Below are 283952 nucleotides of genomic sequence, written 5' to 3'. Positions count from 1 at the left end.
ACCCTCACGGAGCACATTCCAAGGGGCAAGCATTGTTCTAGGTGCTGACACATATTCACTCATGTAGTGTCCACACCACCCCTATGAAGGAGGTACTATCGTTATCCCAAATTACACAAGGTGAGAGCGAGTTCAGAGAGGTGAAGCGGCTCACCCAATGTCACGTGGCTAATGAGTATCAGGACACAAACTAGGTCTGTCTGGCTCCAACGACAGGCTATGCCAGCACACCTGGAGGTGCTGCCTAGGTTACTTTAGCTTGATCTCCCCAGAGTTCTGGCCTGGAGTGGGGCTGGGGCTGGTATCTGTCTCCTGGAAGAGGAGCTACACATGAGCCCACCGGAGTCTGGGTAGCAGAGAGATATAAAAGAACATAAGAGCTTGGTGTGTGGAGTTCAAATCCTGGTTCCCCCAACAGCTAGCTGTGTGACTTTGGGTGATCTAGTTAACCTCTCTGCCCTCAGTTTTACAATCTATAAAATGGGTGTGATAATAGTAGTACTCACCTCCTGGAGTGGTTGTGAAGATTAAATGAGTTAACATATATGGGACGATTACTGGCACATAGTAAGTGCTCAATAAACATTGGCTATTATTATCATTATCTGGCCTTTTAGGCTTCTGGAACACCGGTGAGCACACAAGTCAGCGCTCAAAGCTGCACTGCAAGAATTGAATCTCTCCATCAGAGGGAGGAGAACGAAGCCACCCAGGGGTCTGTTCTCCTCCCTTCATGCTCCCAGAGCGCTGGGTCCAGACTTTAAGAGACCCTGATCAAGGAGAAGAATACGGTGTCCCACTCCTACTATATAGGTCCGAATAAAAGCAATACTGAAACATAAAATGAGCACAGAGAAGTTTAGCAATGCTCTGATGTTTTGGACGATGACAACGTTGATAATTTTTCTCAAATATTCGAGTTTATTTTGGTGCCTCCTTAAGCATGTTCTAGGTCTGACTTGGCGTCACCCTGCACTGGGCTCCAGGTGGCCTGGGAGGGGGCCCAGGGAGTCACCGGATGCTATGGCAGGAGCCCTGGGGAGGCGATGAGCAGATCCTTTCCCAATAACACCCCATGCTACAGGGGGTGCAAGGAGAAAATCCTCACCCGGGATGCTAAAAAAAACCCTCCAACCAACAATTTGGCAGCTGCGGTTGCCAGGGAGATGATGAGGGATGCAGGCGGTGCTGCCTTCCACCTGGCAGAGACCCTGCCTCCGCCCCAGCCCAGGGGGGCATTTTCCTGGTGTCACTGAGGGGGTGAGAGGCCAGGCGAGGAAACAGGAGCCCGAAGATCACATTTCCCCATTGTTACCCATTGTCCTCAGAGCAGAGGCCATGGACCAGACAATGGGCTGATGGACAATAGGGGACAGCAGATGGTCTCTCCCCCACCCGGAACCCCACCCCCACCCACCAGCTGGTGCTGCTGGGCTTGGCAGGCCTGCCCGAGAGGTCGGGGTGCGGGCCCAGGCTCCGCTGGCTGCAGACCCCAGCCTTGCACCTGCCCACACTGGGTTTTTGGAAAGAGGCTCTGACTGAGAATTAAGACCCCGGAGTGATGGAAAAGCAAAGGAAGAATAACAACAGCTAACACTCTCTTGCATCTAAAATAAATCTGCCCTTTGTCTAAAATCTGAATTCCTACAAGGCCCAGCAGGAGCAGATCCCAGCCCACCTCTCTAGCATCTCTGTGCTACTCCCCCTAGATCACGGACCAGGGTCCCACTGTCCCTCTTTCCAACCTCTGTGCCTTTGCATATGCTGTTCCCACATCAGAAATGCCACCCCCAAACGTCCCTGCATGGTCAGCTCCTCCTCACCATTCCTGCCCCACCTTCGAGACCACCCTGTCTGAAGTAGAGGGTGACATGGCTCCTTCGAACAGCGCTTGCCAAAGGTTTTAACGGTTAATTTTATTTGTTTCTTTATAAGCTGTCTCCCCCACTGCGGGCCAACTCTGCAAGCACAGGGACCGTGTTTAGCTTATTCTCTGCTGTCTCTCCTGCACCGAGAACTGTGCCTGACACCTAGTAGGTGCTCAATAAATACTTCTCAAACATCTCAAGCTCCAGACACTTAATCCTCCCACCCCACCGTATGAGGTTGTTTTGTCCCCATTTTACAGAAGGAAGAATGGAGGCTCAGAGAGATGTTAGTAACTGGTCACGCCAAGAGTAGAATCTGAGGCTGATCTGACTCGACAATCCCTCCCCTCCACTGCCCTCTGCCAACTCTACCCGCACAGGCCCCTTCCCCTTTGGGCCTCGGTTTTTCCATCTGTAAAATGGCAAGGCAGAGCTTAGGGATTCCTGGAGGCTCCTGCTGCTCTGACAGCCTAGGCTCTCCCAGAGGTAAGCAGCGCAGCCAAGCCCTTCCCCACCACGTGCCTGCCCTCTCTAGTTCATGCTCTCACCACCGCCTGGCTTTGGAGGCAAGAGGCCTGGGTTTAAGTGTTAACAAAGATGATGGAGGAACTTGGACTCTCGTGCAAATGCAAAAGATCATATTAATAGTAGAATCGTTTTGCAAAACACTTGGCATACACAGCGATTTCATTCCTAAGTATTTAATCAAGAGAAATGAAAACACACGTCCGCACAAAGACTCTTAGGTGACTGTTCACAGCAGCCTTAAAACTGGAATAACCCACATGTCCATCAGCCGGTCGGTGAGTGGACACAGTGTCGTACACCCACACCGTAGAATACTATTCAGCAATAAAAAGGAATGAGCTGTTGCTACAGGCAGCAATGTGGGTGAGTCTCAGAATAATTAAGTTGAGTGAAAGAAGCCAGACAGGAAAGACACAAGCCATGTGCTTCCATTTCTGTGAAGTTCTAGAAAGGTCAAAGATGCAGGGACAGAGAGCAGATCAGTGGTTACCTGGGCCCAGGGACAGGGGAAGAGCTTGACCACACCGGGGCATGAGGGGCTCTGTGAGCTGATGAAAACGTTCCGTAGCGTTCTGATATTGTGATATAATAAGAAATATATATATCTGGTTCTCCTTGCTGCTCCTGGCGTAAGAGTTTCTAAAACCTTTGGACATTCCTGAGTGGCAGGAGTGAGAGAGGCACCCCTTCCAGCCACACCTGAGTTGATGCTAATGCAGGAGCTCTTGCAGGATGGAGGCTGGTTGCCAGGGAAACCCACCCTGTGGCTGGAAATTTCAGCCCCACCCCCTGGCCTGGAGATTGAGCTGATCACCAATGGCCAGTGATCTAATCAATCGTGCTGTGTAATGGAACCTCCGTAAAAGCCCTAAACAGCTGGGTTCCAGAGAGCTTCCAGGTTGCTGAATGTGCCTGGAGGGTGGCATCCCAAATGCCACAGGAACAGAAGCTCCTTGCCCTGTGTGCCTCTGCATCTGCCTGTTAGTTTGTATCCTTTATAATACTCTTTGTCATAAACCAGCGATAGTAAGTAAAGTGTTGCCCTGAGTTCTGTGAGCCCTTATAGCAAATTATCGACCCGAGGAGGAGGTCATGGGAACCTCAGATGCATACCCAAGTCAGACAGAAGTGTGGGTAACTCGAGGACCTACTACTTGTCACTGGCATCTAAAGTGGGGGTCAGTCTTGTGGGACGGAGTCCTTAACCTGGGGCGTCTGTGCTAACCCCAGATAGTGTCTGAATTGAATTAACTTGTAGGACACTGAGGTGGTATCCACAGAGAATCAGAGAATTGTCTGGTGTGGGGGGGGGGGGGAACCCACACATCTGATATCAATCCTAGCACTTTGGGAGGCCGAAGCAGGAGGATCTCTTGAGGCCAGGAGTTCAAGACCAGCCTGAGCAACATAGCAAGATCCCCATCCCCACAAAAAAAAATAAACAGTGAAAAACAGATCCTAGTAGTAGCAGAGAAACAATTTTGCTTTAATCATGACTGTGGTCATGGTAGCATGACTGTATACATTTGTCAAAACTCATCAAATTGTAAACTTAAAATCGGTGGATTTTCTTGTGTGTAAATTATACTTCAATAAAGAGAGGGGGGCAGGGGAGGACTCCAGCATTTCAATTCCAGCTCTGCTATTCTTTCCCTAGAGAAAGCCGCCCCCTCTTAGCAAAGCATGGAGTCTACCTGGGGAAGGAGCCTGGGCCTTGCGGGTACCAGGCTGTCGCTAACCTGGTAGCAAGGCACAGCTGGGAGCGTTTGCAAGCCAGCCACGCCCCTCACTCAGGCTGCTCATGCCGCCCCACTCCAGCAAGCCCTCAGCAGGCCTGGCACTGGGCAGGGGGGTCTGGGGCTCCCCCTGCCCCTGCCTCCCTGTTCCCCTTCTCTAGCCATCCCACCTCACCAGCTCCTAGGCAGAGCCAATCATTGGAACAGAGCCATAGGTGGCATGACAGTCCCCCCCCAGGGCCTGGGAAGAGCATCCTCAGGACCTCTGGACATCACTCATGGCCACCCAGTCCCCCAGATTGCAACATCCCCTCCCCATGGATGGAACAGCCTGCCCCTGCTCAGAGACAATGTCAACAGACAGGACAGCTCCAGGCCCAGAGAACAGGACAGGCCCAAACACAGAGGTCTCCAAACCCACACTCACACCTGCCTGCCTCCACACCTGAGCACCGTCTTGCCTGCAGGAAGGTAAGGAGGGAGGGGGGCAGAGGTACTACACCCACCCCTAACACCTGCTGGGCCCAGGGCTACTATACAAATGGAGGCTTTGTTGGGAGCATCCTCCCACCCCTTGCCTTCCCAACACTGATGCCAACCTCCTCTACAAGCATCCTCACGTGCACAGGTGTGGCCACTGCAACCTGCGTGGCCAAGCACCACCCACTGGTCTGACAAGTGACTGATGCTTGGCCATCCCTTGGGCCTAGGGATGGACACACCAGGAGTGTGGTCCAACTGCAGGAGAATGACCCAGGAAGAGGCCCACAAGGCCCTGGAACCAAGCCCAGTGCCATTTGAGCAGGGAATTGGGGGGCCCGGGTCTCTCAGAGGATGGTACAAAAGAAGAGGTATGGCTTCTGCGTGGACCCATCCCCTTGGCCTTGCAGACTGCTTGCCCCATGGAGATGGGACCGGCCAGAGCAAGGCCAGATCAGAACCTTCTCCAGCACATGCCCAGGGCAGGGGCCCCAGCTGCCCAGATCTAGGGGCTACAGGCGGTACTGGGAGGTGGCGATTCTGGGCTCAGATCACAAGAGGTTTCGAATGCCAGGCTAAAGAGTCTGCTGTTCTAAAGGACATGAAGACCCATTAAAAAGTTTAGGGAGCAGATCTGGATTTTGGAAAGGTTCATTTATCACACATTATTGATCATCTGCTATGTGCCAGGAGCTGGGGCTGTGACCATGACCTCAAAGAAACTGTGAGGGCGCCAATCACACACAATGGCAGGAGAGAGTGCTCAGTGGGAGGAGGGAAAGGGAGCACCTTTGACTGAGCTTCTGCTCTGTGCCAGACATGGTAGAAAAACTATTAATATCTTGGCCAACCCTCCCCAAAACCTAGGAGGGAGGTATACTTTTGCTTTACAGTTGGGGAAAGTGACGCTCAAAGAGGCAACGTGAGATGCTCAAGGTTACACAGTCAGCAAGGGGCTGAGTTTGATTTGAAACAGGGTCTGACCCAAACCCGAGGTTCCTTCCACTTCTGCCGAGAATGGGGCCCCAGATCTCTCCACAGAGCAGGTGGCGGTGAGAAGGTGGTGGAGTTCCATGGGACACGGAGCTGACTGCCCCTGGGACCAGGGAACTGGCCAGCTAGAACACACTCATCTGCCTTTTTAGAAAGAATTAAAAACTATGCAAAGCAATTGATTCCAGTGGGACCCACCCCGCACTTCCCTGCGATTTCGTCATTCTCACCTTCCTCCAGCCCCTCCAAGTTGGATTTTCCATCATCCTCTCAGAAACGCTAGAAGAGGGTGTGGAAAGGGGGTTCTCTGCTCCAGAAAGCCGGGTTCTTTGCATTCTTTGGAGGGACTGGATTGGAACCAGCCAAGGCACACCCCTAAAAAGGTTCCCCAGGATTTACTCATGTGGAGACACTAGCCAAGGCCACAGGGAACGTTCTCAAAGACCACAACCGGTGGGTGTGTGTCTGTGCCTGTCCAGGTGAGTATGTATCTGTGGCATGTTTGTGTGTGAGCATGTGTATGTATGTGTCTATGTTTATCTGTGTGGCTGTGTGACTGTGCAGGTGTGTGACCGTCTAGTGATTATGGTAAGTGCACAAGCTCCGGGTCAGACCGAGCTCTGGTCCTGTCTGTGCTGCTCACTGGCTGTGGGGTCCCTTGCCAAGCTGCCTAATTCCTCGGAGCCTCCTTTCTGTCCTCTGTGAGATGGGGACAGTGACACTCTAGTCAGCTAAGTTGATGTGAGGATTAATGAGACGATGTATTCTGTGTATTGTTCCAGATACAAACTGAGCATTCGATCTATGATAGGTTTTATGTTACTGGGGCCTTTCTCCCCTACTTCTTTCTAATCCCACCTAACACCACTTTCATCCATCCATTCAACAATTGTTTATGGAATCTTCTTTACGTGCCAGGTGCTCCAGGTCTAGGCACTAAATACCCTTTCTCAGAGGTTACAGAAGTGGAATAAAAACCAGACTTGACTATACCAGTTCAAGTTCTTATTATTCATTCATTGACTATTGTACCCCTTTCTAGCTGTGTGACCTTAGGCGAGTCATTTTCCTCATAAAGCCACCATTTCCTAGTCTATAAGAAAGACAAAGAAATAATGCCTGCCTGCCTTGTTTGGGGATGGGAAGGATGGATTGAAAACACAGCGTGAAAAGCCTTTTTCCCTTTAGAACACTGCACAAGAGTAGCCATTACTAATGCAAGGGGCCGCACCTGCACTCGGGGTGCAGCGCTACGCCACTGCAGACGGAGGAAATCTCAGGCTATACGTGGTGAACACGGTGGGTGTTTACAGGTGCCCACCTGAGCCACCACATCCATCTTGCCAGAACTTAGCATGAGGATCTCGCTTTAGCAGGTGCGTCCTGACTCCACGCCCACCTGGCCCAGGTGGCTCCGCTTTCTCTGGGCCTCTATGTTCTTTCCTTGCGAAATTCTCCCCTCGGGTTGCTCCCAGTTTTTAGAACTTTCTAATTGATTAGCCTCTGGCTGATGTGCACCCCAGAGGGCATCAGTGGCCTATCCCACCAGGACACAGTCACTCTTTTCCCAGCTCAAAATCTCCAAACAGCTGTCCCCTCACCTCTGTTACCCTCAACCAACAACACATCTCCCAACAGAAACCCTTCAAGAACCAAGGCCATTCGTACTCATCCTCAAAATGTGTTTGGACCACCAGTCGCTCTGACCAGGAATACTCCCTCCTCCTCCCCTCCATGAGTCCTGCACGTTCCCAAGTCTAGCAAAGCAGACGCAGTACAGGGCAGCATCCCGCTCCACCTCCTAGTAACTATACGTCTTGGCAGGTGGCTTCACCTCTACTCCTTCCTTACAGAGTACTTGCCTCACAGAGTTTTTGTGAGAATTCATTCATATGTGTAACCTGCCTGGAATAGTGCTTGATGTATAGCCCGTGCTCAATAAACATTAGTTTGTTATTCCACCCTGCGAGACTCAACTCAGGAAGGCTTGCCTGGCCAGCTGATTTTTCCCTTTGAGCTATTGCAACACCTGTGTGGCTGTTGATTTTTTCCCAACTTCACAGATTTTTCAAGCGTTCACTGGATTCCCATAGAGATAAATAAAGCAGAACCCTGGTCCCGAGGAGCTCCAGCCCAGTGGAAAGGACAAGGAAACAGGTCTTCGAAATCTGGGGGGGGGAAGGGCAGGGACAGAGAGAGCACAGGGGCTGGCCGGGCTCGGTCCAGGAAGCTTCCTGAAACGAGAGCCACCTGAATGGAGTCTCAAGGATGAACAGGTGTTGGACCAAGAAAAGGAGTAAGGACTCTTCAAACAGAGGGAACAGCATGTGCAAAGGCCCAGAGGTGAGAGAACGCCTGGGCCCTTTGAGGAACTGTAGGTCATTCTGGGTGGCTGGAGCAGAAGGAGGTGGGGGAGGGGGCTAGGGACAGGCTGGGAGATAAACAAAGCCCAGGTCATGGAAGGTTTCCAATGCCCTGTTTAAAAGCTAGGACTCTAAATGCAACCTGGTATCCTGGATCAGAGCCTGCAACAGAAAAAAGGACGATATTGGAAAAACTGGTAAAATCTGAATAAAGTCTGTAATTTAGTTAATAATATTGTACCCATGTCATTTTCTTGATTTTAGCAACCACACCATGGTTATGTAAAAAGTTGACATGAGGGGAAGCTGGACAAAGGATACACAGAAACTCTGTAAAATCTTCACAACTCTTCTATAAATCTAAAACGATTTCAAAATTAAAGGTTATTTTTAAGCTACACTTTATCTTGAGGATAAGGGGGAACCATTGAAGGGTCTATAGCCATGACATAACCAGGTCAAATTTGTGTACCATAAAGATTACTCCGGATAAAGTGAGAGATTGGGGGAGAGATGGGGGCAAGCCTGGACTCCAAGAGAGAGCCGCCCTGATCCAGGAGGCTGTGGGGATGGGGAGAAGTGGGCAGAGTTGAGATCTCATCAGAAGGAAGAGTTTAAGAAATTTGGTTTTGACAGGATAAGGAAGTGAAGGGGAGGGCTGAGCCAAAGGAGATACTTGAGTTATTGGTTTGGGCAACGTGATCACCAGAACTCTTCAATTGCAAGTGACAGAAATCTAATCAAACCACGAGGGGAAAAAGGGAAATGTATTACCTACCAGCCACCCACTCCCGTCATGAAAGAAACCAAGGGAACTCAGAAGTGGAGTTGACTCAGGGCAATTAGAACCTGGGCCTCAGACACCAGTAGAACGCCCTCTCTCCTCTTGGTATCTTGGTGTCATTCTCTTTGTCCAACTGCAAAGAGCTCAGGACTCATATCTTGAAAGCCTTGTAACCACCCAGGAAAACACATTTTCCCTATCAGCTCCAGTTAGAAAAATCCCAAGGAAGAGCTCTGATTGGTCAGGCTTGGTCATGTGGTCTCTGTACCTGACCCCAGCACCGTGGCCTGGGGAACTATGATTGGCTTAACTTGGATGTTTCCCGCCCCCATGGCCAAGGGTAGAATGCTGATGGGCAGGCCCTATTAGAACTAGAATGGGAGAGGAACAATGATGCCAAGATACGCGGTGCCATTACCCAAAGCAATAGGGATGACACAGAAGTGGAACAGACAGACAAAAGGATGGATGTGGTGTCCTTTCCAAGATAGAAGAGCAGAGGAAAGGCAAGTGAAGGAGGTGGAACAGAACGGAGTTGGGTTTAGCTCGGCACGGGGACTTCAGTGCCTGGAGGATGTCAGGTGGAGAAGCCCCACAGGCACAGGAGGAGTCCCCTGTATGAACTCTATTTGGCCTCCCATGAACTTGGACCAGCCAAACATCCTTCTGGGGCCAATGCTTTTGGCAGGCTGGCCCTCCCTGGTCCTCCCTGGCACACTGACTTGTCACTGCCCACTCACAGCGGAGCTACATGCCTCCCCAGAGCAGGAGAGGAGAGACAGGGCATTGGGCTGCTTGTGGAGTGTTTTATCTCCTTCCTCACCCCAGACCCAGCCTACACAGAAAGCCCCTCAGGCCTTTCTCCCTCTCCCCCTCCCTCCCCAGTCCTTACTAGGAGGGAATTGTGGAGGGGAGGAGCAGGAGAGGGTCAGAGCTTGAGGAGATGAGGGTTGGCGTGGGGAATTTTTTGGGGGGAGGATGTGCAGGTCAGGGTAAATCATTGCCCCCAAAATGTTTCCTACTATGGTGAAGAAAAGGTCACAAGCTGTGGAGTCAGAGGCCTGACTTTAAAGCTCACTCCACCATTAACCAATCATGAGACCTTGAGCAAGTCACTAAAACTGTCAACCTTACTTTCCTCATCTGAAATCTGGGCATAATAATCCTACTTCATTGAGTCTTTGGTAGATTTTGACTTCATTTGCTTGGTTAGTTAATGTATGTACTACACTTAGCACAGTGCTTGGAATGAAGTGAGCACTGGGTAAAGGGTAACTACTTGTAGTCCATCCAGTTTGGCTTCAGTTGTACAACTTTCTGGAGTTTTGAAAGAGTGGATGGATGGTTGTATGGATACATAGAAGGATGGATGGATGATGGATAGATGGTCGCATAAATGGATGATTGCATAGATGGATAGTTGAATGGATGGTTGGTTGGACAGATATATGGATGAATGGATGGGTGAATGGATGTTTGGCTGGATGGATGAATGGATCAATGGTTGGACAGATGTATGGATTGATGGATGGGTGGATGATGGTTGGATGGATCATGGATGGTGTTATGGTTTGAATGTGTCCCCCAAAGCTCATGTGTTGGAAACTGAATCCCCAATGCAATAATGTTGAGAGGTGGGACCTTTAAGAGGTGATTCGTCATGAGGGTTCAGCCTTCATGAATGGATTAATGCCACTACTGTAGGAGTGGATTCATTATTGCTAAAGTGGATTTGTTATAAAAGTGAATTCAGCCCCCTCTTGTGCTGTTGCCCTCTCAGCATGTGATGCATTCCACCATGATATGATGCAGCAAGAAGACACTTTCCAGACGTGGCACCTTGGTCTTGGACTTCCCAGCCTCCAGAACCTTGAGCCAAATAAACTTCTGTTCATTATAAATCACCCCATCTCAGATGTTCTGTTCATGCTACTGCACACAATGGACTAAGACAGATTGTTGGATGGATGTTTGGTTTGTTGATTGAGTAGATGATTGAATGGATGGATGATTGTTGTCAGATGGATGGATCAGTGGACGGATAAGATGCTGAGATACGTAACACCTAGTCCCTGTCCTCACTGAGCTCACAGTTCAATGAATAACAAAGACACAAAACAGATTATGGCAACAGAGCAAGGTAGACAATCCAGCCAGGGGAGTCCAGGGGGCAGTGGCAAGCAGGAGTTAGCCTGTCCAAAGAGGAGGGGAGATAATGAAGGTAGTTCCTGCCCTCAAGGAGTTCACAATCTGATTAAGTAATTAGCCACTTTAGATTCCTTTTGAAACGGAGCCAGGTATAAATAAACCCATAAACAAAACAGTTAAGTAAACAAGGTGTTCTTTAAACGGCAGTGAGCTCGGATGTATAATAACTCCTGATTCAAAACATCATTTTCTCCTTGGAACAACCTCAGAGTTAATTCCCCAAATTTGCCAGAACACACACATTCCTTTGTGTCTGCTGCTCAGCCTCACCCCCTCCCTGGGCTGTCTGTGCCACCGTGATAGGAAAATAAATACCCGAACCCATCTCCACCGTGGACGGCCGCAGCTGGTGTGTTCCAAGGTGAAGCGGGCCCAGTCTTCTCTGCTAGCCGCTCTGCCTCCCCCGCCCCCTGCAGGCAATCAAGCCAGGACCAAATGTCCATGGGCTTGTGCCGCATTTGCCTCCCTATTCATGGTGTAGGTTTTAGTCTTAAATGGGATGAAATTCATAGCATGAAATTTGAAAAACACCCAACCAAGAGCAATTGAATGAACCCCAGACTTGGCCCTGGCCCCAGCTCTGCCACTAGTCATTCTGCAACCTGGGGGAAGTAGGGCTCTTGGGGCCTTGGTTCCCTGTCTGTCAGACAACCGGGCAGGTGGGGAGGAGATCTAAGCGCTCTCTCAATTTTGATATTTTTATATGTAGGTTAAAAGTGAGGGGGATTTCAAGAGTTTTGCAAGGACTGCACGGCCTGAGGCAGGCCCCTTCTTCCCTGAGCCTCTGTTTACTGTCTGACACAGGAAGGCAGTCAGGCCAGCCCCACTGTCCTGGGTCTCAAATGAGAGCATGTCTGTGAGGGTGCTTAACAAACTGTCAAGCTCTGAGCCGGTGGATAAGCAAATGGCTTTCTGGGCGCTCAGAGAGTGGAGGGGAGGAAGGACACTGGCTCTGGAAGGGCCCTTAGGGTTCCACTGCCCAGCTTCGGATGGGCAAGGGAGGCGCAGAGAAGCGCAGGGACCTCTCTGAGTCAGTGGGAGTACTGGGACTAGAGCCCAGGTCTCGTTGCAACCAGGACACTGCATGTCACAGCCCAGGTCTGGCCCGAACCTTGGTCCTGCCGGCGTCTCGGTTCTTTCAAAGCCTCAGACCTCACGGTGAGGCCAGAGCAGGTTCCACATCTCTCCTCGCAGCATCTTTCGCAGCTGCACCATCCACACATGAGGCGGCACACAGGCGAGGACACGCACCCTGGCGGCAGTAACAATGGTGTCACAGCGGCAGCTGGGGAGTGGGCGGCGAGGGAGGTGTTGCTTTCCACCGTGAGGTGCTGGCACACTGGGAGGCTCATCAAGACGGCTGCCGCTGCTACTACCACGGCTGCGGCAAGGTGGGGTGAGGGAGACGGGGTGCGGATCTCAAAGCAAATGGCGATGGGGCCAAACTCTCAGAGCAGGAAGGGGTGTTAACTACTCACCACCCTTTGCTGACTGCTGGTCACCAGCCAGCTCCAGATGGTGGCTCAGAGCTGAGGTCTTGGAGGAGGTGCCCTGAGTTCAAATCCAAGTTCTACTGCTTACTGCTTGTGTGGCTGCAAACACAGATTTAATCTCTTTACTCTGTTTCCTTGCGTGTAAAAATGGTTTAATCGCGGTGTCCCCTTCAAAGGGCTGTTGGGAGGATTATGTGAGACAGTGCAGGCAAAGGGCGGTCAGATTCCTGAGAAACAGCTTCTAGGATGAAACTTGCACACAAGAGGCTTGTCAGGGAGGGCTCTGGGGACAGCACTTGTGAGGAGGTGAGGGAGGCAGGACTGGGCAGAGGGAGACGCTGAGTGCCCCATGGCAGCCACAGACTGGAGCTCTGGGGCAGGACTGCGCTTCAGATGCTCCCACACCGAGGCCAGGGGGCCGCGCTCAGAGAAGGGGCGTGGCCTTGACTTAGGCTGACGGCAGTTCCAGAGAGGCACTCAGGAGTGAGCGGTCAGCAAGCAACACCCCTGGAACTGGGGGACGAGTGCCTGGGTCCTGAATGCGGGATCTCAGCAGTGCAGGGCACCATCCACTAAAATAGTTTAGGACCCAATACGTATTAGATACTAATCACCATCATCATCATCACCATCATCCCCACCACCACTACCTTCATCATCACCATCATCATCACCATCATCACCACCACCACTACCTTCATCATCACCATCATCACCATCATCACTATCATTATCACCATCAACAGCAGCAGCCTCATCACCAGCATCACACCAACACCAACACCATCATCATCATCATCATCACCTTGTTTAACCCTCAGAACTACCTTGGGAAGTGAATGCTACTAATGCCATTTTACAAATAAGGAAACTGGGGCTCAGAGAGGTTAATTGACTTACTCAGGGATGCATAACCCGTGCATGGAAGACCCAACATCGGGAAAGCAAATTGCTCATTCCGGTGAGCACCTCTTCACTGCAAGGTGAAAGTCTGTCCACTCCAATCACTGTCCCTTCCAGAGCAGGACAGATGGCCACTTAGCTACTCCAGGGACAGGAGCTCACTCCCTCTGGGCAGCTGGATCCAGCACTGAGAAACTCTGTTCTGGACTCAAAGTCTGTCTCTGCAAAGCTTTTACCCGCTGAAGCCCTAGATCCATGCTAAAGAAGTCTAGTTTCCCCCAACACATGTTTCAACCATGACTATGTCCTCCCGGGTGAGAGAAGAACGGGGCTCTAGAAGGTGAGGCCTTAAACAATCTGAGTGCCATATTGACACCCACAGCACTGAAGTGCTCCAGAGAGATGCTGCCCAGAGCTCTGGATGGCCCCCATGGCCACAGGATGAAATCTGAGCTCCCCCACCTGGCTGAACCCATCCTTGCCCTACCTGACCTCCCACCTGGGCCTCCTTCCCACCACACTGGCATGTTTCAATCCTCCCCACGTATGCTGGCTACTCTCACCCTGCACCTCTGCAGAGACCCTTCACTCTTCTGGGTGCTCCCCTCCTCCACCTCCTCTCCCGGCTTCCCCCTGCTCAGGCTGTGGGCCAGCTTGGACATTAGCTTCCCCCGGCAGCTTCTGACCCCCAAAGCCCAGGTCCCCGCGGTGTCACCAGTGCCCTGTGCTTGCCTTTTCCCCACCACTGAGAGCTTTGTGAGGCAGACACTGTCTTCCCTGCACCCAGCACAGCATCAGGCGTGCAGCCTGTGATTAATAAATGTGATTAGCAAACAAATGAATGAATGATTGAATGAATGAGGGAGTGCTAGAAGAAGGAGAGGCATGCGGTATGATTTATCCCAGTCCCTAGAGATTATCTAAACTGGAGAGAGCCCTTGATCCGAAGTTGGGCTACTCCAGCCTTGCCCTGGTCCCCTCCCTCCCACCCCCCTAACCCCCCAATCTGACAGTGAGGGAACCCCCTCCAACCTAACCAGTGAGAATCCAGTCTGCTCCCAGCCCAGGATGTTGCAATTGTCCTAAAATCATAGCCTCTAGGGGTCCTTAAAAGGACCCCTTTGTCAAAGCCAGAGGGGGAAACTGAGACCCAGAGAGGGTACGTGAGCTACAGGAGATAACACAGCAAGCTCTTAGCCAAGCTTGACTGTCTGCTCCGATCAACCACGCCCCAACCCCTGTGCTAGACGGGCAACCCCATCGGCCTCCCTCTCTGGGAGCAGCAAGTGGAAGACACATCTCTTCTCCCTGTCCTGCCCACCAAGAGGACACCTGGAAGTTCTCGGAGCCTGCAGATCCCTCCGCCTCCCTGCTCCTCCTCCCTCTCCACCCCCACCCTTGCCTTGCCTCCCCAGCCGCCAAGCTCTGCAGGGGCGGTGAGCGTGGGAGGCTGGCACCAGGGAGGCTGCAGGTTGGAAATAAATTCTAATCAAACACAGAATCATTCCGTCTTCTCCCTCTGCTCCGAGGACAGCGTTTCTGCTGGGTATTACTCATATGTTTGGAGAGAAATCTTCTGAGGTTTCTCAGAGCCAGAGGGGAACTTATAGGGTTGGGAGGATAAAAATCTTTTCTTTTCCCCCCCAGGCTCATTCTTGCCTTTATCATCTTCTCTCTCTACCTCTCATTATGGCAGGATTTTGAGGAGGCAGATTTCATGAGGAACAGGAGCTGGCGGTGCTGACAGCAGGGCCCAAAAGCAGAGCGACCGTCGGTGGGGGGTGGGATGGGGGGCCACCCTGTATGTTGGAGGGCAGGGGACGGATTCTCAAACCAGTGAGCACACAGGCCACTCACAAGGAAGCCACTAGGGAAGGGACAGACTTTCCCAGAAGTGAGGACAAAAGGAGCTCAGGACAAGGACTGTTATTTTTGAGGACCTCGATACCTCCTATCCCTCATCACTCAAACCCACCTCAATCCACTCTCTGTCCCTAAAATGGATCCAGAATCCAACCACCTCTCTCTCCTGACAGCTATCACACCTGTCCTAGCTGTCGTCATCTCTTTAGACCACTGCAATGGCCCCCCACCCAGATCCACCCCCCCCTCAGTCTTTCCCACCCCACAGTCCCCTCATCCACTCAGCAGCGCAAATGAGCTTTCAAAGGCTAGATCCTGCCGCAGCACTGCCCTGCCCAGAGCTCTTTGCACTGCAGCCAGAATCAAACCCGATGCCCCTGCCAATGGCCTGTGAGGCTCTACCTGCCGTGACTCCCCCGCCCCGCAGACCACATCTCCCCCTGTCCCCGTGGCTCCACACCCCAGGCACCCTGCCCTTCTTCCTGTCCCTGGACCTTGCCCAGCTCACTCTGCCGACTCTGGTTGCAAATGCCTCTTCTTCAAAGGGGCTTTCCCCACCCACCTGAGCAAAAGCCACACCCCAACCCTGTCACTCTGGACCACGTTGCCCCACTTCATCCCTGGGCCGCTCCACACCGCGTCAGCACAGCTAACACAGCACAGCCAACGAACTGAGCTGGAATGACGGTTCCCAAAATACCCCTCTCTGGATGGTGCTGGGGTGGCGTGGGGAGCAAGAGACATCTTGCGTGAGATTTGGGAGGTGGGAGTGAAGCGGCAGCAGCTATACGTTTAGATTACGCTCAGAAGGTTGGAGCAGGGTGCACCGTTGTCACTGTCATGGCCCATCTTGTTGAACACGGGGGACAGCACCTGGGCCTGCAGCTCTCGGCTCCACCAGATCTCCCCGTCCACCTGCCCAAGTCCTGGGTCAAGTGTGTGATAGCTCCGCGGTGGAGGGTGCCAGCCCCTGCGGCAGGTCACCCCGGCACAGCATCGAGGTTGTCCTGGATCTGGCCCTCCCTGCTGAGTAAGGTCCCTATAATGAAGCCCTGATTCCGTACCATTCACAATGATGCTGCTTCTCAGCTCGAAGCCCGATGGATCTATCTCCGGGTGAGCACTCGCTGGCCCCCACCGTGTTTTCAGCCAGTGCATGCTCATCGGGTTTCTCACCACGCGAGGTGGGGAGAGCCTCAATGGCAAGCACTTTGTCCATGCTTAGCAGTATCCCGGGCCACAGACAGGATCTGGTACGTTGTAGGTGCTCAGGGGCTCTCAAGGAGCTGACTGGTACTATTAGCCGACAGGATTTGGTGAACAAGAAGCCACTGGAGATACAAAGAGATGGCCAATCAACATACATGGTGTGCGCACCCAATACATGCACAGCACCAAGGAGATGCTTTCCTTCTGCCACAAACTGCTTCCCACCCACACTGCCCCAGCCCCAAGTGTGCCCCCATCTTCTCACTGCCCCCTCCTTCCAGTCCCCACATTCTGGTTTCTGCCTCATGGTGACAGAGGTGGCCATGCCGAGGGCCATCACCAAGGCCCATCTGACCCCCAGGTCCTGGGTCTCCTAGGACTCTGTTGACCACCGCCCTTTCCAGAAGCTTCCTGCCATCCGGTTCTCCTCCCCTCTCTCAGAACATGCAGTCTAGCCTGCCAGTCTTTCAACTGGTGGTTCTCAGAGTTCTCCCCTCGTCCCCACCTCTCCCTCACTTCTCTCCATATGTCCCCCCTTCCCCAGCCCAGGCACTGACACCCGCCCCCACCATTTGACCCATTTCCTACAAATCCATAATCTCAACTCCATCTCTAGTTCCAGCATCTCTCCCGATTCCCCCATTTGCAGCTGTCTGAAAGGGTTGTGATATTTTGACAGTCTGTGGGCACAGAAGCATCAGAGCGGGTGCACCCAATTGCAGGTTTATGCTTTTTATTACCAGGGACCATTCCCGACCCCATCACTGCCCCTGTGCCTCTTGCACCACGTGAGGTGGCCCGTGGGCCGGGGAGGACGGTGCCTGCAACCTCCACAGACGCTTCCAGAGCTCAGCGCCGGTCACCCACGACAGCCTGTTTCACATCCAGAGCCCAGCGCACGGTAGGGCTTAATAAATGCTGGCCGGATGAGTGCAAGCAGTGGGCGAGGGGTAAGGCCTCTCCAGAGAGATCTCACAAGAGGAGAACCATCTTTTCTGCCGATTTAAAATCCAAGGAAGGGAGTTGGGGTATTTGGTGAGATGCAGAATCACTCCTTCAGGCAAGGAACAGAGACTCAGGGAGTGGATGACATGAATCCCCAGGGGAAGACGTAAGGGAAGGTGCCCAGCAACGGTGATGGAGTCCCCAGGGGACAGTGGTGTGGGTGAAATCTTGTAAGACTTCCTGCAACGCCCTGGATAATTAGACCCGGGGGAGGACAAGCAGATGCCAGTCAGTCTCAGGCCACTGTGTGATGATATGCCACACCCCTGGACACTGGTCACAGCCAGCCCAGGGCTGCCGTCCCAGGGATCCCTGCCCACCCCAATGCCCCCTGCATTCCCAGCCACTTGGGCCACTGCCCTGCACATAAAGCTGCTGAAATGAATCTCATGTGAACGTGGTGCTCGACGGTTTGCAATGACCCTATACGCATTGTCCCGTAACCCTCCTGTGATCCTCTCCACCGCCGGCCAGGCAGGTATGTATTACTATCTTCATCTAACAGATAAGGACACAGGAGGCTTGGGGATGTTAAATGACTTGCCCAAGGACACAGAGCTAGCCAGAGGTTTGGTGAGATTTAAACCCAGGCCTGTCTGACCGGGACCCACCCTGCCTACTCCAACATGCTGTCTTCTGAAGAAAGCTGAAAGCTAAATCCAGCTGAAATTTACAGTAAAGGCACACATTATGTGTCCAATAATGCAGTCAGTGCACACAGTCAGTGCTCAAAATACTTGATAATAGCACACAAATAGTACTGAGCAATGCCTAATGTCCACAGTAGGTGATTTTGCTGTGCACAGCGAATGCATTCCCTGGGTACATGACGAGGATGACAAATGTGACTAGGGAGGGCTGTCATGAGAACAGAGTAGTGCCCACACTTTATGCAAGCCAGGTCATCATCCTAATTAGCTGTCATCTAGCAAGAAGGAGGGCTCGAGGGACAGGTGCATCTGACAGGCAGGGGGTAGGCGGGGGTCAGGGGAGAGTGGAGAACAGGCCTGGGGAGGGCAGCGGAGAGGAAATAGGGGCCAAGGGAGGCGGGGCAGGGGTGCTGGGGTGAGGACGCCCACCAGGGACCAGGTGGGGGCTCACAGGCCAGCCTTGCCCATGACTCCGTTTGACTACAGCCCCACCACTGGTCAAAGAAATCCCAGTGGTGATGACGGTGGTGACAAGGGTGCTCCAGTGCCCCCCTCCAGCAACCTCCTCTGAAGCTCCAACCGGATGTCAGACCCCTCCTCCTCTCTGCACCCACAGCACTCTGAACTTGCCCTGTGACCTCAGTATCAGGTCACCTGTCTGACTCTCGGACAACAAATGATTTAAAACCAGGCAGCCAGCCTGACTCTAGGGTCTAGTTCCTTACCCACCATCCACTGCTTCACAACGGATGGACAGATAGAACAGATGGTGAGATGGTGTCTTGGTTCATTTTAGGCTGCTATAACAGAATACCTGAGACTGGGTAACATAAAAAACAGAGAAGTGTTTATTACAGTTCTGGAGTCTGGGAAGTCCAAGGTGGAAGAACTGGCATTTGGTGAGGCCTTCTCGCTGCATCATCCCACTGCAGGAAGAAGGGCAAGAGGGCACAAGAAGGGACCACACTCCTTTTTTTTTTCTTTTTGAGACAGGGTCTCATTCTAACGCCCAGACTAGAGTACAGTGGCATCATAACTCACTGCAACCTCAAACTCCTGGGCTCAAGTGATTCTCCTGCCTCAGCCTCCCGAGTAGCTGGAACAACAGGCGCACGCCACCACATCCAGCTAACAAACTCACTTTTATAACAAACCCACTCTCTTGATAATGACATTGATTCACTCATGAGGGCAGAGTCCTCATGACCTAATCACCTGTCACAGGTTCCACCTCCCAACACTGTTGCATTAGGCATTAAGTCTCCAACACACGAGCTTTGGGGGACACATTCAGACTACAACAGATGGATTGAAGGACAGATGGTTGGATGGAAGGATGAAAAATAGGGGCATGGGGAGCTGAGAGGTGGTAAGCTCTTGACAATGGTGGTTATACACAATGGCTGGAACCAACAAAATTCCAATTGAATATGATGAGGCATTATTGAGCACCTACTATGTGCTTGGCTCAGGTGTTTGCTGGGCAGCTGGCCTCCCCTGGCAGGCTGCCGGCCTGGCCACCCAACTGACTGAGCCCGTATCAGCTTACACAGCAGCTGGCGTTGCCTTCACTGTAAATGCCCTTGTCTCACTCGATAGAGGGAGAGTGTGGTGATGACAGCAGTGGTCAGAATGATTTAGTTTCACTTCTGATGTGCCCTGCCTGGGGAATTCTCATTGTCATCAGGTGGTGACAGTTTATGGTTGTGGGTAGCTAAACAGCTTGGTTCTACGTTTCAATAGGCATCGTATAAAATTATTAAACAAGCAGATGAGAGATGGAAGGCATGGCCAGATCTGTTTGGAGAAAGATTGCCTGGGAACTGCCCTTCCAGATAAAGAAAAATAGTGACATGGGTGTGTTCCCAGGGTGTCCCAGGTGTTAGTTACGGAGGTGAGTCGCTGCAGTCACCTGCTTGCATCCAAAAGAAAAGTTCTCCGAAGCCTGCCTCTCGGACTACTGTCGTTTGAGGGGAAGTAAAGTTTATTCTTTCAGGATAATAAAAGTAATACCTCCCCATTGTAAAATATTTAGAGAATTCAGGGAAGTGGAAAAAAAGAAAGTAAAAACCATCCATTAACCCACATCCCAAAGAAAACAGTGTCAACATTCTCTTCTCTCTTTTTGTTTCTTCTTATACAGATTCGACATAACTGCTCAACAACACATACTAAGCATTATTTTAAGTGTTTTGCAGATATTAACTCATTTAATCCTCCCAACAGCTCTCCAAGGTAGGACTATCGTTTTGCCTATTTTACAGATGAGGAAACTGAGGCACAGAAAAGTGAGCTTGCCTGAGTTCACGGTCAGTAAGTGGCAGAGCTGGGATCCAAACCATTCCCTGACACCTCTCCTACCCCCGGCACCCTTTCCACTTGCCTTTTTGCCTCGAGCATTATGCAGATGCACACGCACTTCCCTGTGTCCTTGCACGAACTGCAGAAACATTATTTTTAATGATCACCAAATATTCAAAGTTGATGAACCATAGTTTAGTCAGTCCCCTGTTTGGGACTTTTTTCTCCTGAATTTTCAGTTTCCTGTACCATCGACAGCAGAGTGGTGAACGAACCTCCACAGAAGAAAACCACTGCCTCCCCCAGTTTCCCCTCCAGAGAACACACCCACCCCATCGCTGCCCCCCACCCCTGCAAAGCTGGCCCCAGCTCCCCACTGAGGCTTGAAAGCCACCATGCTGCCCCCCTACTCTCCACCCGCCCCCCAGACGGAAAGCCTGGAATGAGAACTCCGAGACTCCCACTCTGGACCAAATATATCACAAATGCACCCATGCCTGCCTCAGGCAAGACAGTGTGGGCGGCGGACCCGCCACCTGGGCAATGCACCTAATTTCTTCCAGCCTCATGTTCTTCCCTATAAAATGGAAACACCGATTCAAACCCTACCTACCTCAAATGACAAGTTTTCTGTGAGGTTCAGGATATAGTTGCATAAAAAGGCTTTTGAAACTGGAAAAGAGCTCTACATATGCAAGACGTTGTTGTTATTATTATAACATTAATTCAACAACACCCCCCTGCAAGGCGCTGCCATGCACCAGCCATTTGTGTGAAGCCCTGGGGTGACTGAGGCCAATGCCAGAGCTCCGGCACCTGCCCAAGAGGGAAACGTGGTGTGACGGGGGAGGGCATATCAGCAGTAATACACCCTGCTTGGACAGAGGGAAGCTCCGGTTCTCAGAAGCCTAAGTGAGGGACCTAACTCAGGTGGAGGGGTCTCAGGGAAGGCTTCCTGGAAGAAGTGACATCTCAGCTGAAACCTGGAGGATGGGTAGGATTTGGCTAAACAGAAAGGGCGGGAAGCTGAAAGAACAGCATATGCAAAAGTGCAGAGTCATGAAAAGTAGGACATTCTGGACAGAACAGTGTGGCCAGGGCATCACAACAGGCTGATGGAGAAGCAGGGGGAGATGAGGTTTGCAGTGTAGACCATACCCCATCTGCTCTCATAACTGCCCATGATCCCCATAACTATTTAGAGAATGGCCCAGGAAGGTGACTTCGCCAGGCCTGTCGCTGCCGGCACAACATGGCCCACTCTGAGCCTCCCACTATGCTGCATAGCGTAGTGAGAGAGAACTGGCAGAGAGGGGCAGGCCCTGCTTCATAGAGCAGTACAGGGCGGGCATTACTGCCCTGACCCCCCTGCACCAACACCCCCACGGCTACCCCAAAGCTCAGACTTGAGGATAGAGCCCCAGGAAGCTCAGGGAAAGAACCCACTATTTACTGAGCACCTACTAGGTGCTGGGTAATTTATCATGGCTATCACCCTTCCAACAATCCCCTGAGGCCTGGATTCATGGTCCCATTTCACAGATAAGGGTCAGAGAAGTAAAGGAACAGGCCCAGGGTCACTCACGGAACATGTACTGAGGGTTCAGGTTAACGCAGGCATCAGAGAGGCCAGGCTGACTGCCGGGTCTGCAGGCCCCCCATTGATGCTCTTGGACAAATGTCTACTTCATTAGACCTTGGTGGGGCAACACAGTGCTGCTGCTTCTGCAGGCTGCTGTGAGGCCTTGCTGAGTTGTAGCGTGTAGACTGCAGCCACCCAAAGCGTGTAGCCTGCAGACTGCACTGCAGCTGCCAGGACTAGCTTAGACCATACGCGCTGCAGGTACCCACTTCCCTGAGGTCGAGACTAGGATTGAATAAAATTTGAAATCTCTCTGCATTCATGGAGGGAATAGACCTGGCCGATCCCAGGCACGAAGCACATTGTGGTGCTGACTGAACTCTGTCTGCTCAGACCCCAGGACGCTAATCCCTTCCAACTCAGCTGGGATTCCAGGGAGACCTGCCACCCCGCCACCCTCCAGTCATCTCAGAAATGCCCCCACACACGTCAACCCCTCTCTGCCAGTGGTGGGAGCAGAGCCAGGCTCCAGTGGCCCAGAAACCACCCAGGGGCTTTCCCCAGACCTCGTCTAGACAGCAAGGAGGGAAGACCCGGCTGTGTGACTCTGGTCAAGACCCTCAACCTTTCTGGGCCCCAGTTTCTTCACAATACAGGAGACTGGTGGGCCCACTGAGTCCGTGGAGAGTTTACTTATTTCCTTCCTAACAAATTTAGACACTGTTCTAGAGATAGCAGCAAACAATACATTGCCCTCAGGAAGCTTCCATCCGCTCATGCCCGTTTCCCCATCTGTTAAATGGAGGTTTTTGGTTTTTGTTTTTCCAGACCAAGTCTCACTCCATTACCCTAAGTAGAGTGCCATGGCATCAGCCTAGCTCACAGCAACCTCAAACTCCTGGGCTCAAGCAATCCTGCCTCAGCCTCCTGAGTGGCTGGGACTACAGGCATGCGCCACCATGCCCAGCTAATTTTTCTATTTTTAGTAGAGACAGGGTCTCGCTCTTGCTCAGACTGGTCTCGAACTCCTGAGCTCAAGCGATCCTCCCGCCTCGGCCTCCTCCGTGCCCAGCCAAACGGAGATTAAAATAGTACCTACCTCTAGAGCTGTTGTGACAATTAAATGAATCAGTCAATATGTGTAAAGAGCTCAGTGTGGGGCCTGGCACCTCATACATACCCCGAGACATTTAGTTGTCGTCGTAGTAGCAACATTCTCCACTGGGCTGTAAGGATTAGATGGATGGCACGTGTAAGGCGCTTAGGGCTGGGCCTGGCACACCGTAAGTGTGAAAAAGATGGCGGTTATTGCCTCAAACGTTAGCTGTGATAACCAGCCCATTCTAGAGATGAGGGAACTGAGGCATAAGAAGTTAAGTGACTTGCCCCAAAGCTCACTTTAAAGACTCTTAAACATGCTCTAAACTAGGATTTCTTAACCTGGGCACAGTGATGTTTGGGGCTGGATGATTTTGTTGCAGGGCTGTCCTTGGACTGTAGGATGTTTAGCGGCATCCCTGACCTCTGCCTACTAGACGCTAGTAGGATTACCCGCTTCCCTACATTGTGACAGCCAGAAATGTCTCCAGACATTGCCAAAGCGCCCTGGAGGGCCAGACTGCCCCCTGTGGAGAACCACTGCTCTAAACTGACCCCTGAGCTCATATTTCAAGAACTCCCTTTTTCTGTCCCTGACCCCCTTTCCCCCAACCCCAGCACTATCATAAACATGTTGTTCAAACCACCCCCTAGGACCTGCCCTTTCTCAAGTAAACTCCAAACGTGCCAACCGCTATGCCTCTGCTCGGGGTCTTCCTGCACCCGGAGTGCCCTTGCCCTGCTCCTAGGCCCAGTAGAAATCACACCTGCTCCTTGAATGGTCTCCCCACCCCAGAGCTCATTGTCTGTGCCCAGCCCCCATCATGACAGACATTCCACCCTGTATCATAACTGGGTGTGAACATGTCTGTCCCTCCCTGCTCCCTGTTCCTGACCCCCACCCCAACTCCAGGCAGAAGCAACTAGAAGACAGAGGCTGTGCCTGACTCATCAGTGTGTCCCCAGCACTCAGCACAGGACCAGGCACAAAGGCTGGGTCATTACTCTGTGCATGTGGCTGTCACCGATGAGACTGAGTGCTGGTGAAAGGCTTTAGGAGGCAACATGGCATCGAGCTTAGGAGTGGGTAAATAGGTCAGAGTGTGAGCCAGAATCAGGCTCGGTTTCCCCTCAGCTGAGGACAGGTTACTCAAACCCTCTGGCCTCGGTTTCTTCGTATGTGAAATGGGATAACACACAATGTCCCCGATTCATAGGATCATTGGGAGAATTAAATAAGAAAACATATGCAGAACACTTAGCACTGCAGCACAAGGTAAGGATATTAATAACATAAAATAATGGAAAAAATTAAAATACTGATAATGGTAACATTGTGCACGCATGCAATGCTTTGTGGTTGCAGAGGTCATTCCTCCGCATTACCTTTCCCATTTTTATCAGCAGTTCTGGAATCACCCAGAGCAGACATCACCACCCCAGCGTCACAGATGAGGACGCTGAGGTTCATAGAGGCCCCCTGCACAGCAGCAGGTGCTCTGACTCCCAACTCAGTGCTCTCTAGTTCCAGGACAAGAATTCCAGGTGAAGGCCGGAGGCAGTGGGAAGCTCCTTCCCCGAAGTTCTCCCCCCCGCCCCCCCCCCCCGAGTCCTCACGATGGCACTTCCTGGAGAGTGGGACAGAGGGGCTGCGGAAAGCAGGCTGTGGAAACGCTTCGGGGGCAGGGAGGGCGGGAGAGGCCGCCGGGGAGGCCGCCAGGCACAGTAAATAATTCACACAGATGAACTGGAGATACGGGCGGCTTCGTGGGGGATTGAGTTCAGGTCGGAGGAGGCTCAGGCGGCCGCGGGGGACTTGTGGGTCCCCCGGGTCTGAGAGGGGAGAATGCACGTGGCTCGGGCTGCCGGGAAAACACAGCCCCAGGTGCCCGGTGCTACTCCCTGCAACCCGCGGGAGGGAGCTCCCCGGAACTGCCCCGCGGGGCAACCGGCCTGGCCCGCCGCCTCCGCCCTACCGTCTCCATGGCAACCGGCTGGCCTGGTCCAGAGTTCACCGCCAACCGGATCCTCCTTGGCCTCCCTCCTCCGCGGGAGGATGGGCGTCTTCGCCTCCCAACCCTGTGCTCCGGGAGCTTCCAGCTGCCAGGGCGGTGGAAAATCGTCTGTCCCACCGCGTCCTTACATGGGAGCGGCTGAGACCCCGGACTCCTGGGCCCACCTGCCTGGGTGTCAGTCCCAGCTCCACCACTTTGCAGCTGCGGGCTCTTAGGCAGGTGACTTGGCCGCTCTGTGCCTCAGTGTCCCTTTTCTGTAAAATGGGAATAATAGTAACTATCTTAGAAGGTTCTTGTGAAAATTGAATGAACTAAATGCGGAGAGTGCAGAACAGTTTCTGGTCTATAGCCAGCACTGAGTAAATATTTTCCACATTGGGAGGCGGAGTCCCAAAGAGGCAAAATATTTGCCCGGGGTGGTGGTCACAGAGCAAGCGTGCTACTGGCAGACTTGGCATTGGAATGCAGTCTCCAATCCTTTCTGACACCCACAGCGGATGTCGGGGCATACTACTGGGGTTCCCCAAGGCTGCCTATGCTTCCTGTGGGCCCACCCAACTCCCCTTCCTGACCTCTTGAAGGTCACAGTCACTGAATGGTCATTGACCGGGCAGTGAAGTGCCTGAACCGGAAGAGGCCTTGCTTTAGCCAGCCCGGTCTCCCCAATGCCAAGTACAAGTCACCCCTCCCCCGTGCCTGGCAGAGGAGCTGTTGAGTTAGTATGGATTTAATTAATTAATTAGTGAATCTTCTCTCCCCAAGCGCGTTCCTGGAGCAAACTCCTGAAGCCCCTGGCCACTCAGCTCTCTGCCTCACAGGACATCCCTTACCTGGACCACTTCCTGTCATCACTGGCTGGCCCCCATACAGTCCCACCCCCATCCCCATTTTGTTAGGATTTCCCATGGCATGTTGCCTGGGTTCTCCTCTTCCCTTCAGCCTGCCCTCCCTGACTTCCCTCCCCCCTTAGTGACCCTTTGTTCTCAAAACAGCTGTTTCTGGGTCAAGGACCCTCCTCTTGGCCAGGGCTGTGCACTTCCCCTGAGTTAAGGACAAGCCCTCCAATGTGAGGGGCAAGAAGGAAAACCAAATTCTCGTCCCAGAACCCGGGAAAAACGGAGGGGGCCCCAGAGCTGGTGAGGTGGGGCTGGAAGCAACCCAGTGGCTGTATTTTGGGGACTCTTGGTCCTGCTGGGGAGGTGGCTAGGGCTCTGTGTCCCCGGGGGCCACCCCACAAACTCCATCCCAGCTGCCAGGTTTCCTCGGATATGGCCCAGTCACCACAGATTTATTTTTGCATATGGTTTGGGAGAATCTCTGTTACTGGAATAATGACAACCTTTTTTTTTTTCCCCTCTTCTTCCCTCCAATAGGCAGATTTTATAAACCAGAGCAGCTGCCTGAAGGTTTCCAAGAAAAAATTCTGCACAGTTTCTAACCAGGGTGACAGTTCGCCTCCACAGGAAGTTGCTTTTATTAATTTTTTTAATCTCTTTTTTTTTTGTAAGGCTCCATCTATCGGTCATCAGGCAGCACCTTCGGCCTTGTGGGCATTTTTGTTCTTCCCCTCCATTTGCCTGGAATTCATGATGACATCTAAACCGCAGTGGCCTGGCCCACGCTGGGGCAAAGATCGAACTACTGAAAAATGGGTCACTCAAGTCGCCTGTGCAGAAGAATCCCAAATAATTTATGGAGATACTCCTCCCTCCAGGAGGCAGAACATGACTCCCTGCCCCTTAAGTGAGGGCTGTGCATAATGATTTCTTTGCATGGAGTACAGTGTGGGAGGGGGCAGGGGAGAGGAACTTTGCAGTGAAGAAACCTGACAAACACCGGCTCAGCAACCAACATGAGTCTGAGCCAACATCAAACAGTGATAAGTCATGTCTATAGCACAGACCCTTGATACTACGCGATGAGAACGGCACATTACCTCCATGGTCTCCTTCCAAAGACATTAGGTGAAAACTAATAAAATCCAAATAAACTGTGGAGTTTTGTTAATGGTAATGTGCCAGGGTTGGTTCCTTAGTTGTGAAAAATGTACCATAGTAATGTCAGATGTTAACAGTAGGAGAAACTGGGTCAGGGGTATGTGGCAACTGTGTACTATCTTCATAATTTTTCTGTAAATCTAAAACTATTCTACAATACAAAGCTTATTTTTTTAAAAAGTGTATCACATGTTTATGTTTCAGGCATTCCCCAAGACCCATTTCTATTTGGTTCCCTCGTTTTGCTAGCACTAAGGATCTGAGCTTCTGGTTTTGGGGGTATCCAAGCCCCTAGAACCTAACTTCATTTCCATAAGAACTATCATCATTTTCAAGCCTGGGAAAAACTCCCATTTTATTCACCATAGTATACCCAGTTAGCCCAGCACAGTGCCAGACACACAGTAGGTGCTACATTGATATTTGTCAAATGAATAAAACTTGAAGACTTGTTGAAGGAAATAATCCAAGTAGAAAGCCAAGTTCTTCCCTTCCCAGGGCAAGAAGTCAATACTTCTTAGTCTCCCGGCAGAGAACAAAGACTTCTGGCAATCTGGTTAAAAGAGGGTAGAAGATTCCTCCTGACACTGCCTTTGGGAACGAGGCACGTGGATTTACTTAGGATTATATATTTACTGGGGGCTTTGGGGAGCCAGTGGAGATAAAAGAGGCAGGCTGACTCCCCCAAACCACTCCCCACCTCCTCACCCAAACTCCCACCTTTCCATCCCCAAGATGCCTCCACTTTGGGCAGTGGAGCTGCCAAAAAATATCTGCAAAGAAGCTTCATGCAACAAGAACTGTTTGGCTAGGTCTTAAAGATCCATTGCCTGGCACACAGTAGGCACTTCATATATGTTCATACTGATGGCTACCATTATTATGCACCAGGCCCTGTGTGGGGGAGGAGGACGGGGTTCCCATCTAATCCTTTGTGAGAATTGTCATCATCCCCATTTTATAGAAGAAAAAACAGAGGCCCAAAGAGCTTGAGAAATGCCCCAAGTCATAACTAGACAGTATAGAAGAGAGGCTTCAAATCCAAGTCATCTGTGTCCCAAATCTGTGCACCAGCCACCCTAAGGTCTGTCCCCTCCCTCTAGGCCAGAGCTTCCTGCCAGAGGCCCCCTCACTCATCCCTTCATCCGTGGCCTTCAGACAGCAGTAATTTTCAAGTCTCTTTCTTTTAAAATTTAATTTGCCAATTTCCCCCTTAGAGGTGCTTTTTGATATTCCTTCAGGCTCTCAGCCTGGACAGGCCATGGAAGCAGAATCCAGGGAGCTGTGTGCTTATCACAAGCATTCAATTAGTTAAGTTTGAATAATGCAGGCCTGGCACGCTCAGATCGATGCTTGGAGGCTTATAGACACCCTCCCCCACCTTGGTCTTTTAATAGCCTTTTCCATATTTATTGCTATCTAACCAGATACTTCAAACATATCCTACACTTGGTATAATCTGATTATCTGCCCAGTCCCCAAAATGCCCTCTTGACAAATGTTTACCTGATGTTATAGCATATTTAAAAGATTTATATTCCCTTTTGCTAAGTGGAGTCCTTGGGAGAGGAAGACCCTGTCTTCCCATGCAGAGGACCCAGCACTCGCTGACGTGGTGGCCTCCGGCAGGAATGTTTTAATACATCACTTATTAAAATGGACCTGGGGCCCTGGCTGAGGGCTCTGGCACTCCCCCTTCCCAGCAGAGGGCAGCTCCGGGCTTTAGCTGACCGCATCCAAGCCCTGCCCCCCTCTGACCCCGCACACAGTGAATAGCCAGAGAGGGACAGAGCCTCAAAACAACAAACCGACAAAGGACATTTGAGGCTGAAGGACAATGGCTGCAGCTGAGACTGAGCCTTGGGTGTGGGGTCAGGTGATTCTGCACCCCCCTCATGGAGCAGGGACTCTGGTTCGATTCCTCCCTCAGTGCCTTCCTGAGTCCCCCTATACAAGTGTCTTAACCTTTCTGAGCCCTGGTTTCTCTGTGCAATCAGGGTAATAATCGTGCCTATTTCATAGGGCTGTTGTGAGCCTGGCACAGTAAGAGCTCCATTAATGTGGGTGCTGCGTGATCCTTCTAGTCCCTCTGGGGCCTCAATTTCCTCACCTATGGAGGAGAATGACTGCCTGTGGGCTTCTGGGGCGGCTGGGAGGATTGCATGAAAGAATGGGAGGGAAAGCACCTTGTAATTGCACAGCGCTTTGATCAGGTAAGTGGCAATTACTCCTGGGTGCGGACAGAAACCATGCCTGCTGGAAGAGTCTTTTCACGAGGCTCCTGTTCCCTCTTTTCTTAATTGGATATTCTGTATGTTGGCAGATTGATGTCTGAGCAAAAGGTGGGCCCTGCCCCCGACTCTCTGGACGGCGCCTCCTCGGCCTACTCAGAGGGAAAGCACAGGGATTGGCAAGCTCCACGGTGCCCATCAGCGGTGCCCATCAGCTCCAAGCACTGGGTCCCCAGTTCAGCAGGGAGGAGGGCCAGGTTCTGGAAAAGGGTCATGCACCTGGGAAAATCAAGCTGGCATTCCCAGCCCTTCTGCAGCCCCGCCAGCTCCAGAGACTTTCTGCTGGGACCCCCTGAGGCCTGGAGGACTCCACTGCCAGGGAAGGAGGATGAGACATCATCCCCCCTGTGGGCCCTCTGGAGCCCCTCTTCCTCTTCCCTCCTGAGCCCTCTTACCTGATGTCTGAGTCACACTGAGGCTCCTGTCACTGTGAGCTGTGTTGTGACTCCCTGGCTGACAGTTTTACAACAAACACATTAAAAGCTCCCGGCACTGGGGCTTCTGGATGCGTAACAGCCCCGGAGAAAAACCTTTCCAGGCCTTTCTTCAGTCACAATCCTCCTCCCAAACCCTCTCCCCTAGGGACCTGTTCCACCACCAGTAACTGCCCCAAGCCTAACAAGGGGCTGAGATTTTTTTTCATAACAAGCCTTTAGCGGTGAGTGGGAAGGACTGCAGCCTCTCCAGATGCGCTGCAGGCCCCAGAAGGGGCTGCTCCCTCCATCAGTGACCTGTGGGCTCCGGAAGGTGAAGGGACAGGAAAAGAGAATAGCTCATCTTCAGCCCTGCCTTTGAGGACAGGTGGCCCTTGGTGAAGGATTAAATGTGCATATAGTGGCCTGGTACTGAGTGTCCCTGTGTACTGAGTGTTGTGTTAATCCTCCCAATAACCCTATGAGGCATGCACTGAGTTGTCCCCACTTTACAGATTAGGAAACTGAGGCTTAAAGAAGTTCAGAGACTTGATCAAGTCCACAGAGCTAGGAAGTCAAGCAGCTGGGATTTGAATCCAAATCTGCCACCCTTCAAACGTTTCTCTTCACAAGATGGACCAGCACATCATCCCTCCTCCCTCCTCACCCCACCAAGGATGGCAGAAACCTCAGGGAAGCCAGGAGAATCCAACCTGCAAATCCAAAACTGAATAAACTTGCCCTTCAGGATGGCCTTGGCAGTCCAGCCTATCCACAGTGCACCCCACATTGCCTTTTTGCCTTACAGACCAATGCCACCATCCCCTCCTTCCTGTCTGCAACCAGCAAACAGCCAAGTCCCCCCACCACTGCCCTCCAATCCCCACCTCCAATCCCATCCCCACCCCACCCCCAACCAAAGCAGAGAAAAGAGAGGGAGTGAGTCACAGGAACAGTTCTTTTATTGTACATTGGAGAAATAGCCCTGTGTGCTGGTTCAAGGTGCAACATACAGAATATCCAATTAAGAAAAGAGGGAACAGGGAAGGGAAGGGAAGGGAAACCTCGAGGTCCAAAGTTGCAAACAAAAAATGGTAAAAGATTTCCTCACGCAAGAGGCATTTTTGCAAATACCATGCAAAACAGGCAGCTGGTGTGCCTTAAGAGAATCCCTATAAATAACAGAAACACTCCAAGCATTCCTGTACGTGGACTCAGAGTACAGGGAAAAGAAAAGAAACCAAAATGCCTTTTGGCATTTCAAGATATTTGGCACTCTTGTGATTACATTTTTTTTACAGTCCATTAAAGAGAATAAACTGACATAATATTAGAGAAAAAAACAGGCTGCTCACACAACAGACTGCAGGGGGAGGTTAGAAAAAGCTCAAGCATTTTTTTTCCTTGTTTTTCGTGTGTTTTTTTCTGACATATAAAATGTGTCCATTTGCATTAACTTGGGCAAATAGCTTGCAGCAACAAAGAAACACAAGCTTCACAATCCATTTCAAAATAAAACAAGGATCCTTTCTAGGTATCATTACTTAGAAAAGTTCTCTTCTTGTTTTAAACACATTCCTGATAACTTCAAAAGATGACCAAAATAAAACAGAATTATCTACAGAGATCATTTTCTGAATTTTTGTACATCCAGGGATAACAACATAAAAAAAAACTGGACAGCATTTCACATCCAAGTGCACAGAATCATTTTTGCAAGATTAAATAATGTAAACATTGGAAACAGCCAAATCAGCGAAGAATGCCAACACCTCAAAACACCCGGTGTTGCCGCTTCATTAAGTGGTTCAAAATCCAGATCTATAATTGCGCAATATTCACCGTATATAAAAGGAAATGGATATTAATTTTGACAAATAGCTGCAACTGAGACTTCTTTTTTTATTTCTTTATATGTGTGTATATAGTGATTTTTTATCATTTTTAAAATTTTATTTATTTATTTATTTTTATTTTTGCAGAGGAGCCCAGAGCCTTCGCAGCCTCCTCCACCTCCTCCTCCTCACGCCTCATCTGACTCCCGGCCTGACACCAGATACAGGTTGTTGATTTCATCGTGGGTAGCAAGCTAGTAATAAATTTCGAAGTGCTTTCTCATTTCATGCTTTTTGCCAATAACTGTTATCGCCGTTCTTAACTCATTGTCTTTGAGGGAGTTAGACACCGGGAGGTGCCTTGTCGCTCATATTTTTCAGCACGTCATCAATCCTATCATCTTCAATAACAACTGCAAAAAAGCGGGGGGAAGAGAGGTGAGCGCGCCTGGGCCCAGCCAGGGGTCTCCGACGTTTCGCGTCACTCTTAGCTCAGCGGGGACCGAGAGTGGGGGGAAGCGAGGGGAGAGGGAAGAGGGCGAGGGAGGAGGGCCCACTGCACGGTGAAACAGCCCCAACCTCCTCTGCCCCTGCCAAGGGTCCCTTCGCTGCTTCCCTCCGAACCACCCCACTCCCTATCCCCTAGCCTGCGTCCCCGCTCGAGTCTGAGAAAAGCAGGGAGGGCGCAACACCAGCCGCCCGGGCTGCAGCCAGGGCGCGCACTGGCCGGGTCCTCTCCCAACCGGGCGCACCGATTTAGAAGGGTCCAAAGCTGCGAAAGGAAACGAGAGGGTGCCGAAGTTTCCGGGTCCCTGGGACCTCCCGGGAATCCCGAGCGCAGCGCAGGTGGCCAAGGCTGGGTGCGTTGGTGCCGGCAGCCAGGAGGGAATGCCGAGGCGGGTTCCCACGGCGCAGCCGGTGGAGGGATTGGGCCTGGCCTGGGCGGGCGCCCGTCTCCTGCACGCTCTCCCCGCGCCACGGGCCGGCGGACTCGGCCGCACCGCGCTCCGCACGGTGCCAGAAAGATCGGTCGTCCCTTCGCTGCCTGCCTGGGACTCTGCCTCTTGCCCTCTCCTCCGCCTCTCTCACCGAGTCTACCTAGCCTCGCCTTTCTCAGTCCCTTCATCAGTCCCTCGGCGCGACGGTGTCCGGTCGAGGTCTCCGGATCTCTGTGCTTGGGGGGCGAGTCGCCCCTATTGTTACGGCCCCTTGTCTGTCCTCCCCAGACTTGCGTCCTGGCTCGCTGTCCTCCCGCTCCAGCTCCCCCTCTGGAGCTTTGTCTCGCTGTCTCTGCCTCCTCCCCCAGTCTCCCGCGTACCCCCTCCCCTCCCTCTCTGCGTCTCAGTCTCTCTCGGCAGCCGTCGGTCTCCCTGATTGTCCCTGCGCCTCTGGAGCCCCTCTCGGAGCCTCTCTGCGTCTCAGCCTCTCCGGGGCTTTTCCAGCTCTCAAGCCGATCGCCCTGGCTTGGCAACCCCCTACCCCGCCAAGTAACAATGAAAAGCCCGTGAGACCCGAGCGTCCCTCGCCTTCCAGGCAGGAATGGGATCCTCCCCCCGCAGGTCGCCACGCCGTCCATAGGGGAGACCTGGGACCCCCCACTCCCGGGTTGTAGAGCGAGAGCAGCTGCGACTACACTGCGCAAAACGGGGGGGGGGCGGGAAGGTGGAAATCAAAAAGCAAACTTTGGCGCGGGTGGGGAACCGAGCATAACCCTTCAACCCCCGCTGCAGCTAGAAGCTGCCACGCCCCCGGGGTGACCCTAAAGGGGATCAGGCCGAGGGGACGCGTTCCCTGTGGCCCGCCCCAGCCGGACCCGCACTGCGGGATCCCCCAATTCTGCGGGAGGAGATTTCATGAGGTCCGAACTGGCTCCTGCAGGCAGGAGATCCCCCGCAACCCTTGTCCAGGCTGCGGCACGGAAAAAACCCGGTGTCAGGGAAGGGGGCCGCGAACTCACCCCGCTTGCTCCTGCCGATCTGGCCCAGCTTGGGCGGCCGCTTGTTCTGCCCGGCGCCGAAGAAGTTGTTGGTGTCCTGCAGGCGGCAGGAGAAGATCTGGCCCACGTCGCCGCCGTCGCCGTAGGGGCTCAGCTTCTCGTCGCCGTAGGGCAGCACCTCCGACATGGTCGCGTCCGGGGGCTCCGCGGCGGCACCTCCTCCGCCCGCGTCCCCGCCCGCGGCGGACAGGGTCAGCGGCGCTGGGGCCGGGGGCGGCCGGCCGGGGACCGCCCGCGGGCTGCTGCGGCGGTGGCGCCGGCGAGGGGCCGGGGGACACCGCTAGGGCAAGAGCGCGCCGCCCGCGCGAGCGACCCGGCGAGCGCCCGCGGCTGCGCTGCGCTCCGGCTCGGCGCGCGAGTGGCTGCTGCTCGGGCAGAGGCGAGCAGGACTCACATCCTCGGCGCGCTCGAGCGCTGGGCGGGGGCCCGGCCGGGCGGGGCCGCGAGCCGGGAGGGAGGAGGGCGTCCCTGAGAGCCCGGAGGGCGCGGGACCGAGGAGGGCGCACCCCGGGGAGCCCTGGCGAGCCGGGGCGCACCCCGGGCGAGCCGGTCCTGCCGCGGGTGAGGGCGGCGGCGCTAGATCCGCGAGGCTGACTGGGGAGCCGCGAGCCGCGGGGCGGCGAGGGGCGGAGGGGGAGGGGAGCGAGCGAGGAGGGAGGGCACCGGGGGGAGGAAACCCGGCGGGGGGGGAGAAACCGAGAGGGAGCCGGGGCGAAAACAGCCTGAGAGAGGGAGGCAGGGGAAACGGAGGAAGGAGACGGGGAGAGGGGGAGAGGAAGGAGAGAGGAAGAGAGAAGAAAGGGGGAGACTGGATCTAGATCGGAGAGACGGAGAGGAGCGAAGAGAGGAGGGAAAGGAGCGGGAGGGAGAGGCAGAGGGTGGGAGAGGGAAGGAGGGGAGAAGGAGCGGGGGAGAGGGAGGCAGGGACGGAGGAGCCAGCCCGCGCGCGAGCTGCGAGCGAGAAATGCCGGCCGCGGCGCGAGGCGAGGCGCGGGGGGAGGGCGGGGGAGGGCGGGGGACCCGCGGCCGCGGGGAGAGATCCCTGCGAGCCGAGCGACGTCACGGGGCCGCGCCGGCCGGCCCGGGCCGCGGCTCGCTTCCTGCCCCCGCCCCCAGCACCCGCGGTCCCGCCCGCCCGGCCGCCTCCGGGCGCCTCCCCCGCACCCCCCCCCCCGCGGGGTGTTTACCCGCCCGAGCCGGGGGCGCCGGATCTGCCTCCCGACGGGATCCGGGGAGTGGGGGTTCCGGGATGGGGGGCCCCGACGGATGCTGACCTCGCTGGAGGCCAGATGCGGGGGCAAAAGGTCGGAGGGCACCAGGGCGACCCGCGGATGCGGCCTCTCTCGCCGGCTGCAAACCGGGAGCCCCTTCTCCCACCCCCGCCGTGCGTGATCCCCTCTTCGGGCCCGCAGGGCCCCGCCGCGGGGGCTGCACACTCACCCCACCCCCGCCCAGCAGCGCCGGACTCCAGCTCCGCGGGGCCCCGGGGAGGGGAGGATGGGGGGGAGCGAAGGGGCAGCCCCGCCTTCCGCAGGGAAGGGGAGCGCCTCTCCGCTGGGCTCGTCCGGGGTGCCCCGCTCCCGCCGCCCTCAGGCTCCACCGGGGACGTCCGGGGCCTGCCGCCCTCTGCCCTCGGGGACCTCCCTTCCAGCAACAGCCGTGAGCCCTGGGGAGAGACTGCGGCCTCTGGGCCGAGGCGCGGGCTCCCCGATCCCGGGAGGGAGACTGGGGCAGCCCCAGTGGCCTGGAGGCGCATCTGCAGAGCAGGCGGTAACTCCGAGGGGGCGAGGTGCGTGAGGAGCGCTCGTTATCCTCGCCCGGAGCCAGCAGCGCCTGCCCTCCCCATGGAGATGGGGTTTGCTCGGCAGAGCGGGGCTGACCAGAAAGTGGCAACCATCCCAAGGTCATGCCACCTGCTAGAGACAAGGCTAGGAGGCACGTCCATGACGCCCAAGTGAATCTCACCTTGGCTCAACCTGCTGCCCTGCAAGGGGTCCCATTAACAGCGAAGGGCACTGTCAGGTTCACCCTCCCTCAGATCTAAGACGGGCGGGTGGGACTGGAGGGGAAGGGGGAGGGTTTTAGTGGCATAACATCTGGCAGAGGGGTCAGCCCAGCCCTCTCCCCAAACTGTGTAAAAGGGCTGGCCAGACCCCTTGGGGGAAACAGGAGGAACTGCGCTGAGAAACGGGAGACTGAGGCAGTGTGGTAGATTGGATAAGCATGACTCTTGCACTCAGGCCTGGGTGTGAATCCCTGGCCTGTCATTTGCTAGCTGTGTGACTTTGAGCAAATCGCCTCTCCTCTCACTGGACTTCCGTCATCTCAGTGATAAAACCGGGCATGTGGCTGGCTGGCCACCGTTTACCTTGCAGGACAGTTATGAGAGCAAAATGAAATCAGCTCAGTCTGAGAGTGAATGTGCAATAAACATTTGAGAAATGACTTGAGTAAGAAAGAACAGTAGCACTTCTTTCATTCCCATTTCATCAGAGCTGGGAGGGTCCTTAGAGATTACCTAACCCAACCCCCTCATTTCCATATGGGGAAACAAGCCCAGGGGGTGGGGGACCAGCCCCAAATCCCACAGCTTGTCAGTGGCAGGAGCAGCAGGTCTCCAGACTGCTTTCGCTCTGCCTGAGAGCCGCCTGTCTCCATTCATTAGGGCTTCCCTGAGTGCCTGCTTTGAGCTTAGCTTTGAGGCCAGGTGCTAAGAGGCAAAACAAAAGCATAACAAGCAGGATGATAAAGTTACAAGAAGCTCTTATATTTATATCATGCTTTCTATGTTTCCCCCAAAGCATTTTCACATCCATTATTGACCTTGCTTCTCAAAATAAATACCTTTTGAGGTAGAAAGAGGAGACATTGCATTCCTGTTTAACTGATGTAGCAGAAAGAGGATAAGTGACTTGCCCAAGGTCACAGGCTAGTTACAGAGCCAGGAAAAGCCATTCTTCCCAGCTGCAATTCCTGATGCCTGTAGGGGACTCCCTGCAGTGGTGACAGCATGCAGGGGGACTGCCCCAACTCATCTCACCTTCACCTGGCTCCTTCCTCCCTGTTGAGAGGTACAAAGCAATCTATGTGCTGAGCACCTACCACAGTCCCACTGCACAGAAGCTAAGCAGAAAGACACAGAGAGGCCTGGTGAGCCCCTGCTCACACAGCAAGTAAGAGTGAGAAGAGAAGCCGGTTGTACACCCCATCTGCTTTTATTTAATTATTTTTATTTATTTATTTTTTGAGACAAGAGTCTCGCTCTGTTGCCCTGGCTAGAGTGTCATGGCATCAGCCTAGCTCACAGCAACCTCAAACTCCTGGGCTCAAGTGATCCTCCTGCCTCAGCCTCCCAAGTAGCTGGGACTACAGGTGCACACCACCACGCCTGGCTAATTTTTTCTATTTTTAGTTGCCCGGCCAATTTCTTTCCATTTTTAGTAGAGACGGGGTCTAGCTCTTGCTCAGGCTGATCTTGAACTCCTAACCTCAAGCGATTCTCCCACCTTGGCCTCCCAGAGTGCTAGGATTACAGGCGTGAGCCACCACGCCAGGCCCACACCATCTGTTATGTGTACCTTGCCTTGTTCAAAATAAAACTAAAGATGGCAGTACCCCTCCCTTCCCAAGTCAGTACCCACCCCCTTAACGAACCACACACCCCTCCCAGGCACAGGGTGCTTGACAATTTGAAAAGCATCTCTGTCTCCTTCATAACCAACCTTCAGAAGTAGGCAGCACTGAGACCTTAAGCCTCGTTTTACAGGAGGGCCTGAAGTTTGGGTGATGTCTCCAAGGTCACACAGAAGTTCCAGGGAAAGTGTGAATCAGCATGGCATTCCTCCACCTCTGCCCTCCCAACTGTCGTCATGACAACAGCCTCACTCAATCCTCCATTTCTTCCAGCCTTCAGTGGGGCATCCTTTCATCCTAGAGGCCACGCATGCCCTGGGACTCCATTCCTACTGGGCCCACCTCCAAAGCCAAGGGGCTGGCTCTGAGCCAGATGCCCAGGGCTGTGTTAAAGATGCCAGATCCAGGTGCAGGGACTACGTAAGGCAGGGGTGAAGGCTGCCCTCTCTACTCCCAGCAAGGAACCTGGCAGTAAGTCTGGGGCAGTCAAGTTCAAATCCTTACTCTGTCGTTTCCTAGCTCTGTGGTCCTTTCATTTCTCTGTGCCTCGGTTTCCTCATCTGTCAAATGAGCATAGTAATTGTTCCTACTGGTTTATTCTGGGGAAGGAGATCATACATGCATCCTGCCTAGCACATAGTAAGTCCTCAATAAATACAGTGGTTATTATTAGCTGTTGATTCTCTTTGTGGCTTTGAATAAGCTGCGTCTCTAGGCTGCTGACTCTACATCACCAAATGGGAAACCTGGAAAAGACGGCATCTTCTTTTCAACTGCAAAACCAGTTCTCCCAAATCTAAAGTAGATAAAACCTGTTTGAAGCAAAGGTAGGGGTCCCAGAGACTTACCTCTCGGCTGCCCCCTCCAACTTCACCTGAAATTCCTTCACCAAACCGCAGGACTCTAGAATTCAGAACCACAGAACTGGACCATCCCCACAGGCCCTTTCAGCACAGACATTCTGGGATCAGAAATAAGTATCCGAAAGGCCCACCGTGCACTGAGCCCCACACTAGAGCTGGTGGATGGAAAAGGGAAGATCGGCTCCAGCCGGCCAGCATAGAATAGAGGCTCGGCACACAACAGCTCCCCTTGTTCCCACTCCCTCCCTCCAATCTAGATGGGGAAACTGAGGCACGGATGGCAACATTGGACAATGATGACAAGACACAGAGAAGAGAGTAGCAGTGGCTATTCCAGCCCCAGGTGCAGAGCATCGGCTGGCCAAGCGCGGCTCCCGTGGAGACGGAACGCTAGGAGCACTGAGCCTTGCCAGGGCTGGCTCAAACGCTAGACGGTCAGCAGGGAAGGCCAGGATTCAGTGCCGTGTGAATGGCCAGCTGGTCACCTCCAGAGAGGCTAAGTGGCTACCTAGCAGGGCATCACCACTCTGTGCCAGGGCTGGATAAAAACCCACGCCACCACCTCCCCTCTCAACTCAGGGACTGGAACCTGGGTGCAGCCAGTTCCCCAACCTCCTTGAAAGACAGGACCTCTCTCCTCACCCCACTTCCATCTCCTAACACACAGACAGACAGGCAGGCACACAAACACACATGCACACATGCACAAACACACGCAGTAAGAGACCAGCTCATTGACTGACTGGAGGTGGCTCAGAGCTAGAATCAAGGAATGCTGAGAATCCACCCATTCATTCATTCAGCAAACACTTGCTGGGGACATTTGTGGCAGACACAGTCCTGTCCCCCAACACACCTCAACGAGTGTTAACTTCTGAGTTAAATCACTAAGACCCTTTCTTCAAATAAAATCTTACAAGGAAACTCAATAGATGAAAATTAGATAAAGGCTGAGACGATGGGGTCCTAGGGGCAGAACCCCACCATTTGGGGCCTCCAACCCCCACTGGTCTCCAAAGGGTCTCCAAAGAATGCCTAATGCTCTGCAAGGCTCAGTTTGAAAGCCACTCCTCAAGTTCATCTAGTTCAACCCCCTGGCATTATGGTTGGGGAAACTGAGGCCCAGACAGGGAATGGTGGAACCCAGGTCTCCTAACTCTCACATTCCTGCCACTGCGAGTGCCACACGTCAGACTCAGAATCACGTGGAGGGAGACAGGTTCCAGCAGTGCACAGTTAGCCACAACATAAACAGTGTTTTTCTTCCCAAAAATGAAGTTTGAGGTGTTTCTTAAAATAAAATAAAATTAAAATTAAATAAAATAAAAAGATCATAGGGTTATTTTTTAAAGTTTTTATTGCACCAACAACCCACAAAATGCAAGTCACAAGGACTCTTCAGGAAAATGAAGAAACAGTGAGGACAGTTGGGAGGAGTTTAGGACGAAATCCCACCAGGACATGAGAGGGGGTAAGGCCCCCAACCCCCAGGCACCCCAACTCTGTCCCTGGCTTCGCTCGTCATGCCATGTCAACAGTATGTGCAGACTGGGGGTGGGGGGCCTGGGGACTCCGGGTTTGGACCTCTGAGGGGGAACCTCTGTCTACAACCCCCGGCCCAGGCCAAGCTGGAGGGAGGTGCTGGGGCTCTGGGCGCCCAGGCGGGGAGAAGCAAACAGCAGACAGACCTGGCACAGTTGTTTTTTTACAACTGTGGGAGTGTCCTCAGGACCCTGGGAGGCAGGCAAGGGCAGGTACAACTTGAGTCCCAGTGGATGAATGGGGAAACTGAGGCTCCAGAGATTTGGAAACATAGTCTGACTCCAAAGCCCAGCTCTGGAAACTTCACCCGGCCTATCAGGTTTCCCCTATCCGCGCCCCCCACCCCTAGAAGCCTGAAGTTGCCCTAACTGAAGAACCCCTGACCGCACTGGAGCAGTGAACTGAGCCAAACCGCGGCTGCTAAAGGGGGCTGAGGAACAGCTGCCCCCCACCCGCTCCCCCCACTTCAGAAGGGGCAGGCACTGGTGTCTGTGCCCACACTCAACACCCACCCGATCACTACTGAGAGCTGGCTGTACCCCAGGGTCGTGCCATTGCTGTACACACATCCACGCTCCCAGCAGCCTTAGGAGGTGGTACGAGTCACCGCTGTCTCACACATGAGAGCTCAGAGGCCAGAAAAGTCGAGCGATGAGCCCAAAGCCACTCGGCCAGCGAAAGTCGGCAGGTCAGACCCAGGCCAGGCTCCCCACTGCTGGGTGGCTCTGCCGCCCTGAGGACACTCGGGACTCAGGAAAGCAGGGACAAGCCTCTCCTAGTCTCTGCACCTCAACCTGGACATAGAAACGGGGTGGAGGGTGTCGATTAGAGGGTCCAAACCTCTCATGGGCCCAGGACCCCTTTGGAAATCTGATGAGACGATTCTCTTTCCCAGATGCAAATTGTGTAAACGATTTCCAGAAGATCTTGGAACCCCAAACACCCCTAGAAGGAGACCTCAGGGCTGGATCCTATAAATGGCATTTCAGGATTCTCCCCCAGTGTTCTTTGACAACAGAACGGCTTTTTACACCTTAAGCCCAGAGGTGGCAGAACCAACTGCAGAGGCCCCCAAATATGGGTCCGACCCTGACCAGAGGGATGTGGCCACTAACTGCTGAGCCCAGCTGCCCACCAAGAAGGCTGGCCGTGCACCTTTCTGGACGCTTCTGTTCCCGAGCACTTCATTCGAGCACTCTCCCACATGACAGACATGATGTATTTGAGGTCCGTGACAGCCCGGTAAGGTTGGCAGGGCAGAGAAGGGATGTTGTCCCACTGTGTGGTGAGGAGAGAGTCCCCAGTGAGGACGATGAGCTGCCCAACGGGAGACAGGGCCACCAGCACGAAGACCAGGTCTCACATCAGCTCTGCTCCCTGGATCCGGTGAGAATCAAGTTAAATGAGGGTAAACCAGGAGTTCAATCCCAGCTCCACCTCTCCAACCTGTGTGACATTGAAGCAGTCACTCCATTTGCTGACCCAGAGACCCAGAGACCCAGAATTCCTCCCAACTATAAAATGGGGGTGACAGGATCAGCCTCAAAGGGAGATTGTGAGGCTCAGACGAGGTGCAGGTTGAGTCATTAAGGTGAGAGCAGGGGACCACTCCATGCAGTGAGCCCTGCTGCCCAAGGCCCCCTATGGCCTACAGGGGTGGACAGAGGGTCCCTTCTTCCTGGGAAGTCACTGCCCATGTAATAGTCACTGCCCATGGCAAGGTCACAGAGGCCCTCCCCACCTGCCCTGCCAGGCCCTGGGCTGGACAAGGGGCTAGGCAGGGAGTAACCTCATCCGGGAGGTGGGTGCTTGACGCAGGTGAGAAAGATGCACAGCCGAGAGACGGAAATACCCAGAAACAGAATCCGAGAGGCTAACAAAACCTCAGAGAGGAGGACAGAGCCACACACAGAGGAAGAAACTCTTCCACGCGCTCACAGGCAAGAGACAAGCAAGGCAGACAAGAGATAGAACTTTCAGGTAAAGCCAGAGACAGAACACAAGAGTAAGCCGAGAAGGGGACGTGAGCGGGTGGCCCAGCACAGGAGGAAGAGGAGTAAGAAGCAAGGCTAAGGCAGCAGGAGCCAGGAGCGCCGACAGCAGGCCAAGCTGGAGAAGCAGAATTTCCCCACTGAGAAAAATTTCTGGGGAGAAAAATCAAAATCTATGCCACGCAATTTTTTTCAAGCATCCTTTCCCAGTGTGAAGTCATTTGCGTATTTTAAGAACATGCAATGCATTATGCATATCTCGTTTTTGTTTAAAGAAATTATGGTTAGTATATTTAAAGATGTGAATGCCTGGGAAATTATAGAGGGAGAAATGTGGGATTTTTTTTTCCCCCTGAATTTTCTGGATTTTTCAAAACTTTCACATCTGCAGCCAGCTCCCTGGTGAGCTGGGCAGAGAAAGGAGGAAACTGGAGAGAGAATTCCTGCTTTGCCCTTTCTGGGCTGTTCTCAGCTGCTCTCTGCTCTCAGACCCTCAGGGGAAAGAAAATCGCACAGGCCTTGGAAGCACAACCTGTTTCTCCTCTGAGGCCTCCGGCCCGCCCCAACCATGGGGGCGCAGCGCCACCTGGAGGTCGAAGTGGAGACTGCAGCATTAGGAGGGCTCTCACCGTGAGTCCTGGGGCTGGAGAAAGGTATGACAAAGACAGGAAGATGGTGAGCAATTTATTGCAAGCGTGCACGGAGCACCGCCCCATACCTAGGGAATGCATGAAGCACCTTAAATAACTAGGGATGACTCTGAGTGGGTGGGAACCTGCAGTTATGGTAATTTGGACATTACCATATTAATAGTATGACCTCATTTGTACCCAGGAGGCCTAGGGCGCATTCAGGTTACAGGTGCAAGGTGCCTGGCGCACTAAGTGCTTAATAAATGCTTGTTGAGTTCAGCTGCGGAATAGAGATACGGGAACCAGGCCCTCCAGAGCCATGGCCCAACTGTGGCAGAATCTGGATTTGAGGCCCCCAATGAGAGGTGTTGACTCCGGCAGGAGATTTGGGGCTCACCCAGGCCTGCTTAGCCCCTCTGCCTGACGCCAGTGCCACTGGCTCAGCCTCACGTGCCCCAGTCTCAGGGAAGGGAAATGCCAAGTCCCTTGCTGGCATCTGGAAAACAATAAGGCAGCTGCAGGGGAAGTGACTAATGAGCACTTCGGGGAGCAATTCGGGACATCATCCATGGAAGCTTATCTCATTCAAAATTGATAAGTTAACGCTATCTAATTAGAGAGAAAATGTGCTGAGCTCCAGCTTTCTGAGAACGCAGTCCTGAGCTGCGGCACTCGGCTAGCCTGAAGAGGAGCCACATTGCACCTCTCAGGCCAGCCTGAGAACTGTCCCCACCCCCCGACCCTCACCCACTCCGCATCTCATCCATGCCAAATAGAGCTGAGTGCAGGAGAGCTGCTAATGCTACTCGCTCCTTTCACACAGCACTGAAGCCCAGAGAGGTTAAATCCCTTGATCAAGATCACCCAGCAATGCAGCCAGGACTAGCGAAAGCCAGCCTTTGGGTCCCGATCCAGACTGCTTATCACCATCCGATGACGTAGCCCTGACTTTCCTGTGTGGAGTCCTCAAAGCCCTGGATAGGTCACTGGACATGGTGTCCCTCCTCTATAATTCATCCATCTTGGCCCACAGGTCCTAAAAACGGCCCTCCCCTCACTCCTTTACAACCAAGACGTGGCTCTCATCTATGGTCCAAAAACCAACGCTTCCAGGCAGGCTTCCAGGACTGTTTCGCCCACACCTACTGTTTCATTCATGGGTTTACTCATTCATTCCATGTCCATTCCGTGGTTAGGAGCTTAGGCTCTGGAGTCAGACTGGCTGGGTTTAAATCCTATCCCTCTTGTGTACTTGGATAAGACACTGACTCTTCTGGGCCTCAGTTTCCTTTTATTTAAAGTAAAATACACTATAATGCAAACACACACCTCACAAGTGAGCTCTACTTCCTGTGTAGTCACAAGTGTGCTGAAGACATGGACAACAGCAGGAACAGAGGGATGAGAATGTACTGTGGAATCTCAGAGGAGGGACACCTAACCCAGCCTACACGGGGAGGGTCAGGGAAGATTTTCCGGAGGACACACCTAAAGCTGAGTTTTACAGGGTGAGCAGACGTTAGCAAGGGGAAGAAAGAAGGACCAGAATTCCAGAGGCAGGAACCCACATGAGCCAGGGCAGAAAACAGCATGGCATGTTTAAGAAAACCCAACGGTTCATTCAGTGCCACTGGAGTCACAAGTGTGACAAGCTTGGGGAGGTGGCCAGGGGCAGGGTCAGGCAGGACCTGATCCTGCAGGTGGCAGGACTGGAGATGGGCTTGAAGCAGAGGAGGGACATGGCTGGTTGGAGGTTTAAATAGATCACTCTAGACTCTGTGATGTCTGTTTTCTCTGCCCTTGGTTGGTTTATTTCTAATGGTCAGAACCTGCTCTAACCGGGCCAGTCACAAAGGCTCCTTTCAACTACAGTATTCTGTGAACCACAAATACTCCCAACAACTGAGCTGCCACCGTGCCGAATAGGGATTACTCCTTTTCAAACAACTGGGACACATTGAACACAACTCTGAGCCCTTTGAGGGCAGGGATTGTGTCTTACCATCTTGTATCTCCAGGCACAAAATACACATTGAGAAAATGTTTGTTAGGTGAATAAACGTCCACCCACAATAGTAAACGTGGCAGGCCCTTCCTTTGTGCATCCCATCGGCACCAGAGCCACGGCCGGATCCAAGCTTTCATGGCCCAGGGTCAGGGTTGCAAAGGGTGTCAAGAGATGGGCCTCATTGGTCATGTTGTTGTTTGCTTTTTCATTTTCCCATGGGTTGTTGCTTTTTAAATTTTCCACTAGAATTCTGGATGAATTAGGGTTCTGAAGACTGCCTTCCAGCCCCTCCACCATGAGGACCAGCTGGGGGAGTGACTGGTGCTTCTCAGCTTGTACGATGTGTTTATGGTAATAGTCGGTTATTGCATGGACAGCTTTCCTATTTAGTCTCCCAGGTTTAGTGTGATCAAAGGTTGCAGGCTTTATGTCAGATCAGACTGTGAACTAGTCACATACTTGTAAAAGGCTAAGGTGGGCTCCCTTGCTGGTTTGCCCCACATATTAGCAATGATACCTGTGAAGAGCCTGACATTGCCTGGCTAGTGACAATGTGTGGCCACAGGCAAAGTGTAACCCCCCTGAGCCTCCCTGTTCTCGTTTATTGAAGGGCAGTAACAGTACCCACCATGTAGGACCGCTCCCATTAATGCAAATAAAGTGCCCAGCATGGACATTCAAAACCCCAGCAGCGATTACACAAGATGATTCCCGCCTGACGCTGTCTGCCTGGGATTAAAGTGGCTGAGCACAGGGTTGATTTAGGGAAGACATAATTTGCAACAATCCCACAGTTGGTTCCGAACTGATCTCCTCCCTCCTCTTTCCCCTGTAGCCCACCCGTGCCAGCCTTGGTCCCAGTGGATCCTCTTGGAGATGTGACGCTCCTAAAATGGGAGGTGGGAAGTGCTATAGGTGATGGCTGAGTATAGAGCATGAGACAGTCTCTGTCCCCACAGGCTAGGACCAAGCAGGGACTGCAAACCCAGCATGGGGGACAGGCCAGCCTCTGCAGGCAGGGACTGCGTGCTGCCCCCCAGTCTCCCAGGCGGGGAACTGACCTCAGTTCAGAGGAACATGCGAGATGGGAGAATTCGAGTTTGCTCAGGCGTTGAGGTGTGCTGGGAAAGCAGGCTGCCTGCCCTTCTGGGTCATCTCTTTGATAGATTTACTCAGGAAATCTATGCAAGGGTGGAACTTGGATAGATTACCACACAAATCCCCCTGCGCAATTCATTCATCCTCGTTAAAAGGCGAATCCTTACAAAATCACTGCCAAAGAGACAAGCGGAAAGGGGCAGCAGCCGCCACGGTGCTCAGAGGCCATTCCCATGGGGGCCTCTCATCCCACCGCCCCTGGGCACCTCATGTGACACCAGGCCCTCCCCCCTCAACACTGGCAAGTGGATTCTCACTTCTGCCCCTTCCCCCAGAGTGGCTGGCAGTCCTCCTCTACTAGCTTGGGGAGCACACACCTGTGGAGTGCTCCTGCCAGAGGACTGTCGTTGGCCCCACCACTGCTGAGCAGGATTAGGAGCTTTGGAAACAGCGCGGGGTTTAAATTTGGACCCGCCACTTACTAGCCCTGTGCCCTCAGCCAGTGAAGGGAGCCAGCACTTCCTTCCTCATCTGTACAGCGGAGACACCAGGACTCAGCCTGCAGGGGTTTTGTGAGGATGGAGTCACTTTGGAATTAAAGTTCAAAACAGCAGATGGCACTGAGCCTGGCACACTGCAGTATTCACTGAATACTAGTTTCCTTCTTGCTGCCCCCAATGCCCCACCCCCATCCCATTCTCCCATCAGGTGAAATCTCACTGCCTTGGTATTCGGACTTCTTCAAAGATGACTGCCTCCGCAAGGCCAGGTGTGACCCATGGCCTGGCTGTCCAGGACGACCCTCACTTGGGCCCGCCAAATCCTCCCCAGGTATCCTCCCTGAGGCGTCCCAGCCTCAGCAGCACCAAGCTGCACGCCACCTGGGGGAGCTCCAAACCACTCAGAGCCGGGGAAGAGGACAACAGAGGCCTCAAAGTCCCCAGTTTTCACCGTGTCATGGCGGAGATTCAATCCCACTCTGGGGAAGCCTTGGCTTAGCCTCTTAACTCTTATCAAAGCAACAGGCTAACACTTGGTTGCAACATGTTTAATTTGTGCTGTTCACACTGGACACTGCATAGTACTCGTGTCAGCCCCTGAGAGCTCCCCTCCTCTCCCGCACAAAGGAGGATCGGGGACAAAGACTAAAGACAGGGAAGGGAACTAGAAAAGAGCTGGATATAAGACTTGACTGCTTAGAGGCGGGGAAAGACATCCCCCGCGTGTCCTGCACTCACAGGCTAAGGACAGGTGAGGGGATATTGGTAACACAGGGAGGGCAACGTGTTATACCCACGGGACATCAATGCTGCCATGGGCAGGGGGGGAGCCCCGAAAGGCTGGGTGCTCAGGGCGCTGGCTACTTTTCCTTGGTGAAAGCCTTGTAAGGCAGCTGCGAAGCCACGAGGCCAGGAGAGTGGTGTCCACGCTGCTTCCTTCGGTGACGAGGCCTTTGCGGCTTATCCTCCCTCAGGGACAACCAGAGCCAACCCTCAGCCCTCCCAAGCCGCAGGAGTTCCAAATCAGAGCCAGTGGGCCTTTCTGGCTAAGGGGCAACACCAGGAGGGCTTAGTGACCAACTGTCCCTCAAGTGACTTCCCTTCGTTCTGCTGCCAGGGTCCCATTCATTTGGGCAGACGCAGATGTGCTCATTTCACTTTCTTTTGTCCTCCACACACATGTGCACACATTTAGGAGGCAAGCAGGTAAGGGACACAAGTGACCTGTCCAGCCTGACAATTCTGAAGAAAGACCTTATCCCAGAGTATGAGCAAAAGGAAGAAAGCTGCACGGGGTCCCTTCCAAGGCAGCTCTGGGAGGCGTCTGTTGTCTCACGGCCCGGCCTTTCCTCCCCTCCGACTGAGTCTTCCCCCAAGTCCATAGGAATCAACAGTTCACCAGAAAGGACCAGAAGACACAGGAACGGAAGGGCTGATGATCACTAGCTTTGGTGCTTAAGCGATGAGGTGTGTTCAGCCACACACACACTCATCTGGTCCCTGGGAAGAGACGCCACGCTCCGGCACCCTCCCAGGGTGGGGCTTTGATTCTCATGCTCTGTATGGACGAGGTCCCCTCTCTGGCTGGAAAGGCAACACCCTGCTGAGGGAGGTGCGGGTCTGGAGAGTCTCCACCCTGCCCCTCCCTCAGTCTTACCTGGAGGGAACAGCTCCCCCCACCACCGCTCCTCCAAAGGCCTTAGATAAAAATCCCCGAAAAAGGAGGGGGCTGCTTCCGCGTCCAATGGTTCGGCTTCACAACCGGTTAGCTATTGTACAGGGGAATCACCCGGGTGATCGCCTGCCTGCAGATGGGGCACCTCTTGGGCTCTGGCAAGGCACGGTAGCACTCGCTGCAGGAACAGACGTGCCCACACTCCAGAAAGACGCAGGACTTAAAGCTGCTCAGACACACGACACAGGCGCTCTTCAGACTCTCCCTGTCCTCGGGCTTTGCCCGGCTCAGCAGCTGGGCCTCGTGCTCCCGGAACTCCTCCTGCATCTGCTTGAGGCGCAGCCGCTCCTGCCGCAGCAGATACTGCTTCCGGAGGATGAAGAAGAGGGTAGCACAAGTGGCAAAGCCAAAAACCAGCGCCAGGACCTTCCAGAGTCTGACGCTCGACTCCTGCCTCTGCAGCAGGCTGTCGAAGTCCTGGCTGCTCAGGTAGTATTGCATGCCCTGCTTGGGTGGCTGCAGGCGGACGGAGTTGTTGTCCAGGACCAGCTCGCCGACCCCCGTGAGGGTGGCCCCAACCTTCAGCATCTCCTCAGTCTCCTGGATGCCTTTGGGCCGCTCACCACTGATGTAGTGGCCGATGACATCGGTGAAGGACTGGATCGAAGGGTGGAACTTCTCATACACAGTCTCTAGGCCCAGATCCACTGAGTCCAGGGGCTTCAGCACTCGCACAGCCACGTCTGTGCCATCCTCGTGGGGCACTAGATCGAAGGGCACCGTGTTGGTTCTCTGGTGAATGATCTTTGAATAATCATTCCTAAAAGAATGAGCAAACTGAAGATAAAACAAACAGTAGCAAACATCAAACACCCAGGCAGGGAAGGAGATCACCTAAATGCCCAGAGGACGGGATAAAGTCTGAAGTAACTGCAAGAAGACAACGGAAATCACTATCATCCAAGTTTCCCATAATACGGAGGCTCCATTTTTGGGTCCTCATGCAGTATCAGTGGGCAATGAACACCATCACAGGCTGCCTAGACCATTCATTTCCCTTTGCCACTGCAAAATAAACACCTAAAACAAAACCCACTAGGATCAACTGGAAAAATGATACTCTATGTAATGGCACAAAATTATTTTAACAAATACTGAAACCATTAATCCATAAATCAGTGGTTCCCAAACTTCAGTGTGCATAACAATCAACAGATTCCAAGTCCCCTATCCTGGAAATTCTGGTTTTGTACGTCTGGGAGGAAGCCCAGAAATCTGCACTTCAACAAGATGCCTAGTGATTCCGATGGACGAGGGCCACAGACCACACACAAGAACACTGTCAGCATTAACAGACTCATCTTCAGCTCATCTCAGGAGAAGCTGAGGACATGGCAACAACATCCAGGACCCCAGCATTGGAACGGACGGGGTTTCGGCCAGCGGAGAAAGGATACGTACCAAAGGTGGGTTGTTCGGTTCCACACCATCTTGTGCTCCTGAAGTGTCAGGCGCTGAATTACCCCCTTGCAGTTTTCCACAAATTGGCTGTTGAGTGTTTCTTTAACAGATCGCACAGCTCCTTAAGTGGACACAAAGTATTTTATATGAAGAATTTTTCTGCCCTCTCATTTAAGGTAATTTAAAATGTGTTTTTCGTTTGAGTTATGTTAATTCATCAAAATGATGACATTTGTATCACCATAAGCTACATTTTAGGAGCACTCTGCAAAGCACTTTATGTGGATCGCACCATTTAAGTCTTATTAACAACCCCATAAGGTAGGTATGATTTTAGAGATGAGGCAACAGTGGGTCAGAAGGGTTTGGTAACCCTCCCCAAGATCACACAGCGATAACCCAGATCTTTCTGATCCCAAAGTATTTTCTGAACCATGGCCCCAACGCCACAAAAGGCACTTCACGTTAGCCAAGATGCTCTTTATCAACCTTTTGAAAAAGGAAGTTGTTTTCCATTACAAATACACAAACATACCTTCAATGACAGCATAAGGCACACATTTTCCTGGAGCTTCTGAAAGAATACTCTTTAAATCTTCACCCAAGTGGATTCTTTTAGCTCCCTAAATGCAATAAACATATTAAATTGATCAGTGAATACCGACATGCTCAATCAAACTCAAGGGCAGAGAAAGAAAAAGACTCTACTTTTTTCATGTTGAGAGAATAAGGAAATTGGGCAGGAAGGAGACTACAGAGAATCCGATCCCAAGGCTGTGTCCCAGGAGTTTTAACACATAAACAGGCGTGGGGGCAGTGCCTCTGCCCTCTTCCATCACTGAAGAATGGCATTACCACATACATTCTTTTTCCAGTTAACCAAAACCTGTGCCCCTTTTAATGTTAGCACTTTTTAATGAAAATATAAAAGGTACTGGTCAATTTGCATAGTATAAACTGAACATCATTTAATCTCTTCTTCACAACACAGAGTTATGGTCCAAAGGTTTCGGGTATAAAGCACCTAAATTATTGCCTAGTACATGGCAGGAGCAGAAGAAATGGTAGGCCTTCCCGTCACCACACCTTTATAAATCAGTGCTCTGCACTGTGTAAGAAAGGAGTGCCTTCAGCCTTAACAGGGCAAGTCTGTTCACTGGCGCCAAACACTGTTCCACTTTGTAACTTGTCTTTCTTCCCTCTCATGATCAAGTGAGCGCAGTTACTTCTGCTGCTATCTTCCTCTAACAATCACTAGTTCTCTTGCCCCTTCCCACTCAGTTTCCAACTTGCTGCACCTGGGAAACCAACTAAGCCTGTTACTGCTGTGTCAAAAATAAGAGAAAAATAATAAAGCCAACATTCATCTCCTAAGCATCTATGTGCCAGGGACTGGGCAAAGGACCACCTCCGCTTTGAGAGTATTCCCATCAATAAAGCTTCAGGATCCCAGATTCAGTAACCTCTAAAGAGCTGGACACCTTAAGGTCACTCTGAGTTTAAGCTATTGCTACACAGTAAATGACAGGAACAAAGTCAATCAAAACTTCTTAATCACTTAAACTGCAAAGATATTAAAAATAACAGTGATAACAACTAACACAATTTACTCATTTATTTTCTGTTTCCCTCCACTGGACTATGAAACTTTAGGAGGGCTTGTCTTGTTAACTGTTGTCCCCCTAGTGCTAAGAACAATGCCTGACACACAGTGAGCATTCAATACATATTTGATGAATAAATTAGTGAATAAATAAGCCCTTAGATATGCTATGTGCCAGGCAATATGCTAAGCACTTTAAATACATAAACCCATTTAATGCTCATACCATCTCTATACAGTTGACATTATTATCACCAATTACAGATAAGGTAACCGAAGCTCAGAGAGGTGAAGTGATTTGCCCAAAACACACAGCTAGTCACACATCACAGGATGGCCAATTTGAATTTTTAAAAGGAAGAGGAGAGAGAATACGATCAGAAAGACCTGAAGTTGAACCAAGCTTCAACACATCCACTGTGACTTTGGGCAATTTAATTTATCTGAGTCTCAGTTTCCAAAACTGTAAGGGATGGGGAAATGCAATCTAACAGGATTTTTATGTGAATCAAATGAACTTTAAGGTGTGAAAGAATCTAGCACAGGGCTGGCACGTAGGCATTCAAAAAATATGCATTCCCATCACTGTGCAAGATACACAGGATAAGACACAAACCCTACTCTGGGAGTTTTGTCATCTGATCAAGAAAATAGAATCTAAAATATTAGGAATCTCAACTCTTTTTCCAGGAAGGGGCTATTTCATCCTCGTTTAGGAACTAATTGGCAAAACTATTAAAGTCACCCAAAGATGGGACTTCAAGAGTTCACTGCTTAAAGAATCCCACATCCAGCCAACTTGAAGCCAAACTGGTTTTGGAGTCAGAAAGTGGAGTATCAGTTACACTTAGAGCCAATCACTTCGGGAGTAACTTCACTATTTAATTAGGTAAATAATAGTGTGGAAGCTGACTACAATGCCACTGCATAACAAAACCAATTGCCTCATAACCCACTTCTTTCCAGATTCCAAAATTCCCTTCCTAGCAGAGATTTCACACATTGGCTTCTGAACCCTTACTAAAAACAATGGTGACAACGAAGTTAGCTTTAGGGATCCATCTTTCATACAAATCTAAAATTAGGCCCTTGGCTGTTATATTGTGAAATTTCTGCCAAAATGAACATAAAAACATTTACTGAACATCTACCACTTGTCAAGCAAGAACCCAGAAGTCAGAACCCAGAAGGAATAAGGAAAGATAATAAGACCCTGTCTCTGACCTGAAGAAGTCCATTTCTATGGACCAGACATTCACAATAAAGCAATGTGGCTCACCAGAAAAAAATCCTACCCTCAGATTCAAAAGACCCATTTCAGTTTCAAGCTGACTAGCTGTAAAGCAGGAAATTGACATTTCTCTGAATCTGGGGCTAGTTGTCATTTTAACTACCTCAAAAAAGTATTGCAAAGAGAAAGTAAAACCAAGACAGAAATGTGTAAAGTGTGGTTCAAAAAAGAGAATGTTATTTTAAAAATAACTACAACATAAAAAAGGAGAGTTTGTAGAAGCAGCAGCTGAGTGGTTAAGTAAATGGGTCTCTGCACTTGCTGTTCCCTCCATCTGAAATGCTCTTCCCCTAAATATCTGCAGAACTCCCCTCATCTCCTGGGCTCTGCTCAAATGTCACCTCATTTAAAATACCAAACCGCCCTTTCTCCAGCATTCCATTTCCTCTCTTCCCAGCCTTACTCTAAAGCATTTCTCACCATCTGTCATCCCACCTAATTTGCGCGTTTATCCTCTGTCTAGTCGCACTAGATTGGAATCTCCAAGAGGGTAGGGACTTTGTCTGTTCTACTCACTGCCTGGCGCAAAGCAGGTGATCAATAAATATTTTTCGAACGAAGTAATGAAGTCAAGATTCATTGTGAGTAATGACAGGTACTTGGGAGAAAAGGGGCAGAGCGGCCGGAATTCTGGTCCTAGATCCTCCATTTATTTACTGGCTGGGTGACAACGTCTCAGAGACTGTCTCCTCCAGTTTCAGACCGTGGGGCGGCCAAGGTGAACTGCGGGCTCCCCACGACCCGGGCAGAGATGACCCGGCTGAGGACTCCAACACTGACCTTGAGCTCTTGGGAGACCTGGGCTTTCTGCCGGTACACGGAGTACAGGACGGCGGTGACGACAGAGCTGGTGCCCAAGAGGATGAACTGGCCCAGCGAGGGCCGCCCTCCGCCCTCCATGGCGGCGACGAACCCCGGGTGCAGATGGTGATGCCGAGGCCAGGATCCGTGACCCCCCGCCTCCACCTCCCTCCACCTCCCTCCACCCGGGACCGCACCCCGCGGACGGCCTCACCCGGAAACCCGCCTCCGGTCGCCGGCCGATGACGCGCAACGCCACGACCGGAAGCGGATGCGGGGAAACAGAACGAACCGGAAGACGGGGTTGCCCAGGTGACCGCCTCGGTGCTGGGTCCCCTTTCCCGGCCCGTGTCCGGAGCTGAGTCTCCGGGAGAGGTTTAGGGGAGCTGAGCGATCGCCTAGCACTCCGTGACAGCTTCCCTTTCGACACGCGGCGCAGTGGCCATAACTAACTGGCCGGTCCCCCTGGTTTCCTGGGGTTACTGGGTGGTTTGATGGGTTATCGGAGGTCCTTACCATTATATTGAGAGGAAAGAAGAGAATTGTGTATTTTGAGTATCACACATTTAAGCTTCGGCAAACCTTGAGAGTTGGATTTTATTCTGGCCACTTTACTGCTTAGAAAACAGTCCCGAAAGGTTAGATAGAGCATGATGCTCTGCTAATGAGTGCTACAGCGGAATTTACTCCAAGACGGCAGATTATATCACCAAAGTAGCCCCTTAATCTGCCATCGGCGCACAGAACAACATATTGTTTATTAAATAATAATTACAGCTACATGTATTGAGTGCTATTATGTGCCAGGTACGGGGACAAAAAAAGTTGTCAAGCATCCCATTTTATCCTCACAACACTGCTACAGTGCAGATTACAGAGGAGGAAACTAAGGCTCGAGTAAGTAACTTGCTCAGGGTTATACAGCTAAAAGTGTTAGGGACAGATTTCAAACCCAGATGGTCCTTCTTCAGAGATTGTGCTCTGATCTCTGTAGTGCATCTCCTTCCTAAAATAATCAGAGACAACTCAAATCCTTATCTTAAACATCAACCTGAAAAGTATGTGTCCATTGAGCTATCTCCTCCAGGTTATGCTTTAAATTCTTGAAAATACAGGAATGTACCTGTTGGCCCAAATTAATGTATGTAAAACTTGTCTTAAAACTGTAGATTACTCCACAGAAGTTAAATATCTTTATTAAAGCAGCTCATTATTCATGACATTTTTCTACTCCATTCCTTAAATATGCTTGGAGTCAAACAAAAATAACTTTCTATGAACATGGGGGTTAGATGCCCTAGAATGGCCAGGCATGGTGATTCATCCCTATATTCCCAGCACTTTGGGAGGCCAAGGTGGGAGGATTGCTTGAGGCTAGGAGTTGGAGGCTGCAGTGATCTATGATTGAGTCACTGCACTCTAGCCTGGGCAACAGAGCAAGACCCCATCTCTGAAAAAAAAAAAAAAAGAATCCCTAAATTGTCAACACCCTGGGATATCTTTGATGATTTTCAACCCAAGGGATGATCATGAATTTGCTAAACACATACGCACAAACTTAAAATGAAGTCTAACTTTAAGTTTTTCATGGAACTTGTCAAAAAAAGTTGGTAACACATTGTTTTAGCAAAGATGGGGGGGAAGAGATTCCTACATATTGCTTCTGGGTGTAAAATTGGATATTATTTATGGAGAATAATTGGACATTGTTGATCAAGATTGAAAGTGCCCAAACCAATTGACCTAGCAATTCTACCTCTAGAAATTCTCCCTACATAAAAATTCACCCATGTGAACATGACAAATGTACAAGATTATTCATTGCAGCATTATTTTTAATAAAAAAGAATGAAAACAACCCAAAGACTATCAGTAAACAGTTAAATCAATTTATAAAATATGTGTATGTGCACATAAGAAAGTGAAAAAGCAAACTGCAAAGCTGTTTAAGTGTGATCCCATTTATTTTTTAAAGGAGGGAGAAGAATATACTGTATATGTTTGCATGTCTCTGGAAGGATTCACACAAAGCCAATAATATTGGTTCTTTGCATAGAAGGGAACAAAATGAAGGTGACTTTTCACCCTGTTGTACCTTTTGAGTATGAATGTACAGCATATTTCCAATTAATAAAACTTGAATTGAAAAAAAGAAAAGAAAAGCATGCCAGTCACTCCACAACCAATTTCAGAAGGCGTCCTGCATCAAAAGCTCTGGGCTGGGCACTAGGAGATACAACCTTATGCACCAGGTTCTTAGGGTTCTGGCTGCTTAGGGTCTTGTAGGGAGGTAGACATGGCAGAGTTACCTGTGGTCCCAGGCCTGATGGGAGTAGGGCAAGCAAAATGCCACCAGTGTGTGCAATAGGCAAGTGCAGTATATTGTAACTAGGGAAGGAATTTGAGTCCTGTAAACCAAATGGCGGCGGGGGGTGGGGGGAGGGGGTAGCCAGAATAGGAGTAGAAAAGACTTTTCATGCAGCAGGGGAAGATGAGCAAAAGTAGAAGCTACCAAGAGTTGGCCAGTATAGCTGGAGCCCAGGATGTGTGACAGACAGCAAGGAGCAAGTAATTGAAAAGGAGAATTGAGGCCAGATCCTGTAGGTCCCTAAATGTCAAACCAAAACTTTAAACTTCATCATTTTTGGGATGGCATACAGTAAAGCTTTTTGAGGATCTGTAAGAGCATGATCTAACCTTTTTTTTGTATAATCAGAATTCTCATATGCTTGGATCACAGCAGGGAAAAGAACAAAAAGGGGGCCATAAATTGAAAACGGATGGAGTGTCTCCACTGCAAATAGGTTAGGGGTCCTTGCTTACAGGTTCTATTTGGGGCTTTCCAGTTTTATTCTCTGGGCCCTTTTATGGGTTCCTTGGGAGCTCATTAAAAGGCCATCACTCTTAAATGACACGGTTTGGTTTTAAATAACCTTGCCTTTTCTTTTCTTTTTTTTTCCCCGGCCAATGGCTGAAATCCTTCATTAGCCATGCTGAGCACGGTCCTATTGGGACAGTTTGAAATTTACATCATGTGGACCTTGTTAGGAGGGATGAGAGATGGAAAGACCGGCAACTTCAGCTGCAGCCAGATGTCCCTGGGGAACCACTCTCATCTTGGAATGGCTGTCCTCACTGAATCACAAGTTAAAGATGAGCCCTAACTTCAAGAAAGTGAGGTATTCCTAAGGCACCAGGCAGAGCTTCTAGGGTGTGGGAGAGCCAACCGGGGACAGTTACTAAGGACAATGCTACCACTGGAGGCTACATTTCCGACTAAAATTCACATTTCCCCTCGGAGCAGCAAAAACATCCTGTGAGAGTCACTCGGTAAATGCCTCTGAGGCATTTGCTATAGGGTCCAAGGACCAAATAGATATGACCAAATAGATAGATAGGCATCTCAGCACCTCACTGACATTGCCAGACAGATGCCATGGGCAACAGGAAATAGAAAAGTGGTTAATCATAGCATCAGGTGGTCCCTCAGTTTTTTTACAGAACTTTTCCTTGGAACAGTCCCTGGCATAATTATTAAGAATTATCTGGCTGGGCGCGGTGGCTCATGCCTGTAATCCTAACACTCTGGGAGGCCGAGGTGGGTGTACTGTTTGAGCTCAGGAGTTCGAGACCAGCCTGAGCAAGAGCGAGACCTCGTCTCTACTAAAAATAGAAAGAAATTATCTGGACAGCTAAAAATATACATATAGAAAAAATTAGCCGGGCATGGTGGCACATGCTTGTAGTCCCAGCTACTCAGGAGGCTGAGGCAGGAGGTTTGCTTGAGCCCAGGAGTCTGAGGTTGCTGTGAGCTAGGCTGTGAGCACTCTAGCCCGGGCAACAGGGTAAGACTCTGTCTCAAAAAAAAAAAAAAAAAAAAAGAATTATCTAATATATTTAACATCTTTTAAATGAACATTTATGCCATGCAATGCAGATACACAGCGGGGCACAGGGATAGTGTGCAGGACACACTCCCTGACCTCTTGGAGAGCACAGGGGAAACTTTTTAAAATAATGATTTAAACCCCACCCATTTGTGAAAAAAATCTGAGATGACTTCATAAAATGGAACACACTATGAGATAGATACATTAAAAATAGAAAGAAAGAACAAACACCAGACAGGAAACTACCTAGTAATAGGCACCTAGGCTGAGTTAATCATGCAATCGGACACCAGCCTTGACTGTGAACTTCCCAGTAGCCGTGGCAAAAAGGAAATGTATTGGGGTACGATCTACTAAAAATGAGGCGAGCACCCGAAAGATTACAATTCAAGGCGGTTTATGAAGTCTGATGGAGAGGAAGGGATCAATTTATGAGAGGTCCTCAAATTGATCCAGTGCCCATCTATGAGGATGCTGCCATCAGAAACTCAGAGAAAGATGTAGGTTTTGAGGGTTTCCTAAAAGAGGCCACATCCAGTGGGGGTTACATCATTGACAGACCAAATGTTCCAGCAACAAAAACGGGAGATGTGGAAAGAAAAATGGTCCGTGAGGATGGAGTGACGGGCCTTGGCCCCCCTGGTACCACAAACCACAGGAGAAGGGTCGTCTCTGGGGAAGACTGACCAGTTACTCCTTTACCTGGAAATTCTCAAAGCAGAGTGTAATGGGCCTCGCACTATACTTTTCTCTTTTAAATAGCTTTATTGACATACAATAAATTGCACATAAAATGTTACAATTTGATACATTTTTACAAATGTATACACCTATGAAACCATTGCCATAATGAAGACAGAGAACATATCCATCACCCCCAAAAGTTTCCTAGCAACTCTTTGTAATGGCTCTGCTATACCCCTCACCCCTAGGCAACCACTGATCTGCTTTCTGTCCCTATAAATTAGTTTGCATTTTCTAAAAGTTTATACAAATGGAATTACACACAGTGTGTACTCTCTCTTCTCTGGTTTATAACAGAATAATTTCCCTCAGGATAATTATTTTGAGATTTGTTCATGTTGCTGCATGTATGAATGACAGGTCATTCCTTTTTTATTGCCAAATATTATTTCCCCGTATGAATAGACCACAATTTGTTGACCCATTGACCTGTTGATGGACAGCTGGATTGTTTCTAGTTATATAAAGAATCTTCAACAATCAGAAAGCAATGAAACCCAATTAGAATTGGCCAGGTGCAGTGGCTCACACCAGTAATCCCAGAACTTGGGGATACTGAGATGGGAGGATAGCTTGAGGCCAGGAGTTCAAGACCAACCTGGGCAATATAGCATGACACTGTCTCTAAAAAAATAAAAGTAAAAAGTTAGCCAGGCATGGTGGCTCATGCCTGTAGTCCCAGCTACTCAGGAGGCTGAGGTGGGAGGATCACTTAAGCCAGGGAGTTTGAGCCTACAGTGAGCTATGATCATGCCACTGCACTCCAGCCTGAGCAACAGAGCAAGACCTCGTCTCTAAAAAAAAATTAATTAAATAAAGCTGCTATGAATGTTCATGTGCAAGTCTTTGTGTGGACACATGCTTTTATTTTTCTTGGGTAAATTCCTAGGACTGGAACGGCAGGGTTATATGGTAGATGTATGTTTAACTTTTTAAGAAACTGCCAGGCAGTCCCTGGAATGGTTGTACCATTCTACATTCCCACCAGCAGTAGAGAGCCCCAGATCCTCCACATTCTCCCCAACATTGGTATAATCAGCGTTTTAAACATTCTAAGAATGTGTAATAACATCTCATGGTGATTTAAATTTGCATTTCTCTAATGACTAATAATGTCGGGCATCTTTTTATGTGCTATTTTCCACCCATATATCTTGTTCATTTTTCACCCTTTCTTTGAAACACATCACTGCTATTCAAATTAACTCCAAAATGGATCATAGAGGCCAGGCGTGGTGGCTCATGCCTGTAATCCTAAGTACTAGTACTCTGGGAGGCCAAGGCAGGAGGATCGCTTGAGTTCAGGAGTTTGAGAGTTCTTTGCTCAACCTGAGCAAGAGCAAGACCCCATCTCTACTAAAAATAGAAAACAAAAAAATTAGCTGAGCAATTAAAAATAGAAAAAGTTAGCCAGGCATGGTGGCACATGCCTGCAGTCCCAGCTACTCAGGAGGCTGAGGCAGGAGGACCACCTGAGCCCAGGAGTTTGAGGTTGCTGTGAGCTAGGATGACGACACAGCACTCTAGCCCAGGTGGCAGAGTGAGACTCTGTCTCAAGAAAAAAAAAAAAAAGAAAAAACAAACAAACAAAAACCAAAATGGATCATAGACCTAAATGTAAAACCTAAAACTATAAAACTTTTGGAGATATGCTCCTCCAAGGGGAAATCTGAATTTAAGTCTGAAGTGAAATATGTGAAGTATTTATTCAAATATTTTGCCCATTTTCTTTTTAGAGACAGGGTCTCACTCTGTCACCCAGGCTGGAGTGCAGTGGTGTGATCATAGCTCACTGCAGCCTCGAACTCCGGGACTCAAGCAATCCTCCCACCTCAGCCTCCCCAGTAGCAAGGACTACAGGTGCAAGTGACCACACCCAGCTAATTTTTTATTTTTCTTTTTGTGGAGATGAGGGCTCACTATGTTGCCTGGCTGATCTCAAACTCCTGGCCTCAAGATATCCTCCCATCTCAGTCTCCCAAAGTTCTGGGATTACAGGTGTGAGCCACTGCATCTGGCCCATTTCTAATTGGGTTTTGTTTCTTTCTGATTGTTGAAGGTTCGTTATATATTTTAGCTCCAAGTCCTTTATCAAATATGTGATTTTTAAATATTTTCTTCATATCTGTGGGTCAACTTCTCATTCTCTTAGATTGTGTTTTGAAGAGAAGTTCTTCATTTTTATAAAGTCTAATTTATCCATTTTTTCTTTTATGGATCATGCTTTTGGTGTTGCATCTAAGAAATCTTTGCCTAACCTAAGATCACAAAGATTTTCTCCTATGTTTTCTTCCAAAGGTTTTAATAGTTTTAGGTTTTACATTTAGGTCTATGATCCATTTGGGAGTTAATTTTTGCATATGGTGTGCCAGGTGCTGTGCTTTCCACATCATCCGTTCTCACATCATCCCTGCAAAGTAGTTTGCTACTATTTTTATTCCCATTTTACAGATGAGGAAACTGAGGCTTCATGAGGTGAACTTGCAGGGTTTAGCCAACTCCTTCTTTCTCCAGGGCTATACGCTTAAACACGAAACTACACTGACTTTTACTTAGTTCATGCTGTTGGCCTTAGAAACAACTTAATTGATTCATTGACTGATTGACTGGGTCATTTCCCTCCTTAAATCACACACATGGCTCCTATTCAAATATTTAGTCAATGACAGCCCATTTGCGGAACTGGTCTGGTAACCAGGATTCCTGGGTTCTGCTCTGGGCTCAGGTCAGTGTCTCCACTGGGAAAAATGAAAATTATTTGTAAAATAATCTCTAAGAGTCTTCAGTCTCCACTCTATGCTCTCTGGGATTTTACTGAGAACGTGTTCAGTCATTGCTGCAGTTGATATTTTTGGCCACAAGGAGGCGCCAGAAGCCCAGGATGCAGAAGGCAAATTATGGGACGGACGGTCTGGGCCCCGGGGGAAGTGGGGTGAAGAAGGAAGGACGAAGGAAGGTCCGGAGACGTAAGTGGGGCAGGGAGGCTTAAGTCTGGAGACTTCAGTGGGGCCCCTGCTGGGTTGTATCGGGCCGAGTCAAGCCTCAGGCTTGCTATTTCCCAGCAGGCCCTGTGACCACCACCTGTAAGCACCTTTACCTCCAGCCTCACCTGGAGCCACAGGAACCCCTTTTCGCGAACAAGCCGCTTCAATCAGGACAGGCCCGGGAGTCTGGCGCCTGAGTCCTAGATGGGCTCTGCCATTTTACTAGCCACACGATCTCTGGCGAGTCCCAGCACCTCCCCCAGCCTCTGTTTCTCATCCGTAAATTGAGATGAAGTAGAGAGGGTTCCTCGGGTGTCTTTCTGCTGGGACTCCACTCAGACTGCCTGTAAACTGGAGAAACAAACGCCCTCTCCTCTCCATGTCCTGGGCAAACCATTTCAATGTCATGAACCTTAGCTTCCTCAGCTAGAAAAAGGGGGTAATATCCCCGCTTTCTGCACGGGACTGCCATAGGCCCAGATAAGCTGATGTGTGAGAAATTGCTGTAGGTGGCTTAAGAATTCTCCTTTTAATTATTATTTGCGTTCCTGGCTTACAAAATGTAGGCATGTTCTCAGTATTTAGCCCAGTACTTGGTGCTGAATAAATATTTGTTGAATAAATAAATGAATGAATGAACAAACCCAGTCCAAATCGGTGAAGTCCTGCTACATTGACTCAGAGAGGGGCATCCCAACTTTGCTTGAACACTTCCCTTGGTGGAGAACTCACCACTTATCAAGGAGTCTGTTATCGGCCATCTTGAATCTCTGAGGCTTCACCTGTTTAGTTTGGTTCTGCCGTCCTGAGCCTTTGTCTACCCTGAGGAAAGGGCGAACATAGAGCCCTTCTGCACACCTTAGTAACTTCCTCCGAGTTCTGCCAACCATGAGCCCACCTAACTCTGATAGCAGGAAGCAGAGAATTATTATGGTGGCTGGAAAGGGCACAAGGTCAAATGAAGAGCTTTTCCTCGAGATAGGAGGAAGTTTTCTATGTAGGATGGGATGGAACGGAAGAGCAAACAGACTGTAGACCCTGGAGAGGAATGGATAAATATAGGGCCCTCTGTGGGACGTACACTATAGGGAGGTGGACCTTGGCCTCAGCCCCAGCCAAACATGGTGGTCCCATCGACCTTGCCAAAGATTAGCTTAGGAATGTGCATGTGACTCCGATCTGTCCAATGAGATGGGAGGGGAAGTCTGCCGAGAGCTTCAGGGGAAAGTCTTCTCTTACAAAGCATGGGCTGGGGCCAGGCGCGGTGGCTCACACCTGTAATCCTAGCACTCTGGGAGGCCGAGGCGGGTGGATTGCTCGAGGTCAGGATTGCTCGAGGTCAGGAGTTCGAGGCCAGCCTGAGCAAGAGCGAGACCCCGTCTCTACTAAAAATAGAAAGAAATTATCTGGCCAACTAAAAATATGTATAGAAAAAATTAGCCGGGCATGGTGGCGCATGCCTGTAGTCCCAGCTACTCGGGAGGCTGAGGCAGGAGGATCTCTTGAGCCCAGGAGTTTGAGGTTGCTGTGAGCTAGGCTGACGCCACGGCACTCACTCTAGCCCGGGCAACAGAGTGAGACTCTGTCTCAAAAAAAAAAAAAAAAACAAAGCATGGGCTGGAAGAGACCGACCCTATTCTGCCTCTGAGTGATGTATCTGAATGTGTTGCAGCTGTTGAAGTCATCTTGCTGCCACCAAGACCAACACATGGAAAGGGGCAAAAGTTAAGAGAATCATAGAGAAGTGGAACTGGAGCTTTGATCCCACTGTGCCTCAAGGTGCTCTATCCTTGATTTCTTATAAGTGAGATCATAAACCTGATTGTGTAATCCCAGCGAATTGGTTATTGGTAAGTATTATCACTATGAGCATCCTAACAGGTACGCATTTTTAAAAAATTAACTGTATTAATGAGGGCTTTTTCAGTGACATGAGCAGAAGCCCAATTCTAGTTCACATAAGCAAAAAAAAAAAAAAAAAAACTCACCAGAATGTGTTGGCTCACATAACTGAAAAGCACAGAGTTGGCTGGATCCAGGGGTCCAAATGATGCCATCAGGATTCATCTTTCTCTACTCTGTTAGCCCCATTCTTAGGCAGTCACGCCCTGGTCATAAAATGGCCACTGGACCCACATTCTCACAGCTTTGCAACCCCAGTGGAAGAGGACTTTTCTTTCTCAATAGTTTCAACAAAAGTCCTGGGATCGAGTCTCACGGACTGCTTTGGGTCACATATCCACCCCCAAGCTAATCACCAAGGCCAGGGGAAGAAATACACTGCCTGGCCAAGAATGAGTGGCACCCCCACTATTAGATGTGTATGGGTGAGGGGTGGTCAGAAATCAGGGTGCTGTTCAGTTCAATTCAACAAATAATTGAGTGCCTTCTATGTGACAAGCACTGTCCTAGGTGCTGCTGACCACAGAGGGGGAGTGAACTCTCGATGTCCGTTCTACCAACTGTAAGACAAGTCAGGCTGACAGGAGCTCTGAGAAAGCTACACCTGACACCTGACTGAGTTATAACCAACACACACTGTGTTCCCTAATGAACAGCTTGTGTAGAGCCATGTCAGTTGTTGGCTCAGTTGTGAAATGGGCTCCAGTGTATGTTCTTAGCCTAGCAATCCACTGACTTTGATCCAGTGGTCTGTTCTTCATGATATGTTCATTCATATTTAGGTGTATTGGGCCAGTGGATCAACTAATATAATGTTTTTAACTTGCAATTAAACAATACAAGTAGAGCTTATATTAGCCAAGAATTCACTCGGTTACAAGTTACTGAAACTCAACTCAAGGTCGAGGCTAAAGGCGACCAGTGAGGAACAAAATTTAAGGAGGTGCTCACTGTCAGGGTCGTACCCACATCTCCTTAAATTTGGCACCTAAATGCCTCACTTGACTTGCTCTAGTCCCAACCCCGACCCACCTCAAACTAGCTTAAGCCAAAAAGGAAAAATTACAGGCTCATTAGTCTAACCAGGAAAGGCACGGTGGTGAAGCTGGCCCCCAGCTCACGTGGACCCAGGCCTCAAATGCACCAGTATTCATTTATTCTCTTCTTCTCTCCCCTCTCCTTTTCCTCTCTTCCTCCCTCACTTCTGCCGGTTTGCTTCAGTCTCTCCTACCATAACTAGTCTTCGTCCTTACAGTTAGTTCATAGCTGCGAACAGCACCAGGTTAAGCCCTTCTTCTTGCAAGCAGAACTGGGTGGAGGCGGGGGACTGGGAGAAAGCTCTCCCATTGGCTACTTTGGTTCACATGCCTATGCCCGGACCAATCACTGTGGCCAAGAGGTGGGATACTATGGTTGCCATCTGGGACACGTTCTCACCCCTGTGGTCCGGGGTCTGGAGGCCGAGACCAGAGGGAGGGTCTGCTGAGCAGCCCAAGACAACTCTTAGTATTGTAAGCCTGAAACACTCTAGCCCTTATTTTTGTTTCTATTGAAACAATTATTTTTAAACAACACAGTCTGATAACCTGAGGGTTCTCTAAAAATGCAATTATTAATATTGAGTTACAGAATAGATTCTACTGGGGCAGAAAGAGACAGCAGAGAAACAGGCTGAAAAGATCAATTGGAGCCAGATCGCGGAGGCCTTTTAATTATTTTAATCAGTCTGCATCGATTGTCTGTGAAGTGCCAGGCACTGTGGAGTTTGCATTCTGTTCTGTAAGCAGCAAGGGTTTTTTGAGCAGAGACGCGTCAGAGTAAGAGAAACTGCTCTGAAAAGCCAGCAGACCGCGGGTGGTCCTGGGAGAGAGAGAACAAGCCCACCTGCTGGAAAGGCTTGGGGGGGGGGGTGACCTGCGGCCAGAGTAGCTGAGCATCTCCTCAGTGCCCCACCTACCCTGGCATCCCTTGGGGCAGGGTAACCAGCATCTCGAGCCCGCAGGACAAGATCTGCCACCTTTCAGTTCTGTGGCCACAGGTCAGTCACTTAAGACCCTTGAGCCTCCGTTTCCCCATCTGCTCAATGTTTACTATGTACAAATAGATCCCAAGAACACATAACATTGAAAAAACTTTGTGTCAAAATACAGCTAATATTTATCGAGTTCTTATTCTGTGGCAAATCATTTGCATGCATCATCTAATCAAATCCTTGTGATTACCTGTGGCTGAGACAGCTGATTGTATCCCAATATTTATTCTATCTATTCTTTCCTGGTAATAAAATCTCTAATTTTTGGCTGGGCACATAAAACTACATTTCCCAGCCCTCCTTGCAAAGGTAGAAACATGTGACTCAGTTCTGGCCAAAGGGAAGGAAAAGAAAGTGTCATAACAAACTTCTAGGGAACATTCTTAAAGGGAAAGAGGCACATCCTCCTTCACTCCTTTCTTTCTTCCTGCTGGCTGGAATGCAGTTAAGATAGCTGGAGCTCCAGCAGCCAACTTTGATCATGAGGTAGTAACCAGGTGTTAAGGAGGGCAGAGCAACAAGATAAAAGAAACCAGGGTCCCCAGTGGCTGTGAAGCCACCCTAGACTCCCCACATTTATTATAGCAAAATGAACTTTTGTCTTTTTTGAGCCACTGTTGTTTTGGCTTTTTGTTACACCCAACAGAACCTAATCTCAAGTGCTAATCCTAACTCTCCTGCACTAGTTTTCCCAACACACTTCCCTGCTTTATCTTTTTCCAGAGAACTTATTACCATCTAATGTACTATATTTGAATTTTTAAACTAATTTGAATAATTAAACTAATTTGCATGTTGGTTATTGGTCTTAACAATAGAATGTAAGCTCACAAGGGCAGAGATTTTGTGCTTTGTCCACTTTCACATTCCCAGCTCTTCAATAATGCCTGACACGGAGCAGACAGTACATATTTGTTGAAGGGATGAACTGAAGGATAATCCACCCTAAAACCAGGTAATAGTAGATCTTATGGAGGAGGATGCTGTGACTCAGACAGGGCCACACAGTTAGAAAACGATGGCTCCTGGATGTTAATCCAGGCAGTCTGGCTCCAGAATGCACACTCTTAAACACGAACTAAACTGCCACCAGATGCAGAGAAGCCCCTCAAAATCCTTCTACCTGGAACCATACCCTGTCTTTAATGGGAAAGGCTATAATTCTTCAGGGAGGAAACGTGAGAAGTCCAAGGCCAAGAAGATTCTCTGAGGTCTCGGGCTTAGTTACTAATGAATACTGGGAGTTAAAAATTGGAAATACCATGTACCCTTGACTCTAAGACACTACTTGTTATAAGACACACTGTCAATTGAATTGGGGATAGGGAAATAAACATGTCATTAAATACATACATTGATCATAAGACGCATCCTGGGCTGTGCATGATGGCTCACACCTATAATCCTAGCACTCAGAGAGGCCGGGGCGGGAGGATCACTTGAGGTCAGGAGTTCGAGACCAGCCTCAGCAAGAGTGAGACGCCTGTCTCTACTAAAAATAGAAAGAAATTAGCTGGGCAACTAAGAAAATAGAAAAATTAGCCAGGTGTGGTGGCTCGCACCTATAGACCCAGCTACTCGGGAGGCTGAGGCAGGAGGATCCTTTGAGCCCAGGAGTTTGAGGTTGCTGTGAGCTATGATGATGCCCCAGCACTCTAGCCCAGGCAACAGAGTGAGACTCTGTCTCAAAAAAAAAGACACATCCTGATTTCAGAAACATTACAACGGGGAGAATGCGCATCTTCAATTGAGGCAATGGAGTAGCCACAGATGCCTTTGAGAAACTTCTTAGACCTTCTTTTCTTAAATCTTCCTGGAACGAATAGAGTTTGGCCAATCTTTTCTGTAAAAGAACATAAAACAAAGCTGGATTTTTAAAATTTCCTCCTCCCACCCACCTCTCTGCCACAGTTAATCACTCCCTTCCTTCCCATGCCACACGCCTCTCTCTTTCAAGCTGCGGTGTAATTGACGTGTTTATTGGTCTCCCCTGTAAGACTCCTATGATCACATCCTGAATTGTGCCCTGCTCGCTTCCAAGGCCCCATCACAGAGCCAGGGGCATAGTGGGCACTTAGTGAATGTTTACTGAGGGAATGCACAAACAAATCATTGAGCAAACACATGGGAGAACAGACGAATGGTGACGCCTACACCTGTGTGTGGGTGTGTGTGTATCTGCTCCCTTATGTGCCCCCGATAGAACCCAAACAAGTCTCCAGGGATTTGAGCAGCATCAAAGTCGGGAGGGGCACAAGACAGGCCCAGGAGGTGGGGCAAAGGCATCAGTTACGTGACCTTACAGAAGGGAGTGGCTTTCACGCTGGGGGAGGGGTCCAGCCTCTAAGCCCACTATTGCCCGAATCCTCAGTGTCTGATCCATTCTAGAAGGAAACCTGGAGCTGCTAACCTCACCTTCCCACCTCCCCAACTCACAGGCAGGAAGAAGACAAGACACATTTTCTCCCCCAAATATGCACAATGGTGGTTGCCATGAGCACTGAGATCCGCACGTTACTTGACATCCGGTTTTTAGAAGTCCAGTTGCCATGGTAACAGAGTACCGTTTTCCAGACTGAACATGAATCTCTGGTTCAAATCTGAGGGAGATGAGACTCTTTCTAGACATCTCCTGCAGTGGCAGGGCGGGACCAAGCCTTCCATCTCCAGGCTCAATGAACATCAAGGAATTCAGTCGAATGGTTTGGAGCAGCCATGAAAAACCGGCTGATGAAGGGGAGTGCCGCTCCCAGCCCGCCCGCCTGGGTCACGGAGCACCCAGCACCCCCCTCACAGCCACCCAAGGCATTGTGGACACCGCACGCCACATAGATAGCAGGTCTTTCAAAGCTGTTGCTGGTGGCACATATATTAAGAGCAGGCAAACACAGCCACAGCCAAAAAAAAGATGTTCATTCAGAAAAAATATTTATTGAGCATCTACTTACTATTAGCCATGCATAGTCCTAAGCACTGTGGCGGATACAGACAAAAATCCTCCTGGAGGAGCCTATATCCTGCCCTCAAGAAGGCAGATGGTAAACAAAGAAGTAAATATGGTTTGTCAGCAGGTGTCACAGGCTGAATAATGGCACCACCACTCCCCCAGAGATGTCCACATTGTAATCCCTGTGAATTGTCAATATGTTCCCTCACGTGGTGAGAGGGACTTTGCAGATGTGATTAAGTTAAGGGTCTTGAGATGAGAATGTTATCCTGGATGCCCTGGGTGTGCCCAAGGTAGCCCCAAGGGTGCCTCATGAGACGGAGGCAGGAGGTTAAAGAGAGAAGATGCTGCTGGCTCTGACGACAGAGGAAGGGACCGTGAGCCCAGGAGTGCAGGTGGCCTCTAGAGGCTGGAAAAGGCCAAGAAACAGATTCTCCTCTGGAGCTTCCAGAAGGAGCAGAGCCCTGTGGACCCATTTTAGACTTCTGATCTCCAGAATTGTCAGATAATAAGTTGTGTTATTTTAAGCCACTGTTTGTGGTATTTGTTACAGGGACAATAGGAAATGCACACAGATGGCGACGAGTGTTAATGGAGAAAAAGACAGCAGGGATGAGAGCAGAGGGTGCGGGTGCAGGAGCGGGGAGGCTGCCACTGGAAGTGGGGCGGTCTGCATGCTGCTCTGAGAAGGTGGCGTTTGGGCTCAGCCTAGGGGCGTCTGAAGAATGTTCCTGACCAGGGAAACAGCCGGTGTGAGGACTCCAGGTGGGAGTGTGCCTGGCCCAATAGAGCTCACAGCAAGGAAGCGTGTGTGGGGCAAGCACACTGAGGGGCACGTTAGGGGGTGAGGTCAGAGAGGCCAAGGGGGTGGGCAGTTCGCTAGGGCCCAGTAGGCCGCGGGGAGCCAGCCACTGGAAGATCTGGAGTAAACGGACATGATCACACTTACCTTCTAAGGATTTTGCTTAATTAAGATGTTTGATTAGCACTCAGTTGATGTAAGATAGAGCCTTGCAGTCCTAAAAGGGTGCCTCTGTTGAGAATAGTGTGTGGAGGGGGCTGGGGAGAGACAGGGAGAGCAGAGAGGAGGTCGCTGCACTAATCCAAGCAGAGCAGGGCAGGAGCACCAGACGTGGGGGGAAGGGGACAGGTCCCCGTATTCTTGGAGGCAGAGCTGACATGAATTGGCTCTGACCAGCTAAGAGGTGTGAGGGCAAGAGAAGTTGAGATGGAGGCTAGAGTTCTCGGCCTGAGCAACGAGGAGGCTGGCATTGCCACCACTGCTTTTGGTCACTGTAATTTTAAGTTTATTTGACTTCCAAGTGGAGGCTGGGAAAGAATCTGCAGTGAAGTCCAGACTACAGATATAATTGGATATAACTGGGAAGTCATCAGCTTATAAAATGATATTTCAAACGAAGAGCCTGATGTGCTCACCAAAGGCGCGTGAGGCGCTCCAACATCTTGAGGTCAAAGAGTTAAGAAATCAGCAAAGGGGCTTGAGATGGAGCCACCACTGCGAAAGAAGGAAACCAAGCGAGGACGGAAAGAAAGTGTGTTCCGGAGGAAGAAGCCTCGGCTGTGTCAGATGCTGCTGAGAGCTCAGCAGGATGAGGACAGAGAATCCACCGCTGGATTTAGCAGCGGTTATTGGTGACCTTGAAAAGCACAGTGGAAGCCAAGGCCAGATAAGAGCGGATCCAAGAGAGCGAGAGAGAAGGAATCGGACCCAACGGAGAGCATTTTTTCAAGTTTTGCTGTTTACAAAGAAAAGCAGAAAAATAGGGCACTGGCTGGAGAGGGGATGTGAGAACAAGAGAGGTCTGTATTTTGGTTTTGGTTTTTCTGTTCTGTTTTGCAAGGTGGAAGAAATTACAGCATGTTTGTTATGCTGATGGAAAAATCGTCCAAAGGACAGGACGGGGGAAACTGAGAACACAAGAAAGCACAGGGGCTCCCTGGAGTGGATCCCGGGAGGCAGAGCAGGGATGGGCCCAGGCGCCAGGGCAGGGGCCGGCTTCAGGCAGGCACTGGGGGGCTTTACCCACAGGACCGGAGGGGAGGGTGCACCTGAACACAGATGCAGGTGGGCGCTGCTGAGTCTGGGGAAGTTCTCTTCCAATTGCTCCAATTTTCTCTGAGAAGTAGGAATCGAGAGAGTGAGCTGAGAATAAGAACAAGGAAGGAAGTGTGGGGGTTTGAAAAGAGAGGAGGAGGTGTGAAGTCAGCGTCTAGGAGCCAGGGAGTGTGAACGGACTAGGGAAGTATAGTAGAGTTGCCTGGCAGATCAGGGGTTTACTGGAGATGAGTGGTGGTGAATTTAGAGCAGGTTGTGGTTTCTGTCTTTCTCCACCATGCTTAGCTGCTCGGGTGCAGGCTCGGAGTTGGTGGACAGTTGGGCTCAACGAGATTTGGGATTTTGGCCAGGCGCGGTGGCTCACGCCTGTAATCCTAGCACTCTGGGAGACCGAGGCGGGCAGATTGTTCGAGCTCAGGAGTTCGAGACCAGCCTGAGCAAGAGTGAGACCCTGTCTCTACTAAAAATAGAAAGAAATTATATGGACAGCTAAAAATATACATAGAAAAAATTGGCCGGGCATGGTGGCACATGCCTGTAGTCCCAGCTACTCTGGAGGCTGAGGCAGGAGGATCGCTTGAGCCCAGGAGTTTGAGGTTGCTGTGAGCTAGGCTGATGTCACGGCACTCTAGCCTAGGCAACAAAGCGAGACTCTGTCTCTAAAAAAAAAAAAAAAAAAGATTTGGGATTTTGCTGAGGCTAGTACAATACACAAAGAGGGCAAAGCACTGGAGAAGCTTGTTGGGCAGAATAATGGCCCCCTAAAGATGTCCACCTCCTAGTCCCTGGAATCTCTGAATATATCAGTGTATGTGGCAAAATAGAATTAGAATTAAGGTTGCAGATAGAATTAAAATAGCTAATAAAACAGGTGTAGTGGCACATCCCATAATCCCAGCTACTAAGGAGGCTGAGGGGGGAGGATCCCCTGAGCCCAGGAATTTGAGGCCAGCCTGGGCAACATGCTGAGACCTCATCTTAAAAAAAAAGTAGCTAATCAGCTGACCACGAGATGGGGAGATCATCCTGCATTATCCAGGAGGGCCCAATATAATCACAGGAGTCCTTGTAAGTGGAAGAGGAAGGCAGAGAAGAGAGAACCAGAAAGAGGGCGCCATGAGAAAGAGTCCGCCCAATGCTGCTGACTTTGAAGGTGGAAAAAGGCGCAGAGCCCAGGAACATGGCAGCCTGTAGAAAGTGGAAAAGGCAAGGAAACAGGTTCTTCCCTGGAGTTTCCAGAAGGAAACTGGCCCTGCCAACACTTAATGTTAGTTCAGTGAGACCCACTTCAGACTTCTGGTCTCCAGAACTATAAGATAATACATTTGTGGGGTTTTTTTCAATCGAGACAGGGTCTCCCTCTGTCATCCAGGCTGGAGTGCAGTGGCATGATCATAGCTCCCTGCAGCCTTGAACTCCTGGACTCAACCGATCCTCCTGCCTCAGCCTCCCAAGTAGCTGGGACTACAGGTGTGTACCACACCTGGCTAATTTATTTGCCAGGGTCTCGCTATGTTGCCCAGGCTCGTCTCAAACTCACCTGACCTAAATTTGTGTTGTTTTAAACCATTAGGTTTGTGGTAAATTGTTACAGGAACAACAGGAAACAAATACGGGGTCAAAAAGGAAGTCCAGGGATTCAACTGAGTAAGGAGGGAGTGAACTATGAGGAGGGAAAAGGTAGAGAGGTCAGTGACCTAGAGGCCCAGGTGGGGCCAAAGAATTTTTGGAGATGGGGCACTACCAGGTCAATTCTTATATTGGGGATTCTTTAAATCGGTGTTATGAAGGGACTGCAGTTATTGATAATGGCAAGGCCAAGGGTGTGACCACGGGAATGAGTGCTGCCGGCCGGCCAGTGGAGGGCGGGATCCTTAGAGGAACAAGGAGGCCAGAATGGGGAAAGATCACTTTTGTGGGTATTGAAATCACCAAGCATTAGGCAGGGATTAAAATCTTCAGGGCATAGGCCGGGCTCAGTGGCTCCCGCCTGTAATCCTAGCACTCTGAGAAGCTGAGGCTGGAGGAACATTTGAGCTTAGGAGTTTGAGACCAGATTGAGCAAGATGCCATCTCTACAAAAATTAGCTGGTCATGGTGGCACATGCCTGTAGTCCCAGCTACTCGGGAGGCTGAGGCAGAAGGATTGCTTGGGCCCAGGAGTTTGAGGTTGCTGTGAGCTACAATGACGCCATTGTACTCTAGCCTGGGCAACTGAGTGAGACTCTGTCTCAAAAAAATAAAATCTTCCAGAGGGAGGCCCCAGGGCTGGCAGATGACTGACTGTAGGCAAGGGGAGCGGTGGTTCCGTGTCCAATGACATGGCAGTTTTTAGGGAGGAAAAGGGGATTTTGATTTGTGAGCAACAATGGGAGGTACCACACCTGCCTGTTGCAGGGCCAGTGGTTTGAGGAGGTGGGACAGGAACCAGCCCTCCAGCAGAGGGCTGCAGGGATTGTGGGAGTGCCATAAGGCAACCCCTGTTGTCTACCCTTCTTAACCCCTCAAAATGCCACCCAATGAGCAGCCTCCTAGCACTCCTGCCCTGCAGTAGTTTCGTCCCATACTGGGTCAGGGGTGGCCTGTGTCACCAACAGAACATAGCAGAGTAGCAGAGTGTGACTTTTCAGACTAATCATAAAAGGCTTGGCAGCTTCCATTCTGCCCTCTTGGCTTGTTCACTCTGGAGAAATGAGCCACCGTGACTTGGACACTCAAACAGTCCTGAGAAGAGAAACTGAGGCTCAGAAAACAGCTAGCACCCACTTGCCAGGCACGTGAGTGACCACGTTGCAGCGGACCCCCCACCCTGGCCAGCATCTTGAATGCGACGGCACGTGAGATCACAAGCCAGACCTACCCCACTGAGCTGCTCCTGAGTTTCTGATCCACGGGAATGACGAGAAGTAATTAAACGATTCTTGTTTCAAGTCACTAAGTTTTGGGGTGATTTGTTTCACATCCATAATTCATAAACCAGTTCGTTGGGGTTTTCTGTTTGTTTTTGTAATAGTCCCTCCTCTGGCAACACCTCTAAGTTTCAAATGCAATGACTTCCTCAGGCAGGTTACCTTTGATTGAATCAGGAGCCCCTCTCACAGCGCTCTGTCCTCTCGCCACACATTTAAATAATTATTTGCATAATGATTTGTTTCATGTATAGATTCCCCAACACACATCCTCTCCCAATCAAGGCCGCAAGCTCCATGAGGGTAGAACATTTGCCTTGCTCTCCTCTCTACCCCCCTGCCTTGAACAATGCCTGGCCCGTACCAAGTGTTGAGAAATCATTTGTTGAATGACTGACAGAGTGAATGAACAGCCACCATGTGTAGCTGGAATCTAGCGCTCAAGGGGAGGGACTCATGTTCATGTCAGTTTCAATACAAGATGGTGCCAACCTCAAATTCGCCTCTTCTTGCCCTGTGTTTCATCTCATCTGCTCTGACCCAGGGCCTGGTGGGCTGCAGATGTCTCCGCTTGTCTGCATTCCTGAAATCCAGCTGTATACAAATACTGGCCTTTGCTTAGACTGTTCTGCTTTTTGTTATGCAAACATGATTTTGCTTTGAACTGGACTGTAATTTGATGGATGGACCAAGAACTTATCTCATGAGTACAGGTGCGCTGCAGGTAACATTTGCATCCATCAGCTTTGCCCAGCTCCTACATTCACGCCACTCAGCACCTGAGCATCTGATTGTATGTTAATGCTATTCTAAAGGCTCCTTTACAATTAAAATCCTTCAGATTGAATAGCAATTTTTGTCGCATTCCTCTTTCCTTATCTTCTTAGTCACAAAATGCACATGCACAATTTTGCCAAAGATTAAGAGCATGCCACACAGATTTTAGTTATTGCTCTGCCATTTACTAGCTGTGTGACTTTAGGCAAGTTATTTAACCTTTCTGAGCCTCAGGTCCCTCATCTGTAAAATGGAGATTTTAATAGTTCCTACCTTGAAAAAGTAATTGTGAACATTGGCTATGATAAAGGAAAAGGGTTTTGTATAATGCCTAGAACATAGTAAGCTTTAGGTAAATATTGGTTTGTTATTATTAGAAATGAATATAGCTTCAAACAAAGTCAAACAGTTGCATCTCCAAACAGGTTTACAGCAGAATTTAGGATATTGCCAAGCATTTTAGAGAAAACATGGACTTTAAAAAAATATGCATGCCCATGAAGAAGGAACAGGATTGAGTAAAATTTTTAAAAAATGCATGCACAAATGTATGCCAATCTAGCACCAAAAGGCGTATACACACGCGCGCGCACACACACACACACACACACACACACCCCTACAACTGAGATACATGCACAAAGTAAACCATAGTTCATTTCTATTTATCACTTATATAATCACTTACAACCACCTGGATATTAAGAAAATTGTACTTTTAAGAGCATTGAAACCCCTGCCAAAGTCTCTCTAAGTGAAACAATGCCCAGCCTTTAAGAGAAGCATTGTACCAACTGCTCTCTATCCTTTTCAGAGAGGAAAAGCAAAGAGACTAACGTCACAAAATGAGTCACTGCTGGAAGTAAGACTTTTTTAAAAAGAAAAAAGTGTATGTGTTATCCTTTAAGAATAATATACTGACCTGCCACCAATTAGGGATTTGCTCTAAGCTGTTTTCTTGTAAAAGAGACGATGAAAACAGAGTCAGATGGCAGAAGCAGGTCTCGTTCAGCTATTCAGCAAATATCTTTTGAGTACCTGCTCTGTTCCAGATGCTGTCCAGGGCACTGTGGACTCCCACCCTTGGAGTGTTTAGAGTCTTAGGAGTAGGGGGAGATCGGCAATAAATAAATGATTACACAAATAATTAATTGCTTGTAATTCTGATAGCTGCTTTGAAGAATGTATTCCTACATCGAGAGGCAGGACTAACGGAAGTCAGGCTGGGTCAGGGGACTGTTTCCTTAGAGCAGTGACATGTAAGCATGGGCTTGAAAGATGAATAGGCTAGAAGAGGAGATGGGGAAAAGGAAGGATGGGGACAAGAGGGAGCAGCATGGGGAAAGGACCCGGGCAAGAAGGCGCTCAGTGGGTGGAAGAGCTGGGAGGAGGCTAGCACAGCATGGCTGGGGCAAAGGGTGTTGGCGGACGGGGCTCACAAGGAAACTGGGGAGGGGGCGATCATACAGAGATGTGGGGGCCAGTGTGACAGAATATGTTGGTATTAGTCATCTTTTGCTAAGAGCCACATTGTACCAAAGCTTAGCAAATTAACAACAGGTGTTTATTATAACACAGTTTCTGTGGGTCAGGAATTTGGGAGCAGCTTGGCTGCGTGGTTGTGGCGCAGGGTCTCTCATGAGGTTGTGGTCCAGCTGTGCGCTAGGGCCACAGTCATCTGAAGGCTCGACTGGGGCTGGAGGGTCCACTTCCCAAACGGCTCACTCACACGATGGTGACTTGGCGCTGTTGGCCGGAGGCCTCAGTTCCCTACTATCTGGATTCCTCCACGGGGCTGCTTTCGGATCCTCATGGCGTGGCAGCCAGTTTCCACTATAGTGGGTGATCCAAGAGAGAACCAGGCAGAAGCCACATTGTAATTCATGTCCTAGCCTCAGAAACCACACAGTGTCACTTCCACAATCACATTCATTACTTAATCAGCCCCATTCAATGTGGGAGGGGGATACGCACAGGCACAAGTACCAGGAAGTGAGGATCACCGGGCACATGCCGGGGTCTAGCCACAGCAGGAACGTCTCCATATCTCTGTGATCTCAGCACCCATTTAATAAGATAATTCCTAAGATCCTTGAATTTCCAAACCAGAGGGACTGTGGCAATTAGTTCCACTTTCTCATTCATTTGGCAGAAAAAAAGTTGCTGAGCGAATGTATAAATAAACATGAATTAATCGATATGCATCAAGGCACTTTTATGTTCCCGGGAACAAATGATAATGGGACCAAGTAAATATGACACATGAGTCCTGAGCACAGTCAGGTCCAGTGAGCCATCAGGAAACTACTGAGGAGAGCTTTCTCGTTAGACACTGCAAATTGACAGGCATTACCCATCCCTTCCCCAAGCCTCACTAAAACAATGAAGGAATACAATTGGCATAACTGACTGGGCATGGTGGCTCACGCATGTAATCCCAGCACTTTGGGAGGCTGAGGCGGGAGGATCGCATGAGACCAGGAGTCCAAGACCAGCCTGAGCAAGGGCGGGACCCCGTCTCTACAAAAACAAACAAACAAAATAGAAAAATTAGCCGGGCATGGTGGTGCATGCCTGTAGTCCCAGCTACGTGGGAGCTTAAGGCAAGAGGATCGCTTGAGCCCAGGAGTTTGAGGTTGCAGTGAGTTATGATGATGCCACTGCACTCTAGCCCAAGCAACAGAGCAAGACCTTGTCTCAAAAAAAAAAAAAAATGGCATAACTGACAAGGAGCAGCTGAGAGTGTTAACAACACTTTGGAGCCTGGAAGGACAAAGGGCACCAAGCTCAGCGGAGTAAAGAAGATGAAAGCCAATGAATCAGCCACATCAGTCCAGAGCAGCCCTGGACACTTGAGTTCCAAGCAGCAGGCATGTCTGGTGATGGAGGCGCAGTGGGATCAGTTAAAGCCTGCAGTGAGAGCCCCAGATACCCTCCCCTATCCCGAGTGGTGGGGAGACACACACCTCACCCTGTGCACCAGAAGACTGGAGCTTTAGTCTCCAGGGGACTGAACCAAAGAACGCTAGACTGGAGTCCCCAGGCAGACCGAGGGTGAGGGAGGCGTGATACTGAGCACAGGACTGACCAATCAGTGAGGCCTGCTGGACTGTCTCCAGTCCACTCCCAGATGGTGGCAGCCAGGTCTATACACCCCCGCTCCGTGCAGGCAGAGAGACTATGGGGGTGCTTTCTGGGGCTAGTGACCTCAACACTTCAGAGTTTTCGTACAAATGGCAGAGTATGTCATCAGATAATGATGCCCACATGTGGCAAGCCCTGTCCTCCCCTCCCCTCCCTGCCCTCTATACATAAAGAGCCTCCAATCAGCTTTCTTGCCTCTCAGACAGGATGGGACAACAATAAGGCCAGACATTAGAGAAAAGCTGCAAACATAAGAGTCAAGAGATTTACATTTTTAAAATTCATTTTTTACAAAACAGGAAAAAAACTCAGGGAACAGATCAATGTGGGAAACTGAAGAAGACTTTAAAAAACAACTATAATTAGAAAGCCCTGAAGATTCCACCAAAGAAACTTTGAGAATACATTAATTCAGCAAAGTTGCAGGATACAAAATCAACATGAGAAGATCAGTTGGCATTTTTATACACTGTGAACAAACCAAAAGGAAATTTTTAAAAATTTCCATTTACAGTAACATCTAAAGGAATAAAATACTTAGGAATAAACTTCACCAAGGAAGTAAAAAATTTACACACTGGAAAATATAAAACATTGCTGAAAGAAATTAAAACAAATATAAATGGAAATACACCCTGTGTTCATGGTTTGGAAGACTTAATATTGTTGTCAATACTACCCAAAGAGATCTGCAGATTTAATGCAATCCCTATCAAAATGCCAATGGTATTTTTTGCAGAAATGGAAAAATCCATCCTAAAATTCATACAGAATCTCAAGGAACCCCAAATAGCCAAAGAAGAACAAAATGAGAGGTCTCATATTTCCTGATTTCAAAACTTACTCCAAAGCTACAGTAATCGGCCAGGCAAGGTGGCTCACGCCTGTAATCCTAGCACTCTGGGAGGCCGAGACAGGAGGATTGCTTGAGTTCAGCAGTTCTTGAAACCAGCCTGAGCAAGAGCAAGACCTTGTCTCTACTAAAAATAGAAAAATTAGCCGGATGTTGTGGCGTGAACCTATAGTCCCAGTTACTCGGGAGGCTGAGGCAGGAGGTTAGCTTGAGCTCAGGAGTTGGAGGTTGCAGTGGGATATGATGATGCCACTGCACTCTAGCCTGGGTGACAGCAAGATTCTGACTCCACAAGAAAAAAAAAAGGAAACAAAGCTGCAGTAATCAAAACAGTGTGGTTGTGACATAAAAACAGACAAATAGACCAATGGAATAGAATAGAAGGCACAGAAATAAAACCTTGCATATGTGATCAAATGATTTTCAACAAGGATGCCAAGAACATTTAGTGGGAAAAGGATAGTCTTTTCAACAAATGCTGTTGGAAAAACTGGCTAGCCACATGCAAAAGAATGAAGTTGGACCATCACCTTATACCACATACCAAAATGAACTCAAATGGATCAAAGACCTTAATGTGAGACCTAAAACTATCAAATTATTAGAAGAAAACAAAGAAGAAAAGCTTCCTGACATTGGATTTGGCAATAGTTTCTTGGATATGACTCCAAAAGCACAGACAATAAAAGCAAATAGATAAATTGGGCTACATCAAAATTAAAATCTTCTGTACATCAAAGGGCACAATCAACAGAGTGAAAAGGCAGCCTATGGAATGGGAGAAAATATTTACAAATCATATATCTGATAAGGGGTTAGTATCTAGAATATATTAATATAAGGAACTCAACAGCAACAAGAACAAATAACCCATTTTAAAAACAAGCAAAGGACTTGAACAGACATTTCTCTAAGAAGATATACAATGGCCAAAAAAGAATATGAAAAGATGCTCAATATCACTAATCATTAGGGAAATGCAAATCAAAACCACAATGAGATATCACCTTACACCCATTGGGATGACTTCTATTAAAAAAAAAAACAGAGAATAACAAATGTTGGTGAGAATAGGGAGAAATTGGAACCCTTGTCCCTTGTTGGTGGGAATGTAAAATGGTGCAGCCACTGTGGAAAACGGTATATGGTTCCTCAAAAATTAAAAATATCATTGTCATATGATCCAGCAATTCCACTTCTTAATATATACACAAAACAATTGAAAGTAGGGTCTCAAAAAGATATTTATACATCTTTTGATGTACATCGGTTGATGGACCAACAGATGAATGGATAAACAAAATGTGATACACACATACAATGGAATATTATTCAGCCTTAAAAAGAAAGGAAGTTCTGGCCAGGTGCAGTGGCTCACGCCCGTAATCCCAGCACTTCAGGAGGATTGCTTAAGGCCAGGAGTTTGAGACCAGCCTGGGCAACATAGAAAGATGCTGTCTCTAAGAAAACTTTTTTAAATTAGCCAGGTGTGGTGGCACTGATAAGGAAGACCCTCATCAATCTAATACTAACCTATTACCTGGCTTCTGCAGTCATGCTTACCTGTTGCATCAGCCACCTGAGACCCCCCCACCCTTCGGAAGACCCTCATCAACCTAATATTAATCTATTACTTGGCTTCTGCAATTGTATCAGCAACCTGAGATCTCACCACTCGGACCACCCCAACCTAAGAAAAGGGGGAAAAATCCGGTAGACAGGGCTCAGAATTTGGTGGCAAGATACCTCTGAGCCTGCCGGCAAATAAACTGATTCTCCAACTCTCCGTGTGCCACTCAGAATCACCAGCTGTAACAGCATGAACCTGTAGTCCTAGCTACTTGGGAGGCTGAGTGAAGCAGAAGGATGGCTTGAGCCCAGGAGTTTGAGGTTGCAGGGAGCTATGATCAGGCCACTGCATTGTGCCTGGATGACACAGTAACACTCTGTCCCTTAAAAAAAAAAAAAGAAGTGAAATTCTGCTACAACATGGATGAATTTTGAGGACATTATGCTAAGTGAAATAAGCCAGTCACAAAGACAAATATAGTATGATATCACTTACATGAGGTATCTAGAGTAGTCAAATTCACAGAAATGGGAAACAGAATCGGGGTTGTCAGGGGCTAGGGAGAGGTGGAAATGGGGAGCTGCTGTTTAATAGGTATAAAGTTTCAGCTTTACAAGATGAAAAAGTTTCGGAGATTGGCTGCACAATAATGTGAATATACTTAACAATCCTGACCTGCACACTTACACATGGTTAGGATGGTAAATTTTGTTATGTGTATTTCACCACAATTAAAAATGAAAATATCAAAAAGCAACTATAATTGGCATTTTTAGCGACATAAGAAATATTATGTCCATGAAATAAGAATAGGATGCGATAAAAAAGAACAGGATATTGCCCTTAGATGTGAAAAATCATGAGAAGAGAGATTTAAAAAATCTAACAGAAAAGTTGGAAGATAAAGTTGAGATAATGTCACAGAAAATAGAACAAACATTTTTTAAAATGGAAAATTGGAAAGAACATTTTGAAAAATTAGAGGATCAATCCAAGAGATCCAACTAAAATAGATCTGGAAAGAAAAAAAAAAACAGAAACAGAGAAAATGGAATGGAGGTAAATAGTACAAAGAAATTTTCCCAAAATTGATTTCCAGATTAAAAGAGATCAATTTCCAGAATAAAAGACCCAGCAAACATTCACAGTAAATGGACATTACTATGAACCTTTAGACCTCTGAAGATCCTAAAAACTTCCAGAGAAAAAAACCAAGTCGTACACACAGGATCAGGTATCAGAATGTCATTTGACTTTTCAACAGCAACAATGGATCATGTCTTCAAAATTCTGAGGGAAATTTATTTCCAGTCTAGAATTTGACACCAAGGCAAACTGTCAATCAAAGCTACTGGAGTAGATGCTCTGCCAAAACAAGGAATTAAAATTTTAAAAAGGCAAGGGATCCAGAAAACAGGATCCAACACAGGAAAGAAGCAAAGGAAATTCCTACGATAGTAGTAGTGCAAAGTCCAGGTCAACAGAAGTTTTATGGTTCTACTGGAGAACTAAAGAATGAATTAGTGATAGGTATACAAGGAAGTTTTAAAAACGTGAGGCAATTACTAACTTCTGAAAAAACAAAAGAGTTGTCCAATAAGGGAAATGGAATTATGGCACACTTTAAGGCTCAGCTTTGAACAGTATTTATATAGTCACAATAATTAAACACTGAATACCAGTGCAACGTAAACAAAATATTCTAACTAAACTGGGAGGGAGGGAGGAAGAAAAATGTGGGTGATGGGGGTAGATAAGAGAACAATCTTCATCTTCCATAACAGGGAGACAATAGACAAGGATTTAAAAACCAAGATATCTGAATTAGAGGTGTTATTTGGAGATATGGAGGCATATGACAGAAATGCCATCTAAAGTGTATAACAGAGTAGTTGTCTTTGGAAGTAAGAATTGAGCCTAGGGAAGGGGATTGATTTTGTAAAAAAATCATAAGCCTACTATAAGCCAGGTATTTGACTTTTTAAACTAATATAAATACGGCAGAAATAAAAATTAAGTTGAAAAAACAATTCCAACTGCACACCAGTCTGTGAAGTAGGAATGACCTGGTGCCAGGTTGGGACCGGAGTGAAGAGAAAGGCTAACAGAGAAGACAGCCGGAAGTTCTGTCCTCAAGACTGGGACCAGCCAGGCCAGCTTTTCTAGACATCTGAATAGAAAGGAGGGTGGAAGCTCTGAGGGCAGCCGAGCCCTCTAGGAACAAGTTTAGAGGAGGAAGAGCAGAATGGCCAAGCCCAAGCTTGGGGCTGTAAGGAGGAGACAGTGACCTGAGGAGGGGGAGGGGAGAATCCTGACCCAGGAGGCCACTTAAGTAGTTAACAATACAACAAAGGGGTTAACAAGTACTGTATTAACAAAGTTATTAACAAAGAGGTTAAGGCTGTCAAATGCTGCTTTGAGGTCTAGGGGGCTTATAAAAGCAGACTGCGGCACTTGCTGTGATCTCACAGTCCCAGGTAAGCTCCTACCCCCCTTGAGAATTTTTCCAAACAGCAATAAGAACAGAAGCCACACCACCAGGATTAAGGAAACTGCGCCAGGCTGGGGGTGGGGGGCATTCTCAGTGTTTAACCCAGGCCTGCCTATGGCTTGGTGATCTCTAGTTTTCTGGGAGCAGGAGGCTTAGAGTTGCCAGATAACATACATGCAATACTTGGGACGTACTTATACTAAAAAGAAATCGTTTATCTGAAATTCAAATTGAATTAGGCGTCTGGTGCCATCATATGTTCACTGTAGCAACCCCAAGGAGCTGGCTACACCTTCCTTCCCATCAAAAGCTTGGAGTTTTCTGTCCTTCCTTGCAAGCTGAGACTTAGCTTCTGGCCACTCCCACCAGCTCCCTGCCATGGAGGAGGGAACCCCTTGGGAGACCCTAGGCGGGGCACAGCAGAATTTTTCAGGGAGCTTTCAGGTCAAAACCACATGTAAGTCCTCTGCATAAAGGGGTTTGGTTGGGTTAATGTCTCCATTGGCCCAAGAGACAAACCTGGTGCCACGAAAAGCATTCATATGACCACTGGCTTCTCAGAGCCTGTCCTCTTCCTGGGAAATGAGACCACATCATCTGGGTGAGCACAGTGGGAGACTTACTTCTTGTGTGAATTTTTAAATGCATGTATTACTTTTATAATCTGCTAAAGGCAATAAAGACATTTCCATATTAAAAATGAACCAAGGCCACAGTAGACCAGATCATCTGTGAAGCACCCTCCAAAGCAAGGGTTCTGCTATTTGGAGTAATTTCCTGTTCCTTATTTGCATATTATTTTGTTGTGGTTTGTCACTTTACTTTTATTCTCCCCAGGGAAGCTGAACCCCCAGCCACTCGCCACTCCCGCACCCCATCTTCCCACTGCCCCCACTCGCGGAGGCCACATGGTTCGGTTTGGCATGGCCCAAGCCTCAGGGTTCTGATTTCAGCCCCCACCCTCCCTGCCCAGACCTGGGCTCGCTCCGACAGGGAGAACACCCCAGATGACCTGTTCAGGAGCCAAGGAAAGAGCTTGAGTGTTGGCTCTGTGAGAGCCCAAGGCCCAAATCAGAGCAGTCCCCGAATTCTAGGGAGCTGTGGCTTAACCAATCCTGAAATGAGGACATGTGTCCCCACCCCCAGGGACAACTGTCTCTAAGTACACTAGAACCCCTGTCTAGTAGGAGCTAGTCACTTCTGAGTGGGTCCCAGGGGAGGATGGAGAGTGGGGGGCAGGTCATGGGTCACCCAAGCCTGAGTGGAGCCCTAGTTCCACCTCCTACCAGCCTTGTGACCTTGGGCCAGTCGTTTAACTGAGCTTGGGCTGTCCTGAGGATTAAGTGAAAGAACGAATGCTAAATACCTGGGAACTCATATAAGTTCACATGTAGGAGTTTATCTATTTTATCTTCCCAGAGCCCAGAGGCTGCCCTTTGGCCAGAAGGTGTCTTTCATCTGCAATTCCCACACTTTCTGGAAGGTTCCCCCACCCTCAGAGTACCCTCCCTGCGTCAGTCCAGGCGAGGGGCACTGCCAGCCGCTGGAGCAGCGGCTGGTCTCTCAGCTCAGGCGCAGCGGCCTGGCCCACGACCTTGGAGGGAGAAAGCTTCAGCAAGCGACAGTACTTTTCCACTGCACTGCTCGGCCACCTCAGCCGGCTTTGTGCTGTGCGGACAGGAGGCAAAGTGCTCCAGGCCGGCCCCATCAGGAACCCACCCCCAAATCCCACCCTCAGGGATGGGGGCAGAGACAAGCTGTGGGTGAGGGGCTGCAGGAATCCTACAAACAGAGGAGCAGGGTCCCCGAGTGCGCCACGGGGAGCGTGGAGACCACAAGGGGGTCCAGAGAAATTAGCATTGGCAAAGCCCTCCGGTACATTTCAGAAGATTGTACTTTCACAGCACTCTCAACCCCCACCCCTCCAATAATAATGATTAAACCCGTTCCACCGCGCGTGTGCGGAGTCCGGGCAGCGCGAGCCTGCGCAGGGGGAGGGGAGAGAGGAGGACGAGGGGAGGGGACAAGAGAGCTAGCGGTCCCGCCCGGTGATGTAGGCAGCCCGGGGAGGTGGAGCCGCGACGCCTGAAGGAGTCCCCACTGCAGCCGCGCTCTCCGTCTACCCCCCGGAGCAGTCGCCAGCCCCAGCTCCCGCGACCTCCCCGCCGCCCAATTGCGGGGACCGCGGGAATCCCCCCGTTCGGGCTTGGGGGCCGTCACCACTCCCAGCCCCTGCCCCTCCTTGCTTCCCAGACGGCTGAAGCCACTCCCGGGGGAAGCAGTTCCCGGCCGCTCTGCCGCCGCCCGGGCATCTCGGCTGCCGGCCCGGCTGGGCACCGGGCATCTGCGAAGCGAGCCCCGCCTGGCACTCCGGGTACCGACTGTCTCCGGCGCCGCCCGGCTTCTCGCGACTCGGGGCGGTGGGCTTCTGCGCGCCCTCCCTCTCCCGGCTGCCTGACTGGAAGCCTGTGAGCCCCCGCGCCCGCAACACCTTTGGCCACCGCCGCGATGCTGCCCTGGAGACGTAACAAATTCGTGCTGGTGGAGGACGAGGCCAAGTGCAAGGCGAAGAGCCTGAGTCCGGGGCTCGCCTACACGTCGCTGCTCTCCAGCTTCCTGCGCTCCTGCCCGGACCTGCTGCCCGACTGGCCGCTGGAGCGCCTGGGCCGCGTGTTCCGCAGCCGGCGCCAAAAAGTGGAGCTCAACAAGGAGGACCCTACCTACACGGTGTGGTACCTGGGCAACGCCGTCACCCTGCACGCCAAGGGCGACGGCTGCACCGACGACGCCGTGGGCAAGATCTGGGCGCGCTGCGGGCCGGGCGGGGGCACCAAGATGAAGCTGACGCTGGGGCCGCACGGCATCCGCATGCAGCCGTGCGAGCGCGGCGCCGCCGGGGGCTCGGGGGGCCGCAGGCCGGCGCACGCCTACCTGCTGCCGCGCATCACCTACTGCACGGCGGACGGGCGCCACCCGCGCGTCTTCGCCTGGGTCTACCGCCACCAGGCGCGCCACAAGGCCGTGGTGCTCCGCTGCCACGCCGTGCTGCTGGCGCGGGCGCACAAGGCGCGCGCCCTGGCCCGCCTGCTCCGCCAGACCGCGCTGGCGGCCTTCAGCGACTTCAAGCGTCTGCAGCGCCAGAGCGACGCGCGCCACGTGCGCCAGCAGCATCTCCGCGCCGGGGGCGCAGCGGCCTCGGTGCCCCGCGCCCCGCTGCGCCGCCTGCTCAATGCCAAGTGCGCCTACCGGCCGCCGCCGAGTGAGCGCGGCCGCGGGGCGCCGCGCCTCAGCAGCATCCAGGAGGAGGACGAGGAGGAGGCTGAGGCCGCGGAGGAGCGCGAGGGAGGAGCCCCCCAGCGCGAGCGGCCCGAGGTGCTCAGCCTGGCCCGGGAGCTGAGGACGTGCAGCCTGCGGGGCACCCCGGCGCCTCCGCCGCCCGCGCAGTCCCGCCGCTGGAAGGCCGGCCCCAGGGAGCGGGCGGGCCAGGCGCGCTGAGAGCCGCGGGGCGGGACTCGCGGCCGCAGACTCGGCCCGGCAGACTTACAGCCTCCAACCCCTGCCCTGCCCGCTTCGGCTCCCCCTGGCCCCGGCCCTCCCCTCCCTCGTGGCCTCTGTTGTCCGCTCAGCCGCCTCGTTCTAGCTCAGGGCGATGCCTGATATGCCCTTGGTTATGGGGGTGGGTGTCACCCCTCTCCACACCCGGCCTTTCCCAGGCCCGCCATTGTGGAACTGCCCCCTGCGCTTTATACCAAATCTCCGCCCACGGACCACCCCGCTCCCTTCCAAAGCATCCTCTCAAGAGAAGGAGGGAGAAGTTTCCAGAAATCCAGAAGGGTGGGTTTGGACCCTGGACCTGTCCTTGGTCCCTCTAGCCTTTCTCTGTGATAGGAATGACCCTGAGAGGCATTCTTGTAGGGGAAGAACCTAGTGACCCGGAAGAATTGATGCCCGGCCCATGGTGGGCACTGAGTTGGCCGCCATACACAGGGAAGAATCACGGGCCCTACGTCCGGCCTCTCTACCCCTTGGAGGACTCCTGGGACTTGCCTGCTCTGCCCGTGGAGAAGACTGGAATGGCCCTCCCAACCTTCGAACCGAAGGTTGGGCCAGGTAACAGCTCTGCACCAGGCAGCTGACCAAGCCTCTGCCCTGGCGCCCCCAACAGGATTCCTGACCGCCCATCTCTCTGCAGAAAGATGTGTGTGGTCCCCCCACTAGGTGCCCCACAACCAGGACCAAGACGGGGCCTCCAAAGGAGGTAAGAACCTTTGGCAGGTGCTTCGGGACACTGACTACCCAGAGATGCCCCCAAGTAGAGGCTTGTCAGAGTTGGTGGGTCCTGACAGCATCTGGGTTCTCACAGCAGGATGAGGAAGGAGGGTGTGTTAACCCAACAGAGGGAGTGGGGCCCTGCCCAGGTGTCTCCACAATGCCACAAAAAGCCCAAAGATGTATGTGTCACCAACTGATCATTGTAAATAAAGTGGACCTGCTTTTTCAGCCCTGTTGCCACTCCTGTGTCGTGTTTGATGTCAGGCCTGCTGGGGGTGAAAAGATTATCCTCAAACCCCAAAGGGCAGGAGAAGACCCTGGGAAGTAGCCCAGTTTAGCAGGTGAAGCCAACCCCCAGGATTGGGAGGGAGTGGGGGCTGCTGCCAGGAACCTGTTTCCTTAATGTGAGGGGAGGAGGCAGTAGCTTATGCCTCCTCTGAAAATCACATATGCCAAGCCCTGCAGGGACATTGGCTGTCTGTCTCAGCCTCCAAGGATATCTGCATGCCTGGGCACTCTGAGGCAAGCATCTAGGACATTTGGTAGGGAGGGGGCACTGGGCTAAGGGCTTCTCATAAGCCATGTGTCTTTGAGAAGGTGCATGTGGATGTCAAAGCACATGGGACAGACTGTGTGTCCCCTCAGGAATGAGAGCAGAGCAGGTTGTGGGGGAAAGGGTTGGGCAGCCCAATTTTCTCTCAGAGGAGCTGGAGAAATCTGTCCAGACCCCGTGACAGTGTGGTCTTTAGCGCAGGTATCTTCTTTATTCCTGTGCTGAGCTGGGCACTGATCCCAGAGTTCCCCAGAGCCCACATGAGTGGTCTCTGCCATCACCATCAGAATGTTTTTTTTTTCCTGGATCTGCCAGGACAGAGAGGACCATAGCCACCTCGCCCTGGTGGAACCCAGGCAGTGTCAGTCTGGGTTTTGAAGGGAAAAGCTGGTTTTGACTCTGCATGTTGGGGGTGACAAGGACCCACTGGGCCAGGCTGCCTCGTGTGTTCCTTGCTTCCCTCTTACACATCGCCAGGGCTTTTGTTGGCGTTTTTCCCCATTTGCAGAAGGAGAGGAAGTGGGAAGATGTCAGACCCGGGAGTGGACGAGGGTCCACAGGGCTGCCTCTGGTGTTGGCTGAGACAAACTCACCCAGAAACAAGGTCACAAGCACGGCCTCTTTCATCAGATTCATGCAGCAGATATTTACTAAGCGCCTGCCTTGTGACAGGCACTGTGTTGGGCACTGCACGTCCAGGAGTCCGTCTCTTGCTTTTACATTCCAATGAGGTGCATATAATTAAAGGAGCAGTGACTATATAATAATTCACAGGCCTGCTCCTCCATGGTTCTCTGGCAGCCTGCACAAACACACACACACACATACACACACACACAGCTCCCTCCTTCCTCATGCACACTATGCTCTCTAGACCTGGCATCTGAAGGCCTGGGTGAGAGGACTCTGCCCCCTTACCAGCTGTGTGACAATGGGCAACTCACATAGCCTCTCTGAGCCTCACCTTTAACAAAGGCAAAATGATGATAACATCTCCCCTTAAAACCTCACAGGCTGGTTGTAAGAATTAAGTAGACTCATGTCTGTGAAACCCTTTGGTAAATAATAAAATGCCTGGCACATGTGAGGAGCAGCCATGTCACCCACAGGGCCCTTCTCTTTAGATTAGTATTGCAGCGCACCTGCCCCCCTACCCCTGATTTCCAACTCCTCTCTCCCTGGTGACAGTGGTTGTAAGTTGTCTCACTGGCCACCTCTCCATTTTCAATGTGTATGGTGAATTGGGGGTCAGAAAAGCCACAGGTGAGCCCACACAGCTCCCACTGCCACCAGGCTGCAGAATCAGGTGTTTTGGGCAGCTCCAGCCACCTGACCCCTGGTGGCATTGCTGCCCAGGGGACATGTCCTGGGAAACCACACCTGCCCCGTCTATGCATTTAACTTTGGCATTTTCCCCTGATCTTAGGCACAAGATAGTGAAAAGAGCCCTGAGCCAGTGGTCAGGTGGTCTGGGGCCCTGTGTCTCTTCTCCCAGCTTCAGAGCTCTCACCTTTAAAATGAAAATGGGAGTGGAGCAGACCAGTGGATTTCAAAGCACATTCTTCAAGTCCTAGATTTCCCAGGGGTGCCCAGGAGCTGTCCTGGGGAGTTATGGGGAGATTCACCCACTCCAGGATTAACTAGAGCAGCATGTGTTTCCTGTTTGGTGGTTCTGTGATTCCATTTGAATAATCAGATTCTACAGTTTTTTCTTCTTTTAAGTCGAAATCACTGGAGGAGATGCTCTCTAAACCTCCCTTCCAGCCCTGAGGCTCGCTGGCCTGTTGTGAGAAGTATTGTTGGAGCACATCAGATTCTCACACGCGGCAATGGGGGGCTTTTTATGAGCAACAGGCAGCCAAGGATGATGTGGAAGTGTGCCCCAGGGAGGCCAGCCACTCGGGGCTCAAGATTCTTCTCAGGGCCGGGGAGCATGCACCTGTAGTCCCAACACTTTGGGAGGCCGAGGTGGGAAGATTGCTTGAAGTCAGGAGTTCAAGACCAGCCTGAGCAACACAGCAAGACCCTGTCGCTACAAAAAGTAAAAATTAACCAGACATGGTGATACACACCTGTGGTCAAATCTATTCACGGGGCTGAGGCAAGAGGATCGCTTGAGCCCGGGAGTTTGAGGCTGCAGTGAGTTATGGTGACGCCACTGCACTCCAGCCTGGGCAATAGAGTGAAACCCGGTCTCTACAAAAAATAAAAATTAGCTGCACATAGTGGCGTGCGCCTGTAGTCCCAGCAACTCGAGAAGCTGAGGCAGGAGGATCACTTGAGCCCAGGAGTTCAAGGTTGCAGTCAGCTATGATCAGGCCACTGCACTCCAGCCTTGGCAACAGAGCGTGACCCCCGTCTCTTAAAAAAAAAGAAAAGAAAAAAAAAGACTCTTCCTGGGACCCTCTGGGGCCTGTCTCCATCTCTCCTGATTCCACTCCAGAGGGGCTGGGCTGTGGCTGATGTGATATACGCCATAGCACACAGCTCACAAGATAATGTCAGCTGGCCCACCAGACTATACCACTCTCACCCCCACTGCTTGACTTCAACACACAGGAACCATTCCCTGTTCCCCAGACATCGCCACGCATTTCCACCTCCAGGCGTTTGCCCAGGCTGTTCTCCCTGCCTGGAATGACCTTCCCTTGGGCTACACATTTTCAAATCCTACCCTTTCTGCAAGGCCTGGCTCACATTCCACCTCTCTGAAACTTTCTATAGTGCGTACCTCACCTTGCCGAATCTGGGGGTGATCTCTCAAACTCACACAGGACTTGGCCTGTGCTTTTCTCATGGTCCTCATCATGTTCCGCCTTGGACTACTCTTTATGTAAATTTCCTGTCTCTCATATTGATCCATCGTCATTTCCCCACCGCCTTCAGTACCTTGTCCACACAGGGCAGGGTCGGCACTCAGTAATAATTTGTTGAATGAACACATGAATGAATGAGCCAGATGGAAGAGCCATCATAGGACAGGAAACCAAGTGGGTGGAGAAGCGTTCCCTTTGCCAAGCTTCTGCCGGGAGATGCTGAAGAACTGTCCTCAGACGCCCTGTTTATGCGGGTGACTGTTCTTGGGGAGACCAGCAGCTGAAGAGCTGAGGCCAGGGTGGAAACTGAAGCTTCTGTCCCTGGGGTCTGCCCTGAGTTCCGAAGCCCCAGGACTGGGCCCTCTCACTCTCTGGGCCAGCCCAGCCCCCACACAGAGCTGATACTCAAAACACGGAGCAGCTCCTGGCAGGGACCAGCCACCCTCCCGACAGGCTGGCTGGGAGTTGCAGACTCGGGGACGGATGGGGGAGGACCGTTCCAACAGGTACAGTCTCTGATTTAACACACAGGCAGTTGAGCCTGGGCTCTGGAGCCAGACAGACCCGAATGCCAGCCCCAGCGCTGCCACCTAATGGCTGTCTAAGTTTGGGCAGGTTCCTGAAGGCTTTTGGAGCCTGGGTTTTCCATCTGTGAACATAGAGCTAGGGGAGTCCACCTCTTACATGGCTGTTGGGGGAATGATGTAGGCATTGCATTTTGACAGTTTACGTAGCGCAGTGCCCGAGACACGTAGTGAGTAGTAGCGGCTGCTCTTCTGTTTATGACTCCCATTTTACCCTGAGCTCTCCTGACAGCTCTGGGATGAGACCAGGCGGTGGGTGGTTGATTCACTAAATATGTTTTGTTCATGCTCCAGGGTGGTCACCCACCTAAAGTCCTACTCATCTCTTACCATGGGAGAAAATTCGACTACAGCTTGCCTCATTAACAACTTGTGTCTTGTTGTTCAACCTACACGAGCCTGAGTGCGTTAACACTAGATCAGATATTAATCCAATGTCTTTTACTTCTTGTGTATCCCTTTTGCCTTAACTCCCAGCACAGGGCCAGGCACACTGTGAACATTCAGAGGGGAGTGAATGAATGAATGAATGAGTGAATGATCAGCTGCTGGCAGCAGTGCACTGAAGGTTGGCACACAGCCTTCCCAGCCAAGGTTCGGGAGGTTGGGATGCCGTTCCTTTGTGAGCAGTGGGTCTGCTTCCCTCCCTGGCCCCCGTTTGCCCCTTACTCCAGGTCAAGGAGAAGAGGAAGCTACTGGCTGAGGTGAGGAATAGTGAGCAGAAAAGGATGGAGGCCGCTGGCGTGCAGATCTGGCGAGTCTCTGGGCCAGCAATTTCTTCTCTCACCTTTCACCCCGCTCCTGCCTGTCCTCAGTGCGCACACGGGCTTGTTGAACGATCCAGAGTCACTGAGCTGCATCACCCCTTAAGGGTCAGAAGGAGGTTGGGTGGGCAAGGAGGGGAAGCTGGAGTCCAAGCCATCAAAAAGGAGACCCCCGCCAGGAAGACTGGGCCAGTACTGCTGCGCTCGGATCCCCAAGGAGCTGGGCGGTCCTGGTGGGGTCAGGTAGACTCTTGTTTTCACCTGCCCAGTGTCCGTCCCATCCTTTCCGGTGGAGACTGCTCCTCTTCTTCCTAGGCACACACATAAACGCCATCTCCAGGCTCCCCTGCACTTGGGTGTGATTGTGTGACTGAGTTCTGGCCCACAGGACAGGTGCGTGCCACTCTCACCCTGGATCATAAAAGCATGACCTTTATCCCCCTGCCTGCCTCTGAATATCATCATCTAGGGTGTCCTTAGAAGCTGCATATTGAAGATGAGGAGGTGGGAGGAAGCCTCAAATCTGCCTCCCCAAGGAGTTTGGGGCTAAGGATTTTAAGGCGTGTGGAGTGGGCCGAAGTGTGGAGATCACTGAGTGGTTGAAGAGTGCAGGGTTATGGGATGGGGAGGTGAAGAAACTGCATTCTCCTGCGGATTCCGTTTCTCTGTGGGGGTCTTTAAACTGCTGCCCTGCTGGGATTTGGGATCTGAAAAACACCTTAAGCAACTCTTAAACAAGCCTTATGATTCTGACAGCAGAAATCCTATTTACAAGAACAATGGGGATGCAAATTAATTCTTAAACAAAAGCCTTAGATTCTAACGGCAGAAATTGGACCATTAGATTCAAATGGTCAGTATCTGGCGCTGCTTGACTTTCAGTGACAAGGAGGTGGGCCAAGGTGCAGCCTGATTAATGCTTCATTCTAACTACCTCTGTCCGGAAGCCAGCATATAATTCTTACTAACCCGGTGAGAACGGCTTTGCTCTCTGTGCACTGGCTTCCTTCCCTGTCCATAGCACCTCTCCCTTAGTGCCATCCTTGAGCACGTGGCTCTGACTCCAGCTCACACACCTCTTCAGCTGAGCCCGGCCAGCCTCTGGCCTTCGTTCCAATGCTGGGGCATGAGACTCACCGGTGGTCACCCAGCGATCACAGCCCAGCCTCTGCGTGGCCACTAGATCACGAGTCCACCCTGATCACTCAGCTGCAGCTGGGAGTGAGCTCACTGGGCGTCGGTTTGGCTTACAAAGCCGATCTCCTGGGGGACCTTCAGTGGGGAAGGGCACTTCTGACGCTGCAGCGTGAGCTGAGCAGGCCCATTTGGGGTCAGAGCCCGGGACTGCCTTTTACTTATCCCGGGACAGGAGCAGCAACTCCCTAACTGCCCCAGTGTCCATTTCTCTGTCACGTGGAGGTAACACCCCCAGCCGTCCTGCCTCAAGGATTTTTCTGAGGGGCCATTCAAGGGGGCTGGGAGGTGAGAGGGCTTTGAAAAGCAGCAAATACCGTACAAGAGTCAGGGGTAGGACAATTCCTTATTGGCTCTATGACAGGAAAGCTGGAGTGAGGCAACTCAGTGACCTCCCAGGCTGAAGGGCTCCTCTCTGGGGGATGGAGCCAACCCCCAAAGGCAGTGGGCACAGACTGCAGCGAGGGAGGTTTAAAATAGACATCTACAGGGACCTCCTGGAGGGACAATGACATGACCAGGAAACAGCTTGTTGAGCTCCAACAATAAGCTCCCCAACCCCTCACCCCCTCCCTAATCCGGGGCCTGAGGGCTGGTGGGTGCATCCCCCTCCCCCCTGTGATCTCATATCCCACAAGGATACCCAACGTGGTCATCCAGCAGCCTTGGACATGGGGACGGGATGCAAGGAAGGGAGGGGGACATTCAAAGTGACACTGCTCACTCCCATTCCTCTACCTCCCTCAGACCCCAAAGGACAGAAGAGCTGGAGCTCTCACATCAGTCACATCAGCCATCTGTCAAGATTCCACTGACACACAGGCCCAGGTGGCAGCTGGGCCCCGGGAAGTGTCCTGCTCTCCCTGGGAGAGTCCCCCCACTCACGGGGGTGACTGTGCTGGGGTGAAGCAGGGCCCAGGGAGGACGGTACTGCCAGTGGCTGGTAGGTGTCTGCATGGATGTAACCCCTAGCAGTCTGACTCCTTAGAGATGTCTTGGATCCTTCTCCCAGGAGTATAAAAGCAATACCTGTTCATGTGAAACCAACAGAACAGCAAATATATAAGAAAAAGTAAATAACCTTCCTCTAACCCCTCTCCCCTCCCTATTCCCCACACCCTCAGCACGCACACACACACAAACACACACACACTCTCCCAGTAAGTCCTGGTACAGCTTGGGGTGTATCCTCCCCTACCTGTCCCCATCCTCGTGAATATGAATGAAGCCGGAAATGGAGTCATCCCCTAACATGGTATTCTGCAACTGGCCTTATTCTCATTTTCACCAACCATGTCCCTCTTGCTCGTGGATTCAAGTCTAACTCATTGTTTTATTAATACCAGCACAGTGTATTCAACTACTCCCTGTTAATGTATGTCTAGATTGTCTCCTGTTTTAAAAAGTGTCTACTGGCCAGGCACAGTGGCTCGGGCCTATAACCCTAGCACTCTGGGAGGCCAAGGAGGGAGGAACACTTGAGCTCAGGAGTTTGAGACCAGCCTGAGCAAGAGCAAGACCCTGTCTCTGCTAAAAATAGAAAAAATTAGCCAAGCATGGTGGCACACACTTATAGTCCCAGCTACTCGGACGGCTGAGGCAGGAGGATCACTTGAGCCCAGAGTTTGAGGTTGCTGTGAGCTAGGCTGATGCCATAGCACTCTAGCCCAGGCAACAGAGTAAGACTATGTCTCAAAAAAATAAAAAGCATCTACTAGATGGAGTCCAGTGGAGTCATGCCTATAATCCTAGCACTTTGGGAGGCCAAGGCAGGAGGATTGCTTGAAGCCAGGAATTCGAGACCAGCCCGGGCAGTATAGCAAGACCCTCATCTCTACAAAAAAAAAAAAAAAAGAAAGAAAAATTTGCCATGTGTGGTGGTGCACACCTGTAATCCCAGCTACTCAGAAGACTGAAGCAGGAGCATTGTTTGACCCCAGGAGTTTGAGGTTGCAGTGAGCTATGATGATGCCACTGTCCTCTAGCTCAGGAACAGAGTGAGACCCTATCACCAGAAGAAAAAAAAGGTGTCTATTAAGTGCCTGTTACATGCAGATAATCAGAGCACACTTCTTGCAAGAAGGGGCGGACATGCAGTGAATATCAGCATGTGGGCTGAAAATAAATAGAATCAAAAAGAGTTTACATGAATTCCTGTGCCAGGATATTCAGCTGGAGAAGTCTTTCGAATTTGTGGTCCCATCTCTTGGTTTACTGATGAGAAAAGGGACTTGTCCAAGGTCAAGGTCACCCAACTTGCCACTGGAAAATCTGGAGTCAGAATTTAGGTTCTCTGCCTCCGATGTCTTGTCCCCTGTATAAAACTGATAAGGTAAAAGTAGAAATAGGTAAAAGAAAGGTTTATTTAAACTCACAGATGCCCAGAATTTAGGGGCCCAATTAGGAGATGGTTGTACTCAAATTCTACGGACAGTTAATAGCAAAGAGATGGGCCTCTTTTCATATTCTTCCTTCTGCTGCCCTCTCCCTGATATTTCCCCCAACATGCCAAGCTCATTTCTGCCTCAGGGCCTTTGCACTTGCCATTCCTCTGCCAGGACTCCTCCTCCCTCAGACTTCTGCATGGTTGCCTCTTTCCCACACACAGATCTCAGCTCACATGTCCCTACTCAGAGAGGCACCTCGTGTTTCACCCTCCCTTCAACTCAAAGTAATACCGACCCTTTGGGCCACTGTCTGCCCCATTCCCCTGCTTGATGGCTTCACAGCACTGTCATCATCTGAAATGACCTTGGTCGTGCATTAGTTTCCTTGCTCACCAGCAGTTTCCCCCATTAGAATAGAAGCTCCATGAGGCAGACGCCCTGCCTTGGGAGGACAGTGCCTGGCACATAGTAGGTACTTAGTAAAGATTCGAGTTGATGGAGCCCAAGTCTCCTGACTGCTAGTCCAGGGATGCTTCCTCACACCCCTCGGTGTCTTGGCTACATCAGGGCCACGGAGGCTGGAGGGTCCCGCTCCTGGCGAGGGCACTGGCTGCTGGCTTCCCTGGAGGCTGGGAAAGGGGTCTGGCTCCGGCAAGAACTCAGAAGCCTCGGGTGTGACAAGGATTCACACCTCAGGATGATGTTCTTTCTTTACCCTGCAAGCCAGGAACAGAGCCCGTCTCTGAATCCTCTGCCAGACCCGGTCAGGCCAGCCCTCTGTCTGCTGGCTCCACCGAGATCTCCAACCCCACAGAACTGCTTCTAGCTGGGGCTCAGCGTGGTCTCTCCTCCCCTCCCCTCCTGCCCCAAGTCACCTCTTCCTCTCCCCTTGTCCCCGGCTGCCCCTGCTGCCCACCGAGCCCTGGCCCAAGGAGGGGCATGAGTGGGAAGGGGAACCTGGAGACCTTCTTCTTTGGGAGTGTGTTGTGGAGCACTGGCTGGGAGGTCTCGGTCACCAGTCCACTGGGCAACCTTGGCCAAGTCCCTATACCTCTCTGGGCTCGGTCTCCTCCTCTTGAAAATGAGGGACAGGAAGGCTACATGTCCTTTGGATGGCTCTAAAGCTTGGACACTCTGAAGCTGCTGCCTGATAATCATGTCTGTCCCCCTAAACTGCAAAAGGAGAACCAGGCTCCCTTCTGTGTTTTACGTGAAAAACAATCAGGCCCTGGGTGGGAAAGGGCTGGAAGAACAGGCTGCCCTGTCCATGAGGGTGGCATAGGGTGTAAGGGACATGGCCACAGCAGCCTCTCGTCCAGCGGAAGCCTCTTGGCTGGAATGGAGTCGGGGGCCCAGTCCAGAAGGCTCAGGCACCCTGGGGGGCTGGTTGCAGGGAAGAGGGTAGGTTTCCAGTAGGGTGGGCTGACTGAGTGTGGCCTTGGGAAGGTTAGCGGTCAGGCACAGCGTCTCTTCTCTGCCATGCCTGGCCACTCCCACCCTCCCCAGTTGGAATTCTGCCCCCCACAGCTTCCCAGCGGGCAAAGGAAAGACTGGTCACCTTGCTGGGGCCTGATGTGCTCTGGAGATTGGGCTGTAGGCCAGGGGTTCATACCTCTCATTCATTCAACTTTCTTTTTTTTAATACTGAATTTTTTTTATTGATATGCAATAGGTGTACCTATTGTTTCAGGGTACGTGTGATAATTTGATACATTCATATAATGTGTAAAGATCAAATCAGGGTAATTCGGATTTCCATCACCTTATATTTATCCTTCCTTTATGCTAGGAACATTTGAATTATTCTCTTCTGGCTATTTTGAAATGTACAATAGATTATTGTTAATCATAGTCACACTACTGATCTATTGAACACGAGGTCTAGCTACATATTTGTACCTATCAACCTCTCTTCATCCACCCTCCTTCCTACTCTTCCTATTCTCTGCTCACCACCAATCTGCTCTCGATCTTCATGAGATCCACTTTTTTAGCTCCCACATTTAAGAGAGAGCAAGCAATATTTGTCTTTTCTGTGCTTGGCTTATTTTACTTAACATAATGACCTCTGATTCCATTCATTTTGCTGAAAATGACAAGATTTCATTCTTTTTAATGGCTGAATAATTTTCCAACACCACATTTTCTTCATCCATTCATCCACTGATGGGCTGGGAAAACTCAATAACCATACGCAGGAAAATGAAACTAGACCCCTATCTCTCACCTTATATAAAAATCAAATCAAAATTGATTATAGATGTAATTATAAGACCTGAAACTATGAAACTACTAGCAGAAAACACGGGGGAAATGTTCCAGAACATTGGCCTGGGCAAAGTTTTTTGTGTAAGACCTCAGAAGCAAGGCCACAGAAGCAAAAGGAGACAAATGGATCACATCAAGCCAAAAAGCTCCCGCACAGCAAACAACACAATCAGCAAAGTGAAGAGACAACACGCAACATGGGAGAAAATATTTACAAACTCTACATCTGACAAGGGGTTAATAACCAGAATATATAAGAAGTTCAAACAACTTAATAGCAAAAAAAAGCACACATACACCAATTAATCTGATTGAAAAATGAGCAAAAGATCTGAATAGACATTTTTCAAAAGAAGACATGTAAATGGGCAATAGGTATATGAAAAAATACTCAACATCACTAACCATCAGAGAAATGCAAATGAAAACCACCATGCGATATCATCTTACCCCAGTTAAAATGGCTTTTATCAAGAAGACTGGGAGTAATGGATGCTGGTGGGGATGTGGAGAAAGAGGAGCTGTTGGTGGGAATGTAACTTAGTACGGCCATATGGACAACAGTATTGAGGTTCCTCAAAAACCAAAAATAGAACTACCCCATGATCCAGCAATTCCACTACTGGGTGTATATCCAAAAGGAAGGAAATCAGTGTATAAAAGAGCTGTCTGCACTCCCATATCTATGGCAGCATGATTCACAATAGCCAAGATACAGCATCAACTTTCTTTTGATTGATATCTATTGAGTGCCTACTACATGCTAGGTAGTGTCTTGGGTGCTGAGGAGACAGTGGTAAACAAAACACATAAAAATCTTTGCCTTTGTGGAGGCACAGCCTGGTGGGGAGAGACCAACAATAAATGAAAGGCTTAATAACTGAGTGTATTATGTTAGAAGGTGACACAGGCTATGGGGGGAGAAAAAGTAGAGTGGTGCAAAGAAAGTGGGTGCCTCCCCCTCCCCTAGTCCCATGAGATGGAAAATTCAATTATCTAATCTCTGGGCTAGAAATGGCAGTCATGGCAGAGACTGGCTAATTGTTCACCAAACTCATCAGCTCTTCCTACAGAGCCATAGTGCAGCTCTTTCCAGCTTCCCTTGCAGCTAGGTGTGGTCATGTGACTAAGTTCTAGCCAATAGGATGTGAGTCTTTTTCAGACCTGGCCCATAAATGCTCCCTTTTGTCTTGCCCCTTGGATGCCCGGAGTAAGCCTTGTTCCCTCTGTCTCCATCTGCCAGCTGAATGGAGGAGACACTGAGGACCAAGAGGAGGGCTGAGCCACAAGATGGAAGGGGCCTGAGTCCCTGAAGACTGCACAGAGAGGTGACCTCTTGCCCCTACCTGTTAGACTTTACATGGGTGGGGACTGAAGACCACAGGACTTGAAGACCAGGTGGAAGGTTTGCAAACCATTTCAGGCAGAAAAGAAAAGCCAGGGACTTTTAGGGATTTCTTTATAGATTCTCCAACCCATAGCTCTATTTTTTTCTCACCTTCATCTGCCTGCTACTCCAAATCCCCCATTCATCCAATCACTCATTTATTCATTAACAAGTATTTATTGAGTGCCTAGTACATCCCAGGCACTGTTCTAGGAACTGGGGACACATCAGTGAACACAGCAGACGAAAATCCCAGCCCTCAAGGAGCCTCTACTCCAGCAGGGCAAGAACAGACTGCAAACAAAATGATAGGAAAAGAGTATTATCACAAAACCCACTTTCCGGACGAGGAGTCCGTGGAGCAAAGGGACTAAGTGACTCAAGCTATTAAAATTTTGGCTGACTGTAATCAAAGAGTGCAGCTGAGAGATTAGTGAAGACAGACTTGACATCTTGCCGTTTCGCAAGGTGGGGACTCAATTGCCTTTGGAAAGGCAGTGGAGACACTGAGGTGTAGAAAAGGATTTGTGTCCACTGGCGTTCCGGTATAACAGCTCTGTCATGGAGCATGTTTCTTGTCCTTTCTGACCCTCGGTTTCCTTACCTGTAAAACACAGGTAATAAGATGCTGACCACTGTGGTCGATTGCTTGGTAATGGCCTCTGATAAACCATTCTCCCTGTGTGTCCTCCTCTCACATTGACTCTGGGCTTGGCTGTGACTTCCTTTGGTAATGGGACATCAGCAAACACGACTAAAGCAAAGGCTGGAAACATGGTGCGCATCAGGGCTCGCTGCCTTGGAACTCTGCCGTCATGTGACAGTAGCCCAGGCTGGCCTGCTGGAGACACATGACCCAGGCAAGCGTCAGCACCAAGCGCCAGACACATGAGCGAGCCCATCTCAGCCCCAGTATGTCACCGCACTTGAGCAAGCCCAGGAAAGACCAGCAAAAGAACCACCCAGCTGAAATTGCTGGCCTGCAGAGCTCTGAGCAAATGAAATGATTGTTCTTTTGAGCCACTCAGTTTTAAGGTGGTTTGTCACATGGCAAGAGGTAACTGGTGCACCAACTTCAAGGCGTGTTTCTGAGCATTGCATGAGAAAATGCATGAGAAACATCGGAAATCTTCTTTGGCACAAAATAATAGCTAAAAAAAAGTAGTAATTATTGTCATTACGTTATTTGGAACCAAGTTTCTTTGTTTCCAGGAACCCTCCCTGTCAGCCTCTTCAGTTACTCAAGTGTGAAATGGATTGATACTAGAGAATTCTGTGAAGTCACCTTAAATCTGCCAGTGGTGGCTGTGGTCTGGGAGGCTAAGGGTAGCCTCAGGTGGACTTTAGTCTGACTACTTCTGAGTGAGGGAAGAAAGGAATTTCAGACAGAGAATGGGTGACCCCAGCAGGGGATTATTTAAGATTAACCAAGAATGGCAACTAGACTACGGACTCTTTGGTCTCTTATGGGGCCCCAGAGTTTGCCCTAAACTACACTTTGGGGGCTTCCTCCCTCCCTTCTTTCTGCCTATGTTTTTTGAGCCTCTACTGTGTGCCAGGCACAGGATTAGCTGCCCAAACACAGCAGGATATAAGACAGACATCTGTCTGTTGTTACAGATAGACAGACAGTTATCAGATAGCAATAAGTGCCCTGAACAAAATCGGGCAGGGTAACAGAACAGAGTGATGCAGGGGTGCAGTCAGGACAGGCCTCTCAGAGGAGGTGTCAATTTGAAGATCCCAGGGAAGAGGCATCCAGGGAGTCCCAGGAAAGGGACATCCAGGGAGTGAGAACAGCTCATGCAAAGGCCCTGTGGGAGAGCCAATCTGGTATGCCTGCAACCTCCTTGGGGCTAGATGTGGCTAGCATTGGAGGTGAGAGACTGGCAGGAATGAGGCCAGAGAATTGGCAGGGCCAGATCTCGCAGGGCCACAGAGGCCAGGGGAAAGGTTTCAGATTCTTTTCTAAGTAGTGGGGACTCTCTGGGATGTTCATGTTTTGGAAAGCTCTCTCGGGCCACATTTTAAAGGATGGAATCGGGAGGGGGAGGCCACAAGGGAAGAGGCGATGGGTGAGGAAGCAGGAGAGCCATCAGCAGGCCTCTGCAGGGGTCTGGGTGAGAGACCGTGGGACATTGGACTGGGGCTCTAGCAGAGAAGACGGTAGAGCCAGGGCGCGGTGATAGGTCAGACGTGGGGATGAGGGAAAGTGAGGCACCAAGGGTCACCTCTAGGTTTCCTGCCTGAGGAACTAGGTGACTGGTCATATCCTTAACAGAGGCATAGGCCGGGAGGGGGTGAGGACAGGTGGGGGGCTGAGGGGGGTTCTGTTTTAGACCTTCTTGCACTAAGATGCTAGTTAGCCGTCCACGTGGGGAGGCTGCGTAGACAGACGGCTGTGCAGGCCTTTCCAAGAGCAGGGCACGTAAGTTTGGCAGTGATGACTCTAAAATGGCATTTCAAGCCCTAACTCTGGGCGAGATCACCTGGGAGAGAAGGAGTGAGTGCAGACAGAAGCCCAGAGGCCCCAGGGCTGAGCCATCAGGCGCTGCTGTTTGGCAGCTGAGCAGAACAGAAGGGCGCCAGGGACGGGAAGGCAGGGAGGCAGGAGGAAAACCAGGAGAAGGCGGCTCCCTAGGAGCCCAGTAGGGACAATAGAACAAGGAAGAGGGAGTGGATGCATCAGACAGCCTGCAACGTCGCATATGATGTCAGAGAACCAACCATTGACTTTGGCCAGACAGATCTGACCTTAGCAAGAGCGATCTCGATGTCGTGCTGGGGATCAGAGCCTCAGCAGGAGCACACTAAAGAGCAAAAAGGAAACGGGAAACAGAGACGGGAGAATGAGTTTGCTGCGAGCAGCTAAAAGAGGCTGGAAGGGATCGAGGTCAAGTTGCCTGATTTCTGGTCCAGTGCACGGCGTGTTGAGCACGAGGAGAGGCAGGCACACTGTGGGAACCTGGAGCACAGTGGGGACAGGGCGGTCACCTCCTCTGGCCGAGAGGCCTTCTCCACTCTCCCTACCTAATGTGGACCTCTGGCTAGTCTCTGTGCCAGATCCAGCTTATATTTATGAAATCGGAGAGGCCCCTTTTGGGGAGACTGACACCGAATGGCTTGTTACCGCCTATTAGTTATTTATTTATTTATTTTTAGAGATGGGGGTCTCACTATGTTGTCCAGGCTGGTTTCAAACTGCTGGTCTTAAGGGAGGATTGAGGCCTTGTCTTGCCCTCCGAAAGCGCTGGGATTACAGGTGTGAGCCACCACACGGACTCCTGACCACCGTTACCTCCTTCATTTGTAATTAGAGTCGTGATTTGTCCTTAAAGGAGAAACACTTGAGTGCTCAGAGAGCAACTCACAGGGGCCTGACTCGGCCTGGGTGATCAGAGAAGTCCTCCCGAGCAGCTGACATTTGAGGTGAGCCCTCAGGGACAAAGTGTTTCAGGGAAGAGCATCCAAGGCTCCAGGAAAAGCAAGTGCAAAGGCCCTGAGGCGGCGAGGAGTTCAGCACCTGAGGAATGGAACATGGACTCTGGAGCAGGGTGACCAGTCAAGTGATGGTTTGGGAGCCAAAGACTGTGCAGAGACATTTGAAAGAAGTGGGGTGTGGAAACGGGGGGGAAGAAGACTGGAGAGCAATCAGGGATCCGGAGGTGGGAGTCCCGTCCCCCACTGTCTGCACCGTCCTCAAAGCCAACACTTGCCAAAGTGAATGGCTCCCCTCCCCGCCCATGCCCTCGATCCCTGAGCGGTCCTGGAGCCCGGTAGGGGGCGCACCTGCCCTGTCTGGGTGGAATGTGGTTAAAAAGGACCAACCCAAAAAAGAGTGACAAGCAGCCGGCCCAGGTGGGCAGGACTGGGTAGCAGAGAAAAGGGAAGAGGCCTTTCTCTAAGGGAGGTGGGGAGGGGGCACCTCGGGCCTGCCGTACATGGTCTTGGTCCTCTGGCACCCTCTGGGCCCCCTTCTCCTCCCTCTTCAACCCCCAACCCCCATTCCAGGGGAGATTGTCACCTGTGCATGGGCCTCATTCTGGGCAAATCTCGTACCACATAAGTTCCTCTCTTTGACTCTTTGCTGGCAGGTGTGGGCTGTCACAGCATCCCCATTCCTGCCCGTGTGTGAGTCCCTACCCAGGGGTCCTCTCCATGTCCCTCTCTCCCATCACTGGTCTCCCCCAGGGTCTCCCTGAGCATGGGGCCAGGGCAGGTGGGCACGATGTGCTCTGGACCCCACAGGGCCTGGCCTGCGTGCCTGACCCCACAGCCAGCATGGCAAAGGGACCCTCTGTGCCCACCCCAAACCCATGCCCACAGCCCTGCCCCCGGGGGGAGCAGGACACTCCTCTCTTTAAAGGACAAGGGCTTGCTATGGAAATGGCCCGGTTCTGATTGAGTTACCCATGCCTAGGAGGAAAGTGCAGGTGCCTATTTCTGTCATGTGTTCTGGGATCCCTAAAGGGCCCAAATGTATCCTCTGGTGAATCTGCTGTTCTCTCCCTTAATGGCATTCAGGGTCATAAAAATCTGGTGTCAAATCTTGCCACTGTCTTGCTTTCTAAGGGACCAGGTGCAGGAGATTTCACTTCTCAGAGCCTCAGTTTCCTCATCTATGCAATGGGCAGCACATCTACCTTGCGAGGTGACTGGGAGGATGACAGAGGCATCACAGTGCCCAGCTGGTGCCCTGGTACTTGGTGGGCACTCTTCAAACTCTGTTGTCACCCCTTTCCCAGCTGCCCAATCCAGGCAATCGCTTGGGATATTTTTTCCCTGGGACAGGTCCTGGCCTGGGACAGTCCCTAGCATCCTTGTTTGTGGGCCCCAGAACAAGACCACGTACCTGACACTTTAAATACTTTATTGTTCATCTCTATAGGAAAACAGGATTTTGACAGGAGGATGGGTGGACTGCTAGCACCTCTGAGCCATTGTTCAAGCTGTTCCCTGTTCTCAGCATCCTTCCCTGCTCAACTTCTGGTGAACTGACTCATGCTTCAAGATCCAGCTGCAATGGCACCTCCTCTCTGGGGCTTTTCCTGCTGTCCCCTCCCCAGGCAGACAGAATCCTCCTCCTCCTCTGTCTCCTTGCAGCCATCACCTCCGAAGGCAGGAGGCACTACAGAGACACAAATCCTGCTCACCTTGAAGATAGGTACACAGAGGGTAACCACAGGGGCTGCAACTTCAGCTCCTGCCCCCTGCTGCCTCCCCCACGGGCCAACCTCTACTCCACCCAAGGAGCCCTGAGAGACAACAGGGTCTCATAGGACCTCAGGGGTGAGACCTTGGCACTTTGGACTAAATGGGCCATGTTAACAATTAACTTGCCAGTGCGTGGTGCTCCCCAGGGTAGGCCGCACTGCAGAGAACTCCAGTCGACATCCTCCCACCCCCTGCACCAGCCCTACCCTGCTCTGCCCATGGGCTCTGAGAAGGGAAAGACCTGGCCCGGGAGCTTTGAGTTTGGGGATGTTTGGAGTATGGAGGCCATTGCCACTGGGCCCTGGGCTAGGAGGGAGTAGAGGGGACAGGAATATGCCAAGCAAGTCCCCAAAGTACCAAGGTTTATAATCATTGTATCCAAAATGTACCACAAGTGGAAAAATGCACCTTGGACAAAAGGACACCAGCTGTTGCAAAACTCTCTTACTCAAGATTTAGTAAATATCTATCTAGGTATTTCAAGCAGAAAGATATTTAATGAAGGGAATTGATGATTATAAAATCATCGGAAGGGCTAGAGTAGTAGAAGTCTGTGGTCTCCTTGATTTCAAGGTCATACCACAATAGCTGCTGCCTCCAATGATGCTGCCCAACTGTCCCAAACTCATGAAGCTGGTGAGCAGACTGTGGAACATAGACTCCAGCTACACCATGTCACTCATCAGAACTTGTTTACCAGCTACTCTTTGTCACAGGAGATAGCCTTAGTCTCACGTGAGGCTTCCATATCTCATGTGAGTGAGTCTCAGAGGCAGGAACTGCATCTCAGGCAGACCCTAGCTACCAGGGAGTCTGGAAAAGGTAGTTTTGAGTCATTTAGCCTCTGCAATAGAGGTCAGATCACAGGAGGGGTCAGAATGAAAGACAAGTACCAATGGACATATCTAGCCCACTGGTGCTGGGCATAGTTTTTAAATGTAATGGCCAACACTTGCCTGATACTTAATTAAGCATGGTAAGCAGTGTATGCTATAATATGTATTCACCTGTATAATTTTACGTAAGCAGAAAATTGAGGGCCAGAATTCAAGGGGGAAAAAATGATGCTTCTCAATGGCATGTTTAAAATAAGTTAAAATACATCAGGCTTACTCCAGGCGTTAAAGCCCTTGCTGTGACTGTTCCTTCTGCTGGGAACACCCTTCCCTGGATATCTGCTCTGCTCAACCCCTCACCTGCTTCAACTCTTTGCTTCCCAATTAGGCCAATGCTGACCACTTGATTGAATACCATGACCTGTCCTTCTCTCCCCAGGCGTTGCTTTTTCTCCTGACCTGTCTACTTGTGCTTTTTTTCATAGGACTCTCACCTTCTCACATACTATAAAATATATGGATCTATTTTGATTGTTTTTATTACCTTCCTTCCCTGCTAGAAGATAAACTCCATGAGGGCAGGAATCTTTGTCTGCTTTGCTCACTGATGCATCCAAAGAGCATACAAAACAGTGTTTGGCACATAGCACTTACTCAATAAATACACATTGAATTATTGAATATATACGCAAAGAAGACAGTAGGAATTTGATTTCAAGGTCTATAGAAAAACAAGTGAACGGTGCCCCTTAAATAAACATTGGCTCTTAAATGCATTAACATTCTTACATGATACACTTGGAGATGCGTTGTTCTTCAGCACAATTTTTTGGTAAAAGTGCGTGTTAGGAATGATACCCTTCCAGTGCCTGATGACACCACACACCAACAAGATTGCTACCTCCCTCCCCCAGACCTTGTCCTGGGAGCACGGCAGAAAACCATCCTGGCAGTGGAATGGCAGTGGCTAAAAGGAAGTGAGAATGTGCTAAGGCGATGTCTTTTGGGGAAGGAAAATTTGAATGTCAATAAGCTTTAGAAACTGACCAGGGAAATTAACATAAATATGAATCATAGTAATTATGGATAACCACTGAAGAAAGAAAAAGAAAATGAATAATTTTCAAATGAGTAGAAGAAAATGGATCAATTTAATAAAAGGCAAAAATGGAAGGAGGGAAGAAACAAAGGTAAAATACAGTGATTTGTCAGGGTTCCATTGCAGACAACAGCATCCTCCAGCAGATTTAACCTGAACTTGGGCTATTAGGTTGGTGTCAGACTTGTTAGGAGATCCGGGCAGCAGACTGTAGGCTGAGCTTCCAGCAATAACCCCTGAATCTCACTGCGACACTAGCAGGGGAGATTCTGCCACTGCAGCTGAATCAAGACCTCGCTCCCCACATCACAGCGGGAAGAGCTGCCAAGGCACGGAGCTGCGACACACCTGCTCAGCACCAAGGAGGGGACCTGGCACCAGGGCCTCCACTGCAGCTGCCTTCAAAGAACCAACACACGTCCACCATGATTCACCCAGAAGAGCCATGTGGCCACCTCCTCCCAGTGCTCAATCCCACCTTCGACTTCTGGTGTGTTTGCATCTCTGTGGCAGAAGCCACATGACATATGGATGTCCTAGCTAAGCGGGAGCCTGAAAATGTCCTCTCTAGGCTTCCAGCCTCCATAGTACAAGGAGTCATGACAGAAAGGGGGGTGCAGGGGGAGGGGTAGAGTCAGTTGGTCTTCCACATTTGCCACAATTACTCAACCTACATCTCCCTTTGCTTCCTTTCTTAAACGTCCGTAAAACAACCACAAGTTACCGCCCAACCTAAGGCAAACATACCTCAATCAACAAGAACACTCTTATTCTTCCCTTAGACAGGAACATCCAAAGCCCCAGCAGTTACTGCATCCGACTCTCCAGGGAACCTGGTGATGTTCCCTTCTCTGGTTTAGTCACCATCCCCTCTTGATATCCTGTAATCTGTGCACTAAATTGTAAAGTTTACCAACCAACCACCCTATTCAAAATGGTAGGGGACACAAGAAGGATGATTAGCACCATCAATAAATATATACATGACACAGCATGGAAAGGAGAATATATAGATAATTCTCATAATTATCATGCCACAGGACAGGAGGCATTTATAACATCCTTCCCTACTGCCTATCCCATTTGCCCTTGGCCTTCAGCAAGCAGCTCACATGGTCAGAGATTTTTACCTAGTGAGATCACCTAAACTTCATTCAGGAGGAAGCTGACCCCATGGATGTCCTGCTCACACTGCATTGCTGTCATCTTCTAGTAACTTCTACCAGCAGCTGTGGAATTAGAAGGCATCCCACAGGATTTTACAGGATACAGAGATGTACTTCTTCTTGTTTCCACTGTGCAGCAGCAATTTTCTCCCTTTATAGCCAGAATCAATCGCAGCAGCCAACATGGAACTTATCCCCTCTCCTCCTTTCTCCCTCTGTCCATGCAGCGTACAACGAATATAAAATGGCCAGATGTTGGTATCAACCTCCAAATCCATGGGACCTCTATGGTGTGCCCTGGTGGAAACATTTTTCTATGGGATACTGGGACTTCCAAACAAGAAGAGTCCAAAGTCATGGAGAATGGGGGCAAATATTCTATGAGTAAGTGATCCAGCCCAAGATTCCCTCCCTGCTCCATGACCTCTGGAAAAGACAGAGCCCTCACCATGCCTTGGTCACTGATTCAGAGCATATGCCACATCCTTCAGGACAGCACTTTAGATTCATTTGAGGCTGTCTTGTAGATGAAGACAAATGAGTCCCATTGGACCATGTCACCTACCCATAAAGCCCGATGATTCTGGTGATTGGAGTACATGGCAAGACCAGTGAATCTCATGCTCCGCTGCCAATTTCTTTTGCTGACAAATGAGGTGTCTGGCCAGAAGCAATGCTGTTTAGACAACCATGATTGTAAATAAGACATTCAGTAAATCCACCAAGGATGTTGCACGCAGAAGCATGGCAGGCAGAGAATGCAAACCCATAGCAAGAAAAAAACGCCTGTTTCAGTGAGGACAAATCTATGCTGCCTCCACAATGAAAGGAATTCAATGTAATTATCCCGCCACCCAACGGCCGGCTGGTCCTCCTGCGAACGGGTACCATATTGAAGGCTCAGAGCCACTGCTGTTGGCAGGTACACGCTCAGCTGTGATGGGAAGACCCAGGCAGAGACTGCTAATGGACACTCAATAGCCTCCATGTTCTTCGTCCTTAGCAACAGAACCCTGATTTTATTCAGGTCATCGATATACCTGGCCAAAAGGAAACATTTTCCAGCTTCTTTACTGCTAGTTGAGTCCACATAATTAAGTCTAGCTAATGAAGTGTAAGTAGAGGGGCCCCCTTTTAACCCTTCCACCATTATCCCCTCCTACCTCTGGAGATGAGCCTGTGAAGGCCAAAGCTCCAGGAGCCACCTTGGACCTTGAGATGAACTTGAAGATGGAAGCTACAGCTAAAATGGTGGAAACCAGGTCTCTGGGGACTGTGGAGTCACTACACCAGCCCTAGACTAAAAGAGAAATAAAATTATATCTTATTTAAACCACTATTATTTAGAGTTTTCTGTGTCACACCTAATTCTAACTGATACGTATAGTAAATAACATGGCAGGGAAAAAGTCCAAAAAATAGCAATATTTGATCTATTGGGTATAACGAACACTATTCAGGCGACGGGTACATCAAAGACCTATGCTTCTCCACTATGCAATTCAGCCATGTAATAAAAAACCCACTTATACCACGAAGTCTATTTAAAGAAAAAGAAAAAGAAATGAAAAACCCCCAAATATAGCAATAATCATAATAAGTGTAAGCAGATTGAAGTATCTGATCAAAACGCAGAGACTTTCAGAAGAGATTTTTTTAAAAAGCCAGTAATATGTCATTTATAACAGACTCACAAAAAGGATTAAAAACAAAGCAAGGATTTTTATCTTTTCCTTCCATGAACTTGGAAGGAAAAAATATGCCTTCATTTTTACTAAGTGCTAGCCAAAATTTAGCCTGTCACTTATAAATGTAGATAACAAATCACAGTAATACTAGTAATATCTGTAATTTTGACACTAATATAAACAATATTTTCATATTACTCTACTGAAGCATTCCAAAATATCTTCTTGTTGTTTGAGCCCTTATTGCCTGGGCTAGAGTGCAGTGGTGTCATCATAGCTCACTACAATCTCAAACTCCTAGGCTCAAGTGGTCCTCCTGCCTCAGCCTCCCAAGTAGCTGGGACTACAGGCATGCTCCACCACACCTAGTCCCAAAATATCTTTTACTCCTATTACTACTTCAAAATCACAATAGTTATTAGGCCTACTGTTAAATATTGTTATTTAATGCATTAATTAAAAAGTACATACAGGCCAAGTGTGGTGGCTCATGCCTGTAATCCTAGCTCTCTGGGAGGCCGAGGCAGGTGGATCGCTCAAGGTCAGGAGTTCAAGACCAGCCTGAGCAAGAGCGAGACCTCGTCTCTACTAAAAATGGAAAGAAATGATCTGGCCAACTAAAAAATATATATATATAGAAAAAATTAGCTGGGCATGGTGGCGCATGCCTGTAGTCCCAGCTACTCGGGAGGCTGAGGCAGTAGGATCCCTTAAGCCCAGGAGTCTGAGGTTGCTGTGAGCTAGGCTGACGCCACGGCACTCACTCTAGCCGGGCAACAAAGCAAGACTCTGTCTCAAAAAAAAAAAAAAAAAGTACATACAATATAATATCACAAATATTTTAACTATTCTGATAACTATTTCAATACAATTTGTTTGCTTTATAATTCTAAACATTTAAAAACATTATTTTAAAGGGGTTTCATTATTTAAAAGGGGTTCACAGGCCTCACCAGACTGCCAAAGGACTCTATGGTAAAGTAAAGGTTAAGGACTCCTAAAATAAAGGGATTCCTATACTATTAACATTAATATCAGAAAAATAAAAGAATATAAGATTTCATTTAAAAGCATGAGAGGCCAGGTGCACTGGTTCCCCTGAAATCCTAGTACTCTGGGAGACCAAGGCAGGAGGATTGCTTGAAGTCAGGAGTTTGAGACCAGCCTGAGTGAGACCCCATTTGTACATAAAATAGAAAAATTAGTAAGGTGTGGTGGTACATGCCTGTAGTCCCAACTACTTGGGAGGCTGAAGCAGGAGGATCACTTGAGCCCAAGAGTTTGAGGTTTGTAGCGAGCTATGATGATGCCACTACACTCTGGCTGGGGCAACAGAGTAAGACTCTGCCTCAAAAAAATTTTTTTAATTAAAAAAATAAAAGCATGAGAAACAGAGAGGGACACTGTATACAAATAAAGGAAACAATAAGTTAAGAATATATAATGATCATAAATATATATGTGTACCTAACAATATAGCTTCAAAAGATATAAAGCAACAACTGATAGGAATACATGGAAAATATATATAAATGAATAGTTGTAGTTAAAGATTTTAACAAACCTCTCCCAGAAACTGATAGCTCAGTTAGACACACATAAGATATAGTTTTTTGAAGATCACAATTAATAAGTTCCAGACATCATGTATAACTTTATGATGCCCAGCAAACCTAAAACATACAGATGTTCTTGAACTTATGGAACATTCACAAAGATCAACCATGTGCTAAGTAACAGACAAAGATTGATATATCAGAGATTTCAAAGATAATAACAGAATATCATATGTAACTTCATGCCAACAATTTTGAAAATTTAGATGAAATGGATGAATTCTAAAACAGCACAACTGGTTTAATAAAATGAAATCAAGAAAAACAGAAAACCTGAATAGCCTTCCAATTTTTAAAGAAATTAAATTGATAGTTTAGATTTTTTTTTTCTTAAAAGAAAAGACCAGGCTCAGGATGGTTTTATAAGAAACTTCTACCAAAATGTCAAGGAATAGACTATTCCAACCTTACACAAATTCCTCCAGAGGCTAGATAAAAGGGTTTTTAGAGAAAATTGAAATGCTGATTCTAAAATTTATATAGAAGAGCAAAAGCCCAAGGGGGAAAAAGTCTCCAGAAATCAAGACTTATTATTAAACTGTAATAATAAAGACAGATGTTGTATACCTATAAGAATGAACGAATTCACCAGTGGAACATAACAGAGAGCCCAAAACCATTCTCACCCATATATAGAAATTTGAAATTTATCATAGCTGGCGTCTTGTAACTCTGGGGAAGGGAGTGTATGTTCAATTAGTGGTGCTGGGATAATTGGCTATCCATATGGAAGAAAATTAAATTGGAACCCTGCTTCATACTAGAATTAATAAAAATTAATTCCAGGTAAAAGAAATCCTTGAAAGTAAAAGGTAGAACTTTAAAACTTTTCAAAAGACATCTTCATCTGAATCTTCTCATGGATTCATGTGAGAGTTTCTCTGTTTACCTAGGGCTGGGGTTACTGAATCTCAGGATGAATACATAGCTAACTTCCTGGGGTCCAGCTACATTGCTCCCCAGAAGGTTGTACCAGTATGAAATCCCAGCAGCAGTGCAGGAGGGTTCCAGTCTCTCCTCATCTTTGCCAACACTTATCATCAGCCAAGTTTTTTCTCTTTGCCATTCTGATGGGTGTAAAGCGATGATCTCATTGTCTTAATTTCATTTCTGTGAATATCAAGGAGACTTGAGCAAATACTTCCTGGCCATTTTAGTTTCCCCTTCTGCAAACTGCCTGTCCATATTCTTTGTCCATCTCCCTATAGGGTTTCCTGCTTTTTTCTTGTTAATTTGCTATGGGTTCCTTACATAGTCACTATATTAATTATTTGCAATTATTCCAGCCACTGAAGAGATTCTTTCTTTTTTTTTCAGTTTTTTCAAACTTCTATCTTTGGCTGGGCGTGGTGGCTCACGCCTGTAATCCTAGCACTCTGGGAGGCCGGGGTGGGAGGATCACTTGAGGTCAGGAGTTCGAGACCAGCCTGAGCAAGAGCGAGACCGTGTCTCTACTAAAAAATCGAAAGAAATTAACTGGACAACTAAAAATATATAGAAAAAGTTAGCCAGGCATAGTGGCACATGCCTGTAGTCCCAGCTACTCGGGAGGCTGAGGCAGGAGGATTGCTTGAGCCCAGGAGTTTGAGGTTGCTGTGAGCTAGGCTGACGCCACGGCACTCTAGACTGGGCAACAGAGTGAGACTCTGTCTCAAAAAAAAAAAACCAAAAAACAAAAAAACTTCTATCTTTGTCTATGAAGTCCTTAATTAACAAAACATCTTAATTTTTATGTGGCCAAGTCTGAAGACTTGAAAGTTTGTAGAGAAGTTTTTTCTACCCTCATCTCTCCTGTGAAATACCTGTTCAAGTCTTTTGCCTACTTTTCTATTGGGATGCTTCTCTTTTTCTTACTGATTTTAGGAATTCTTGATATATTATGGATCCTAATCCATACAGAGAATGGTAACTCCCTGACATTTCCGGCCTACCCTGTGCATGGGCTGAGCACACTCCTATGCCCAGAGAATGCTTGTGTGGCCATGAACTATCCATTAAAGCTGGAGGTGATCTCTAGAGTAGCTAAGGGGGTACGGGTGTGGCGCAGACAGTATTTTCTATACCCACTTGGTCCAGTATGAACATTCACCCATCATTTAAGATGCCTTTTAGCCTCCTGCCATCTGGGAAGATGTCCCTAACCTACCTACCCCACCACTTCCTCCAGACAATTAGTTATTCATTATTGCTAGGGGACCCAATACCTGATCATGTTTTGTTGTGTTTTATACTTCTCTGTTGACTTGTCTGTTTCCTTCACTAGAGTGTGAGATCCTCAAAGACAGATACCAAGTCTCATTCTAAAGGGTTTGGGGCCAAGTATAGTTATAACTGAGAAAAGAGTTATAATGCCCTGCTCTACATACATTAGCTCATTCAATCCTCACAACTCTGTAAGTGAGACACTGTAGCACACCCATTTTAAAGATGAGGAAACTGAGGCTTAGAGAGATGGTGTGAGGTTCCAAATGTCATAGGGCTAATAAATGGCAGAACTGGAATTCAAACCAGGGTCTCCAAAAGAGAGCTCCAAAGCTAGAGGAACTAGAACAGGGATTACCACTAGTCCCACTGGAGAGATGAGGAAGCTGTGGCTCAGGGAGGTCAAGTGGAGCCAGGATGCAAACCCATTTCTTTTACCACCAACCCAATGTCCATTTTTGCCAATTAAAAAAATGAGGGGGCCTGAGAAGATAATCTCAAAGGTTTCCACCAACTAAGATAGTTTTTAATTCTAGGTTGGGGTGAAGGGAACTTGGAAGGAAACTGAGTGACAAATAAAGAAGCTCCTCAGTCTCATTGCAGCTTGTTCACACCTCCTGACTCAGGATGCCAAGTGGCTGCACCAGCCCTGCCCTTTCAGCCTCATCTCTTCCCTCAGTGAAGGAGAGAAAAAGCCATTCACCAAACTGAGGGCTGTCAACCCTTGGAGCCTGGGCCTCTGACATCTCACACTGACTCACCCGGTAGCTTCTTTCTTGAGGAGTATGTGTCTACAGCCACCCCTACAGAGTGGCACCCACCCTCTGACCCACTCATACTGACCAGGCCTTCGCCCACTCACCCCTCAGTGTGTCAGCAGTGAGTGGCCCCTGAGGGAGAGTGTGGACCCCACGTCGCAGCCTTCCACACTGGCACACACCCTGGCACCGTCTAACCCAAACCACGGGAGGCTCCCGGCCCAAGCCTAGCCCTGCCCAGCATCCTGAAAGCTGTACACTGAGGAGCCTGCGGTCTGGCTGCACAGACACACCCTGGGGGAGGAGCAACTGGCGATGTGTCACACAGGGGCCCGCCCCAGGCTGCCTCGGAGCTCCTATTTACTCTGCTCCGTTGCCTGCGTGCCTGCCTGCCCCAGGCACCAGGTACCAGCATGGCCCACAAGCGTCCTGCCTGCACCCTGGATGCCAAGGACATCAAACAACTGCTGCTGTCCTCCCAGGAGGCCAAGAAGTTAGCCTACTGCCCCTACAGTCACTTTCCCGTGGGGGCTGCCCTGCTCACCAGCAATGGCAAGATCTTCTCAGGTAAGGGCAGCGCCCTGGCATCCCCGCTCCCCAGCAGCCTGCCCTGGGGGCCAGAGGAGGACGGGCAGGAAGTGCACAGAGGCACAGACAGCCGCTCTGTCACCTCCTTCCTGGGCCTCTCCAGGCTAAGACGCTCCTACTCTGCCCGTGCTCTGAAAACTCATCTGCTGCTTAAATCGGGGGAGGACTGGAATGAGGAAGTTTGAAGGGAAAGCCATAAATCAATAACATGCAGGGCCCTGGAGTGCTGGGAGGGAGACGGTTAATGCTTTCCAAGCCTCGCTGTGTCTGGCACCTTGCTAAGGCTTCCTCACTGGTAATTCCTCACCTCCCGCCCACTCTCTTGCGTGTTAAGCTCCTTTTGTGATGAAGAAAACTGAGGCCCAGGGGTGACAGGACTTGCCTGAGGTCACACTCAGGAGCTGGTGGTGAAACCCAGGGCTGGGGTCCCCAAAGCCCCGCTCTCTTCCCTTCACCCACTGTGCTGGCGGATGGCCGGGGGTGGAGAAAGCAGGGAACCTGGGTGCTGGCTTGTTCGTGGGTAAGGGCCTCGCAGAGGGTCCCACCACTCCCTGTGGGGAGACCCCCGTTGGTAGATCCCAATTTGGGTCTTGTTCTGGAGCTGCCGTGAAGCCCACAGCGTAAGCCTCAGACTGCCTCTGATTGAGATCATCTGCGAACTCCCTACCCTTAGACAAAATACCAGCCCTCTCCTGGGTGGTTGTAGTACTAGCAGAGAAAATTCCACCCATCTCTCTCCACCCCAGGTCACAGGAAACAGTGGTGCATTCAAACTCCTTAGAGAACTTTGAGGGATCAGCTGAGAAGCTGCCTGGTTTGACTTCTGTCTGAGATTGTTCAGGCACAGAAAAAGGGACAAAGGGACACGGACTTGGAGAATGCCTTCCACACCAGCAGCTGGAGCAGAGGCACAGGAAGGGAGGGGCTCTGGAACGGCTAGAGCGGGTGTGGCAGTGAGGGGGAGGAGGCGGAGGAGAGGAAGGAGGGGAGAGGCAGGGGGCAGTGAAGGCAGTGGAGTTAAGGGGGGAGGTGGCGGCACCGTAGGGAGGGAGAACAGGGGGAGCTGAGGGAGGAACGTCGCCTAGGTCAGAAGAAGAAGAGGGTAGAGAAGTAGAAGCAAGAAGTACCATGTGACAGGTAGAACGGAGAAGGGGATGTTTAGCAAGTTCAAACAAGGCCCGGACATAGGGAACTTCAGACCATTTGCCAGGTTGGCAACAATAGAGATCACGTTGCAGGATGTTGTTATTATTAAGAGATCCATTCCCGGGCCAGACCTCCTGGTCGCCTAACTTATAGTGTGGCCAGGCTGTGTTGCAACAGAAGGCTAAGCGTTTAGGTCAGCAGTCCGAGAGCTCCAAAGTTTTCAAATTCTTACGGAGACAGCCCAATGGAGAGTCCTTAGGTGGAGCCGGTTGGACGTTGCCCATGATGACAACTCAGAGAAAGAAAAGGATGTTTTTAGGGATGGTCACATGTTGCAAGAAGTCTGAGAGGGTGTCCCCAGCTCAGATGACTGTTGAAGGTCTGATCAGACATCAGGCGTCCTGGAAATCAGAGTCAGACGAAAGAAAACCTCATGATCTGGCCGGAAAACAGGTATCCCTGAGTTCTGACTCAGATTGTGACCCTGAAGTCTTCCCCATAGCCAGGCGTCCCTAGGTCTGGGTGAAGACCGATGGGGGCAGTGTCCTCTGGGAAAGAGCAGTTAGGAAGCGGCCCTCTATGCCACCCTCCCCAGTGGTAGACCCAGCGCTGGGTTTCCCTTGACCAACCAAACCAAAAGCTATCACTCTCCACCTTGTGCGTACGACCATTCCCCAAGATTCCAGGGACCAGGAGGCTCAGTGAATTCCCAATGATATTGAGAGGAATGTCCTAGGAGTTGCAGAGGAGGGAGCAGTTTCAAGACTGAAGCGGCTCCCCGTCCAGAGGTAGAAAAATGAGAGGACGAGACAGTCCCCTCACAGAGAGAAAAGTGACTTCTCCCCCTGTGGAGGCAGAGAAGTGACTCAGTTTTAGTCCCCTAAGGGCCACCAGACAGGGTGGAGAGCTAGTGCAGGCGGGTTTTGAGAAAGATTTCTGCAGACAGCAAAGATTAGGATAGAAAGAAGAGGTTTATTTATTTTTCCCTGGAGTGGGGGTGGGAGGACCGGCATGGTGGTGGAAAAGGAAGAATGTGCCCAAAAACCAGCTGTTGAGGATTTTTAAAGGGGGTCGTAGACTGGCAGGTGCAGTTGAGAAACTGCTGCATCAGCTCCTTCCTTTCTTCCTCGGGGAAGGGATGATCGCAGATGTGACTCTGTCCTTGAGATATGGCTGGGGCCTGGAGCTCGCACCCTGTTGTTCGCTCAGGAACTCTTTTGACTGTAAAAACACAGATTCTCAGAAAACAATTTTGAAAGAGAGAGATTTACATCTCTTTTCTGTTCATTCAGCTCTTTTCAGAAGTTGTGCAAAACAGAACTCCTGCAGGGTGCCTGTGAGTGGGGGAACCACAGGACTGATCCCTAACTGTTACTGGGGAAATGGGGGGATTCGGTATTTTCCTGTTATTTGTGCAAGGCGGCCGCTTTCGTCCCTAAGGGAGGCCACCCAAAGTCCCACCCGGCCAGCACACAGCTCTCAGCACAGGACCTCACGGAGCTGCACAGCCCTCTTCTTCCTGTCCAGACGTGGCTGTGCTGGTCTAGTGACCCGTAAAAATAATGATCTACCCCCACTTCACACCCCTCCTGCAGGATACAACGTGGAGCAGGAAGGGGCGACAGTAAAATCTGCCGTTAGGGACAGGGAAGAGCAGGGGACTCCCGGCAGTCACGGTCCTCAGCAGTCCCCACGCGCTGGGCCGGAGGTGTGAGGGGTCCCTGCCCTGGCTGACGCTCCTCCCCTTTCTGCTCTGGGGCCCTCCCTGTCCACTGCCCTCTGGGAGCCTCTCCCTGACCCTTACCATCCTCCGTCGGCCCCACATCCACAGCGGGTGCTGGGGAGAACGCCCTCCTGGGGGCACACGGTCTCTCAGCCCACGGATGCTGGAGTTTGGGGGGCCCAGGCGTTTCTCTAGAGATTGACCAAGTGCAGCTTTTATAGGCCAGTCTTGTGGCTTCTTTAGCTATCCAATTCTGTCAAAAACTGAAAAACTTCCTGAGCTCTCTGCTTCCAATCACTTCCGTACAGGAGTGCCCTGGACCCCCAGAGATCCTTCTGGGCATAGTTCTTACGGCTGCCAGCTCTCCCTTCCTGCTAGCCGGCTGCCCGGCCCGGCCCGGCCCGGCGTCTCCAGGTCATTGCAGCGTGGAGCTTTGCCGAGTGGCCGACTAACAAGGCCGTCAGCTTTCCATCTCCCCTCATTTCTGTTTCCTCAGCCCAACCGCTAAGTCAATGTCACAATTTGTAGATTGCTTTCATTAAAGTTGCATCTCACTTTCAGCACAAATTTCTGTATTAGTTAGGTATATAGGTTACACTGCTCTGACCAAAAGATTATAAAACACAGTGACTCAGACATGATAGAATTCTGGTTTTCTCTCACATTACAAGCCAGAGTAAGGCCGGGCGCGATGGCTCACGCCTGTAATCCTAGCACTCTGGGAGGCCAAGGCAGGAGGATCGCTGGAGGTCAGGAGTTCAAGACCAGCCAGAGGAAGCAGTAGGCCCTGGGCAAATAGACAACTCTACTCCAGGAGTTGGCCAGGGTCCCGAGTCCCTTCTCTCTTGTCACTCTTCCATTCCTGTGACGATAAACCACATGCTCAAAGCTGCCCCACCCCGCCACCTCCTCCGGCCAGCCAGTGGAAGGGGGAAAGAAAAGAAGTAATAGGCACGCAATTTCGTTATAAAAAATGTGATCCAGATGTTCTCACATCCCTTTGGGCCACATGCCATTGGCCAAAACTCAGGCACGTGGCCACAGCATGCTGCGAGGGAGTTACAGTCCCTCATTGAGTGGCCTTGCTGGAATGCAGGTCACTTGTATTACTTAAAGGAAGAAACAGGAAGTGAATACAGGGCACAATCAATATCTCTGCCTCAGGGAGGAAGGCAAGCTACAAAGCTACAAGGAGCGACACAGACCACGCACCACATCTTGATTAGGGGAGAGCGCACATCCCGTGCCATTTGTTCATGGACTCTCTTCCCTGGAGATGGGGGATTTCTTAGCCAGCCAATCTGTCTATGCCAACATTGTGTCTCCTGGGAGCACCCCTGGCTCGTTGTCCCCCAGGAACACCCCTGACGCAGGGCTGGGCCGCCTTAGCAGCGGCACCTCCCGTTGGAGGCCTGACAATTGCCTTAAGGCTCACACAATCACAGGCACTTTCCGCAAAGCTTGAGAGCTTTTTGTTTGTTAGTTGACTCAGTTGTTAGTTGGTTTGGACAGTTTGTTACGCAACACAACTCTGGCTGAACCCTGGCTGAACTCTGACAGCCAGTAACTAGCACCAAAAATCCTGTCCAGGCTCAAACTTTGAACCCGGACCTGTCTTAGCCCCTTCAGGCTGCTATGACAAAATACCATAGGCTAAATAGCTTATAAACAACAGAAATTTATTGCCCACCGTCCTGGAGGCTGGGAAGTCCAAGATCAAGGCACAGGCAGATTTGGTGTCTGGTGAAGGCCGGGTTCTCATCGACGGCCCCTCCTCGCTATGTCCTCACGTGGTGGAAGGGGCAAGGCAGCTCTCTGGCTTCATAAGGGCACTGATCCGTTCATGAGGACTAGTCTCCTTTGTTTGGTTCTCATGACCTAATCATCTCCCCAAAGGCCCCACCTCCTAATACCATCACCTTGGGAGTCAGGATTTCAACATATGAATTTGAGATGGGGTGATACAAACAGTCAGACCATAGCCCAACCCCATCCCGTGGCTTCCATCTCTTAGGTCCGGGCCTGGGGGCTCTGCTTACTTTCTTACGCCTCAGCATCTCCCTTGGCCTTGACCTCTGCAGGGTGGGGAGGCTGCTTAATCTGCCCTGTTGTGCTGCCCCTGCTCCCAGGCTGTGCTTCAAGCTGGAGGCATTGGGTAAGTGAAGACAGTGAGAGGTTCTTGGCAAGGGCCGCTACCATGGGCCAAGGAGTCTACCAGCGCTTCAGGTCAAATCGCCCTTTCCTTCTCCCCACCTTGCCCAGAGCACCTGGTCCCTCCCTGCGCTGGAATGGGGCAAGCCTTGTACTCAACACATGCAACAGGAAGTAGTTCTGCTGGTCATACCACTGGGCTCTCCTCTCTTTTCAGGGTGCAACATCGAAAACGCCAGCTACCCACTGAGCATCTGTGCGGAACGGACCGCTATCCAGAAGGCCGTTTCAGAAGGGTACAAGGATTTCAGGGCAATGGCTGTCGCCAGGTAAATGGGAAAGCCAGGTCGCAGCAGTATTCATTCATCTCTTCAGCCAGCATCCCCCATACACCTGCTATTCATTCATTCATTCATTCATTCACCTGATGTATGTTTATCAAGCACTTTTTATGTGCCAGGCACTGCATAGGGCCCTGGTCTGAGTGCTGAGGCTAAGGAGACAGATAAGAAATGGATTCTGCCCTCATTGAAGCTGCAGAGCAGGTAAACGACCACGGCCGCTCTCATGCAAGGGTCGGTGCATTTCTGTTCCTGCAACACAAAGTACAGCAGGGTCCCTGCAAGATACAGTGGAAAGGCAGGATAGAAACCTAAAGCTGGAGGGACCTAAAAATCACCTGGTATAGACTCCCTCGTCACCACCCCCATTATACAGCTAAAGAAACTGAGGCCTAGAGAAGGTGAGCAACTTTGCTGGGAGTTAGCGGCAGAGCCGGGACAAAACTCAGGTCTCAGAGCCTCACTGCACCGTGCTGTGCCGGATCAAACACTCTTCCCTGCCCTCCTGAGCCAATCCTGGGATCTTGGACAAGCCATTCAGCACCGCTGACTCCGTCATTCAGCAACACTCGCCTCTAGGAGCCAGAGCCAGGATGCAAGGACAAGCTGCACACCGGGGGGTGACAGCCAGGTAAACACCGGTTATGGTTCAAACTAACCGGATTCCAGTCCAGGCTCTTGTCGAACAGGAGCAACATTCAATTCTCTCTAAGTGCCCCAAACGTAAAGATCCTAGTTCTCACGTGCTTACCCTCCAAGGGAGCATGATGCATCCTTCTTGGCCCCGAACCCAGACTCAGTGGTTTCAGGATTCAAGCATGTAAATGAGCTCTTTTACTAATTTGGGCCCCATTAATTTAATGATTTAATGGCGAATTGCTCCTGTGTGTACTTGTGTATTGTCTATGACACAGAGTTTTCTTGGTGAATAAGTAATGTTGGAAGAAAAATGACACGGGAAACGTTTAACCCACTCAGAAAGAGGCTGCCTGGCTGAGCAAGCGTGGGTCTTTAGGGACATCTGGCTGCATGGATCACATCCTGCGAGGGAATTATCCCTTCACTCATAGTGGAGATAATTCCTGGTGGCATCACCACAGCACCTTTCTGGCTGAGACGCAAGCAGCGGAAATGCAGCGGCTTAGAGCAAGGCTGATGGGGCCGTGCGACAGAAATAGGCCCACGTGTGTTTTCTAAGACCCCAAGCTTTGCCCTGATCTGGCCCCAAGGTGGTCCGGCTTACTCAGGCTTTGTTGCTAAGTGCGTGGAGCCCAGGGAGCACTTAAAGGAGAAGGTCCCGGCACCGAGAGCCTTCCCTGCAACCCAGGTCTGTTCTAGCTTCCCTTTGGCTCCAGGAAGGGTAAACGAGACTGCGCTGGGAACATCTTGTGCAGATGAGCAGAGATCAGGATGTGACTTGCACTTTATGAAAAAAAAAAAAAGAAGGAAATAACTCAATTTAAAGGCTGATCCAAGAAAATAATGATATTCTGGAGAAAAAGAGGCCAAAGTCAACCAAAGGATAACGATGCCTTGCGCTGTTTAGAATTTTCCAAATGAAAGGCTTTTTCTCTTGGTCGTTATCTGTCTTTAAACATGACTGACTATCACTAGCAATGATTAGCAAATGTCCTTATTTACACAAAACCTGCATTTTTCTGGCATCCAACTGCTCTACTCTGGGTATTCAGCCTGCACTGGCTTCCCCGAGCCAGAAATGCAGTCATTATTGCACTAATGATTTATTAAATTGAGAGCATGGAGTCAGAGCATGAATGGGAAGTGCAAACTCCCTTATTGACATTGCACCGGTCTGAACAGTCTAAGAGAGCCCCTCTGAGATCTCTGAGGATGGAGACTGCACTCAAGAAAGGCCCATGTGTCTGCAGAGCCCAGGATGGGACTTCGTAAACAGAGAGATAAGCTTGCCCCACTGCAGTTCTGAATGTAGTTATCAGAGTCAATAGGTTTCCAGCTGTCAGGTCTGATAAGCACAGCCTCAGTGTGTGACCAAGGTCAGCACAAACCACAGAAAACGTTAAATACACAGCAAAAAGCAGGACAGGATGAAAGTCAGGGGAGAGGCAGGAAAGAGGAAGCGTGAAGAAATGTCCTGAGACAGCCAGAACATTCTGGCTTTTAGTGCTCACTCTTGGCAGGAATATTGAGTAACGGTTAGAAGCCCAGGCTCTGGGTTAGACGACCAGGTTCCTGCATTGTCAACCTCGGGCATGTTGCTTAGACTCTCTGAGCATGTGAGATGGAGGAGATTGATCTGTTGTGGGGACTCATGACATGTTTTCTGTAAAGTGCCTGGCACAGAGTACATCATAAATTAAAACCATTGTTTTAAAGTCATCATTATTACTTCTGCAAGCCACAAAACTACCACAGGCAGAGTGCATAGATTCTGGGTTCCGATCTTGGCTCTGCCCCTTACTAGCTCTGTGACCTTAGGCAAGTTCTTTCCCTTTCACGATCTGTAACAGGCAGGCAGTAAGAGCGCCTGCACACCCTTGCCCCTCACAGGGTTGTTGGGGATTCAATGAGCTAATACATTAGGTCCTCAGCACCGTGCTCGGCACAGAGAAGCCCAACAGAATTGTAAGCCATCGTTACAATCAGACTGTGTCCTGTCCCACAGGGATACTGTCTAGAAGCACCATATTGTGACTTTTGGTGGTAGAACCCAGGACCAATTTTAACTTCCCAGTAGAATGCGTGTTTGCCCACCCTGAAAACCCTAATGTGGGTCACCTTGTCCCAGGAGCTGTCCACTGGGCAGTGGGCCGCACATGCCACAAGACTGAGACAGGAAGCAGCAAGCTCAGCCGAGGCCTCCCGGGCCATGGAAGGGAGACAGAATCTCAGGGCTCTGACCACCGTCTGCCTTTGTTACGTGACGATTTTATGTCCCCCTCCAGACAGAAAGGTCCCGAAGGCAGGGATTCCCCCATCAGTCTTTGCTTGCCCCTCTCCCTCACCTGCCTGCCATGGAGCAGACTTTTGTCAACCTGTGTGGAATGAGTGACAAATAGCACAGAGTCCAACTCCAGTGAGCTTGGGAGAGGCCCCGGGCTGTGCCAGCTGTCCCCCATTGATTGCAGGGGCTATCTTGGCTCCGTGGGCACCCTGGGCAGGGGTCCCCACCCTCTCATGGGCCCATGGAATTTTCTTCTGGAGCTGTAAGTGTGCTCAGAGAGGACCCCACCTTTCCATGAAGCAGAACCTTTCTTTGACTGGACCCCTAGACGTACTTGTCGTGAGGATTAAATGAAATAGTACTGAGCAGCTTTATTATTCTGTTCTTAGCATCTGTCCCTACCTCTCTTGATAATGGTTGGTTGGTTGGTTGCCTGGTCCCCTTCCCAGTCTATAAATTCTCGACACAGCGAACTTTGTCTTTTTTGTTCACTGCTGTACCTCCAGCACCAATGACAGCGCCTGGCACATAGTAGGTGCTCAACAAATATTAATATTTGTCAGTTGACATGAGATGGTGCATATAAAGTACTTTTTAGGATGCCTAGCACATTCTAGGTACACATTAAACAATATAACAATTATTGTTACTATATAATAAGATTAATGATAAAATAATACATAAAGCACATGGCATATAACAAAACTATATATGCCAAAGCACTAAAATTTTGACAGAGCTTATATATGTAAAGGAAGAAGTGTCCGGGAAATAGTACAAGCAGGAACAATATGTGTGTAATATGTGTGTAGCATTCTAACATTCACAAAGCCTTTCGTACACCTTATTTTATGCTCTAGCATCCGAAAGAGTAGATGACACTATTATCCACATTTAACAGGCAAAGAAAGGAGCCTCGGTTGGGTTAAAATGATTCAGGCAAAGTCACACATAGCAAAAGGAGGTGCCAACTGAGAATCCAAATTTCAGTCCCCTGTTCTTCCAGAGATGTCGAAGAGCTGTGGGTCCAGAAGAGCAAGGACAAGCGTGGCTGCTGGCTTAACCTTTTGCACTCCAGCAGGGTTGGAGGTTCCTACAGTTAAACCTGCCTTCTTTAAGCACCATCCCTCGTCCTGCTCAGGGCTGGAGCCTGCCTGTAGGTGCCTAAACTCTCACAGGCAACCCCTGGCTGTAATCCTGTCTTCTCCAGGCTTTCTCCGATGCAAGGAGCCCATTTTTCTTTTTGATTCACATGTATCTTATTCTTCCATGCCTCAGGGCCTTTGCACATACTGTTTGTTTCCTTTGCCTACAACACAGAAAAATCCTGGGCTTCAGAATAGCTCCTCTGTTACTTCATCTCACTGAACCTGTTTCCTCACCTGTAAAATGGCCATTCTGACATCCAGGTTGTTCTGAGAATTAAATGAAATAACATATGTTGAGTGCTTGGTACAGTTTGGTGTATAGCAGGTGCTCACCGAATGGTGACTTCTGAATTCTGTACTTCTTTCGAGGATTGGGCCAAATGTCACCTCCTCTATACGATAGTCTTTCTCACTCCATAGGCAGGGATTGCCTCCTTCTTACTGTATTTTACTTAAAATGATAACTTGCCTAGTCCGCTAGGTCATCCACTGGGCTGAATAATCTCTTTGCCAGAGACAAATTCTCCTCAACCTTTGTATTCCCAGGGTGTGGGTGATAGTAAGTGCTCACTAAACATTTATTAAGTGCACCAATGAGAATCCCTGCCCACAGCCTTGCCCCGTGGAAGTGTGGACAGCTGCCAAGTCGCCTTCTCAGCCCCCAGGACACACTGTGTGTGAATCAGGAACTACCTCATGGGGTTTGGCCTAATCGGAAAGGGCCTGGGACTCAGCAATTGTCCTCACGCCTCCAGAGAGACTGATCTGAGTTTGATTCTTTGCTTTTCCAGTGACGTGCAAGATGATTTTGTCTCACCTTGTGGGGCCTGCAGGCAAGTCATGAGAGAGGTAACCAGCTTCTCCTGCTTTCTGGAATGTAAATTCAATGCCTCTGTGCTCGCCCAGGCCGTGGGGACACTGCCAAGCTGCCAGCGAGGGGACACAGCTACTGTCCTGTCTGCTTGGTTGGCCAACTTCTAAGGCCTTGCATGAATCACTGGAAATGACTCCTTCGTTCAGTAAATATGTAGTGATGGAGTATCTGCTCTATGCCAGGCACCAAGGAAGCTCCGGGGAGACGGCAGGGACAAGACAGGCTAGGCCCTGCCCTCACGGAGCTTGTAGTCTAGTGCAAGAGACAGACAATAGGCAAGGGGCAAAATAAATAAGCAATGGCATTTCTGAGAGTAAAAGGGTGAGTGATTAAAAACAAACCAAAAAAAAAAAAATGCAGGAAAGGGAGTTGAGTGACAAAAGGGCAGCAGGGGATACTGCAGATCAGGGGTCAGCAAACTACTGCCTGTGAGTCAAATCCAGCATGCTGCTTGTTTTTGTAAATAAAGTTTTATTGGAACACAGCTATGCCCATTCATTCCCCTATTGCCTGTGGCTGCTCTGGTCTTACAACTACAGAAGCCAGCAGCTGCGGCAGAGGCCACATGGCCTGCAAAGCCTAAAATACTTACCGTCTGGCCCTTGACAGAGAAAAGTTTGCCAATCCCTGATTTGCCAGTCAGATAGCCAGGAAGGGCCTCTCTTTGAAGATGACATTTGAGCAGAAATAGAAATAATGAAAAAAGATGAGAGCGACAAAGGTCTAGAGAAGGAGATTTCTAGGTGGAGGAACCAGCAGGTCGCACACTCAGACGCTCGGTGAGCTTGAGAAGCGGCAAGAAGGCCAAGGAGCGAGGGCCCGGGGAGCGGAGGGGACAGTGGTGGCAGGGGCTGGCCCTTGCGGGCCATGGGAGGGAGGGTTTATTGTAGTCCAAGAATTAAGGGAATGGAAGTGTACACTGAAACATGGTTAAAATGGCAAATTTTATATTATGCACATTTAACTACATTTTTAAAAACTAGAAAAAAAAAGAATAAAGGGAAGCCACTGGATGTTTTCGAGACGGGACTTAAGGGATCTGATGTACTTTTCACAAAAGTCATCTTGATGGAAGGCTTTAATTTCTTCAACTCACAAAGGGGTGATTTAGATTATGGGTGAGTTTTTTTGTTTGTTTGGTTTTTGAGACTGAGTCTAGCTCTGTCGCCCGGGCTAGAGTGCAGTGTCGTCATCACAGCTCATGCAGCCTCGAACTCCTGGGCTCAAGTGATCCTCCTGCCTCAGCCTCCCGAGTAGCTGGGACTACAGGCATGTGCCACGATGCTCGGCTAATTTTTTCGATTTTTAGTAGAGATGGGGTCTCACTGTTGCTCAGGCTGGTCTCAAACTCCTGACCTCAAGCAGTCCTCCCACGTCGGCCTCCCAGAGTGCTAGGATTGCAGGCGTGAGCCACCGTGCCCGGCCAGATTATGGGTTCTTGAACTGGGCTCTGTGGCAGGTTTTTATGTTTATATGTACATTTGAGGGAGATGAATGTCGGTAGCTCTTGTAGATTCTCAGAGGTCTGCATTGGAGAGTCCCACCCCTCTAAACACAGCATCTTGCTTAATCCTCACCCAAGCCCACAAGGGAAGTGTGTGTCATTATTCCCATTTCCAAACCAGTACTCTGAGGCCCCCAGAAGTACAATGACCTACTGAAGGGCCCCGGCCAGTCAGCACCCAGCTGGCATCTGTGGCTCGTTCAGGCCGACGCCAAAGCCCACGCTCCTCACAGCTGCCTCTCTGCTTTTATGGCTCTATACACTGGGCACAATTATTTTCAGCCACGGAGGAAACATAATGGTATTTGCAGTATGGAAGCTGTTTGTTCCATGGGAGCTCCTGCTCCTGGAGTGGTTCGTGTTTGCGGGAGAGGGGGCTGCGTCAGCTCTGGTTTGTGCCGTGGGCTTTCACAGCCTCTGGAGGGTGCAAACACCTCCCTCTTCCTTCTGCTTCCTGCCAGGACTGCAAACCTGTCTCCCAAATCCAGATGAAAAATGCCACCAGAAAAGCACTGAATTTACACGATGGAACTCATCCCAATATAGAGGGGCAGAAATAGCTGCCCCGCATGGCCGCAACGCCTAAGGTCATGTGGGGAAACCGAGGCAGGGTGCCGAGTCCCTGGCTCCCAAGGCCCCGCATGGTCCAATTGCTCATTGCTGTTTTCTCCAAACAGATTAGATGTTGGCAAACGAGAGAAGGCGGCTGAAAGAGCTGAAGGAGGGAGAGGCAGAACTGAAACCAAAATGCAAATAAGGGACCAGGCATTTAAGCTACCCTCCGCTCAACTTTCACCATAGCCTCAGGCAGAGCCTGCCAAGCAGAAAAATTTCCTTCCTTAAAACATTTATTCTAAAAAAGCCAGAAGATGAATTGGTGCCTGGTCATAACTGGTGATTCAGGCAGAAGCGTGGAAGAACAAGAGGCTGCAAACAGGAACGGTCACCGGCAAACAACATAATCAATAAGAACAGCTTCTATTAATTGAGCACCTACTATGTGCCAGCCACTGCATAGGATGCTTTACACGAATCATCTCTAACTCTCACAATACCTGGCCAGGCAGAGCCTGGGTCTGCTGACTCCCACTGCAGGGCTCTTGCCATGATGCCACAGCTAATTTAACTCTATACCTACCTTCTTGCACTCTCCCATCTCTAAAACAATTTCAGTCTGGGTGCAGTGGCTCACATCTGTAATCCCAGCACTTTGGGAGGCTGAGGCGGGAGGTTTGCTTGAGGCCAGGAGTTTGAGACCAGCCTCCACAGCATACCAAGACCCCATCTCTACCGCCAGGCATGGTGGTACACACCAGTAGTGCCAACTACTCGGGAGGCTGAGACAGAAGGCTCGCTTGAACCCAGGAGTTCGAGATTACAATGAGCTATGATGGCACCATTGCACTCCAGCCTGGGTGACAGAGAGAGACCCTGTCTCAAACAAACAAAAAACATAGCAAGAACACTGAGCCCCAAAGAGTTGTCATTTGCCATTTGGCCAAGGTCACACAGCAGGGGAGTGGTGCTCTCATAGTATAGGAGAGAGATCCGGAGACATACTTGTCTTTGCCGACTGTACCCTGCTAAGCCCCAGTTTCCCCATCGCCAAAACGGGCACCATAACAGTGCCTACCTCAAAGGGCAGATAATGAAATAATGCAGGTGCTACGTCTGGTGTGTAATGCAGCAACTCCTGTGAGGAGTAAGGAGACTGTAAGGGAAGCAGGTGTTACTTGTCATTTGTCATTTGCCGTAGCAGAAAGGTCTGGCTCTGGGGGTTAGATATCTTTCTTATAACCCCCCCGGGTGAGTCCTTAATGGAGCATTTATTGCCTGTTAACCATGTGCTAAGCGCTGTGCTGTTTAACACCATCCTTTTATTCGCTCCTTGCTCAAGCTCTATGAGCCGGGTGCAGTTATTGTCATTCTCATTTTACAGATGAGAAAAGGGGGGCACAGAGGGGAGCATTAGACAATACGTAGTAGAGTCAGACTCAAACCCAGGGCCATCCTAACCGCTCAGCCGGCCTCTCTCATGCTGTTTTTGCCTCTTTTCCAGTTTGGCACCAACTGGCCCGTGTACATGACTAAGCCGGATGGCACATACATGGTCAAGACAGTCCAGGAGCTGCTGCCTGACTCCTTCGGGCCTGACGACCTGCAGAAGCCCAAGTGAAGGCCAGAGAACACCTGGGTGCCCACAGGTGCTTGCAGGGCCCTCCGCCTGGAGAAGTTCCTAAGGACATTCTCACAGACCTGGGACACCTGCCAAATGGGCCCAACCCTGCGGGGGCTAGGCCAGGATGATGTTTCCAAACGACACTCAAGCACTGTGATCTTCTACTAAAGTGATCACGAGCTTCCATGCAGCCTGGGCCAGGCCCCTCCTTGCAGCCCACCTTGTCCTCCCTGGGCCTCACAGCACCCCACCCCTTCCCTTCCTTCCCGTGGGCCCTCTTTAAAATTCCAGCCAAGTCTGGATGGCTTCGCCATGGCCTTCCCAAGCTTCTATCCTGTTCCGAGCCACTTTTCTAATTATAAACATTGTCACAGAACGTCCTGATTCAGAAGAACGTGTCTCATTCTCTGTCTCTGTCACTGCTTGCAGCTCTTAGGGACAGGGGGACGTGTCTTTATAGGAAGACCTGGACCCTTTCTGCTGTGAGCGCAAATGGGCATCTTGGGACCGTATAGCCTTTGGTGTGGAGAGCTGAGTTTCCCGGCTTCTTGCCCCTGTGTTCTCCAGCTGGGAGGCCCCCCAGGCTGGGCCAGCAACCATTTCTAGAGTCTGTCCTGGGCTCATGGTGGAGCTGGGCGCCACACGCCATCCCCTTTTGTGGTTGCGGCTGAAAGATCCCAAAGTATAAAGGGGAATGTGCGTCTGTCTACACAGTGAAACAAAGGTTTCCCTCAGGACCTACTGTGTGTCAAATCCTTTTGTGTAGATTATTGTTATTATTTTTGAGATGGGTCTCACTCTGTTGCGCAGGCTGGAGTGCAGTAGTGTGATCATAGCTCACTGTAATCTTGAATTCCTGGGCTCAAGAGAGACCCTTGGCTACTTTTTTTGTATTTTGTAGAGATGGGGTCTCACTATGTTGCCCAGGCTGATCTCAAACTCCTGGCCTCAAGTGATCCTCTCACCTTGGCCTCTTGAAGTGCTGGGATTACCGGTGTGAGCCACCATGCCCAGCCATCATGTGTATTCTTTTTTATTTAAAGTGCTCAACAGCTCTGTGAGGTGGGTATCCCCCACATCTTACAAATGAGGACACTGGGCTTCAGAGAAGTTGAAAAACTTGCTCTAGGACTATGGCAAAGCCTAGAACAGAATCTAGGCCGCTAAATCCCACCACACTCTAGAAATATTGCATGATCTTTGCCATGAATTATGCTAAAGTGTTTAACATATAAATTCACGTAGTCTTCACTGGTCAAACTCAAAGATAAATATTACTGCCCTCACTTTGCCAATAAGCAAATCCAAGCTCAGAGAGCTTAAGTCATTCACCCATAGTCACACAGCTAATATGTGGCAGAGCTAGAATTTAAGCCAGATCTATCTGACTCCAAGCATTTTTCCATTCTCCCACAGCTGATGTCTTTATTTACTGAATATCTTTTATATGTCAAATATGCTAAGTACTGCAGAGAGAAAGGTGTATTAAAAGCAGTCTCTGTCCTTGAGGAACTCCCAGTCTGACAGGGAGTGAAAAGTGTAAATAGGTCTAATGCACAGAAATGCGCGCTGTGACCCAGGCAGAACCAAGTGGAAGGTGGGCACGTGCAGCGCATGCTGCTTTCTGGGTCAGAGAGGGGACAGTTTCTTTAGTTGGTGCATTGGTTCTGTCTGTCTGTCTGTTTCTCTCTTTCTCTCTCACCACACACACTCACACACACAATTTGGAAGATCAGGATTGAAAAAGGGAAGGAGGAGGAGGTGCCCTGGAGAGGGGTGACAGCTCTGGGTGTCTTTCCAGGAGCAGGTGGCCTTAGGGCCAGCTCGGCAGGTGGGGTAATTACAGCGCTTAGGTTTCCTTTTCCCAAGGCGAGCAAGCACCTGGGGGCACAGGAAGTGAGCAGGTAAATCGGTCCTTCCCGAGGGCCCTTTCCACCCACATCTCTACCCACATGGGGCATTTGCAGGTGTTGCTGCCCAATCAGACTGGCTTTTCCACAACACACTCAGACTTCCCTGACGCCATCTTGGGAGACAATGAAGTTATCCCAACGTGGCTATGTGGCTTGAAACTCCACTCTGCCTTTCTTTAGAAGTGGCTCTAGGCGGGGTGCAGTGGCTCACGCCTGTAATCCTAGCACTCTGGGAGGCCGAGGGGGGAGGATCGTTTGAGGTCAGGAGTTTGAGACCAGCCTGAGCAAGAGCGACACCCCGTCTCTACTAAAAATAGAAGGAAATGATTTGGACAGCTAAAAATATATATAGAAAAAAAAATTAGCCGGGCATGGTAGCACATGCCTGTAGTCCCAGCTACTCGGGAGGCTGAGGCAGGAGGATTGCTTGAGCCCAGGAGTTTGAGGTTGCTGTGAGCTAGGCTGACACCACGGCACTCTAGACTGGGCAACAGAGTGAGACTCTGTCTCAAAAAAAAAAAAAAAAAAAAAAAAGAAGTGGCTCTGGGGGCCTTCACCACACTCTTCTGAATGTTCTCAACAAAGCAGGACAGAGAAGAGGAAGCTGGAAAAAAACATGCCAAGATGTTAACATCAGTTATAATCCTGCTTGTCAGAAATGTGAATGATTGATATTTTTCTTTCTACATATCAATTTTTTTAAATTTCTAAAACATTTTAAAAATTAAGAACAAAAAACATATAGGTAAAGGAAAAATGGTATAGCATAATGGTCTGCACATTGGGGGTGAACAGCGTCCAAATTGTGTGGTTTGGGGCAAGCTATTTCATTATTCTGAGACTCAGATTCCTCGTCTATAAAATGGAGATGACAGTATTCACGCCCTAGGGTTGCTGCGAGGATTAAATGAACGCAATATTAAAAGCCCAATGTTTGAACTTTCAACTCCCAATAAATAAATGTTGGCTGTTGACCTTTATTACAGGTAACAAATTTTGGTCCTTTGAGAATGGATTTGATTTTTGCAAACAGGCAACAGCCAATTTATCTATTCTTTTAACAGTTATTTATTGGAGCTCACTGTGTGCTAGGGCTGGGGCCAGTGCCTGCCCTCAGGGGACCTTCAGTCTGTCAGGGGGAAAGTGAGATCTAGGTGATCACAGCACTTCATAACAAGTGTCGCTCCAGAAGGAGCCCTGGGAGCAAGTAGCAGAAGTAGCGGAAGGAGTGGAACTTGCCTCAGTGCAAGGCTGTCCCAAGGAGGGGACGTTTCAGCCAGAGAGAGAAAGGTCGCTCAGTTAGGGAATGGCGTTTGGAAAGGGTTAAAAAAATGAGGACTGACCAAAGGACTGAGCCCAGAGTTTCTATACTTCGTGGAAACAGACTGGAGAAGCCAATTCTCAAAGAAGGATTCCAGAAATTATTTGAACAACGTCCGCTTGGAAGAACAATCCTCATTTGGCTGTAGGGAGGCTGGGATATTTGTTTAAAATGAAAGCATTCTCATGTTGCAGTCCCATTGTGCAGACAGTCCTGAAGCCCTGCGTTTTCGGAGTAGCACATGCTCTACTGTTCAGCGCTGTCTGTGTTTTTAAGACCCTACAGCACAGTCCTAGATTCCCATGGAAATAAATAGAAGCACGTACAGGTCTGCTGCTCTTCCCAGCTGCTGCTAATCGGTTATGTAAACTAGACGAGTCTTTAGTATTAATATTTTCTTTCGGCAGGGAGGAGGGCACAACAATTATATAATCGACAGACACAAGGGAGACTTCAGGTGCCTGTGTCTGAAATAAAGCCAGAAAACACTGTTCAAGGTATTCAAGAAAAAAGAAAAAAAGAATGGAATGCCCTAATAAGTCCCACACATGCATAATATTTTGTACATGATTATATGAAACACACATGGGAGGAATACCTGCCTGTCAACATAGTTTTTGATGGTATGGGCCAGAGGAGTTAAGAGGGGGGAAAATTGAAAACTCTACAAGTGAACAGAAAAAAATATGGCATAATAGTTATATTCATTATCTACTGCTGTATAACAAATCACCTCAACATTTAGCACCTTAGGACAACAAATATTTATCATTTCACAGTTTCTGCAGGTAAGGATTCTGGGCCGAGCTGGGTCCTCTGGCTCAAAGTCTCTTACAAAGCTGCAACCAAGGTGTCAGCCAGGGCTGCAGTATCAGCTGAAGACTCGGCTGGGGGTGGGTCCACTTCAAAGCTCACTCACAAGTTGTTGGCAGGATTCAGTCCCTTGCAGACTGTTGCTGTTAGTACTCAGTTCCTTGCTCTGTGGGCCTCTCCATAGGACCGCTTACAACATGGTGGCTGGCTTCTCCTAGAACAAGCAGGCCAGAGAGCAAGAGAGGGCAAGGGAGACCTAAACCAGAGTCTTCCTGTAACCTAACTACGGAAGTGACCTTCCGTCACTTTTGACAAATTCTACTCCTTAGAAGGAAGTCACTAAGGTTCACCCATATTCCCAGAAAGGGGATTACGCTATAGCACAAATACCAGGAAGTGGACATTCTAAAGATGCAAAAACTGAAAATGCATGTGGACAGGGAAAAGAAAACAAAATGCAAAAGTAGATAGGGGTGGCAGGAGGGTCAGAAGACACAGGCCTGTTTAGCCCTAGTGAGGAGTTTGGCCTTATTCCAAAGGCAGCCAGCAGTTTCAGGCACAGGTGACATGGTCAGCTTTGTACCTTAAATATCTCAGCCTGCTAAATCAAGAAATAGTAGAGATAGGAAGAAAACTATCAGAAAAAATAGCTAAAAGGGTAAAAAAAATCATTGTCTCTGGGCTGAGGATGAGGCTTAGGGAGAGCTGGGACAGGAGATTATTGCTTGTCATTGAAGCCTGTCTACACATACTGTTAGTGATTTTTAAACATTGTATACATATTGCTTTTGTTTAAAAGAATTTTTTTTAGAGACGAAATCTCACTCTGTTGCCCGGGATGGACTCTGACTTCTGGGCTCAAGTGATCCTCCTGCCTCAGCCTCCTGAGTAGCTGGGACGACAGGTACACACCACTGCGCCTGCTTATTTAAAATAACTTTTATTTTTTTGTAAAAAAACAGAAAGTAGATAAAAAACGAAGAAGCCATGGAAAGGAAATTCATTTAGCAATCATGTGTTGTGAATTGTAGAGAATAAATGCAATCGTTGATTCTGCTGGGGCCTCTCTCCACCCCCTCCCTGCTCCTCCTAGGACAGAGCAATGACCCTGTGATTGGGGAGTTTGAGAGTATCACCCAGCCCCTTCCTCTCACCCTGCCCTCAGGCACGAACCTGCCCAGCTGGGGCTTGTAGTTCCAGATGGCCCCATGCTGAGTGCTAGGAGGTATGAGATTTAAACATCACAATCCCTGTTTTTACAGAACTCACATTTTAGAGGGGGAGACAGAGAAGGGGGATCTAGCCCGGTCTAGAGAAGGTCAAAGAAGGCTTCCTGGAGGAGGTGACCTCAAGTAAGCATGGAGACTCTTTCAGGTAGGTAAATCAAGCCAGAGGCATTGGCATGATGGTTGGGACAACTGCAAGGAATTCAGTATTGCTGGACCACAAAGGGCAGCGAGGCAGAGGCCAGCAAGAAAGATGCTGGGGCCAAATAGTGAAGAACCTTCCATGCCAGGGAAGGTTTCTAAAGAGCCAGGCTTTATCCTGAAGGCAGCAGGCAAAGGCAAAGAGCCTGTGAAGGCTTTGACACAGCAGGTGGTGTGGCCACATTTGTAATTTGGACAAATCACTGCAGGGCAGCAAACGTACTGGGCTGCATGAACCACAGATTGCCTGGAATCCTCGAGGATGCACCATCTCCCTGCTCCACATCCTGCCGCAGGCAAAATAGAGATGCTTCATCCCCACAAAAATCTCACCTTCTGCCCACTGTGGTTTTATTCTAATCTCCAAAAACTACAGCCCAGGAGTCTCAAGTAGCAGGATTTTGATCTGACTGCAGCTTTGCTGTGTCAACAGTTTTAGCAAAAACTCCTTCCACCTCTGCAGGCAATTTAGAGATAGCATTTCTGAAATGGTCTGTGGATAAGGGATGTTGCCGCTCTGGGGAAATGCGTCTGTCTCCTGCCAGGAAGAGACAAAGCACGCTGAATCCACGCCAAAGGATGCTGTCCAGAAAGGGAAGGTCACACAGCCCTCAGCAGTTCTCTGTTTTGAAGTGCAGCCTTTTTCCCGTTTTTACATTAGCACCAACTTCCACACACACCCCCACCGTGCCCTTGGGGGCAAGGTTGAATGATGATTCTTAAGAATGTTATGCACTTTATCAAAACTCCAGTCTTGCCCACCAGGAGGGAAAAGCTACAATGAAGATACAAGGATGCTCACAGAACCAAGTGTAGACAGAAAAGAATCCTGTGGCCTGTCCAGGAATCCCCCCGCCATTCTTCTTAAATTCTGTGGCTGAGCATGTCAAAGCCTGCCTGCTACATAACGGATGTTACTAACTGCTCTGTGAATGAGTGAGACTCTCGTATAGAATATTAAATCTGCAATATGAACTGATATCTCAGCAGAGCAATTTATCACCAGGTACAATATCCCCAATTTCACCTTCCTGGGATATCGCTAAAGAGTTGGGACCCCCTGAGACCTGAGATTCTTGGCGCCAACAGGAAAGACTTTTCCTTTTCAGGAGAATGGATGGGGATGAATGGAATCAGGACCATTGTCCCTAAGAAAGGCGTCCCCTGCACCCCTGCCACAGTAAGGCTGCATCTCTGCCCTGAGAAATGAGAACGTGGAACCCCTGCTGGACACCCCTCTGTTCAGACATCCACATTCTTGCCCTTTCCATACACACATCTGCCAGAGAATCCAGCTCCACGCTGTGCTTGGTTCAGACCCGTCAGAAGCAACTGACATTTTTATACAGATGGAGAAGAGAACAAGTCCAGCCTTCAGTGGCTGATTAACATCAGTGTGGACATCTCATTTCCAGCTGGTGGGTTATGCATCGCAGGTCCAGTGAGTTTGTTTGCAGCTTAGGGGAACAAACCCAAAGGCTTGTAACAAATGCACTCTTTAATATAATGTCCCTTAATGAATGTGTCTTAAAAGCTGTGCAGTCATCACAAGCCTTGTGGTAAAAGGTTATGTTCCGGGCCAGGCACTTTGGGAGGCTGAGGCAGGAGGACCGCTTGAGCCCAGGAGTTCAAAACCATCATGGGCAATAACGAGATCCCATCCCTAAAAAAAATTTTTTTTTTTAAAAGTCCTGACTACTAGGGTGGCTGAGGGCAGGAGAATCACTTGAACCCAGCAGGAGTTTGAGGCTGCAGTGAGCTATGATGATACCACTGCATTCCAGCCTGGACGACAGAGCAAGACCCTGTCTCAAAAAAAAAAAAAAATGGCTATGTTCCTATGAGATTAAAGACAATCCTTATTGTTGAAACATTAAATATCCCAGAGAACCTCTTCTTCCTTCTCTGTAAACATTAAAGAGAAGAACTTTAATGATGATGAAATACAGCAGATGAATACATTTAAACTTTAAGTGGGACCTCTGCCCCAGCTAAGTTTTCACCAGTGAGCCCATGGTCACTGGAGTGTGAGGTTTCTCCAAACTTCTCTTCCTGCTCATTCTCCAAATGATTATTTCAATGTAGCTTTTAAAATTGACATTTAAACTTCTCTGAGATTAACAAAAAAAAATCAAAGATCATATCTGATTTCCATGTGCCTCTGTAGATAAAGTGAAAATTCATCTATTTATGTCTCTCCCAAGTAAATACGATTGGATATCACAAGGGCCCTGCAATTCCTCTCTACGAAAGATCATAAGGCAGATCAGAGCACACGAACACACACACACACACACACACACACACACTTTGCTGAAACAGTCATCTACCCGTCCCCTGGCCAGGGATCCAACTCACAGCCAAGCAAGCCTGGGGGACAGGACTCTTCAGATGATTGCAGAATCCCTCTCTCAGCAAAGTTCCTATCTGCATGTCCCTTGACTTAGTATTTAAGGGACAGTAAGGGATGCAGATTCTTGCTGTTCTCTCCCGGTACCACCATCACATGAACCTTTCCCATGCACCACCAGCAGAAGAATCAAAGTGAAGACTGGCCCAGGGAAGGGATGTCCTCTAAGGTGGCCTGGCCCTGAACAATGGAAAGTATCATCTCAATGTTTCAGAAATTGACTGAGATGTGCACCACTGCAGGGCGAAGTTCAGCTCAAGGTTTATGACGCGACAAAGGTCATTAGGGAGGTTCCAATCTGGGCACTATAAAACAAGATGCAGACCATAATCAAGGCCCTTTTTGCACCCTTCCTTTTGCTATACTTTTGCTGTGACAATGGGTCTGGTTGTCATCTGTGGCGTATGTATCATGCTCTGTAAACCTGTATCTTCCTCTTGCTCTATAACCCTACCTTTCTCTCCTTAATGAACCTCATTTTAGTGGTTGCCTTACTTTGGTGTGTCTGGTCATTCTTCAACCATGAGTGCACCAAGAACTGACATTTCAGACTGAAACCTGACATATATATGTCTCCCTTGTGTGTGTGTGTGTGTGTGTGTATGTTTCGGTATGTTTACATTCATCAATTCAAAGGTGGAGCCTTGTGCAGTTGCCCTGTTTTTATATGCAGGCTTCCTATCCTTGCTCTGCACTCCACAGTGGGGAACTAGAGCTGTGCTGAAGGATGCAAATGAGCCCTGAAACAGTGAGTTAGGCTGTGCCTTTCCATGCAAGCAATGCTGCGATGGGTCTCAAATCAGACAAGTGTCTCCTTGCCCTGAAGCTCAGCCAACGCACACAGTGACACTGGCCACACCTGCAGAGAGTTTTACATGTCTTCCAGGGCCTCTTCCCCACAGCCAGCCTTCAGGTAAGGAATAGAAGTGTTTGTGATTGCAGGAACATTTGAAAAACAGTAGTTCCACAAAATATACCTCCTCAGCTCAGGGATGGCTTAGTCCCTTGTTAAAAACAACTCACTGACCAAATAAATAATCACATAGACCTTGTTTGGATTCCAATTTGAATAACTGTGAAACAAAATAGAACGATGGAGATACCTAAATACCAACTGGAAATTAAATGATATTATGGAGTTAATGTTCATCTTATTTCAGGTGGTAATAATGTTTTTGTTTTTTTAAAAAAGAGTTCTTTTATCTCTTAGAAATAGATACTGAAGTATTTACAAATGAAATAATATGATATCCAGGATTTGCTTTAAAATAATGGAGCAGAGGGTAGGACAGTTTAGGTGGAAAAATTAATGGCCATTTGTTGGATAATTGTTGAAGCTGGATGACAGGGTTCACTATACTATTCCACTTTTGTGTATGTTGGAAAATTTCCATTTTTAAAAAAAAGACAAAAGAAAAAAAATGAATCCATTTATTGGCCATTCCTAATGCCAGGTCTGGGTAACAGGACTCTGCCAGTAACAAACCATGTGACTCTGGGCAAGTTGCTCCATGTCTTGCGACCCCAGCTCACTGACCCATAAATTGTGGCCTTTGGGTGAGATTTCTCTTGGGGTCCCAAGAAGCCTAGGAGCCTAAGGGCGTTGAGGAGGGCAAGTGTAACTGCAGGAATGGCCTGGGAAAAAAAAAAACGGCAAAGATGTTTTCTGTCTCTTAAAACTTCACCCACTCTTTTTGGGAACTAAAACCTGCCCTGCCTCTGGCCAGTGGTCGGAGGGGGAGGGGAGCTTCCTTTGTTCTTTGTGCTACAGGAGATGGCTCAGCAGAATTGTTTGGGCGAGGTCCTGGGCAGAGGTCACGGGATTGTTTTCAGTGGACATGGGACAGATCCAATTATAGTTGAATAACAGTAGCTTAGAACTGAAAACCCTCCCTTTAAAACCTCTGTATTTCCGCTTATGATTAGGAATCAGCACTTTTAGACAGGAGTCTAATTAATAAACCTCTCTTTCCTTCTAATCAAACTACTTGTCCTCATTCTTCTGATGGGGCCTTGGGGACAAGTGCTGAGCTTTCGGTACACAAGAACTTAACAGTCAGGGCAACATGGACTACAGCCTCAGCTCTGATACTTACCTGTATGTGACCGTGAACACTGCCCCTTCCATACCTCCGTTTTCTTATCTATGAAAATGACATTCCTATCTGCTTGGTGGGAATGTTAAATAAATCAAAACATGTAAAGGGTCTGGCACGGTGGTTGACAAACATTAGTTTCCCCTCTCAATTTCTCGATTTTTCCCAGGACTGGTGATATTCACATTCAAGACCTGCCTGAACACGCAACCCCTCCACCTGGACGCAAAGTGCAAAGGGGCAAGAAACTGCAGGCGGCGCGGGTGCGCGCACAGCGCCCTCGCGCGCCGAGCTGGGGAACCGCCCCGGGCGCCGGCCCCGCCCATCAGCTCCTGCGCCTGCGCAGAGGCGCCGCCCCCGAACTTTGTTGTGACCAGCGTCCCGGACGCCAGCGGCGGCTGCGGCCGCAGGACGGGGCCGCGGCGCTACCATGGCGGTGCGACAGGCGCTGGGCCGGGGCCTGCAGCTGGGTCGGGCGCTGCTGCTGCGCTTCACGGCCAAGCCTGGCCCGGCCTACGGCTGGGGGCGGCCCGGCCCGGCGGCGGGCTGGGGCCGCGGAGAGCGCCGGGGCTGGGCCGCAGGAGCCGGGGCGGAGCCGCGCAGGGCCGGGCTCGGGCTCCCCGACCGCTACCGCTTTTTCCGCCAGTCGGTGGCCGGGCTGGCGGCGCGGCTACAGCGGCAGTTCGTGGCGCGGGCCCGGGGCGGCGCGGGCCCTTGCGGCCGGGCCGTTTTTCTGGCCTTTGGGCTGGGGCTGGGGCTCATCGAGGAGAAGCAGGCGGAGGGCCGGCGGGCAGCCTCGGCCTGTCAGGAGATCCAGGTGAGCCGGGCCGCGGGCGGGGGCGGGCCCTGAGCCCGGTCTGGGGGCGGGGCTGGGAGGGGGGCGGGTCCTGAGCCACGTCGGGGGGCGGGGCTACGTGCGGGGTTGGAGCCCTGGGTCCGAGTGTGGCAGGCGACTGTTAAGGTCTGTCTTTGAGAAATCACCAGTTAAGGTTCATTTATTTCACCGTGACTGATCATCTGATATAAATCCAGCACCTCACATTTGTACAGTTTCCCTTCCTCAAACAGCATGTTTTAGAAGCTACGTTGCTAACTATAGCTCCAGATGTACCATAGCAAATGGCTTTGTGTAAATTTTCTAAAATTTAATGGCAACTAAATCATGACATTCCTATCCCTTGGGGTAGTTGTCATCTCCAACTTATGGAGGAGGAACCATTCTCAGAGAGGTGAAGCGACTTGCTCGAAGTCACACAGCTAATAAAGGGCAGTGTGCGAATTCTGGTTCTCCAAAGCCTGTACTCTTAACTGCTGGGCCTGCCTGCCTCCACAGTTTAGCCAAACGATTAGTCAATAAAGTAGCTGAAACCACCATAAGAACTATGAATGGCAAGAAAAAACATCAGACCTTAAATTATAGTTAACCTGTGAATAGTCAGTCATCCCTAGCGACTGAACACATAGAGGTTCTCAGGCTTTCTGAATTTTTAAAGTAGCACGGAGACTACTGTTTCTGCTCAACCAAAGCCGTATTAATTGGGGTTCTCTAAACAGAATAAATAGGATGTGTCCAGAGAGAGAGATTTATTCCAAGGACTTGGCTCACCATGGAGACTGGCAAGTCTAAAATCTCCCAGGTAAGCTGTCAGACTGAAACCCAGGGAAGAGCCAGTATTGCAGTTCAAGTCTGAAGCCTGTCTGCTGGCAGACTTTCTTCTTCTTTCAGCAGGTCACTGTTTTTTAAAAAATTTTTTGTAGAGATGGGGTCTCGCTATGTTGCCCAGGCTGGACTCAAACTCCTTGCCTCAAGTGATCCTCCTACCTTGGCTTCCCAAAGTGACAGGATTACAGGCCTGAGCCACTGTCCCCAGCCAAGGTCACTTTTTTCCTGGGGTTGGAACCACTCAGTATAGCCCCTGTGTTTTACAAGTTAGGACTGAGGTGGTGGAAGATGGAGTGACTTGCTCAAGGACACAGCTGTTAGGACCAAGCAGTGTCTCCTGTGTTTCCTGGTTTCCAGCCCAGTTCTTGTTCCTCATCACCAATGTCTCATGTTTGAGCTCTGTCCAGCTTGGGGTGACAGGTGACATCTGGCCTAGTCCCCAGCCCCTGTCCTTGTCTTTTGCCACAGCTTAACTGGCAGAAAGCAAGGATGGCAGATTTAACAAATCCTGTTTAAAACTAAAGAGGCTCTTTTTTTTTTTTTTGCTTTTAGCTGAGGAAATTGATCCTCCTAAGCTTACCATTCATGCACATATTACTGTCAGGCGGACACTAAGTCATTCGTGAAGGATCCTCCCCCGTGACCCAAACACTCCCCAGTAAGCCCCACCTCCAACACTAGGGATCAAATTTCAACACGGTTTGGGGGAGCAAACATCCCAATTATAGCCTGCAGCAGTGGAACATTCTGCATCTTAACTGGTGGTGAACACAAATCTGTATACAAGATAAAATTGCATAGGACTACATGCACAAATGCAGATTTTTTAAAAATGGTGACAGCTGAGTAAGGTCTGTAGCCAACAGTGTACTAATGTCACTTTCCTGTTTTTGATACTGTGCTACTACTATCTAAGAATTACCTTTGGAAAAACCTGAGTGAAGGGTACAGAGGACACTTTGTACTATTTTTTTGCAACTTCCTGTGAGTCTATAATTATTTCAAAATAAAAAGTTAAAAAACTTTATCTCATTCTGGCCAGGTGGGGTGGCTCATGTCTATAATCCCAACATTTTGGGAGGCTGAGGCAGGAGGATCACTTGAGGCCAGGAGTTTGAGCGAGGCAGCAGTGAGCTATGTTTGCGCCACCGTACTCCAGCCTGGGTGACAGAGTGAGATCCTGTCTCTAAAATATATACATACACACACACACACATACACATGTATATATTTCTCAAAACCATGGTTGACGTGGTATTACTCTACACAATATTGCTTTTGCTCCATGGAGTTTATAAACCAGTTGACCAGGGAAGATGGATTTTCATTCTTTAAAAAAGTTCAAAGTTCTAGTGCAAGGTATATTTGCTTTAGGAATCCTCCAGAAGGAAAGTTGCTGTAGGCTGGGTCATCGGGGCTGGTTACAGAGGAAGGGGGAGCTCGAGTAGGCTTGATGGATGAGCAGGGACGAGAGGGCATAGCAGTACCGTGGCAGGGGAGGGGTGAGCAGCGGTTCAGAGAGGAGTCTGAAGGGTAAGCACACACAGTGCGCAGACCAGCCTGGCAAAGCACCAGGACAAGGCATCGAATAGCCTTCTGGGCAGAGTTGTGCACAGCAGAGTGACACGTGAAAGCAGTGTGGGTTAGTGTGGCTCAGAAGCAGTGAAGGGATGGCCTGAGTGGGGGTGTCTAGAGACAGTGCCCATAGGCTGCTGCCGAGGGGGGTGCACAGTGCTGTGCCTGGTGCCCCTGGGTGACCAGCCATGGAGTTGGGAAAGGGGATCAGCAGATCAGACCATTGGAGGGGAAAGACTGAGCCTGGGAGACTGGAGATGTGACGTCACTACTGCCGGAAGCAGGGTGAGGGGCTGTCCAGACTTTTGGCACATGGCCTCTTTCCCAGCGCAGCATGGTGCACAGGACCTGCCCCTCCATCCATGTCTGCCAGAACTCTTGTGCTCTTGTTTCCTTCCTCAACAGAGTAGGCCCATCAGAGTCCTGAGAGGCAGAGGCGTGCGGGGAGTTAGCTACGCTCCCCGCAAAGGGGTGTTTTTTCTCTTTCTTTGGATCAGGTCTCTAAGTTGACCATGCCAGTTTGCTGGGAGTTAGCTACGCTCCCAGCAAAGAGGTTTTTTCTTCCGATTGGGTCTCTCAGGCAGGGGTCATCGCAAAGGATGAAAAAATAGTAGGAAACAGAAATAATAATAATAATACACAGAGCCAAAGATATAGTTTATAAAGTAAAGGTTTATGAAAATAGATAAAAGCAGGGTATCCGGATGGGGATATTTCCTCCCGCTAGAAATATCTCCAAAACTGAATATCCACACAGGTATTATATAGGGTAGGTACAGGCTCCCGTTGCCAAGGGCAACGGAATTCACATACTAACAGGCAGTTTGCTTTAGGGTCAAAGTCTTATACAGATCCTTTAACTAACTCTAACTAGGGGAACAATGAGCTGTAAAATCTTCTTGGGGCAAACTTCTAAGTTTTCTGATAAGGCTATTACTTCAAAAACCAGAGACATCTTGGCTCTGGTGATTGTGTTCTTGGAGACAGAGATGATTTCAGAAGTCAACATGAGCTGTGCTTTGTGTTAATTACTTTAACCGCATGGCTCCTTCTGGGCGGCTTGGGCATTAGCATATGTCTCTGATCAGCTCTCATCTCTGGGGGTCCTTGCCAGCTCTGGCAACCCATGGCTCTAGGAAGAGACCTGCCTTGTCTTTCAAAACAGGTGAGAACCATAGGCCCAGTTTACAGCTGTCTCTTTGAAGTGCAGCTTTTACTGACCAAGGAGATGCCCTCCTGAGACGAGGCAGCTTTTGAACCAACACATTTCTTTTTTCTTTAAGGCAAAGCCTTATGTGACTTCTGAAATCAAATCTTGTCTCCAGAAATACAGGGGGCATTTCTATGACTCAGTATTCTTAGGCCCAACATCTCCCCCTTTTTTATTTTTTGAACAAAGTTGATGGAGTTGGACAGCCATCACAGCAAGGCGTTGGTCTCCGGATTCTTGTCTTCTTCGGAGTTTTCTCCAGACTATAAATAAACACAAGCAAAGGATTAAAATAATGCCAAAAGTTACAATAGTGGAACTCCCATAGATCTTAAGATGATAAAGTGGATCAGCTGACTCTAAACCAGAAGAGATGTCATTAATAATGTCAGCTTCCAAGAGCAATTTAAGTTTGTGACTGAAAGTACTTAATATTTCTTGTTGTAAGTTTCCAATCTCTTCAGATTTCCTTGATTAAGTAGATGTTTTTTGATGTTTTCCCAAGGAAACCGAGTTTGATTACATATATGAGGTGTAACACAAAATTGAGTGATATTCCAATCGCAACGGAGTCTAAGTTGCTTTTGTAGACTTATAACCTGGTCTCTCAACAAGGTGACTGCTTGTTGTAAGTCAGCAACTTGAGTAGCTAATTTAGTGTCAATTTGATTTTGGGTAGACCATAATTGATTTGAATCGTGGTGCCAATTTTGAACACATTCAGTGGTCTGAACAGTCTGATGCAGAGCCACACCTGCCGTGGCCGCAGAAGCAGTGACAGCAATGATCCCCAAAATAGCTGCTATTAAGAGACCAATAAATCTTTTTGTACGTTTAAGAATGTGGTTAAGTAGTTTGTCCAAAAGGAACATTGCTGATGTTTCTTGCCAGACTCTATTCATTTTAACAGGTAACCACAGTCCTGTTCTGGCTTTGAGAATATAAAGTGTTTCCTTATAAGGATTGAACTTTATAGAATTGTTAATACAGGTATAGTAAGAACAGTTGTTACAGGTCACTAGGAAAGAAGGTTCGTTATAAACAGCATGTCCAATCATAAATAAGTAAGGCAGTCTAACACAAACTTGAATATAATGAGTAGTATTTAAACTAAAAGTCCATTCTCGCCTATTGTTTGTATCTAAAGTGCGTGTGCTAATCCAGGCCTGCAAAGGGTGCAAAGCAGCTGATATTTTCCACAACTGATCATGAATAGGGCCACCTAAAATATGAGGAGCTGGAGAGCTCATACCATCATTGAGCCATGTAATATGACTTTTAAGGTCAGTGTCTTTTACAGACATCGAGGTGGCAGTTTTATTCCAATGAAGCTTTTTAAAATTGTGAGAGGAGGCAGGATGTCCACAGGGACTCCAGTCTAGGACAACACCATAAGATGTGGACCCAGTAAGAATGCGCCCCGTGTGAGCTCTACAATTTTCCCATTGTACCCAGGTTTTAGGGTCAGAAATTATTACTTTCTTACAAATAGGTGTATCTGTGGGTGCAATTTTAGAATGCCCTAAAGTGATGTGTCTGGTTGCCAGACACTCTTACCACCATGTTCACCACGCAGATCATGGCAGGAAAAAGATTTACAGACGTTTTAGGTACAGATGTCCGGTTCAATATCCTGTCTGCTTTTTCTTATGTTCTCTTCAGCTGTCCCCACATCATGATCTGTGCCTGATGTGTCTTCCGCTTTTTCCCCTCGAGTTTCCACTCTGGGTTTGATTTTTCTGCTTGGAATCCAGACTGTTTGTCCGTCATCTGTCAAAACACAAGCAAAAACTCTCCCCCACACCTTCACCCATCCTTCTTTCCATATATTTTCTACATCATCTTTCCACCAGATAGGCTGGTGAGGGAAAGAGTCTGATTGTCAACTCCCATTCCAATGCTTTTCTATTGCTGTTAATTTATCTTCCTTACGAATATTCAAAAAATTTAAGGTAAATAAGGCTTGATTTATTCTATCTTTGGGAGACTGTCTACCTCCCCCTTTTTGTTTTAATAACATGTTTTTTAAAGTTTGATGTGTACGTTCTATAATACCTTGTCCTTGAGGATTATAAGGAATGCCAGTAATGTGCTTGATGTCCCATTTAATACAAAAAGCTGCAAAAGAATGACTAGTGTAAGCAGGGCCATTGTCAGTTTTAATGGTGGCTGGGACTCTTCATGTAGACAAAACTGGAGTGTAAATGTGAGAGTATATGTTTAACAGTTTTTTCAGAGGATAGAGTAGTCATAATAAGACCAGAATAAGTATCTATAGTAAAATGTACAACACCTAACTTGTCAAATTTAGGAATATGTGTAACATCCATTTGCCATAATTCATTTGGTGAGAGACCTCGAGGATTAACTCTTGCAGAAAATTTAGGCTGATTGATTAGTTGACAAGTGGGACAATGAGAAATAATATGTTTGGCTTGATTATTGGTTATGTGAAATTTTTTAATTAAACCTTTAGTATTAATATGAGTCAGTTGATGAAATTTAGTTGCTTCTTGAACAGAACCAACGAGCAATTGATCTATTTTTTCATTGTCAGCCACTAATGGGCCTGGAAGGTTAGTATGAGATCTGATATGGGTAATAAAAAGTGGAAACTGGCAATTCCGTATAATCGATTGAAGTTGCTGAAATAGTTTGGAAATTTCATCAGTTTTTGTAATAGTAACTGTTTCTAAGGCTAGAACTGTTTGTACAACATATTGCGAATCAGAAACAATATTTAAGGGTGAAGTAATATCTAGTAAAAGCTGAGTAACAGCCTGCAATTCTATTTTTGTGCTGAAGCGTAAGGGGTGGTCCATACCTTAGTTAAAGGACCAGAATAACCTGCCTGACCATTGCTACTGCCATCAGTAAAAAAGGTAGGAGCATGAGGTATAGGCATGGACTTTACTATCTTAGGTAATATCCATTGAGTCAGTTTTAAAAATTGGAACAACTTATTTTTTGGATAGTGATTATCAATAATTCCTATAAAATCAGATATACCTGATTGCCAATCTAGGTTTTGCTGATAAGCCATTTGAATTTGAGAATTAGTAAGAGGAATAATGATTTTTTCAGGATCTAGGCCACTTAGATGTTTTAATCTTTGATGGCCTTTAAATATAATTTGACCGATTTTATCCAAATATGTCGAAAGACGTTTTTGTTGTTTATGTGGGAGAAAAATCCATTCAATTATACCCTCTTCTTGAATTAAGGTAGCAGAGGGAGAATGTTTTGATGGATAAACAACTAAATCTATTCCCTTTTTAAGATTTATTCTAGAAAGTTGAGCTTTGTGTATATGAGATTGAATCCATGCCAATTCCTCCTGAGCTGCCTGAGTTAGTTGGCGAGGACTGTTAAGATCAGAATCACCCTTTAGTATAGCAAATAAATTACTTAAAGCATAAGTAGGAATCCCTAACATAGGTCTAAGCCAATTTATGTCTCCTAACAACTTTTGAAAATCATTTAAAGTTTGCAACTTGTCAATATGTAACTGAACCTTTTGAGGAATTATTTTGTTTTTATCAATGAGAGATCCCAGATAAGTAAAGGGGTAGTCTTGTTGGACTTTATCTTTAGCAATTATTAAACCGAATTGAAGCAAAATTTGTCTGGCTTGTTGGTATAGTTGTTCTAATTTTTGTTTTGATGAACATGCAAATAAAATATCATCCATATAATGAATAATATAACTATGAGGAAAACAGTTTCTTAATATATCTAAAGGCTGATTGATAAAATGTTGGCACAGGGTTGGGCTGTTAAGCATGCCCTGAGGCAAGACTTTCCATTGGTATCACTTAGTCGGCTGTTGGTTGTTTAATGCAGGTATGGTAAAGGCAAATTTCTTTCTATCAGATATTTGTAAAGGAATTGTAAAAAAGCAGTCTTTTAGATCTACTATTATAATATGCCAATCTTTAGGGATCATAGCCAGAGAGGGAAGTCCTGGCTGTAGGGTTCCCATTGGCTGTATAATTGCATTGATTTTTCTTAGATCAGTTAACATTCGCCATTTGCCAGATTTCTTTTTAATAACAAATATAGGAGAATTCCACGGACTGGTGGATTCCTCTATATGTCCTGCTTGTAATTGTTCTTCTATTAATATTTGAAGAGCACCCAATTTTTCTTGGTTTAGCAGCCACTGCTCTGTCCATATAGGCTTTTGTGATATCCAATTTAAAGCCAGAGCATAATGGTGCTTTTCAGTAGCAGTGGCCGCTATCCAAAATTTGGATAGCCTAAACCATGCCGAGAAGTATGTGCCTTTGGTGCCTTGAAAGTCTTAGCCCCTTGGCTCCTTTTACCCAAACCAAAACAAGGGTTATAATTCATATTTAGCATAATTTGTTTAGCAGGAGCAGATATATTAGGTATATTGATGTATGCTCCCCATTGCTGTAACAAATCTCTTCCCCACAAACTAATAGCGATGTTAGCCACATAAGGTTTTAAAGTGGCTGTCTGTTTATCAGGGCCTGAACAATTTAAAATTTGTTGACTTTGAAATATATCAGTCATCGTTCCTATTCCGGTAAGAACAGTAGGAACTTGTTGTAAAGGCCAAGCCTTTGGCCAAAAACTTTTAGAAATAATTGTAACATCAGCTCCAGTATCTACAAGTCCAACAAAAGGTTTGCCATTTAACTTAATTTTTAATTGAGGTCTCTGGTCATTAATAAAAGTTTGCCAATATACTTTAGTTCCAGTACTCCCAAAACCTCCTTGCCTTAGAACATCAGATTTTCCAATCTGTATATAAGGTAATAATAGAAGTTGTGCAATACGGTCTCCAGCCTGAATAAGATAATCAAAATTGGAACTCATCATAACTGAAATTTTTACTGAGTAATCTGAATCAATTACATCCAAATGTACTGAAATTTCTTTCAATGTAAGAGAGTTCTGGTTACGGATAAAAGCTCTGGAAAGTTGTTTACAAATTCTTTTTTAAATGTCCTTTATGGCCATAATTGAGACATTTTACGACAGTTTTTTGCTTTTCGGGAATGCTGCTCTCACCGCTAGCCTCAGCTAACATTTGTATTTTAAAAGCCTCTGACTTAAATTTTGGCAAAATTTTTTTTTTTTAAAACTTTTTGAGCGGTGGATGTAAAGGCCACTAACACTTTGAATTAACATTATTAAAAGCCAATATATATATAACATCAAAAATTTTTTTAACTCAGGCAGACTAACCGTTTTTTGCACAACATCTTGCAATCTAGCAATAAAATTTACATAAGTTTCATTAACATTTTATACAAGAAAACACAGACTGTTTAGAAGTTATCTTTTTTTATGCTCTAATACAGCACTGTTGAATTTGAGTAATAACCTGATTATCTTTTCTAAGATCTTAGTTTGCTCTTTAAAAGTTTTTCTATCAGCCTCTCTCAAGGGTGGATCATGCTTTTGGGAATCATTTGCATTAGAAAGTAGTGGTTCCCAAGCTTAAAGCGGCTGACTTGAGCCGTGCAGAGAGCTCTTGCTTAAAGTGAAAGTTCACCTTTAGAATTTTTTTTTCTTTTTTCTTCTTTTTTCTCTTTTTTTTTCTTTTCTTTTTTAACTAAGCTTATTTTAGGACGGATATCGTCCGTGTCGCTAAAAGAGAATTCTGAGTTAGAATGAAATGGCTGTAGAGCTTGAGAAATCAAAGAGCAGAGTTTTTAAATATATAGAGGAGTCATTTTTCCTTTATGGAGCGCTTTATGTAATGTTTTCAGCGCCAGTTGCTTTTACTGCAGCTTGAACTCACCCGGAGGTGGGAACCAATCACAGTGCTTGGAAATTAAATGTAACAATTTCTCGAGATTTTACTTTTTGGCAACTAATTTATCACTCTTTAATAAGCTCTCAACAATTCCACATACTCAGAAAAGATAGTCTTCCTCATTATTTTAATCCGGACAGAATAATAATTTACTTTGCCCTGGAGATGTTCACTTACCTCTCTTCAGGTAAGACACGCGCCTGACTTTCAATCCACTCCAGGTCCCTTGCGATGCAATTCGGGAATTCCTTCGCTCGAGCAAAGCCTTTTGCCTTTAAGACCCTAGCGGAATATCCTGCCGACTACGCCAGTTTGTGGGGAGTTAGCTACGCTCCCAGCAAAGAGGTTTTTTCTTCCGATTGGGTCTCTCAGGCAGGGGTCATCGCAAAGGATGAAAAAATAGTAGGAAACAGAAATAATAATAATAATACACAGAGCCAAAGATATAGTTTATAAAGTAAAGGTTTATGAAAATAGATAAAAGCAGGGTATCCGGATGGGGATATTTCCTCCCGCTAGAAATATCTCCAAAACTGAATATCCACACAGGTATTATATAGGGTAGGTACAGGCTCCCGTTGCCAAGGGCAACGGAATTCACATACTAACAGGCAGTTTGCTTTAGGGTCAAAGTCTTATACAGATCCTTTAACTAACTCTAACTAGGGGAACAATGAGCTGTAAAATCTTCTTGGGGCAAACTTCTAAGTTTTCTGATAAGGCTATTACTTTCAAAAACCAGAGACATCTTGGCTCCGGTGATTGTGTTCTTGGAGACAGAGATGATTTCAGAAGTCAACATGAGCTGTGCTTTGTGTTAATTACTTTAACCGCATGGCTCCTTCTGGGCCCGGCTTGGGCATTAGCATATGTCTCTGATCAGCTCTCATCTCTGGGGGTCCTTGCCAGCTCTGGCAACCCATGGCTCTAGGAAGAGGCCTGCCTTGTCTTTCAAAACAGGTGAGAACCATAGGCCCAGTTTACAGCTGTCTCTTTGAAGTGCAGCTTTTACTGACCAAGGAGATGCCCTCCTGAGACGAGGCAGCTTTTGAACCAACACATTTCTTTTTTCTTTAAGGCAAAGCCTTATGTGACTTCTGAAATCAAATCTTGTCTCCAGAAATACAGGGGGCATTTCTATGACTCAGTATTCTTAGGCCCAACAGAGGCGGGAAGATAGGACTTAATGACTCGGCTCTGGGGATGCTACTGATCTCACCCCCTTGCCTGCAAAAGCTCCTGAGGTCATTGTTGATCACACACTCCTGGTAAGCTGTCCAGGAGCTGTCAGCCTAGGTCTTTGCTGAGAGAGCCGTCTCCATAATCAGACACCTCCAAGACTGGGCAGGAGAGCGAAGGCAGCAAAGGGGTGGTGTACCAGCTGCAGGACCTCTCAGCTAACTCAGGGCTGCGATCAACAGTGGTGCAGTGAAGCAACAGTTTCAGAAAGATTATTCTGAACAATGAGAGAGAGAGGCAGGATGGCCTGCCCTCAGGATGAGCAGCCAAACCCAATTGGCTTGTGTTTTATTGGTCCTTGATCTTGCCAGTGATGACCAGGCCTCTCCCCTCCTCCTCCGTTTCCCTGTACTTGGGCCTTCATGGGCTCCCTGGCTCACAGTGCATTCTTTTTCCTTGCAGGCAATTTTTACCCAGAGAAATAAGCTGGTGCCTGACCCACTGGACACTAGGTGCTGGCAGGGCTTCCGGCTGGAGGAGTATCTGATAGGGCAGTCCATCGGCAAGGGCTGCAGTGCCGCAGTGTACGAAGCCACCATGCCTGCGTTGCCCCAGCACCTGGAGGTGGCAAAGAGGATCGAGCTGCTCCCAGGGAGGGGCCCAGATGTCATCCCGCGAGGACAAGAGGAGGCGCGAGCGGCAGGGGCCCCTGCCTTCCCCTTAGCCATCAAGATGATGTGGAACATCTCGGTAAGGGTGGGGCCTTCCAGCCTGAAAGTAGCCGTTTCTCAAAATGCCTATCATAGGAGGCCTGGCAGAGCCTTTTTCCAGGAAGTAGATAGGAAAAGACACATTCTCCACAGGAAAGGTGCCTATGCAGTTAGGCTTCCTCCCCCTCTTATACAAACGTCTAAAGCAGAATGTCTCCAACTGGCATGTGCCCACACATCACCTGGGGATTGGTTCAAAGGCAGACTCGGGTTCAGCAGGCCCGGGCTGGGGCCTGAGGTTCTGCCTTTCCCGCAGGCTCCCAGGCAGTGCTGATGCTGCAGGTTTGTGAGCCACACTTTGAGCAGCAAGTGCCCAGGCCGTTGGCTTCTACCTGAGAGCAGTTGGCTCATTTCAGGTCTGCCCTTACAGCGTCCGCTCCTCGCTGCAGCCTGGCTTACTGGAGAGGAGGAGCCATACTCCCTTCCTCTCCACTGACGCTTTGTGCCCACCCTGAGATCAGAGGCTTGCTTGTGACCTCCCTGTTCTCACCTCTTGGAAGGACTCAAGGCTTTGGGAAACTGAAGAATATTTTTCCCCCACAAAAACAAAGATTTCTGTCTATTTAGAGTAATTTCTTTACCTTGCCATTGCTAGATGGGTTCAGAAAATTCATCAAGACCTGATGTTCTGTCTCCTGCCCAGAGCATCTGCCCAAGGCTGAGATGGAAAACAGTCCAGCAGTTCATGCTGGACACAAGAAAATGCAGTTTCTTGTTTTGATTTGGGGAATGAAGGTTATTAGACTCTTATACTCCAAGCTGGGTTAATAACTAACAAGTAGCCAAATCCTTTGCCTGTAAAACATCCAGTCTTAGCATCAGAACTTAACTGGAGGCCGAATGCAGTGGCTCACACCTGTAATCCCAGCACTTTGGGAGGCCAAGGCGGGAGGATCACTTGAGGCCAGGAGTTCAAGAGCAGCCTGGACAATATAGCAAGATCCTCTCTCTGCAAAGAATGAAAAAATTAGCTGGGCGTGGTGGCACATGCCTGTAGTCTTACCTACTTGGGACGCTGAGACAAGAGGATCCCTTGAGCCCAGGAGTTTGAGGTTACAATGAGCTATGATCATGCCACTGTACTGGGTGGACAGAGCAAGACCCTGTCTCTAAAAAGAACTTGGCCTGGTTGAGAAAGGACAGCTGTTAAAAGGATCTTCTTGATACTTAACAGGTTTCATAGGCCCTGAGAGCCATCCATATTAAAATGAGGAAAATAAGGTGCTTTTCCCCCTCTTTAGTTTTTGTTTGTTTATTTGGGGGAATGGGGGAAGGCTGTTCTGTGATTCAGCGCAGCTTCATCCAGGGTGCAGTTAGTCAGGCTCTGGCCTGTCCACTGAGGGGCGTCTTAGTGACCCAGTGGTCAGCTTCAAGCTGGTGGGGACCAGAGGCATCGATGGCAGGAAGAAGCGTCCCGTGCCCTGATCACCTTGGTGTTCCTCCTGCCCTGGGCACTAGGCCGCCAAGAGTTTCAGGGGTGGGGAGCGTTCTCTGAGTTGGCACAGATGGCACCTCTACCTCTCTGTCCCCCAGGAGTAACTAATCTTGGCTTGCCACTCAAGAAAGGTCATCTTAACCTCAAAGGCCAGAGCCAATTCTAGGCAGTAGCTGCCCTGGTCCGGATTGCAGGCAGGGCTGGGAGCTCGCCACTGCCCTCAGGTCGTGTAACCCTTGCGGATGTGTTCCAGGCGGGCTCCTCCAGCGAAGCCATCTTCAGCACAATGAGCCGGGAGCTGGTCCCAGCTAGCCGAGTGGCCTTGGCCGGGGAGTATGGCGCAGTCGCTTACAGGTAAGTGCCCTCTGCCCAGCGGACTGACTGTGAGCTCTTTGAGAGCATAATCATTTGTGTCCCCAGCACTCAGCGCAATGTGACAGGACACAGTAGATAATAAATGCTTACTGAACAATGTCATGAATGATGGATTTTCAGTTAGTGGATAATTTAGCTTGGGAAAGATTGCAGATCATCTGACTCCAGATGGTGATGTGTGAGGCTAATTCACATTGGAGCAGGGGAGAGGAGGCCAACCAAAAATGCGCAAATTCTGAACGCTAGAAAATCCATCTGAGTTCTCTGATTCCTCCTAAGCGTTACGCAGGTGGAGCGCCACCTGCCGTACAAACTGAATCCCGTCCCCACGGGAGGGAAGACTCATTCCACTAGCAGTTACAGCACACCTGTGGGTGCCAAGGGATTGAAAAACACGTGGTCTGCTCCCCAGGAGTTCTCTGTGTGGCAGCAGAGCCCGACAAGCCAGGAGCAGAGGCCCGGTGTGGTGAGTGCGAGAGTTAGAATAGAGTCCGCTCAGGTGCTAAGGGGACCCAGGGGAGGCGTGTGCACCGCAGGGTTGGAGCCACTCAGGCTTCTCAGAGGGGTGACTTGTGCTGCTTTTTGAAGGACAAATAGGCATTAGCTAGGCCAAGAGGTGTTCCCAGCAGAGGGAAGCACAGGTGGACCGCAGTGACGCTGCGGCTTAGTGAAGCCCCTTTCCACATGGGGTGAGGACGGGTGCTCTAGCTTATGGCAGAGGAGACACTTGTACTCAGCTTGATATCTGTACCCCACCAGGAAGACGTGAGACTGCTGCATTTTTGGTGATTTACCAGAGGACTGGTTTGTAGATCTTGGTTCTGTGAGAAGCAGGAAGGCAGAAGTAGGAACTTAAGGGAATAGATGTGGAAAACCCCTTCCACAGTGTGGAAGGTTCCAGTGTGCCTGAGCAGCCGTTGCTCAGGGGGGCTTCGTACTGTCCTCTTACTCTCCCTAGCCCTCCATAGGGAAGAGTGGACACCTGAATGTCAGCTGCCTTGGGGCTACCATTACCCTCAGGTGGCTCCTTTGTGGTGCGTCAGCCTGCTGACGGGAGCTGTCATATAGTTGGGAGTGCTATGATGTCACCTGCCCAGACCTCCCATGACGTAATCCCTGTCACTCGCTAGTCCTTTGCCCTGCGTTAGGTGTTTCCATAGCGCTTCTCGCTGTCTGGTCTTACACCACACGCTTTTGTCCATGCCCCGTCTCTGCACTGTTCTGTGCGTGCCGGTTTGTTTACTGCGACCCTGCAGCAAGGTGAATGTTGAATGACCGGATGGGCATGGCAGAAGGTACCTTATCCAACGTGCTGACGTTTCTCAGCAGAAACTTCCCTGAGAGCACTCTGGGTGCCATCTAGGGCCCTCTGTGACCTGCTCCTTTCGCTGCTTCTCCCACCTCATTTCTCACCCTTTGCCATTGGCACCTACACCCACCACATTTGCTTCCACGCCGCCTTCCCCAAGCGCACAGGCTCCTCCGTGACCATCTCCCAAGCGTGCAGTTGCTGTACGTGGGCTGCCCTCCCCGCACATTTCAGGTCTCAGTCTAAACACCTCCCCCTCATGTTTCTCCTCTGCCACATGCACTGTGTCTGGGCTCGCAGGACCTTTTGGGACCCTGACAGCCTTGCACTGCGATCCTGATTGGCCCAGTGGCCTGGGCATGGGAACAGTGCTGTGACTCCTTTCATTGCACAGAACAGGGGCCCACACAGGTTGACTTGAGAGGGGGCAGTGCAAGGGCACACGTGGACTGGGACACGGCAGCTCTGGGGACAGGGCAGGTGTCCTGCGCTCTCAGCATCGTCTGGCTCTGCTGCGTTCCCTTCACCGCACCGTCAGCATCCTTCCTTCTTCCCGTCTCTGTTCCCGCAGCCCGCTGGCTCGCTCCCCTCCTGGGCTCCCTGTGCCTGGGAGCCTTGCAGCGTCCCTCTCCTTCAGCTCCACTGCTGGCCGGCAGGTCTCTCCACTCGCACTCCCAGAGGAGAATCTGCCTCTCTCCCTTCCCTGTTTGTACCGACCATCCAGATGGATGTGACCGTAGGCTCGCTGCCCTTAGGGAGTGGCCACTCTTGGTCCAGTCAGCCCTGGCAGAGGAGGGGGGCTGGCACAGCAGGCAGAGCCACACCATCCGGAGTGCAGCCACTGCGCCTCGGCAGGGCTGGGGCGGGGGCTTCCAGAGGAGGAGTAGGCAGAGCAGGCAGGTGACACCACTACTACCGACTGCATCTGGATCCGTTCATTCACTCAGCACAGGCTCATTAAGCTCATACTCCATGCCAAAACTTACACTAGAACTTGGACTCATGGGGAGAAAATTCAGGCATGGTCCTTGCTCTTAGGGAGTTAAAATAATTACTTATTCAATGAATGTCACTCCCGCCTGTTAGATTGCAAACCCATGAGCACAGGGACTCTGCCTTGATCGCTGCCATAGCAGCGCAATGTCTGGTACTTAGTGTGAGAGCAGTAAACACTGGTTGAATGAATAACAGGACCAGCTAGTATTTGTTGAGTGCTTACTTTGTGTTAACATGATTCTAGGTACTTTATACATTATCAACCGTATAGCATGTTACTACCTTATTCCCCTTTTACACTCGAGACTGAGCCCAGAGGAGATAAGCACAGCAGTCTCCCTTTAATCCCGAGGGGGATACATTCCAGGGCCCCCAGTGGATGCCTGAAACCACAGATAGTACTGAACCCTGTATATGCTGTTCCTTCCTATACATACATACCTGTGATAAAGTTTAATTTATAAATTAGGCACAATAAAAGATTAACAGCAATAACTAATAATAAAATAGAACAGTTATAACAATATACTGTAATAAGAGTTCTCTCTCTCTGTCTCTCTCTCAATATCTCATTAAGCCAGGCACAGTGGTACATGCCTGTAGTCCCAGCTAATCGGGAGTTCACTACCTGCCTGGGCAACATAGACCTCATCGCACACACACAAAAAAAACCTTACTAAAAAAAAGTAGGCCACAGGTAGCTGAAACCATGGAAAGCAAAGCTGTGGATAAGGGGGCACAACTATAACTTGGCCAAGGACTTCTAGTAGCGGACCTTGAATTCAAACCCAGGCAGTCTGGTCCCAGGGTTTCTCAACCCTGTGTTCTGCTGCATGGGATGGAAGGATGGATGGATGGATAGGCAGATAGACGGATGAAGGATGGATAGGGGAGGCATCAGATATGTTCCCCAACACCATTTATAGTACCTGGCACATAGCGCATGATAAATATCTGATAAATAAGTGAATAAATGTCGGTGTTTGTTGTGGCCTTAGATTATTATCTTTCCAGCTGTTGTATCTGATACTGGCCTCATGTTTGTCCCACTTGGCTGAATAGAAAATCCAAGGGTGGTCCCAAGCAACTGGCCCCTCACCCCAACATCATCCGGGTTCTGCGCGCCTTCACCTCGTCTGTGCCGCTGCTGCCCGGGGCCCTGGTCGACTACCCTGATGTGCTGCCCCCACGTCTCCACCCAGAAGGCCTGGGCCACGGCCGGACACTGTTCCTCGTCATGAAGAAGTAAGTGGCTATAATCCCATCTGTCTCTCCTTAATAAACCTCATTTTAGTGCTTGCCTTAAAAAAAAAAAAAAAAGTAAGTGGCAGGGACATGGCAGGACCTGGAGCTACTTCATCTTCCCCGGGGGAGCTGGTGCCTGCCCTCCATGTGCACCTTGAGCACGGGGTTTCAGGGAAGCGGGTCCTCGCCCTTTGGGAGAATAAGGCCAGGGAGTACATCTGTCCTGGAGGGCACTTTCCCATTGAATGATTTTTCATGAAAACAAAATCTCACCTTCATCTAGAACATATTTTTTACCTAGTGCTTTTGGTCCATTTGACTATTACTCTTTCTCTGTGGCTTGGGTACCTGTTTTTAACATGGAAACAGGTCTCCTTCCTCACCGTCTGTACCGCCTAACTTTGCCATAATGGGTGTGTTAGGGAAATAAGATTTGCCCTGTTACTTTGAACATGAGGGGCCCCAGTTCCTACTCCCTAATTTCAGGATGGTGGGTGGGCGGGAACAGAAAGGATACATCAAAAAACAAATCAGAAAAGGATAAATGAAAAAGCTCCAGGAAGGGGAAGGGGAAAGGCCTAATGCTGACAGTGAGCAAGGTGCTGGGGTGGTTGACACGTGACAGCCAGAGGCCCTGTCCCCTCTCTGCCAGCTATCCCTGCACCCTGCGCCAGTACCTTCGCGAGAACACCCCCAGCCCGCGCCTCGCCACCTTGATGACCCTGCAGTTACTGGAGGGCGTGGATCATCTGGTTCAACAGGGCATCGCACACAGAGACTTAAAATCCGACAACATTCTTGTGGAGCTGGACGCAGGTAGGTGCCTGCCGTGCCCTCAGAGCTCTCCGGGGGCACTAGCGGGTAGGTCAGGGGTGTTTAGGACCCTTCATGTCCTCTTTGGTTTTCATGTTCTAAGTCGTCGTGTCTTCATTTACTCTATACGCAGAGATGAGCAGCCCTTCCTTCAGAACGGAGGCCTGCGTTCTCTGTGGAGAGACAGTTACCCAGGTTCCTTTCTGTCGCCCACTTACAGAACAAGAACCTCAGTGCCGCAGGTTTTCATGAATAAAGTAAAAGAGAGGTCGACTTTAGCTCATTATAAAAAATAATTTGCAAACAGTGAAAGCTGTCCAAATGTAAGCCCACATTGCCTCTGGAGATAATGAGTTCCCCATTGCTGGAAGCATTTGAGTAGAATTTGATTGGCCACTTGCCGCTTACCTGGGGATATTGAAAGGAGATTCAGACATCTGATAAATTTTAAACTAGAAGATTTAAAATAATTAAATGTGCAATTAAATGACTAGAGGAACTGCCTTTTTAAAGGAATTTTGCGAATCCTTTTACAAATAACTAAGTCCTAATGCACCTGCTTCTTAGGTTTGGATTTGGGGTTTTCAGATTCAGTTCAAAGATTCTTGGGGTGTTGCCCCTAGAGATCATTTGAGCCAAGCACTAGCTCCTTTGGTCTTGGGGACAGCTCCAACTACTAGAAAATTATTTAGATTGAGCCAAACTTTTATCTAGTCCTTTGCCTGGGGACTTTGCGGGCTTTTATATCCAGGAGACATTTCCATATTCATGTGGCCGGCCCTTCTGTTCAGCTGTCACGCCTTGCTGGCCTGTGCTCTGGGCCAATAGTGAGTCCCTGTTAGCCCTGCTCACCCATGTCTTGCTGGTGGCTTTAGCAGGGACATAGGAGGGCCTCTCGGAAGGAGAGGGGAGGGGAACCGGTTGCTCACCTCTGCCTGCTCCTTCCCAGACGGCTGCCCCTGGCTGGTGATCACGGACTTTGGCTGCTGCCTGGCTGATGCGAGCATCGGCCTGCAGTTGCCCTTCACCAGCTGGTACGTGGATCGGGGCGGAAACGGCTGCCTGATGGCTCCTGAGGTGAGTCCCCCAAGCATGTCATCACCATCTGCAGCTCTTCCTCCATGTTTCCACTAAGTGAGAGAATAAGACTTGATACCTCATTATTTACTCAACACCTTCCATCTTTTCTGACCCATAATTTGGCACAGGTTCCTTCCCTGCCACTTTGCTTTACTCCGCATTTCCCCAATGTTCCCAGATGTGAGTTTTGTCAGCGTAAACTAGGCAGTCTGAGCAAATTCTTCTGGGTCTAAGCAACAGCTCACTCAAATTTTGGGTTCCTTGGGACGGAATTCAGATTAGCCCGTGAGTCAGGTGACGTGCGAGAGTGTGAAGGGCTGGACGTGCCAGCAGCATGGGCATCTCAGCCATTGCTTTCCGAGCAGGTGTCCACGGCCCATCCTGGCCCCAGGGCGGTGATTGACTACAGCAAGGCTGATGCCTGGGCAGTGGGAGCCATCGCCTATGAAATCTTTGGGCTCGCCAATCCCTTCTATGGCCAGGGCAAGGCCCACCTTGAAAGCCGCAGCTACCAAGAGGCTCAATTGCCTGCACTGCCTGAGTCGGTTCCTCTAGACGTGAGACAGCTGGTGAGGTCACTGCTCCAGCGAGAGGCCAGCAAGGTGAGACATTCCCAGGCTTCACAGTAATGTTGGGTGGAAACCTCAGTTCAGTTCCAGAGTGAAGGTCAGGTTTGGGCCAGCATGACAGTGACAGAGAGACAGAGCCTCTGTCTTACAAAAGTAAAGCTTTGGCAATCACAGAACACAAAACAGAGTTTAGTATAAATGGGAGTAGGTAGCTAGCCACCAAATCATGAGTCAGAATCCTAGCAGTTCACTCTTGGCTTTTTTAGTTGCTTAAAAAGTTACTCAGAACGAAGGTGGCATTTTTGAGAAATGTTTGATGGAGATATAGCTCATGGAAACAGCTGAGATCTAATCAAACAGATAGATGGGAAAACGTCTCCTAAGAGCAGATCTGGCCACTGTGAGATTAATGTAAAGGAAACTGAGGCAGATCCATTTGAAGGCATAATTGGAGCAGCAGGGCAGGCTATAGTGGCAGGCTAAGTGCCAAGAGCTGAGCCAGACCTGCATCCAGTGAGTTCTGCACTCACTGCTTACCTCCTTCTTGGTGGCCTGCCATCTTGGTAACAGTAGGTGCTCAGAGATTTGTTAGAAAAACAACCGCAGCCGGTTATGCAATGATGAAAGACAACTTACCTCATAGCGCAAGGGACCAGACAGAGCTGTGCACAAAAGGCATGTGGCCTTCCACGAGGGGGAAGGCTGTTCCCACAATGCAGACTGCCACGGGCAGAGTTGTACACGTGGCATTGCCAGGAGCATGGGTAGAGGGCAGCCAGTATTTGTCAGCTGAGGGAAGAGTATCAGTAGGAGAGGGCGGAGGAACTGGGTTGGACCCTGCAGCAGCTGGTGGGCTGAGACCTTGTTCCAGATGTTCTAGGCTTCAGCTTCCCTTCCCGTTGCAGAGACCATCTGCCCGAGTCGCTGCAAATGTGCTTCATCTCAGCCTCTGGGGTGAAGACATTCTGGCCCTGAAGAATCTGAAGTTAGACAAGATGATTGGCTGGCTGCTGCAGCAGTCAGCCGCCACTCTGCTGGCCATCGGGCTCACAGAGAAGAGTAGTGTGGAAACAAAAATGAAGATGCTCTTTCTGGCCAACCTGGAGTGTGACGCACTCTGCCAGGCAGCCCTGCTCCTCTGCTCGTGGAGGGCAGCCCCATGACGGCTCTGCCCGGAGCTGGCGAATTACTAAAAGAGCTTAGCAGCACCTGTGTCGTGATGGTCTGTGAATGCCGAGGGGCCCCGGGGTGTGAGAGGGTGGGAGTCAGGAGACAGGACCGTGTGGAGAGGGCTGGTCCACCAGAGAAGGCCTCAGTTGTGGCAAATGGAAGGACAGTGTGAGTCAGAGTTCACAGTCTGTGGCTACTAACTCTAGCTGTGCAATTTGGGACAAATCCTATAACCTATATGGACTTAAGTTCTCTTACCTATAAAATGAAGAAATTGGTCTAACCCAGGATTGGCCAGCTTTCTTTAGAGGGCCAGATAGTAGATAATTTTAAGTTGTCATAACCACTCTATTCTGTCATTATAGTGCAAAAGTGGCTGCAAAAATGTAAATGAATAAGCATGGCTATGTTCCCATAGAGCTTTATTTATAGACACCGAAATTTTGTTTTCACGTGTCACTAACTATTCTTTCAATTTTTTTCAACCATCTAAATGTGTAGAAACCATGTTTAGCTTGCAGGCCATACAGAGACAGGTGGCAGGCCAGTTTGCCAACCCCTGGTCTAGATGAATTCAGATGGCATAACTCTAAAAAAAAAAATGCTGACTGATCACTGGGTCCCTTTGTGTCTCTCTTGCTGCTAATGTGTTAACTGCTGACCAGAAAGCCCTGTCTTAAGTCCCTGTCCTGTCCTCATAGGCCTCTGCGAAGTTAATGGCTGGACCGTTAAATGAGGCTGAGCTGCGGAGGGTTAGGCCTGCATCCACACCGCAGAGGATATAGGGTAAGGCAGTAGCTGAGGGTGGCTGTGACCTTTGCCCCTAGCACCAGGAACAGCCTGTGCTGTGGCTCATTTGAGAGGCAGAGTGGCATCAGGCCACATTTGCCAGGTGGGCTAAGGCAGACTTTTGCACGGGTCGGCATTCTCAGTGTGGAAAGCATGTAAGTGAGGCCTGGGAGGTGGGAGCCTCTGCACTCACCCGCTGTGTGTTCTGGACCAGCTCCGGGTGCTCGTGAGAAGGCATTTCCCCAGAGCTGCTCCGGCTACTGAGTTAACCTTGCATAGCTGAAATGACTGAGGAAGTGGAAATTAACACTGTGGTGTTTTAAACTTGTTGATTTCCCTCCTGACTAGCATTTCTTACAGGAATTGTGACATTAAATGCAAATGTACAACTGCAGAATACGTACGTGCCTTGAACTGAATATTTGGCTTTAAAAATGATTCTTATACCCCTAACATGAGAACATTTTGTGGGCAGGTATCAACACTGGGGAAGAGGTTTCACATGTAATTTTACACATGCTTTTTAGGAATGCAGATGTTGCCCAAAGAAAGGTGAACATATAGTGAAGGTTCTTTTCCACTAAGCAGTTCTAGAATTCTTAGTCCAGCGGCGTCACTCTAGATTTCCAATTTCAGTGATTCTCCACCCCCTCAGTGTATTGACAACTTCATTTTGTCCCTCAAGGAGAAGGTAGGAAGTGCTGTCATTCCACAGGTAAAAGACAATCCAGTCTTAGGCAAAATTCAAAGAAGCCACTACAATTCTGTGTCCAGTTATCACCAAGCAACACCCCTTAGCAAAGCACGACAAGGGCCAGATGAAGTTTAAGGGAAACATTTCTCTTTATTATTTTAGAAATGAACGTGACTGCACATATGAAAAATGCCTCCTGGCAATTCAAGGTGGGAAAACTTAGATAAAAATTATTCCCTGGCCCTCACCCCTTGGAACGCAGTGCTGCATCTCCCCTGGAGGTAAGACTGTGCCATTTTTCCATGGTTTTAAAAAACAAAACAAAACCACCAAGTCTTATGAAAACTCCCATCTCCATGTTGCAAGGAGTGTGGGGCCCTGGCCCTCAGTCAGACTTCTCCTTCTCCTTCATGTGCAAGAAGACGATGCTGAAGATGAGCAGCCCCAGCATCATGGAGAAGGCGCTGGCGTAGTAGGGGTAGGCCGAGGGGATGAAGCGCTCATACTGCGTGTGCTGCAGTGGCCTCACGGACACCTGTGACAGGACAGAGGTGGCAGGCCCCGGTCACTGGGAAGCCCGAGCAGGGCACATGCTGGCTGAAAACAGGGACTGCCACCTGTGCTTACCTGCGTGGAAGAGTACAGGTGAGTGTAGCCCAGCCGGTTGTAATCCACTTTAAACTGGAACACCCCATACACGTCAGGCAACTTGAACTGAACACTGTATTTGCCACCTGGGGAGGAATCAACACAAATAGCCAGGGGGGGTTCCCAGGGCATTGCGCCCATGAAGAAGAGAGGGGTACAAGCTGTTTTCCTGTGGCATTCTCTTGGAAGAACTACACTTACCTTTCTTCTTCAAGAAGGTTCTCACAAAAGGGTCAATGCGGACAAACTCCAGCTGGATGTCATCACCATCAAAGGGGACCCATTTGCCATTTGAGAGCTGCTCAATCACGATGCTGTACTCCTGAGAGGAAAGGCCAGGTCAGCCAGGGGTGCGAGAGACTAGAGCGGCACCGCCACCTGCAGGCAGAGCTGTACTCACGTCCCACCCCGTGAACACGGCAGGAACTCCCAGGAGCTCTGACAAACTGCAAAAGCCCCTGCCACTCAGCCCCGAACAGTAACCGCCCACCTCCCCAGTGAGGCTAATGCCTTTGGCTCAGCATCGCTACCGCCTCATGGGCCCAGGTTCCTTCGCACAGTATTCACGCCCATCAAACTCTGGACCCAAACCACCCGCCAAGCACTTTCAAGCATGCGTGCTTCCACAGCCACTGCTCTCCTGCCTGACAAATTTGTCCTTAAGACCCAACTAAAGTGCTGCTGCTCTTGTAAATCCAACCTCTGGGGCAGAATTAATCTGCAAAGTCCCTCCCACTGCTGCCCCCACATAGCAAAACACACCCCTCTGCAAAGTGAGGTCTCCAATTGCTCTTACTCTGTTACAGAGGCCCTGCACCCAAACTGACTTTCTTGGGTGCAGAGGTTAACTTATCCTTATTGATGCCCTGTAGGCCCGAGCACAGAAGCATTCAGTAAATGCTTCTGAGCTGAACTCATTCAACTTGGCCAAACCCTCGGGGCCCTCCCACCCCGAGAAGCTCTTACCACCAGGTCAGTGACAGTGTAGGCATTCGGTGGGGCTGTCTCACCCACCCGATGATGAGACACGGGCCCCACACGGAGGACACCCTCCTCCTTGAACACCCAGCGGGAAAGGGCCACAGCTAGCTCATAGTTGCCTGTCTGGGAATACCTACAGGAGGGAAACGGGGGAAGCTAGGGCACCAGAGCCCACTTCTTCCCAGCGGTGCCTGGCAGGCAAGGCCACTCATGGCCACCAAGACAGAGTGCACTAGCGAGGTTCTGCCCGCACAGGCCTCGTGCACCTCGGGATGCACAGTTAAAGGGAACACAGAAAAAAAGAAAAGATATGGGTTGTTCCAAGTGTCACCTACACAATAAATACACAGTTTTCTAAAAGGAATGGTGGAGATTAGGGGTCTCTAGATAAGTTATTACTATCTTAAAAAGTTGGGAGTGCCAACACCAGCTACATAGCAACAAAGTCAAGTCTTCAAATAATTTGACAGCATCTGAAGACACTTAGCCTCTGACACTTTTTGCTAAAAGCCTCCCTCCTCCCCATATACACAGCCCGCCCCACCCAGACCACGTGCCCTGAGCCCCCTGGCAGCTACCTCTGGGAGCCGGGCGTGGCCTTCTGCACTGCTGAGTTGAAGAAGGCGTCGCTGAAGAAGTCGAGGGAGCCACTGAAGATGACGCGGGCGTTGTTTCTGGCCTGGAGCCCAGCAATCAGGAGGGTGTTCTTCCCCACCGCATGGGGATACTGGGAACAAAATGAAGCCGTCATCCAAGCAGTACCAAGTAAGGGAAAAGCGGCCGGGTCTCCAGAGCAAGAGGACAGCAGGCCAGACCTAAAGGACCTTCGCCCCTACCTGAGAGCACACTGCTCTGCCCACGTCCCCCTTCCTACAACTTGTCATTTCATCCGCCTCAGCCAAGTGTGCTTTCTTGCTCTGTTCTTATTTTCAAATAAAAAAGTGCTTTACAATTGGACCAAGGAGCTGGAGGCCTCCAGGCTGCAAAGGCCCTTACCTGGGTGATAGGTTTGTCCGGGAAGAAGGAGTAAGAGGTAGAAGAGCCCGTCAGGATGTCCAATACCAAAGGATTGTCAGGATCAGCCACCATCCTGTAGAAGGACAAGAGAGCAGCCCAACAGTGACCCCAGGAACTGAGCCTGAAGGACATGGGATCCCCTGGGGCCATTTCTTCCCAAAACAAATCCTTTCTGTTTTTTCCCTCATGAGACAAGCTCTGGCTATGTTGCTTAGGCTGGTCTCAAAATCCTGACCTCAAGCAATCCTCCCACCCTGGCTTCTTGGGATTACAGGCAAGTGCCACCATGCCCAGCCTGACTCCTTTCTTAGTAGCCAAACATTTGGCTCTCCTCTTGCTGTAATGATGGTGTTTGACTTTTAATATAATAAATTAATCTCACCCACCTCATTGGAGGGAAGGGATGCCCCCAGATAACCAGAGTTTGGCTTGGTTTCCCAAACAAAGTGACCCCTCCCCCAGATTTCTGCTGGCCTCTCCCAGCTCACTCACCCAACACCTCGAAAGAGGATGGGATTTAGAGCTGACTTCCCCACAATGGTTGGGGCCTTCAGCAGGTTCTCAGTGTCAGCCACGATGAGCGTATGCTGCAAAGAGCAGAGGGAAACATGGGTGGTCAGAAAAAGGTTCCCGGAGCCAGGAGTCCCTCCTCACTCCCTCTTGGTTTCTAGACTAAGCCGAGCTTTGCTGTACATGCCTGAAACCTGGAAGATGACAGGTCTGATTACCTGGCCAAGGTCTGAGATGTCATAGTTGTGATGGTCAATGACAGCCGTTTTTTCCTCGTCAAACTCGATCCCGCACTCACTGCCCAGCTCTCGCAGAGGGTCACCTGTACAGACCCAAGAAATGCCTGGCTGTAGTCCTTACGGGTGAGCCCTGGGCCAAACAGGTCACTTGTCCTGGCTTCCTCATGACACTTCCTACTGCCCTGCAGCTGCATAGCCCCAGACAGACCCCTGGACAACAGCATGGTAACTCCATGGTCAGAATCTGAATTGATAAAATGAAAACGACCACCTGCCCCTCACCTTCCACAGATATGCAATGACCTGGCTCTGTACAAAAACCCCCTTTGAAGCAAATCAATTACAGTCATGCGCTGCACAAGCACATTTCAGTCAATGACAGACCACTTACATGACATTGGTTTTGTAAAATTGTAATACCATCTTTTCTACGTTGTGCTATGTTTAGATACACAGACACTTAGTACTGTGTTCCAGCTGCCTGCCGCCTCCAGCACAGTGATGTGCTGCCAGGTTTGCAGCCTGGGAGCAATGCCCCGGGCCGCACAGCCTGGGCGCGTAGCAGGCTGCACCAGCAGGCTGTGTAAGGACGCTTCCTGAGATCTGCATGGCGACCAAATCACCTAATGCCACATTTCTCAGAATGTGTCCCCATCACTAAGCAATGCATGACTGGCCCTCAGTCAAACCTGACCTGGATATACCTGGGCTGACAATGTTTCCCCACACCTTGTCACCCCACCAAGAAACCCACTCAATATGAGGAATATGGTTTCAAAAATCTATCAGTACTGAAAAAAGATGAAAGCAGACTGGCCAGGTGTAAACTGTTGAAGCTGGATGACCAGTGTATGAGGTTTAAGATACTAGTCTCTTTCTGCTTCTGAGTATCTTTGAAAATTTCCAAAATGAAAAACAAAACAAAAATCTGTCACATGCTCTGGGCTCTAATCCAATTAGCCTACCCTAACTTGCCTTTGTTGTGTAGGAGAAGAGCCCGTACAAAATAAAACAAGTAATGGGAAAAAACCAGCCACAGTTCCCAGTCCTTAAAGACCCAAGTCTCACTATCTCTGGTCACAGGAAAGCAAAGCAGGGTCGAATGCCAAGTGGCTCTGCAGTTCCCCCCCTGACTCCCTGGCCAAGGCCCACCGAGCAAATGCCAATCTGGCAGTTTCCATCTGTAAAGCCCTCCAAGCACCCTGGAGAAATGGGGGAAAGCACCAGAACTTCCCAGGATAGACTTACCAATGTCTGAGCTGGCAGCTACCAGGACGCTGCCTCCACCATCAATAAAGGCGCTGATGGTCTCCACATTGATGTTGCCTCCGAAATCTGAAATAAGGCACCAGACACAGTGACCCAGCGGTCTCCTCTCCCTGCTCCTCTGACATCTAGGAGGAGGGGGGCAGTGAATGCAGACCAGCCACATGCAGCTGCAGAGTAGCGTCCTCTGGAGGTCAAAATGAGAGGGAGGTTCACAAACGTACAGGGCAAGCCCCCATTCTCCCAAATGGCCCAGATTTATAAACGTTTAGGGGTTTAGACTAGTCAAACAGGCCGGGTGCAGTGGCTCATGCCTGTAATCCCAGCACTTTGGGAGGCCGAGGATCACGTGAGGCCAGGAGTTCAAGACCAGCCTGGGAAACATAGCAAGACCCTGTCTCTACAAAAAAAATTTAAAAATAAAAAAGAAATAGTCAAACATCTACTAATTACATTTGTCAAGTACATATTTCAAGTCACATATAAAATATTCATTTAGAAATACTGCATTTTTCTGCCCACATTTCATGTGATTCAAACTCATCACTTACACATTTCACACCCGTATCTTTGATCACTGGAAACGGACCTGGGTCACCTACCATAGTTTCCCAGAGCCTATACATTTCACTTCATCTAAGCTGTTTGAAAAAGCACTTTTGAATCTGTGCACGATGCTGTCACTTTTTTTTTTTTTTTTTTTTTTGAGACAGAGTCTCACTTTGTTGCCCAGGCTAGAGTGAGTGCCGTGGCATCAGCCTAGCTCACAGCAACCTCAAACTCCTGGGCTTTAAGCGATCCTACTGCCTCAGCCTCCCGAGTGGCTGGGATTACAAGCATGCGCCACCATGCCCGGCTAATTTTTTCTATATATATTTTAGTTGGCCAGATAATTTATTTCTATTTTTAGTAGAGACGGGGTCTCGCTCAGGCTGGTCTTGAACTCCTGACCTCGAGCGATCCACCCGCCTCGGCCTCCCAGAGGGCTAGGATTACAGGCGTGAGCCACCGCGCCCGGCCAGATGCTGTCACTTGATATTAGCACTCACTGGCCTAGCATTAGTAGCTTTTTTTCCTGTTAATTCTATACATTTATATCCATGATATCTACAAAAGAACCGCCCACACTGCTTTTTAAAAAGTGATCACCAAAAGGGCTCATTAATTTCCAACATTTGTAACTGTGAGCTCCTATCCTTTTTTGGTCCACTGGGTCAGGTGACTACTGCCATAAGCAACCAAAACTAGCACCGAGTGGAGCTATTTTCGGCTCAAGAATCTTCTCCAGGCTGGGCCCAGTGACTCACACCTGTAATCCTGGCACTCTGGGAGGCTGAGACGAGGATCATTTGAGGTCAGGAGTTTGAGACCAGCCTGAGGAAGAGTGAGTCCCCATCTCTACAAAAAATAGAAAAATTAGCTGGGCATGGTGGCACACGCCTATAGTCCCAGCTTTTCAGGAGGCTGAGGCAGAAGGATTGCTTGAGCCTGGGAGCTTGAGCTTGCTGTGAGCTATGAAGACACCACGGCACTCTAGCCTGGGTGACAGAGCAAGACTCTGTTTCCAAAAAAAAAAAAGAATCTTCTTCTCCAAAGTGTACTCCAGTGTTCTACACTAGGTAATGAAGGAAGCGCTCAGTAGGTCAGTAGTTCATTAAATGAGTAACTACTACTTATGAGCTGGGAAGGAAATAAAGCAGACAGTGGGGAAGGGGAGCTATTAAGCCAACATTGCTCAGGGAAGACCTGACAAGTCTTTTGACAAGACACAAGAGTGCGCCAGGCAGTCCGTGGAGTAAGAGGATCCCCCGCATAGAGAATGACAGGTGCAAAGTCCCCAAGGCAGGTGGCCATGGTCACCAGCACGGGACCCAGTGTAGCTCAGCTGGAGAAAAAGGGGTGAGTAGCAGGAGGTCAGGCCAGGGTGAAGCAAAGGGGGCAGGTCACATACAGCTTTGTGTGCCACATAAGGGCTCTGGCCATGGGAGCCACTGGAGGAGTCTGAGCAGGAGACCAACAGGATCTCATTTACACACACACACACACACACACACATATATATTTGAGACAGGGTGTCATTGTGTTGCCCAGGCTAGATCAGCCCAGGCTGATCATAGCTCACTGCAACCTTGAACTCCTGGACTCAAGTAATCCTCCCTCCCAGGTAGCTGGGACTACAGACACATGCCACCAGGCCTGGGTAATTTTTCTATTTTTTGTGGAGACAGGGTCTTGCTATTCCCAGGCTGGTCTTGAACTCATAGCCTCAAGTGATCTTTCTAAAGTGCTGGGATCACAGACATGAGCCACCATGCCCAGCTATATTTTTAAAGGACAATTCTGGCAGCCGGTGGAGACTCGGGTATGAGGGATGAGGGTGGACACAGCGAAGGGTTGGTCCACTGTGAAGGTCCAGGCAGTGAAGAGTGCTGGCTGGAACTGGGCAGCAGTGGTAGAAGTGGCAGGAGTGGCCCCCATGTGCTTTGAAGGTGAAGCTGCAGGGTCTGCTGACAGGCGGATGTGGGCTATGACAGTGAGAGGGGCACTAGGATGGCCCTCAGGAGTCTGGCTGGCTGAGCAATTAGGAGGATGGAAGTACCAATTTACTAAGGCTGAAGACAGAAGTTTGTGCATACATTAGGCAGTTGGAAACGGGTCCATAAAATGACTTTGTACAGATCTTAGTATGAGAAAAGCCCTCTTTTCTGGGGGGCAATCTTCAGGAGAAAACAAAAGAGTACCATGGCCAGATGTGGTAGCTCACATCTGTAATCCCAGCACTTTGGGAGTCCAAGGTGGGAGGATCTCTAGAGGCCAGGAGTTCGAGACCGGCCTGGGGAACATAGTGAGACTTCGTACCTACAAAAAAAAAAAAAGAAAAGAGCCAGGCATGGTGGCTCGAGCCTGTAGTCCCAGCTACTCAGGAGGCTGAGGCAGAAGGATCACTTAAGCCCAGGAGTTCTAAGTTACAGTGAGCTATGATCACATCACTGCACTCTAGCCTGGGCAACAGAGCAAGACCCAGTCTCAAAAAAAAAAAAAAAACACACCTTATTTTACCTCCAGATTAGACAGACCTCTTATATCTGGGACTCTTTACCTCTCATACTACATCTAGAAAGCCATCTATCCAGTCTCCTACAGAGAAGCTAGGCAGAATCAGACATTTCAAAAATAGCCTGTTGGTGTAGTGCAGTGGTTTTCAACCTGGGGTGATTTTGCCTCTTAGGGTGATATCTGCAGACATTTCTTGTTGTCACATGATGGGGAGGTGGTTACTGGCATCTAGTGGGCAGAGGCCTAGAATGCTGCTAAATATCCTACAGTGCACAGGACAGCTCAAACAAAAAGAATTAACTGGTCTGAAATGTCAAGAGTGCTACTGTTGAGAAACGCTTGTATAGTGCAAAGAACATAGGCTTTGAAATTGAGACAGCCTGGGGCTTAAAACTAGGCAAATCCCTTCATCTTTCTAAGCCTGGTTCCCCATCTACAGAACAGAGACCCAGTTTTTTCCAGGTGTAGAGGATGTGCTAAGGACCTGTCCCTGTAGCCACTACTGCGTGCAGCCTGGGAGCCTCCTGACTCGAGAGAGGGTAAGGAAGCCACTGACGCAAGGAGAAGGAAGCCCAAGCCACCACTCGCACACTTGAGAGGGCGAGTGATGGTCACAGGACCAGAGAAGGGTCCTCCCCTGAAGCCTGCTCCCCGGGGGTTCCCACGCGGATTTCCTGCAGCAGCATCTCCCGAAGTGTGGGAGCCACTCCACCAGGGCAGAAAAGGAGACCCACAGGGCTTTAAATAATGTTGAATCTCAGAGACAGAAAGTTACTCCCCTTCCAATTTTTTTTTTGAGTTTTCTCCATCAGAGCATCTTAGTTTGATGCCAGTCTTTAGAACGTCTCTAATATTTGCTAATTTCCTCTTTTAAAGGGAAGCTCCAGCTCAAAGCCTTCAGCAGGCAGCACTATCTGGCTAAAACTTAACAGCGTTTTTATTCTATTTATAGTTACCTTCTACTTAAACCAAGTGATGAGACTGGCTTTCCATTTCCCAGTGGTGACACTGGGTTTGTTATTGGTTCCCTTTTAAAATGTAACTTTAGTTGTTTATTTTTTTTTTAAAAAGCAGGTTAATTTGAAGGAAAATATTAGGTAATTATTAGCACAGGTGATATGGAATATCGTAAAAATCATGAAGGACATGCACCAATGACTACCAATTAGGAAACATTGATTTGGGCTCTCTGACATTTCTCCCACCAACAATATCCTCTCTCAACCTTCTCCTGATCAGTCTCACTCACTGCTTCTTTCCTTCCCGATCTATCTCCAGAAGGACGACTTGGACGGTTCCTCCACTTCATCTTACATCCCAACATGGGGTTTGGTAACTCATTTCAAGTCTTTATTTTTATTCCCCTAAAGACAGACTGAAAGAACTCCTCAAGGGCAGGCTCCCAATCCTTAATATCTCACCCAGTCCGAGTTCCAAACACAGCAAAAACTTGGCAAACACCAACTACTCTGCTGAAGGCTCCTTTACTGACCCAGTCATTTGAAGATTTCAACTTGTACAATCTGGGGTCACATCCACCCAACGAATCTTGCCCCCCAGAAAGCCAATACCAAAGGCACATGTTTCAGGGGATTGGAAGGAACATGGCAAATGACAAGAACCTAAGGAAAAATACTTCAGGGACTTGGCAGAACCCAATCTCACATGAACTACAGAAAATAAAGTAGTGCCAACGAAGCAAAAGATGTCCTAAGTTTCATCAACTGAAGGGAGGGATAGCAGTCCTGTCTTACCCCAGACACGGACAACTTGGGCCTTGTGAGAAAAAGATGAACTGAAGCAAATAAAGAAGAGAATGACTAGCATGCTCACAAAAAACATGGCAAAAAAGAAACAGCCAAAGGAACAGAGGCTATTTAGTCTGAAGAAGAAACAACTGCACATGACTGTGTAAAGGCTATGCTTCTAAGCAAGACAAGCATTACAGTTATTCTGTAAGAGTGTAAGAACAAAGTGAACTAGGAAGTAGGAGACAAATTTCAGTTCACTATAAAAACTTAAGAGAATTGTCCGGTGGTGGACTGGATTGCTTCATAAGATAGAAAAACTCAAGTACAAATTGGATAATCTGGCCAAGAGATTCATTCTGTTCAACAAGCAGCTCTCTGCTAGACTGCTGGATATACCCAGCCATCCTCAAGTGTGCTGGGGGCAGGGGGCAGGGGGGGAACCAGATAATTGCTAAGGCTCTTTTTTCAGCCTGAAACTATGAATGCATCTGAATTTCTAAGATAACTGCACAATACACACCCATATTAATAACATGCCATTTCTTCTTTCCACACAGGCAAACCCAAACAGGGAACTCTCCACCTTTCTATCTGGCCCTTTAAAAAGAAACTTTCCTCAGTAGAGCAGCAGGGCCCTGGGTTCCATAACCTGTGACAACACTTGAGCCACAACTCTAGGCTGTGTCTTTTAGAAAGATGTTCCCTCCTGGGCTCCGGTCAGAAATTAACATTTTCTCTTTTCTGTAGCAGCAGTGTCCAGGGCTGGCGACCCCTCCTGTGACCCAGAACATGCCCAAGAACTAGAAGCGATCCATCAGTACTGGGCCTCGAATCCCAGTTCTGGAGGAGATGCGGAGTCCTTACCTTCTACAGAGGGGGAGAAGATGATGAGATTGTCATAGAGGAACTCCCCATACTTAATGAGGGACAGGCTGGGGTCATCAGCGGTCTTGAAAGTGAGTTGAAAGCCCCGGTCTGGAAAAGAAGAAAACAGGGAGCTGAGGCAGACTGGACGCAAAGGGAAACCCTTGCTGCAGACGTCGCGACCCCTTACACCTGGACGGCCTGCTCCAGAGAATGGGCGGGAGGGAGGGTGGTGGATGCCCTCGAGCGCCTTTCCAACCCCAAACCCTCGCCCGCCACCCCCTCGGACCCGGTTCTCACCCTTCAAGCTCCGGAAGAAAAGCGAATGCGTCTCCCGCAGGTTGAGGTTGTCCAGCAGCACTAAGGTGCGGGGGCCGCTGGCGTAGACCCGGAGCAGCAAGAGCAGCAGCAGCCATGTAACAGACCAAACACGGGCAGCACTGGCGGGCCCCATCTTCCTCATTCTGCCAAAGAACCCAGCACCTGGACACCGGAAGTGTCCCGTCTATGGTTCCCCCAATCGCGGCTCGTGGCCGTGGAGTACTACCCGGAAGTGATCGGGGTAGACACGGACCGTGAGACCAGAGGCCCAGCTGCGGCGGTTAGCAGTGGAGCTCACCGCCGGAAGCGCCCCGGTTGGAGGCGGGTTCTTTGAACTCTATTGGTGGAAGAGGTGCAAGGCCCCGCCTCACCAGAGTAAGGGCTCAATCTTAGAGAGACAGCTCTGCAGCCGCGGCCAATCAACACGGCCCAGTGCCCCTTGGCTCCGCCCAGTCCGGGTTCCCGCCCCCCGCCCAAGCCCGGGTCCTGCTGGAGCTTGCGGCAGGTGCCGGCCTCCGTGGGGCTTCCTGTTCGCTGGCGTGGCCTTCCTTGGACCAGGACAGACTCTGGGCTGGGAACAGGCCCTACCTCCACCATCTCTACGGAAGAAGGGGTCGGAAAAATAAGATCAGGGACGGCGGCACTTCGGGCTTCCTGCCTGCCGCTCCCCTTGGCCGGGGCCTGCCCCACACAGCTTGGTGGGCCACGCTGCAGGCAGTGTGGACGGGCTGTGGACAGGCCTAGCAATTTGAAGGCTGTAGCTTTGGAATCAGCTGGGTTTAGTTTCCAGCCTTCGTCTCTCTCGCTGTGTTGCCCAGGCTGGTCTCAAACTTCCGGCCTCCCAAAGCCTTGGGATTACAGGCGTGAGCCACCGCTCCTGGCCAAACCCAGCTCGTGGGGCAGGTTTTGAAGCACTTAGCACCGGGCTAGGCTGAGCATCCACTCAGTAATACTGGCTCCCATCCCTTCTAGGTTAATACAGGGGCCACCCAGGTCACCTCAGACCTGCCTCTGTCCCACCATGAGTCTAAGTAAAAACTACCACAAGCAGTTCCAAGACTTCTCTGGGTCCCAACCACAATCCTGGGGCCAAGATAATTGTGGAGAGAGAAGGTAACAGTTCTTTTCTGACACTTGTCCACCAACCCAAGAATGGGGCAAAAATCACAACCTCCCTCCATGCACCTTCTTAACTAACTCTACCTCCCCTGCATTCCCACCAGCTCTGCCCCAAGTTAAGCCTCTCACCCCTAACTCCTCCAGAGCCCAGCCTTCTCACGCTCTACACAATGCCACGTCAATCCGCCTCTAATTCAGACCCAGTGGTGCCAACCTGTTGTTCAGGAGTCTACTACAAGCCCAGGGACACCCGAAGTTTCTTCACTCTCGGGTCTCCAGCTAAACTCATTTCTGCAGCCTCATCCCCTTCTCAGTTTCTGCTCCAGCCTTCCATGGAACACCCTTTAACGTACCCTGAGCTTCCCTGCCTCCTGCCTCTACCAGGAGCTCCCTCCCAGCACTCGCATCTTAGACCTCCCAGATCAAGATCTTCTTCATCCTTCGGGGGACCCCCACCCAGCGCTGCTCCCTTCAGAAAGGTGCTCTCTGTTCCCCATAAAAACCTGATCTCGCCTCCTGTGACTCAGTATGCCCTGCTGTGCTTAGACTCATCTAGAGTTATCTAAGCACCGCCCATCTCGGCTTCTCCAGAGTGAGCTTGGCCCAGGCATGTGGCTTGTGGGGCCTGCCACAAAACTGATGCAAAATAGGGAGAAGGGGGAAGGAGGAGGACTACCATGGAGCACCTACTATGCCCCAGGAGGTTTACATACCCTCTCATTTCATCTTCACAATAACCCTATGAGGTGGGCATCATCCCCATTTCACAGATGAGGCCCAGAGTGAAATGAGGCTCAGTTCCCTCAGAGGGTGGAGCACCCCACAGGGTGCACCTGGGATTCAGTGGGCAAGAGGAGGGCTGTGTCCTAGGTAGTCTTGTAACTGGGCACAATCAGGGTGGCCTGGATTCATTTTTGGCTAAGTCATGATACCAGTTCCAGGAGAGCCCCCTGAGGACTGTCAAAACCTGGGCCCTTTTCTGGCCTCAGCAGACACAGCCATATACTCCACAAGGGCTCTGCTTTCCTGGGTCACAGCTCCTTTGAGAATTGAAAGTTCAGATGCTCTCCCCAGAAAAAATGCAATTGCACTCACAATTTGCAGGGAGTTGCAGAACCCCTGAAGCCTGTTTGTTCTAAAGGTCCCAGGCAGTTAAGAACCCTGTTCCAGAAAGAGCTTCCCCATGATGGCCAGGCAGGGTCAGGGAAGGAGAGCTCATCCTAAAAGGCAGTTTATTGGGCAGCTTAATGCGAAGTGACCTTCTCTGGGCTGCAGACCAGCCAGGAGTGCGCAGCATGGGAACAGCTGCTCTGGGACTTCTGTGCCACCCCGCAGGGCAGGGCTGCCCTCAGGCAGTGGGGCCAGTCGGATGGAGGCACAACGCTTTATCCACGTGGCAGTAGCTGTCCTCTCTTCCAGGGCTGCTGAAGGCCGTGAAGCAGGTCTGAGGCTTCTGAGGCAAAGGCCGACACTGGTGGGCACGAATGGTGGGCTCAGTGCCAGGTGAGTCGATGGAAACCTGGACGCGGTGTGGACAGCTGGAGCACAGGACAGTCCGGCCTGTGAGGGGCTCATGTCCCGGGCATGGGGGTCATCTCTGGGGAAGAGGGAAGGAAATGTGTCTTCTCAGGGCTGAGGGACCCCTGGGCCCCCGGGTCACTGTGGGGGGCAGGTGGGAGGAGGCCCGGTTGGGGCTGCCCTGAGAGGGCCTGGCAGTCTCTAGAGGCCTAAAGGCAGGTGGCGGCAGGCAGTGTGTTCACAGAGGCTCATTGCCAAAGTTGCTTTTGCTTTTCTTCCGCTTGGCCTTGGTGAAGGGGATGTCGAGAGACTCGAGGCGGAAGGGCCGGGGCTGAGGCATTTCGGGGGCCTGGGCGGATGCGATGGCAGGGTTGCTGCTGAGCGGGGAGCCGAGGCCTGGCGGTGAGTTGTGATGCGCTGTAGGGAAGAGGGCCGGGGCGCTGGTGAGCTGGGAGAGCAGGGGTGGAGAGAAAACAGCCCAACTGTGCGGGGTGGGGAGTCTGGCCTACCCCCCCACCCAGCCAGAGCCAACCCCAGGCTCACACCCAGCACAACATCTGCACCCAAAGGGGCTGGGCTAGGGTATGGGGTTTTAAAGCCTCAGACTGAGGCAGCCTGGGATCACAAGCCTGACAAGCCTGGGTTCAAGGCCCAGCTCCGCCACTTCCTGGCAGTATAGCTTTGGGCAAGCCCCTCCCCTCTCTGAGCCTCAGTTTCCTCATCTGCAGCATGGGCACAATGCCTGGCACTCAGTGGGTGCTAGTTTCTTTCCTGTCCTATTTCCCCCCCTTATTGCTCAACTGTACCCATTCTTGTCTCTTAAATAACCTTACTGCAGAACTGAGATTTGCTTTTTATTATTTTATTGGAAGCTCCGTGGGCCCTGCTTTTAGTTGTAAAAGCAGAAGAGTGAGGTGATTTTCCATTCTTGAAACCATGTTTTGCTTTTGTGGCCCCTTTTTGCCCCCCTTGGCTCAGTGGTCCTTGACAGGCAACTGCCAGTACCAGCATCTGAGGAAGCTGGCAAGAACCCCGACCCTGCAACCCATGCCACGGCCCTGAGCCACATGCTGAGGGCCTACTGGGTGTCAGAGGAGACAGCACCTCCCCCCAAAGAGGACGCCCCATATTGAGCACCTACTGTATGCCAGGCCCTGGGCTGGGCCATTTCCCCATCTCATTGCATCTAATCCTGATTGGTAGCTATTGTCCCCCTCATTTTATAGCTGAGGAAACTGAGGCTCAGAGAGGGAAAGGAGTTTTTGAATCCGGGTCCATCTGACTCCAGAACCACCCGACGCACTTCCCCCCACGTGGCGGAGGGGCTGGAGGGAAGGCCGGTGGGCAGGGCACTCACTGAGGCTCTTCATGAGGTCCGTGCTGAGGATCTGGCTGGCCCGCTTGGACCGGAAGTAGTTACTGGCAATATTTTCACTGTCACTACAACTTAGCATCCGCTTGTAGCGGTCTTCTTCCTGCTGAAATTCCAAATCCTCACAGGTCAAGGCCCTGCATTTGTGCAGTCCTCATCTGGGCCCCTGGCCTAGGACTCAGCAGCCTCTGGAAGCCGGGTGGAGTTGGGGTTGCCCAGGCTGGTCTTGAACTCCTGGTTTCAAGTGATCCTACCACCTCGGCCTCCCAAAATGCCAGGATTATAGGTGTCAGCCACCACGCCCGGCCTGTAAGTGCCTTTGAATGAGGGCCCAAGTGGGTTGAGGGTGCCAATGGAGTGATACAGAAAAGGGTCCAGGCTCAGTCCCCTGGTTTCTTGATCCTTAGGCAGGAGGAACGTAGAAGACCAGCTCCTGCAGTCACACTGACCCACAGCACCCTGGGGGCAAAGCCCTGCCAGCTCCCCAGGCCTCCCCTCACTCCCTCTCCCAGGGGCCTTACCATGTTTGGCTCGCCATTGTCTGCTGCGGAGGTTTTGTGGGCTGGTTTGTTCTGTGGCCCAGTTGAAACTGCTATGAGAAAACAAAAGCTGGAGTCACTGCTGCCTGGTGCCAGGCCCAGAGGGCGCAAGTGGGCCGCACACTCTCCGTGGAGGAGGGGTCAGGCCCAGCTCAGGCTTAGAAACAGGGGAGGACACGTCCCAGCCCAAGCCAAGGCATGACTGTGGGAAACAGACAACAGCAGGCTCAGACACCAGAGAAGCCAGTGCCCTGGCTCCAGGCAAGACAGCAGGTGGCTGGGGGCAGGCGGAAAGGCTGCTGCTGCCACAGCACGTGGGAGATGGTGCTGGCTGGGGTCTCTGCCAGCATGGCGTCAATGCCATCCGTAAATGGCAGAGGCACAGGACCAAAGGGGAGGACTGCTGGGGCACTGCGGGCTCCCCGAATGGGCAGAGCCAGGTCTGTGGCTGGAGAAAGAGCCAGAGCAAGTGCGACTTTACTCTGAGATTTATCAGGGTGGGGGGCCTTTGAGGTCATCTTATCCAGGCCCTTCTTTGTAAACAAGCCCGGAGATGGACCATCATCTTCATAAGGTCACACAGGAGGTCAGTGGCAAAAGCAGAACTTGGGGCAGGCCTGAAACTCTGAACAGCTGGTTTCTACCCGTGGTCCTGTCACTCACTGCTGTGACTGAGTTTATGCTGTTTATGCCCTCAGACATTTAGTTTCCTCATATGTAAAATAGTCTTTGTCCCTCAGAGGGCTGTTGTCAAGATGAAGCAAGGACAGTGCTGATGACAGTGGTAACACGTACCAAGCACTGACTATGTGCCAGGCATTGCTGGAAGGGTTTTACGTGCACTGATGCACGTTAAGCCTCACAGCAACTTTAAGGTGCTGTTATGCATCCCCATTTCATAGATGAGGACACGAGTCCCAAAGAGGTCACACAGGGAATGGTGCAGCCAGAATTACAGCCCATATGTGTCTACCTCCAGAATACACCACCTTCTCAGAGCCCTGATGTGACCCGGGGCCACATGTCTGCTGCACCCACAGCCTGCGGGGGAGGCCCACGCTCCCGGCAGTCTGCAGGACGGGGAACCACGAGGCAGGGCAGGAGGGCGAGGGCCAGCTGGGTTCCTGACCTACTGGGAGGCTGGTTTTGATGATGATGGGCTCCGGGATCTTCCAGAAGCCGTTATCTTCATCCCAGCAGGACTCGCGCCGAATCCTCTCGAGGTTGCTGTAGTTGCAGTCCCTGCGGATCAGGGGCTGCACCTGCTCCAGGAGCTGCTGGAGGAGCATGGAGTCACGTTCCTGCCGGCGGATGGTGGCCAAGTAATCGATCTTCTCTAGCTCAAACTCCGACTGCAGATCCTTGATCTCCACCTCTGCTGCCCGAAGCTGAAAGCAAAGGATGACAGGCGGTGGGCAGGGAAAGATACCTGGCCAACCCTCACTGTCCTGCCAGCAGGACTCAGAACCCGTTTACTGGTCTGCTCACGCACCCGTTCTTAGCTCCACCATCCCTCCAGCCATCCTCCCTTCTCTGACACCCACCGATCCCCCCACCTATCCACTCGCTCACCCCCCACCTCCCCACCCAGCATTTAAATGAGGACCTCATGTGTCTCCAGCCCTGCAAAATGTAGAGGGAAAGTTGATCATCAACCCAACAGCCAGCCCTCAGTCACTATCCCCTACACATACATTGTTTTCGGGGACCTTTCAGAAGTACCCACACATGACACCTTAGCCCCCACTGTCCTAAAAGATCTCAGAGAACTGCACAAGTGGCATTTCTAAGGGGAGCAACAGGCATAAACTCTCAGACTCAACCATCCTCGCTCTGACGCTGCCACGTTGCTCTGTGACAGTGTGACAAACACTGGACTTAAGAGTCATACCCAACTTGATTTGACCACAGATTCCAGATTCTTTTAGTCTCCTGCCCGGGTCTGCCAGACCTACCCTCTGTTCTCTCCTGAGCACAGGTGACTGGCAACTCCAACTGTGCCCACGCCTCCCTGGGCCCCTGGTGCATAGTCCACTTCCTCAAAGGGCAGGTTCCATTTGATTAGTAAGGAAGGATGCTGTAAATTCATGGGAATGATAATAACCCAGTTGGGAACACCTGGTAGGACAGGGGTGGGCAAGTCGTCACCAAGGGGCTGGTGCGCAGGGTTTCAGCTGAGTAAGTAACGCTCCATTTCTTGAGCTGAGTGGTGGACACGTGGCGTTCATGGTAGTAATCATTATGTTAATATATTTTTGTACATCTGGAATCATGCACAATAATTTTTAACAGTTTTACTGAGATATAACTCACATCATACAATTCACCCATTTAAAGGGTATAATTCAGTGGCTCTTAGTATTTTCACAAAGTTGTGCAACCATCACCACAATCAAGTTTAGAACATTTTCATCACACCCATTAGTAGTCACTCCCCAGTTCGCCCCAACCCCCAGTCTCAGGCAGCCACTAATCTACTTTCCATCTCTATAGATTTGCCCACTCTGGACCTTTTGTATGAATGTAATTACACAATGTGTGGCCCTCTGTGTCTGGTTCTTTCATTTAGCGTAATGTTTTCAAGGTTCATCCATGTTGTAGCACGTATCAGTGCTTCGTTCCTTTTTACTGCCAAATATATTCCACTGTATGGATGTACCACAGTTTACTTTCCCATTCATGACTGTTTCCACTTTGGAGCTTGTTATGGTTTGAATGTCTGCTATGAAATGCATGTTGAAATTTAATTTTCAATGTAACGATATTGGAAGGTGGGCCTTTAAGAGGCTTCACCTTCATGAAAGGATTAATGTCATTATTGTGGGAGTGGGTTGATTGTCACAGGAGTGGGCTCCTGATGAAAGGATGAGTTCAGCCCCATCTCTGTGTCTTGCATGTTCTCTTGCCCTTCCCGCATGTGATACCACTGCCCTCGCCAGACACTGGTGTCATGTTCTTGGACTTCTCAGCCTCCAGAACCATGAGCCAAATAAACCTCTTTTCTAAATAAATTACCTGGTGTCAGGTCTTCTGTTATAGCAGCAGAAAATGGACCAAGACAGGGCTGTTATGAACAATACTGCTATGAACACTAGTGTAAAAGTTTTTCTGTAGAAATGTTTTCATTTCTCTTGAGTGTAAATGCTGGGTCACATGGTGACACTATGTTTAACCAATTGAGGGGCTGTCAGACATTTTCCAAAGCAGCGGCACCACTTTACATATCCAGGAGCAATGTCTGAGGGCTCTAATTTCTCCACATCCTCACCAATATTTGTTATGTCTTTTTTTTTTTTTCTTGGTATAGATGGGTCTCATTATGTTGCTCAGGCTGGTCTCAAACTCCTGGGCTCAAGCAATCCTCCAGCCTCAGCCTCCCAGAGTGTTGAGATTACAGGCTATGAGCCACCACACCCAGCTTGTCTTTTTTATTATAGTCATCCTAATCCGTGTGAAATGGTATTAACATCACTGTGGTTTTGATTTGCATTTCCCTGATGGCTAATGATGTTGAACATCTTTTCATCTGCTTGTTGCCCATTTGTATATTTTCTTTGGAGAAACGTCTATTTAGATCTTTTGCCCATGTTAAAACTGGGCTGTCTTTTTATTATTGAGTTGTAAGGGTTCTTTATATATTCTAATACAAGAACCTTATCAGATATATGATTTGGAAATATTTTCTCTCATTCTGTGGGCTGTCTTTTCTCTTTCTTGATACTATCCTTTGAAGCACAAAAGTTTTAATTTTGTGAAGTCCAATTTATCTCTTTTTTTCTTTTGTTACTTATGCTTTTGGTGTCATACCTAAGAAATCACTGCCTAATCCAAGGTAACAAAGATTTATGCCTATGTTTTCTTCTAAGAGTTTTACACTTTTAGCTCTTATATTTAGGTTTTAGTCCATTATGAGTTAATTTTTGTATATGGTATGAGGTAGGGGTCCAACATCATTCTTTGGCATGTGGACATCCAGTTGTCCCATACTATTTGATAAAACTGTCCTTTTCCATTGAATTGTCTTGGCATCCTTACAAAAATCTATTGACTAAAAATGTGAGGGTTTACTTCTGAATGTTCAGTTCTATTTAATTTATCTATATGTCTGTAGATGGGGAAAACATTCAGTCTTTCACCATTAAGTATGTTGAAAGCTGTGGGTTTTTCACAGATGCCCTTTATCAGGTAGACGAAGTTCCCTCTGATTCCTAGTTTGTTGAGTTTTTTGTTTGTTTGTTTTCTTTTTTAGAGACGGGGTCTCACTCCGTCACCCAGGTTGAAAGGCAGTGGCGTGATCATAGATCACTGCAGCCTCAAACTCCTGGGCTCAAGCAATCCTCCCACCTCAGCCTCCTGACTTGCTGGGGCCACAGGTATGCGCCACTACACCCTGATAAATTTTTTTATTTTTTTGTAGAGATAAGGTCTCTTCAGGTTGCCTAAGCTGGTCTTGAACTCCTAGCCTCAAGTGATCCTCCTGGCTCAGTCTCCTAAAGTGCTGGGATTATAGGAGTGAGCCACTGGGCCTGGCTGATTGAGTGTTTTTATCATGACAGGTGTCATCTACCAAATGCTTTTTCTGCATCTATCGAGTGACGTTTGTCCTTTGCTCTATTGATATGTGTTACATTAATTGATTTTTGGATGCTAAACCAACCTTGCATTCCTGGGATAAACCCTACTTTAGCATGGTGTATGGTCCTTTTTATTATATGCTGTTGGATTTTGTTTCCTAGTATTTTGTGGAGCATTTTGCATCTATAGTCATAGGAAATATTGGTCTGTAGCTTCCTGTTATGTATTAGTCCAATTTTGGTATCAAGGTAATTAATACTGGCCCCATAGAATAAGTTGAGAAATATTCTATTTCACAGTGATTTTTAAAATACCCTTTAAACCAAAAGCTTTCATGTTACAAACAAAATCCAGTTAGAAGATATAATGGAAGAGGATACCCCAAATAGGAAAACAAATAAAAAATGTCTAGATGTAAAATTAACAAGATATGTCCCAAAACCTATATGAGGAAATTTATAAGACACTCCTGAATGACACAAAAATTGATTTGAACTGACAGAAAGATATACCATGTTCTTGGACAGAAAAATCCACCTCATAAAGGTATCAATACTCCCAAGCTAATTTATAAATATAATGTAACTCCCCCCAAATTCCATCAATTAATTTCTTTCCTCTTTTCCTTCCTTCCTTCCTTCCTTCCTTCCTTCCTTCCTTCCTTCCTTCCTTCCTTCCTTCCTTCCTTCTCTTTTAAAAACAAATAAGAAAGACTATTCAGGAAAAACCTGGAAAAGAAAATCACTGAGATTATAAAACATTATAAAGCCTCTATTTAAAACGATGTGGCTGGAAGGCTGTAGTCCCAGCTACTCGGGAGGCTGAGGCAGGAGGATTGCTTGAGCCCAGGAGTTTGAGGCTGCTGTGAGCTAGGCTGATGCCATGGCACTCTACTCAGGGCAACGGAATGAGACTCTGTCTCACAAAAAAAAAAAAAACCAATGTGGCTGGCACTCATACGTGAACAGACAGAGCAAGAGAAATGAACAAAAAAATCCAGAAATAGATCTAAATGCACATAGAAATTAAGTATACAATAAAGTCTGTGGAAAATAAATGGACTTAAAAAAAACAGTATTGCGATACATGGATAGCCACATAGAAAACGTAATGTTGAATCATCTCCTCACACATGCACCACGATAAATTGCAAGGGATCAGAAATTGAAATGTGAAAAAATGAGCCCAGACAAGTTCTAGAAGAAAATATGAGTGAACTTTCTCAAATATTAAATTTTTATATGGCAAAAATACCATAAAGCATAGTTAAAGACAAATGAAAAACTGGAAAAAAATATTTACAACTTATATCACAGACCAAGAGTTAATTTTCCTAACATATAAAAAGCTTCTACAAGTAGAGAAGAAAAAGGCCGTCAACCCTAATAGAAATGGGACAAAATGTAAACACAGTTCAGAGAAAAAAAAACCCCTGTAAATTTCACTAAAACATATGAAAAATGCTCAACGTTTCTCATAATAAGAAAAATGTAAATTAAAACGACTGAGATATTATTTCTCATCTAACAAAATGGCAAAAATCCAAGTTTTTTTTTTTTCAATATATTCTGGCAAGGTTTGAGAAAACACATTTATACATGCTAGTGGAGATGCAAAACAATGCAACTCCAATGGAGGTTGCAATATCTACCAAAATCACACTTGCATTTACTCTTTTTTTAAGAGAGATGGGGTCTTGCTCTGTTGCCCAGGGTAGAGTGCAGTGGCACAATCATAGCTCACTGAAGCCCTGAACTCCTCAGCTCAAGTTATCCTCCTGCCTCAGCCTCCTGAGTAGCTGAGACTACAAATGTGTGCCACCATACCTGGCTAATTTTTAAAATTTAAAAGAATTTTTTTTTTTTTAGAGATGGGGTCTTGCTATGTTGCCCAGACTACAGGAGTCTCCAACTCCTGGCCTCAAGTGATCTTCCTGCCTCAGCCTCCCAAGTCACTGGGATTACAGGTGCATGCCACCGTGCCTGGCTCTGCATTTACTCTTTGTCTCAGCATTCCCAGTTGGAGGAATCAATTCTGAAGAAAGCTATCCAAAATACAAAAGTAATATGCACAGGCTGTTCACCATAGCACCTTTTCTTTCCTTTTCTTTCTTTTTTTTTTTTTTTGGAGACAGAGTTTTTCTCTGTTGCCCAGGTTAGAGTGCTGTAGTGTTAGCCTAGCTCACAGCAACCTCAAACTCCTGGGCTCAAGCAATTCTTCTGCCTCAGCCTTCTGAGTAGCTAGGACTACAGGCATGCGCCACCATGCCCGGCTAATTTTTTTTCTATATATTTTTAGTTGTCCAGCTAATTTCTTTCTATTTTTTTAGTAGAGATGGGATCTCACTTTTGCTCAGTCTGATCTTGAACTCCTGAGCTCAAGTGATCCTCCTGCCTCGGCCTCCCAGAGTGCTAAGATTACAGGTGTGAGCCACCGCGCCCGGCCCACTATAGCACCCTTTATCACAGCAAGAGATTGGAAACAATCCAAATGTCCATCAAGAGAGGACGGACTGAATAAACAGTGATGCATCCTTACAACGTAGTACTATGTCAGATGAAAAAGAATGAGGAATATCTCTGCGCACTGCTATGGGGTGCTCTTCATGATACTGTTTACTGCTATGTGAAAAAAAGATAAAGGAAAGTGTGTATTACAGCCGTTTTCACCTTAGAAGGTGAGAGGATGTGTGTGCACACATACACACACATGCACAGTTCCTTATGCTAAAAACAAAATGCACAGAGAGTTCTAGGTGCCTGTGGCTGAAGACAGCCACCTAAATCTGGATCCCTTGGCAAGATTCTCCAAAAACATACAGACAAAGAGAGAAAATAAAGCCATTCCTAGCCAGCCTGCCACACGACAAGAACACAGAGAAAACTAGAAGCTACTAATGACACGTAAGTAGAGAGATAAATCCCCAAGTCCATCAGACAGCTCCTGAGCTACACCCCGGAAAAGCAAGTCCCACCCTGAGTGAGAAAATCCTGATACCGGGTTGGAAACCTGACGCTGGGAAAGCAGTGGGAGAGATCAGAAGGTGTGCAGGACCGGAGGAGCCAGTCTCTGCAACCCACCGCCTCCGGAGGACGTTTACAGCGCATTTAGAAGTGAGAGGTACCCTGCAGGTGGAAACAAAGTCCCGAAGAAACAAGAGAAAATTACACCCTGACCCCAACCATCAAAAAACAAGAGAAAATCACACCATGACCCCAACCACCAAAAACAAAAAGCTTTCACCCCAAGAATTTTGCCCCCTGATTTTATGCCCATGGATGTGTTATCTTACTTGGCAAAAAAGAATTAAGGTTGTTAATCAACTGACCTTAAAATAGGGAGATTATCCTGGCTTATAGTGGTGGGCCCAATCTAATCATCTAAACACATGGACCTTTAGAGGCAGAAGAGGGCAAGAGGCAGGCGGGGGAGACGTGATAGAAGAGATGCTTCTGGAAGATGAGGCAGGAGTGGAGTCAGTCCAAGCAAGAGAGGGACTGTCCTCACCCTGGCTGTCTGCGAAGGGATCCATGAACCTGGGAGAGCAGGCAGCAAGAAATGGGGGCTTCAGAGCTACAGCTAAGCTCATAGGACTAAATTCGGCCAACAAGAGGCTGGACAAGGATCCTCCTTACACTAAAGGAAACCTCCAGAAGGAAACTCAGCCCTGCTAACACCTGGATTTCAGCCTTGTGGAATTCTAAGCAGAGGAACCAGCCCTGCTGTACCCGGACTTTGACCTACAGAACTGTGAGATAAAAAATTCATGTGGTTTTAAGCAACTAAATGTGTGGTAATTTGCTGCAGCAGCGATAGGAAGCGAATCCAAGCTCTGTTTAGACTACACTGTACAGGCCGGGCGCGATGGCTCACGTCTGTCATCCTAGCACTCTGGGAGGCCGAGGCGGGAGGATCACTTGAGCTCAGAAGTTTGAGACCAGCCTGAGCAAGAGTGAGATCCCATGTCTACTAAAAATAGAAAAATTAGCTGGCCAACTAAAAATAGAAACAACAACAAAAAATAGACGACACCGTACAAACGGGACAATGCGCTACTGAGAAAGAAACCTGGGAAGCCGCCACAGCCTCTGCCTTCAACTGCTTCTGCTGGTCCAGAAAAACAGGACGTACAAAGCAAGCCAAAGAGAGATGCACCTAATCAAAGCTACTGCAAGAAACAGAAACTGAAAATCAAAACGTTTCAGTGTAGAAAACTCTCCCCTAGAGCATGAGCACACAGAACCAAATGAGCCAATTCAAAATGTAGCACGATGCCCCAACTTGAATAAAATGTCCTTAAACAGGTACGAACATTTCCAATCTGAAAATGAAAAACTTAAAACAGAAATGGACCAAAAAAATCAAGATGTGAAATGGGACATTGACAGAAAGAAGGAAAAAAACCCTAGAAATGTAGAGGGAATGACAAGAAAGAACAAATTCAACTGAAAACCTAACAAGGGGCATTAAGAAAAGGTATGAAAGTAGCCAAGAAAAAAAAAAAAGAGAGAGAGAGGTTAAAAGAAGAAGAAAATAGCAGCTTTATGCTTTGGCAAGACCCTTTGGTTGCCAGTGCTGAGGTTGGGGGACCCGGGATGGCCAAAGGAAGGAAGCTGAGTGACCCTCCCAAGGGCAGGGCGCCTGCTCCACCCTGGCCTCAGTACCATCTTCCAGCCACACCCGCCCTTTCTGCCCAACACCGGCTGGCCTCGCTCCTGCGCCAGGCTCTGCCCGAGTGCTCTTCCCCAGTCACCCCGCGACCAGCTTCTACCTCTCTGGTCCCCCAGCAGTCTCCACTTCCATGAGAAGGAACACTGTCCCCCACCTGGGTATGTTCACGTTGTGGAAATGAATCAAGCTGTGCATTTGTGATTTGTGCGCTTAACGATCAATAACAATAAAAACATAAAAAGCAAGTCACCTGCCCTGGGATTCCCTCCACAGGACTAACCACACTCCGCAACTTACCACTCTCTTGTCTATGTCTCCCCTGTGCTGTTCACTACATACCCACACTGCCCCTGGGATGGAAGCTCCACGACAGCAGGGACACGTTTGTCACTGTGACCGCTGTGCCCCCAGCATCAGAACAAACACTTGGGCAAAGACTAGGGGGCTGCCTGCCTGCCTGTCCACAGGGCGTGGCGATGCCTGGATCAGGGCCTTGCCCATCCCTGGGCAGCCGGGCACGGGGAGCCCACCGGAGGGCCTCACCTTCCTCTGCATCTTCTCCAGCAGCTTGCTCTTGGCCCGCACCTCCTCCTGGATGGAGTCGTAGACATTGAGCAGCACCCAGTCCCCGCTGTCCTCATCTGAGTTCTGCAGGGCCGCCAACAGCTGCTTCTTGCGCTCATCTGCGTAGCGCTTCCGCCGCCGGTGCTTCTCCTTCAGGTCCTTGTTCTTGGCCTGCTCCCCCCCCACCACCTGCTGCTCCAACAGCTGCAGACTGCCAGTGCACAGGAGGAGGCAAAGAGAACAAACCTGCCATCACTGAGCACCTGCCGACCGCAGGCCCCAGGCTACGTGTGATCCCACCGGGTCCTCCCCACAACCCCACTCTGCAGGGAGGGAAGCGAGGCTCAGACAGGGGACCCCCAGGACTCCTACCAGACCCAGCAGAAACCTTCCCGTGGGCTTGGAGCCAACCCACCCCCGACCACCCACCTCCCCGTGCTGGTGGCCCTGCCGCTGGGCAGGCCCCGCTATGCTCCAAGGCAATGGCAGGATTAGAATAACCCTGGGTGTGAAAATCGCTCAACGCAGGCAGTGCACAATGCTTACCAGGCAGTGACACGTACGACACATTTTTAAAAATATTTATATCCCAAATGCTCAAAAATGTTTATAGTTTTGCTGTTTAAAGGTACAAATTTTAAATAACCACAGAGACAGGCTATGTGGAACTCCCACTGTCTAATAAAGCCCCACAAAAATGTCTTGGGCCTGCCTCTTTCCAAAGGGCGGTGAGGAGCTGGTGCCAAAGGCATCACAAGGCCTCAGGCAAAGGAGAGGGGAGACCACGCTCCGAGGCGGAAATGGGACCCTGCAAGCCGAGCTGCGGCCCTGACCAGCCCCGTGGCAGCCAGAGCAGAGGGAGCCACGTCCAAGTCCTGCTCTGCCAGAAGTCCTGCGGGTCCCATGGGGAGGAAGCCCAGGCACCCAGGAGGGCACAGAGGGTGCCTCCATCTCATCTCCCCCTGCACCCCAGCACCCCAGTCGCCCCAACTCTAACTCGCTGCTCATCGTCCGCAAACACCCAGGCCGTGTCCCACCTGCGCCTCTGGGATGCTGTGTCCTTTGTCTAGAATGCCAGCCAGGAGTGTGTCCTGCAAACCCTGCTCAGCTGTCCCCTCTCCTGTGCAGCCTCCCCGACCTTCACTCCACACCAGGTCGTGGAAACAGCCACCACACACGCTGAGTGCTTTCTGTGCACCAGGCACTGGCTGCCACCCCTCTCTCTGGCGCACTGCATTTGACCCTCCCCACCAGCTTCTCAAAATCACCCATTTTGTAGTGGAGGAGCTAAGGCTCAGAGAGGTTTAAAGTCCGCCTGAGGCAGCAGAGCTAGTGGAGGAGGCAGGATGGGAACCCAAGCAGTCGGACTGCTCAGCCCATGTGCTTCCAGCTGCCACAAGACATGGCCCTCCCTGGGCCTGTGTGTCTGCCTGCGCCCTGACTAGGGGCCCCTTGAAGGCCAAGGCCGAATCTCATTCATCTTTGCATCCCAGTGCCCAGCACGCAGTAGTTGCTCAATTAAGGTTTGAACGGTGGCCTCTGGCCCTGGGTCTCCCACTGCGGGGAGGAGGCTGAACCCCTGGCTGACTCTGTCATGGAGGTGGGGCTGACATCATCATTTACGAAAGTGAGCCGAGGCTCAGAAAAGTTAAGTGACTTGCACAGAGCCACACAGCGGGGAGGAAAGCCCAGCTCCCCAGGTGGTCCCAGTGGGTGTCCAGGGGTGGCTTGTCCTAGTGTGAACGAGTCTCACATCAGGGAGGGCTCTGGAGGCCAGGGGCCTGGGGGCTTGGCTGGACCCGAGGACAGCCTGCGGCACCCTGCCCTGGGATCCCTAATTCCTGAAGGCCAGGTGGGCGGCAGGCCCTTCACTCTCTCCCTAGGGCAGCTGGCCCTCAGCAGGCACCTGACTAGGATCCGGCGGCACCTGTGTAGCCCCCAGAGCAGGCCATGCCCCGCCGGCCCTAGTGCCATGCCAGCCCCCACCGTCCTGGAGAGAGCATCGGGGCCACCTCGCCATGTTAGCAGGGAGAGCTGAGAAGCAGCCATGGGCATCCCTGAATCCCGGGACACAGCTCCCTCCACCCTGCCGCGGGGGCCCCAGCCCCACGCTCTGGTGCTTACCGGGCCAGCACCTGCTGCTGGTCCACGACAGGCAGCAGGTCATCGGTCAGCACGGCCACCTCCACACCCGTGCTCTCCCTCCTCGTGCCTGCTGTGGGCAGCAGGGGCTGAGGCTGAGCCACCAAAGCCACCTGGGCCTCAGCCCCGACCCACCCGCCAGGCTCTGCTGCCGACACCAGGTCTGAGGCCACTTCTGTGGGCAGATCAGCATCCTGAGCACAAAGAGAAACAGGGATGGAGGTGGGCAGGCCGCCCCGGGACAGCTCGCAGGCGGCCTCCGTCTCCAAAGGGGGCATCCCACCCACCACAGCCCGGACGCTGCCGCTGTGTCCTCCAACACCCCTAAAATGGTCTTCCCACGTCCCCTCTTGCCCCCATGATCCAGTCTCCACACAGCAGCCAGGGCAATCATCTTCAAATACAAAGTGATCACACCCCTTTTCTGATCAGAACCCTCCGTGGCTTCCCACTGCATTTGCAGGAAAATCCAGTTTCTCCTGCGGCTGCCGTGCCCTCCGTGCCTGCCCCCGCCTGCCCCGGCCTCCTTTCCTGTTGCTGAGAAAGTCAAGATCTCTCCAGCCACAGGACCTTGGCACTTGCTGTGTGCTCTGCCAGCTGCTTCCCCGGCCCCTCTTTCTCTCCTGGGTCCCACCTCAATGTCATTTCCTAGCCTGGGCTTCCCCGGCCACTCTGGCTACCACTGACTGAGAACCTGCTATGTGCCTAGCTCCCAGCCAGTGCTCAAGTCCAGACCGTCCTCTTCCTCCATAAATGTGAGAGATGTAAAGCCTCTCTCACCACCCTGGGGCCTGCTGCCATCTTCAGCAGAAGAGAAGGGTGGAATCCAAGAGCAGGGGTGTTCAGACTGAGTTTCCCACCTCAGGGTCCACCAGCCCCGTCCTGCAGCCCTCGTCCTCTGCACACACTGGGCCTCTACTCCCTTAGACAAAGGGCTCCAAAGCTGTGGAAGGTTTGAAATCACCATCTGGAACAAAGGCCTCTTATTCACATCGATAATAACAAGAGGGATAAAGGTATCCTAACCGGAAAGGAAGAAGTCAAATTATCCTTATTTGCAGACAATAGGATCTTATATCTAAAGAAACCTAAAGACTCCACCAAAAAACTATTAGAACTGATAAACGAATCCAGTAAAGTTGCAAGATACAAAATCAATATACTAAAATCAGTAGCATTTCTATCCACCAACAGCAAACAATCTGAAAAAGAAACCCATTTACAATAGCTACAAATAAAATAAAATGCCTAGGAATAAACTTAACCAAAGAAGTAAAAGATCTCTACAATGAAAACTGTAAAACATTGATGAAACAAATTGAAGATGACACAAAAAAAATGGAAAGATTTTCCATGTCATGTATTGGAAGAATCGATATGGTTAAAATGTCCATGCCACCCAAAGCAATCTAGAGATTCGATGCAATCCCCATCAAAATACCAATGACATTCTTCACAGAAATAGAAAAAATAATACTAAAATTTATATGTAACCACCAAAGACCCAGAATAGTCAAATCCATCCTGAGCAAAAAGAACAAAACTAGAGGAATCACATTACCTGACTTCAAACTATACTACAGAGCTTCAAACCAAAACAGCATGGTACTGGCATAAAAACAGACACATAGAACAATGGAGAATAGAGAACCCAGAAATAAATCCACACATCTATAGTGAACTTATCTCCGACAAAGGTGCCAAGAACATACAGTGGGGAAAGGACGGTCTCTTCAATAAACGGTGCTGGGAAAACCAGATATCCATATGCAGAAGAATGAAACTAGACCCTGATCTCTCTCCATACACAAAAACCAAATCAAAATGGATTAAAGACTTAAATCTAAGACCTGAAACTACAAAACTACTAAAAGGAAACACTGAGGAAATGCTTCAGGACACTGGTCTGGGCAAGGACTTCTTGAGCAATGGCCCCAAAGCACAGGCAACCAAAGCAAAATTGGACAAAACGGATCACATCGAGCTAAAAAGCTTCTGCACAGCAAAGGAAACGATCAACAAGGTGAAGAGACAGCCCACAGAATGGGAGAAAATATTTGCAAACTACCCATCTGAGAAGGGATTAATAACTAGGATATATAAGGAGCTCCAAAAACTCAACAGGAAAGAAATCAAAGCATCTGATTTCAAAATGGGTAAAGGATCTGAATAGACATTTCTCAAAAGAAGACATACGAATGGCCAAAAGGTATATGAAAAAATGCTCATCATTAGTCACCAGAGAAATGCGAATCCAAACTACAATGAGGTATCATCTCACCCCTGGTAAAATGGCTTTTACCAAAGAGCAGGCAATAATGAATGCTGGTGAGGATGTGGAGAAAGGGGAACCCCCAGATGCTGTTGGGAAATTAGTGCAACCACTATGGAGAACAGTCTGGAGCTTCCTCAAAACATGAAAAATAGAACTACCACGTGACCCTGCAATCCCGCTGCTGGGTATATACCCAAAGGAGGGGAATTCAGTATATTGAAAAGATCTGCACTCCCATGTTTATTGCAGCGCTATGCACAATAGCCAGGGTTTGGAATCAACCTTAAGTGTCCATCAACACATGAATGGATAAAGAAATTGTGGTACATACACACAATGGAATATTAGCCACAAAAGGAATGAAATCCTGCCATTTGCAACAACATGGATGGAATTGGGAATGTTATATTAGGGAAATAAGCGAGGCACAGAAAGACGAATCGCTCATGTTCTCACTCAAGTGGGAGCTAAATATGAAAAACAATTGATCTCCTGGAGACAGAGAGGCTGGGAAGGGTAGGGAGGACGGGGGGGACAAAGTGGGGCTGGTTCGTGGTGCAAAACTATAGCTAGACAGAATGAATGTTTGACAGCATAACAAAGTGACTACAACAAACAATAAGTTACAATATACTTTAAAATAACTGGAAGTGTGGAACTGGAATGTTCCTAACACAAAGAAATGATAAATGCCTGAGTGACAGATACCCCAATTACCGATTTGATTAATTCACACTGTATGCCTGTATCAAAACATCACATGTACCCTATAAAGATATCTTACACAACTGTGATGTACCCATGATAATTAAAAATAAAATTTAAAAAATTAGAAGGAAATAAACACACACACAAAACAATTATAGCAAGAGGATGACAGTTCCCCCAGCTGCACATGGCTTGGCCATGGGCACCTGCTACAAGCTGGGGGAAGGCTGGGGTTATTGTCTGTCTCAGGTTGAACAGAACTGGCCCGCCACGCGGAGGGCCCGGCCCAGGGAGGGACTCACCGTCCTGGGCAGGAAGTCATCGGCCACCTCAGCTTCAGATGTGGCATCGCCGGGCTCCAGCAGGCCTGGCGGGGAGGGGTGCTGGGAGGAGAATGGGGTTGGGGAGGAAGAGGGCTGGTTTGGGCCAGAATCATCATCTACCTCCCTGTCCGACCTCCAACCTCCGCCTCAACTCCCCAAGGCCGCTTGCCACCCATAACCTCCGCCTGTCACCACCGAGAGAAGGGGCACAAGGGGGAGACAGGGAGGAGAGGAAACAGGGATGGATGGGCACGCTGTGAGCTCCTGCTAGGGTCCAGGGTGTGAGCTCATCTGAACGACACACCAGCATCCCCATTTCACAGATGAGGAAACAGAGGCCCAGAGAGGTCACTGCCCAAAGTCGCACAACTAAGTGCTAGAGCTGGGATTTGAACCCAGGTCTGTCTGATTCAAAGGGCTGAGCGTGCACGCGCACACACACACACACACACACACACACACACACACACACACGGGAAGGAAAGCAGAGAACAAAGAGGGGAGAAAAGAGGAAAATCGTTTTAAAACATACAAAAAGAGGGTTGTTGAAAAGGGCGAAGATGCTGGACAGGGGTGGATGGAGCAAGAGCCGTGCAGACGCCCCCGCCCAGCTCACGCCCTGACCCTGCCAGCCTGCGAGGGCCACCAAGCCTCCTGCAGGCCTGGAAGCTCAGTGTAACCATGGCAACTTGGCTGCCTCCCTCCATCAGCAGAACAGGTGCCCACCTGCATGACCTCATACCTCAACTCCAACTTTCCCATTGACCCCAGAGCATCAGACAGACCCCTGACACCTGACACCACCCACACCAGAGCCATGCGGGTTCCGAGCAGGCACAGTGACCTCCGTGCCCAGCCAGTTCTGCCTGCTCAGTGTGTGCACGGCATCATACGTGACATCAGTACCTGCATGGGGGCCTTGGGGATGTCTTCCTGGGGTGCGTCTATACTGGCCACAGTCAAGGAGAGTCTGGCCAGTTTGGCTTCCACCTCGGCAAAAGGATCGCGAAGGCCTGGTAACACCTGCAGGAGCGTCTGCGGCAGCAGCTCCTCTGGGAGGTCGTTCTCTTCCTCCCGCAGGGGCCCGGCAGCCTCCTGGCGGAGATACCCTTCCGAGAAGCATTTGCTCTCAGAAGCCACCTCGGGTGGGCTGGGGAACTCCAGGTTGGTGGGATCCTCGGGCCCAGGGAAGCCCTCAGACACAGAGGTTTCTTCCAGTGTGGACGACCCACTGGACCCAAGAGAAATCTCAGACTTGGAGGGCCCCACGTTGGGCAGTTCCTCAAACCTGGAAGCAATCTCAGTCTTGGAGACGTCGTCGCCGGGCAGAGCGTCGGGCATGGAGAAGACCTCGGGTCTCATGGGTGTCTCGTACTGGAAGGCAGGCGAGTACTCTGACATGTTGGCGAACTCGGCCCTGGACATGACCTTAGCCTTGTAGAGGACTTCTGCCTTCAGGACAGCCTCTGGAAAATGGAGAGCTTCCTTCAGGTTTTTAAGGGATTAGAAAGAGGGGACCGTTCCCTAGAAGTTGGGCCCAACTCCAATGTCTCCAAAAGACCAGCTTAAGAGTCAGAGACTCCCATGGCCCCGGAGTCTAGCTACAGCCAGGTGCCTTCCTACCTCTGCCCATCAGAACTCAAACCGGCCTCCTTCTACCTCCTCCAGGCAGCCTTCCCTGACCAGCACTGCTGTCTCTCCATCCTCTGACCACCCCAGCTGCTAAGCGCTGGCTGAGCTCTTAGCAGTGGCCTTGGGACTGTGCGTCACACGTCAGCAGGCTGCACCGGTGGGTCTCACACACTCCAGACCCCCAGGTGCCCCGACTGCAGTGCCCAGCTCAGGGCTCTTGTCCATGGGATATGCCAGACCACGAGAGCTACTGAACACTGGGGAGGGATGTCAGAGCTACATAAACCAAATAAAGGTCACTTGGAGGCCTAATATTCCAACTGGAGGGAACATGCTGAGGGACAGAAAATGCTAGAATCTGCTGCTTCCCTCTTGCTCTAGGGTCTCTCCCAGGAGTGGCGTGTCCCTCCCAGCTAAGGTAGGGCGGTACTCACACAGCCCCTCAGTGTGAACAGCCCGGGGGCTCCTGGCACCTCTCCCCAATCCTGTCCGTTTCCTCAGCACCCGCACCCTGGGCTCCCTCAGGCGGGTTCTGATGTTCCCTTTGCTGAAATGTGACATCCACTCCCCAGCGAAGTGGCCTGAATCTCTCCACGCCTCGGTCTCCACGCCTGTGATGTGAGGACTCGGGGAGTCCCACCCTCACTGTACTGGGGGAGGCTCGGGGACGGTTGTCGTTGCCGGACCGGGTTTCCCAACACTGTCATGAGTGCCGGGAAATCTGGGCTTTCCGCAGGATGGGTGTTTGACTGACACTGGTGGGGTGGAACACCCTAGAATGGCAAGAAGACCACACAGACTTCCAGACAGGTAAAAGGTCTTGCTAATGAGTGAATCCTTATTACGGGATGTGGTTGCTGTGCTAACAGAGAGGCTCAAAAGTGAGAGGAAACTATGGAACACGCAGACACCCGGGCAGCGGCTCACCTGTAAACACAGCCGGTCCTTTCTAACTCAAGGTCAGCCGTGAGCCGAGGCCCCAGTGGCCTGGGGGCGGCCAGCACGTGCCGGGCGGCGGGGAGAACATGGGCTCTGCAGCGATTGCCTGGGATCAAATCCCGGCTCCACTCGAGACTGTGGACAAGTTGCTTACCCTCTCTGTGCCTCCGTGTCCTCATCTATAAGATGGGGGTGATGGTGGTACCCACCTCGCTGGACTGTTGTGGGGGTTAAAAGGACTGGGGCTGGCGCACGGGAAGTGCTCCGTAAATGCAGTCGCTAAGGAGAAGGACAGGGGCTGGGCCTCCCCTGGGACAGCCGGGCCGGGGGCGCCCACCTGTCTCCTTCCGCAGGTTCTCCTCCAGCTTGGACAGCTGGACGTTGTAGGAGTTGCGCAGGGCGGTGATGTCCTCCTCCAGCCTGGCCCGGGACTCCTGCTCTGCCTGGTAGTCGGCCTTCAGCCGGGCCAGGCGCTCCTCGTACTCCTGGGAGCGGGCGGGGCCGAGGGGAGGCAGCATTTACCACCATTTCGAACACTCCAGTGACACCACACGGCGGCGCTGACCCGCTGGCGAAGACGCATTTGTTTGCAGTCTACTTGTTCCACGCAAGGATGTACCATGAACACCTTTCTGCATCCACAAATGCCTTTCTGCGCAATGGTCCCCAACCCATCGGCAACAACAAAAACTTTTTCCATCTGCTTTTCTCCCCATATTTGCTATGACCGCCAGCTCGTGTCCAAACAGCCTCCCGCCGGGACGCCACCCGTGTTCTGGCTCCTGCCCCAAACCTCCCCCAACAGCCACCGCGCGCCTGTCACACAGGTCTCTCCCTGCTCAGGAGCCACCAGTGGCATCCCATGGTCACAGGAAAAATCTACGCTCCTCAACTCGACCTGAGTCCCTGCGTGATCTGGCCCCGTCCGCCCCTTGGCCACATTTGGGGTCACCGGCTCCTTGTCACATGTGGACACGCTCACTTCCTCCCTGCTCCGGCCTCTGCTCTGCCCTGGGCGAACTCCTGCCCAGGCCTCAGCTTAGTAACCCCCCTCGGAGAGGCCTTCCCTGACCATCCTCTCGGAAGACCCCCTGCCATCACCCTCTGTCACTATCCCTATTCCTCCTTAGCACACATCCTGAGTTTCTCTTATTCTCTTTATTGTGTGTGTGTGAACTTTTTTTAGACAGGGTCTTGTTTTGTCACTCAGGCTGCAGTGCAATGGCACGATCATAGCTCACTGCAGTCTCAAACTCCTAAGCGATCCTCCTGCCTCAGCCTCCAGAGTAGTTGGGAACTACAGGCATGTGCCACCGTGCCCAGCTAATTTTTGCATTTTTTGTAGAGACAGGGTCTCACTGTGTTGCTCAGTCTGGTCTCGAACTCCTGGGCTCAACTGATCCTCCCACCTTGGCTTCCCAAGGTGCTGGGGTTACAGGTGAGCCACTGTGCCAGCCTGAATTTGTTTTTATTGGAGTATAGGACACAGGGTGGGAAATGTCACCTTGAGGAATGCCCCTCCCCCAGAGAATGTCCATTCCCATCTTCCTGGGCTGGTCTGTGCAACTTTTCCTTCTCCTCGGAGGATCTTGTTGGCAGCGGCCTCTCCAGGCCCACTGCTGACCGGCAGCTCCACGGCACAGAATGTCCCCTTTTTCTTGGAGATGCTCCTATTGCCTCCTCTGGTCACTCACTGCTTCCTCCTGGGGTGGAGACGTCTCCCTTGCAGGAAGACCTGGGCCGCCAGGGGTCCCCTCGAGATGCCTACCAACCAGCTCCTGCTTGGGACAGGTTTCTCTTCTTGCATTTGGAGACAGAGATGGGTCTCCTGTTCCATTCTCCTGAGGAGCCGTTGGGGGCTTTGGCTTTTGCTTCTTTTTGGGACTTTTCCCCCATTTTACTACCCCTGGCTGAGGACTCCAGAGCACACCAGCCCGGGGAACAGGTGTGAACAGGTGTGGCCAGGTGTGAACGGTGTGGGCTGTCCAGCAAGTTCTCCCAGCACCCCTCTCTCTCCTCACACTCTGCAGGCCCCACTGCTGTTCTCAGGAGACCTGAGGGCGCAGCCGCTGTGTTTTCCTTTTTTAAGTCCTGCTTCCCCTGGTCCTCGGCTTCCCCAGTAATCTCAGGGGCTGCTTCCGCCTCCTGGGCCAGGGCGCCCTTCGTGCTGCTCCCTGTATCTGTCTGATCGCAGGCCTGTTGTCGGACGCCCCTACCAGGGCGCACACTCCCAGAGAGCCAGGACTGCCCTGGCTGGTGGCCTCAGTTCCCAGCGCGGACCAAGGGCTCCACAAACACCCGCTGACCCAGGAAATGCAGGCAGCAGAACTGCGGGCTACGGGCTAAGCGAAATATTTGGGCTTCTGATGCACATCGCCCAGCGGGGAGGCAGAGCATTTATGAATTAACGATCATCTGCGACCCTCTGTCTTTTGGAGCCGCTGCTGACAGAGGCGCCTGCAGCTGCTGCAGGCCAGAGAGAGGGCACAGGGACAGGCATAGGGACAGGCGCAGGGCAGGCCCCGCTGCACTCTTCACCTCTCCAGATCCCTCTCGTAAGAACAAAACTGGCGCCAACGGTGCTGACTGAGGCTCTCGGAGAGGGGGAGAAGGGGACAGAGAATAATTCTGATGTAACTGCATTCTTCCACACGTATTTCGACATAAGTGTGCTTCACGGCAATACCCGCAATGTCACCGAGGCCCAGGGAGGTTCCACAGCCAGGCAGCTCTGATGGCCTCACGCACACCTCGTCCTGGCCCTGCCCTCGATTCCTCCCTCATCCCGCTGAGATCCCAGGGCCCGGCCCTCCGGCCATCCTTCACCAAGCGCCTCGGACCACCCCCAGCACAGCTGAGCCTGGTTAACGCCAGGCCTCAGCCCACCCACCCCTGTGCCCTAGCAACACCTGGCTGGAAACACGCACATGCAAACACACACGCGCGCAGCCGCACCGACTTCCATTGTCACTTTTAAATGTGGGCCTCTGAGTGGCCGAGCACACCTACCCAGTCCTCCCCTGTCCCTCTGTCTCCACGACCCTTCACTCCCCAAATCAGTGGGAGCCCTTCACCTGCCTGCAGGTCTGCCCTGTGGCGGCAGATAACCCATCGGAAGCCAAGCCACCCCCCCTGCTCCCAACCCCCCAGCTCTCTCCTATGCCTCGACCCCTCCCTCTGTGCTGGATCCTTCCCGACTGACTACAAGACGTGCAGTGTTACTGCAGATGTTTAAAACAGGAATTCTCTTCCTTGGTCCCCCTGCCCCTCCAGCTACCGGGCCCAGTGCCCAGGAGGAGCTCAGAATATGCCTGTTCAGGATTAAATGGGGGCTGCAGTCCCAGCCCGGACTCCCGACTCCTGCTTGGTATGCGACACACAGCCCACCAATAAGAAGAAACCCTTTTTATCTTCACAGCCCGTGTGAAGCTGCACGGAAACTGCCATGACACTCATTCTATAGAGGAGGAGACAGAGGCTCAGAGAGTTGAACAGCCTGCCCAAGGCCACAGAGCCCATGAGGATGGGCCTGCAGACTGTGAAAGGTGGACGGACCCTAGGAATCTTCTAGTCCAAATCCCCCCAGTAGACTAGAGACCGAAGCCCAGGGCCACCTTGCACTCACGGCTGAGCAGACGCCCGGCCCGAGGCCTCCGCCACACAGGGCCTCCGCCCTGGTCCTGAATGGTTCTGGGATGGAAAGGAAAGCAGAGTCCCAGGCACACAGTAGGTGCTCAATAAATACAAGCATCATGAGAAAGAACAAACTGGAGGGAGGAGAGGGGCAGACATTCTCGACTCTTCCTCTAAGCGTGGCTCACAAGAGAAACTCCAGGGTTTCTTGGAGTCTTGGTAGTGGTGGCATCAGACACCACCAAGGGGGAGGAGGCAGGCGACCCCGTCCCCAGGGCAGAAGGACCCCATTGCCACACCTCACAGGGGCCTGCCCCGAGCAGTGGCACTTCTCCCTATCGGCTGCTAGGGGGCAGCAGAGGCCTGCCTGCTAAACGGCCAAGCACCTGCCCACCCACCTGGGCTTCCTGCAGCCCTTGCCTCCCCCATCCTCCAAAGTCCACCACTCACCGCAGTGGCTCTGTGCATGCTCCCGACTCAAAAAGTGTGACTTTCTTCGTTTCCACGGGCCTATGTTCAGCCATCCCAAAGGCCCCGTCCTCGCCAACACCTCCCCAGGAGCCAGGCCTAGGGCTCCAGAGAGGGACCTGACACCAGACCTGCCCCAGGCCAGCAGGTGAAGAGGCAGAGTGAGCAGTCGAGCTCCCCCAGAGGCCACCATTTAGCCTCTCTCCAAACAGCACAAGCCTCCATCTGTCACAGCACTTGGGGACTCTTTCGTGGGTTTCTCCCAGCCCTCCAGCCCACTGGACTGAGACCATAGGCCTGGCCCCAGAGGCTGGGCCCCAGGTCCCCACAGCCTGACAGGGACTTCCAGGGCCTCAAGGCTGATCCCAATTGAGGTCACAGTTGAGTGGCAGGGGCCCAGCTGCAGACACACCCAAGCCCCAGCCCCTGAAGAGCTGTCCCTGCCTGGCATTAGGTTTGCTGTCAGGAAAAGCCAGTGTTCTAAAGGACTGTCAAATGTCAAACTCCATCACATGCTCAGATCTCAAAATGCAGTCTTCAAATGGCAGGGGCTTCCAGAAACCAACAGAGCCTGGAGTTGGGGATGGAGCGGAAGCTGGGACCTAGGATGCTCTGCCACGCCCCTACACCCCGCTCCATTCTCCCCACACGCAGGCACTGACAAGGCCTGCAGTCTGGAGTCAGGAGCCCACGTGCAAATCCTGGCTCAGACTCACCCTCGCTGTGTTACCTTGGGCAAGTTATGGCATCTCTTCCAGCCTCTGCTTTCTCTGCTACAAGAAAGGGAGTGTAGCCCCAACCCCAAGGTGATGGAGAAGGAGGAGTAAAGTTGTGTTGGAGACGGCCCTCCTCAGCCCAGGTGGCAGCCCTCCCCGTCCCTCGGGGCCCCACCTGCCCACTCGGGTCTCACCTCCCGGATCAGCTGCTTCTCGGCCTCCGTGTCGTACTGGATCACAGGTGGGGGCCCCAGCTTCTCCTCAACCTGGACAGGGTTTGGGGGCGCCTGGCTGGACAGCAGGGCTGGGAGAGAAACAGACAGAAGCAACTGAGACCAAGGTGCACACAGTTTGCAGGAACCAAGTGCAAGTCTGTAGAAAGATGACTGCGTGGTCATTCAAAAAACAGTCTAAAGGGCTGAGCTCATTTCACGTCTCAGTGGAGAATGCTCGGTTAGTCGTCCAAAAGAGCCCTCTGTGTCCTACACGCTGAGGGTGCCGCCCTGCACAGAGACAAAACTCCAAGCCCACATTGAGTCTTCCACGGGGGAAGATAGGCAAACACAATAAGCAAAATGCATAACAAGTTCCCAGGGGATGTGCACTAAGAAGACAAAGAAAGCAGGGTGGGTGTTCAGAAGCACGCAGCAGGAGGAAGGGCTGCAGTTTACACAGCGTGCTAAGGCTTCTGAGTCAAGGCGAGATGAGCGCAGTGGGCTGAAGGAAGTGCGGGAAGAGAGTGGCAGAGACCTTGGGGAGGAGGCTGCTAGCCTGGGAGCAGCGCGTGCAAAGGCCCTGGGGCAGGAGCAGGCCTGCACTGTCTCAGGGACAACCCAGAGGCCACTGTGGCTGGCGTTGAGGGAGTGATTGGAGGGCAGGCACAGAGAAGGTTGGAGAGAGACGGAGGCCAGGTTGTGAGGGCTTCGGCTTTTACTCTGGGTTAAACAGGGCCACTGGTAGGTGTGTGCAGGGCAGTGACAGGACAGGGTTTCAACAGGATCTCCCCGGCTGCTCCACGGAGAACGCGCTGAGGGAGGCCTGTAGGCAGATCTCGGCAGCAGCCGATGGGCTCTAGCCGTGTTTCGAAGGAAGAGACAACAGGATCTGCTGACGGATTGGATGCGGATTTGAGAGAAGCGAGAAGCCAAGGATGACCCCACGGTTTCTGGTCTGAACGCCCGGAAGGACTGCGCTGCCATCAGCCGGGCGGGGGTGGCTGCGAGGCTGGCAGATGGGGGCCCGTCAGGAGCGGAGTGTGGGATGTGTTGAGTTTGAAATGCTTATTACATGCTGCATATTCAAGTCTGGAATTCAGAAGACACTTTTAAAAATTTTTTCAATATTTTATGATGTTTTGTCATCTTAGGGGACTTGCTGGCCAGGGAGAGGCCGCCCCTCCTAGGGCCAGCTAATTCCTAGAGACAGCAAACAACTTGCTGTAAGTACATTTTTGACACATAAACCAACCAACCCTGACTCCACACCCCCAGCCCCCTGCTTATCTAACTTCCAGACACCAACCTGGGCCAGACCGCAGGAAGGGGCGGCCCTACACGGAGATCATTCAAACTCGCCGGCCCCACCCTGTTCCCCGGCCTCTGTGCCTTCCCACGGAAGCCCCAGCAAAGGCTCTGGCTGAGACCGTCCCCTGGCCCCGCTGCCCTGGCCCCAGCCCGTGCGGCATACCCTGCCTCCCCTTTCTAGGGGACCTGTAACCTTAAACTTTTCTTTCAATGGCAGTGACCTCCTCACGTTGTCACTCAGTCACTTTATAAATCAAGACCCAGACACAAATCGCACGGCCAGGCTGGGGGTCCACAGAGGAAAGTCCTGAGCACAGAGGCGGTGGCTGACACCGTGCGGCCAGACGAAGCCACCTTAGCGAGTGCAGAGAGAGGAGAGGACAAGCACCGCCCCGGGACTGCCCAGCATAGGGAGGCTGGGGAGGGGAGGACACCCCGGACGGAGAAAGGGTGGTGGAGAGGCAGGAGGAGGACCAGGACGGAGGCGTCGGGAAGCAAGCGTTCCAAGAAGGGAGGTGGCAGCTGAGCCACCTGACCCCGGGAGGACAAGGTGAGGCCTGCCCGAGGCTGGCGCTGGAGCAGCGAGGAGGCGGCCACCACGGCCAAGGGCAGAGCCAGTGGGAGGGACGAGAGAGACTGAAGGAGAGGGCCGGGGGCCGGGAAAGTGGGCAGATGTTTCAAGTTCTGCTAGAGGAAGAGAGAGAAATACGCCAGCTCCAGAGGGAGAGCCCGGCCGAGCGGGTACGTCTCACAGCCAGTACCCGGCAGGGCTTTGGGTGCGACACGCCCGGTCTCGAGGCCCAGTTCCCAAGTCAGAGCGGCAGGTGCAGTCTGCCTGTGCTCCGGGCCCCACGCTAAGCCTACACACGCACGATCTCCGGTCACTCTCCCAGAACACAAGTGTCGTCACAGTCTCCACCTCCCAGAGGGGCAGACTGAGGCTCACAGGGGCCGAGTCACCTGCCCAAGGAGCAAGCAGGTGAGCAGGCTGCTCAGCCCCAGTCGGCTCAGCCTGCTGCGCTCCCCGCTCCTCAGCCAGGAAGCAGGGACACCAACGGCCCTCCTGGGAAAGCCGAACAAATGGCAGCTGCTGGGTTTGGGGAGCCACCAGCACAGCCTCCCCCGACACCCGCTCCTGGTACCCTTCACCCTTCTTGCCTCTGTATCCCCCCTTACCGATCTGGGAGGTGAGCAGGGCGGGGGCAGGAGCAGGAAAAGAGGAGGGAGGCAGACTGCCAGAGTGGAACCCTCCTGGCCGTGCTCAAGGCCCTCTCTGCTCCAGCCCCCGCCTGGCAGCTCCCACCACCCCCGGACCCCAGGCAGCCAGCAGAAGGATCTGTAGCTCCCCAAATGCACCGCAGTTTGTGCGTCTTTGCACACACTGGCCACCCTCATCCTAACAGGGAAATTTCTCATCTACCAAGACTCTGCTCAATCACAGCCTCCTCTGGGAAGCCTTCCCTGACTGACGACATCTCACCCCAAGAGACCTGGCCATGCACTCCTTTCCGCCCTGTTCAGCTGTCTGCCCCAGAGTGTGTCTTGCTGCAGGTGATGGTCTGCTGGAGTGTCCTTCTCCCCCAGGAGCTTAGGTACCCATGAGGCAGAGCCCAGGTCTGATTCATCTCTGTGTCCCCAGGACTCAGCACAGGTCCACACACAGAGGAGGTGCTCAGCAAACTTTGGATGGATGGATGAGAGGGTGGGTGAGTAGAAAGACAGATAAAAGAATGGATGATAAGATGGAGTGAATGAATGGGTAGATACATGGATGGTAGGGTGGATGGGGCATGTGGTTAGAATGGGTGAATGGATGAGTGGATTAAATGGATGGAAGGATGGGTGGGTGGGTAGGTGGATGGATGGATGGAAGGAAGGATCAATGAATGGATGGATGGATGGATAGGTGGGTGGATGGAAGGAAGGATGGGAGGATGGGTGAGTCTTTGGATGATGGGTGGCTGGCTGGGTAGACAGGTGAGTGGGTAGATGGGTAAATAATGGAGTGGGTAGGAAGGCAGTAGGTAGATTAAAAGGTGAGAGGGTGAATGGGTAGATGGGTGGGGGGTGCAGAATGGAGGGAGAGAGAGGAAGGTGGATGGGAGGTGGATGAAAGGACAGACGGACCCAAGCTCTTCTGTGCGCCCTTCCTCAAGAGATTCTGGGATAAAGAAAATCCTAGGGAACCCTCAGTTCCCTGTGCTCTAGATACAGATTTCCACCTGCCAGATGACAGCCGAGCGCCGGGCGTGAGAGTGGCAATAACAAGGCGCCTCTCCGGGGGCAGGGCGGAGGTGGGGAGTGAGTCAGCAGCTGCAGCAGCGGCAGCACCATGCTGCCATGGGGACAGCAGCGACGGGGCTGGCAGATGAGCACAGCCGAGGCAGGGAGTGGGCCTGTGGCTGATGGGACGGGCCAGACAGACTGGTCTCCTCCTGGGGCCCTCGGCACGCAGATGCCATCTGGGCTGTCCCCACAGGGCAGTTCCCGTGAGGTGGAAAGGAGGTGGGGACCTTGCTCCCTCCTCGCTCAGACAAAGGGAAAGAACCTTTCTCCTCGCCCCACCCTCCCACCGCCTGTCCCCCGCTGTCCTACCTGACAGGCTGTCGGGGCTCATCTGCTGGGCCAGAATGGCCTTGAGCTTCTTGATCTCCTCCTGGTACTCGCGAAGGAGCGCGTCCTTGGGGTCCTCGTTGATGCGAGGCTTGTTCTTGATGTTCTTGGCTCGGTTGGCATAGCGCAGCGTGCTGAGCGTCTCGTCATAATTATTGTCGGCCGGCGACAGGCAGGCCACCATCAGCGTCTTGGTGTTGCCGCCCAGCGAGTCCTGCAGCAGCCGCGTCAGCTTCGAGTCCCGGTAGGGGATGTGTTTGCAGCGCCCGTCCACCAGGGCCGAGATGACGTTGCCCAGTGCTGACAGGGACAGGTTGATCTTGGTGGCCTCCTTGAGCCGCTCTCCCGTGGCACCCGTCTTGGATTGCCGCTCGCTGCCTGCCAGGTCCACCAGGTTCAGCTTTCCCGCCCGGAGGTGGTCCTTGCCCCGCTCGTCTGCAGACAGACCGGGCAGAGGGTGAGGGCCTCGGTGAGCCAGGCAGTCAGCCACCAGGCGCTGAGGACTCACCACCCCCCCGCAAGGGATTCACTTCAGTCACACATGGAGCCCCGTGGAGGAGGTGCTCTTGCTGTGCCCATTTTACAGAAAAGGAAACTGAGGCTCAGAGAGGGTGTGGAATTTCCCCAACGTCCCACAGCTGCTAAGAGGTGGAGCTAAGATCAGAACCCAGGGCTGCCAGACTCCAGGAGCAGGGCCTGGGAGTCCCAGCGGGATTCCTTCTGGCTGTCACAGCAGCCCCTGCAGACGTCCTGTGAGGCGACTGGATCACCAAGGAGCTGTGTCCTTTAACGCAGGAAACATCAGCCTTGGGGACTCTCGGCCCCAGTTCCCAGCCCAGCCCTGCCTCCTCCTTGCTGTGTGACATTAGCAGAGCCACACACCTCTCTAATTCTCAATTTCTCACATCAACAAAGCGAGACTAACAATCGCTCCTCACTGGGGTTTGGGAGACAAGGTCGCAGGCGCAGGCGGCCACATTTGCTCACTTCTGCTTTCGCCAGCGCAGTTTCACAGGCGGACGCGCAGCTCTCCCGAGGGATGCTCCGAAGACAGGACAGGATAGAGTGCACAGCCCCCGCGCCTCTTGCCCGAGTCCCTCCATTCCTTAAAAATAAACGACCCAGTCCTGGCCTTTTCCTGAAATGATGTCTGGCAGGGCGCGTGACTGTGCCAGATGTGCTCTCCCACCCCACTCGATGTGGTTCTGTTTCGCTGTCACTGCTGAGCAAGTTTGATGTGACCTTGCCCCCACTGAATCTTCACCACCCGTACATAGACCGTGGGCTGAAATACCACGTTGGGGCTGTTGGACAGAACTGATCCCGGGCTACAGGGCTCCATCTATAGCCCTCAGTAAGATTTCCGAATACAACTAACTTTAGGCCCAGCACGGTGGCTCACACCTGCAATCCCAACACTGTGGGAGGCCGAGGGGGAAGGATCGCTTGAGGCCAGTAGTTTAAGACCAGCCTGAGCAACATGGCAACACCCCATCTCTACAAAAAAATTTTTTAAAAAAATTATCCAGGTGTGGTGGTGTGCGCCTGTAGTCCCAGCTACTTGGGAGACTGAGGCAGGAGGATCGCTTGAGCCCAGGAATTCGAGGTTACGGTGAGCTCTGATCATGCTACTATACTCCCGCCTCAGTGACAAAGCAAGACCCTGTCTCTAAAAAAAAAAACCCTAATTTTAATTCTTTAAAAGCTTAATTTTGTTTCTTTTAGTCCACAGGTGGGTTGTTGGGAGGAGTAAACTGACAGCACAGCCTTTCCCCGGGCCAGCACGTGGCCGGTGTTCCTCCCCCCGCTCCCCAGAACAAGCCCTGCTCTGCAAGAACGCAGCTGTGCTGGCCGAGCAGCCCCTGGGTGCTGAGGGTGACAGGAGAGCCAGGCTGGCAGCACCAGGCTCCGAAGCACAGGTTTCAAAGACACAGACCTGGAGGGTCTTGGCCCGATTCAATCCCTTAGCTGTGCAATTCAGGGATTTCACTTGACTCTAAGCCTCAGCCCTTCTCTCGGTAAAATGGGGACGTAAACTCACCCCAAAGGGTCGTGGCGATGATTACACTGACAGCACACAGCGAGTGCTCGTTAAATGACAGCTTGCTGCTCTTAGCACTACTCATAATGCTTACTGTCACTAGACTGCACCATCAACTGTCCCCAATCGGATGGAGGTAAAAATCTTTCCTTTCTGACTTTTCACCCAAACCCCTCGCTGGGGGGATGGGGCACAGGCATCCCCCTTAGTCTCCCACTGGCTGAAGCCAGAGTTGGCCTAGGTCATGTCCGTGAGCACAGCAATGTGAAGGAGCGAGAAACGTGGCTGGTATTCAGCAGAGAGGGATGGAGAGGGCTTGCTTCCTCGGGATATTAAAAAACAACAGCGGGAGGAAGCTGGTACTGCCCTATGGGAAAGCTCTTTGCAGAACGTACCAGGAGCCTCTATCATGTTGGCACCCTCAGTTCCAGGGGTCCCTTGTAGGGAACCTAATCTGAAGACATGACTCTCACAGCAGGAAGAGCCTCGTGCATGAAGATGCTCATCATGGCACAATCATAGCACTGAAACACTGGAAGCAACTGTGACCCTTGCCGAGCACTGGTGAGGACGTGGCATGAGCAAAGCCACCACCCGTGGTCACGAAGACATGGGGATGACAACATGGAAAACGCTTAGTGACCGCAAGGGAGATAAAACACGCAGGGAGGGAAAAGCTACACAGAGAGTAGATTTCAATTGTGTTTAGAATTTTCATAGAAAAAAAAAAAGGTCAAAAGAAAATATGCTTAAATGTTAATTGTTTAGTTCCAGGACTATGAATAATTTTTCCCGACCTTTCTCTACTTTCTAATTATCATTATTGAGCTTGTATTATTTTATAATGAAAACAATAAACATGCAGGCAGCCCCCCACCCTTCAAACCAAACCGCCCTCCTCCTGCCTCCTCATCTGTGCTTGGCTGCTCCAGGCCCTGCCCCTCCCCCAGCCACATCACTGAGGCTGTGACCACACTGACCCTGCCCCCCCATGTCAGCACCCCCTGGGACACTCGGACTGACCACCCCACACCCGGCAAGCACCAGGGCTGGGCCAGCGTGGTGGGAGGTTCCACCTGGGTCAGAACTGTCCAGAATTACGTTCCTGGCTGACCTGGGGCTGCTTCCTGCTCCGCTGCTCTTTGGAGGCCCAGTCATGAGACAAACTTGGAGGCAGCTGCAGTGTAGTGGAGAAAACCCAGGTGTCAGGGAAACCTGGGTTCAATCCCAGCTCTACCACTGAGTGCTTATGGGGCCTTGACCAAGCAAATCACCTCACCTGTCGGAGCCTCAGTTTGCTCATCTGTAAAATGAGAATCACAATGCCTGTCTCTAGATCGCTGTGGGATTTAAGTGGAACAAAGTGGCGTAAAGCACTCAGCACAGCCTCCAGCCTATAGACGGTCCAAAATAAACCCGGTTTCTTTCCTTCCTCGTCCCTTTCTCAGGTGACTGAACATTATAGAGAAAGAGGAGAAATCCCAAAGGTCTGAGTGATGCACACGCTGGGGGCAGACTCCTGGGACAGACACCCAGATCTGGCATTTGCTAGTTGTGTGACCTCGACTTCCTCATCTGTAAAATGGGCATGGTCTTAGTACCTATCTCCCGGGGTTGCTGGGAGGAGTAAATGAGACAACACATGGAAATTGCCTGGCGCAGCAAGTGCTCGCCGTCGGCTACACGAGTGTTGTCCTTGTTGCTGTTTATCCCGGAAACACGGGTCTGGGCGTCAGGAGGACCCTCTCCTGTTCCCTAGAGCAATGAGAGCAGCTCCTCCCAGTTTGCAGTGGGGCTCTCCAGGCTCCAAAGAGAGAAGTGTCCTGGCTACCAAGAGCAGAACCCAGCTCAGGGTGTCCGGGCCCCCCTCCAGCCCCGGGGGCCCCGCATACCCACAGCGTAGATCTCGATGCTGATAGTGAAGATGGAGTGGGAGCGCGAGGAGTCCTTGTTCATCAGCGTGTAGCCGACCGAGCGGTTCTTCCAGCCCATCTCCATGATGTGCTCGCACTGGGCCACGCTGTGCACCGTGTGCATGGACAGCCCCCTCACGTACACACCCTTCTCCGGGTGCTCCTTCAGCTGCGGGCAGGACAAACAGTCAGGGGCGGGGCCTCCTGCCTCCAAGGGGTGGGGCTGCGGGTCCCCAACGACCCCAAGAGAGGGGCCCAACCCAGACCACTCCTGCCCTCCTGCAGTGCAGGCTGGCACCTTGAACACCCTGGGACAGGGAGGGACTCATCCCAGATGGAGCCAGCCTCAAACCTACCCCTACCTCCTACTTGTCGCAGGACCTGAGGCCAGTGACTTAACCTGAGCCTCAGTTTCCACATCTGCACAATGGGTATGAGATACTCATCCCATAGAAATATGGTGAGAATTCAGGAAAATAAGGTATATAACAATGTTTAGCATGGTGTCTGACACACGATAAGCACCCCACAAATGCCAGCTGCTGTCGTGTTATTGTTGCTAGTACTGTTAATATCATTACAAAGGTGGTTTTCAGTCTGGAAGCTCTGGATCCCTGGGGCTGACCCTGTGGTCACCCGAGGGCCCTCGGTGCTGTCTCCTTTGCCCTGTTGATATGGCCCTAACCGCCTCTCTGCCGTCACTCCAGGGCGATAGGAATGTTCCCGACCCTTGGACCATGGCAGGTGAATGGCCACTTGCTGCCCGGAGCTCCCGCAGGCTCGGAGAGCAGATTAATTTATCTGACTGCTCCCTGCCGGCTCCCCAGGCAGCCAAGTTGGCTGTTGCTGACACAGAGCTGTGAAACGCAATACCAAGTGTGAGAGGAAATAAAACCACACGACGCATTAGGACAAAAGGCGCTTGTCTGCCAAGTGGCTCAGCTGCTCAGAGCCACCGAAGGCTCAGGTGCTTTGCTCCAGGCAGGGCAGCGTCAGGGATGCCAGGTGGGGTTGGCTCTGCTGTGGGGGTGGGGACAGGCACAGGCTAAAGTGTGAAGCGGAGACACAGCCAGACCCAGCGGAAGCACTGGGCTTCATGGAACTGGTGAGCAACTGAAGCACAGAAAGGTTCAGTGACTTGCTGAAGGTCACACAGCTATTACTGGGGTCCCAGGCAATAGAAGGCTCCAGAGGTAGGGTACAGAGAGAGGCTGGGGCACCCTGCAGTAACGGAAGCTTGAAGTGACAGAGGAGGTGGCTGCGAACATGGAGCCCGAAGGACAGACGCAGGAGCCCTGCCACCCTCGCGTGGCTGAGGCCCTGCCTGCTTGGGTCACTGCCGCCCCCAGAGCCCCGCCTGGCGCACAGCAGGTGCAGGTGAGTGAATGGAGCTCGGGCTGGAAACCCAATTCTGTCACTTGCTAGCTGAGGAAGTCACCTTGCCTCTCTAGGCCTCAATTTCCTCTTCTGTAAGATGGGGATAAAAAGTCCCATTTCTGCAAGACTACTGTGAAGATTAAGAAGAGAATAGACCTAAAAAGCAGTTCTGTGGGTACTTAGTGGGGGCTCAGGGAGCCACGTCACAAAGAGGACAAGGACACTATCTGGGCGCAGCAACCTCAGGAGACAGCCCTCCCCAGGGGGTCTCCCACCGCTCTGCTTTCAGGCCCAGGAAGTTCCTCCCCCCACCCGGTGATGCCCCCAGGGGTTCTTCCCCCACCCCAGCCCCCACAACCGGGGAGGCGCTGAGTGACGCCCTCAGCTGCGTGACTTCATGACTTCATGACTGCTTATCTTGGCTGTGGAGACCAGAGCAGGTCACCATGGCAACCAGCTGGATGTTGCAGGGATGGAGAGGGGCGCACAGGCAGGCACGTGTCCACGGCTGCCATGGGGAGGGGGGCCTTGGACATGGGGTGGAGAGAACCCATGACACTGGGCTGGGTTCCGCGATGGTGGTTGTAGTGGCTGGGGGGGGGCATAACTCTGCTTCCCCAAATCTCTTGCTGGCCTCAGCTGATTTAATAAGCTCTAATTATAACCATTATCAGGCCCGGTGCTAAGCACAGGTTCAGAGCTTGTGCTGCGGAGCCTGGCACCCTGGGTTCAAATCCTATGTCCACTCTTTACTGTGTGCCCACAGGCTAGTCTTACTTAGGCATGTCGAGCCTCAGTTTCCTCATCTGTTACAAAGGATAAGAACGGCACACCCTGCTAAGGCTGCTGGGAGCTTTGCACGAGAGCCACCTGTGCACTGTCCACAAGGGAGCATGTCAAAAGCCAGGTGCCCATGGGGTGTTTCAAGAAGCACACGTGTCACTGTGGCCCTCGAGGCAGCCTGGCTCACCGGGCCTGCGGCTGCCAGCCTCAGCCCCTCTGACCTGGGTAACTGAGGGCAGTGAGGAAGAGGAGGAGAGCGCCCTGCGGCCCCAGGGCAGGTTGGCAGGAGTTTTGCAAGGGGGCCGGGGATCTAACCCCACAGGCTGGCCTTCTGCGGCCGACACGTGGGAGCAGCACTCTACGCCCGCCTCCCCCCATCCTCATGCCTGGCTGAGCTGTGACTCAGCTGCACCAGGAGAGAGAAGACAGTAGAAAGACTGTCTTCCCCTAGGTGGGCGGCAGGAGGTTCCTGCGTAAAAAGGGCAAAGCATCCAGCTGTGGTGTGCGCCTGTAGACCCAGGTACTCAGGAGGCTGGGGTGGGAGGATCACCTGAGCCCAGGAATTCGAGACCGGCCTGGGCAACACAGCAAGACTCTGTTTACCAAAAAAAAAAGTCCTCAGCACCACCTGATGCCAACCTCCCCCCAACCAGCCCTACCTGCTCACACTGGGTCTGCACCCACCTCCAGCTTCTGCTTGGTGTCAGCCCCCAGCAGGTCATGGACATCTTCGTTGTAGATCTCCAGGTAGGAGGCCCGGACCAGGAACTTGGTGTTCTCCGCACACTGCAGGAGCACACAGAAAGAACCGTGACACCTGAGCACCAAGCCCACCTGCCACCAGGTCTGACCTGGGACCTGAGCCCTCTGCAGCCAGGACATCTTGGGAGGAGAGGGGACGTCAGGGTGAGAGGAGTCCCCAGCCCCACCTACCCTGCCTGTCCTCCTGGCAAACTCTCCCCTCCTCTCCAGCTTGGTGGCCCCTTGGGCCTCGAGTCGCATGATTCTCACACTGCTCTGTTTGTGTAAGCCTCTGTCTACAGCCTCATGGGAAAGGAAACAGAGGCCTCCCCATCATTCAGGTAGAAAAGCCAAGGCCACAGGTAAGACCTGGACCAAGCGCTGGCTCTAGGCTGGTCCCCCGCGGCTCTCCCAGCCCCTACGTGCTCCCAGGGGCCAACACAGTGAGTTCTCTGCAGCTGACCAGGGCCGCAGGCCCCACTCTGCCACTGTGCGGGGGCAGGACCCTACACGCCGCCATGAATGGTCACCAGGGCGATTCTCACCTGCAGCCTGGACACTGGGATGGATTCAGAACCCAGCCTTGACCCAGCCCATAAGGGCTCCAAGGCTCAGGTTCTCTATCTTGAAAATGGGGACATACACTACCGCTTGGGTCAGTTTGGGGATTCACGGAGGTCACTGTGCAAAGGGCTTCCCACAAGGCTTGGTCCCCAACAATTGCTCAGTAAAAAGGGAAGCTACCACTTCACTTCTGACCACTCCCTGGCCCAGCTCAGGGTGGTCACATCCACGAGAAATGCTAAATGAAATGTTAAAACCCCAAAATGGCAGGGAAAAACATGGAACTGGAAGAAAGAATTTTCTCAGTTTTGTTTTTCTCCCACCACCTTTTCAGAAACCAGAGCCTTCTCCGTCGGTTTGTGCTGAATCAAGCCGGACTCTGACTGTGTCCCACGTCCAAGCCAAAGGTCATACTGCTCTGGGGACCATGCGTGGCTCGAGCCCTGCCCCTGCCCTCCACAAGGCCCGTACCTGGACGCTCTCAAAAATGTGCTCGAACGCCCTGGGGATGATGCCTCTCTGGGAGGGGGGCTCCGGCAGGCCCTGCATGGTGAAGGACTTCCCGCTGCCCGTCTGGCCGTAGGCAAAGATGGTGCCATTGTAGCCCTCGGTGACGCCCTGCACGGGAGGAAGCCAGAAGCCCGGTGCTCAGAGGCCAGGCACAGCGGGGCTGGGGGCCAGGCCTCCGAACTCTTGGGGTCTCACAGAGACAGTCAAGCCATAGGTCGGTCCTCAAGGAGTTCACCCTCTGGAGGGGCAGGAGACTGTCCCCGCGGGGAGGTTAGAGTCTGTGCCGGGGAGCCTGGCCCGGAGTTCACATCTCACCTCCCCCCGTTACTGACTGTGCCCGTCAGCGGCCCCACTTAGGCACATTGAGCCTCAGTGTCCTCATCTGTAATAAAGGAGAAGCACGGTCCCTCCCACAAAGGCTGCCTCGAGGTCGACGTGAGGATTATGTCGCACGCTAGCACATGAAGAGCCGGCGTCCAGAGGTGCTCCCTCAATGTCCCAAGGAGAGGAGAGCACGGAAGAACCTGGCTAAGCCTCTGGGCAGCAAAGAGGGGGAAGAACGGGGGGGGGGGGGGGGGAGGAGCTGAAAGGGTGACTTGGATTTTGACAGGTGACAGGAAGAGGACAGCATTCCAGGCCAAGGGCACAGCTTGAGCAAAGCTGCAGAGGTGAGATGGGGAGAGCGGGCGGAGCTGGGGCCGGAAGGGAAGAGCACACCAGGCTGCGTTTCTAAAGTCATCCTTCATCGCTGACGCGTTTATTCACCGACAGGCACCGACTGTCTGCTCTGCTGGACCCTGTGCTCTGGCTGGGGACAGAGCGGTGCACGAGGCAGACGCAGTCCCTGCCCTCACAGAACTCATGAGGTCACAAATTCTGGAACTTAGTATGGGGGTGGGGGTGGATCCCGTGTCAACACTGGGCCCAGACAACGGCTCCCAGGCCCCAGGGCCCACGTGGCATCCACCTCGCGTCCCACCGCAGAGACCCATGCTGCAGACCAAATCAGGACTCGGCATCCCCAGGAACCGCTGGTGAGGGAAGGCCAAAAGTCCCCATCCACACCCACCGAAAGGATAGGACCTAGGACCTCACTTTTACGGGAAGAAGTGTCCAATATGGGGACAGGCACTGGCAGAGAGATCACCCGACCAGGAGCCCAAGGCTGGGCTTCTCAAGTCCATGAGGGGACAGCAGGGAGCAAAGGAAGTCCCAGGAACAATGTGGAGCAGATCCGGGAGTCTCAATGTCACCCAAGCATGGGGAAGGGATTCTATGTGAGACAAATACAGCGGCACCGCACAGCTGCACCGTCCGCCAGGGCACCACTGGCCTCGCTAGAAATGTGCCTGCCCCGTGCCACTGAGGAACCGAATTTATTTAATTTTAATAAATTTAAATTTAAAGACTGGAGCAGTATATTTCTCCACTAAACATGACTTTATTTTTTGCGTTTCATTTTATTTATTATTTTTTAGAGACAGCGTCTCACTCTGTTGCCCAGGCTGGAGTGCAGTGGCATCATCATAGCTCACTGCAGCCTCAAACTCCTGGGTTCAAGCAATCCTCCTGCCTCAGCCTCCCAAGCAGCCGGGACTACAGGCATGCACCACCACGCCTGGCTAATTTTTGTATTTTTTGTAGACGTGGGTCTTGCTATATTGCTCAGTCTGGTCTCAAACTCCTGGGCTCAAGCAATCCTCCTGCCTCAGCCTCCCAAAGTTCTGGAATTACAAGCGTGAGCCACCGTGTTTCATTTTAATTGTCGAAACTTTGGCATCCAAATTGAGATGTGCTATCAGTATAAAATACATACCCGATTTCAAAGACTTAGTATGAAGAATGCAAAATATCTCACTAACAGTTATTATATACTGATACTAATATGTATTGTTATATTTTTTGAAATGATAATATTTTGGATCTACTGGGTTAAATAAAATATATTATTACAATTAGTTTTACCTGTTTCCTTTGACTTCTTAAGATGTCGCTGATAGAAAAACTGAAGTTCCGTATGTGGCTCACATCCTATTTGTGTTGGAAAGTGTCACTCTAGAGCCGAGCCATCCAATATGGCAGCCACCGGCCACACGTGGTTATTCAAATTTAACTCAAATGCAGCTCCTCAGTAGCACTAACCCCATGTCGAGTGCCCATGTGGCAACTAATTGGACAGCGCAGATACAAAGCATTTCCACTGTCACCGGAAATTCTATAGGACAGCGCTGCTCTAGAGTTAAGTAGAAAACACTTTCACAAGCATTTCTAAAGCAAAACAAAGATTTCAAAAAAAAATCTGCCATCACTTGAGGCCTCCAGATGCCCAGGGGACAAGCACACACACAGAGCAGGTCCTAAATGTCCACCACTCTGTACCTCCACCCCGGCTCTGCCATGCCCACCTGTACTAGGATTTCTGGACCGTTTTCATGACGTCAACTGCTAATGACTCTTTTTATCTTGGTGTCATCCTCAGCAATAGTTCCCATGACATTGCACTACAGCTTGGATGTGTTCATGGGTTTTTTTTTTTTTTTTTTTTTTTGAGACAGAGTCTCACTCTGTTCCCCGGGCTAGAGTGAGTGCTGTGGCATCAGCCTAGCTCACAGCAACCTCAAACTCCTGGGCTCAAGCGATCCTCCTGCCTCAGCCTCCCGAGTAGCTGGGACTACAGGCATGAGCCACCATGCCTGGCTGATTTTTTCTATATATATTTTTAGCTGTCCAAATCATTTCTTTCTATTTTTAGTAGAGATGGGGTCTCGCTCTTGCTCAGGCTGGTCTCGAACTCCTGACCTCCAACGATCCGCCCGCCTCAGCCTCCCATAGTGCTGGGATTACAGGTGTGAGCCACCGTGCCCGGCCTTCATGGGTTTTTTGATTTCACATTAAAATAAACACATAACTATTGGAATTCAAATAAAAAACATCTGTTCTAAATTGCCACATGTACCCTTTCTGACCCCTCCAAGTATCCCATCCAGGGACATCCTACTTCTTCTCTGGCTTCTACTGCACGGCGATCTCTGGAAACCAGCCTGCTCCCCAGCCTAGACTGGGGGCTGAGTCATCAGAGGCGACTCTGAGGCCACAGGTGTGAAGCGGGCAGGAGGAGAGACAGCACAGCCACTGGCTGAGAAGAGCCCCCAGACTGGGCACAGGCCGGGGACGGGGTGAGGAGCTGGGGGAGGGCAGGTGTGGAGTGGAAGCACCCAGAAGAGCTGCAACAGTCACGCAGTGACAAGAGAAGACCGCCTGCGGAGATGTAAGGGCTGGAGAAGCAAAGGGCAAGGACAGAAAGAGCAGTCAGAAGAGCTCGGGGCTTCGAGCAGCAGGAACTGAGGGAAGGTCCTGGGCAGGAGGCTCCCTGGAGGTTGTTCTGGGGCCCCAAGCCACCAGCCGGAGAGCCCTGGGAGCCGGGTCAGAGCCCAGTAGGGCAGATGCCAACGCCTGGCCCTGCGGTGCAGCTGCTCCCCGCTCAGAGGCAGCCTGACCTGCGTGCTGCATGCTGCTCTTTCACTGGGGACAGCAGGCCGGAGTACAGGAACTGGGCACTGGAATCAGAACTGTCCCTGACTTGCCCTACGATCCTCCAGGCCTCTGTTTCCCCATCAGGAGTGATGACTCCAAGCTCTTCTGGTGAAGATCAAATGCTACCTGCTGGTCTCTACCTGGAGGGCCCTTTCTTCCACTTTCTTGCCTGACCATCTCCTCTCATCCTTCAGCTGAGACCTCACCTCTTCCAGGAAGTCCTCCTTGCCCTCCCCCGCATTCCCTCCAGGCCAAGGTCTGCTGGCCTTCCCCGGCCTGCCACAGTTCTCGTCCCACTCACCGCCCTGGAGCTGACAATCGGCTTAGCTAACAATTATTGTAGCTTCTACCTGCCCAGGGGCTTGCTGCAGGCAGAGGCAGCTCTCCTTTACTGCAGCGCACCCACGCTGGATGGTGCCTGATGCGGCGCTGCTGTTCAGTTATTTGTAATAGTGGTTCAATGAATGAACGTGCCATGTGAGTTTGAGGCTCTGTGCATTGTCCAGAGGCAGCTGTCTGACAGAGAATCCCAAATACTGACGGATGTCAGGAGAGGATGGGGAGCGGGAGGGGAAATTTGACAGGGTCATCTCTGTGTCCTTAGTGTCTCCCTCTCTGGGCTAGAGCTTCCTGGGACCCTGATAAAGGAGGCTTTCTCAGGGGATTGCCCCCAGGAAGGGGGGACCAAGACCCTACCCCATGAACAAGGCTGAAGGCCCTGGAGGAGGCAAGGCCACGGAGGGACCCCGGCAGGAGGGAGCAGAGGGGCTCAGCAGAGCCAGGGCAGGATGCTGAGAGCATCGGGGAGGCAACCTAGCGTCTTCTGGGGCCCAGAAACAAAGGTGGAACGAGCTGCTGTGGGAAGAGCGAGCTCCCGTCAGTGGAGATGTGTAAGCGAGGGTGGACATCCAAGGACCCGATGGGGCAGAGGGGCTAGATCAGATGACCCTTCAGGTCCCTTCCAGCCTGGGAGTCGAGGCCAGCAGAGGGACAACCTGGCTACCCCCAGAGCCTAGGACTATCTCCGGGGCAGAGCTGTCCCTCGTTTCCTGGGCATCACCCCTGGTTAGGTCCTGGCCACTGGGGAGCACTTCCCAAACTGTTTCTTTTCGCCATGGAACAACCCAGACTCGCTGAACAGTAGTGGGAGATGATGGCAGAAAGGAACTCCCTTGGCCAGGAGGCAGGTGTAGTTCCAGCCCCACCTCTGCCAGAAACTCACTGTGGGGGGTTTGGGCAAGTGTCCTCCCTCCCGGCCTCAGTCTCCACACCTGTTATGAAGCTGCCTAGTGTGAGCAAGAGCCCTCTAAAGTGAGCAACTGTTGTCGCCTCCCTGTTCCTCCAACGCTGAGAAGTGAGTTAGGCCAAAGAGAAAGCTTCCATTCTTCCAAGACAGGGGCCAGGCCAGTGGGCCTCTCCCTGCAGAAGCAGGGGACCTGGGAGGCCTTTCCTCCCCTCGGAGTCGCCTCGTACCAGCCAGAGCCTCTCGGGAAGCCCAAGGGAGGATGAGGGTGAGCTGGGGGGGAGGCTTCTGAGTGCAGGGCTGGGGCGTGGGGGGCAAGCAGAGGCCGCTGGTGAGGGCAGAAGGAGGAGGGAGCCGGACCACCTGGGGCCCTGGGGAGGGCAGGAGGCAGCTGGGGAAGTGGCTGGAGCTTTCAGGGTCTTGAAGGTGTCGAGTAAGCGCGCAGTGCGAGTGGCCTGGGGGATGCAGCTCTTGTGGGGAAAGGTCTGGAAGGGACAGGGCAGGTCATGAGGACCAGCTCTGGCGTTGGGGACGGTGGAGACCTGGACCCCCAGCCCTGCCCCGCCAGTCTCAACGGCGGCCCGCGGGCGCCCTCACCTCCACCAGCGGGTAGGCGATCTCGTTGTAGATCTGCTCGGTGAAGTGGTCCATGTGGTAGGCGCCGTCGAAAGTGAACTGCTTGGGGGGCTCGTCGGCGGCGCCCGGGTTCTGGATGAAGCACTGGCCGCGCGCGCAGTCCACGGTCACCACGGGCTGGCAGTGCAGCTTCCGCTCCCGCTGGTTCATGGGCCGGCAGCGCACCACCACCTTCACCGACTCGGAGGCCATGGCGCCGCGGCCGCGCCCCCGCCCGCGGGGGCAGACAACCGCCCGGCCGGGGACCCCGGGCCGCCCGCGCCAAGGGGCGGAGCCAGCGCCGAACGCGGGGGCGGGGCCTCGCGACGGGGGCGGGGCCCCGGCGGGGAGATGGGACTCCGCCGGGGGCGCCCAGACGCGAGGAAGGCGGCCGCGGGGCAGTCGCAGGACCCGAGCAGGGGCCGCCGCCGCCCCCCGCGCCCGGGCTCGCAGGTCCCTGACACCCGGCACGGGCGGGGAAGTGGGGGATCCGCGCTGCAGGCGCCGCCGCAGGACCGGAGTCCAGGAGCCGCCACAGCCGCGGCCGGCACGCACGTCGCCGCGGCGTTCGCGGTTGCTGGGCAACGCCCGCGGCGTCACAGGGGGCGGGCCCAGGGAAGGACTCGTGTTTTTGGCTGGAGGCCCGCGCGCGGCTGCCTGCGGGGAGGACCGGCGCCGGCTCGGCTGCGTGCCGGGCGCTTTCGCCTCCGCACAGCCCGGGTTCAGAGACGTTAAGCAACTTGCTCGAGGTTGCCCCGCTAAGGTGGGAGCTCACGCTTGACTCTGCCTCCGGGCTAGAGAGATCCAAGAAGGGAGGCTTCATGAAGGGGTTAGAGACCTATTGAGAAAAGCGACAAGGACACAGCCCTGTACTGACTCAGGGGAAGGCTGCCCAGAACTCACAGCCCTGCACCGGGCAAAGCTTCCTCTGATGCCATTTCTGCTCATTTCTGCTAAGACTCAAGATCTTAAAACAAACAAAAACGTTAGGAGCCAAGTCCTTTGGCTGGAGCTGGGCATGGCACACACTTGTAGTACCAGCTACTCAGAAGGCTGAGGCAGGAGGATCACTTGAACCCAGTTCTAGTCCACCCTGAGCAACATAGCAAGACCCCTTCTCTTAAAAAAAAAATTCTTTTGGCTGGAGAGGCCACCCAAGCCAGAAGAGGGGCTCTCTTACACCTGTGGGCTTCCCCCTTGCACAAAAACACAGTATCAGCTATGTGCTAGGTACTGCGACAGATGCTGGGGAGACAGCCCTCCTGAAGCTCACAGTCTAGCAGGGGAGAGTGGACATTGGAAACAAAAATCCTACAAACAAAGTCCCATAAATAAGTTTACAAACTAAAGAAATCAGTTCTGTAGAACATCGGAAAAGAGAACCTCACTTGGCCTAGGGGGTCAGGGCGGGCATCCTGAGACTGACTGAAGCTGAAATATGAAGGTTGAAGAGTTAACGTGAAGGGAGAGGAGGAGTACAAGGAAACCTGTCTGGGCTGTGCAAAGGTACTGTGGCATGTTGCAGGAGCAGGGAGCAAGCCCAAGTTGCCAGATCAGGACTGGAGTATTTTTCCTATGGGAAATAGCCACTGACGTTCACTGCAGAAGAGGAAGCAACATGGCTTGATTAAATCTACCTAGCTGAGCCTTTGGAACATGCTGAGCCCTTGAGGACGGGACCTCTGTCTGGGTTGCCATTCAGCACCAGCTGAAGGTATGTTTGGCAAACCAGACAAAGCAGGCAAACTTGACAAAGACCATGGCTTTCAAAGGAAAGAAAAGTCTGTACCAGACAATCCAAACAAATGCATTTTATTTGTTTCAAGTCCACACAGGAAGAAGAGCTGGGCCACCAAGGTGGTACATTGGGACAAAGAGAAAACTGTGGCCTCTAGACATTAAGGAGTCTGCAAACATGGGCAAAACCTTGCCCGGTTTGTAACACATGATCAATAAATGCTGTGTGAAGGAAGTTAAAGTGCTTGGGGAAGACTGGTCCCTTCAGTGTGAATGTTCCGTGATGTCTTATCCACAGATAATGCACACAAAACCCTTCCCGCACAGAGGTGAGCTTTGGCCCAAGTCTGGGCCAATTACCAGGTCTCCTTAAATACACATGTCTGGTGCTGTAATCCCAGTCATGGAATGTCACTAAACCCCTCTCCTTGCCAGGGGAATGAGGCTGCGGCCTCCCAGTAGAGACCAGGGCTTTGCCCAGGGAAGGGATGGGTTCCGGTAGAGATGCCCGCACAACAGAGTCCCAACTTCCCACTCACATTATCAAACTAGTGCTGGGTTTCCAGTGAAAAGAGCCCCTAAAGGACAGCCTCCTTCTATCCCCTGCGACAGGACATCTTACTGACTTGTGAGACAGAAGGTCCTGAGCCAATATCCCGTCCCAGCTGGGAAAAGGGAAGCTGGGAACATGGGGCCTGAGCCTCCGGGTGTCTGCTTTGCCTTCCCAAGCTTGCCCCCTTCTTCCTGCTCCGTCCCACCCCAGATGGGGGAGAAGGCAGCCCCCAGATTCATGACCAGGCCTCTGCCTCAGGAGGAGAAGTTCCTCCACAATGAACTTGTTCTGGAACTTAATTTGGAAGATGCATATTTTTCTGTTGAGGTTACTTACAAAGGGGGACACCTGGGTTTGTCAGTCACTGGCAGGGCTACTGCCTGAGCCTAGAATCACTTCCACGGATCTCCCACTGCCACAGAGGCCAAGCCCCTCTGGCAGGGCCCACATCAATTCTACCTTTGGATGATTCTGCTCTGACCCCATCCCCAATGTGGCTGGCCTGGTGAGGTGGCCCCTGACAGCAGTGGTCAGCACCATGCTAAGAAGGCTTTCCAAGGCAGCCACCAAATGTCCTGTGGTCTATGGGAGAGTTGGGCAGGGCCCTGGTCACCCCACTAAGTCTGGGCTCACTGCTGGCCCCTCCCTGTCAACTGGCTAAAGGAAATGAGCCCAAGATGGGGGGGGGTGTCTTGGTGATTCTTACAGGCTGCAGGGGAGGGGATAGGCCTGGGGCATCCCTTCTGAGCAAGCAGGAATCATAGTCCTGTGGTTCCTTTCTGAGGGGCACACTTGAACTCTTGGCCCTGTCTGCTAGGCCACAGCCCTTTCTGCACACAGGTGTCCGCCTGTGCATGGGCTGTGGGTGGCACAACCCTTTGTGCCTCCTGCCCTTTCTGCACCTTCCTAACCCCCGATTGCTCAGAGCACAAGATAAGACTCTGTCACCCTCAGATGCATGTGAGAAACAGGCCGTGCTCTACCTGTCATCCTGGTGTGGCTCAGCCCCAGCCTTCCTGCCCACAAGCTCCTCGGGGTCACCTCTGCTCTCTCACAGAGAGGTGGCTCACCCCCAGATGTTTGCCCAAAGTGGGAACTCAGCCCTGCCTCCCCAAGCCCTTCTCCCTCACTTTTCTGCTTTCCTCTGTCAGGAGCTCTCTGGAAACTCCCAGTCAGGGACCCAAGGCCTGGCCCCCTTAGGAGAGGGCTGCACCTCCATCACCAACAAGCTCCCACCTTAGGAGTAAAGTGGAAGCCCAGAAATGACAAGCATCCGAAGTCACCCAGCAAGTTATCGGAAGCCTGGAGCTTCGCCTGCCCCTCCTGGAATCTGGGGGGGCCACATGCCCTGCAAGAAGCCACTGGCAATCCCCAATCTCAGGGCTCCCCTCCCACACGCAGTGAAGCAATGGAAGACTGGTCCAAGGGGCAAGGTGACTAGATCGAACTGGTGACCAGTGGGGTGCAAGATGGGCAGAGGCTGCTGAGGCCAGGGCCAGGGTAAGCTGGGGTCTGGGGAGTGGGGACCCGCCTCCTAGCCCAGGCCCTGCAGTTCTGCCTCGGACTTGGCATGGCTGAGGGGCCAGAGAGTCCGGGGCAGCCTGCCCTCGGGCCGGCAGTCCTGCTCCTCATAGGTGGGGTTCAGGCGGCCCATGTCGAGGGGGCAGAAGAGGCTGCGCTCCGTCACAGCGTGGTTCTCCACCAGGGCCTCCAGGCTGGGGAACTCTGCTGGCAGGTGCTAGGCGAGGAAAGGGCTTCAGCTCCAGTCCTCTTCCCCATGGCTCATGCCAGCCACCCCCTCCCACAGGAGGCTGACCATTTTAGAGAGCAGGACATAGAGGTCAGAGAGGTCACATGTGCTGCCATGGAACAGACAGACACCATTTCCTCTCTGAGACATTTAGCGTGGAAGTAGGGGCACACACGTGAAAACCCCTGCCACCGCTCCCACTCTCTGGAAACCCGGGGGCAGGACAAGACACCCGAACGGAACTCAGGCAAGCCCTGGCCTCTGAGTCAGTTTCCTCCTCTTCTAAGATGGGGTGGGGTGTGGGAAAGCAGGATTTAAAAGCCAGGATTCCTATAGAAATGTGAGGCCCAAGACTATTAGCTGCACCCTCTAAAAGGCCCCTCTGGAGAGCGGGCCCTCAGGGACCAGGCACCTCCCTGGTCCTCCCAAGTCTTTAGGTCAGGGCGGAGCCAGCAGGGCAGAGGCGGGGCCAAGTGGGCCAGCAGGGCCAATGAGGGCAGCGGAGGTGGGAGGGAATCGGCTAAGGGGCGGGGCCAGAGGGAGCCAATGGGACCTGAATGGGGGCGAGGCAGGCTCAGGACCTCAGAGGTTAGAATGGGGCGGGGCATGAAGGGCAGGGGCGGGGCCAGCGACGGGGCGGGGCCAGGGCGCGGCAGGCCGCTCACTCACCTCCAAGCAGTAGCGGCCCAGGTGGTTCCGGAAGACCTGGTGGGGCACCACGCCGCACTGCGTGCGCACCGACAAGCACCACTGGCCGCTGGTGCCCGGGTCAGGCCACAGCAGGAAGGCCCCGAGCACGTCTCTCCGCAGCAGGGCGAGGGCACAGTGCCTGGGGACACAGAGTGGGTGGCTGAAGGCAGGACCCCTAGTCTGGGCCCAGCTCAGGTTGCTCCCTGGGCAATGGCATAACAGCCCATAACAGGATCAAATGCCCTTAAAACCACAGCCCGCCAGGCGCGGTGGCTCAAGTCTGTAACCCCAGTGCTTTGGGAGGAGCTGGAAGGTGTAATCGCTTGAGCCCAGGAGTTCGAGGCTGCAGGCAGTGAGCTACGACGGCGCCCCTGCACTCCAGCCTGGGAATTCAAGCCTGGGTGACAGCGCAAAACTGTCTCTTAAAAAAAAAGCCGGACCCCGAGTAGCTGCTCAACGCTCAATGAAAGGAAGCTTTTAGAGGCTTAAAAGGTTTCCAGAGGGTCCGTAATTGTTCATAGCTGCAAGACCCCATCAGGAGAGAGGTTTAAGGAGCTGACATTTAGGGAGCTCTTGCCCTGCCACAGGCCAGGGACTGAGAGCTTTGCCTGAATTACCTCATTTGATCTTCTCACAACCTTGCCATGAAGGTCCTTTCATTGTCCCCATTTTACATTTGAGAAAACTGAGGGCCGGGAGGTGGAATCCCGGGCCTGAGGCCACCGAGGTTGGCAGTGCTCTGCACAAGAGTGTGCACCTCAGGGCCCTGGGGAAGCCCACAGCCCATTTCTTTGGCCACCCCAACAGACTGGCATCAGGCCAGGCCCCTCCTACCTGGAGATGCCAGCAAAGGCCCAGATGTTCTCTGTCAGGCTGCCGTCGCTCTCCACCAGGCATGAGGGGCCACCAGGCCCCCGGGGCCATGCCTCCCATGCAGCAGGAACTATGGAGATGGCCGAGGGGTCAGAGGGAGAGTGGCCAAACCCTCCCATGCCAAGCTTGCCCTACGGCCACCGGCCCCATGTCTGTCTCCTCACCATGCCTCCCGCCCTGCCCAGCAGGCACTCGGCCAGCCTACAGCAGACACATGCACACACGGGCACCCCCACGCACCAGTTACAGTCCAGACCCAGCTGTACATAGCCACTGTGCAAGCCCTGGGCACACACACGCGCACAGACATCCCCTTGGAGGGGCAGCCACAGCTTTGCAGGGATGTGCACTCACGCCCACCCTCTCTGACTGGCGCAGGAGCACACAGGCACGTGCTCCAGGTGCACACGGGGCAGGCGTGCTCCTGCAACTCACAGGCCTCCCGAGCCGACAGCTGCAGCTGAGTCTCGTAGGTGCAGCCTCGGTAGGCCCCCGAGCGGATCACCTTGCTGCGAATGGCCTTCTTGCGCACCAATGTGGGTGAGCAGTAGGGATTCCCCAGGCGGACATGGCGGGGGCCCCCGCGGCCTTCTAAATCTGATAGCTCCTTCTAAGGCACCAAGAGGAGCCCACGGGCAGGCAGACTCAGGCCCAGCCATGTCAGGCTGGGTGAAACCCCCCACTGAAGTCCACCCTTCCAATGTGACCCCCATCCCTTGCCCAGTTCCCTTGTCCACTGCCCACTCCCTGGCTGGGGTGCTGCTCACCCCACTGCCCACTGGCCCCTCTGCTGGCAGCCGCCGGAAGGAGACCAGCGCATGGACATTCTGTGAGAGCTGGTCACGGCCGAAGGGCTCCCGCACCAGGCCAGAGGGTCCTCCAGAGCTGGGTAGTGGCTTCTGGGGCATGTCCCCTGAAGGCCCTGGGCAGGGCTTGGGCTGTGCTCTCTCCTCAGGGTGCTGCAAGAGGTAAGCAAGCTGGAAGGAGCGGCAGAGTAGCAGGTGCAGGATTTGGACCTGGGGGGAGAGGTGGGCTCAGCTGGAGGAGCTCTCCCAGGGAACGCCAAAGCCATCAGCCCTCCCTCCATGGATGCGTGCAGCCCCATGGCTTCGAATGCTCTTCCCCATTCCTCCTGGGAAAACTATCCCTCAAAAGCTCACCACCATCAGGCTCCTCACCAGTTTCCTTAATTTACTTAACAAATACTGAGCACCTACTTTGTGCCAGAAATCCTGAATGGAGCAGAGAATCTAACCGCGGCCAAAATGCACCCCTAGCCATGGGCTTCCCACTCCTGCCCTGTGCAGTCAGTCAGTGCCTTTTGGAGGAATGGCTGTGAGCGCAGTCCCTGGAGTCAGAACCTGGGCTCCAATCCTGGCTCTGTCACTTAGCAGCTGCTGTGTGACCCTGGGCAGAACACGGCACTCTCTGAGCCTTGTTCTTGTCCTCTGTGCTCCTTTGAGGAGTTAATGAAACGGAGCACAGAAAACTGCCAGTGTGGGCCTAGTCCTTTTTCGGGGCCAGCACATTCTACCTGCCACACACACCATCCAGACCCAACATGTTAGAACCTTAAGTTTCAGAAGATCGAGGGCCATGTCTCAGCCACCTGTCACACCAGCGTCCAGCACAGGGCTCGACATACAGGATGACAGCAAATGCTTACTGGATGAAACCAAACCCAGGCTCTGCTTGCCAGACGACTGGTTGCCACAGCCCTGTCATTCATGACGGTCAAACTGGTTTTGACTCCCTGATCTACCTGCCCACCCCCTCGCCCCCACCCGACCACAGAGGGCCAAGCACTGCCACATCTCAAGACCTGGACCAGGGCACTGCTCTCACAGAACCCAGGTGTCTGTAATTAGGGACAGACTGATGATACAGTGCAGTTCATGTCACAGGACCCCAAAGAGAGGGGCCGTCCAGAGGAGTCAAGGTGGGGTTCACATACACGTGGGCTGAGCCTTGAAGGGCAAGTCAGAATCTGTCCGGACGAGAAATGGAGGGGCACTGCACACAGAGGGAACAGCACGAGCAGAGGCCTGACAGCGTCACCGGCCAGGTTCCCACCCAGGCCCCAGGGAACGCTGAAGCCACTGACTTGCTTTGTAGTGTCCTCAGCGGGCAGAGCCACAGAAGAAGCCAGTGTGGCCAGGGGCATATGCTTGGAGGAGACTCAGGCCACCTTGGCTTAACCCTCAAAGGCCTCTGTCCCTGGGATCTGTCCTGATGCCCAGCACACCCCCGCCCAGCCTCGGTCGTGGTCCCCCTGCCTCGGGCCCCAGACACCTCTCCAGGCTGGCTGCCCACAAACAGGTGGCAGAAGAGCTTGCTGGCCGGGCTCCGTGGGTTGCGGGCGATGAAGGCAAACTGGCAGTCAGCAGGGCACCAGGTGGAGTAGAGCACGCGCCTCAGGGCATGCGCCATCAGGAGCACCTGGGGGCGGCGGGCATGAAGGCCCCTCAGACCAGCACCTGGCCTCAGCCCTGGGGGCCCCCCACCTGCTCTCCAGCCTGCACGCCCAGCTGAGGGCCACCCCAGTCCTGGGGGAGGAAATCCTCCCTTCTCCCAGGCCTGCCCAGTCCCAAACCCCCGTCCATCTTTCGTGGCCCCTGGGCTGGGGACCAGCCCCCTACGCTAGGGAACCGAGGGCAGGGCAGGTACGGCCTGCTGGGGTCCCAGAGAAAGGCAGCAGCAGGCACCGGGATTACACGCCAGGTTTCAAGTCAGGGGTTTCGAATCCTGGCTCTGTCACTCATCTTCCATGTGACTTGGGCAGGTGAATACAGTCCTCTGTTGTGACATGTGTCAAGTGGGGAGAATACCAGTATCTCTCTGATAGGGCTGTTGGTGGGGGTCAGTGGGACCTCATGCAAGTGGCACAAGACCTGACCCCAGGGCCCTGCAATGACCAGCTCTGGGACACCGTATGCACCGCAGCTATGGGGCGCAGGCTGGCATGCAGTTATCGAGCTCCCACCATCAGCTTGCCCCAAGAGGAGCGTGCGCAAACTGCGGGAGGGGCAGGGCGGCCAGGCAGGGGCTCCCACTGGCCCGCAGCCCGAGTCTGGCCCCTGCCACAGTTGTGAGAGGCTGTCCATGGCCCACCAGCCGAGACTGGGCAGGGCACCTTCGAAAAGCTCATAGTGCTGGAAGATTCCAGTGCTCAGGCCAGGAGCTGGCCCCCTGCCCGCCCAGGAGATTTTGGAGGCCTGCAGGTAACTGTGGCCTGGAGCTTGCCCTGGGAGGTGGGTCCTTGGAGAGAGAAAGTCCAAAGGCCCAGAGCAGACTGTGGGAAGCCTGGGGCCAGGACCCGGGCGCAGGTGAACACAGCCTGAGGGAGGAGACACCTGGCCCTATCCAGTCCTCACCTGCACCCACACGGGCTCCTACCTCACCCTCCCCACTGTAGATCTTGAGTCCCTGAAGGTTGAATTTCAGGATGACAGCCCGGCGTCGGGGACAGTCCTGGAGGAAAGAGAGTTAGGGGGGCAGGTGTCACCTCCCAGGCTTTGCCCTCAGTACCATCCACCAAGGGCTGGTCAGGGATGAGGGACTCAGGGCCTGAGCCCGGGGAAGTGTGGATGGCTCCCGGCAGAACATCCCCCAACCAGGGCCATCGAGGGCCACGTTATGACCAACTCCCATTTCTCCCATCTGTGTCTTCCAACTGTGGGGTGCAGGTCACAGACAGCCCAGAGGAAGGGAGTCCCCGGCATAAGGGATCTGGTCTGGTGGGGTCGTTCCAAGGCTGGGATCTCTCCCAGGGAAGTGCCCTCCCAGCCCCCCAGCCCACCCACCTTCAGTGCCCACAGCTGTCGCTGCACCAGCCACACGCTCTCCTGTGTGTCCAGGTCGTCCACAGGGAAGGAGCCCACGTACTGCTCGGCAGGGAGGGTGGGAGGGGAAGGACAGGGAGTCAGGCCCCCCAGGTACCCTCTGCCCTGCCAGCCTCAGACAGCAGCACAGCACGGTTCATGCTCTGCTGCTGTCCCAGCAGGTGACCCTGGCTGAGCCACTCTAGCCCTCTCAGGTGTCCTCCCCGCCTGTGTGCACACACACTCCAAAGCGTGGGCCAGGGAAGGAAGACCTAGAAATGGGTCCTTGACCGCCAGCTCCTCCCCACCCCCAGGGCCTGCCACCCAAGGACCACCCGGACGGGGAGCCGCACCCACCTGGGCAAACTTGGTGATGCACCTGGGCTGGAGAGGGGCTGGCCCGCAGTCAGACGCCCTGCGGCCCCGTGCCCCGGCCTTCTGCATGGCCCCCAGGGTGCCCGGCTCCCAGCTCTGCAGGAGAGAAGGCTGCAAAGGGCAGGAAGAGAAGGGCTGGTTTGCGAGTAGGCAAGCCACAGCGCCCCCAACCGGCCAGTGAGTTCATTTGCTCATTCATTCATTCCTGAGCACCTGCTATGTGCCCAGCAATGTCCTGGGCACTGGGGACACAGCTCTCCCCCAAAATGATGAAATCTCTGCCTGCCCTCATGGAGCTGACATTCTTGTTGAGGAGAAAGATGATAAACTGAATAATAAGATAGATAATATGTTAGATGGTGATAAAGGGAAGAGGATCTGAAACACCAGGTTGGGGGTTGATTAAAGCCAAGAAGCCCTCCCTGAGGAGGTAAGATTTGGGTCAAGATCTGAAGAGTGGCCAGTGTCTCAGGCCTGTAATCCCAGCACTTTGGAGGCCAAGACAGGAGGATCAGAGGATCAATTAAGTCCAGGAGTTTGAGACCAGCCTGAGCAATATAGCAAGACCCCATCTCCACAAATTATATTTTAAAAAAGTAGCCAGGTGTGGTGGTGCACACCTGCCACCCCAGTTACTTGGGAGGCTGAGGTGGGAGGATCACCCTGAGCCCAGGAATTTGAGGCTGCCATGAACTATGATCATGCCACTGCACTCCAGCCTAGGTGACAGAACAAGATCTTGGGTGGCAGTTCATGCCCTGGGTTCCTGTCTTATTCACTCAGCAAACCCTGAAGACCAAGTGCTCAGTCTCTGCCCCCAAGGGGTGGCAGTCAGTCAGGGGACAGACTCCTACCAGCTTATACAAAGTACCCAAGGGAAGGGAGGGTGCCTGCTAAGGTTCCACCAAAGAGGAGGGTGGTGACATCAGTGAGAACAGAGTCTGCCAAGGCCCAGAGTGGGGAGAGCAGCTGCTGGGGCCCTCAGGGAGTCCTCACCAGAGCAGCAGGCCAGGACCAGTTTGGGATCAGCCTTAAATGCCAGACTAGGGAACTCAGGCTCTGCCCTGGGGGCAGTGGGAGCCACTGCAGGTGGCTAAAAGCTGATGGCCAGAGCTGAGGGGGCCCCTGCTCATTCGGCCCAGCCAGACACCAGTCCCTTCACGAAGCCCCCAGCCCCTTGCAGATTGTGCAGACCGGTACTCAACCAGACAGTGTGCCGATACTCAGTCGGGATGCGGAGAAGGTGGACAGCTGCCCTGGGGCGCTGAGGAGCACCCACCGCCCCTGCCCCCCAGCCCAGCCTGGTTCTGGTCTTTCCTGGGACTCTTCTCCCAGACCCACTAGTGGAGGAGAAGGAGAGAGGGGCCTTACAAGATTGTCCTCATTTCCCCTGAGAGCCCAGGACCACAGCTGGTGCTCAATAGATGCTGAATAAATGCATCAACAGACCTATGACTACGAGAAGAATGGCTGACTGCCTCTCCCAAGGTCCCCAAGGACTCAGCTTCCCCAGCCTTTCTGGGGCCAATTAGAAAGCCACGTCCCTCCCATATCCTGGCTGGCCCTCTCACCAGCCTACTCACAATCACTAACTTGGGATCAGAGAGACCTGGGTCCAAATCCTGTGCGACTCCGGGCAAGCTGCCACAACTCCCTGAGCCTCCACTGCCCCGTCTGCAAACCTGGGAGCAGCGGAAGAGAACCAAGCGGAGAAGCAGGCACCCGCTCGGTGCCAGCCGGGCTGGGAGCAGATGCTCAACAAATAGTTTCACAGCACATGGGGGACCCCAAAGCCTGCCACTCAGGGGTAGCTTGGGAGGTCAGCAGGGTCTGACCACCTTCACCCTGCTCCTTGCCCCAGGCCACGCCCACAGGAGACCACTCAGTCTTGGAGGGCAAGGCAGGGGAAGGCCAGAAGAGAGCAGGTATCAGACAGAGCTGTGGGCAGGAAAGGGTGTGTCCTGGGTGTGCCCCAACTCACCACCTTTGTGGGGAGTCTTTGGAGAAAGAGGGAGGGTTTGGGTGCTTTGGAACTGACACTTTCAGCACCAAGAGCCAGGAACAAAGGCCCCTATCTCTGCCGGCCTCTGACCTTCAACCCCAGGCTCAGGCCAGGGTGGAGGGGCCAGCAGTGATCTACTTCCAATGAGCAGCCAGCACAGACGACAAGCTGGAAAATAAATACCCCTGAGGCTTCCCTAGCTCCCCTCTCATCCTGTCTGCCCTCCCGCTGTTTCGGGCTGGCACCCTCCACTTTTTGATCCTGATCATTTTTCACATCGTATCCTTTACTTTTAGTACCTTTTATGTTTAAATAAAGCAAAGTTAGCTGTGTGACCGGCACTAATGCCACGAGACACCTGCTCCAGGTAAGGAGGTGGAGCTTCCAGTGAAGCCACCTTAGATGGCAGGCGGTGGGGAGGGAGGAGGCAGAGACCAAAAAACAAATGGGACAAAAGGGAGAGAGGGAAAGAACCGAGGATGCAAAGGCGGTGGACAGAGGCGGGGGCAGAGAGGGGTGAGCAGACAAAAGAAGAGAGAGAAAGGAGAGCCGGTAGGAGGGAGAGGAGGGCACGCTGGCCATCCTCAAGCACCCAGAGTGTGAGTTGGAAAGGAGCGCACGCGACCGCACACTTGCATGCTCATGCTCACGCTCACGCACACACACACTGGCAGAGGCAGCTGTCTAAGCCAGCCTCCCCCTCCAGAGCCCCAGCTGCAGCTCTCCGTGTCCCCAGCGTCCTGGCTGGGGTAAGGCCCTCCCTCCTGGGCCACCCCCTCTCCCCCATTACCCGATCTTTCCCCCTGGTCCTTAGCCTCCCTGGAAACTGAAGTTTCTCCCTTCTTCCATCTCCCTCCCAAGCCTGAGGGCACAGGCATTTCAGCCCCAGCCCTGGAGTTGGGGGGAGGTGGGAGTTCCCAGGGAGGACAGCAGGCTCACCCTAACCCTGGAAACAGACCTGCTTGCCCATTTTGGATCAGACCTGGTTTTCTGAGGTTTGACACAAGAGGCTGGCCGGGCCAGCACCTTCCTAAGGGGACACATTTGGAATGAGGCTGAGGCACCCCTCTTGTTCCTCTGAGGTTTTCTGGGAGGCCCTGGTTAGAGACAGGGGACCGGATGGGTTGACCTTCCTCCTGGGTCAAGCACAGGGGCTGGCTCTCTGCTGCACTGTACCTACCCACCTTCTCAGCCTGCAGACCCTGGGCTCAGCAAATGGTGGCTCAGGGAGGTGAAGTCACTTGCCCGAGGTCACACAGCGTAAGTGGGAGAGCTGGGAAGGAACCCAGGGCTCTGGAGCCCTATCCCCAGGCCATGGCAGTGCCCTTCTGCTCGGACTGCCCTCCCCCACATACGCAGCGTGTCCACCGCTGGCGTCCGTGGCCCCAGGTGCGGCGCTGATCCGACCAGCAGAACCGCGGCTTCCTCTCCCTGGCGCCCCCCTCCTTGCCCGGGCTCACTCCCGCCTGCCCGGGCTCGCGGAGTCGCGGAGAATGAAGACCCCGCAGCCAGGGGTCAGCAACACGGACTGCGGGGCCAGCAAGGTGGGCTGCCGTGACCCGGGGCGAGTCGCGTTACTTCCCGGCCCCGGTTCGTCCGCTGTGAAGCGGGCATCGCTCGGGGTCGCCTGCCGGTTGTCGTCGCTCCACTATTTCCGAGCCCGCTATCTGGGGCCCAAAGTCCCCAAGTCCCCGCCCTCTGGGGCGCCCAAGCTGGGGTGGGGGCCGGGCTGGGGGCGGCAAACGATGTGCAGAAAGACACTGCGGGGTGAGGAGAAAACGAGGTGCGTGCGTGTTCGGGTGCGCCTGAACGCAGCGTGGTCGAGGACGGCCGCTCCGAGCAGACGACATTTGAGCGGAAAGTGCCGTTTTCAGGACCCAGCGGGGCGCAGAGCGCGGCACCGAGAGGGAGACCGACCCGCCGTCTTACAGTCATTCCCGGGAGCCACAGCCCCCGCCCGGGGCACAGGGCGATGGCGCAGGTGACCGCAGATGGGGTGACGGCACGCAGGGACAGGGTGCTTCCAGTTCTCCGGGACCCTCCCCGCACCTCAGCGCCCGCGACCGAGCCCCGCGCCCGCCGGGTCCCGGCCCGGCGCTCACTCACCGCAGCCGCCGCGCTCCAGCCGGGTCTCCGCAGCTCGAACCAGCGCAGCTCCACGCGTCCCCGCGCCCCAGCCCCGCGTCCGGGCCCGCCCCCCGCTTCTCGCCACCCCCGCCCCGCGCGCCCCCCACGTGGCCCCGGGAACCGGCCCCAGATCACCTGGCGGCGACCGCCCGCCTCGCCCACCAATCGGCGCCCGCGGAGCCGCTGCGCTTGGCCGCGCCGCCCAATCGGCGGCCGCAAGGGGCCCTGGCACCGCCCACGGTAGCCCGCGCCGCAGCGCTCCGCCTTAAAGGGCGGGGCTGAGCCGGCGAGAGGAGGGGCCCCCTTCTTGGGCTGGGGGCCCCGGATCCCCGGGCCTCACTTACGGGTCCCTTCTCCCTTCTCCCGGAGAGCCTCTGCCCCGCCCGCCCCCCGGCTAGCTCCTCCTCGTTGTCCCAGCTGCGGGCCCCGCAGCGCCTCCTTCGAGAAGCCTTCCAGGACCACCAGTCACTCTCCGCTGTCCGCAGAGCCCTTGCGGCGGTCTTGCTTGCTTGCTCGAAAGCCCCCTCAGCCGAGTGCGGGCGCTGCGCCGGAGGGTCTCCATGCGCCGCTCGCGGGACAGAACCTGGCGTCCTCCCGGGGAGCGCGGTCGTGGCGCGTCCTCTCCCTCCCTGCCTCCCCGCGGGCCGCTCTCAGGCGAGGACCGACCGCACTGACCGAGCCTGCAGCTCGGGCCCGGCACCGAGAAGTCTGGAACGAACGGTCATCACTGCACACGGGCCGTGACCCCGTCCTTTGGGTCACACGGAAATCCACTTAGAGGGGGGACGGGTCAGCAAATGTAGCCAGAGTGTCAGCCCCAGGCGTGAGCCCGAGAGCACATCAGGCTAGGCGCCCTGCAGATGCCAAAAATAAATAGCAAGTCCGAGTGAGCCCAGGCTTTGGTGTGTATTAAACCCGAAAGCTGCAGAAAGAAGACACCAGAAACTGCCCATGTGCCACACCACAGAAAGGCCAGGACACGGGCTGGCTTCCCCGTGGGGGAGCAAAGGCTGCAGCCCAGCAGGTGAGCGCCCTGACCCTGACAGCGCGGCCGCGGCAGAGACAGTCCGCCTGGCTTTGAGGGCCGGGGAGTTCCAGAGGAGGCAGCTTTGAGCCCTGGGGCCATACTAGACATTGGCTTTGTCTCCTGAGAGCATCTGGAAACCCTTCCCGGGGCAGCAGTGAGGTGTAATGGTCAGAGGTGTGGTCCCAAATCTGGGCACTTCACCTTACTAGTGCAACCTTGGGCAAGCAAGTTCATCTTTGGTGATCCTTGAGTGAGCCGTAAAGGATGTTACTCAGGCTTGACTCACTGCGGTGTGAGGATTCCAGTGAGTTCCGTGGGCACAGGACCTGACCCGTAGTAAGCGGAGCGCTCAGTAAATATTAGCTAATATTAGACCCTGCTTTTATTCTTGATTTTCTTTTGTATGTGATAGGACGGCCAGTGTTTACTGGCTTCCGGTGTCAAGTGTGCGGGAGACGCTTCACCACAGCCATCTGACGGCCTGGAGCCCAGCGACGAGAAGGAACACGGTGGTTTACGTTGGTCCTACTCTCTGCAAAAGCAACTTATGAAACTCGGGGTACACAAAGGATAACGGGTTAATTCCTAGCGTTCTAAAAAAAACCCATGAATTTTAAATAGAGGAATTGCCAACTACTAGATCCACAGTCCCCGTTTTGAGACTATTCAGAGAAAACAACACAAGGCACAGGTCTATTATATACTGACGCTAACAAGTTTCTGATGTGTACGATCATTCTGATACTTGGAATTTTTAAAATAGTAACAGGAATTTGTTTCAGGTCAAAATGACAAAAGACCAAGGAATTAAAGGAATTAAGTTCAGATGATGAAATAGTTAAAACCAGACGGAGGCTGGGCATGGTGCTTCACATCTGTAATCCTAGCACTCTGGGAGGCCCAGGCGGGAGGATCCCTTGAGCTCAGGAGTTCGAGACCAGCCTGAGCAAGACCGAGACCCCGTCTCTACTAACAATAGAAAGAAATTATATGGACAGCTAAAAAATATATATAGAAAAAATTAGCCAGGCATGGTGGCGCATGCCTGTAGTCCCAGCTACTCGGGAGGCTGAGGCAGTAGGATCGCTTAAGCCCAGGAGTTTGAGGTTGCTGTGAGCTAGGCTGACACCACGGCACTCACTCTAGCCTGGACAACAAAGCGAGACTCTGTCTCAAAAAAAAAAAAAAAAAAAAAGAATGCTTTGAGCTATGATGATGCTACTGCACCCTAGCCTGGGCAACAGAGCAAGACCCTGTCTCAGGAAAAAATAAAACAAAATAAAACCAGAGGGAGAACCCTGCCTTCTAAATCTTCCTCAGGAGGGGACAGAAGATCGAGACAAGAGTGGCAGGCACTGTGCTAGGTCCCAGGGATACAGAGATTTACAATAAAACACATGGAATACCACAAAAACTAGATCTGGAAAGATAAATATTTTCAAAGTATGTGACATTGGCTACTGACTTTACTACCACCAAGGATCCCCTCAGGAATACAAGGTTTCAAAACCTAATGTATTTATACATTTGAAGTTCATTTCTTCATTTTTATTTACATATCAAGGTAATGTAACTGCTCATCTGAGCTCTTCCCTCAGGTTACCAAATTCAGTGGATCTAATTCCATTAAAAGCACAGAAACTCTAAGCTTGTACCATGGAGGTACAGGTGTAGATGTACAAGCGGAAAGGTTTACATCAAAGGTAACAAACTTCAGTGGGTGTCAGCCATCTCCTGGGCAAGCCACCCTAGTTCCACTCAGGACTGCAGCATAAGACAGCCAGGCTGCAGATATATCATCTGCCACAAGTATCTAATCTTACATTCATGACTATACAGCTTTTAAGAGCCAGCAGGTATAGAATTTCAACCATTGGAATTTCAACCAATGGCTCGCTTGTACACAACACCCAAAGGAGATACCCAAATTAAGCAGGGAAGGGATGACAAAAAAGGCAAGCTGAGGTTGGAGTGGGGGTGGGAGTCATGATTGCTGAATATGTTGGTGCACACGCCATGTCATGGTATTTCCTGATGAGTCAGTGACAATGACTAAACCACACAGGTGTGAGCTTGCTGTCACAGTCTTCCCTTTTCTCGAAAATCCCAGAATCTGGTATTGGAGCTGCCAGCTGACGAATGTGAGTGGGAAGTGTCACCACATCAGTGAGAAGCTGATCTCCAGCAATAGGACTGAAAAGCAGAGCCAAGATGGTGAGCTTGCCACGGGCTTGAGCACAGGAACATCTCATCCACATCTGCTTTTTATTTATTTTTGACACAAGGTCTCGCTCTGCCGCTGGGGCTGGAGTACACTGGTGCCATCAGTCATAACTCACTGCAGCCTCAAACTCCTGGGCTCAAGAGATCCTCCCACCTCAGCCTCCAGAGTAGCTGGGACTACAGGCGTGTGCCACCATGCCCGGCTAATTTTTAAATTTGTCATAGACAGGGTCTCACTATGCTGCCCAGGCTGGTCTGCAACTCCTGGCCTCAAGCAATCCTCCCGCCTCGGCCTCCCAAAGTGCTGGGATTACAGGCGCAAGCCATCTTGCCTGGCTCACATCTGCTTTTGACCACATGCATTTCCCATGGTGATCGTCACTCTCACCCTTGAGGACCATCATCTGTTCTCTCAGGTATGTCCTGATAGCTGTCTCTGCAACTTACCTCCAACATTGACCCCCGAAAATAAGTGACCTAGAACTGTGGTCCCCAACCCCTGGGCCATGGTCCAGTACTGGTCTGTGGCCTATTAGGAACCAGGCTGTGCATCACTGCCTGAGCTCCACCGCCCCGACTCCCACCCTCCATCCGTGGAAAAATTTTCTTCCATGAAACCGGTCCCTGGTGCCAAAAAGGTTGGGGATTACTGACCTAGAACACGGATTTTTTGAAAAGTTCTAAGACAGTATTATGGGCTGAATTACGTCCCCCTCACCTGGAAGTTAAAGTGCTAACTTCCAGGACCTTGGAATGTAAGTGTATTTGGAGATAGGGTCTTTAGAGAGGGAATTAAATTAAAATGAGGTCATTAATGCAGATCCCAATCCAATATTACATCCAACGGTGTCCTTGTAAGAAATTTGGAGATAGGCAAGTACAGAGAGAAGACAGTCATCTATAAACCAAGGAGAGAGGCCTAGAACAAATCCTCCCCTCAGGGCCCTCCAAAGGAACCAGGCCTGCCAACCCCTTGATTTTCAGATTTCCACCCTCCAAAACCATTACAACAAATTTCTCTCAAGCCCCCCAGTCTGTGGTATTTTGTTACAGCTCCCTAGTAAACTAATCCACAGGGTGATTAAAGATTCCCTTTCACCCATGCAGGGAACAGGCCACGACTCTGTACCGCCTAATTCCTCTCCCTGCACATTCTCCTGGTTGGCGGAAAGTGCGGAGGTTGCAGTAGGAGAGAGATATCAGAAATGTCAGAGCTGCAACAGACGACCTAATCTAGTTCAACTCCCTATTCCCGTGGAGAACCAGAAGGTTAAAGTGACTTGCCTGAGGTCACACTGCTAGTTCTGGTTCCACAGTGGAATCACCCTCTTGGAGGGTCCCAGCCACTGCTTCAAGTGTTTTCCAAGGAGAGTGAACACACCCTCTCTTGGGTCAGGCAGTAGAGCCTACCTAAACTGCTCCTGCAGCGTTATCTCTGGGAATTCGCTTTGCATCTCATCAGCGCCTGTGGACTTTGGGTTCCCTTCCATTTGCTTCAATGTTGCCATTTACATAATGGCACCCCCCATCTTTGAATAAAACTGATGGTCCAGAAGGAGGCACCATGTTTATCTTGTGCCTACCTGTACCCCATTTGAGAAGCTGGGGAACAAGGAATGGTTTCTAGTTCTTTCCCAACTGAAAAGTACCAGGTATAAAAAAGAGGACCCTCCCCCCTCAGAAACACTTGTTAGACACGTTGTTGTCAGAGACAAAATACGAGGCCGAGGGATGCATTTCAGAAAGGAAAGGCGGGTAATAACCAAATGCTCAAGTAATGCATATGCTGAAGAACTTCAGCTCGCAATCTTTAATGGAGATTAAAAAGAAAGATTACACGTTGAGTAGCTCTGGTTTTCTCCGTAGCTCTGCTCTGCATCCACACTGCCAGGGGAGCCAGCCGAGGGCTGCCTAGGCCTCTGGTGGCCACAGCTGCAAAGGGACTCACATCTGTAGCCCACCTGCTTCCCTTCCCTGCTCCCTGGCTTTTGAAACTCAAGGCTGTATTGGATTTTTTTTTTTTTTTTTTTGCTCATCTTTAAATAACCTCTTAGCAGTTAAAAAACCTGATAAAACCTATCAGAAAAAAAATCTAGGAACCAATGCCCATTCATCTTATGGTGTGACTCTCTTGTCCCTTGTTGCCAGAGGCTCTGCTGCCTGAGCTATTAGTGTACTAACCCACTGAGGCATGGAGAACAGATGAGAGTCAGTCAGTCAAACCTGAGTTTAACTCCATCACTTATTACGTTTAATTTGGGGAAAATCAGCTAAATTTATTTGCTTCTGAAAAATGGGGGATAATTTCATATATCTTTGAGAATTTGAGTATAGGGTCCTAAAAAAAAACCTTTAGGGCAGCTGAGATAATATCTCCCAGTAATCCAAAGTCTAATTTTGAGTTATCAAACTTAAAACAACAGCCACACTGACTTAATTATTAGCAAAGTTGACTTAATGTCATTTCCAAGTCCTCTGCACTCTTAAACAAGTCCATTCTCTTCCATGAGCAGAATATAGAGTTACTGGGCTGCATGACAAGGGAGAATTCAAAAGCTTGAAAAATAAGCAAGTGGAGACAATCAAGATGGACCTGCATTCAGTGCCTGGGTTCTAATTCTGGCTTTGCCACTTACTGTGACCTGGGGCATGTTACTGAACCACACTCTATACCTCAGTTTTCCCTTCTGCAAAATGGGGGTAATAAACAATGACCATCTCATAGGGTTGCTAGATTAAATGAGATAATATATATACAGAGCTTGACGTGGAAGAAACTCAATTAGTATTATTACCATTATTTATATTAAATAATAAGCCAAATTTACAACTTTATCAGACATACTCAAGGCACCTTAGAGAAAGTTCTCTTTGCTAAGCAAAGATTTAATAGCAAATAGTGTTAATTATACAGTTATACACAATAGGATAAAAGAGTTGTAATTTTTGAAAAAACAGCTTGGGAAGGTGCCTTTTTAGGCCTCCTTTGACATATTGTTGACAAAACAAACTTAAGTTAAAATGAAGCTTATAAAATCGAATCATCAAATGTAGAAGTTTTTCTAACCTCCCCAAAAGCCATTAAGAATCTTATGGAAAATGACAGAGGAAAGGAAGGAACATAGGAAAGATGGTAAAGATTAGTTAACACAACTGATGAGGGATACCACTGGGCCATCTACAATGGCTTCTAAGCACATCTTTGTCAAGTGGTTCTAAGCCAAAAGCTTAAATAGTTCTGGGTCTTTAGCTTAGCTCTGCAGGAGTGAGTGACCATCTGTTCCACGAAGAAAATGCAAAAGCAACTCTGCATGCTAGGAAGTAATGTCAATCACAGCCTCCAGGGAAATAGTTTAATGGTCTTTTTCCAATTAAGAATAGAATTTCTCTCCTTTCATGTGTAAAACTAGAATTTTTGCTTAACTCAAAGAGATAATATGATTTTTCAGGTTCCAAAGATGGCAAATTTTAATTATAATCCTAAATTTTAAAGTTTCTTGGTCAGACATGGTGGCTCACTGACTGTAATCCCAGCACTTTGGGAGGCTGAGGCGGGAGGATGGCTTGACCCTAGGAGTTCAAAACCAGCCTAGGCAACATAGTGAGACTCCATCTCTATCAAAAAAAAAAAAAAAGTTAAAAATTAGCCAGGAGGGGTGGAGCATACCTGGAGTCCCAGCTACTTGGGGGGCCAAAGTGGGAGGATCACCTGTGCCCAGGAGTTTGAGGTTGCAGTCAGCTATGATCACACCACTGCACTTCAGTCTGGGTGAGAGACTTAAGACCATCTCTAGGCCGGCGCGGTAGCTCACGCCTGTAATCCTAGCACTCTGGGAGGCCGAGGTGGGCGGATCGTTTGAGCTCAGGAGTTCGAGACCAGCCTGAGCAAGAGCGAGACCCCGTCTCTACTAAAAATAGAAAGAAATGATTTGGACAGCTAAAAATATATATAGAAAAAAAAAATTAGCCGGGCATGGTGGCACATGCCTGTAGTCCCAGCTACTTGGGAGGCTGAGGCAGTAGGATCGCTTAAGCCCAAGAGTTTGAGGTTGCTGTGAGCTAAGGTAACGCCACAGCACTCTAACCAGGGCAAAAGAGTGAGACTCTGTCTCAAAAAACAAAACAAAAAAACCCATCTCTAAATAGACAAAGTTTCTCTTAGTTGGTTAAATGCAGTAGTTAATGAATATGGCTGGCTTAACTTCTTTCTTCTGACATCTCAGGATGGCAAGAGTATCTCAGCCTGAGAATAATTTCACTGGCTCTTTAAAGTAAGTATTAAGAATAGGTGTTGGGAGGCCGAGGCGGGTGGATCGTTTGAGCTCAGGAGTTCGAGACCAGCCTGAGCAAGAGCGAGATTCCGTCTCTACTAAAAATAGAAAGAAATTATATGGACAACTCAATATATATAGAAAAAATTAGCCAGGCATGGTGGCGCATGCCTATAGTCCCAGCTACCCGGGAAGCTGAGGCAGAAGGATCGCTTCAGCCCAGGAGTTTGAGGTTGCAGTGAGCTAGGCTGACGCCACAGCACTCATTCTAGCCCGGGCAACAGAGCGAGACTCTGTCTCAAAAAAAAAAAAAAAATAGGTGAAGAAAGCTTAACTAGGGCTGACAAAATTTGGTAAAAGAGGAATGATGGAAAAAACATCAAAGGTATTGACATATTGTTTAGCTCTTGTTTTTATGTGATTTCCCTGTTAGACATGATTAAAACACACATCGGGGCCCGGTGTGGTAGCTCATGCCTGTAATCCTAGCACTCTGGGAGGCCGAAACGGGAGGATCCCTTAAGATCAGGAGTTCGAGACCAACCTGATAAAGAGTGAGACCCTGGTCTCTACTAAAAATAGAAAAAATTAGCAGGGCTTGGTGGTACGTGCCTGTAGTCCCAGCTACTCAGAGGCTGAGGCAGGAGGACAACTTGAGCACAGGAGTTTGAGGTTGCTGTGAGCTAGGCTGACGCCATGGCACTCTAGCCTGAGCGACAGAGCAAGACTCTGTCTCAAAAAACAAAAAAAGAAAAAAACCCCCACATATCTAAGATTGATTCCTTTAATCAAGTCCATGTGGAAGTTAGAATTTGGTTCCATCTGTGTTGAATGCTTTTGTCATACGACTAAGGAAACGTCTCCATGTTTCTCAGCAACAGTATCTCTTCTTTCTCATTTTGTACGTTAAGAAGCTGACAATCTCCCAGCACTTTCTGAGATTCATTTATCAAATGTAGCTTATATGTAGTTTTAGAGTGTATGAAACACTGTAAATGAGCTCACTAAGCCACCAACAGAGTACCGAAGCTATTGATCCATGCTAGAGATTTCTGGGATTATCTCTTGGGTCTGTCATTCCCCTTTCTGTAACAGAAGTAAAAATTATAAATGTGTTCTGCTCATTTAGAATGCCTAGAAGGAAAAAATCAAACATCCCTTTATCTCACGTAAGTAAGGTACATGTCTTTGATAGTTGAAGATTTTCATGAAAAGAGCAATGACCCTTTTGTCTCTTCCCTTTACATGATGTGAAGTAAACTGTCCTTGTAGTTAAATAGAATGTCAGAGTTGGAAAGGACCTTAAATCTAAACTTTTCACCCTACACTTAAGTGCTTGATGTACCATAGAGCCACCTGGTGATTATTCAGTAAATCTTCTTAAAAGCAGTATCATAAAACAAAGAAACCAACCCACATCCTCCAACTTTTGATTCCAGAAGAGAATTCTGAGCACAGGTACATATATACCCATAGTATTAAGAATCGTTAGTTGCTATTTTTTTTTTTTAGACAGAGTCTCACTCTGTTGCCCAGGCTAGAGTCAGCCTAGCTCATAGCAACCTCAAACTCCTGGGCTTAAGCAATCCAACTGCCTCAGCCTCCCCAGTAGCTGGGACTACAGGCATGGGCTACCATGCCCGGCTAATTTTTCTATGTATATTTTTAGCTGTCCAGCTAATTTCTTTCTATTTTTAGTAGAGACAGGGTCTTGCTCTTACTCAGGCTGGTCTTGAACTCCTGAGCTCAAACAATCCGCCCACCTCGGCCTCCCAGAGTGCTAGGATTACAGGCTTGAGCCACCACACCTGGCCGTTAGCTGCTATTTAAGTAGCACAACAGAAATTAGAATTACTTTCTAGAATTAGGGTTTATCTATTATGCTTTGAAGTGCTGTAATTTTTTCTAGTCCAAGGACTTAATCTGAACATTGAATATTCATTGAACATGAAAGACCGGACTCTATGATCTTTAAAATGGTCCTTAATAAAATACAAAATATTTTTAAACCCGATTCATTAAATCATCAGCATTCAACATAACTAGAAACATCAAAAGCAAATAAACTGGAGCTTGTATTTAAAAAGGAAAATGATGGTGTCCATTGCAAGGAATAGAAAAGGCTCATGTGAGGGCAATGCTTAGCTACTTCTGAGGATATACTAGAAACTTTTAAATATAAGCTACAGTTCAGCAGCTTTTAAAACTTCATGTTTATTCATATTTTTCAAAATATATGTACATAAAAAAAGGAAGATTTACAACAGGAAAGATTGCCTTACATGCAACACAAATTCCAATGAACTCATGATGGGATCACATATGATTATGGCCTAATTCAAGCCAATCTTCTCAAGTCCATTTCTCAGCCATACTTTAGGCTACAGAAGGGATCCCAGGAGACAACGCAAGTGGAATGAATAAGAAAACAAACATTTTTTGCCTCTGGCAGCACTCAAGGGGCCAGAAGATGTACGCCAAAAAGCTTAAGACAATTAAAATGTCAAGTGCCACAGGGAAGAGAAATGATAACCAGAAACTGGTATTTCTCAAGTAGAAAGCTAGTACTATTTAACACAACTTCACAATACTAAAACAAATACAAATAAGAAAGGGTTAGGTAGTAGGGCTTCATTTGCTTTTCCTTTTTTTTTTAGTATATCAGAAAGGAAGCCACTTGTTTGATATCAAAAGTGCTGTGGAAAGAAAGGAGGGGAAAAAAACCCACAGATGAATCTGGAATCTAATTTATTTTAGCAAATTGTATGTTTTTCCACTTAACATTTCTACATTAGCAATGATGCAACTCTCCAACATTTCTTTATAAAAAAGGCAAACAGGAAGTAACAACTCATGCTCCAAATATTAAAAAATATATTTAAACATCTGATCAAGATTTGTTTTGATTTTTGGTAACACAGGTGACACCAGAAATCACAGATTCAATATATTCCTATACTTCCTCTTCACTCAAAAACCAAGTGGTATAGAGAACTTGTGCTTGCTGTTAAGGGAATGCAATGCTCTAGGCCGGTGAAAAATACCTAGAAATTAGTCAATGTGAAAGGTGACCCAAAAGAGTCATGCATCTTCAAAATCTAACGAGATCATACTGTTTTTGGCTTATTCCCAAAGCTGTCTCTGTGTTTATAGTTGGAGAGAAAGGGTTAGTGGAGTGGTTTTTATAAATAAGATTAATTATCATAGCTATAACTGAAATCTCCAGGCAAGAGGCGTTACATGTTCAGTCAGTGCTATACTGCCTCCTTTTTACTTCCAGCACCTGACCAGCATACTGTTTTTGATGCTTTCTACAAATATAAAAATCTTTGCAAATGTTTAGAGAAAACTGGAAGGAAAAAAAAAGGCAAAGCTGACCATAAAAACAAATGGCGGTTGGGATAAGGAGAACAAAAAGGACAAGTATAGACTACATAGTTTAGCAAAGTCCAGGATTATTACAGAAATTAAAATGACTGAGGGAAGGGGCAGGCACCAAGAACAGCACCTAAAGCTAACAAATGCCTAAACTGGTTTATTTATATTCCCTCCCCACAATGTTCACAGGGGAGGAAAACAATGTAATTTTAAAAGCATCAAAAACTAAAACAAATGCACACTGACCTTAGAAAATAAGATTTTTAATTTTGTCACGATACCCTTTTTTCCTATAAAATTTACTTTTTTGCTTTGAAAGTCTTCTTCATGGTGGATTTGCCTTTGCCAGGCAATTTCACTTCCTTTCTCACATTGGCTACAGGCTTCTTTGAAGAGCCACCACCAGGTTTCTTGATGACTGAGGGTGAGGGTCTGGCTTTCTTGGCTGGAGTTTTGGCCTTAGGAGGGGCTTTCTTGGGCAGGGGCCTCGCTTTCCCCCGCTGGGCAGCTGAGACTTTAGGTGCAGGCTTGGATCCTCTCTTCTTCACAGATGCAGCCTTCCCTGGGGACTTGGCTGGGGTTTTCTTCTGCAACCTGCAAGAACCAAAGAGCAAAGGCAATCACTTAGTATTAGGTCATTAAATATGAAATGTCCAATTTCGAATCAAAAGTTTAGTTTATTATATCTCAAACAAAAAGCAGTACAATTAAAGTATGTGCCTAAACTAACAACACATTTTTGCCATCTTAACAGTAGCTTGTTTATGCCAGCAGCGAAAAAGCCTGGAGAGCAAGTGGCGATAAAAATCACAAAAGGTGTTTCCCACAGCTTGTTGAGAATTGAGTATTTTTCCTTGTAAGAAGTGGTCCAAAGGCTGGAAGAAGTGGTAGTCAGTTGGTTCAAGGTCTGGTAAATACAGTGGATGACAGAGAGTTTCCAAGTCCAGCCTCTGCAGTTTGAGCAGTGTTGTTTGTGCGACATGTGGTCAGAGTGTTGTCTAGCAAGATGATTGACCTGTCTCTACTGACCAATCTCAGGTGCTTCATTGCAAGCATCCTCATCATTTCATCCATTTGGCTGCAGCAGACATCCACTGTAATTGAGTGACCAGGTTTCAAGAAGCTGTAGTGGGTAATACCAGTGCTGGACCACGAAACAGACACCATTAGCTTTTTTTGATGAATATTCGGTTTCAGACTGTGTTTCGACAGTTCATCTTTATCCAGCCATGGGCAGAAAGCTTGCGATGGTCAAAAAAAATCCATTTTTCACCATATGTAACAATATAGCGTTAGAAATGGTTCCCCTTTATGTTGCAACAGCAAAAAAAGGCAAGCTTCGAGATAATTTCTCTTCTGATGCTCATTTAATTCATGCAGTACCCATCTATCCAGCTTCTTTACCTTGCCAATTTATTTCAAATGGTCCAATTTTGTTGGAATAGTAACGTTAAACCTTGCTGCCAATTCACACTTAGGTTGAGATGGATTCGCTTCTACTGCAGCTTTCAGCTCATCATTTCCACCTTGGTCTTAGGTCGCCCATGTGGCTCATTTTCAGAATTAAAATCACCAGAATGGAACAACTTTCTCAAGCCTTCAATGTACTGTGCATTCATTAGCCACATCTTTCTCAAACACTTGATATTTTGAGCTGTCTGTGCTGCACTGGTTCCATGACGGAACTCATATTTGAAAATAACATGAATTTTTGACTTTTCCGTGGTTTCACAAAAATTGCTTTAAAAAAAATTTGAAAGATAATCACAAGCCAAATCGTGCATTTGAAAGACTGAAGATGTACCTTCACAATAAAAATAAAACAAGTGCCAAAGTGAAATGTCAGAGATATCAACTGTCAAGCTTAGTACTTAAGGAAATCAGACATTTCATACTTAATAGCCTAAGTCAGTGGTCCCCAGGGACCCAATTTCATGGAAGACAATTTTTCCATACACAGTGGGTCGTGTGTGTGTGTGTGTGCGCGTGTGTGTGTGGTGTGTGTGTGATGGTTTCAAGATGATTCAAGCACAAGTGTACCTTATTTATATCATTATTACATTGTAATATGTGATGAAATAATTATACAATTCACCATAGGTTGGAGATCCCTGAACTAATACATGAGAGATTCTCTTTGTTGGGACAACCAGATGAGGAGAAATAGCATAAGAAGTCACCTATGTTAAGAATATAGGCCGGGCGTGGTGGCTCACACCTGTAATCCTAGCACTCTGGGAGGCCGAGGCGGGTGGATTGCTCGAGGTCAGGAGTTCGAGACCAGCCTCAGCAAGAGCGAGACCCCGTCTCTACTAAAAATAGAAAGAAATTATCTGGCCAACTAAAATATATTTATAGAAAAAATTAGCTGGGCATGGTGGCACATGCCTGTAGTCCCAGCTACTGGGGAGGCTGAGGCAGTAGGATCGCTTAAGCCCAGGAGTTTGAGGTTGCTGTGAGCTAGGCTGACGCCACGGCACTCACTCTAGCCCGGGCAACACAGCGAGACTCTGTCTCCAAAAAAAAACAAGAATATAAATGTGACTTAATTTTTTACTAGAGCTTTACTAAAACTGTATAAAAATTCAACCAATTCATGGATGTCTACACATAATTCCATGATATTTTTCCTAGGGCAATATGGAATTGTTTTTCTTTGAATAACTAAACTATGGGTACACATAGGTTTGACCAGAGTAAATGATGTACTCACAGTGCTTCATAAGTTCAGAGACCCTGAATTTTTAAAGGGAGAAGTTAAATTCAAATGTTATACACAACCTGAGAAGGATCCTGAGCATCAAAATACTTTCTATCTTGAGCCCCTCCTATTAGTGCTATTTTCAGCTCTAAAATATTTATTATCCTCTCCACAAGAAGGGATTTTCACACATCCACACCTTCTCTTAGGTGGTGGCTCTTCATCCTCAGAGTCTTCTTCTGATGACTCATCTTCATCTTCATCTTCATCTTTAGAATCATCTGGCTCTTTCTTTGGAAACAGAACTCCTGGGCTGAAGGGGGAAAAAAAAAGATTAGGTAAAACAGAAGTCCCATGCAAGACAAGGAAAATAATGTGAACCTAGATGCTCTTCCCTGGACATTCTCTACTTCTTCTCAACTTCCACCCAAAATGTCAAGTTAGGTTATATATGTAAGGTTACAATTTAACCTATTTTGAATACACATACGAAGTTATGACAAATCTATAAAAGTCCCAAATCATACCTCATTCCCATCCTCTGGCCATTAATAAAACTGATCCTTGCCTTCTGCCACAGCAGCCATTGGAGAGCCTGCGCTACCTCATGGCTGTGGGCCTCAACAAGGGCCACAAAGTGACCAAGAACATGAGCAAGCCAAGGCACAGCCGCTGCCACAGGTGTCTCACACCAAACACACCAAGTTTGTGGGGAATGTGATCCGAGATCTGAGAGGTGAGTGGCTTCGCCATGTATGAGCTGCGTGTCGTGGAGCTGCTCAAGGTCTCCAACGATAAACGGGCCCTTAGGTTCATCAAGAAAATGGTGGGGACACACATCCATGCTAAGAGGAAGCAAGGTCTTGGCAGCAATGAGGAAAGCAGCTGCCAAAAAGGACTAAGCCATCTCCCCTCTGCACACAATAAAACTTTTATAGAAATATATACATAAAGGCCGGGCGCGGTGGCTCACGCCTGTAATCCTAGCCCTCTGGGAGGCCGAGGCGGGTGGATCGCTCGAGGTCAGGAGTTCGAGACCAGCCTGAGTGAGACCCCGTCTCTACTAAAAATAGAAAGAAATTATCTGGCCAACTAAAAATATATATAGAAAAAAATTAGCCGGGCATGGTGGCGCATGCCTGTAGTCCCAGCTACTCGGGAGGCTGAGGCAGTAGGATCGCTTAAGCCCAGGAGTTTGAGGTTGCTGTGAGCTAGGCTGATGCCACGGCACTCACTGTAGCCTGGGCAACAAAGTGAGACTCTGTCTCAAAAAAAAAAAAAGAAATATATACATAAAAAAACATCCTTAATCATTTGTTTAGTAAACAATTACTTAAATTCCTAATATGTGACTGGCACTATATTAGCCAATGGGTCCACAGCAGAGAACGGACTGCATAGCAGTGTACACATTTTGCCCTTATAATACTGTCTAAAGATCTCAAGACTGAATCTCTTCAAAGTTGTAGAGAAATTTGGCAAGGATCCCCTAACTCATCTTTGCTCTAAACAGAAATCTCGATTCCTTTAATATGTCTTAAAATAATGACATTTTTATATATGTATTTATTTATTTCAGAGATTGGGTCTCGCTATGTTGCCTGGGCTGGACTTGAACTCCTTGGCTCAGGCAATCCTCTTACCTCAGCCTCCTAACTAGCTAAGACTACAGGTGCATAACACCACTCCTGGCAAATTATAACATTTTATGTGTGTGACTTTGAGAATTAAGTTTAATGTTTAACATTTGAAAAATTCATATAATAAACATTCAGCCAAGTAACATGACTGTACACAAAGCATAAGTAAGTTACATGTTACAAATTATAGTCTTGATAAAATAGGGTCTTAGTGTGTCATGGCACTTTACTGGAAATTAATGCATAAGAAGGCTACAGCGCCAGTGCACAGAACAATGCTTGGCCCATAGGATGTACACAATACATTTTTTTGTTTTCAATGAATAAGTAAGGTATATATAAGACAAGTTTTCAAATAAATGTCCCTGTTTTTAAAGTATAAAGAAGGCAGAGTTAGGATTCTTGTAAATAGTCAATGGTATTGTAAACACTCATTTGGTATTAGAAAATGAAAACATATATAATCCTTCAATAATCTTTTTGTCATTATCATTTACTTGATAAAGAAGGAAGGAAGATCAAAATGACCGCCCAAGGATCTCAAAGAATTTAATGTTTGTTTCAGGAATAGCTGGCTAACAATAAGCTCTAGCAGGATAGCCAAAACTCCCCTGTTCTTATTTTAACTGCATAATCCACTTATATGCAGATGTTTTCAACCAAACACAGATCAGAAACATAGTATTCACAGGATGTAAACCCCTGTGTACATGGAAGGCCAGATTTTCAGATATGTAGGTTCCGCAGAGCTGAGTGCGGACTTGCGTATGCATGGGCTTGGGTATACGTGGACAGTCCTGGAACCAATCCTCCTCATATACCAGGGGATGACTGTATTTCCGGTTCAGTGTAACAGTAACAAGGGTAAAATACGTTAAACCAAGTCTATAGTCTGGAATGAGATTTCAAATTTACAATGACCTATTAGAGGTTAAATGCTCACCTGGGGTAATAGGGAAAACAGAGCTGGAAGGTGCCACTGAACCCTTTCCCAGAGATCTGTTCCATCCACCCGTTCTTTTCGCATTTCTGCAGGGTTTTCTTCAACAAATGCACTGAACAAAAAATTCAGGAATGAAAAAAGTGACCTAGTTATTCAGATTTGCTAAGTCTCAACCACAATTAGATGCCCACCAATTCCTGTCACATACAGTAATTGACATGGGCTAAGTGAACCTTCTGTGGTCAAAGCTATTAATTCATTAAACATTTACTTAGTGCTAATAAATTTAGCAAGAGTTAAATTATGATGGAAAGACACATTAGAGACCACCGAGTTAAATTCCTCATTTCAAAAAAAAGGAAATAGGAGCCCAGAATGGTTAAGCAACTTGAGCCCAGAATAGTTAAGTGATCTACCCTAAGGTAGCATATAAACGGTCAATAGGAGACCTGAAACTAAATTCTCATTATTTTCATTCCTTTAAACATCTATTGTATACCTAGGTAATGATAATCATCTAGGAGAGTATCTTAAGAAGATGAACAAAACTAATTCTTCATAAATCAGCAAACAGTAACAAAACAATATTGTGGCTCCTAAAGGCCTCAATTCTCATCTTCCTTACAAAGACCTATTAAAAAATATATTTTATGGTGATTCAGCATTAAAAAACAGCTGCCAAATCATAAAACTGAAAAAACTGTTAACCAAATTAATCTCGTAAAATACTTGGCCAACAGAGAAAATCATGAAAGACTTTATCAGGGTCAGCATGCATAATTAAACACAATATATATATTAAGTACATGGGCCAGGGACAGTGGCTCATGCCTGTAATCCTAGCACCCTGGGAGTCTGTGGTGGGAGGACTGCTTGAGGCCAGGAGTTCAAGACCAGCCTGAGTAACATAGCGAGACCTCATCTCTATAAAACATACAAAAATTATCCAGGTGTGTAGGTGCACACCTGTTGTCCCAGCTACCTGGGAGGCTGAGGCAAGAGGATCACTTGGGGCCAAGAGTATGAGGTTGAAGTGAGCTATGATGATGTCATTGCACCCTAGTCTGAGAAACACAGCAAGACCCATCTCAAAAAAAAAAAAAAAAAGTAGGCAAAAATGTAACTGAGAGGTGTTTTGAACCTAGAGATTTATCTAAATTATAATAAAAATATGTATCAAAAAACTTCACAGGAAATAAAATTAACTTCTGATCAGTAGACACTGTAAATTAAGGGTAAGTCTTGATTATTTCTGTTTTTCTTCTTGTAAATAATAAATTTGTGGCTGGGAATGGTGGCTAATGCTTATAATCCCAGTACTTTGGGAGGCCAAAGCAGAATTGCTTGAGGCCAGGAGTTCAAGATCAGCCTGGACAACATGAGACCCCATCTCTATGAAAAATACAAAAATCAGCCAGGTGTGGTGGCCCACACCTGTAGTCCCAGATACTCGGGAGGAAAAGGAGGGAGGATCACCTGAGCCCAGGAGTTCAAGGCTGCAGTGAGCTATGATTGTGCCACTGCACTCCAGCCTAGGCAGCAGAGCAAGACCCTGTTTATTAAAAAAAAAAAGAAAAAAGAAAAAATATTGTAAAGCTATTCTCTCCTGGTTTTGGGAGTCAGTAGTTAATACTTTGACATTAATAGCATGATCTCTAATGTTTTTTCAAAAGAAAATTCCCCTAATTCCAGTTAAATGTATGGACTCTCAGTCTTACTTTGATAGTTAGAATTGGTCCCTGGGTGGTTCTCCAGCACATACTTCTTCAGAGCAGTGGTAGAGCAGGTCTTCGGCTCATTCATGGCAGCAATGGCAGACAAGATTGCATATTCCATCAGGCTTCCACCAAGCAGGGGTTTCTCCCCTGATTTCTTCAGCTGTTTTCCAAGGAGGAAGAGAAAAGCATCAAGACAACACTCTCCCAAAGCAGGTCAAGACAAGACTCCTCTGCACCAGGTGGGTCGGAGTTCCTGCATTAGCACAGATATGTTTTACAATAAATTGTCAGGTTAGGGACTTTCTCTTCCATTTACCAATCTAACTGAGGAGTCCTAACCCTCATATGGATATTTTCTCCTTCCATTTACCCCTCCATCCACCCTAAAATAGGAATAGCCAATCTAACTCAAAGATACTGATAGCTCTACCCCTATAAGCAGGTCAACCTGTTATAACCCCAATAAATTAAGACTCTTTTGAGAATACTTCCTTTTTCTGAATCTGAAAGATGAAGTACAGCTGACTCTTGAACAACAGGGATTTGAACTGTGCGGGTCCACTTATATGTGGATTTTCTTCTGCCTCTGCCACCCCTGAGACAAGACCAATTCCACTTCAACCTACTCAACATGGAGACAACGAGATGAAGACCTTTATGACGACCCACTTTCATTTAATGAAGAATAGATATATTTTCTCCTCCTTATGATTTTAACATTTTTTTCTCTAGCTTACTTTATTGTAATACAGTATATAATACATACAACATACAAAATTATGTTGTTATCTGAGTATTTATGTTGTCAATAAGGCTTCTGGTCAACAGCAGGCTGTCAGTGTAAGTTTCTGGGGAGTCAAAAGTCATATGCAGATTTTCAACCATGCAGGGGGCGGGGGTCAGTGCCCCAACCCCTGCATTGTTCAAGGGTCAGTTGTAGTTACAAAAGTAATAAGTAGCCTTGTTAATCCTAAAAGGAAAATAGCAAAGGAAAATTTTCATAAATATACAACACAAAATTATATAGCATATTTTGAGGATGAAAGGCTGGGGAACAAAGGTTAGTACTAATAAGCAAAAGGAAAAAGGAAAAAATTAGGAATATTCTACAATAGTGATTAAGTGGTTCTTGAAGACTGGTCCACAACTTTCTGCAGGTTCCTGAGACCCTTTCAGAGGATCTGCAAGGTCAAATCTATTTTCATACTAAAACTAAAAAGAGATTTGGTTTTTTTCACTGTGTTGACATTTGCACTGACAGTGCAGAAGCAATGGTGTTACTTCTGTAAAACTGCTGCCACCTTACCACAAATCAAGGCACAGGCACAAAAATGTGGTTATTGTCTTCCTTACTGCTTTGCATTACGGTTTAAAAGAAAAATAGCATCGATTCACTTAGGAGTGCCCTTGATAAAGTAGTAAAAATCATTTTATTGTATCTCAACCCTTGAGTGTTTATCTTTTTAATATTTTTTGGAATGAAACGGGGAGAACACAAAGTATCATTGTTACATATAGAGCTATGACAGTCTTCAGGAAAAGTACCTCTGTGATTGAGTTGGAAGTTGAACTAATTGCGCTTTTCTTGGAATACCTTTTTTACTTGACAAAATAACTGACAGATAAACTATGGTCATTCAGACATGGGTATGGGGTAGACAGTATCTTGAAAATGAATTAAATGAGCCAATTAAATGAGTTACTTCAAGCCAAACAATATTATGATAAAATTCAACCTTTCACGAGACAAGTTAAATTGTGGAAAACTTGCATCTATCACTGTGAGCTTGTTATCTTCCCAATACTTAAATACTGTTCTTGTGAAATCAATGGCTGATACCAATGACTGTGATTTTTGTCATTATATGATGAAATGCCAACATTTGGAAAATCTGCATAACTCAGTGAGTCACTATTTTCCAAATGACCCGTGCATTATGTTATAAAATTATGTATGGTTAAAAGACCTATTCAAAGATCAAGACAGACCAATGAATTTTAAGGTAACACAATACAAGAAGTTCACTGATAAGGTTTCAGGTTCCACATGGCAACTAACCTTTTAAGAATTATAAAATCAATCACCATAACAGAATAAAGAACACAAACCACACAATCATCTCAATACCAACAGAAAAAGCATTTGACAGATTCAACAGTCTTTCATGATAAAAACTCCCAACAAACTAGTAATATAGACGAGAACTTTCTCCACCTGAAAATAGGCATCTGTGTAAAACCCAGCAGCTGGTGAAAGACTGAATGCTTTCTAAGATGGGGAACAAGGCAAGAATGTCTGCTTTTACCACGTCTATTCAACACTGTATTAAAGGTTCTATCTAGAATAATCAGGCCAGAAAAAGAAGTAAAAGACATCCAGATTGGAAAGGAAGAAGTAAAATCGCCTTTATTTGCAGGTAATGTGATCCTGTATGTAGAACATTCTAAGGAATCCAAAAAAAAAAAAAAACTTCTAGAAAGAGTTCAGCAAGCTTGCAGTATACAAGATCAACAGAAAAATCTATTATATTTCTATAAGCTAGCATGAACAATCTGAAAATGAAAATAAGAAAACACTTCTGGCCAGGCGTGGTGGCTCACGCCTGTAATCCTAGCACTCTGGGAGGCTGAGGCGGGTGGATCGTTTGAGCTCAGGAGTTCGAGGCCAGCCTGAGCAAGAGCAAGACCCCGTGTCTACTAAAAAAAACATATAGAAAGAAATTAGTTGGACAACTAAAATATATATAGAAAAAATTAGCCGGGCATGGTGGCACATGCCTATAGTCCCAGCTACTTGGGAGGTTGAGGCAGGAGGAGTGCTTGAGCCCAGGAGTTTGAGGTTGCTGTGAGCTAGGCTGACACTACAGCACTCGAACGCAGGCAACACACAGTGAGATGTTCATGGATTGGAAAACCCAACACTGTAAAGAGAGTGATTCACTCCAAATTGATCTATAGGTTCAATGTAATTCCTACCAAAAATCCCAGCTGTTTTTTTTTATTGATTGACTAATTGCAGAAATTGACAAGTGGAGCCTAAGATTTGTATGGCATTGCACAGGGCCCAAAATAGACAAAGCATTCTTGAAAAAGAGAATTTATAATTCGAAATTTTAAAACTCACTATAAAGCCACAGTCACCAAGACAGTGTGGTAGTGGCATCAGGAGTCACATATAGGCAAATGAACCACAATTGAGAGTCTAGAAATAAACTACTATATTTATGGTCAATTGATTTTTTTATATTTTTTTATACTTTTTTAAAAAAATAGAGGCTTTCTTTTTCTTTTTTTTAGTCAGAGTCTCGCTCTGTTGCCAAGGTTAGAGTGTTAATTGATTTTTGATAAGGTGCCAAGGCAATTCAGCGAGGAAAGGATAGTCTTTTCAATACATGGTTCTGGGACAACTGGATAACCATATGCAAAAAGATAAATTAAAAACCTGACCTCATACTATAAACAAAACTAAATGTAAGTGTCCAAACTATAAAACTCATAAAAGAAACTATAAAACATTAAAAAATTAGCAGTCACCAATAGCATAAGCAATTTTAAAAAATGATAAATAGATCTTCATCAAAATTAAATAAACACTTTTGTGCTTCAAAAGATACTAATGAGAAAGTCACAGGATAGGAGAAAACACTTGCGAGTCAAATATCTGATGAGGGATTTTTATGTAGAATAAAGAACCTCTTTTAATAAATAACCCAATTTTAAAAATGGGCAAAAGATTTGAATAGACATTTCACCAAAGAAAATAAACAAATGACCATTAAGCACATGAAAAGATGTTCAACACTAGGCAGTCATCAGGGAAATGCCAATCAAAACCACATATCCACTAGAATGGCTACAACAAAAAAGAGAGTAACAAATGTTGATGGGAATATGGAGAATCCTGAACCCTTATAAATTGCTGGTGGGAACAGAAAATGGTGCAGCCACACTGCTAGTTTCTTAAAACATAAATTTACCATATGGCCCAGCAAGTCCTAAACACATACATCTGCACAAAGACATGAACACAACTGTTCACAGGCAATAATATTCATAATTAACTGAAAAGTGGAAATAGCCCAAACGTCCATCAACTTGTGAATGGATAAATGTGTTATATCCACACAATGAAATATTATTTGAAGGGAAAAAAATCAAAGCACGGATATGTGCTGTAACATGGATAAAGCTCAAAAACATTACGCTAAGTACAAGCCAGACACAAAAGACCACATACTATATGAAACTTGCAGAAAAGGCAAATCTATTGAGAGAGAAAGTAGACTAGCAGGTTGCCTGAGGCTGGGGTGGGAATGGGGAGTGACTGGAAATCGGCACAAGGGATCTTTTTTAGATGTCAGAAATGTCCTAAAATTGGACTGTGATAGCTGTACAACTCTGAAAATTTACTAAAAATTACTGAATTACAAATTGTAACTTAAAATGAATGTATCTTATGGTATGTAAACCATAATTCAATAAAGTTGTTAGCAACAAATTACTGTTTGTTGAGTTTTGGTGTAGTATCAAAGAACAATATCCACAACTATCTGAAAGTTATTTTAAAATATTCCACCCTTTTATATTTCTGTGTGACTGGTTTATAAACATAATCCAAAATATACTGGAACATATACCAGCTGTCGTCTAAGCTAGATGTTAAAATATTTGCAAAAGTATAAACAGTGCCCCTCTTCTTCTCATTAAAAAAAGCTGGGAGAAGGAGGAATAGTTTTTTGGTTGTTTTTAGAGATAGGGTCTCACTCTGTCACCCAGGCTGGAGTACAGTGGCACAATCACAGATAGCTGCAGCCTCAGACTGCTGGGCTCAAGTGATCCTCCCCCTTCAGCCTCCAAAGTAGCTAGGACTACAGGCCCATACCACCATGCCCACCTAATTTTTAAAATTTTTTTGTGGAGGCCGGGCGCGGTGGCTCACGCATGTAATCCTAGCCCTCTGGGAGGCCGAGGCGGGTGGATTGCTCGAGGTCAGGAGTTCGAGACCAGCCTGAGTGAGACCCCATCTCTACTAAAAATAGAAATAAATTATCTGGACAACTAAAAATATATATAGAGAAAAAAAATTAGCCAGGCATGGTGACGCATGCCTGTAGTCCCAACTACTTGGGAGGCTGAGGCAGTAGGATCGCTTAAGCCCAGGAGTTTGAGGTTGCTGTGAGCTAGGCTGACACCACGGCACTCACTCTGGCCTGGGCAACAAAGTGAGATTCTGTCTCAAAAAAAAAAAAAAAAAAAAATTGTTTTTGTGGAGATGAGATCTTGCTATGTTGCCCAGGTTGATCTTGAACTCCTGGCCTCAAGTAATCCTCCTACCTTGGCCTCCCAAAGTGCTGGGATTACAGGAATGAGCCACTGCACCTGGCCCTCAGTTTTAATTTCTAATATAGTAAATATTGCTAGGGATAACTACATAAACAAAAGCTCTTGGGGTTCCTCAATAAATTTTTAGAGTCTAAGGAAGTTCTGAAACCAAAAACTTCTGATAACTACTTCTCCATAATGAAGCCTTTGGGCTCTAACCTGGAATGTCCCCGAAGCACCTTTGCCAGTTATCTGTTCTAACTGGCCTCTCTCTACTGCTCTCTGCAGAGCATTCTTCAACAGCTGAGGCCTGCAGAGAAAAACAAAAAGTCATGATAAATATATCAATGAAAGAAAAATTTAAAGAAACAGATCCAGGGTTATTTCCAGATCTAAAGTTCTGATTCCTATATGTAGTACTTTGTTAAAATGGAGAGAAAAGTAATAAATTACAGGCAACCTTAGTAACACCCTTACACACAGAACCATGTACCATACAGAACTGATTTTGAAATTGCCAGGGCACTCAAAAAACCCATCATTTATTACCACTGGACCACAACAGTGACCAAACCAAGTAATTCAACAAACAATGGATACCTTTAAAGTGTCATCCAACTCTGGAATTTTCTAAGGTAAAATGTAAGACCAGTCTGTTAGAAATGCATAGATGTAATTAAGAAGATTGAGAGTCTCTTGAAATCATTTAGAAAGAACTAAAACTTAGGAGTCTGAGGTCTCCAAAGAAATTAATATGTTTAGGGCCTCCCAGCACTTTGGGAGACCAACGTGGGATGATCACTTGAGGCCAGGAGTCTGAGACCAGCCTAGGCAACATAGCAAGACCCCCATCTCTTAAAAAATGTTTAAAAATTAGCCAAGTGTGATGGTGTGCACCTACACTCCTATAGCTACTTGGGAGGCTGAGGCAGAAGGATCACTTGAGCCCAGGAGTTCAAGGTGGCAGTGAGCTATGATCATACCACTTCACTCTTAGCCTGGGCAACAGAGTGAGACCCTGTCCCTAAAAATAAAATAAAATTAAATTAAAAAATAAAAGAAATTATTATATTAAGAAAAAAGTATAAGGAATAAAACTGAATCTTGGGCTACATTTACTTTTTGGTATGAGTAGAAAGAGAAAAACCAGAGTATGAGGTACATCTTACATAAGGACAAGATTTTAAAATTTGATTTCTAATGTCATGACACGATTACCCTAGAAAATTTTATGACACTGCCTTAATGGCCAATCCAAAGTTGCCATGTAAACCCAACAGGCCCAGTTCTTCCTCTAGGGTTACAAAAAAATCAGTCATCAAATTAAGAAGGTGATTTGCATGTTATAAAAAAATGCCTTTAAACATCAGAATCATATTTAACAAGGTATGATGTTCATACCATGAGAAATAAGTTGGAACTGAGAATGGCTAATAAGATTAACATTAGTTGAGCACTTACTAGGTGCCAGGGACTGTTCTAAGTGCTTAACACTTAGTACTATAAGACTTAAGCCCTATGAGTTATATGCTGTTTATCAATGAGGAAACCAAGACACAAGAGGTAACTTATTCAAAGATACAAAGCTAGAAAATGACAGAAATAGGATTTAACCCTAAGGGGTCTGATTCCAAAGCTTGTGCTCTTAACCACAATGCTCTACAGCCTCCAAAATACGGGAGAAGAAATTCATCTATTATCTCACATGACGCATATGCTCCTTGAGTGGAATAGCCAAAATAATTGCTTGAATGTCATTCATTCATTTATTCAATTAGTATTTACTGAGCATTTATTGTGTGCTAGGCTCTGGGGAAACACCAGCGAACAAACTAGATAAAAATATTGGCCTTCAAAAATCTGACATTGTATGGGTAGATAAGCAATAAAAAAAATAAATAAAATACACAGTGTGCTAGAATATAATGAGTGCTATGAAGAAAAACAAGGCAGAGACACAGGATTCAGAATGCTTGGAGAGGGGAGAGAAGTTTTGGTTGGTCATATCAACTAAATGCAATGTGTGGGCCATGTTAGGATGCTGACTCGAAAAAAACAACTGTAAAAAGCCATATTGGAGACAACTAGGGACATGTGAACATGGAATGGGTATTAGATAATATTAAGAAATTGTTCATTTTGTTAGAAATGATGATATCATGATGGTTATGTTCTCTCTGCCTTTTTGTGTTATGTTTGAAAATTTCCTAAATAAAACATCTAAAAAAGTAATAAAGGCTCTTTCTGCCATGTGAATATACAATGAGAAGACGGCAGTCTGCAACCTGAAAGAGGGTCCTCCGAGAACCTGACCATGCATGCTGGCACCCATATCTCAGACTCCAGTATCCAGAGCCGTGAGAAATAAACTTGTTGTTTATAAGCCAAAATAATATTTAAAAAAATAGTCAAGGTAGGCCTATGGTGATGACATTAGGCTAAAAACTTGAAGGAATTAGCAAGTTGGATTATAGGGGGAAAGCCATTCGGGCAAAGGGAACAGCAAATGTAAAGGCTCTGAGGCCAGTAAGGGAGTAAAGAGTAGCAGTCAAGGTCAGAGATGCATTTATAGAACCTTGTGGGCCATTTTAAAAACTCTAGTTTTAACTGTGAGGAGGTTGGGAAGCCAGTGGAGGGTTTGAATAGAAAGGTAATACAATTTAACTTACATTTTTAAAAAGTCTCACTCTCACTGTGATGGTAATAATAAACTGAAGAGCATGGGAAAAGCAATTAGGAGGCAATTATTGCTCTGCTATAGGTAAGAGATAATGGTGGCCTGGGAAGAGATGGGTAGTAGTGGAGGTAATGAGAAGTAATCTGTTTATTGATATATTTTAGAGACAGGGCCAAAGTAATTGCTTACAGATTAGATGTAGGTGTGTGATAAGAGAGCAGCACAAAACCAGGGTTTTTGGCATTAGCAACTGGAAAGATAATACTGCCATTAACTGAGATGGAAATAATGTGGGAGGTGCAGGGCTTTCTTTGGGTTGGGGGTGGGAATCAACAGTTTAGTTTCAGACATTTAAAGTCAGATATCCAAGTGGTAATGTTGAATAAGCACCTGTATACATGAATCTGGGGTTAGGAAGGAGGTTTGGGTTTTGTGAATTAACTGTGATATTTAAAGCTTTGTGAGTGGGCCAGGCATGGTGGCTCATGTCTGTAATCGTAGCATGCTGGAAGGCCGAGGTGGGAGGATAGCCTGAGGCCAGGAGTTCATCACCAGTCTGAGCAAGAGTGAGACCCCACCTCTACAAAAAACAGAAAAATTAGCCAGGCATAGTGGAGTGTGCCTGTGGTCTCAGCTACCTGGGAGGCTGAGGCAGGAGGATCGTTTGAGCCCAGGAGTTTGAGGTTGCAGTGAGCTATGATGATGTCACTGCACTCTAGCCAGGGTGACAGAAGACCCTATGGCGGGGAGGGGGTGTGTGTGTGTGTGTGAAGCTCTGTGAGTGGAATGAATTACCAAGTAAGTATGGAGAGAAAAGACAAAGGCCTAAGGTGTAACCAACCCTGAGGGCACCTGTACATTAAATGGTGAACTATTAATAGAAATACTTTGGAGACAGAGAAAAGGAGGGGTAGTAAGGTTGGAGGAAAATCAGGAAGGTATGGTATCCTGGAATCCAAGTGAAAAAAAAATGATTAAGCAGGTAGGAGTCATCAACTGTGTCAAATAACGGAGAGGGCAACGAGTTAAGGATTAGAATTGACCACTGAAATCTGCAATGTGGAAGCTGACAGGAGGAGTACTCAGGTGAAGTGGTAGGGATAAAGCAGGACTAAAGTGGGTTTAAGTGGAAGTGGGGGGAGAAATTGTAAAAGCATAGCCAACTCTAAAACTGTATTTTTCTCACTGTTTTGTTTAGCTAAAGAAGTATGGCTTAATTTTCATGTTAAATGTGTGTATGACAGGACTCCACTATAATTAGAGGTAGAGAAAATCAACATGGTTCCATAGAAGGTAGAAAAAGAGTTTAAAGGAAACAGTTACCATTTATTAGGGTCATGGGAAAAGGTCTTCAGGTTCACTAGCATCTTTGGGTTGACAACCCATCTATTATCAGGCAAATTTTGTTTCAACATAAGATGATGACAGAGTATGTTTCAAAAGACATGGAGAAAAGTTATACCAGTGGTAACAAACTGTCTTACATAATTAAAGTAGAATCATAAGGAAAGAAAATACTGCGGAGGATATGGTCTCCAGTCACCAAAAAGTAGAGAATAAAGGGAGAAAAAAGTGAAATGTGTTTCCATCTTTAAATGCACCACACAATGCATTTCTGATCTACAGTTGTGTCTGCCTACTACCACTATATTCAGGGCATAACAGCATGAAAATATTAGGATATTAATTTCAAATTTTCTGTTTCTATGATTCCCCTCTTCTTTTGCACTATTTCACTAACTCATGTATTCGGTAATCTAGGCCCACTAAGTGATTTTCTGAAAATGTGGCTTCTGGACTGAATCCTCAATTCTGGACTGAGGCAATTCTAATTATATGCCTCAGTGATGCAAGTAAATACCGGAACTAAACTGTATTAGGACAATGCACATTGAATATAGTAGTCTTCTGTAGAAAGAACTCTGTATTAAACATAATTTTCCAAAACTCATCACAAAGATCTCACACATACTCAAAACTCAAAGTTTGTGAATGACAAATTTAAACAAATTAATATGACTGCATGAATACACAACTGAGTAAATGTGACAATCTAAATGATCACTCCAGATGTTAAGTGGCAATTTTTACAAATGAATTACAAGGAAAATTCTCTCAAATTTTATACTATATGTATAAATCATGAAGATATTATGCTATTTCTGTATAGAGGTGTTACTGAAGCCTGAATTTTCTTAAGTTCTTAGTTGTAACTGAAAGGTGGCCTTACTAATAACCTAACAGAGGAAAATAAACTGTTAAGAGAAAGTAAGAGAAATAGACTGTTGGCCCCGTTAAAGAGAAAAACTCACAGCACAACTGCCCCCTTTGTTTTGTATGATTAAACATCTATCGCCTAACTCATTATCTCTAAGAGTTTGTTTTATAACCTTAAAGAGCCCTAAGCGAACACTAAGGACTGTGAACTCCCTGCTCCAATTCTCTGCCTCAGTTCCTGCCAGAAACACATTTCAAAGACTCAGATAAGCTGGCATCACAGAGAAAAGAGGAAAAAAAAAAAGAGCACCTGCAACAGCTTTGCAGCTACTTCTGTTATCAGTCTGCTGAAGGGGGGGGGGGGAGCCATTTTTACCCTTTAAAACTAAAAGCAGCTTTTCCTTGCTGTCTGGCACCTACTTCCTTCCTCTGTGTGCTGTGGCCACTCCCTCCTCTCCTCTCAATCTCTCTCTCTCTTTTTCCTTCTTTCTCCGGAAAATAAACTTACTTCTATATATCCTAATCTTTGTGTGAGAAATCTTTCTCTGCCTGTGTATGAATTTCACATCTTTTCAATAATTCTAAATAAAACATAAATATGTGAGAACACATAGAATTCATTATATATAATTTTTTCTTTCTTTTTTTAAGATGAGGTCTTGTTCTGTCACCCAGGCTGGAGGCAATGGTGCAATCATATAGCTCACTGCAGCCTTAAAACTCCTGGGCTCAAGCAATCCTCCCACCACAGCCTCCCAAGTAGCTGGGATTATAGGCATATGCCACCACACCCAGCTAATTTTTAAAAAAATTTTTTAGAGATGAGGTCTTGCTATGTTGCCCAGGCTGGTCTTAAACTCCTGGCCTCAAGCAATCCTCCCACCTCAGCCTGTCAAGCACAATATTAAATATTCCACCAGCTGACAAACATGAAAAAGAGTTACACTAGCAGAATCTTATAAAAGAACATGTGGTTTAGGTTTCAAAGAAAATAACATATAGAGATATGAAAAGGAAAACATAATGGGACCAAAAAAAAAATCCACAAAAAAAGGTTTTATTCCGAGCTCAGCTAAAGTAATCCTTCCTGAATATTTACTCTATCTCCTTTCTCGTGAAAAAGGTGGTAAGGAAATATTAATAAGACACCATGTTTTAAAGTCCAGGCCAATGGATCATACCTGATGTCCACTCTAAGCTTAGGATAATACTGAGACACATATTTCCTGATAAGACTGTAGGAAGCTTCTTTAGGTTCACAAAGGCGAGTAAAGGCCAGTGGGAGTACATCCTCCAATTTTACTTGTGGTTCTGGATCCACTGCAGAGCTTCTCTTCTGAAATGTAGTGTCAAAAATTATGATCATTATACAATATACAACTCAAGGGCTTTCCTCAGTTGACTGCCAATCTATTGGCAAACAGAAAACTATCACTTTTTTCCATATTCAAATAAATCACACCACAGTGGTATAATGTTACTTGTGTGGTAATTTGAGATAAAAATTTCAGATTTAGAGAATTAAAAATACATATAAAAGTAAAATGAAAGATAGACTTTAAAGGTCTTAGTTCATTCTTAGCTTTCCATAACAAAGAATGAAGTACAGTATCAGAAAGTACTACACAAAAGTTCATTTTGAAAGTTTAAAAACTCTACAAAAAAAGTACAAAAATCTTCAGTTTTTTGTAAAAACAAAGATGTAGACAAGTATTATTTCAATCGCTGACACAGATGAAATGTTATATATTTCACTTCATTATTACAGAAATACTTCACACAAATGAAATTATATGTCTTGGGGAGGGAGTTGTCAGTATTTACAAAAAGGAAAAGAAAAAATGGCTCTAGCCATAGTTTTTGGGTAATTATTGGGTAAAAATGTACCTGTATACTTCTCCTAATTTAAAAGATATTTCACAAAAAGAAGCATAATTCACACAGCTGCTCATAATTCAATATAAAGGAGTTAAGACCATGGGCTTAAGTGGTTGGAAGTGCTTGGATTTGCACCCTGGCTATTCTACTCACTAGCTGGGCAAATTACTTATAACCTTCTAAGCCTGAAAGGCTGAACTTTGCATGTAGTCAGGCACCAGCAAACACTCTACAAAAGCTGCTATTTTTAGTAGCAGTATTACAGTGCTCAAACTGTGGTATAGACTTCTTACCTTTCTGTTTCTGGATTTCTGAGGTGTTTTTCTTGATTTCTGAACCACAACAAAACTTCCAGAAGCACCTTTTCCTTTTACCTAAAGTAAATTAATTTTTATTTTAAGTTATTCTAGTATTAATATTTATAGCTTTACACTAGACTAAGGGAATTACAGAGCTTGGTGATGCAAGAGGTAGTAAAAATGCTGTTTATCTTTACTTTTTATTTAGAGACAGTGCCTTGCTTTGTCACCTGGGCTAGAATGCAGCGGCGTGATCACAGCTCACTGCAACCTCACACTCCTAGGCTCAAGCAACTCTCCTGCCTCACCACTCCCTGCTTCAGCCTCCAAGTAGCTGGGACTACAGGAGCACACCAATGTGCCTGGTTAATTTTTTAAAAAATTTTTTGTAGAGACAGGGTCTTGCTCTGTTGCCCAGGCTGGTCTTGAACTTCTGGCCTCAAGTGATCCTCATGCCTTGGCCTCCCAAAGTGCTGGGATTATAGGCATGAGTCACTGCACCAGGCCATAAAGTGCTGTTTAACTCTTTAGAGAAAAAGTAGTGAATGAGGAGTCAAAAGACTTGGGATGGAATCTTATTTATAGGACCAACTAGCTAATATTGAATAGTGAACAACCCAGTTAACCCTCTGGGTTTTTGTTTTCTCATCTACAAAATTGAGAAAAAATGCTATTGTGATACCAGGTTAAGTTACTAAAAGTTAAAAAATAAATAAATAAATAAAACACCAAACACCAAAAATGTTCCATGGAAGGAAGGAAAGGACACAGTCTCTTAGGGAAAATAAGAAATCTGTCCACTCTTTTCAAGGAAGATAGCTTCTTGGCTATAGAGTATAGAGCCTAGACTCAGGCCACAATAATTCCCACAGTTTACCAATTACAGATTATTACTTCTATGGGAAAGGTTATCTAATAAATTTTTAGATATTGCACATGATGAGATGTTTAAGTCTTACTACATATTTCCAAAGTTTACAAAGCACTTTCATAGAACTTTGAAGTTGAGTCACAATAAACAAAGTCCTCCACACCTTAGCTGTACTTACACTGCTATTAACATAGCAATCAGGGGCCGGGCGCGGTGAGCTCTCGCCTGTAATCCTAGCACTTTGGAAAGCTGAGGCGGGAGGATCGCTTGAGGCCAGGAGTTTGAGACCAGCCTGAGCAATAGCAAGACCCCCATCTCTACAAAAAATAAAAAAAATTAGCCAAGCATGGTGGCACGTGCCTATAGTCCCAGCTACTTCGGAGGCTGAAGCAGGAGGATCACTTGACCCCAGGAGTTTGAGGTTGCAGCGAGCTACGATGATGCCACTACACTCTAGCTAGAGTGACAGAATGAGATCTTGTCTCAAAAAAAAAAAAAAAAGCCCGAGTGGCACAGAATTCTATACTAATCAAACCAAGCAGAAAGGATATAAAAAAGGCAACAAGACTCTGGGAACGGGGTGAACTAGGTTCTTAGAACCACCTTTGTCACTGTCATGGGACCTCGGTGGTTATTTCAGTACTCAGGACCTCTGAAGAGGGTAAGATAGGATATAGTCATTTCTAGCTTTAGATTTCTAGTTTTTTTTGTTTTTTTGAGGCAGAGTCCTGCTCTGTCACCCTGGCTAGAGGGCTGTGGCATCAGCCTAGCTCACAACAACCTCAAACTCCTGGGCTCAAGAGATCCTCCTGCCTCAGCCTCCCGAGTAGCTGGGACTACAGGCATGCGCCACCATGCCTGGCTAATTTTTCTCTCTATATTTTTAGTTGTCCATATAATTTCTTCCTATTTTTAGCAGAGACGGGGTCTCGCTCTTGTTCAGGCTGGTCTCAAACTCCTGAGCTCAAACAATCCACCTGCCTCGGCCTCGCAGAGCGCTAGGATTACAGGCATGAAACACCGCGCCTGGCCAGTTTTAAGGAATGTTTCCATTCACTATGCAAGGTAATGTGGATTTATGCCTGATGTTTCCAGTATTAGCCTCAATTTATTCAGGTTTCTCTAATGCTCCTTATAGGCTTTAATAGTTTAGATAATGATCAGTTAAAGTGAATCTATTCACAAAGCTAATTTATAATAACAAATTTAGTCACGTAAGTTAGGCTTTAAACTTAACAAACTTAGGACAAAAGCAATTTTCATTTTTGCTGTCACAGTAGGACTCCTTAACCCTATTTTTCATCTTCAGTGCTATATGATTTTAAGCACAAGCAGCTCCCAAAGAAAATCCAATTGAGAGTAAAATAGGCCAGGCACGGTGGCTCATGTCCGTAATCGCAGTACTTTGGGAGGCCAAGGCAAGAGAACTGCTTGAGGCCAAGAGTTCGAGACCAGCCTGAGCAAGAGCAAGACTTCTCTACAAAAAATAGAAAAAGTTCATAGGGCATACTGGCCTGCTCCTATAGTCTCAGCTACTCAGGAGCCTGAGGCAGGAGGATCACTTGAACCCAGGAATTTCAGGCTACAGTGAGCTATGATTGGACCACTGCACTACAGTCTAGGCGACAGAGCAAGACTCTGTCTCTAAAAGAAAAATTTTTTTAAAAGAATAAAATAAAATAGAAAAAAATTACACTACCTTATTGCTTCTGTTTTCTAGGAGTACAGTTAACTATAAAGGCAACTGACACCAGCGTTTTTGAAACCCAGCCTCAGATAAAAGTAGGTTAAGCTTAATCATTTCATCATCATAATTTATTTTCAATAAAAAAGATACAAAAAGCCTAAATGTTACCAAATATGAACTTATAGCTAATTCATGATGAAGTGATCTTATTATCAACAACTGTGTAATACCTGTTTGATGACTCCTCTGTTTAATTCTCTTTTCAGTGCTTGTTTAAGGAGATAGCCCCTTCTCTCCAGCTCCAGAGAAGGATACTTATGGATGATATATTTTCGAATGGCAACCACCGATGCACCACTCTTTTGGAAGCATGCCTAGAAAACAGATTTATCAAAACATACATATTATTTTAAACTAGTTTTTTATTAGATACAGAATGTAACATAAATTTTCAAAAGAAATTACTCTGGAAGTGAACTTGATAAAAGGTAAAAATGGCATCATTGAATGGATGACAACTTCAGTTCATAATGGCTGTGGAAAAATACAGAATTGCTAAATATTTCTGCAACAATTTTAAATTGTTCAAAATGGCCAAATAGACCATAGAACATATGAACTTCTGTATGTTAGTGAAGACCTCCATTCCATTTTAATTCTATTTTATACTTAGAAGATAGATTTTTTAGCATCAAAATGAGGAAAGCAGAACATTTCTATCACTTATAAGATTACAGATCTGGGTCATTTTAAGGAATGAGTTTTGGCATGCTAGGACCAGTATTTCTCTATAGTCTTTGTATGAATGTCAGCACAGAGAAGAATCAAAATAATCTGAACAAATGGCATAAAATTGGTTTTACAAATGTCAAAGTCTTAAGGGGAGTTCTGGGTAAAAACAGAGGCATTCTATTGGAATTTGGCGTGCCCTCCTTCCATTTCTATCCCATTTACCCATTTGAATAATGCCCATGGATGAAGTAAGTAACTCATTATGTCACAAAGGCAGCAAATATTTAACTTTTTTTCCAAATTCTTTAAATTTTGAAGCTCACAGGAGTATCTGTCATTTATCTAACCGCTAGTCCACCAATTTTGTGTTGCTATTGTCTATAAACTGAACATAGTACTTATTCATTCTCTTTGGAAAAGGACTTGGTTGAATGTTATTTTATATATTTTGACAACAAAGAAAAGTAACCAACAGGTAGATAAACCAGAAAAGATTGTATAATACAAAACAAGTTGTATTAATATGGGCCACCTAACTCAAGTCAATGTCTCTCAACTATTAACAACCTATTGAAGTTTACTTCTGATCTTGTAAGAAAACACAAAGCACAGAAAACTTCGCAGAAAAGAATTCTCTAATGCTGAAACAAACAACCCCTTCTCTATCAAACTAACAATGAGTTAGAAGCAGACATCAGGACTCCTGTTTGATAGAGAAAATGGTATTGGTGGTCTGAAATCATGATTTTGTTATATCACATGGAATATACATGATATATATATATGTGTGTGTGTGTATATATATATATAATTTATATAAACACACCCAATCATGTTTAAATCATTCTTTAGGCCAAATTCATATTGTTTTAATTTTTTGTTTCACTATTTAAAAATTTTAGTACCTTCTTCATCCTCACTATAATCCTATTCCTTCAAACCCAGGCTGAGTGGTCATCAAGTAAAATCCTTGAAGAGAGGCTACACAACACAGAGCTCACTATATTTTTTCCCATCCCATGCCTCCGACCCCAAGAAAGTTTTCTTAATGAGGCAAGAGCATAAGAAGTCTTAAAGGAATAATGGGAGAAATCTGAAGGCAAACTCTTTTCCAGTTTATGTGTGCTATCTTCTCAAATTGAGAATGACAACCAGGCTGCTCCTTCCTATGTACACTCCCCTTGGTTAAAATGATCTGTATCCCTCTTTCCCCAATCCTGACTCAGACTATAGCAACAGGGTTTCTGAAGTGAGAGGTAGGTGTGTTTTAACTCCTCTTAGCATCTGATCATGCAAAATTAAATAAAAAGATTTATACAATAAAGACAATGCCAGGTTAGAAGATAGCCTTAAAATATTAAAGTAAGAAAACTACATCTGATGATCACATAAACTAATGAAAGTCAGTGGATTACAGCAAATTCATAAAGCTATGTGAGGAGGATAATTTTTGCAAGTATTTTAGAATGGCAAGGTGATAAAGCAAAGTAGTGGGTTTATGAGAGGGTTTCTTAGCTCAGGTGTGAAAGATAACCACTACCAAGATTAGACATTTAGCTTTACAAATGGAACTAAAGATTTTTTTTACAGAAAAATTCTCAATATTATTCAGTTACTGAATCACAATTAGATTTATAAGGGCAAGGACCCTGTTTGTCACTTAGTCACTAGCAGAGCTGCCTGACAGAGAGAAGGTAGTCTCCCTAAATGTTTGTTGAATGAATTAACATTTTCAATCTTTAAATAAAAATCACACTTAATAAACTAAATAAAAATAATTCTAAAGATAAGTTAAAAATATTAGCTACAGCAAATACGAATTTTGAAAAAAATCAACAGTGCTCACCAAATGTGATTATATTAGAAAAACATGAACCTCATGACTTTCTTCTATTTAAATTGCCTTTAGGAAGCAGAGCTTTATGACATCTAGACAGAAGTATGCCACTTTCAAATAAGCAAATGATGAACAGAATAAATCTAAGATGAATTGCTTGAGATAAAAACTTGCCTTAATGGCCTCAGTTAGGATTGCATCCATCTTGGGACGTGGGGAAGAAGCCATCGGTGTTTGTTTCTGGGCTCTGGCTAGCTGGCTGGCAGAAAGGGTAGCCCAGGAAGGTATTGTTTTTTTCACTTTCTTCTCCTTTTCTTTAGACTGATCTTTCTCACTTTAAAACAAAGAATTGTTATTATGTAAGATAAACTCTCCAGAAAGAGGTAAAGACCAGGGAGGGATAAAAATTAATGTTTTAATCTATTTACACACCAAGGTGATATGTACAATAAGCAAGATTTTACAAAATACATATGTATTTTTCATTAAAAAAAATAGATACAGGGTCTCACTATGTTACCTAGGCTGATCTCAAACCCCTGGCCTCAAATGATCCTCTAACCTCATTCTCCCAAAGTGCTGAGATTATGGGAATAAGCCATTGTGCCCGGCCAAAATATATATATATTTTAAATGGGTACTATATATGAACTTTTAGGTGTTTTCTCTTAGGTACAAGAGAGAGGAGTCACACAAATTAGCACCAGCATGAAGGCCCAGTATATAAGAGAAATGAGAATCTAAAAATGTATACTAGTTAACAACTACAACAAATGCAGTTGGTATACTAGAAAAACCTCAAGATCTTAGGTCAAAAAACCCAGGTTCGAGTTTTCACTCGAACACTTACTAGCTAGCTATATTACCTAAGCAAACGCTGTTGAGTCTCAGTCTCCTCAGCTATAAAACAGTAATATAGTATCAACTACTTCACAAGGTTTATTTTTTTTTTTTTTGAGACAGAGTCTCTGTCACCTGGGCTAGAGTGCCATAACATCAGCCTAGCTCACAGTGATCCTCCTGCCTCAGCCTCCCCAGTAGCTGGGACTACAGGGACGTGGCACCATGCCCAGCTAATTTTTTCTATTTTTAGTAGAGACAGGGTCTCATTCTTACTCATGGCTCAGGCTAGTCTCGAACTCCTGAGCTCAAGAGATACTTCCACCTCAGCCTCCCAGAGTGCTAGGATTATAGGAGTGAGCAACCGTGCCCAGCCTTTACTTTATAAGGAATTGTAAGAATTATGTTTATCAAAACAATTTTGCGAGCCATAAAGCATTATACAAATTTTATTCTAAGTAACAATAACAGCACTCTATGCACCTAACAGATGCACTTGAACATTGAAAAATACAAGACAGCTTTCAGATGCAGGGGCTCATGCCTGTAATTTCAGGTACTCAGGAGGCTGAGACAGGAGGATCACTTAAGGCTGGGAGTTTCAGACCAGCCTGGACAATATAGCAAGACCCTAGCTCGAAAAACAAATTTAAAAAAATTAGCCAGGCACGGTGGCACGTCTGTAGTTCCTGCTACATGGGAGGTTGAGGCAGGAGGATTGCTGGAGCCTAGGAGTTCAAGGCTGCAGTGAACTATGATTGTGCCACTGCACTCTAGCCTGGGTCTTTAGAGCAAGTCCCTGTCTCTAAAAATAATGATAATAATAAAATAAAAATATAGAATAGCTGCTAAAAATTCATAGACCGTATGTATACCTATGAAACTAGGATAAAGAATTCTATGAGGATTATATCTAGAAGGTATAGTTATTAGTAAATTATTCTTTTACAGTCACATACTATATATCATTGATGTTTTGGTCAATGACCACATATACAATGGTCCTATAAGATTATAATGGAGCTGAAAAATTGCCATCACATAGCTGTCATAATGTCATAGCACATTACTCACATGTTGTGGTGATGCTACACTACCAGCTGCATAAAGGTATAGCACATACAATTATATACAATACATAATAGTTGATAATAAGTGACGATGTTGCTGGTTTATGTATTTACTATGATATAGTTTTTGCCATTGTACTTTTTCTACTTAAAAAACAAAGTTAACTGTAAAACAGACTCAGGCAGGTCCTTCAGGATGTATTTCAGAAGAAGCCATTGTTGTCCTAGGAGATGACAGGTCCATGTGTGTTACTATCCCTAAAGACCTTCCAGTGGGACAAGATCGGAGGTGAAAGACAGGGATTTTAATAATCCTGACCTTATGCAGCCTAGGCTAACATGTGTTTATGTCTTAGGTTTTTTTTCCTATCTCTTTTTTTCCTAGAGATGGGGTCTTGCTATGTTGCCTAGTCTGGACTTTAACTCATAAACTCAAGCCATCCTTCTGCCTCAGCCTCCTGAGCAGCTGGTACTACAGGTACATGCCACTGCACCAGGCTTGTATCTTAGTTTTTAGCAAAAAAGTTTTAAAAAAATAAAAAATTTTTTAAATAATTTTTTTAAATTTCAGTATATTATGGGGATACAAAAGTTTAGGTTACGTACATTGCCCTTGCCCCCCTTCCCCCTCGAATCAGAGCTTCAAGCGTGTCCACCCCCTAGACGGTGTGCATCACACTCATTATGTATATATACACACACCCCTTCCGCCCCAACTGCCCGACACCTGATTAATGTTATTCCTAAATGTGCTCTTAGGTGATGATCAGTGAAACCAATTTGATGGTGAGTACATGTGGTGCTTATTTTTCCATTCTTGGGATACTTCACTTAGTAGAATTGGGTTCTAGCTCTATCTAGAAAAATACAAGAGGTGCTATATCACCATTATTTCTTATAGCTGAGTAGTACTCCATGTTATACATATACCACATTTTATCAATCCACTCATGTATTGATAGGCACTCGGGTTGTTTACACATCTTTGCAATCGTGGATTGTAGTTTACAGAATTATAGAGAAAGAAAATATTTTTTACAGCTGCACATTGTGTTTGTGTTTTAAGTATTATTACAAGCGTCAAAAAGTTAAAAAAATTTAAGTTTATAAAGCAAAACAGTTATAGTAAGCCAAGGTTAATTTATTATTGGAGAGATAAAAATATCTTTTTATAAATTTAGTATAACCTAAGTGTACAGTGTTGACAAAGTCAATAGTAGTCTACAGTAATGTCCTAGGCCTTCAAATTCACTCACCACTCACTCACTGACTCACCGAGAATAACTTCCAGTCCTGCCAGCTTCATTCATGGTAAGTGTCCTATACAGGTGTACCATTTTTTATCTTTTATGCCATATTTTTACAGTACCTTTTCTATGTTTAGATACACAAATACTTACCATTGTGTTACAAGTACTTACAGCATTCAGTACAGTAACATGCTGAATAGGTTTGTAGCAACAGATTATACCACATAACCTAGGTGTGTTGTAGGGTATACAACCTGGGTTTGTGCAAGTACACTCTATGATGCTGGTGCAATGATGAACTTGCCTAACACTGAATGTCTCAGAATGTACCTCCATCATTAAGTGATGCATGACTATATTTAAAAAGTAATTTTCTAACTGTTTTGACCAATTATGAAAAGAGTGGACTACAACAACCACCTCTTCTGCACATATATATATTTTTTGGGAAAAGGTCTCACTCTGTTGCCCAGGCTGGAGTACAGTAGCATCATAATAGCTCACTACAACCTCAAACTCCTGAGTTCAAGCAATCCTCCTGCTTCAGCCTCCTGAGTAGCTGGGACTACAGGTGCACTCCACTGTACCCAGCTATTTTTTTAAATTTTTGTAAAGATGGGGTCTCACTCTTGCTCAGGCTCGTCTCAAACTCCTGGCCTCAAGCAATCCTCTCACCTCAGCCTCCCAAAGTGCTAGGATTACAGGCATAAGCCACAGTGCCTGGCCAAAAAAAATTTTTTAATTAAAACATAACTGCTACCACCAGATCCTCAAAGTCACCTTCAATGGAATACCTCATCAAACATATATAGAGTTTTAGCTCACTCTAGCAATGGCTTGATTACACTAATGACTTCTTTTTAAAAACTTTTTTTTAGAGATAGGCTCTCACTGTCACCCAGGCTAGAGTGCAGTGGTGTGATCATAACTCACTGCAGCCTCAAGCTTCTGGGGCTCAAGTGATTCGCCTGCCTCAGCCTATCAAGTAGCTGGGACTATGGACATGTACCACCACACCCAGCTAATTTTTCCATTTTTTGTAGAGTTGAGGTCTTGCTGTGTTGCCAGGCTGGTCTTGAACTCTTGGCCTCAAGTGATCCTCCACTTCCATCTGGGTTTGCCAAAGTGCTGGGATTATAGGTGTGAGCCACCGTGCCCAGCCCAGATTAATGCCTTCTAACATAAGCACATAAAAGCAACTGACTCTTGGCACAGAGGTAAGAATAAAATGGCGAAGTTGTCTTCCAGGTCAGATTTTTATAGTTATGTTTCATTTGTTATCAAAATTTTGTCAATGCTTAAAATTTCAGGCCGGGTGCAGTGGCTCACGACTGTAATCCTAGCACTTTGGGAGGCTGAGGCGGGCGGATCATTTGAGCTCAGGAGTTTGAGACCATCCTGAGCCAAGAGTGAGACCCCATCTCTACTAAAAAAAAACAGAAAGAAATTAGGTGGACAACAAAAAATATATAGAAAAAATTAGGCCGGGCACGGTGGCTCACGCCTGTAATCCTAGCACTCTCGGAGGCCGAGGCGGGTGGATCGCTCGAGGTCAGGAGTTCAAGACCAGCCTGAGCAAGAGCGAGACCTCGTCTCTACTAAAAATAGAAAGAAATTATCTGGCCAACTAAAATATATATATAGAAAAAATTAGCCAGGCATGGTGGCACATGCCTGTAGTCCCAGCTACTGGGGAGGCTTAGGCAGTAGGATCGCTTAAGCCCAGGAGTTTGAGGTTGCTGTGAGCTAGGCTGATGCCATGCCACTCACTCTAGCCCGGGCAACACAGCGAGACTCTGTCTCAAAAAAAAAAAAAAAAAATTAGCTGGGCATGGTGGTGCATGCCCGTAATCCCAGCTACTCCGGAGGCTGAGGCAGAAGAATTCCTTGAGCTCAGGAGTTTGAGGTTGCTGTGAGCTAGGCTGATGCCATGGCACTCTAGCCTGGGCATCAGAGTGAGACTCTGTCTCAGGGGGCAAAAAAAAAAATTTCAGACACTCCCCCACAATGAATTCATTTCCAAAGCCAAAACGAAAGACTTTTGGATTATTCAAATCATTGTTCTGCTAACTACTACAAATTCTAATAGGCCACACAACTATACAATAAACCTATTTCAAATAGTAATTCTAAAAAGTAAATCCACATAGCAAATACCACATAGCATAAACCAATATTCTAACACTTTAAAACAATCTGATCTACAATTCTTTCACATAGCTTTCAATTATAAATAGCAAGAAGGCATAACTCCTTACTCCTTTTTGGTTTCCTCAGAAGGCTTGCTTTCTTCCTTCTCCTCATTCTCAGGTTCTCCCTTTGGCTGCTCTGCCTCACTAGATGTAGCAGGTGGGGTTTCATTCTCTTGTTCTTCTACAGTGGAGACAGATTCCTCTGAACTTATGTCTGGTTCTAAAAAATCAGGGTAGCAGAATTACATCAAGTAATTAGACTGAGTCAATAAAACGGTAAAAGTTACCTCATTAAACAAACCAGCCAAATGTTCCAATTAACAGGTGAATGCTAAAACAATAACAAATGACGACACCTGAAGTTTTCTTGCATTCTTTATGTCACTCAAGCTACCCATTCAGGTGGTTATTTATCCAGAAAAGGAAACACACCAGGAAATCACATAGTAAGGGAAACTCATTTTACTCTAAATCTTTTGATCATTCTACTCTATAATATTAATGAGACTCATAATTAAGAAACTATCCATTTTATAATTTAACAGACAAATTTTAGAAAGGGAATAAAAAATGAGCATGTATTTTCCAAGTGGAATGACTGGAGCAAGAGTAGAAATACGAGAGGGGAAACACTGAGGTCTGCAGTTATTTGTGCCTCTTCTTCATAGCATGTTTCTCTGAGCAGCTATTATAAAACACAGAACCCCAAGCATTGGTTGTGCAGGGACTTCAAAGGAAACACTGCTAGTGGCAAAAATTAGGCAAAGAATAACAGTGAATGCTTGAAGAGTCTGATTAAATTATGTGAACTAATTATTAGAGTAATAATGATGACTTCTTTGAGGCCTTCACATAAATAAAGAGAATTTTAAAATGCCACTTCTTTCTTACAACTAAACCACATAAATACAATTCTAAAGGAATTTTTAGTTTCTCAACTAATTAAAATTCTAAACCATAAATCCCCGAACTGTCAACCATCATTTGCAAATAATTATTGCCTTGGATTACACTCTTCAACTAGTCTTGGATAGACTAGACTAGCCCAAACTCCTTCCATATCTGTTCAGTGAAAACCGATGTTTTAGAGTTAGATGTACCTGGAGATTAAAGGTCAGTCTTTATAACTTTCTAGCTCGCTAACCTTAGGCCAAGTTCTTTAGACATCTATGAGTCACTGAGTTATTATGAGGATTATATAAAATGTTTTAGGAGAGGCCTGTATGCCAGCATTTATACTAAGTGAATGACTCGTGTCCTCTTTTGGCCTTCTCTGCTGCTTCTAGAACGGTTTCCCACATGCTTAGCATCACAAAGTATTAAGGCTAGAACTTCATTATAACAATGGTATCTAGAAATACAGATAGTAACTGCCTTCAGGTTTTCCACAGTAAGATGTGTTTTTCATCATGATGTATCTTTCACTGGCCCTCAGCTCCAACAATTTGACCTACTTGGTTGCATGGGTAAGAATTTACTATTAGTCATATGCTTACTTACACACTGCTTTATTATAAAAAGGATGAAAAATTAAGAACCATTTAGTGGGTTTCACTGTAATAAAACCTATAAATTTGCTTTTACACTCTTTTCTCAAGAATAACTACTTAAGAGTTATGGCTTAATAAATGTTCCATCACTCAACAGACATTGAGTATGTAGTATGTATAAGACATTATTTCCAATTCTTTTTTTTTTGAGACAGAGTCTCGCTGTGTTGCCCGGGCTAGAGTGAGTGCCATGGCGTCAGCCTAGCTCACAGCAACCTCAAACTCGTGGGCTTAAGCGATCCTACTGCCTCAGCCTCCCGGGTAGCTGGGACTATAGGCATGCGCCACCATGCCTGGCTAATTTTTTTTATATATATATTTTAGTTGGCCAGATAATTTCTTTCTATTTTTAGTAGAGACGGGGTCTCGCTCTTGCTGAGGCTGGTCTTAAACTCCTGACCTCGAGCAATCCATCTGCCTCGGCCTCCCAGAGTGCTAGGATTACAGGCGTGAGTCACCGCGCCCAGCCTGTTTCCAATTCTTTAAACTACTATTAATATGTCTGCCTCTGTGTGAAATACAGGATTTACAAAATTTATCATTTTTTAAATTTTTTTAGAGACAGGGTCTCACTCTGTCACCCAGGCTGGAGTGCAGCAGCCTCATCATAGCTCACTATAACCTTAAACTCCTGGGCTCAAGCAAACCTCCTGCCTCAGCCTTCTGAGCAGCTAGGACTACAGGAACATGTCACTGCACCCAGCTAATTTTTTTATTTTTTGTAGAGACAGGGTCTTGCTCAGGCAGGTCTTGAACTCTTGGCCTCAAGTGATCCTCCCATCTCAGCCTCCCAAAGTGCTGGGATTATAGGCATGAGTCACCATGTTCCATTAGGATTTACGAAATTTAAAATATGAGTGAAGTCTAATTATTTCTATGTACAAAATGGGACAGAGAGAAGAATAAACAAACATACAACTCGTGAAGTGACACTGTTCCTCTATTAATTCTTGACTTTTCTAATACCTTATATCTCAAACCTTTAGCATATATTCTAAAAACTGATGTTATTAGTGATTTAGTGGCTTCAGCTGGCTGTTAAATAAACATGGATTAAGATGGACCAAGGAGCATATTCCAGTGCTGGACAAGATAATCCATCTTCAAATCACCAGCATCCATTACTTTTTTTTTAATATTCTAATTCCCATGTTTCCTAACTGCCTTAGGCCAGGGTGCCCAAATTGAGGATTTTGAGACAAAATCCAGGCTCAGCCAGAAGAGTATACTGACTGGTTAATGATGTCTGCCCTGCTGCACCAAGGAATCAAGGAAACAAGGGTGCATGTATTTTCTATTTCTAATATATGCTGGTCAGGAAATAAATATTTGGTTCTAATAGCTGTGACAGGGAGAGCACAGTGTGCTCACCCTGGCAAACCTGAGATAAAAGGCAAAAGAGAAAGGAGAAAAGGATAAGGAAAGAAAGAAAAAGGTTATGAGAAGAAAAAGAAAGACAGGAAAAAGGAGAAGAGGTGGTTCTAGATGCTATATAGGAGCACTAGTACTCCACGCTGATGAGTCTACATTCCTCTTATGTATTATGCTCCCACCTCTGACTAGCTAATCTTTTCTCCACCAATACCAGTTACAGACCAATGCTTTGATCACCCATTTGCTTCCCTTAAGGTCTCCTGATGATTTCTGGATGAACCTTCCACTTTTCATCCCAAAGGTCCAAGTCCTCCATTCTTCCACAACGCCTTCATCCTTGTAACGCTGTATGTTCAAAATGCTACTCTTTGACCATGCCTATTCTCCAACTGTTTTTCTGTTTCAAATTCCAAGAACATGACATTTTCCGCCTCAAAAACTCTTTAAAGACAAGAAGAAATCTTAGTTTCCTACATGGTTTGGCAATGACATAATAGCTACTGCTTCTCTCTTTAAATGTTCCCCCTAAAACACTTGGCCATGAATAAAGAACAATTTTAAGTTCAAAGGGATTTATGGAACACTTCAAACTGGAGTAAAAATGTTTTGCCTTTTTAAGCTGTAACACTGCTTTACCTGGCTTTTCTTCTTCCCCTTCAGCAAGCTTGCTTTTGAGAGGAGTTCCCCGGGTAGAATTCACAGCTCGACGAATCGGCATGGTGCTATCTTCCACCTTCTAAGAAAAGAGACAGCCATAATCAAACATGCATAAAAAAAATTCTCTTTACTCTCTTTCTCAAGGGGCCTAACTGGGTGTCAGAAGATGTAGGAGAATTCTTCAAGTCAGCTCCAGGATCTGATACAAATTACTTTTAACAGGTTTTTTTTTTTTGAAGTAAAATATTATTTTAAAGAAATAATTTTCAAAATATTTTATTTTAGCTATAATTTCAAATGAAAACAAATAGTTATACTTGATTTGGTACAAATTTAGAAGGTTGGAGGTTTTCTCAGTAATTTGAGGGGAAAGGGAAGATGAAAAGAACTAGATCTCTATTTGATTATTTTCAGATGCACAACCTAGACTCCCCAAAGTAGGGGAAAGAACATGTACCAAGAAGGACCCAGCAGGGCCTGAAGTCAGGAATTGATCCAAGAGTGAGCTTCAAGAATGCGTCAGCCCCTACCTCACCTAACTTGTCCGCGTGGATCAGCTGAGCTCCTACTATAAGTGGGAGTGCCTTAGGATGGACGAGTTCACCTTGAGACGTATCAGTCGCCATTTAAAATAATTTCTAGGCCCGAGTACAGGTTACACTCTGAAGCCTCTGCTGTTAACCACAAGGATTTTTCCTAATGGTTTCAGTGTGATGAAGAGTCAACCTAAAGCACAGAAAAGACCTGGTGTGAAGATTAACAGAAACAAAACTAAACTAAAACGTCTAGGTTTAATACATCCAAAGGAGAAAAAAAATATAACTATAAAACTGAAACTTAAGTGACAGATGACTTGGTTAGTTATTGTTCAGAAAGATATAACTACTGTCAAAATATAGACTACATAAAGCAGCAGCTAAGACAAATGCATAAGCCACAGCAGCTGTTGCACCTTCCACATGAACAAAGGCAACAATAAGAAAGCTCACAAAGGCTGGGCGCCTGTAATCCTACCACTCTGGGAGGCCGAGGCAGGTGGACTGTTTGAGCTCAGGAGTTTGAGACCAGCCTGAACAAGAGCGAGACCCCATCTCTACTAAAAATAGAAAGAAATTAGCTGGACAGCTAAAAATATACATAGAAAAATTAGCCGGGCATGGTGGCGCATGCCTGTAGTCCCAGCTACTCGGGAGGCTGAGGCAGGAGGATCTCTTGAGCCCAGGAGTTTGAGGTTGCTGTGAGCAAGGCTGATGCCACGGCACTCATTCTAGCCCAGGCAACAGAATGAGACTCTGTCTCAAAAAAAAAGAAAGGAAAGCTCATAAGGAACCTAACCTCATCCCCTCCTGCTACCATCAGGAACTTAGATGGACAGAATAAGGAGACTAAGGAACTGTTAGTCATTATATTTGGTCAAAGATCAGTTTATTAAAGAGAGAAGGCTTCTGTTGTTATTGTACTCAAAAGGGTCAGGAAAATTAACTATAATCTTAAGTCTAACTCTATTAGAGAAGTAACTTTCTCTATTATGGGAAAATACAAGGGCAAAAATACTGCTGAAGAACATGACATTCTAACAGCCTCCAGACCCAGAGAAGTAAATTTAGATCATCATCTAGGAAAATAAAAGTATGCTTGTAAGACTTTGTCATATTTTTAATGTAAGCCTGTAGTCACCCAAATTTACCTTATCACTAACAGCCTTTTCCCCCAAAAATATCACATCTGGGATTCAATGAAATTTTATAATAAAAATTCAATATAATGAAAATGTTTGGATCTGTTAATGAATAATTAACAAAGACTTGGAGAATGACAGACTACTCATTCAACTTCTACTTTAACCTCTAAGAATTTAAGAGCTTTCAACTTGTCAGGTAATAATCTCAAGTAACAACAACTAGGATAAATCAAAAAAATTCAAACATAGACAATGCTTTCACATTTATAGGGAAAATCTTTTTATGAGAACACCAAGAGCAATACCAGATTTGTGAACTGTCAATCATCAGCTGCAAGGAAAGGCAGCTCAAAGAATTTAGCTAAACTTACACTAAAACTTATTATCAATAGTGAACTGTGAATATCCATGAATATTTAAAATTATTAACTATTACAAAACTACATAAAATGCTCACACAGCAATTCACTTCAAGAAATTATAAAATACAGGCCAGGGGGTGGTGGCTCACGCCTGTAACTCTAGCACTCTGGGAGGCTGAGGCACGAGGATCACTTGAGAACCTGAGCGTCTGGTGCTCACCTATAGTCCCAGCTACCTGGGAGGCTGAGGTAGGAGGATCGCTTGAGCCCAGGAGTTTGAGGTTGTTGTGAGCTAGGCTGACGCCATGGCACTCTAGCCTGGACAACAGAGTGAGACTCTGTCTCAAAAAAACCCAAAAAAACAAAGTATGTAAACCTGCTCATTCATCCAATTAGCACTTAGATAGTAATGTATTTTCCTTGATAAAAAGAAAAAAAAAAAACCTAAGCAAATCTGCTGATATTTTTGCATGCCAACACTATACAGAAATAAAACATTCATTCATTGGATGGACATGCAACCAAAAAAAAAAAAAAACCTGGCCAGGCGCGGTGGCTCACTCCTGTAATGCTAGCATTCTGGAAGGCCAAGGTGGGAGGATTGCTCGAGGTCAGGAGTTCAAGACCAGCCTGAGCAAGAGCAAGACCAGCCTGAGCAACAGTGAGACCCTGTCTCTACTAAAAATAGAAAGAAATGACCTGGACAGCTAAAAATATATATAGACAAAATTTAGCTCGGCATGGTGGCACATGCCTGTAGTCCCAGCTACTCAGGAGGCTGAGGCAGAAGGATTGCTTAAGCCCAGGAGTTTGAAGTTGCTGTGAGCTTGATGCCATGGCACTCTAGCCCAGGCAACAGAGCAAGACTCTGTCTCAAAAAAAAGAAAATAATACCACGATTAGGTTATCCTTAGTAAAGTGATACTGCTAATAAATCTCCCTTTCTTAACTCATGGTAACACTAGCTAAGTTGAAAACGTTATTGTCAAGTCAACAAAACCTTCAGGAGTCCCTGTTTGTAAGTATCTTAAAAAAAAATTTCGCCTGTAAACAAAATACTGAAAACATGTCAAAACCTTTCCAGTCAACTCTGCATTCACTAATTACTCAAAATTAAAACAAACATGTTAAAAAAGGGGGAAGGGGGCATAGAAAGCTACTCTCAGTGTTAAAGTGATAAAACTGGCTAAATTAAAATCAAGGCAAACAAGCTCATGAAGACACCAGACATCATTAACCTAAAGACAAGAATGATAGTCTAAATTAGGCCAGATCCGAAGGCTGGAATAACTAAGAAATAAGTTGGTTTGCCAATCTTCCTGGATGCATCCACCAAAAAAAAAAAAAAAAAAAAAAAAAATAGATCCTGACAGCCTCCTTCTTAAAACCTCCCAACTCTAGCCCGGGCAACAAAGTGAGACTCTGTCTCAAAAAAAAAAAAAAAAAAAAAAAACCTCCCAATATCACCAACCTCCCCTTCCCCCATCTCATCTCCTACTGCCCTACCCATCACTCTGCTCTCTTGGCTCCAGACACACTGACTGTCTTTTTACCCTTGCAATGTGCTCTACTCTTCCCTCCCTCAGTATATTTGCACTTACTATTCTCTAAATCTGGAACTCTTTTCCTAGACCCTTCAATCAGGTTTCTGCTACATATCGTCTCCTCAGAAAGACCTCCCATCATTCTTTTTTTTTTTTTTTTGAGACAGAGTCTCACTCTGTCACCCAGGCTAGAGTGCCATGGCGTCACCATAGCTCACTGAAACCTCAAACTCTCGTGAAGTGATCCTCCTGCCTCAGCCTCCCAGGGTAGGTTAACTACAGGCATGTGCCACCACGCCCAGCTAATTTTTCATAGAGTTGGGGGTCTTGTTCTTGCTCAGGGTGGTCTCAAACTCCTGATCTCAAACAATCCTCCTGCCTTAGCCTCCCAGAGTGCTAGAATTACAGGCTGAGAGCCACCTCACCCCACCCCTTTATTCTTATTCAGGTTCCCTTCTTTTTTTTTTTAAGAGACAGGGCCTTGCTCTGTCACCCAGGCTGGAGTGAAGTGGTGAAAGCAAAGCTCACTGCAGCCTCAAATGATTCTCCTACCTTAGCCTCCCAAGTAGCTGGGACTACAGGCCCAGGCTTCTTTAGCTTTCTTTACAGCATTTACCACCACCTGAAATTTCAATATGTGTTTGTTTACTTGTTCATTGTGTATCTCTCCCAATGGAATGTAAGCACTACGAGGACTAGGACTTTAATACACCTAGAGTGATGTCCAACACATATATAGTAGGTGCTTGGAAAAAAAGCTGAACAAACAATGATATCTGATAGTACTTATTCCTATACTATGTGTGAAGAATACCTAAGATATAAAGCCCATAGTTATTTGGGATAAATATTAAATGTTTGTCTCAGCTCTGAATTTCCTTAGTAAAGGTCTTAGAACTCTAAAGCTCCAATCTGCAGTCCTTTCTTTAACGGGTCAATTAATAAATTCACTATTCGTTACAGAGGTAACAAAACTATATGTAGGGTTAATTCATACTGCCTTGACATCACCATGTACCTATTTACTAAACTTTTAACTAACTATGCACTTCTGAATGATCAGACTTTTAGGCTGTCATGCTTATTCCTTGGTAGGGATCTTATCTAGCTAGTTCACTACTGTATACTTGGTGCCTAAGAACATAAAAGGCATAGAACAGACACTCAGCAAATATCTGGTAAATGAAAGAGTAAATCAAACATTATTATGTTTTTCACCGGGGTTCTTATTATGTGCCCAAAACAAATAATCTGAGTAAATCTGTGGTTTATGTGGTCCTCCTGTGGTCACTAGTTTGTTTCTGTTTTTTAAATTTAATGTTACATTAACAATACAAAGATTTGCTTTTGTCAAGGGAAATGCTTAAATTGTCTCAATGTAGGCAATAAAGAAAGAACTGCAGAAGAAAAAAGCCCCAAATCTCAGGTTTTGATTTACTACTTCTACATTAAGAGAAAGCAATAGAAAAACAAGTAGAAGTTTAACAGTGTATTTCGGTTTACTGATATCCTTGATAATATGCACTTTGGGGAAAGTACTATAATTTTTTAATTCACTATAAAATATATGTAATACATTATACACTATAATGTCATTAGTTATGCACCGAATCTCACATTGTTCCCAATCTAAAGTCTTTCACTATACTCAGATTTAATGGGTCATGTCACCAAAAGCATACCTCTAATTTGATTGTTGGCAACTTTTTAAAAATTTGTTTTCACATTACAGGAACTCAGTATGTACTGTCTATGTTGGGCATAGACGTTAAGGACACTACTTGGTTCCTCCCTCAAAATAATCACTATCTAATGGGCTAAAGAGTTAAGGCTTTTATCTATTTATGAAGAGTTCAGTATACTTCCTCCTCCAACTTCCAGTCTTCAATCTTCCAACTAAGCTTAAAAACAAAGCCAAGAAAGAAGGGGAAAAACTTTAAAATGTTACTTTGAAACAAACTACACTGATTTATTGCATTTTTTAAGAGCAATAAAATTTTTAGAAGCTAATGACAGTTTTATGCCTATGGCAGATTAAACGAAATTAAAGTATCTTTCAAAACGACACCAGTCACGTCTAACTTCGCTCTAAGACAAGATAGATTGCTCAAAGTCCCAGGTGAATTCCTAGGCGTATTTCTAAGTGGATTCTCACTTTTCAATGCAATGCAAAGTCGGGAAACACAACAGACAACAGAGAAGGGACAGTACAGTTCACCTGGTCCAGTCCTCTGTGCTGGAGAGAACAGTCAAAGAGGTTAAGTGACTGTCCTCGGTCACAGATGGCGGTCAATATGGTATCAAAACTCAGATCTGGAGCTCTCAAGTCACCACTGCCTCCATCTCTCACAAACGCTTATGCTGACACTGTCAACTGTTTGACGACCCACCGAAGTACTGCTCTAATTCAAATCACACCAAGGTGCAGCGAGTAACAAGGTCTAGGTATGCCACACGGGAAAACGAAAGCTCAAGGCCGCAGCAGCAGCGCCCACAGCTGACAGCCAGCCCACGGAGGGCTGAGAGGAAGACGGCAAAGAGCAGCGGAGGCACAGAGAGGCGAGGCAACGCTACAAGGCCACAGCGACGGACGCGTACACGGCTGGGGGTGGGGTGGGGTGGAGAGCAGGGCAGAAATGAAGGCAGGGAGGGCTCAGCGCGGCGGACACCGAGGGGCTGAGGCGAGGGTTCAGCGTGGTGACAGTTCGGGACTCACGCTCTGCAGGGACGCGGCAGCGCCGGTCCCGGCGACGCAACAAGCCGCGGAACGCAAGGTTCACCGCTCCACACACTCACCACTGGGAGCTCCGTAATGGCGGCGACGGCGGCGGGGGCGGAGAACCCGGGAGGCGGGCCCGCCGCAGCCAGTCACCGCCGCCGGCATCTTTCGAACCGGCTCCGAAAACCGCTGAGGGAGTAGGGTGAGGGGAGGGCGCGGGCGCACGACCTGCCGCCGCGGGCCTCAGAGCATGCGCAAGGCCTCATCCAATCGGGGCGGGCGGAGGACGCTGGCGCAGGCGCGCTGGGACGCAGGGTCGCAAGGCCAGGGAAGAGCTCCCCCTCCTCCCCCGAGTCCAGACAAAACAAGGACGGGAGCGCGCGCGCCGAAGGGCCCCGAAGGAGGCGTCAACTAGAGGGGCAGGGGGCTAGGTTGCAGAGGGGAGCGGAGGGGGGGCGGGGCGGCCCGGGATGGCAGACAAAAGGCACCACCTCCCGGGACCGGGGCGCCCCGCCCCCTCTCGGGGAGCGGCGTCGGCGCCCCGGGCGAGCGGCCTGCTCCACTCGCCCTCGGGGCCCAGCGAGCCCGCGCCCACTCCCCGCCCGCCTGTTCCGTCCTGCGTTACCTCTGCTGTCCCCACTTCCTGGCGCCCGCGTCCCGCACGGCCTCTCGGCGCCGCTCCCGCCACCGTTCGTCGCCTCTGCTGCCGCTGTCCTCCAGGCCCAGCCGCCGAGCTCTGCCGCCCCGCCCCCCTGCCCGCAGCCCCGCGCGCGCGTCCCCGCGCCGGCCCCGCCCCCTGCGCGCGCGGAAGGAGCGCGTGGGACGTGCCACCGCGGCCGGCGGGCGAGGGCACGAGAGGGCGCCCGGGGACCGGCGCGGGGCAGTCGGCGCAGCGTGGGGGCGCTGGCCAGGTGCTGCCGCGGCGATCTCCTCGGAGGGCGCTCCCGTCCCTCCTTACCCTTTAGTCTCTCTGTTCTCGAGTTCAGCCCTGATCTGAACCCTGTTTCGGCTTTGGCAGTAGGTCTGTCTGGAGAGAGGCTGGTGTTTCCCGCTTTTCGGTTTGGGCGCCGCACAAGAGCAAACGACCCTTCTTTGAAGACCGGCGGAAAAATCGGCAAACCAGAGCGCGGAGAATTCAGCGCGTCACATTCGTTCCCATTAAGTATCCAGGCAGTACAGGGCAGAGCAGTGACTCAGGACTAAGAACTGAAAAATCGCTTTTCTAATCTATGAAGTGGTCTTCCGGGGCTCCCTAATCTGCACACACGGGAGGGTTTCCCAAAAAGGAAACCCTGAGATTAGAAAAGAGGTGATTCCCTTTGGATTGTCATATTACGTTGGTGTCAGCGTTGGTATGTACTTAGGCGATGTACATACTATTGAAAAATGAAACTCTTCAAAGCCCGTTTGGAAAGATTCGATGTGAACTAGCAGGTGTATGGGGCGGGGGCGCAGGGGCGGTGGTGGCGGGTAACATATACAGGGAAATAACGCCAGAATTGCGGCGAAGGTCACAGCAGCTGACCGGTACTCAAATGCATGTGCCAATCTTTCTAAAGACCTATGAAGCTATTTAAGCACTTAGTAGCCCAGTCCTTTGGCCCTGCCATTAGCGTTATAACTAAGTCTCACCAGCTTTACCAGCCATGGCCATCCACTCCATTAGTTCAAATTTAATCCCCACCACCAAAAATTTCTTACACTACCAATTCCTCTGTGCGCTCATGTCATATTCAAGCTATTCAGAAGGGGTTTGGGTCATTTTGTGCCATTATCGTCATTCTCATTTCCTTTGTTCTTATCAACGTTTCTGTTGTCACCCCTTTAAAAGACTCTATTCCATTTTTTTTGTATTCATACATTTAAAACACAGTGCTTCATTTACCCTAAAATGTTTTTAGCCCTATCACATGGAAGAACCTGACCCAGATAAGAGTAAACTGGGAGATTTCTCCTTCACAGATTTTTTGCTTAAAAAAAAAAAAAAATCTTATTGTTGTTCACAACATGTACACCCAAGAAGGAAAATCCCTGCAACACAAATTTTCCTCAAGAGCGTACCCACGACACACAGCCGTGCACTAAGGCTACTACTTGCTGAAGACGTAAGTTTTCTACTTATAAAGGGATTTGAAATTTTTGTTGTAAGTGTGTATTGGTGAAAGCATTTTACCTCTCCTGAATGTAGTATGTGGCCAGTTTTGATTTTTATACCTAGTTGCATCCCCCACTCCACGGGCATATGGTTGGATAGTTCATCTCACTTGGCTTTCTTTGAGCTAAACTAGTAAAAGGATTATTCAATTGTGTTTTGTAATTACATGATCATTGTTGTACCCTTTACTTAAGGGTAAATGGGCTACATTGGTGGGAAGACCCATCTTGGCAAGTTTAGGAGAGCAGGTCAGCTCTTAAGGAGTATATGGACATGGTTGCCATCAAAGAGTGGGCTTCCAGTACCAGGAAGACCCTCTCACTCAAAGAGACCTTACACTGATACCAAAGTCCCTGAAGATCCACCATTCAGAAATTCATTCCTTTGGTTTAATCTTTGCACTCTACATAGCACTTTTTAAAATTTTTTTTTTTTTTTTTTAGAGACAAGGTCTTGCTATATTGGCCAGGCTGGTCTTGAACTCCTGGGCTTAAGCAATCCTCCTGCCTTAGTCTATCCAGTAACTGGGACTACAGGCATGAGCCACCATGCCCAACCCTCCTTCTATAGCACAGCACTTTTTAAATGATAATTGAGAATTTATAGTTTTAACTTATTTCTGTTTGACAGAAATCAGAAGATTAAGAATCCTGGGGTCTGACTAGGAGAAAAGCTTCCAGGGGGAGAAAGGAGTAAATAAGGAGCAGTCTGTGATGACTTCACAATTCTGTCCAGGGCCATCCATTCCCAGGAAGTCCCTCCCTAGGGAGTCCCTGAAACATGAGGAAACACAGGGATTTGTGAACTACAAAAGCGAGTGTTAAGAGGTCGTCCCAATGTGACCGTATCATCTCTAATTTTCAACAGAAACACTTTTTCAGAAGCCAAATCCCTGTTGAAACTTTAACATAAGCAAGCTTTGCAGACATCACAGCCTGTTGTCAAGATCGTTGTTTTTTCTATTCCTCAAATTTAAAGCTATGTGCTACTTAAGTCTGTTAGGCTGAAAGGTTTTGTATAGAAAAGCAAAGTAGGTGACTTTGGAATGTTAGGTATAAGGATGGAGAAAGTTGAAGCAACTGCACATTCTAAGAATGTTCCAGACCAGAGCTACAAAATTGCAGTCACTGGGCTGAGCACTGAAAGATACATCTACCTATTGTACTTACATTCCACCTTGTGTTAGCAAGGAGAGGTTTGTAGAATTATTCTTCCCCTCCTGTTCCCTCCCGTAAAAACCTGAAAACAAATCTAAAAGAACTATAGCACTTGAAGAATAATTCTTGATTGGCTGGTGGGGAGAGGAGGTTTCTGTTCCTAGCAGGGTTGATCTTTATTCTTCCCATAAATCATGGCTGAAAATTGCAATTTCATGCAGAAGTAACCAAAAACCAGGCCAGGGCTTGGATCTCCTTAGACTGTATGGTCTTGGCTGGCTAGGGGATTACTTGACTTTTCTGGTTTCCAGCTGGAAAGATTGGAAATAGCTCTCAATTTACCTACAGCTTGGGAAGGGATGACAAGAAAATTAATTTATACTACTTAGCAAAAAAAAGGAAGCTGATAAAAAGATTTAATATTATTCCCCCACTCCCAATGATTTTGTCTCTTATTGTTTGTAGTTTTACCTGATGCCAAGATGCTGGCTTGGAGGTAAGGAACATCCTGGATCCTCCCCTGCCAATGTTGCACTTTCCTCTATTCATTCTGAGCAATAGTTTTAACTCCACTTAGCCCAGTAGTCATCCAACTATTGAACTTTTTCTTAAATTCTTGGAAATTCTGAATTGCGAAACACATCTGGACCCAACAGTTTTAGATAAAGGATCGTGAACCAGTACAGTAATCCCCCCTTATCTGTGGGGGATACATTTCAAGATCCCCAGTGAATGCCTGAAACCCAGGAAACCCTATATATACTGTTTTCCCCTTTACATACATACCTATGATAAAGTTTAATTTATAAATTAGGCACAGGGTGCCTCTATTTTACTAATAATAACTAGTAAAATAGGGCAATTATAATAATATACTATAAAAGTTATATGAATGTCATCTCTCTCAAAATATCTTAATATTTTTGAATGTGGTTGACCATGGGCAACTGAAACCTCGGAAAGCTAACCTGCGTGTAAGGGGGGGACTGCTGTATATAAAAACCAAACCAATTTCACAAAATAATATTTACCCTAGGATGTATTCATATGTTCTATTTTTTTTTTTAACGCTGGTTGTAATCCATTAAGTTAATTTTGCCGTTCTCAGTTTGAGAACCTCTATCCTAGGTGTCAGCAGCCTTTTAGTGTTCAACGGGAATCCACATTTCAACCTACAACTCTTAACCTGTGGGGTCTGAAAAGTATGCCAAAAGTTTACTATCATTTTGATGATAAAAGTTTTAAATAACAGTTATCCTTTAGTTTGTAGCATCTGACATATTGGGTAGAGTTACAATTCAGCCCTCAAGGGAACAAAAACATTTGGGAATGTTATTACAGTATCTGGTATCTTTCAGTAGGGAATAGAATCTAGAACCAAGGTAACTAAGATACTTTGTTCTGCCATATCCAGGGAAAACAAGAGGACTTGCTTTCAAAGCCTGTTTTCATGTCAGGTGCTTGGACTCCTATATGTATGTCTTGCCTTTTCAATGTCAGAGGCAAGACAACTGTATTTTAGACTTGTAGTCCCCAACCCTCAGTCCGCATACCAGTCCCCGGCCTGTTAGGGACCAGGCTGCAGAGCTTGCCACCCCGCCCCCTCATGGAAACATTGTCTTCCATGAAACTTAGGAACTGGGTGGTGGTAGGGGTGGCACACAGCAGGAGGTGAGCGGTGGCAGGTGAGTGAG

At 48.9% G+C, this 283952-nt stretch overlaps 9 protein-coding genes, 1 long non-coding RNA gene and 1 pseudogene across 20 annotated transcripts; 5 read left to right on the top strand and 6 right to left on the bottom strand.

Annotated features, from left to right (window-relative positions):
- Positions 1 to 30720: 30720 nt before the first annotated feature.
- Positions 30721 to 34596, bottom strand: CAMK2N1 (calcium/calmodulin dependent protein kinase II inhibitor 1). Its single transcript, XM_045548525.1, has 2 exons — positions 33573 to 34596; positions 30721 to 32028 (listed from the first exon to the last, which is right to left on the bottom strand). Exons 1-2 carry the CDS (start codon positions 33736 to 33738, stop codon positions 31958 to 31960), a joined length of 237 nt encoding a protein of 78 aa, XP_045404481.1. The 5' UTR covers positions 33739 to 34596; the 3' UTR covers positions 30721 to 31957.
- Positions 34597 to 46411: 11815 nt separating this feature from the next.
- On the bottom strand, positions 46412 to 52966 carry MUL1 (mitochondrial E3 ubiquitin protein ligase 1). The gene is made up of 4 exons (XM_045548524.1): positions 52689 to 52966; positions 49550 to 49637; positions 49015 to 49135; positions 46412 to 48373 (listed from the first exon to the last, which is right to left on the bottom strand). The coding sequence occupies exons 1-4, from the start codon at positions 52806 to 52808 to the stop codon at positions 47644 to 47646; spliced, it is 1059 nt and encodes a 352-aa protein (XP_045404480.1). The 5' UTR covers positions 52809 to 52966; the 3' UTR covers positions 46412 to 47643.
- A 30049-nt stretch (positions 52967 to 83015) lies between these two features.
- FAM43B (family with sequence similarity 43 member B) lies at positions 83016 to 85529 on the top strand. The gene has a single exon (XM_045548523.1). The coding sequence runs from the start codon at positions 83538 to 83540 to the stop codon at positions 84522 to 84524; it is 987 nt and encodes a 328-aa protein (XP_045404479.1). The 5' UTR covers positions 83016 to 83537; the 3' UTR covers positions 84525 to 85529.
- Positions 85530 to 112152: 26623 nt separating this feature from the next.
- Positions 112153 to 126786, top strand: CDA (cytidine deaminase). Of its 2 annotated transcripts, XM_045548521.1 has the most exons (4): positions 112160 to 112400; positions 117659 to 117770; positions 122645 to 122702; positions 126291 to 126786. In XM_045548521.1, the coding sequence occupies exons 1-4, from the start codon at positions 112247 to 112249 to the stop codon at positions 126405 to 126407; spliced, it is 441 nt and encodes a 146-aa protein (XP_045404477.1). In that variant the 5' UTR covers positions 112160 to 112246; the 3' UTR covers positions 126408 to 126786. The 2 variants fall into 2 exon arrangements, with proteins under 2 accessions (XP_045404478.1, XP_045404477.1); XM_045548522.1 differs by lacking the exons at positions 122645 to 122702; positions 126291 to 126786 and adding an exon at positions 122467 to 122637 and having other exon boundaries at positions 112153 to 112400.
- Positions 126787 to 136740: 9954 nt separating this feature from the next.
- PINK1 (PTEN induced kinase 1) lies at positions 136741 to 158758 on the top strand. Its single transcript, XM_045548519.1, has 8 exons — positions 136741 to 137207; positions 148271 to 148558; positions 150267 to 150367; positions 153756 to 153938; positions 154591 to 154754; positions 155701 to 155828; positions 156197 to 156433; positions 157306 to 158758. The coding sequence occupies exons 1-8, from the start codon at positions 136821 to 136823 to the stop codon at positions 157561 to 157563; spliced, it is 1746 nt and encodes a 581-aa protein (XP_045404475.1). The 5' UTR covers positions 136741 to 136820; the 3' UTR covers positions 157564 to 158758.
- A 425-nt stretch (positions 158759 to 159183) lies between these two features.
- DDOST (dolichyl-diphosphooligosaccharide--protein glycosyltransferase non-catalytic subunit) lies at positions 159184 to 170030 on the bottom strand. The gene is made up of 11 exons (XM_045548520.1): positions 169687 to 170030; positions 169387 to 169497; positions 163697 to 163783; positions 162428 to 162531; positions 162192 to 162286; positions 161679 to 161772; positions 161261 to 161409; positions 160668 to 160815; positions 159903 to 160023; positions 159681 to 159787; positions 159184 to 159588 (listed from the first exon to the last, which is right to left on the bottom strand). The coding sequence occupies exons 1-11, from the start codon at positions 169847 to 169849 to the stop codon at positions 159439 to 159441; spliced, it is 1329 nt and encodes a 442-aa protein (XP_045404476.1). The 5' UTR covers positions 169850 to 170030; the 3' UTR covers positions 159184 to 159438.
- LOC123635890 lies at positions 159497 to 162116 on the top strand. The gene is made up of 2 exons (XR_006734243.1): positions 159497 to 160040; positions 161217 to 162116. It is a non-coding gene; the product is annotated as an uncharacterized LOC123635890 (long non-coding RNA).
- A 1847-nt stretch (positions 170031 to 171877) lies between the features above and the next one.
- Positions 171878 to 214638, bottom strand: KIF17 (kinesin family member 17). 2 transcript variants are annotated; one of them, XM_045548516.1, is made up of 15 exons: positions 214341 to 214638; positions 208928 to 209074; positions 207836 to 207937; positions 204971 to 205160; positions 201020 to 201472; positions 197096 to 197205; positions 192422 to 192569; positions 190420 to 190979; positions 189493 to 189573; positions 186190 to 186401; positions 184045 to 184276; positions 175385 to 175643; positions 174238 to 174308; positions 173702 to 173822; positions 171878 to 172761 (listed from the first exon to the last, which is right to left on the bottom strand). In XM_045548516.1, exons 1-15 carry the CDS (start codon positions 214569 to 214571, stop codon positions 172583 to 172585), a joined length of 3096 nt encoding a protein of 1031 aa, XP_045404472.1. In that variant the 5' UTR covers positions 214572 to 214638; the 3' UTR covers positions 171878 to 172582. The 2 variants fall into 2 exon arrangements, with proteins under 2 accessions (XP_045404472.1, XP_045404473.1); XM_045548517.1 differs by having other exon boundaries at positions 174238 to 174305.
- A 3233-nt stretch (positions 214639 to 217871) lies between these two features.
- On the bottom strand, positions 217872 to 228470 carry SH2D5 (SH2 domain containing 5). The gene is made up of 10 exons (XM_045548515.1): positions 228449 to 228470; positions 224140 to 224268; positions 223765 to 223845; positions 223358 to 223432; positions 222254 to 222400; positions 220729 to 220977; positions 220397 to 220571; positions 219923 to 220031; positions 219068 to 219227; positions 217872 to 218386 (listed from the first exon to the last, which is right to left on the bottom strand). Exons 2-10 carry the CDS (start codon positions 224224 to 224226, stop codon positions 218183 to 218185), a joined length of 1287 nt encoding a protein of 428 aa, XP_045404471.1. The 5' UTR covers positions 224227 to 224268; positions 228449 to 228470; the 3' UTR covers positions 217872 to 218182.
- A 9531-nt stretch (positions 228471 to 238001) lies between these two features.
- On the bottom strand, positions 238002 to 279699 carry HP1BP3 (heterochromatin protein 1 binding protein 3). Of its 9 annotated transcripts, none has more exons than XM_045548505.1 (13): positions 279572 to 279699; positions 273171 to 273366; positions 272620 to 272719; positions 269126 to 269279; positions 263882 to 264041; positions 261369 to 261512; positions 258575 to 258655; positions 257585 to 257739; positions 251729 to 251819; positions 246188 to 246347; positions 244470 to 244581; positions 242086 to 242199; positions 238002 to 239779 (listed from the first exon to the last, which is right to left on the bottom strand). In XM_045548505.1, the coding sequence occupies exons 2-13, from the start codon at positions 273264 to 273266 to the stop codon at positions 239485 to 239487; spliced, it is 1662 nt and encodes a 553-aa protein (XP_045404461.1). In that variant the 5' UTR covers positions 273267 to 273366; positions 279572 to 279699; the 3' UTR covers positions 238002 to 239484. The 9 variants fall into 9 exon arrangements, with proteins under 9 accessions (XP_045404461.1, XP_045404462.1, XP_045404463.1 ...); XM_045548506.1 differs by lacking the exon at positions 279572 to 279699 and adding an exon at positions 279024 to 279364; XM_045548507.1 differs by lacking the exon at positions 279572 to 279699 and adding an exon at positions 278944 to 279024.
- Positions 242272 to 242788, top strand: LOC123634155 (annotated as a pseudogene).
- Positions 279700 to 283952: the final 4253 nt, after the last annotated feature.

The sequence above is a fragment of the Lemur catta genome, chromosome 3 (assembly GCF_020740605.2).
Source record: "Lemur catta isolate mLemCat1 chromosome 3, mLemCat1.pri, whole genome shotgun sequence".
NCBI classification, from domain to species: Eukaryota; Metazoa; Chordata; class Mammalia; order Primates; family Lemuridae; genus Lemur; species Lemur catta.
The sequence above is the reverse complement of the archived record's forward strand: the minus strand, read 5'-3'. Positions and strand labels throughout refer to the sequence as shown.

Bases quoted from the DNA above. Each gene is read 5' to 3' on its own strand.
- CAMK2N1 (XM_045548525.1), bottom strand. From the start codon at position 33,738: ATGTCGGAGGTGCTGCCCTACGGCGACGAGAAGCTGAGCCCCTACGGC. The intron at 32,029-33,572 runs GTGAGTTCGCGG...GCTTTTTTGCAG, and splicing joins GATCGGCAGGAGCAAGCGGG to TTGTTATTGAAGATGATAGG.
- MUL1 (XM_045548524.1), bottom strand. From the start codon at position 52,808: ATGGAGGGCGGAGGGCGGCCCTCGCTGGGCCAGTTCATCCTCTTGGGC. The intron at 49,638-52,688 runs GTCAGTGTTGGA...TATTGCATTTAG, and splicing joins AGGTCTCCCAAGAGCTCAAG to GGAGCTAAAAGAATCCACTT. The intron at 48,374-49,014 runs GTACGTATCCTT...TCATTCTTTTAG, and splicing joins AACCGAACAACCCACCTTTG to GAATGATTATTCAAAGATCA.
- FAM43B (XM_045548523.1), top strand. From the start codon at position 83,538: ATGCTGCCCTGGAGACGTAACAAATTCGTGCTGGTGGAGGACGAGGCC.
- CDA (XM_045548521.1), top strand. From the start codon at position 112,247: ATGGCCCACAAGCGTCCTGCCTGCACCCTGGATGCCAAGGACATCAAA. The intron at 112,401-117,658 runs GTAAGGGCAGCG...CTCTCTTTTCAG, and splicing joins CAATGGCAAGATCTTCTCAG to GGTGCAACATCGAAAACGCC. The intron at 117,771-122,644 runs GTAAATGGGAAA...TTGCTTTTCCAG, and splicing joins AGGGCAATGGCTGTCGCCAG to TGACGTGCAAGATGATTTTG.
- PINK1 (XM_045548519.1), top strand. From the start codon at position 136,821: ATGGCGGTGCGACAGGCGCTGGGCCGGGGCCTGCAGCTGGGTCGGGCG. The intron at 137,208-148,270 runs GTGAGCCGGGCC...TTTTCCTTGCAG, and splicing joins CGGCCTGTCAGGAGATCCAG to GCAATTTTTACCCAGAGAAA. The intron at 155,829-156,196 runs GTGAGTCCCCCA...CTTTCCGAGCAG, and splicing joins GCTGCCTGATGGCTCCTGAG to GTGTCCACGGCCCATCCTGG.
- DDOST (XM_045548520.1), bottom strand. From the start codon at position 169,849: ATGAGGAAGATGGGGCCCGCCAGTGCTGCCCGTGTTTGGTCTGTTACA. The intron at 162,532-163,696 runs GTAAGTCTATCC...GGGTCTGTACAG, and splicing joins AGCTGCCAGCTCAGACATTG to GTGACCCTCTGCGAGAGCTG. The intron at 159,788-159,902 runs GTAAGTGTAGTT...ATTCCTCCCCAG, and splicing joins AACCTTCTTGAAGAAGAAAG to GTGGCAAATACAGTGTTCAG.
- KIF17 (XM_045548516.1), bottom strand. From the start codon at position 214,571: ATGGCCTCCGAGTCGGTGAAGGTGGTGGTGCGCTGCCGGCCCATGAAC. The intron at 207,938-208,927 runs GTACGGGCCTTG...GTGCTCCTGCAG, and splicing joins ACATTTTTGAGAGCGTCCAG to TGTGCGGAGAACACCAAGTT. The intron at 205,161-207,835 runs GTGGGTGCAGAC...TCCTGCCCGCAG, and splicing joins ACACCAAGCAGAAGCTGGAG to CTGAAGGAGCACCCGGAGAA.
- SH2D5 (XM_045548515.1), bottom strand. From the start codon at position 224,226: ATGCAGAAGGCCGGGGCACGGGGCCGCAGGGCGTCTGACTGCGGGCCA. The intron at 222,401-223,357 runs GTAGGAGCCCGT...CGCCGCCCCCAG, and splicing joins TCTACAGTGGGGAGGGTGAG to GTGCTCCTGATGGCGCATGC. The intron at 220,032-220,396 runs GTGAGTTGCAGG...CCATCTCCATAG, and splicing joins GCTGTCGGCTCGGGAGGCCT to TTCCTGCTGCATGGGAGGCA.
- HP1BP3 (XM_045548505.1), bottom strand. From the start codon at position 273,266: ATGGCGACTGATACGTCTCAAGGTGAACTCGTCCATCCTAAGGCACTC. The intron at 251,820-257,584 runs GTATGATCCATT...TTTTCTCTGCAG, and splicing joins AAGCTTAGAGTGGACATCAG to GCCTCAGCTGTTGAAGAATG. The intron at 244,582-246,187 runs GTAAGACTGAGA...TTTTTTGTTCAG, and splicing joins GACCAATTCTAACTATCAAA to TGCATTTGTTGAAGAAAACC.